General features: G+C 32.9%; 4 protein-coding genes and 1 long non-coding RNA gene across 8 annotated transcripts; 1 reads left to right on the forward strand and 4 right to left on the reverse strand.

Annotated features, from left to right (window-relative positions):
• Positions 1-2,220: 2,220 nt before the first annotated feature.
• Positions 2,221-3,156, reverse strand: LOC129956747 (uncharacterized). Its single transcript, XM_056068686.1, has one exon. It carries the CDS (start codon positions 3,154-3,156, stop codon positions 2,221-2,223), a length of 936 nt encoding a protein of 311 aa, XP_055924661.1.
• A 1,990-nt stretch (positions 3,157-5,146) lies between these two features.
• LOC129956454 (pyruvate kinase PKM-like) lies at positions 5,147-186,847 on the reverse strand. 4 transcript variants are annotated; one of them, XM_056068335.1, is made up of 11 exons: positions 186,729-186,847; positions 49,173-49,305; positions 45,611-45,702; positions 43,622-43,756; positions 39,086-39,272; positions 38,494-38,636; positions 22,790-22,917; positions 21,905-22,055; positions 12,403-12,722; positions 9,831-9,949; positions 5,147-5,478 (listed from the first exon to the last, which is right to left on the reverse strand). In XM_056068335.1, exons 2-11 carry the CDS (start codon positions 49,303-49,305, stop codon positions 5,309-5,311), a joined length of 1,578 nt encoding a protein of 525 aa, XP_055924310.1. In that variant the 5' UTR covers positions 186,729-186,847; the 3' UTR covers positions 5,147-5,308. The 4 variants fall into 4 exon arrangements, with proteins under 4 accessions (XP_055924310.1, XP_055924312.1, XP_055924313.1 ...); XM_056068337.1 differs by lacking the exons at positions 45,611-45,702; positions 49,173-49,305; positions 186,729-186,847 and adding an exon at positions 43,860-44,197 and having other exon boundaries at positions 5,148-5,478; XM_056068339.1 differs by lacking the exons at positions 9,831-9,949; positions 186,729-186,847 and having other exon boundaries at positions 5,366-5,478; positions 49,173-53,651.
• On the reverse strand, positions 88,273-89,547 carry LOC129956748 (uncharacterized). The gene has a single exon (XM_056068687.1). It carries the CDS (start codon positions 89,545-89,547, stop codon positions 88,273-88,275), a length of 1,275 nt encoding a protein of 424 aa, XP_055924662.1.
• LOC129956749 (uncharacterized) lies at positions 97,984-99,180 on the reverse strand. Its single transcript, XM_056068688.1, has one exon. It carries the CDS (start codon positions 99,178-99,180, stop codon positions 97,984-97,986), a length of 1,197 nt encoding a protein of 398 aa, XP_055924663.1.
• LOC129956455 (uncharacterized) lies at positions 186,615-203,011 on the forward strand. Its single transcript, XR_008782693.1, has 7 exons — positions 186,615-186,733; positions 187,341-187,447; positions 191,074-191,165; positions 194,214-194,362; positions 196,111-196,213; positions 199,307-199,452; positions 202,797-203,011. It is a non-coding gene; the product is annotated as an uncharacterized LOC129956455 (long non-coding RNA).
• The last annotated feature ends 17,405 nt before the right edge of the window (positions 203,012-220,416 follow it).

Below are 220,416 nucleotides of genomic sequence, written 5' to 3' on the forward strand. Positions count from 1 at the left end.
TTTTATTGCACCATCCTACCAGTTTGTTAACAGCAACCTGCAATTGGCGCTCTATTAAGCGCATATTGCTCCCTTGGCAGGAAATCTGAAGATCGTCAACATATAACGTAGTTTGAATAGATGAGGGTAAAACATTAAGAATTTGACTGAAATAACTGATAAAAAGTGTAACACTGAGGATACTTCCCTGTGGAACACCCTCAGCTTGAATAAAAGGATCGGAATATAAATTACCGACCCGAACACGAAATATGCGCAACGATAAAAAATGTTTTAAAAACATGGGCAAATTTCCCTTAAATCCAAATTTTACAAGTGCAGAGAGAATACCAAACCTCCAGGTACGATCATAGGCCTTTTCAATGTCGAAGAAGACAGAGACCAGATGATTTCGACGGACAAATGCATTGCGAATTTGAGTTTCAAGTAACACAATATTATCAAATGTCGACCTTCCTCTGCGAAAACCACTTTGAAGCAACGGGATGCATTCTTTCCTTTCCAGTTCAAATACAAGACGGGCATTAACCATGCGCTCAAGTGTCTTGCATAGACAACTTTTGAGTGCGATAGGCCTATAGTGCAGAGGGTTAGAGGAGTCCTTATCGGGTTTCAGGATTGGAATCGCAATAGCTTCGTGCCATTGTGATGGGAATTCTGTTCAATCCAAATACGATTAAATAAAATTAACAGATTAGAAAGAGAAGTGGCAGACAAATGGCGAAGCATGCTATATGTAATTCCATCAGGACCAGGACTGGTATCATGAGCCTTCGATAAAGCCGTTAGCAATTCGTGCAATTTAAATTCCGAGTTATATGGAAAGGATTTTCGAGTAGAAAAACACAACTTTTTCTGTTGTGCGCGATTCTTAATTTCTACAAATGAAGGCTTGTATGAATCATCAGAAGAAACCTGTGCAAATGCATGTCCAAGAGCATTGGCGACATCTAATGGGAAAGATACACTTCCATTTTCTGCCTCCAGAACAGGAATAGAAAACTCTTTGTAAATACCATTAGCTGCTTTAACCTTCTTCCAGAGTAGTTTCGAAGAAGTAAAGCCTGTGATGGAAGAGATGAAATTAATCCAAGATTCTCTCAGGGTTTTTCTACGGATACGACAAGCATTAGATCTAGCACGTTTAAAAGCAATTAAATTATCTGTTGTGGGGTATCTCCTGAAGATATTCCACCGCTTTTTTTGTTCGCGGTGACTGTCGCTGCAAGCTTCGTTCCACCACGGTCTCGGGAATTTCCTCGGACGTGGGGAGCTTTTGGGAATGGTATTGTTCGCAGCATCAATTAAGCAGTCAACTACATTTTGTACTGCCTCTGTAATATCAGTCGTTCTGACCATATTCTCCGAAATTACTGCCAGGTGCATGAAAGCAGTCCAGTCTGCCCGCTTGAATAGGAAACGTGGGGGACAAGAAGTCACTCCACCTCTATCAGCATAAGAGACCATTAAGGGGAAGTGATCACTATCATAGAGATCACTTTTAACCATAAAATTGAGTAACGGAAAGAGATCGGGAGAACAAATAGCCAGATCCAGACTGTGAAATGTACGTGTGGGTTCGTGGAAATAGGTTTTCTCGTCATTATTGAGCAGACAGAGAGAGTTATCAGTGATAAACTGTTCAATCTGTCGCCCACGAGAATTTGTGCTTTCCGAACCCCACAAAGTACTATGAGCATTAAAATCGCCAAGAAGCAAGAACGGCTTGGGTAGTTGGTCCACTAAACTATTAAGTTCATGTTGGTTGATGACAGTGTGTGGCGGCAAATAAATGCTGCAAACTGTGACAAGGGTTCGTATATGGACTTGAACAGCCACAGCTTGTAGAGAGGTGTGTAAATTTAAATGAGAGCTCGGGTACAGGTTGGACGTTAAGATTCAAACACCACCGGAAGTATTATTTCCAGTATTAGCATCTTTCCGAGCACAGTTGTAGCCACGGATTTTCACAGCAATGTCATGTTTCAGGAATGTTTCTTGAAAAGCAAAACAAGTAGGATGGAGCCGATTAATAATATGCTTGATGCCAAGAACTTTGGACCGAAGACCACGACAGTTCCAGGGGATGAAAGTTCCCATCAAGTAACAGAAGTATCGAGTTTATTATGGCCAGTGTTATCAAGAGTTGGCGAAACATCGCAACTCATTTGTAATTCATCCTCCTCGTCAGACGGATGGAGGGAAATGGAATCGGGACTTTTAGGTGTGCCAAAAATGGACGTTACTTTTCGTCGCAAGTCCCAAAGCGACGGAATTTTGTGCTGTAGATTTTTTTAACTTTGATCTTAAATCTTTTGGCGAGAGTCCCCGTTTTGAAAGTCTTAGCTTAAGTGATTTTTGCGAATTAGAGTTTGATTTAGATCGAAATGGTTTGTTAGTTTCAGGTGTACTGGATGCTGTATTTTCTACCTCAGAATCGGAAGATTTTTCAATAGTTGTGGTTTGGGGGTTTTTTACACAATTTGTACATTTACAGTTGACACAGAAAGGTGTTTTTGCAACGGTAGCATAACTCACACCAGGTTTGGGTGTTTGAGCTAATACTTTTTTTCTTGCTTCAGGATACGAAATGGATTCTTTAAATTTAATGGAGGTTATTTGTTTTTCTACTTTCCAGCGTTCGCAGACTCGAGAAAACGATGCATGACAGCCTCCACAGTTCACGCATTTTTCGGGGGTGTTACACTGTTCACTATCGTGGTCTTTTCCTGCACAGCGGGCGCATGTTAGAGTCCCGCGGCAATTAATCTTCGAATGGCTGAAACGCTGGCATTTAAAACATATCAAGGGGTTTGGGATGTACTGTCGGACCGGTAGTTTAATGTATCCAGCATATATGAATTCTGGGATTGTTGGTCTATGAAATGTAAGGATATAATGCTTTGTGGGAAGGAGTTGTTCATCCCGCCTAATGGAAATTTGGCGTACGTGAGTCACTCCTTGGGATTTCAATTCCGCAGTGATTTCTTCAAGGGGGACATTGAACAATTCACCACATGTTATTACACCCTTGGAAAAATTTAAAGATGTGTGAGAGGCAGCGGTTACAGGGATGTGAGCTATAGCTTTCATTTTCATTACTTGCTGTGCTTGCTTTTTCGTAGAAACTTCGATCAGCAAGTCACCAGAACGCATTTTTGTATTGCAGCGACTTCACCAATTGTTGCAGTGATTGCTTTCTGCACTAGAAAAGGTGATACAGAATTAAAATTTTCGTTTTTATCACTGATTCGTTTAAGTATAAAATAACGGTCAAAATGTGGAAGGTTGGTAATGAGATTAGGTATTTTGCGATGCCCACTGAAGGGAGATTTTTGGGAGGAGCCCATGTGATATTGATAAAAATTCAGGTCCGATGGCACCGCCCACCACGGAGCCCAACAAGAGAAGGCAGCCACCGGCTCTGGCCATTCCCAGACTCGGCGCTTACCCTAGCGCTAGCCGAAACCTATACGCTCGGAGTTACCCCCGGGGACAGTGACCACCCTTAGCGCCAAGCCCAAGGAGTAACCCCTTCGCTTGATCCCTAGCAAACTAACCACTCAGGTGGCTAGCGACCAGCCGATTGATGCACAGGGGACCACAGTACACCACCCGTCTGTCAAATGGGTTGCCACGCACGGCCAACACGTGGGGTTTTCGCTGTCCATGAGAAGCAAGAAGCAAACAGAGCGGCGGCAGCTTCTCATGGAGAGCTCCCTCGCTTGCCGTCGAGGGAAGGAAAAACACAGCAGATAGCAGAAGGCGTAGGGGAGTGGAAACGTAAAGGGAGTAAAGATCCCTGGGTACCTCGGAATTGGGACACCCGTACTCACCTATAGTAGGTGAGCCCCGGAGGGGCAGCAAAATGGGTGTTTCATTGCTGACATTATGTATGATCACCGATTGAAATTGACAGAGGTTGCTGAGTTTCTTGGTAAGTCCGAAGAATGAACATATCATATTTTAACGGATAATTTGGGTACGAGAGAGTTGTCAGCAAGATGGGTGTTGGATTGCTGACATTATGTATGATCGCCGATTGAAATTGACAGAGGTTGCTGAGTTTCTTGGTAAGTCCGAAGAATGAACATATCATATTTTAACGGATAATTTGGGTACGGGAGAGTTGTCAGCCAAATGGGTGCCGGATTGCTGACATTGCATCAAAAACTTTAGCTCATGATGGTATCTGGACAATGTTTGAAATTGTACAATTCAAGTCCAACTATGTTTTTGCGGCGTTTCTCTACTGTGAATGAAACATGGTTCCATCGCTATACTCCAGAGCCCAAGCATGCAATTTTGAACAAAAAAAATTGCAAATTGATTTTGCAAAATAATTTTATACTGATTTATTTAATGAAATCATAATTTTTCCTTGAGTTTCGTCTTCTTAAGATCACAAAGTAGAATAATTTATTTGAGCTACATCCAAATTTTACCACTGTTCTAAAAATTATATAGATTTTACTGATTATTGTCGCATGTACAAAACGCTGTTTTGCCAAGATTGAAAGTAATAAAAAATATTTAAAATCTAGCATTTATCAAGAATGATTATTTCACTCATTTTATCTATTAAATCTGAATAAGTTTTTTTAAATAAAATAAATTTTGATGAAATTGCTGCATTGAAAAGAGGTAGTCGACTCTCCATGACCGAATGGTCATAGCGCTTGTTTCTTAATCAAGAGATCGTAAGCTTGAATCCCGCTGGAGACAATGCGATTCACAGTCTGTGTAAATATTGAATTCCTTGAATTTATGTTTCTCTTTATTTTATGTTCCAGAAAATTCTGGACATTTCTTTAGTTTACCAGAGAAGTGTTCTGGACTTTTCTTACTGTCTCCAGAAAAGTATTCTGGAACTTTCCCTGCTAGTATAAAGGCAGAAGATCTGTCAGTCACTGTATTCTGAATTCAGAGTTGAGTTAATAAATTGGTTTAGCTCTACTGCTTGTGTGTGTCATTGAGTTCCATACTAAAGTACCTACGTTACAATATTACCAACAAATTCAGGAGAAATAAAATATGTAAGAAAATAAATCAGAAATCATATAATGTAACTTTATTCCAATAAGTCGCCAATAGAAAAATACATTATATAAGTTGAAAAACCATTAATTTTGTTATTTGATTTATTAATTCATTAATATAAAAGACTGAAAAATGTACTTGAAAAATTATTTATTTTTCATTTTCTTATATCCTTTATAGTTTTCAAACATTCTTAAAATTCAATTTGTAAAAATGTTATTGATAAATTTATAAGGATACGATAAACAACTCATAACAAAATAATAAATCACTCAATCTTATGAAAGCAAACTGAATTGGTTGTATCCGGACCATGACGAGATCCAGAGACTATCAGAACAGTTTGACCCTTCTTGAGAATGTTCTGTTTTTTACTGCATTCTATAGAGTACTTGATTTGTTCATCTTTATCCTCCTTCCAGTTGGATAGTTTTTCAGCTAAAAAAAATGTATAATCAAAATTCCGTAACGTTGTATTTATAACATGCTTGCTCCTAATAAATATCAAATATTATTTAATATCAAAGTTTCCAAGCACAGAAATATCCAATAAAATAAAATAATAATAATAAAAATGGAAGCATCACGCTCAAAAATTTCTTCGTATCCTAAAATTTATGTTCCTTATTAAAAAACAAAACTCATGTACCCGCAATAACCGAAGACTTTTGGTAAGTTACTTCCTAATATAAAAAGTAAATATTTTTATCACTTATAGCTTGCCAATAAATGATATAAAATATGAAGTCAGTTTGAATAAATTATATTACAGAAATTCATTACCTAATTTTAACATTGATTCTAGCTGCTGTACTTTAGAAATGCAAGGCACACAAAATATTCTTCAAATAAAAAATTCCTATATATCTGGTTACCTTTTCTTGACCATTTTCTATCCAACTTGCTATTAATCCTCAACAAGCTACCAACCAGACTGACATAAAAGGGGCCAAAAGTAGACCATGTCATCTAATGGGTCATCATGCACGAGAATTACACAGGTTTTCTGGTTGTCCATTAAAGAATCAAGCTGCGCAGCGATAGCTTCTCAGAAAGAGATCTTCGGTTTACATCGAGAGATGAATGCGAAAATTCAAAGCAAAAGGAGAAGGGGAGGGCGTACATACGGAAAGCAGGATTCATGGGTATCTCGAGAACAGATACTCGCCTAAAGAAAGTGAGGAGATTCATGCGATAAACTTGAATTACTTCCTTCCAAGATTTCTCCTCTTTCGAATGGAGTTGAATTGTTTTCGTGTTGCTTCTAGTTTAGTTGCAATGTGCTGTTATAAACTGAAGTGAGGAAAACTGGAAGGGGAAAATGATACTTGGTTACCTTCGAACTGACAAAAAGAAGATGGGCCACTGAGAATATTTTCTACGTAAACAACTAAACTCTACCCAATGAGACGTCGAAACTATCTTGTGCACTAGAATATCTTCCCCTTCTAACATATTCTGAGGAATATAATATCATTAAATATTTATGATTTACCTTTCCCCATTTATCTAATATTTATTATTAAAAGTCCTCTTCAAACGAATCTGTGAATACCGTAAGCTATCATTTCACATATGTAACTTAAAGTCCAAAATCGAAGGAGATTTCATTCCCTTATTATACAGGGTGGTCATAAAAATAACTTTCCTTGTTCGGCGGCATCTACTTTTAAAACTAACGAAAGAAATGAAACCACATTTCATATACATTCTGTGGAAGGCATGGAAAGATAAATTGAGCAAGAAAAAAAAAGTTAGCTCCAAAAGTTGCCGATAGGAAAAATATTGGCACTGCTGTCACGAGCGAGCACGGAAATTTGCATATCGAGAGGGATTATGTAAAATTCCAAGTGAATTATGATTTGACAGTAGCGCCTCGCATTCTTTGTAAAAATAGAAGAGCAAATGACCTGCTAGTAATTCGTTCCTGCTTGTTGATGAGGTCTTGACTGTTAATATGGGCTCTATCTTATCTCAGCGTGTTTAACTGGTAAAAGTGTTCATCATTAGACAATATAAAGCCGTGGCTGCTCTTAACTAACCTTCAAACCATTCTAACCTTTAATGTCTACTGTAGCACCGAAAGCAAAGATAAAAAAAATTCCAAGAAACTAGCTTGCTGGAACTTAGAGCCAGCAGAGGACGAAAAGCAGTATCAGATGATGCAGTAACAGATGTTGCCACAGCAGTGTTCGACAATACAGGGACTAGCAATTATCCAAGCGCTCGTGCAATTGCTCACCAAACCGATATGCCCTCTGCCACAGTATGGAAAATATTATGCAAAATGCTCCTTTCTATGCGTATAAGATCAGTCATGTGCAAGCATTACATATCACATTTGTTGAAAACCGCTTCATTTACGTTTTAATGTTTCTTGTCCGAATAGAGGTTAACTGAATGTCTTGGAAAATATTACGCGGAGATGAGGCTCATTTTTATTTCAATGGGTCTGTCAATACTCAGAACTGCTGTATTTGGGCATGTAAACCTTCCACAGTGATCCAAGAATTGCCATCGCATTCCCCAAAGGTCACCAATGTGGCGTGGTTTCAAGGACAATTTCATAGTCGGACCATACTTTTTTGAAAATCTCACGCAAACAGGTCCTATTATCCACACCATTAATGGTGAAAAATATGGACAAACGCTGAAAACTTGTCATTCTGCAACTGCAGTTAACAATGCTTGGACTCAATAATTTTCATGCAAGATGGATCACGGCCTTGTATTCATCATTCAGAACAGAGCCTTTTACGATAGCATTTCAGTACCGAGATGTTTAGTCAATATTTTCACACGGAATGGCCGCACGGTTTCTTGGACTACACCCCAAGTGACTTTTGGCTGTGGGGGGCACCTGAAATCCGTAGTGTAAGCTGGTGGAGCTCCAAACCTGCATGTCTTGAAATAGAACATAATTTGAGCTGTTATGAACATCGAAAATGACATTTTATATGCAACAATAGAGAACTTCATACACCGTACACAGGAAAGGCCAGTAATTGAAAATATTACGTGGCATCTAGAGGATTCTAAAGTTAATGTATAAAAGATTATTTTCTGTAAGTTTCATGAATTCATTCATAATTGCACTCCCAAAGCGCCAGTATTTCCCCTATCGGCAAATTTTGGTACTTTTTTTGCAGAATGTATTTTCCTAAGACTTCTACAGTCTGGGTATGAGATCTGGATGATTGATTCATTTTAACTGCAGATGCTGCCAAATAGTGAGTTATTTTATAGCCACCCTATATTTTTGTAAATTGTTTTTTATTTAAGAAACTGAAGGATCCTTTATAAGATTTGTCTTATCTCACGTATTAAGCTAGTATTAAGGCAGCGAAATGAAATAGGAAAAAAATTCTAAAGAAAGCAATCAACATGCAGATTATGCGCCTTACGCAAATTGAATCATGTATTTTCTTATTTTGCCCACTTGAAAGAAAAACCTTAAATTTGATTCAAACTTTTTTCGCACGTAATAGGACTGCGATAAAAAAATAATTAAATTCTTTGCGTCTCTGCCCTTTAAACCTTTGCTTGAACACAAATAAATTTGCAACTAAGATTCTCTGAATAATTAATTTCCTAAAATATTTGAAATTTCGATGCCCTGGAAGAAAGGTACTCATGACACGTGAAACATTTTTTATTACATCATTGGAGAATCCTATAGAGAATATCATCGCTTATAAGCAATATCACTTACCTCAATTGTGTAAATTAAAAAAAAAATTATAAAATACTTTTTTTGCATGTTGTGTGAGGATGTAATCTAATGTTTAGTAATTTCTTTCCTTTCTAAAATATGGAAAACTGGGATAGGTGATGCTGCATGTTGAGTGATATTTCCAAAGTGTCCATAACGGTACAATATAAAGAGCTATCGACAGAAGCAGAGATTACATTTTGTGTAAAATAAGAACTAGAAATTATAATTTATTCACTAGATGATTTGAATATATAACTTTTCATGCAAAAGTGTTCTAGTTTTTCTTTGAGTAAACATGCTACTGAAGATCTTATTTTGTCAAGTATTTCATTGCTCCTTTGAATAAAGATTCTTTTTTTTAAAACAGTAAAGAAATTAACGAAATACTTTGATTAATAAAAATTAGCATTATATTTGTTAGTTTATGTTTATTGACGCAAAAGTCACATTTGGCCATAAAGCAAAAATAAACATTAAAAGAGTGATAAGTTATTTTTATTTCGAATATATTAAATAATCACCGAAAACTTTTTTATTGTATACCTCGGATAAATTTACATCAATTTTCTAAAATTTCAAATCCGGGTTTTTTTTTAAATACCTAAATCATTTAAAAGAAGGCGAACAAGAGGATTGCCATTTTTTTTTAATGCAAAGATAGTGCAATCTTAATACTTCACCTAGCTTTCAAGCAAATACAATCCACATATATTTAAAAATTGCACGACACATTTTTTTTCGACTTCAACTTTTATAAAAATAGAACGCGAACAATACGGATGTTCAAATAATTTTTTGACAAATAGCATTTGCCTTAAATAAATAAATAATAAAAAAAATTCAGCGGATAGCGAATCAACATAACATAAAAAAGTATTCATGAATGTATTAAACTATAAAAATGTTTAATAAGACATCATAATAGTAATTATAATAAAATATATTCTAAATAAATATTGTTTGAAAGGTTATTTTCTTTATAATTATATAATTTTTTGATTAAACTGCCTTCAGCAAAATATCAAACAACAAAAAATTCTATAATATCTACAAAATTAATATCGTTTTACTTTACCTGTGAAGAGAATTGGTATTATACCTCGGTACATGACAGCTTGTTTCGCTACTGAGCTATCTCGAGTAATAGTAATAATCGGACAACGAGGTCGATATTTAGAAATCACATGAGCGGTTCTAAGAAAACAGAAGTAAAATATTTAAATGGAAACAAATATTATGAAAAGCTTACACTAACAAAATATATAGCTGAAAATACAGCAGAATGTTTTGTAGGGAGGAGTTGCACGTCCCGTCTAACACTTATTTGTCGTGCGTGTGTCACTCCTCGGGTTTTTAATCTCATAGTTATCTCCTCTAAAGGAACTTTAAAAAGCTCCCCGCATGTTATTATTCCTTAATAATATGAATAACTGAGAGATGTGAGTGGACTAACTGTTATTGGTATGGTAGCTAAAGCTTTTAATTTGATGATTTGCTGGGCTTGCTTCTTAGAGCAGACTCGAACTAGCAAATCAACAGAATGCATTTTTTGGGATTTATGACACATCGCCGACAGTAACCGCTATTGCCTTCTGAACAAGAAATGGCGAGACAAAATTAAATGAATTTTTTCCATCTGATACACGTTTTAAATTAAAAAAAAAAGGAATCAAAATTATGAATTACAGTTTTCATTATAGGCTGATGCTCACTAAAGGGAGATTTGGTTTTGAGGCCCATACGCAGCTACCAGCTCTGGCAATTTCTAGCCTCGGCGCTTACCTTAGTGCTGGCAGGAACCTATATTCTCAGAGTTACCCCTGGAGAAAATGACCACCCTTAACGACAAGCCCAAAATTAACCACTTCGCTGGATCCCTAGCAGACTAACCACTCAGGTGGCTAGCGACCAGCCGATTGATGCACAGGGGACCACAGTACACCCCCCGTCTGTCAAATGGGTTGCCACGCACGGCCAACACGTGGGTTTTTGGCTGTCCTTGAGAAGCAAGAAGCAAACAGAGCGGCGACAGCTTCTCATGGAGAGCTCCCTCGCATGCCATCGAGGGAAGGAAGATTGGATTGGATGTGATAATTTCCTGGTGCAAGATCCTTTTCTAGGATATGCTGCACCGAAAACACAGTCAACTTATCGAGTTTCTATTTAGTTCCATAAAATTCATCGTAAAAAAACTGATAAAACAGTAGGTAAAAGTATAACAGTAAATTTAAATTTCACTAAAAATTCCGATTTTCTTCAAGAACGGGAATAAATTTGTGTTGTCTTTCTCCTATAAGAAAAGTCAAGTCAAAATCAGAGGAGTTAAAAAAGTTGATACGGTCTCTGTAAAAATCAGAACACTCAATTAAAATATGGCGTGTAGTCAGTGGAACTTTGCATGAACCGCAGACAGGTGGAGATTCACCAAATAGTAAGTGTCTGTGTGTGATACGTGAATGGCCGATACACAGTCGAGTTAAAATTACATCAAATTTCCTGTTGAAAGATGAAGTCCATGTAGTGATATGGGGTTTTACTTCGTGGAGTTTATTATTCACTTCTTGATTCCAGTCATTTTGCCAAGTCTTCAGCATCCACTTACGTAGTGCGCTCTTGATATCAGCATAATGAAGAGGCTGAGGACGATACGTAGTAGCAAATTTAGTTGCAGTGTCTGCCTGCTCATTACCTGTTATGCCGACATGAGCAGGTATCCATGAAAATAAAATTCTAAAGCCCGAGGGAAGGAAGAGACAAAGCAGACAACAGCAGATTGAGAGGAGGGAATCTGGAAGGCAGACCAGATCACTAGGGAACCTCGGGGTCGGGAAGCCCGTCACACCTAAAGAAGGTGTGTCCCTGAGGGGATGCATGATCCTGCTTCACAGGGAGAGTCTTGGAACTTCAACTGCTGGGATGAATGAGACGACAGAACGACGAAAATTCCTTCAAGTCCTTAGATTTGCTGTGGAAAAATTGCCTACCTTCGGAATTATCGGAAGCTGATGGGAGGTCAAGCAAACCTTGAATGCATCCATTAGTGGTCGTGTTCTATGATGCTTAGTGAGGCGATTAAGCAGCGGAAATCAAATTCTTGCCTCATTGCCGCTTGCCCACAGTGTCCAAGAAAATGAAAACGTTGCTATTTTGGGCCTCACTATCAAAGAACTAAAGAAATCTTGTTGATTGTGTACCTGCTCCCACAATGAACAGAACTTCCATTTCATTTCATGGAAATCATTCACAAGAAATACCATATACTGCAACAATACCACACATACAAGCCGTTTTTTATAACTTCAAGAAACATTTATGCCAATACGTAAGAAATCGAATATGCTTCGTCTCATAGCAAACACATTTCGAAAAACAGTTGAAATGCCAAAAATCAAGTTAAAAATGGAGCTTCGCTGAACTAGAGCATATATTAAACATTTAAAAATAATTTATTTACTTATTTATTTTTATAATTTATTTCGCTTTTTGTGTTAGATCAAGTCAAAATCATAAACTGTGAATGATTGAAATAAAATGTTCAAATTTACAACTTTTCAATTAGGCATGATATCAATGATAATTATAATTAAATTTGAATTAGGATTTTCCTAATAAAGTAATTTACTCTATAGTGTACTTGGATAGTTTACCTGCCAGTGACTGTCAAAACAATGATGGCAGAGGCCCGATGCTTCATAGCGGCAACTACAGCAGCAATGCCGATAGCCGTTGTCTGATCAGTAGGAAGTGGAGTCTCCATAAGCAGATCACTGAAAATATTTCTATGATAAAATGCGGCTTCAGCTTCGCGGCAAATAGAATGCATCACTTTCACAGCAACAACTGGATATTCTCCTTTGGCACTTTCACCTGAAAGCATCACACAATCGGCACCATCTAACACAGCATTGGCAACGTCAGAACTTTCTGCTCTAGTAGGCCTCGGTTTCTTATGCATACTCTCTAGCATCTGATAAGCACAATAATGTTTATCACAAAATCAAGTTACAAAATATTATACATACTTCTGTAAAAGAGATTTCATGCTTTTATATCTTATATATATTTCTTACGAGTTATATATTCTTTTTCTAATCATTCATTCCATAAAAAATTAGTTAATATTTTGAAAACTATCACATTTATCATTTTGTACATGGCCTCCACTCGAAATACGGCCCAATAGCTCATTTTTAAACCTTATCTATTTTCTAAAATGATGGGCATATACATATGAGCATATATTCAGAAAAATGATTTAAATGACGTAGAGGATTGTTTAAATAATTCGAGCAAATAAACGTACAATTGAAAAAACATTAACAAGAAAAATTTTTATACGCTCCTCTTATGAACATTTTATAAAACTTTTTGGTATACTAACATTTTAAACAGAAAAAAGTTACTTTTTTTTGTAATTAATATTTATGGAGCTATGAAACATCAATATCTTTAGTTCAGTCCATTTCAATGATCACTTTTAGAAAGATGGATTATATATTTATTAACACAAAATTATTAGTTTATTAACACAAAAATCAAATTTGGCTATAACGTACCAAATACCAAACAGATGATGGATGTAGAAGCATAAGATAGCAAATAAAATTGTAAAAATTTTAAAACATTTAGCTACTACAATAAACGACAAATTGCTTTATAAAATCCAAAAATCCTTAAAAAAAAACATCTGTTATAATTGCTTAACTATCACGAAATATAATCAAATAGGAATTTTCAGACTTTCTCCAAATACCATCGACAAATTACAAAGAGGATTTATTCAAATTTACCTTGTTACCATAAAAGAATGAAACAAAATCATCACACTAAGAAATAATAATAATATAATGATATTTTAAAAGAATTTAATCCTAATTAATTTTATCATTTTTTAGCCTAATTCAGCCCTTATCAGTTATTCTAAAATATTCTCTTATTTCCTTATCCCATTCCACTTTTTCTTTTTTATTAATTCAATCGATGCTTTGCAAAAATGATTGCGGCAGCAGTTCCCAAGTGCCGAGTGAAGGGATAGAGAAACGCTGATGTAAACAGATTCTTTTAAAGGATCACTCTGTTTCCCTTGTCAAGGTAGACACGTGTGAGAAATTCGTATCAGAATCGACACGTGTCAAAAATCGCTATCGGAATCTCGTGTTACATAAGACCGGGTATAAAATGTTCATCAGTTTTCCATCATTTTTTCTTTTCGCTCTGTGATGTGTGGGTGCTCGTCGCTCCTGCTTATACATAATGCGTGCCTCTCCGGGATGAAATAAAACGAAGTAAAAAAATCGAAAGTCTCTTCACTGTCTTCGAAACTACCTTCGGATTAAAAAAAAATTATATGCTTACATTTAAAGAGTCGACAGGATTTACCTGTGCAAAAATTTCAAAAGAATTAAAATTAAATTCGTGGTAGATGCAAGGGAAATGAATGACGCAATACCTCCTTCCGACACTGATGCTTTTCGCCCTGGTCAGCCGTCGAAGTTTCTTCGATGCCTTCCTTCTTCGGCTACGCAGTTCCACGACGCTGAAATTCTTCGACTCAATTGATATGCCCAACACTGTGCCTCCCGTGATCTGCGGCATCATCCGACTTTTTTGTTCTGCTGCTCAATACACTTGTATTTATGCTCCTTGTCATCATAAAGAAGTTCTAGCTCATATGTGCCAAATTGAATCATCCAGATCACTTATGTGTTATATTATCTCCACAATATAGTAATCGCTCGCTTTACTCACCAGTGGTCTACAGTTCCAGTTCAGTGCTCAAAATTTCCATTTGTGATTTCTTAAAAAAGTGATTAGTGTTTACTGGCTCAATGGGCGAAAATCAAGATTTATGTTGGGTGTTTTTCTTTCCTCTTGATTTTCATAGTTAAATTTTAGAATTATTGCAAATTGCTTTATAGTATTATTTAAAATATTGACTTTTTAGTTTTCTATCAAGTCTATTTTTTAATATTTTATGTATAAATTAATAACGTTTTTTTATGTGAAAAATACTTTAATGTTGTTAAGATCTGGAAAACTGACTGACCAAGATAAAACAAATGTGTCTAACCCTCAAAATTCAGAAAATAAAATTGATAAAGAAGAAAATTATCTAATAGAACCCTCGATAATTCCTTTTGATCCCGAAAATAGGATGAAAATGGATTTATGGTTGGGATATTTCAATAAAATATGCCGAGAAAGTAACAAAACTGACTTGTGGAAAATTAAAAATATTGCTAAATTTCTTAAAGGTTCAGCTTTAACCCATATAAATAGTTGCTTAAATATTAATAATTTTGATGATTAATGTTGTGTATTAACTGAACAGTTTATTCATCCCAATATAGTTAATTTTTCTGACTTTTCATAACTGAAATTTGATTTAAAAAATGCTAAATTAGTTGATTATTTTCATGAAAATTAAATTGTGGCAGACAGTTAGGTCTAAATCCACAACTTGTTTTGGAGGTCTTACTGATGGACTGCCAACTCAACTAAAACAATTGAAAAGCATAAAAGCTCCTTCAGAACTAAATCCAGACAGGAATAATAAAACCCGAATCAGAGCAAGGCAACCAACATCTTTTATACCTAGACATAATTTTAATTATAGATTTCAAAATTCCTTTGTACCTCGAGCTCAAAATAATTTTAGACAGAATTATCCAAATTCAATGAGGCCACGTCCAAATAATTTTAATAACTATGGTCATAATTTGCATTTCCAACAGAGATTACCATCTTCTCCATGTAGAATTTGTACTCAAAAAGGTATTCTAAATGTTTATCATTGGATCTAAGTATGTCCTTTTCATCAATCCCAATTTGTGAGAAATGTTCCAATAACAGCTAATTTGACTTCCCAGTGCACAGAAGTCCCTCTTGGCTGTTCTCAAAATCCCGGAATGAGACAAAATTCTCCTAATGAGGCCCCTGACCAAGCACAGAGACAATTATTAGTGTCCGGACACATCTCAACTTTACCAAGTCTAGCTAACTTGGACAATGTTTATAACCTTCAGACCAATGTAAATATTGTTATTGACACAGGATCCACTCTTTCAATTATATCTGCAGATATTGTGCAAGAATTTAACTTGACAAGAAAGAATGTAAACCTTATTAGAGACAAACAAGCTCATGGAACGTTCCACTTAACCCAAATTTGGGACATTTACTTAAAAATTGGCTAAATAAATAAGAAAATCAAATTACATATTATGGACTATCCTTTACCATATGTCATCTTAGGACTTCCAGATTGTAGTTTATATAAATTAATTATAGATTATGATAAAAATAAAATATTTCAAAATGGAAAAATTATTACCAACTTGCATACCAATAATAATTATATGTCTTTACATATTGTTGAAAATAATAACATTGGTGATAATAAGGTCAAGGTAGAGAATACCTCAGAGGAAATGTTTCCACCTCTGACTGTAAACAAACTATTTGAATCTGTGTTATCTCTGGTTTCAGAATATTCCCATGTGTTTGCAAAAAATAAATATGATGTTGGTAGAATAAGAATGGAAAACCCTAGAACAAATTTAACATCTGATTTACCAGTTTCACAAAGGGCTTATAGAACCTCTGCTACTGATGAAATGGAAATAAATAAGCAAATTAAAAAATTTTTAGATGTAGATTTAACAAAAGAATCTACTAGTAATTATTCCTTCCCTGTAACATTAGCATATAAGAGAGATGATGATGATGTCGACCGGGACTCGAACCCAGGACGCCCAGATCACGAGGAAGACGCGCTACCCCTATGTCAGGACGCCGGCATATAAAAGAGATGAAAATAGAAAATTTTTTCTTTGTATTGATTATCGTAAAATTAATTCTCTTTGTAAATCTGAGGCAGAACCTATACCTAAAGTTTTTTCAACTTTGGATCCTGCATCTGGATATTGGCACATACCCTTGCATGAACAAGATAAACATAAGTTGGCATTTGTAACTACTGAAGATTTATACGAATTTCAGGTATTACCTTTTGGCCTTAAAAACGCATCTGCAATATTTAATAGAACTATTTGTAGAATTTGAAATAAGCATAAATTTTCAAATTTTGCATGCCACTATTTTGATGACATAGTAGTTTTCTTTAACTCATTAGAGGAACACTATGATAATTTAAAAAATATTTTTCAAATGTGTGAAAAAGAAAACATTAAATTAAAATTTTCTAAATGTGTATTTTCTCAAGGTAAAATTTAATTTCTTGGGGTATGAAGTCAAAGAAGGATGCATTTCTCTGATAATCATAATATTTAAACTATTAAAAAAATTACAACCTCCAAAAAATGTTGAACAACTTCAAGGTTTTCTTGGCTATGTAAATGTTTATAATAAGTTTATTGATTCTTATGCTAAAATTAGAGAACCCTAAATAATCTTCTTAAAAAAGATACACCATGGAAATGGACAGAAGACTATCTAAAAGCTTTTGAAATATTAAAAAATAAATAACTAAAATAGTGTTAAAACTATATAACCCTAATTTACCTCTTCATGTTTTTTGTGACGCATCTCAGGTAGCAACTGGAGCTGTTCTAAAACAGCAAGACTGTTCTGGTAAATTACATCCTGTATCCTATCATTCAAGAACTTTACGCCCTTATGAAAAAAATTACTGCATAACTGAGTTGGAATGTTCAGAAATAGTTGATGCTCTTGATAAATTTTATTACAATTTACATGGGAAAAAATTCATAATTCATACTCATCATGCAGTTCTTGTGTGGCTTGAAAATTTAAGTGGAAGATTATTTCGTTGATCATTAAAATTAAGCACGTTTGATTATGAAGTTAAATATTTAAAGGCAACAGGTAATGTTGAAGCTGATATGCTATCAAAGCATCCTACTGCCCAATATCTCTCCAACATTCTGAATATTTTTTGGAATTAGATCAAATATTATCAAAATTTAGACAATTTAGATAATACTAAATATAAAAATATTAATGATGTACTTGTAGTTAAGAAAAATTTGTTTAAAATAGTTGTACCGTTTTCTCTTAGGAGGAAAGTTTTGCAAAATGCTCATGAACAATTTGGGCATCCAGGCACTCAAAAAATGATAAATTTAATTACTCCTCAATATTATTGGCCCCATATTACTCGAAGATATTGTACTATTTGTTAAACATTGTGATGTTTGTCAATTAAAAGAAAAAGTAAAAAAGATGTGGCCTTTTACAGGCTGTGCCCCCCACAGATCGTTCTTTTGAATGTCTTTCTGTCGATACTGTTGGTAGATTTAACTATTACAATTCAACTAAAAAAAATTTCTTCATATAATAATTGATCATGCAATTAGATATGTTTGGGGTTTTCCTCGGAAAAATGAAAATTCTGAAACTTGTATGAATATATTAAAGTAAGTTTTTCAAATTTAGGTACCTTCCAAATTATTAACTGATGGAAATGGGGCTTTTACCTCACCTAAATTCAAACATTTCCTAAGAAATTACAGTGTCAAGCACCTGTTAACATCTTCACAGCATCCAAAAACTAACGAGAAATGTGAAAGAGTTAACCACTCAATAGTAACTAAATTAAGTGTAAGGTCAATTCTTCTTCTACTAAAATTCCTTGGACTTGACTTTTAGAACAAGTAATCAATGAATATAATAAAACACCCCATTTAGTTACAAAATTTCCTCCAGCATATTTGTTATTTGGCACTTTACTTTATCCTCCTTCTTTAACTCCAAATCAATTCTATCCTCCAGTAGAAGAAGCTAGAAAATTAGCTAAAGATAATACAATGAAGTATCATGATAAAAATAAAATAAGATATGATGCTTGATTTATAGATTCTCCATTCAAATCTGGCGATATTGCAATGTGTGAGGAATTTAATTATCCAAATCGTAGAAAATTATCTCCAGTATTTTCAGGTCCATATGAAATAGTAACTATAATTTCAGATGTAAATTCTGAAATAACAAACCAAATGCATTAACAAACAAAGCTACTTATATTGTCTATGTATCAAAATTAAGAACATATTATCCACCAGAAAAATTAAAATTAAGTCATAAATAATAATTTAAAAATCCTTTTAATTTCTCCTGTTTCTTACAAATAAACCTCAACTTAGGTTGGCCCGTTGGTTCCACTCGTAACAGTTAGATTTTTCCTTTTCTTTATGATGATGATGTTGCATAGGCGTCATCACAACATAAATTCAAATATAGCAGTCTTATTGAGATGTGAGTATAGGGTCAACCTCAAAATTAATTTCTATCTCTTTCTATTTTTATCCCGGATATGTTGTTATCCACTTTGGAAACAAATATTCCTGGATGAGAGTAGAAAGAGAATAAGAATTATGTTCCTCCTTCTTGATGCCCTAATTTTAGGTCGTGGAGTTTCACGCTCTGCTGGAACTTAGTGGACAAGGTTTTACTATTCACCACTCATTGGCTAACTAGTGGGTTAAAGTTTTTTTTTTTAAATTACACATTTTATGTCATTTGTTTTGAGCATTAATATTATAATAAGAGCATTTGGAATCTCATAGTTATTATTTTCAGATTCAATTGTTACATACAAAAATCAGAACTATGTTGATATTTTATTATTATATAAGTTCGATTTATTGTTACATTATTTTACATCCGATTTGATCATTTTGGTGAGCCTTCTACTATTAAAGGACACTGTGTCTAAGTATTCTTTAGAGACATTCCTCACCAAATAAAGACAGTCTTACAAACTGAGACAATAGACTGAGTTTCTGCAGAAAATCATTTTTATATTTCATTATTATTGTTTTTGATGTTCTTGAATATTTAAATGTATCTAATATTTTCAGATATCACTTTATCTTTTTTATATTCTGAATAATCTTGTTCAAAATGATTTCTGTATTAATATAAAGGTAAAGAAAACTTAGGTATCACTTGTAATATGCCTTTAAATTTTAGTTTCTTGCTTGAACACCACTGTAAGGTATAGCTGTGTGACGAAGGGCATTTCCACGTCTTGCGGTGGGGGGAAAATTGTAATGATATTTTAAAACTCAATTTAATCCTAATTAATTTTCTCATTTTTTAGCCTAATTCAGCCCATGTCAAAGTCATTCTAAAATATTCTCTTATTTCTTAATCCTATTCCCCTTTTTCTATTTAATTAATTCAATTGAAGCTTTGTAAAAAAGATTGTGTCAGCGGTTTTCAAGTGCCGAGTGAAGGGACAAGAGAATCGCTGATGTAAACAGATTCTTCTAAAGGATCCCTCTGTTTCCCTTGTCAAGATAGACACATGTGAGAAATTCATATCAGAATCGACACGTATCAGAAATCGCTATCGAAATATCGTGTTATATAGGACTAGGTATAAAATGTTCATCAGTTTTCCATCATTTTTTCTTTTCGCTCTGTTTTGTGTGGGTGCTTGTCGCTCCTGCTTATACATATTGCGTGCCTCTCCGGGATGAAATAAAACGAAGTAAAAAAATCGAAAGTCTCTTCACTGTCTTCGAAACTGCCTTCAGATTAAAAAATATATATACATATAGAGCGAGAGAGAGAGAGATTATTCGAAGTTATTGAAGATTTATTCCTTAAAATTGTCATCAAAGGGTAGCAGGCAGAATAAAAAAAAAGAAAAAACTTAAGACCAAATCTTGGAACATTAAAAGATATTGAAAAATGGGTAAAAAATACAAACTCACGTTGGGAAAACGATTTATTGAAGCCTGAGTTACTACAAAACATAGTAAAAAATGAACATAAATTTGATAAATATTGAATAGATGAAATCCTATTCGACATTTACTTATTTCCATACATCTGGAAGTCAAGTCCTACGTTTGTCACCGTAAAATCATGGGTGCCGTGAAGAATATTCAAAACAGAAAGACACTTTTCGTTGTGCTATGATGAATGTAAAATACTTAATATGCATGCTATTTTAATTTCACAAACTTCCTCACAATTACAAGCTAGAAGAGTGGAAAAAAATCATTTACTGAATACATATAATTAAAAATCTGTCCTGTATTTGACACATGCGTTAATTCTTTTTCAGATTTTAACAGATAAAGTGGAACGACAGAGTGTCCGCAAAAACCTAAAGGATACCAATAAAAAATATCAAAATAGAATATGACGCTTACAATTGTTCAGAATATGAATGCTACATATTTAATCTCCATAGCATATTAGTTTTAAAAGCGCTCCTTGGAACCGCATAGTTAACAGAAAAAGAAAAAAAAATTTTAATGCTAAGCAGAAAGAATGCATAATTTAATATTATTTATGCTTCGGTTCGAGATTTATTGAAATTTCTTCCAACTATACGATATACGAGCCATGTTTTAAAAGTAAGTGCCGTTTTGAAATTCTAGCGCGGGAATGCTGAAGTTGACATTTCACGTGGACATTCTATTTACGACAAGCTCCGTTCGGGAAACATTCCATGGTGTTAATGTTTGTTTTCCAGTATTTAAAATGATTCTCCAATTATTAAATAGAATTGGCAATTCGCTTTCTTAATACTAAAGATGTGAAAGCGACTGAAAGTAGTGAAATGTACGGAAAAAATATTACGAATGATGGAATAGTACGGAAATGTGAAGAGTTTTTAAACATGGTCACACGAAAGTTGAAAATGAAGTATGTTAATATTAGTAGTCATTACAGAAGATTTTGTGTAGAAAATTAAAAAAGTTAAAAAAAAAAAAAAAAAAAAAAAAAGAAGAAGAAGAAAAGAACGTTGTTCTTTTTAATTTTTACGATTTTTGTCATTAGTTGAAGAATCTTTTCAGGTTTCACATAGTATTCTGCACGTAAGGCTAAATGATCAAAAGTGTTGACATAGGTGAACAAAACGAAAGGTTTAGATTTATTAGAAAGGTTAACTTTATTTTAGCGGCGCGGCCAGGAAGGTGGTGATTTTTTTATGTTAAACTATTACTGTCGATGAAATCTGAGAAGCTTACACTACAACGGAATCAAAGCAGCAATACATAGAATAACGACTTTCCTTAACACCCAAAAGAGTGAAGTTCAAGTAAATAATTTTCGTCCAGAAAATTGTGTGTCTTGTGTTGTGGCACAACACAAGAAGCCAATTCGTAAGAAAGCCTAAAATTCAATCATTGACAAATTATAGCTTACTTGTGTGGCGCAAATAACAGGCTTTCCAGCTATATTGCACTTTGCAATTATCATTTTCGTGGCGAGAAATATCTTCTCTGTTGGAATTTCAATGCCTAAATCACCGCGGGCGACCATTATACCATCAGATGCTTCAATTATTTCATCAATTCTGAAATAACATTTTCGAAACGTGTTTGAAAAAAATTAGGCATTAAAAAATTAAATTAATATAGAATATTTTTTTGTATTATCAAAATATTTAGTATTTAAAATTGCGTGAGTGTTGGTTTCCTACAGGATAGCCACATTTTGAGAAGATTCTGCCAAGCTTACATATAGCTGGAGCTCATTTCAGCTGTAGTTTTGGACCCAAATTTTCATATTTGTGGATTTATTTCTCGTTAAATAATCGATATTATCATTTAGGGTTTCTGTGTTGTTTTATTCTCTTACGTAAAAAAAAGAAAATTTTCTTGGTTTACATGCGTCTGTACATTTTTAATATGTTTAGTTTTTGCATAGAGTATTTCTGAATCAGTTATTTTTAATGTTTCATGCAGTGGAGATATATCCCCTCGGCCCAAGCACCAAACTAGATAAAACTTCAAAAAATTATCTACAAAATTAAGAAGTAAAATCGTTAATTTTGCTTGTATGTTCATTAAAAAATGTTATCATTCCTTTATTTATAACCCTCGTATTAGCATTCAAAATAAATTGCAAAACGATGTTTCAATTTTAAAAAAGATGATATTTGTCTTTCCACCTGAGTTACCTAAAAATAGCTTAATATGCAGATAATTTGATGTCCAATTAGTTAATTAGTTGTTACAGCACATTAAAAATATCATTTGACTAGGTTAGTAAATTTCATAAGTATAAAAATAAGAAAATAATGTATACTTTTTGACACCTTCGTAACATTCGATCTTGGGAAGAATTTTTATGTGCTTTCCTTTTTCTCCTAATATCTGTCTTATTTCTTGAACTCCTGCAGCATTTCTTATGAAAGATGCCAATACCATGTCCACCTTTAAAACAAGATAGCAAAAACTTGAATCACATTAAATTTAACGATACGATTGTTTTTCTATAGTTTCCATTTTTTTCTCAGCGTAAGTTGGTTGGTTGGTTGTTTGAGGTTTAATGGCGCAAGAGCCATGTTTGGCTAAACTGCGCCAATCAAATAGTAAAGTTTTTAGAAACTCATGAATAAAAGATCAATCATACAAGTGATTCTCAGCGTAAGATAATATTATACCGCTTATCTTCCTAATCGATCATCAATTCAAATCTTATCAAATCTGATTATGACTTTCTTCCATTTGGATTCTGTGAAGTGAAAGAAATGGTTGGTTTATTGCTATTTAGTGGCACAAGAGCTAGGATTGGCTAAACTGCGTAGACAAATGATTAAAAATAAAAACATTAGTCGCAAATAGAAATGCAAGTAATAATTAAAATAAACTATTTAAAACTAATAATGTTAATCTAGAATTAAAATTTGTGCAAAAACATCGATAGAGACTGTTTTATTTGAACAGTAATTTGGTAGATCATAAAATAAAATATCAGATGTAATGGTGCAAATTTTAAAAAAAAATTATTTGAAATTGATGCTTTTACAAAAAAATTAAAAAATTATATAAAACTATAAAAAAAACTAATGGTGTACTAAATCAAGTGTGTTTAATGATGATATATTAAAATAACGAACTCGATGAAGGTGGAAAGTACATAGGACAATCAATAAAAATATGCTGAGCTATAAACTGTGCCGATTCCCGAGGCGAGGATTAAGTTGTTTGCTGCCGTCGAATCCGAACCACGTCGCCGATGGAATATCTAGTGCTATCCGTACTCCAGTGCCCAATTCTCGTTGCATTTCTTCATTCCTTGTGCGTGCTCCTTGTCTGTGCGAAATGACCAATCCAGATTTCCGAGATGCCATTTATGTGTTCCATTCTCACCACAATAACAATACTCGCCGTGTTAAAGTTCAAATGCACACTACATTGCCCAAAATTATTGTCTTTGATTAAAGTGTTCACGAATTTTTAAAAAAAGCCAATCTAAACAAAAAACTCCAGCCTAAGATCCTGATTCAACAAATGAAAGATTATAAGTGAATTCATCAATAATATTACCATTCCTTAAAGCAATTCAAGATTTATATTGCAAATTTTTATTTTATTTTGGATTGCATATTTAAATTATAGTACAACTACAAATAACCTATTTAAAATATATTTAAAATATTGCGAGGTTTGAAATCTTTTATTAAATCTATTATTTAAATTTATGGATAATATTAAAATATGTTTCAAATAAAATTTACCATAATGCCATTAAGATTAGAAAAATGATTTACCCAACTAAATTAAATTTATCTAACTTCACGATTAAGTTATAAAGAAATAAAATTGAGGACATGATAATCAGACAAAATTAGTAAATACCTCGTAAGAATATTTTTACAGCTCTGATTGTAGTAAACAATTTTCTTTTATTTTTGTGTCAGAATACTTTCATATTTTAGTTTCCATACAAACCTTGTAAATAAAGAAAAAAATAATAATCCAAAGTTCTGATACTTCCTAATGACATGCGATAGTCAGCATATGGTAGTAAATATCTCAAGGGAAATTTTTTTACTAATCTCACTGTGATTAAACTATCTTCTGTTATCTCTTGTGTCAGAATATTCCCAAACTTTTAAATACAATGCTTTGTTTTCAAACGCCACAATATTTTTCATTTTATTTATTTAATAACAAAAGTTTATTATAAGAGTATTTTTAATCTCGTGTTTATTACATTCATTTACAAGTAATTTGTATAGAATATTTGAATCTTGTATTTATTATTTCCATTTACAAATGATTTAAAAGAAATTTTAGAATCTTGTGTTTATTAGTTAAAGTTCCAAATATTTGATTTAAAATCATTATATTGATATTTCAGTTAATCATTACAATGTTCATATTTTATTTAATAATTTAATATTTTATTTCTAATTTAGTAATTTTGTTGAGTCAAATTCCCCAATATTTAAGAATTATGTAATATATTCATCAAATTAAGTGAGCTTCTACAAAATAATGGTAGGAATATATCTGTGCGCTATACCATTTAATTCATCAATATTTTATTTTTATTGTTGATGATTTATGTCTACATAATATTTTTGCAAATATAAATCCTAGTCTTTTTATATTCTTATACATTTCTTGAAAATTATTCCCAGTTTTTTCAATTTCATAGTTACAAACCTGTAAAGTTGCTTCCCAGAACGGTTAGTTCTATCACCGGAAATCATATGTATTGGATGCTGATTGAGTGCCGCGTCAGTGACCACAGATCTTGGCGAACATTTGGCGACAAAATGGATAATGCTGGAAATTTCGAGAATTTTCACGATCCATCCAATAGGAACTGAGATACGCCCAGATACTCCTGATTGGCCCAGAAGGTTCCCGGCCCGCCTCCCAGGAACTATAAAAGGACGGCAGTCTCAAGCTGCAAGTGTGATTCGAGATTGATTATTGATTATGCCATGGACCAAGGTACTGCGCTCGCCGTAACGCTCCTACATAAAGCGATTTGTTCCGCTTGCGGAAAATCAACCCTGAGGTTTTCTGGATATTGCCTAGAATGCCAAGCCCCAATAACAAAGATAGCATTACAAGAAGGCAAAGCTGACGACGGTTCTACGATTTATTACTACGTTCCAACCCCAGAAACAAACGTGGAAACCCGAGACAGCACAAAAAAATTGGGCAGATAGATCCACTCCAACACCATCTCACCAAAACTCACCCCAGCATATCCAACTCCGATTGAAAATTCAACTTCACTCCAACCTTCTCTCCAATTCTCTAATTCAGATGTCACCATGGAATCACCAAAATCAAACAAGGAAAATAACTCCCAAGACAATTTCAAACTCGTCCCACCTAGAAAAGCTGCAAAAAAGCACTGCACTGAAGAAAATTTTAATATCAACACAGAAAATGTTTACTCCCACCTACAAGAAGAAACCGACAAACCAGAAAAAACCCCAGCATTAATCAGCCTTGCAATCAAAGAAAACTTCAACCTCATACTTCAAGAAATAAAAAGAAAATACCCAGAAACTGAAAATAAATACCAAAACGGCTGCATAAGAATCCTACCAAAATCAGAAGAATCCAGACAAGACATTATCAAATTTCTTCAAACCAAAAAACAAGATTTTATCATGAACGAAGCCCCTGAAGAGAGACCCATCAAAATTGTAATTAGAGGACTCCCCATCAACTCCAACACCAACGACATCAAAACTGAACTTGAATCCAACAAGTACCACATTCAAAGATTAAGCCAAATGAAAAACTTCCGATCAAGAACCCTTCTTCCCCTATTCCTTGTAGAAGTAAGAAGAATCGGCTACTTTAAAAACATCTACAATCTAAAAAACCTCTGTTTCCTGAGTTGAACCCTATAGAAGCAACCCTACAGAACCAACCCTAAGTTGAACCCTATAGAAGCAAGAATACAGCCAACATTCATTATACCTGCTCCGGATTTCACTATTCAGCCAGGAATTGCCATATCAAACCCCCATGCATTAAATGCAATGGAGATCACACCACCAGAGACTGCCACATAAAGGAAAAAAATAGAAAACCCAGTATGCATCAACTGTAAAATAACCGGACACCTTGCAGCCTGGAAAGGATGCCCAGCCATCCCAAGAGCCCAAATTCCCACAGAAACTTACCCAAGAAGATCCTACGCAGATGTTACTACAATAAGAAAACCCCAAAACAGCGAAACTAACCATCCAAGAATCCCAGAAACTATCTCCCAAAGTAAAAAACTAAGACGTGACGACGACGACGACGTGATGGGTGTTTCAGCGGAGCACCTGGACTCGTAGGTCCTCACAGCCTCCCCAAGCCACTTCAGCATGCGATCTTTAAGATATAAAGGAAATGAAAAATCACTTAAGTGACCTCAGAGAAATGAACTTCTTATTGAATTTTCCAATATATTACAGGCCATCAAACTAAGCAAGAGAGCAAAAAACAAGCAAGAAAAACTAATCATAATCCTAGACGCACTCCTCCCTGAAAACTCAACATCCAACTGACCACGCCCACAACCGAAACCAAGACTCTTGATTCGCCCGCTCCTACAGTTCCACAATCCTACATAAGACGATGTTTCTTTCCACCCAACTTCATTCGAATCACCAAAGTACCGCCGATCATGCTTAGATACGCGGACAAATTTAATACAATCTTAGCTTAAATTCAAAAAGTTTGTGGCCCTACTGAGAATCGATTTAATAATGGTTTTGTTAAAAAAATTTCAAATTCAATAGAGCAGCATTAAAAAATTCAATCGTTTGCTACTACACAAGGCTATGACTGTTATACTATCAAACCAAAAAGTAAACGACCCGTAAAGGTAGTAATTAAAGGACTACCAATTGACCATGATTCTACAGAAATATTTAACCATATTAAAAATGAACTCGGTTTCCCGGTTACTAAAGTTGTCCAACTAACGCAAACTGGAGCAAAGAGGGCGCTGCCGTTCTTTCTTCTTGAACTTGAAAGAAACGATGAAGTCAATAGCATTTATTCCGTTAACAGTATTAATTATCTCCGCGTTACTATTGAACCATATCGTGCACGCAATATGACTAGACAATGTTTCAAGTGTAATTACTTCCATCATAGTGCAGATTGCTGCAACATCAAACCACGTTGCCTTAAATGAGGCGAAAATCACGAAACAAATGCCTGTGCAATTAAAGAAAAAGTAGAAGTACCGAAATGTATCAATTGCGGTAAAAGTGGGCATGTTGCCTCTTATTGAGGTTGCGAGGTTTTCCCTAAGACTACTTCCCCCCAACAAAATAGTAATAATTTCTCAAATTTACGAAGAAATATTCCAAACAATAATCAGGCTAATATTCGCGAGAACACTTCTTTCGCCGACCTTTTCAAACCTCCTACACCTCGACAGATGGCGCCATGAGAAACCCAAAATATTGAAAAAGAAGACTCTAATACACTCAATTTTATGAATTCGAGTGATTTTAATGAACTGATTGAGGGTTTAAAAGAAATTAAAAAGTTATTAAATGATTTTCCCAACCTTCTCACACAAATTAGAAAACTCAAAAATGCAAAAAATTCAATGGACAAAGTTCTAATTTTATCAGATATATTTACCAGTCTTGTTAACCCATCTGAAAATTAACTTTGAAGTGCAGCAGTCTGCGTATTGTTTTCTGGAATGCAAATGGCATTTCCAACAAAATCAATGATTTTAGATCATTTGTAAATAAGTATAACCCCGATGTTATTTTAATACAGGAAACTCACCTTAGACCGCAAAGAAAGATTTTTCTGGCTAATTACCACTCATTCTATAGCTACTGGTTAGAAAGTACTGGTGGTGGTACTGCAATTATGATTAAAAATGGTATTCCCCATCATGTAATCACTCCACCCACGTTATATTATGTTGAGGCTACGGTGGTTGCCCTAGACATTAAAAATGACCCAATTACCCTTACTTCTATTTATATCCCCCCCTGGTTCTGATAATTCTCTCTTCACTTTTGATATAGGAAACCTGCTTCAAATCAAATTATTTGTGGCGATTCAACGCCCATCATATCAGTTGGGGTTGTCAAAATAATAATGCTCGCGGTAATTCATTATATTCATTTGCACTCCGTGCAGGATTAGAAATTTTAGCTCCTTGCTCACCCACTAGATATGGTGTTTATTCGGCTAGTACAATCGATATTGCTCTTGTTAAAGATTTTCTCTTCCCATTTGAAAGTACATCTATCCCTGAACTCAGTTCAGATCATAATCCTGTTCTTCTTAACTTTTTTCTTAAATACTCACTCCCTGACAACAATAGAAAAATTGCCACAAACTGGATCAATTTTAAACAAATATTATCTAATACTTGCATCGAACAAAATTTAGACCCTCAAACCCCTGAGCAACTTGATGAACTTGTTGAATACTTTGAAAAAGTTATTATTGATGCTAAATTTTCTGCGTCGAAACCATTGAGATTTAACCAAAACTATATTGATCCAAAAATTCGGTTTCTTCGCAAAGAAAGAAATTATGCCAGAAAGATCTTTCAAAATACTCGAAATCCAGTCTTCAAGAAAATTATGAATAAACTAAATAAAACCATCCAAACTTTAAATGAAAAAACTGAACAAAATGAATTCATTAATAAATTGGTTAATGCAAATACTGATGATGGCTCCTTCTGGAATTTTGTTTCATCATTTAAAAAGAAAACACAAAAAATTTCCGCCCTTAAAGGCCCGGCTACTATTGTTAATACTGATATTGATAAAGCAAACTGTTTGGCAAATAGCCTTGAGACCCAGTTTCAATTAAATAACCTTAATCATGTTGAAACAGAGCTGCTTGTAAATAATACAGTCAAAGACTTTCAAAATTCACTCCCCAAATATTTCCATGATGTTACTCCACTATCTATCACTGAAATTACTGATTGCATCAAAAATCTCAAAATCAATAAAGCCCCTGGCTTAGATGGTATCAATAACAAAGTCCTTCGTAATCTCCCCTCAAACCTAATTACATTGCTTCAATTTATCATATTTAAAATTATGGCCATTGGTCATTTTCCTACAAAATGGAAAACAGCTGTTGTAGCACCTATTCTTAAACCGGGCAAAGATCCCACAGAACCGTCCAGTTATAGACCCATTTCACTACTTCCCTCCATTAGCAAAATTGCTGAACCTATCATTTTAAATAGGTTAAATAAATTTCTTGATGAAAATAACACCCTTAGTCCGGAACAATTCGGTTTCAGAAATAACCTCTCAATGACTCATCAACTTGTTAGGGTAGTTGAATATGTTGAAGAGGGTTTTGCAAATAATCAAAAATCTGCTGCTGTTTTCCTTGATATTCAGAAAGCCTTTGACCGAGTTTGGTAAAATGGCCCTATTTACAAGCTCATTACCTACAATTTACCACATTATATTATCAAAATTGTCATCTCATATTTAAACAACAGATTCTTTTGTGTTCGCGTTAATAATTATCTCTCAGACATTAAACCTATAAAAGCAGGTGTTGCCCAAGGCTCTAAAATGGGTCCTATTCTTTTTTCACTTTACATTAACGACATACCAAGACAATTTAATACCATGCTCTGCATGTATGCCGACGAAACTGCAATACTAGCCAGAAATAAAAATCCAAATTTCATCTCAATAGCACTCACTAGACATCTCAAAACTCTTGAAGACTGGTTCAATAAATGGAAAATAGAAATTAATTCTAGTAAAACTGAAGCTATCATGTTCACTAAAAATCAAGTTTTTAAAGAATTCCGCCCAATTAAAATTAAAAATCAAAACATCCCGTGGTCTAAGGAATGCAAATATTTAGGTGTCATTCTTGACAATAAACTAACATGGAAACCCCATTTTATATATGTTAAAAAGAAGTTTCGAGACCTAACTCGTAAATTCTTTCCCTTAATTTCTCGAAACTCCAAAATGAGCAGGGACAACAAAATACTTATTTACACTGCCTATCTGCGTCCAGTTTTAACTCACGCATGTCCGGTTTGGGGATACGCTGCTAAATCTAATCTAAGAATAATAGAAATTCAACAAAACAACCTTATTAGAAGGTTTTGTAACTGCCATTGGTATATGCCAAACACCAACATGTATAAAGCACTTGATTACCCTCCACTTAAAAAATTTATTAAAAAACTTGCTGAAAAATTCTTTAAAAATATTGACAATCATGATAACAAAGCAGTACTTGATATTCCTAATCTCCGCATTAAAAGACCTCGTAATATTTTGATTTAGCCCTCCCTAATCCTTTGTTTTTTCCATTTTAATTACTTCTCATTTTTTCCTAACTTTATTTTTCATAACCTTATTAAATTGCTCGGCAGCGTTTTCCCAATCCATGTTGCACCTCTTATCACATCTTGACAGTCATTAGTAACCTTAGCTTCGTCAAGCACCTCACACCTCCTCTCCTGTCTGTATTTAGTAACCCAGTTCATCGGACTTTATTGCGAAGATAATCACGTCAACTACTGAAAGCCAGGTCTTTAAAAAGTTTATCATCTACCGGAGATCAGGCCCCAACCCTAGGGGCTAGGCGCTCCGTCAAACATATCATTACCCACCCAACTTCATTCGATTCCCCTCTTGGTTCTTCACTATCAAGGCCGTTGTTTCTCCTTTCTCCCGTGCTGGGTTGTAGAGTGCTACCACCTCGCCGCCAGCTGCCTAACTAAAACTTCTCCGTTTCGACCCGAGTCAAGCTATGCTCGGCCCACCAGCGTGATCATCATTGACTGGATGTGAACGAACTCATTGTTAGCGCGCCTTGTACGCGCTCCTCTTCTACTGTTTGTTGTGAAATTCGAGCGGACTTTTCCTCGAATTATTTTCGAACTTTGCCAGGATGGAACATCATAAATCCTCCTCAGCAATGGATTTTTCCAACTCCACAGCGACTATGTCAACTGAAGATTCTCCCATCACCTCAGCATCCGAGGTAAGTGCCATTTCTAACTCTTCTACTCAGATAGACTATGGTACTTTTAAAATTGACCCCAATGCGTCCTTTAATGAACATGAATACAAATTCATAATGAAAAAAGTTAAGAGCTGATTAGTTTTCCTCCATGCTATCCCAAATAAAACATTTGATATTATCTCTAAAATTGCCCTACTCAGCAGCGAGACCCTTATTGTTTCAACCAGTCGTGTTGATCACCTTACTGCCCAACTGAATCTCCAGCGTGCAAATCAAAAGGACAATGACTCCTGTTCAGGTAGTGAACTCTCTGATGACCCGGATAATAGCTTAAAAACCCAGGCCCCCGGAGCCAAAAGAATAAGCTTCCAAACCGAACCATTCGGTCTACAAAGAAAATGCGCCAAGAGAACCCCTCGCTCTTGGAAACAACAAATCGCTTTGACGCCCTAACGAATGTCGTTACGGATGCAGATATGGCGGATCAAGACCATAACGCACAGTCAGAAAATGGATCAACAAATCAGGTGAGCGACAATATCGATCAAACCAACAAGAAAACATATGCCCCACCCATCTTTATTGACGAACCTGGAAAAACTCAGCCTGTCTCCTCTCCAAATTTAGCGAAATTACAAAAACCAAAATCATGCGCAGATTCCTACCCAATAGTCGACTGAAAGTGTTTCCCCCTAATGCAGATGCTCACCGGGCTATCCAAAGACAAATCGTCAATGACAAACTCCAAGCTCATACCTTCGAACTTAGTGATGAGAAGAAACTTATAGTAGTCATCCGCAGTCTTCCAGCTGACCACCCTATTTATGACATCCTTCATGAAATCAAACAGCTGGGGCTGGACCCAGAGCTTTGCCATCCTCTAAGGCATCGAAAAACTAACACCCTAATGCCACTTTTCCTGGTCAAGCTGCCCAAAAATGAAGCCAGCAAAGCCATTTTCAACCTAATATAGGGTACCTTAAAGTCTCTGTCGAACCTCTCCGAAGGAAACAAACACCGGCACAATGTTACAACTGCCAGGAATTCTATCATCACAGTCGACTTTGCACCCGAAAAGCAAGATGCCTCAAATATGGAGATTCTCATTCAACCAATAATTGCACCAAACCTAAAGACACACCAGCCAAATGTTGCCTGTGCGGTGGGCCCCACACGGCAAACCACTCTCAATGTCCAAAAAACCCAGCAATGCGCAGAACTTTCCAAGCTGCTCCCAGTGATGGATGGAACAATGCCAATGCTCTTGCCAGAGTCAATGAAAACTTCCCCACGCAACAACCTGTCGCTACCATTAAGTCACCAATTGTGCAGCCCAAAATGGAGCAACCGCAAGATAAGAATCAACCCATTACAGAAAATCAAATTACCAATCTTATGAACAACTTCCTTTCGCAAATGTCTGCCATCCTCAAGTCAGTTCCTGCTCACGTTCAATAGCTCCAAATTTAACTCACTGAACATTGTGTCTTGGAACGCGGGTGGTGTCAGGCATAAATTCAAAGAGCTCAAATACTTCATCTTAGACTGGGCACCTGATGTCATTGCCATCCAAGAAATTCATCTTCGTCCTTCCGACAACTTCAAAATTCCAAACTACTCCAGCTGACCGACTCACCCACAAAAGTGGTGGCACTGCTATTCTAATAAAAAACTCTCTACCTCATCATCCTACCCCCATTTCTTCTACTAGCTTTGAGAACACGTCGATCTCAATAGATCTCCCAAATGGTTTCCATATTACCTTAGCCAGCATTTATCGTCCTCCCCATGGCAAAATCAACACCTCTGAGCTTCATAGGATTCTCAACCAAATTTCCAAAAGTATTGTCGTTGGTGAATTCAATGCCAAACACCCATCTTGGAGTACCGGTCGTTCAAACAGCAACGGCGCCGTCATCCACAACTTCATTGCATCAAACAACCTAATCATCATTGCTCCGCAGGAACCCACCCACTTTCCTATCAATGCTCCTTCCTCTAGCACGTTGGACTTTGGTATAATGTGTAATATTGCATCCGGTACCTCTCTTAATGAGCTGTCCAGCGACCATAATCCTGTTCTCTTCGAAATCGACATCAACATTAACCTCTCTGCACTACCTAAAACGATCAAAACTAAAAACTGGTCTGTTTTTTCAACCATTATTCAAAATTCCATCCCAGGCAACCCACTAATCGAAACAACTCAAGATATTGACGATGCAATTACTAAATTCACTGCTTCAATTGTCACTGCGTTAAACCAAGCTTCTAAAGCAAAAATCATTAAAGGCCCTCCCAGAAAACTCCCTCCTGAAATTGTGGACAAAATTAAACTTAAAAATAGATGGCACAAATTTTGGCAGATGACATTCTATCCACCTTATAAACTTCTGTTCACTAAACTACAAAATGAAATCAGAGAAGATATCAATGAATACGACAACAATTCTTGGAAAGAACTCCTGGAAAGCCTCAATCCGGAAGATAACTCCCTGTTTGATTTCAACCGGAAACTCACTAAGAAGTTCTTTGCTCTGCCACCGATTCTTTATTCGGATGGGCTAAAATACACCCCGTTGGGCAAGGCCAATGCCTTTCTCCATTCACTGGAAAACTCTTTCCAAGTCAATCCTGAACCCTACTGCAATGATCAAATCCGAGGAGTCAAAATTGCCGTCAATGATTACTTTAAGGCTCCACCACCGCCTTCTAATCCAAAACTCACCTCTCCTAAGGAAATCATTGATATTATCAAGAAACTTAACGTCAAAAAAGCTACTGGACCAGACGGTATTCCTAATAAAGCCATTAAGATGCTCACCATTAATGCAATCACCCACCTTACAAAAATTTTCAACAGATGTTTGCAACTCAACCACTTCCCAACTGTCTGGAAAATAGCCCATGTTCTAATGTTCCCGAAACCCAACCAGAATCCAAAGCTCCCTGGCTCCTATCGTCCTATCAGCCTTCTCAGCAACATTGGTAAAATTTTTGAAAAGTTACTTCTCGCCAGACTCACAGAGTTCTGTAATGATAATAGCATAATCCCTGATGATCAGTTCGGGTTCAGGAAAAACCACAGTTGCGTTCACCAACTCCTTAGGGTGACCAACACCATTTGCGAGGGCTTCAATGCTAAGCTCATCACTGGAGGTGTTTTTCTGGATGTAAGAAAGTCTTTCGATTAAATGTTGCACGATGGTCTCACCTACAAGCTAATTCATCTAAAATTTCCATATTATCTCACTGCAATAATTTCAAAATTCCTCTCAAATCGCACTTTCCAAGTCAAGAATCAACAGTTCCTCTCTGTGACTGGGATCATCCAAGCCGGTCCTCCTCAAGGCAGCGCCCTTAGCCTTCTGCTTTACTGCATATACAATGCTGATTTCCCCAAATCGGAACCAGTCATGAATTGCCTCTTCGCAGAAGACACCACTATTTTAATTCAAGGTGCCATACCAAAATTTGTCATCAAGCAACTCCAAGGTGCGTTAGTCAAAATTGAAGAATGGTGCACACGTTGGCGTGTCTCCATTAACACCGATAAAACCCACGCCATCTTGTTCCGCAAAGGCCATCCTAAAAAAATCTCTCCAACAACTTACCTTCTTTGATGAAAATCTTTCTTGGGACAAGGAAGTGAAATACCTCAGCCTCATCCTTGATTACAAGCTTACCTTTAAAAATCATGTTAAATACAACTCAGATAAATTCTGGGCAAAAGTCCACTTATCGGTCGCCACTCTCCACTTTCCCTCAACAACAAAGTTCGTCTATTCAAGACTGTTATCAGGCCCATCCTCACATATGCAGCACAAATTTGGGGGCTTGCAGCGAAAACGCATCGTAACAAAATTCAAGTTCTGCAAAACAAGTTACTAAGAATAATCACAAACGCACCTTGGTATGTTCGAAACGATGTAATCCATAATGACCTCAAAATTGAAACCATAGATTTCATCACCAAACTTTACAGGAGCTTCTTCCAAAGGATTAAGGATCACTCAAACTCCACCATCGCTCAACAAACAGATTTCGCCCACTGCAATAGCAAATATAACTTTCCTTATGCCACCACCAAATGGTCCCTGCCACTCAAACCTCCGTAACTCTGTTGCCTTTATCAGTATTTCCCCTTTTCATTATGCAACACTTCACTCTTTTTATTACTGTCCACTTTTACGCACCTCCACATCTCTCATATTTCACCCGGTCTCATGACCTCACTTAATATGCTTTTTTGCTAAAAATTCTCAGGGTTCCCAATTCAGGTACCACAGTCACATTCATACTGAGTAGAAGTGTATTACACTGGCACTCAACAAAGCATCTAAAGTCAGTCAGTCACCCAACTTCATTCAAGACCTTTCCTCACTCATGACCAAACCACGCCGAAATGATCCCCAAGTAATAGTCGACCGGCTCCAAACCTTTTTCCTTGTGTCATTGTGTGCTGCAAGTGTGTGGTGAATTGAAGCGTAGTCGGAGTCGTAGACAAGTAACGAGTCTTCGAGAGGATAGTGAAGCAACGGCGAAGTGCCAGCCGTTTCTCTTCTGGATTCTGTCTGGCCGCTTTGTGTGCTGTGGTCGATTACTACTTGTGGGCTAATGTTTGCTGTAGTGTGCTGTCCTGTGTGTACGATTCGGCTGTATACAGTTGTCGTCTTTGTATTCGTCGTCTGCGTCTTTGTGTATAATAAACGTCGTTGTTGTTTTTTACTAAGGCCTGCTAATTGTGTTTTCACACCATACACCCACTACAAGCGAACCCGGCGAAATCCGTAATAATATGAAATAGTAACTATACTTTCTGATGTAAATTATGAAACGCTAAATCAAATGCATTAACAATGCTACTGATATTATGTATGTGTCGAAATTAAGGACTTATTACCCACCTCAAAAGATTAAAATTAAGTCATAAATAATAATTTAAAGAAAAATTCTTTTATTTCTCTCTCTCTCTCTCTTTTTTTACACAAACCCCAACTTAGGTTGGCCCGTTGCTTCCACTCATAAGAGTTATTTTTTTTTTCTTTTTCTTCATGATGGTGTTATTGTTGTGATAGGTGCCATCACAATATGTATTCAAACTTAGCAGTCTTATTGAGATGCGAGTATAGAGTCAAACTCCCAATTAATTTCTGTTTCTTTCTATTTTTATTCCGGATATTTTGTTCTCCCTTTTTGGAAAAGAATATTCCTGAAGGGGAGTAGAAAGATAAAAGAATTACATTCCTCTTCTTCATGTCTAATTTTTAGGTCATTGAGTGTCACCCACTAATAGAAATTAGAGGACAATGTCTAATTATTCACCACTAATTTGCTAACTAGTGGGACAAATGTTTTTTTTCCTTTTCTTTTCAAACTTATACAATTTTGTGCCATTTGCTTCAGTATTAATATTTGTAATTAGAATATTTTGAATCTGAGGTTTATTATTTTCTTATTCAAGTGTTTTATTGAGTTGACAATTGATTGCGGATTTTGTCGACAGACGGGTTTTACACTTTTTTTTTGTTTCGTCAATGTGTTCAAAATATTTAACCAATAATTTTTTCTTATTCTTCGGACTTTTACCTTTCATTTAGTAAAAAAAAATATGTCGATTAGTTCTTTAAGGTTTTGTTTTTTTAACCTAATTTAGAAATGAAGAATAAGACGTACATTCCAGACATATTTATTGCCTTATTTCCGAAAAGACAAGAACGCATCGCAAGCACACAAGACGTTATGAGCCGTACATAGGAATGAAGCCTTGTAAGAAAGGCAGTGTCAAAATTGGTTTGCCAGATTTCGTTCTGGTGATTTTTCATTGAAAAATGCTCAACGTCCGGTTGAAGTGGACGCGATCCACATCAAGGCCATTATGATTCAGATCGTCATAGCACAACACGTGATATTGCAGTGAAGTTCAATGTACCACATACATGCATTGAAAAAAATTTAAAAAGCTTGGATATGTCAAGAAACTCGATCTATGTATCGCTCAAAAGCTTAAGGAAATTTATTGGGCGCAACATATCAGAATCTGCGATTTGCATTTGAAACGCAACGAAATTGATCCATTTCTGAAAAGACTAATTACTGGCAACGAAAAATGGAAAGTTTATAACATTCATCGGAAGAAATCGTGGGTAATGTAAAATTAATCATCCCAGATGATATCAAAAGCAAAGATTATGAAATAACCCCTTTGGAAAGTGAGGTTTGGACGAAAGGAAAACAGAGACAGAATTCAGCTTGTTTCATGCAGCCAACGAGACAGCAGGAGCTTCCGGATTAAACCGACATCGCTACGAATCCTTGGACAATGAATCTCACCGCCACTATAAGCAGACAATAATAGGAAAGTGATCACTATAATACGAATACGCACACTTGGGTTAGCCGTGCGACCGCAATCCATTCAAAATCACTAAAGATCATGAAGATGGTCACGATGAGCGTAAGTAAAATGCTTTGATTCCTACACAAAAGACTGAAAGCGAATAGCAAAGTATGTTTCCATTGTTAATTTGTTTCTGAATTTAAAAAGAGAAAATCCAGAAAAATTTACAGATAGGTAATGCAATGAAATTACAAATTATTCATTATAAAAAGACAACTGTAATTTATTTGGTGAAACAGATTTTTATGCGTGTTTTCATTAAAAAAAATTTAGAGTGTTAGTCTTTTAATTGTCATTTTATTCCTTAACGGAATCCAAGGAATTGATGGACTATATTAAAAGTCAATTTTAAATCCTAGAAAACTTATTTTGTGAATGCCATCTTAAAATTATTTGAGGGCGTGAACATAAACGTTAACACGTAGTCCCAGCTATAAGTAAATGTTTCACATTAATTAATAATGTTAAAGGACATTCAACAGTTGGATCAGATTTATAGATTGGATAGCGATTTTCTAATATTGATGATCTTAAGGATCATACTGATGGACATTTGGAAAAACGGATAGAAAATAAAATCAACAGACAACAGTAGAAATCGATAATGACTAAATAAAAATTTAACTTGCCTCCTTTTCAACACCGAATAATAAATCATTCTTGTCTCTTTCAGATGTAGCTGGTAAATCTGTTTCGATGCCAGGTAAGTTGCACCCTTTTTCACTACTTAACATGCCTCCATTTTCTATTTCACATTCCAAGGAATTAGGACCTGAAAAGAAATAAACGACATGCGTGAAAAGATTATGATGTTTCTGTGAATAAAATGGCGGGTCTAATGAATTCAAAGAAACAAATAGAAATAGTCTTCCAACATGGAACGACATACCACCCTTCAATTTTAAAGTGTGTGACATTTTCCAAGATTACATAACGAGTATAATCTTAAATCAAAGAACACATTTCAGAAACTTAACTCAAAATTTACCCAGTTACAATATTCAATGTTGGCGATTTGTGAGGTTTTTTGGCGCAAAAACCACATTTGACTAAGCTGCAATACTCAATCAACAGTTACGCAGTTCATTCCATTTTCTTTATGAATAGAAGTGCCAAATAAAAACATATAATAGAATGTAATTAGACCATGAAAGAACATTTAAGTAGTTTCATAACTAAATACAAGGGAAAGTTTACTAGAATTAAAAAAAAAATACTCACTTATCGATTTTACAATAAGGCATAGCTGCCCATCATCTATATAGATTCGACTACCTTTCTGGACAAATTTAGTGATATTTTTATAGTCAATATAGATAACATCTGCAGAGCATTTCTTGAAGAAGGCATCATCAGTTGTCACTTTCACAGTTTTCCCTTTCACCAACTCAACTTCTGCATTTTCACCCTTTAAATAAGTTGAAATTGTATATAATGCATTGTTTATGACAAATGAATTAGTATTTTAACAAAGAAATGACATTCGTCGCCGTTGAATGATACGGATTTGATAAACCGAAACAACTTGATCTATTTTTATAGATTTAAATAATATTAACATCCAAAGTTTACTTTTTTTTTTTTTGACGAACGAATGACAAATGGGAAAATATACCAAATCATATAAAAATTAACTGAAAGAATGTTCAAACTACACAAGGATCATTATTTTCATGCAAGCAATGAAGCAGCATTCAGGTGTCCTTTAAACAGAATAGTAGTTTTTAAAATGGATTAGGATACAAATGATGATAATTACCTGTTTTTGTAAAAAATTAAATAAATACAATCAAATTCTGTTAGTACGATTCCTTGTGTTACCAACCGATTTCGTCTAGATTAGTAGCTGACTGTAATAGTTATATTAAAAAAATGTACAGGGTATTTCACATAAAATATCTCAAATTATCTACCATTCCCAAAAATAACATATCTGAAGCTAAGGAACAAATTAGATGGATCATACCGTAAGTCGTTGTAATAAAATAGTCGATTAAAATCTCGTAAATGCAGCAGCCAATCTATGTCTTTGCGGATGATATAAAAATTTAGAACAGAAAAATGAAACAGGCTAGGCCATTTGACAAACAGCTACCAAATTTGGTATCTCTTAGAAGTCGAGAATATATACCTCGGATAGATTTTTTTAAAATTTTAATTTATTAAAAATTAAGCAGAATCTTGGTTGGTTGGTTGCTTAATTCAGGTTTAATGGCGCAAGAGTCAAAGGTAGGCTATACTGAGGCCAATCATATGGTTTGAGATGATATCACGTGAGAAGTTTAAAACTACATTAAAGATCAAGTCAATAAAACAGCAACAATCAAAATATGAGAGATTAGTTAGGTAAAACAAGTTTATAATCGAAGAACATCTATATAAAATGATAAAATCCAATAGCTTTTAAAAAGCTAAAAATATACTGATGGGGAGGCTCTCCCACTAATTCTCGTATGTTAAGTGAAGTTGAGTTAGGGGGTGGGATAATAACTCCAAAGCATTCATGCTGTCTGTATATAAAATAAACTTACACTTATAAGAAAGTGTAATTTTCTGAAGAACGCAAAAAACTGCTAGAAGTTCCGCAGTCAAAACCGAACAAAAGTTGTGCAAACTGTAACTGTAGATTTTTTGTAAAAATTTAATTCCGCAGCCAACATAACTCTCCGATTTTGAGCCATCAGTAAAAATAGGTTCGTATGACCAAAATTGATTCCTGTGAGAGGCAAAGAGTTTTTGAAATATGACGGGTGCTGTGGAAGACTTATCGAATGTATAAAACGGGTTGATGTATGGAAAGATAGGGACATCCCAAGGTGGAATTACATAGAATTCTGCCTATTTAATTTGTATGTTACCAAGACCTGCATCAGCAATAATCATTTGAATTCTCTCACAAAAGGGGAGATTATTGAAGGGACAAGCATTGTAAAGTCTGTGAAGACCAAAGGGAAGTGTCATTTGCCGTAGTGGATGATTAGAAACCGACTGATCCTAAGATAGTACTCAGCCGAGAGCATTTTACGTCTTAAGTGTAATGGTAGCTGATGGCATATGACAAAGACTTTGTACAGTAGAATCTTGGCCTTTCCCCACGATAATTTCCGATAATATTATTGCACAAAAAATAAATTCTACACCATTCCAAAATTTGAATGGGAAAAAAAATCATCTTTTTAATGATACTAATTGAATAGTCGAGAAAATTTATTTTGAATTTTGGTATTTTTTTAAATATCTTTTTGCTTGATTTTCAACAACAGATTTCTTTAGTTCAAACCGTATTCATTGTTTCATTAACCATCTGCTACGGGTGGGGCTTTTTCCCTAATTAAAGACCAAAAACAAGTTCCCATTGTTGAAAGAAAGATTTCTGTTTAATATCTGTGTAATTTAAGAGAAATATAAAAAAATGAAGTTACACAATCACAAAATTTAAAAGAAAATAGATATTTTAATAGCGCCACGATGCTCTAGTAGGGGCTATCCATCAAAAAGGCTTATGTGCACAATACAAACTAAAGAGACAATTTAAAAAACACGGCTTTAATGTCTTAAGAATTTGGCTGAAACATGGATATAAGGTTAATATTCACGTTTTAAAGAAAATTAAATATAACCAATATTCCCAATGAGGCAATTGGTTGCCAAAGGTTTAAAATAAAAAGGAAGGTCTACTTTATTGAGATTAAAATTAAGTGAGTTACGACAATGTGAATATTATTTTATTATACAAACATACGATTTTAGACTACTCTATTATTACCACCCATTTCGTATCGACTCAAATCAATCAGCCACAAGACTTCTTTCCCGATTGATTGGCCCAATATGAAAATTTTTATTCTCTAAAACAGCAATATTGAAAACTACATAATTTGATCAGAAGATAAACGATTTTTTTCCATTTAGTACGAGTAATAATAATAGTACGAGTTATACATATGTTTAAATGAATTTTAAGCTTACAAATATTTTACTTAAGAAACTATTACGAGACTAAGCTACATACAATATTTGATTGAAAATTTTAGCGAGCATTAATCAATCCCTGTGCAACAGCTTTATTCTTTATTAGTCGCCAAAGGCGGCAAATAAAGATGGTATTGGTATTTTGGGGATTTTTTGGCGCAAGAGCCATAATTGGCTAAACTGCGCCATGCATATGGTCAAAAATAAAAATAAAAGACATCAAATGCCAAAAGATCAACAGTAGTTTCTAAAATGTGCGCAAAAAACATGGTAATATTACGGCAAATAAAGAATAAAATAATACAACAGGTTCTAGAAATTTCAGGGGACTGTCATTTCTGATGAATCGACAATCTTAAGAAGCAATTTTGCTTAAATTGTGCAAAGATATATTTTGAGAAAAGAAGTTCTTCCACATCCTGTTTTTTAATCCAATTGAATCACCAAATCAAAACTCAGAAACAGTGACTACACTTTCATTGATTTGCTTTGATAAACATGTTTTCTACAATGATTATTTTACAAAGCAGTGAATTTCATTTACATACGATAGTGAAAATACATTTATTGGCGAGGTTGGGTGGTTGGTTTTTCGGGTTTTTTGGCGCAAGAGCCATGTTTGGCTATGCTGCGCCAAGCAGATGGTAAAAAACAAAAATAATTTATATAAACACACATGTTAAGATATAAAAGCCAAATGTATCATAAAATGGGAAAAATGAAAGTGCAGAAATATATAAGGTTAAAGGATTTACAAATGAAATACTGATTCGAAAAAACGAACGTTACAATGATACAATTGATATGAATTGTCGAATGTGGACAGAAGTTAAAAAATACTAAATACAACTATAAAAACCAATGGTTTTTAAAAATTTAAAAATGTTTGGGTGGAATTTTTCACCCACCAGGTCTTGTAAAGTTAATGACGATGATTTAAAAAAGTGTAAACGAAAGGAATTAAAAGATGTGCACTCGATTAAAATATGTTTAATGGTAAAGTCTACACGACATGTGACGCATTTTGGTATTTATTGGCGAGGAAAAAAAATCCAGGAGCTCAAAAAACTCACTACTAAATATCTGAACATTATTGTACGTCACAACATGAGTCACATCAAATTGGCGCCAGACTGAATGATGGAGTTAACGAAATAAGAGAGATGAACCATTTTCAAATATTCATGGATAAATAAAGATAGGAATATAGATAAGATTGATTGATTCATCATTCATTTTTATGGCACAAGGGCCAATACTGGCCAAGCTCAGCCAAACTCGTTTAACTTAAAATATATAAAAAATATTCCTAAAAAACAACAAGGAGATGCAAAGTTAAAAGAAATGAAATGAAACGAAACACAAATATGGATAAGAATAACGTGTATTTTTTGTTATGTTGACTAAATAAATTAAACTAAGAATGTCAAACACAATATGGATAGTTAGTTCATTCAGAACTATGTAAACATTTATAATAAATTCTGCTGGCATAACTCTTGTGAAGAGATCTGCCTTCCCTCTACGTTATCAATATCATTTTCAGTCTCTATAAGCCACCATCCTAAATACCAGCATCCAACAATATCACAAGTCCAGAACATTCTGGCATTGTTTTAGATATGACTAAACTGCTGATTGACAATAACCATTAAGAGAGAGGATAGCTATCTGGCAATGAAAGTAATGCAATCTGACTGATAATTTGCCAATGAATTGTAATATGCTTTTCTAAAAAGCACTTTATAAAAATCTTTTATTTTCTTTTAGAAGTAACCATCTTACTTTTTCTATCAAGCCAGTACGGATTTCCGGACCTTTTGTATCCAAAGCGATAGCAACAGGATAATATTCCATACCCTTTTCCTCAGCAAATTTCTTTATGGCTTCTCTGGCGTTTTTCATTGTACTTTCATGATACTATAAGAAAAATAAAAAAAAAAATTTCCTTTGATATACAAAATTTCAATTTGGAATAATTTAAAGTCATTTTAATACGAGGGAAATCAATAAGGAACTGTACTGCTCTAATTGCCAGCTGGTTGGACGCAAGACTTGGTGTATTCGCCAATTAAATACGGTGCTGTGTATTTCTGATTTCAATATAGTCGCCAGAGTTCGCTTTGGACTGTTGCAAAATAAAATTGGCAACAGCACAAAGCATTGCACATGGCATCATTCTTTGTTTGCCCCCAAAACAGAATCCCTTCTTTTCCTATGATTCAAAAGTGTATTGGAAACCGAAATCAAAAGACTTTCAGTACAATAAGAAGACAATATTTTACCCAGTAAAGTCTTCACAGAAGTCAAAAGCGGTTAAATACGCGTGTAAATCGAGGAAAAAGAGCACGTCAAGCCACATTTATTAATAATAGCAATCTTAAACGCATGTACTCTTTCTAAATAATTGACACGTGACTATTGATGTCACAAACCATATTTACATCTGTCATGATTCTGCTTATGAAATTATACAAAACAGACTCAATTTCAATAAAATCAGTGCGCTATGAGTGCCAAAATAATTCTGTGATGAGCAAAAAATTAATAGTCTGACAATCTTTCTGTACCTACTGTACCTAAGTTTAAAAAAAATATCACAGGAGATGAAACAGATTCATCACTTTGAATCAAACAGCGAATACCCAAAGCACAAAATGCAGATGCCTAGAATCTCCAGCCTAAAGAAATCTTCCTTAGTAAAAAAGATCCTGACAGCTTTGAAGCCAAGCTCACAAGAACCAATTTTTGGACATTATCTAGAAAAGATTGAACAGTAAACAGTTACTGATATGCTTTGAAAGCAGTTGAAGCCTTGTTATTTCAAACAAGCAGTCCGAAAGGTTTTTTTTTTTTTTTGCATGAAAAAGCGCGTTGGTTTGTTTGTTTTGCACGATTCTGAAGCATTTGAGTGATGAAAGCATCATTCAAACTCTTCAAAATCTACAGTTTAAGATGTTGAAGCATCCTTCGTACAGTGCCAATCTCTTCCAGTTGGGTTATTATCTCTATCTATTAAAAGCCAATCTCTTCCAGTTGGATTATTATCTCTATCTATTAAAAGCCAATCTCTTCCAGTTGGATTATTATCTCTATCTATTAAAAGCCAATCTCTTCCAGTTGGATTATTATCTCTATCTATTAAAAGCCAATCTCTTCCAGTTGGATTATTATCTCTATCTATTAAAAGCCAATCTCTTCCAGTTGGATTATTATCTCTATCTATTAAAAGCTGTTTTAAGAGGCCATTGGCTCGCTTCTGATATACAGGTGAAAGAAATGGTGCATATGTGGCTTCATGTTCAACCGAACACCCCCCCCCCTCCCCCACCGAACATATCGGAAAGCTTGAGGAAAAATGGACCGAGTGCATTGAAAAGCGAGATAATTATGCTGAAATTTATGCCACTCGAAAGCTTGTACTATCGTTATAATAAATTACAAAAACTAAATGCATCTACTTATTGACTTACATTCGTATATTTAAAACAGACTCATTTAAAATAAAACTAATTTTTTAAAAATTATTTTAAATGCTATTTTTTATAATTTAGAAAAAATTTAACTTTTAAAATAAATTTTTAAAAACGCATTATACCATCTAATATTTTGTTTCAACAATTTTATAATAATCATTATAGAAAAATCACGCGATTCTCATGTTAATAAAATATTTGGTAATAAAATAAAAGGTAAAATACTACCTTTTAGAAAATAATGCTTAGACTGTGAGATAATACTGAATGTCTTTTGGAATTACTTAAACTTAATTACCTCATAAGTTCCGTGAGAAAAATTCACTCTAACGACATTCATGCCAGCTTTCAACATCTCTAGAAGAGTATTCACTTCCTGTGAAGCAGGGCCTAGTGAAACAAAGCAAAAACCTTTTGTGTTATTTTTAGTAGCAAAACATTTTTTTTACCATATGAGTATAATATTAAGTATACATTCTTGCCTTTCGAATGATACAGTTTTTACTGTTGAAAGATGAGCGATGCCAGAGTAAAGCTGGGTGGCTGCTTTCTCCTCCCTTTCTTCCGTGATTGTACAATTTAAAAATGTGTCTAAGAATAAATTTTTGCTTGAAGCTATGCAGCTTTTGTGTTTCTATAGTTTTTCCTAATTGAATAAATCAAATTGTTTTACACCTAAAATAATAAGTTGGTGCATTTCATGTTGTTCAGTATCAGTGTCCTTAATTAATACAGTTTTTTTAAATACACTTTTTCATATTGCCCCAGATGTATTGGAAATTTTTTTTGGCGCAAAAGCTAGGCCATATATTGTCCTGGAAGATGAATTAGTAGATTTTTAAAAAATAGTTAATTCCACTATCCGAACAGTTAATTGATTTAAGAATTCATTCAAACCAAAATTTGAATTTGATCTTTAAGAATCAGGACATGAGACTGGGAGATCTCTCAACATTTAATTTTACACGTTCTCTCTAAATGGAAAGGCGGGAAGAAGGTTACTCGTGACGCTCTAAGAGATCATTAATTTTCATATGAAATTAAAATTTTCGAAATTGGTTAAGGTTTCGATTAGTGAACTCAGTCGCGAGTTTTACAAATACAATATGTAAAATGAAGCAATATTTTTTTTCCCTTCGGAAAAGGTTGGGTAAGGCAGAGTAGACAACTCTTAATAGCACATTCTAGAGGTTAAAACTCTCTTGAAAAATGGCAAAATCTAAGCAGTGGTTTGGTTGGTTTGTAGGGTTTAATGGCGCAAGGGCCAGGCTTGTCCATGCTGTGCCACACATATGGTAAAAGAAAGCAGCGGTTGGGATTGGGCTATTGATGCCTTGTTTCCCTTATTATTTTAAATACGATAGATTATTTGATCTAACAGCTGTATATTTAAGTTTCTGCTTGCGATTTAATGCTAAGAAAAAAGTTAATTTCAGATAAACATCAAAATAAAAGAAATAAATTAATTTGAAAAAATACGTCGCAATGATGCATTTTCTTTAAATCAAAATATTTTGCTGATCTATATATTTTGTAATTTCTGAAGCATTTCACATAGTTTTTAATATTAAAACCATTTTGTTATTATGATTTCATTTGACTTTGCATCTTTATAAACACTAATCAGCTTCTACGACCAGTTGTTTGTCCGTCATCCAGACATGACAACGGTGGCAACTTTGTCAAGTTTTATTTCATCTGAAAACCTGGATATGTCATCAGTGGTCTATTTTGCACTACCATTAAATTTCGAGATAAATATCAAAATATGTTTTTTTTTTCATTTTACATATTTTACAGCGAACACTCTTGAACATTGTTCCGCAGTACAATCACTAAATAATGCACCGATTTCGCCAATTTTTATTTCTATACACATCATCTGATCACTAGCGACATAAAATCTCCAGCTCCTTTAAAAACATTCGGTAATCAAAAAGATCTATTAAGCATTCCTAATGTAAAATAAATTAAGATTCTTCAAAAGATTAGATATCAAAAACAATGCATTGGTCACGACTGAGGAACTATCTCGTCTTTTTTTCCCATATAGAACACGTGAAGTGAAGTAGTGTTATGTCAATTTATCTAGTACATTTTGAGTTTGTTTATTAGCAGTTTAATGGCGTAAGAACCATATTACGAAAATGGCGAGAAAAAAGGGCAAATAATGACTGATAATATATTCAGAGTTCAGGAATTTTCGTTTATGAGCGTGCATGCTTTCTTTAAAATAGACTATTAGAGCTACTAAATTTGGCACATATACCTACTTTGAAGAGTTGAAATGTACACCACCAGCAGCGATTTTTTTAATTACATATTAAGCAAAATTTCGGCGATAACTTCTGAAAATATAAGAGCACAAAGAAGTTTCTAATATTTAAACTTACAAATATTATTTACAGGGTGTTGCAAAACTAATGGTCCATACTGTAAGGGGGGATAGAACTCGCCAAACCACACAACTTTTACCATGCAATATGGGATCGGAAAACAGCGCTCGCCAGAGATGCCGCACTATTCAAATTTTGGAGAAGGCAGATATGCTCTTCATGTATGGGCGTGCAAATGGCAATACCAAAGAAGCGGTAAAACGTTACCGGGTGCATTTTCCGAACAGGATGCTACCCGATCGCAGACCATTTCAACGTTTACACAAGCAAATTTCGGAGACTGGTTCATTTTGCTGCGACAGACAAGATACAGTTCGACCACGAAACATGAGAGCGAAAAATCAAGTCGAGGCAATCCTGGAGGCAGTGGACAACCAGCTGAACGAAGCACGTGATCAATAGCTCGGGAGCAAGGGGTCCACCATACGCCGGTGTGGCGTGTGCTGCATGAGGAATGGTTACACCCTTACCATCTCCAACGGGTCCAGGCATTACAGACAACTCATTTTCCACAAAGTGTAACATTTGCACGTTGGTTCTTACAACAGAGCATACTTCAGCCCCAGTTTGCAAAATCTGTCCACGGATGAAGCTACATTCAAGGGTGATGGCGTACTTAATATGCAGAAAATCATTATGGGCTGCAGTAGATCCACATGGTACACGTTCCAGTGGTAACCAGCAAACATTCTCCGTGAATATGTGGGCAAGAATGATCCACGATCACTTAATTGGACCGTATCTGTTACCAGACCGATGGACAAAAGTACCTCATCGTCCTCTAGCAGGTGTTGCCTGATTTACTACAACATGTACCAGAAAATGTCCGAGGCATCATGTGGTACCAGCACGACGGAGCATCAGCTCATTTTTTCAGGAATGTACGAAACTACCTGGATACTGCCTTTCCGAACAGATGGATTGGCTGCGTGGGCCAGTCTCTTGACCTCCCAGATCTCCCAATTTGTCCTACTTAGATTTTTTTCTCTGGTGCAGCTAAAAGGTGTCATGTATGAGACGCCCATCGCGTCACCAGAGGACCTCGTTGCTCGAATTAGCGCTGTAGCTGCAGACGTTATGATATGTTCGTGATTCCAACATGTGCCGGATTCAATGCATCACCGATATGAAGCCTGTATTTGATCTGCTGGTCGCTCATTTTTTATAAATAAAGGTTCTTTTTCTTCATATTGTTGTTCTTGGTCTTTATTGTAGTCTCCATTTCTGCGAAGCAAACACCTTCTCACAGTTTGCTTTCCCACCCCATATTGCATGGTGAAAGTTTCTTGTTTTGGCGAATTCTATCACCTCTTATAGTATGGACCATTTGTTTTGCAACACCCTGTATATATCTATATATATCACAACATTTTTTCGAGTTATTAAATAATATTGATATCGGTTGCTATTGAAATTACTTGCTATTTAAAGATTACTTATTTCAAAAGAAACAATAAAATGTACCAATAGTGCATATAAGTCCAGTAAGTCTAGGGAAAATTGGATCGGAATCTATATCTAATGCTTTATAATGGTCCATCAAATAAAGCTTTTCAGAAGCAGCAAGTTGGTGTACATTTTTTTCTTCTGAAGCCATCTATAAATAAAATGTGCGTCAAAGATAACATACCATTACCATTATAAAGGATACAACATAATGAAACAAAATTATCATCATAAAAGATTTATCACTTAAGGATACGAGGAAAATCCAAAATAAGGACTTAGAAAGTAAAAAAAAAATGAGTATCAGCTATAAGAATCTTTCTTTTTAAAAATTAAGCAATTAATAATCGACAGATTAAAATTAACAGCTTCCTTCCCAAAACGAACCTTCATGCTATTGACGTTACTTCATGCTTTGCACTTCAAATGATAAAGTATACCATTTTTTGAAGTGAAGAAATCTCAAGTATCAATCTTAGATGAATCAATCTTAATTCATTGCATTATAATTGTATAATGCTTAAACTCAAAATTGTTGTATTAAACTCAAAAAATATTTTGAAATGTTTTTTGCACAAAAGAAATAATTATTCATATTAACGGCCCCCTTTATAAACCACTAACAAATCATAACCGTCGCCAACTTGGCTGAAGTCGGCCACGTAAATCGCCAACAGATAATCGTCCTGAAACAAATAAATATTAAATACTGAAAATGGAATGACGTCACTTGATTGCGTATTTCCGTAAACCGCTGTTAATTTTAATCGTTTTCCTTAATGTCTCATTTATTCTCATACTAGTTAGGAAGATGATGTATTATTTTTCCAGAAAAGAGGACAGTTACATCGCGTTTAAATATCCAAAAGGTCCATGAAATAAAATTCAACAACAAGAATAAAAAAAGTACAATTCGGTTTTAATGGCGACCAAAAAACGCCAAGAAAAAATTTCGCCAAATTATAAAAATATACTCAAGGGTATTATTATTTATTATGAGGAGTTTTGAACGTGCGAATCACAGGCTATGTAGTGTGACGATTGAAATCGCCATACTAGAGAAAAATTTTCTTGGCGCTTTTTGGTAGCCGTTACAGCCAACAAGTGCCAAAAATATTATAAACAAAACATTTTACCAAAAGAACTATTTACAAATCCGTAGTACCATTCCTAACAGGAAAAAAAAAGCTGAATCAATTAATTCATGTGAAAAACAACTGAAGATCTGTGGAAATGCAATTAGTGATTGGAACAGTTATATGAGTGAGATATGCTTAATGAATCTACTTCGAGGACAAAAAAAAAGAATAATGATAAATTGATGTGCAGAAGAAAAGAAATTGATATGCAGTCCTTTGGCGCCTAGCGAGGTTGGCAATGTTTCGGTGGCGCTTCGTTTGAGGTTACATTGCCTCCATTTTTTTAAAAACTACTATCTGTTCTTTGCCGCTTTTCTACTGTTTTTACGTTATCGCAATTACCGAATTTCGATATAATTTCCAATATTTATGTCCGTTTCTTCTAAAATGGAATCTTTAAAGGATGTTATAGCCAAATGTTCCTGCTGTCTGAGAATACGGAGCTGCCGAAAACACAATACAGCGTGCTAGGTAAAGACTGAAATATTTGTTTTGTGCACTGATTTTTTATTATGTATCACTTACCTGTGTATGCATGTAACTGTATTTCTATCTTTCCTGTTCTCTTCCCTTAATTTTTTTCTTGCTATACATACTCCATCTGCTGAATTTCATTATTTTCAATTAAATTTTTTTGCGTGCATTCCATTTTACTGTATTTATTATTTTTTTTCTATATCTCCGTTAATTTGCTGCAGCGTTCATCAGAACCTTACAAGTGGAAACGCTATTGCTGCCGTTCGCGCCGCATTCGGCCATTTCACTAAAATTTGGCGATAAACTAGTATTTTTTTTTTTTTTTGGCGAATATGACTGTACATTAAAGCTGTTTCCGATTTCTTTCAGCGGGGTTATATCGGTGTGAGTGGTGATCGTAGTTGCGAACCTAGCAACTATAATATAAAAACTTTAGGAAAAATATTTTTGAAAAATTCATTAGAACTAGAAATTTGGTTGTGGTTTTTGAAGTTGTGGACTCTCAAGTTTGCATTTTGGTAGGAAGTTGTGGCGAACGCTATGGACCTCGACAACATGGATCCAATTGTTAAAAGCGACGAAATAAAGAGATACAAAGATGCTATATTTTATGGGAAGAAGAAAGTAACAGAAGTCCGCTACATGATAAGAAAGGACCCCAACAGCCGGGAACTGGCCGCCCTAGAGAAAAACGCCCAACAAGAGCTTAATAAACTCTACGAAAAGCTCCGAATCTTGACAGTAAATCAACATCAAGGACCAAGGAATGACCCAGACCAGCCTGCTCCTAGACCAACCACCAAATCCGTTGTTTCCGCGGACTCATCACCCGAAAAAACTCCACAGAAGAACACAGATGCCACACAACCCGATGAAGATATGAATGTCGACGACTTCATACCAGTATCCCCAAGGAAAACAGCGAAGAGAATTCTCTCTAAGACTAATGAACCTGACATTGAGACTGCGAATAAATACGCCCTCTTGGAAGACTATAAAAAGCAAGAAATCACACACTCTGAAGATCCCCAAAAGTCAAAAATCCCAGCCATCAATCTGAAAATATCCGAAAACTACAGCATTATACTGCAAGAAATCTGTCGACAATTCCCAAGAACCGTAAACACCTTCAGAAATAACTATATCCAAATCTCGCCATATGCCAAAGATGAAAGAGATAATATTCTCACCCTCCTAGATGAAAAGAATCAAGAATATGTTTTCTCTGAATCTTTTGAAGACCGCCCACTTAAAATCATCATCAAGGGTCTCCCAGTCAACATGGAAAGTAGTGTAATCAATGAAGAACTTAGAGAAAGGAACTTCCACCCATCAAGAATCTCCCAGCTGAGAAATTATCGTGAGAAAACCCTCTACCCAATTTTCATGGTTGAACTAAAAAGGACTGAATCTGTTCAAGATATCTACAACCTGAAATCAATAGCTTTTCTAAAGATCAGAGTTGAAACCTACAGAAAAAGAAACAAAGCCACGATGTGCTACAACTGTGCTGGTTTTTATCATAGTGCAAGAAACTGTAAATGCACCCCCAGATGCATCAAATGCAACGGCAAGCACCCTACAAATAGATGTGACATAAAAGAAAAGATAGAAGAACCTGTCTGTATCAACTGCCACCAAGCTGGACACCTCGCCTCTTGGCGTGGATGCAAATCCTACCCAGTGATCAAAATTAATCCGGAGATAAGAAAATCCTACGCAGATGCAGCAAAAAACAAGTTTAGTAATCATCAATGGATCGCTCCTGACCCACCCAAACGAGGAAACCCAAACACCCCTGAAAACATGCCTATTCAAGATCTCTTGGATTCACTAAGAGAAATCAAGTCTATGATGGCGGAATTTCCTGGCCTTCTCAATGCAGCAAAAAAGATCAAAGTGGCTAAGACAAAAGAAGAAAAGAAACTCATCTTAATTAATGCTCTTTTAGAATAATCACCCAGCTCTTCTCTCTAGCAGTGCTGTTACGCCTCCCTTAACCTCGCCGTCTCCTGATTGGTCCTTACAAGTTTCTCCCAGTATCCTGCACCTCATTGGCTCCTGGCTACTAATCTGAACCCCGAAAACCAGTGCTCCCTTCTCCTGGCCTCACTCCTGTGGTGTAATCTTAATAATCTCTCATCATCTACTAGTACCTTGAACTAATAAGAACATTTTTATTCACCCCAAAGATTTATTTCTTGTTAGATTTACGGATGGTGGGGCATGCGGCCCCAATGAGCCGTAATCCCTCTCAACAAGGAAGCGGGGTTATATCTAGAAATTGGTGAATGTTTTTAGCTCCAAATAAAAGTGCTAACACAACAATTTGCGCAGATCATTGAACTTTCTTGTATATATTACTTATATTGCCGGTGAGCCTAGAAAACTGACGAACTAAAAGAAGCACAGTATAGTCATTTAAAAGTAAATCGAATACAATTTTGTCGATGCGACAACTGCTGCATACATATACAAAATATTCAGATTTGGGATTCCGCGAAGTGGTAAAACAAGAGACAATAAGGTACATCATTGTCATCATCTCAAATCTCATCTTGCAGATTCCGTTTGAAGAAAATACTTTAGTAAAAAAAAATGATACTTTTGGTACTATGATAATGGCAATCGTTAAATTATGAGAAACGCAATATCAGTGTAATAATAAAAAATCAAACTAAATATTTTGTTAATCCAGCAACTAATGCTCACAAACTGAAAGACTTTCGAGTTTTGCAAAGAGATTAAAAAGAAGCAACGAAGTAGGGCTCGCAAACACATCCAATCTCACCTTGCATACGTCAAAACACATTGCAATGGGGCGACAGTACATTAGCAAAGATATAGAATACTTTGTAAATTATATTCCAACAATAAAGAAATTTTAACAATATAGATTCATTGTATTATTTTGCATTATGTTATATTACACAGATGTTCTAATAAAAACCATCATAGAATTATAACAACTACAAACAGTATAAGAACAATATGGATTCATTGTATGATTTTGCATTATGTTATATTACACAGATGTTCTAATAAAAACCATCATAGAATTATAAGAACTACAAACAGTATAAGAACAATATGGATTCATTGTATTATTTTGCATTATGTTATATTACACAGATGTTCTAATAAAAACCATCATAAAATTATAACAACTACAAACAGTATAAAAAAAATATGGATTCATTGTATTATTTTGCATTATGTTATATTACCCAGATGTTCTAATAAAAACCATCATAGAATTATAACAACTACAAACAGTATAAGAACAATATGGATTCATTGTATTATTTTGCATTATGTTATATTACACAGATGTTCTAATAAAACCCTCATAGAATTATAACAACTACAAACAGTATAAGAACAATATGGATTCATTGTATTATTTTGCATTATGTTATATTACACAGATGTTCTAATAAAAACCCTCATAGAATTATAACAACTACAAACAGTATAAGAACAATATGGATTCATTGTATTATTTTGCATTATGTTATATTACACAGATGTTCTAATAAAAACCATCATAGAATTATAACAACTGCAAATAGTATACAAACAATAAAAGTGTTTCGCGAAGATATCTTCATTATGAACTTGGTCGAAATTTTGGTATCTTATGAAAAGTGGAGTATGGCATAATCAGAAAACTCGCCAAATCAATCGGAAGAGGAATCATAAATATGAACAAGTACCCCCAAAAAATCACTATGAACTTCATGGAAAATATCCATCAACATTACAGATACGAATACAAAATTAATGTAATATTATTAAACTTTAGCATCTGAAGAAAAAAACTATATAATATTTAAAAAACCTCATAGCCGCATTCTCTAATCTAATCCAATCTAATGTATTCAATAAAATTGCGTCTTTCAAACAATGAAGTAAGAAGAACCATTTGTTAGGAAAGTCGATATGATACATAAAACTCTTTTAATATATTGAAAGTTATTAATTCGGCTATGAGTGCAGGGAAGTAGTTGTGAATTGAATATAACTTCATGGCATTACTTAACAGAAAATTATTCTTCCGCCGTTCAGAGAACTTATTGTACATGAAGAGGTTATTGTACAAAAAGCAAATGGAATGGTTTTAGTAATTCTATTGCAACTAATTTGTTTGCTAATGGTCTTTCTTGCTCAGTCTTTCATCGACTACACACCAATTATGTAAAAACTTGAAAATTGTTAACAAGTGTATTACTTAATTGATATCTAATTTCTTTAGGTACTTTGGGATTATCCGTCGACCTGTCTGAGCTCGCGAAAATGCGCCAATCCTTTCGCTACCTTTTGGCGATAATATCGGGTTTGGCGAAAATGGTCGACAGGATAATCCCACAATAGGCACGACGAATATTTTAAGAGCGGTTATTACGTAACCAATATCAAAAAGTCACAAATACAACTGATCAATACTTTTCAAAGAGGGGTGTGATTCAAATCCTTGATACGATCTTATTGATGATATTTCGATTACAGGTTTTGGATCACGATAGAAATTAACAATTGATACGATATAACTGAAATTTCTCGGAGCGGTGACTTCACTGGAAAGTAACAATCGATACGATCTGTCCAATGGAAGCTCTCGAAATAAATCTGTGATTGGATTGAAAAGAGAACGGACCGGTTATTGGAATTATCGCATCGTATCATTGAATTGCATATCACTGAAATTTATCGGAGCGGTGATTTCATCGGAAAGTGCGAGGCTTCACTGGAAAGTGCGAAGTCACCGCTCCACTTTACAGGAGTGACCGATATTCGTATTTGATGATGCACTATTCCATACAGATCATTTTTAATTGCTCGTGACATGATTGACTTTGATTACATGTATTCTGTTTACTGCTGGCGCCATCTATTGGTAGAATATAGGACTAAAGTAAACATTTTAAAGAAATGACATATTTTTAACTCACCTTTTCCAGAAAATGGTTCACTCTAATAAATAAATGAAATAAATAGTTTTGAGAAAAAAAAAAATTTAAGAAGTAAGCTGAAACAGATAAATTAATTCAATCACACGTTACTTAAATTAGTAAATTAAGTATTAATTACAATTAATAATATGATTGAAATAACAGATATTTGAAACGCATATTTAAAAATAACAATAGCAATATTATTTGTTATTCAAAAAATCGTGGATTATGCATCTCTATAGTGTGAAAATGGTCGACGGAATAATCCCAAAGTACCATTTCTTATAATAAAAATTTATTATAATTAATAAAGATTAACTAATTTTTGAATAAAAACATTTTAGTGCCATTTTGTGAAGTGAATTTCGACACAGCGTATTTTCATTAATTCTTAGAGAATGAATTTTATTTGAATTAAAATTATTTGTTCACTATCTGAAATTTCTCAGAACTGAAAATAAAAAATTTTCAAATTAATGAATTTAACAATTTAATCAAAATGAGAATCAATTGCTTATAATTAAAAAAAATTGGGTTGAACCGGAGTTTAACCCCCTTCTTCGCCAAAACTGGCAACTTCCTGACTGGCAAACCTATTATCTTTCGCCTTCATTATAAGCTATGATTGGACATCTACTCCCTTGCTTTTGAACATTTCGCAAAGCACGGCGCAAGATCATTGTTCGCGAGTCGGTGATTTTTGAAAATTGCGACAAGCAGGGGGTCAAACTCCGGTCATACCAAAAATTGAATAATTATTACAAACATTTTAGAGATATTTATAAAGGAAAGTGCAGAAAGATTATTTTTTTTTCTTTTGCTATTATTAATGAATAAATTTATTATTCGAATTAAAAGTGTCTGCACAAGTTCTTTGAAATTGCGCATCTTTATTCACAATTCACCATTTTAATAGAATGCCTTTATCATATTCAAGGATTTGTGTGTGTGTGTGTGTGTAATCAAGATTTAAATAATTGGAGAACATTTTAAGGACTTTAAAAAGACAAAGAGTTGGACGCGAGTTATCTTCGCAAGAAAGAAAGACAATCGAGTGCATGACTTTTGAAGAAACTGCAAACGCTGGGCATTGAAATTCGGGCAATCTGACAATATTGTAGCGAAAATTGCTCCTTCCGACCAAGAGCCGATGGCTCAGTCGGCTGAACGACACATCTCATCGCGGAGCGGAAGGTTGTGCGTTCAAATACAGCGAGGCGAACTGCCAGAAATTGATTTTTAATTTCAATTTGCTTTATGTCAGACTTATGCAAATTTATGTTAATTATTCTAATATGTTATTTATGTAAATTCCTAATTTTCTGCGGGCCTTCAAATTCTGGAAGGTTCTTGAACTGTATATAAGTAGTTTCACAATCGGTTAGATTGTTATTAAACTCTTCAGTTGATCTTGAGTGTGTTCATTTCTATTGGACTTACTACATTCACTTCATCTACGTGACAATATATATATATATATATATATATATATATATATATATATATATATCGACATTTGACAATGACATCTCGAATACAGAGGCGGTTGGTTGTTCACCTAGCAACAAGTGAATATGGGTGAATCTAGTGTGTCTAGTGCGTAAACGAGTTAAAATATTATCAGCTTTTCTGTTCACTAATGAGGTAAGAATGATTAGATTAGATTAGATTAGATTATTTTTTTTATGGGGCAAGGACCAATACTGGCGAAGCTGTGCCAAACTCGAGTTAACTTAAAATACAAAAATTGTACTCATTACAGTAAGGAGATGTAAAGTTAAAATAACAAATTGAAAATAGAATTTAAGATATTATGCATGAAATTGATGTCAAGCAAGGTGAGAATGAATGAGTGGAGAATGTCATGGTCTGAAATATTTATGACCCTTCTGAATAGATAAAGGAATTTTTGGTACTTTGGGATAATCCCATAGACATGTCAATACTCTGGAAAATGCGCCAATCCTTTGGCGCCAACATAATTGTTGCATATTCAAATCAAGCAGAGGTCGGTCCCAGAGGAGCAACATAATTGGATAATCATTTTGTAACCGGAAGTACGTAGTATTTCCGGATGAATTGTCATTGGATGTTTGTTCTTTTTAAGTAAAAAGAACAGACACCGCCTGTGTGTATATACCGTAGCTGTATACTGCAAGATGCAGACCTTTTAGTTCTTCATTAAAAGAATTTGTTTTTAATCTAAATGCCTGGTCTTATTTATACTCTGCTATTTTTGTTGAGAAAAACTCCAACATGGTTATGGGCCCAGGTGAGCCAAAATCCTTAAAACCCTTGCCGTAAGATTCGTGTTTATGAACTGAAAGAATAAGTGCTACTAATTGTTGTGAATTTTTACTAAGCCGAAGAAAAGATGAATTTAGATTTTTCGTCTTTTGTGTTCCCGAAACTCGACGATTCGAACTATTCGTCATGGAAGGAAGACATGAAAGTCTTGTTGATGGATCGCGGCTGTTGGAATTTTGCAATTGGTGAAGAAAAGCCTTATCCAGAAGAAGCTACTGAAAAAGAAAAACTCGAGTATGAATGGAGAAAGCAGCGGTGTTACACAACAATTTATCAAGGAGTCGAAAGAAAACTTCTTCCTTTGATACGGCACACGACTGATGGGAAAGAAGCATGGAATATTTTAAAAGATAACTTTGAACCTGTATCTAAAGCTCGATTAGCTGTTTTAATCGATGAATTTTTCGAACTTAGATTTAATCCAGAACAAGAACAGATCGGTATTTTTTGCAAGCGTGTCAGTGAAAAGAAAAACCAAGTTAAGGATGCGGGCTTCGAAATTCCTGATCTGTTGGTCGCACTGCAGCTTATCAGAAGACTACCAGCTGAATATGATCACTTGGTTCAAATACTTTATAGAATGAAGGATGCAGAGTTTACACACTTGGAAGTTGAAAGACAACTAATAAATGAATCGGGGAGAATCCAATTAAAGAAAAAGGATTTGAACACTACGGAGAACGCATACAATGTCGGATCATCTCCTGGGAAAGAAATGAGCAAGAAATCTGTTGAACGAAGTGGAAACGTGTTGGACCCTACAAGAAGTCCTGGTCAATACAAGAAAAACCGTAACCCTAAAGGTGTGGGGCCGTGGTGTAAGTATTGTTCCCGGAAAGGACATACTGAATCTAAGTGTTACAAGAAATCACAAAAAGAAAAGAAAGCTTTCAATGTAGAAAGTGCATTTTATGTATATAATCCATCAGCAGAAGTTTTTGCAGTATCGAAGGATTTGGAGCAGTTTCTGGTAGATTCAGCTTCTACTTCTCATTTTTCTTGTGAGCGAGATTGGTTCAAGAACTTCAGAGAACTTTCACCCACCAAAGCATTACTGGCTGATAAAAGACACACATGTGAAGTAAAAGGGGTAGGTGATATTGATTTTTGTATTAAAGATGTTAAAGGTGATGTGCATATAACTTTAAAAGATGTTTTGTATGCTCCCAACATGAGGAGAAATCTAATTAGTGGAGCAAAAATGGATCTTGCCGGTTTAAAAATTAATTGGTGTAATGATGTTATGCGAGTATATCATTCTAATAATGAATATTTCTTTTCTGTATTTCGGCAAGAAATGCTGTATATAGTATATGGTTATCCTTTAATAGAAAATGTAATGCATACTAGTGTAGATTTAAATGTAATACATAGAAGATTATGTCATGTTAATGTTCCTATGATTAAGGATATGAGTAAAAATCATTCAGTTAAAGGATTAGAACCTGTAAATGTTAAAACGAAATATGAGCCTTGCATTGCTTGTAATCTAGGTAAAGCAACTAGAACTTCTCTGAAGAATGTTGTTTATAAACGGGTAACAAAATCTGTTTTAGAAAAAGTGCATATGGACTTATGGGGACCAACACCTGTAAATTCTTTGGGAGGCAGTAAATATTTTTTATCGATAATTGATGATTTCTCTAGGAAAGTGGATGTATTTACTCTTAAGAATAAAAATGAAGTATTTACCGTTTTTAGAGAATACTTAGCTAGGGTAGAAAGAGAATTGGGTTTGAAACTTAAAAGTGTTAGAACAGATAACGGTATGGAGTTCTGCCATAAAGAATTTGAAAAATTTCTAAGAGAGCTGGGTATTAAAAGTGAACGAACAACCATTTTTACACCGGAATTAAATGGGGTCTCGGAACGATTTAATAGATCTAGTATGGATGCAGTCAGAACTTTGCTACAGGATAGTGGATTACAACCACGATTTTGGGCGGAAGCACTCCAGAACTATGTGTATACTAAGAACCGATGTATTCACAAATTAACTGAGGGAAAAACTCCTATTGAAATATGGTCGGGACGTAAACCTTCCATTAAACATTGTCGTATATTTGGTTCATTAGAATATGTGTATGTTCCAAAAGCTTATAGGAATAAATTGCAACCCAAAGCTAAGATTGGAATATTTATGGGTTATGCAGTAAGTAGAAGAGGATATAGGGTATGGCTACCAAAAGAAGGAAAGATTGAAGAAAGTATTCATGTTAAAATTGATGAAACAAAAAACGGGGTTCAAACTTTATTTGGTAAAATTAAAAGGTATGATTATGCTTGGTATCAATTGGATCCAACTTTGAAAGACGGAGGTTATACGAAATTACAGGATGATAAAACTTGTTTACCGGAAAATTTACCCTTGTTAGATATTTCAACTTGGGAAAGACTAGAAAAACCTAGAAAAAAAAGCAAGAGGGTAGATGTATACTATTATCCACCTAGTAAAGAACGACTTAGGTCATTAAACGATGCTAAAAGATATTGCGAGAAAAACAATTTAGCCTTTGATCCAAATCAGTTTAATTTTAAACCAACAACAGTTAATACGCGTTTTGATCAAAAATCAGATAGTGAGGAAGAAACTTCGATAGATTCGAACTCTCTAGATGAAGGGAACTGTATAGATGATATTTTTCAACATGAGATATACATGTCTGAAATTCCAAAAACGTATGTAGAAACTCAGAATTCTCCAGATAAAAGTAAATGGGATGAAGCTATGTCTGAGGAAATTGAAATGATGCAGAGTAGAAAGGTCTGGGATCTAGTCGAGCCAAATTCTAATATGAAAGTTTTAGGTTGTAGGTGGGTATATAATATTAAGCAAGACGAGAAAAATAACGTGAGGAAATACAAATCGAGACTAGTCGCACAAGGTTTTAAGCAAAGACCTGGTGTTGATTTTACTGATGTGTTTGCACCACTTGTGAATTTTGATGTAATAAAATTTCTATTTGTTTTGTTAGTATGTATTTTAGGCTGGAACCACGCTCAAATCGATGTTAAAGCAGCCTATTTATATGGAAAACTTGATACTCCTGTTTATATGCAGCAACCAGAAGGATTCGTTGTTAAAGGATGCGAAAATCATGTTTGCCGGCTGCATAAGAGTATTTATGGTTTACATCAAAGTGGAAGACAGTGGAATATAGAGTTAAATAAAATTTTAATAAAACTTGGTTTTCAGCAAAATGAGCTGTGTAATGGTTTATATACTAAAACTGATTGTATTCTATTAGTGTATGTAGATGATATAGTTGTTTACAGCAAATCGCGAAGAGTTCTTGAAAATTTAATTTCAGATTTAAAAAGTAAATTAGAAATAACCGAATTAGGACCAGTTAAATACCTTCTGGGTGTAAATTTTGAGCAAATAGGGAATTGCGTGTATTTGCATCAAAATACATATATAAATAAACTTATGATTAGATTCAAGAATTTACCTAAAAAGCGAGTTTCATTACCTTTTAAAGTAGGTTGTATCTTGCCAGAGAGAGTAAAAGAAAATGAGATAGAAGAAACGGAGTTGATGAGACAATTTCCGTACCGAACTCTAATTGGATGCTTATACTTTATCGCGAATAGGTCCAGGCCGGACATTGAATTTGCTGTAAACACTATGTCACAATTTTGTAATGGATATACTTATCATCATTGGACTGTTGTAGTTGATATATTAAATTATGTGTTTGAAACCAGACACTATAAGATAAATTTGTCAGATACTAGAAGTAATATGTTAACTATGTATTCAGATTCTAGTTGGGGATGTAAGTTAAATGATAGACACTCAACTAGTGGCTATATAATGTTTTTTGGAAATGTACCTATAGTTTGGAAGTCTCAAAAACAAAAATGTATTGCTTTAAGCTCAATGGAAGCAGAATTTATAGCTTTAACTGAGAGTGTAAAATGTATTATTTGGTATTCAAGAATTCTAAAGGAACTTAATTTAATTGATTTTGAGATTCCTGAAGTGTATTGTGACAACCAAGCTGCCATTCATTTTTCTAAAAATAATGTTGAGAATAATAAAACGAAACATATTGATATCAAATATAAATTTGTTCAGAAATTATTATCTGAAAATGAATTTTACCTTAAACATATAAATTCTAAGAAAAATTTGGCTGATTTCTTAACAAAACCTCTTGTGAAAGAGAAACTTTATTCTGTAATAAAGCATATATTTAAAATGGATTCTGTGACCGATGGGGCCGAATGTTGCATATTCAAATCAAGCAGAGGTCGGTCCCAGAGGAGCAACATAATTGGATAATCATTTTGTAACCGGAAGTACGTAGTATTTCCGGATGAATTGTCATTGGATGTTTGTTCTTTTTAAGTAAAAAGAACGGACACCGCCTGTGTGTATATACCGTAGCTGTATACTGCAAGATGCAGACCTTTTAGTTCTTCATTAAAAGAATTTGTTTTTAATCTAAATGCCTGGTCTTATTTATACTCTGCTATTTTTGTTGAGAAAAACTCCAACAATAATGAAAATCAATTTTGCTTTTATTGGTGCAATTTGCGGTTATTGGCGAAATGCCATCTTGGTTGAACCGGAGTTTAACCCCCTTCTTCGCCAAATTACGATAACGCGCCAAAGCTGGCAACCTTCAGACTGGCAAACCTATTATCTTTCGCCTTTATTATGCGCTATGATTGGACATTGTTCCCTCGTTTTTGAACATTTCGGATGGATGGATAGTGGGATTTAGTGGCGCAAGAGCCATATTTGACTATGCTGCGCCAGTCGTATGGTTAAAATATATAAGACGTTTATATGTAAGATACTGTAGAATTAAAATCTGTTTAAAAAATTTACAAGGCCATATCTTCAAACATTGAAAAAATTGACAAATAATTGAAATGTTAAATAAAATTATAAAAACAAATTGCTTTTAAAAAGATTTTTGTGGGGACGTTCCCCCACGAGCATTTGCATGTCCACTGTTGAAGCACAGAAAAAACGTAAACGATGATGATCAAAAGTAGGACACTCTATTAAAAGATGAACATTTCGGAAAACACAGCGCAAGACCGTTGTCGGCAAGTTGGCGATTTGTGAAAATTGCGCAAGCAGGGGGTTAAACTCCGGTCGTACCGCTATCTTTTGACAATAATTATAGACGGCACGATCGGCAGCAATAGCGTAACGGTAGCAAAAGCGCCACCGAAAACGAAATGTCAACCTCGCAAGGCGACAAGTGACTGTATATCAAAACTTAGCCAAAATTGCTGTAGATGTACAGCTCAACAAGCGGAAAAACTAATAAATAAATCAGCATTAAGGTTTACTAGGAGAACTATTCCCATTCAATACCACATTGGCGACACATTAAGCTGTGTTTCAATCTTCAAAACAGACTCAAAGGTGAGGAAAACCGAAAATAATCAGAAATTATAGTTAGACTTAATAGCAGTAATAATGGGGATAAAATTATTTAAACAATCCAAAAATGCAAAAAAACAGAAATAGTATAAATTGACGATTGTACTGTAACCAAGATTTGATTGATTTATGCAAAGCCTGAAATAATTAAAGTTAATTTACTCTCAGCATAGATTTCCCTTAGTATCCAATAATTCAACGTGAAAAGATAGTTAATACTTAATAGCAGATATTTTACATGATAATCAACGGCACTCTCAATATTATTTAAGATGAAAAATACCTTAAATAAATCAATAAAAATACAATGAGCATGCATTAATAAAAATTGACCTTACCTTTAACAGGAAATAATTTAATTCCTAAACAACAGATTTGAATTTTCAAAAGTACAGAAATAAAATTATACTCAGTCTAATGCCTTTTTCAAAATCTAATGTCTATATATTATCTGCTAACCTTTAAACAAATGACGATATTGAAGGAATGTTGATGTACAAAATTTCTTTCACGCCGACTCTGGTTCAGATTGAATTTGAGCGATAACTCACGTGAAATAAAAATTAAGCAACGGCAAGGCGCAGTTCTGCCTTTTTGTTTCTTACACGTAGATGAAATTTAAATTTGAATAGCATATGATCAATTTTAACTAAAATTAAATATTTTTAAAGGAAAGAGAAATGAAAAATATTTTTGCTAATTTATTTACCGATTGCAAAAGGTTACACACACACACACACACACAAGGAGTCTTAAGAAAAGCCTAGAAGTCACACTTGAACAGGATAAACATTGCGTTTAAATTATTGACATCTTCATTGCCTCCTAGAAATCCTATCTCTCACCATTTCAGCTCTTTCTACTCTTCAGACGCCAAATTTGAGAAATTCATGTTTAGAGTGAATGAAAGGCACTTTCGCCATTTAAACAAGCATCTGCACCTAATGCAAGAATAACTTCCAGACGAATCAGAGTGATTGGGAATAGTGGTTATATACTTTCGATTTGGCAAGAATCTTGGAATCAAGGAATTCAAAACAAACTGCATTTTATCAAGCCGGCAATTGGAATGTGGCCTGCTGCTTCGGTTCGATGGACTGATGTAAAATTAACTAGACTACGAATTGGTCACACTCGTCTAACTTACAAACATCTTTTATTTTGCGAGAGGGTACCGATGTGCTCGGATTGTAACATTAAACTTATAATTTTACATATTTTAATTGAATGTCCCAAATTTAAATTTTTATCGTATGCATTTCTTTAATTCATCATCATTAGATTTCCGTGAACTGGTTGGAGAACAACTTCACCGTAATATTTTAGAATTTTTAAAAGCTATTAACTTTATTCCTTTTATGTAAATATCATTGTTTATTAAAGAGAAACATTTGTTTTTGCCTTAGACTTTTAACCTATTTAAAGCTTCGTACCTTTTTATAAATGCTTTTTTTAACCAAATGTTTTTATGAATTTTAGCCTGGATTGGATTGGATTGGATTGTTAATTTTAATGGCACAAGAGCCAAAATACTGCGCACATATGGTCAATAAGGAAACAAATTGTATAAAAAGTTAAAAGAGTGAATAATAGCGTAAAAGGTGCATAAATCCTAATGACAGAACTGTAGAACAATGCAGTGATGGGTTTGATAAAAATTAATATAGAGTTTTAGATGCAGTGGTAAAAACCAGTTGCTTTTAAAAACTTAAAAATGTTTTTGTGCTGGTTGGTAGTTAGTGTTTTATGGCGCAAGAACCATACTTGATTATACTGCGCCAAGCAAATGGTGAAATAATCGACCAAACTATGTAAAAAAAAAAAAACCATGATAAAATATAAAAGCAAAAGTTATCAACATACAAATTCCAAAAAAAAAAGTTCTAGTACGTACAACGTTAATAAATTTAAATGAAACAGTGGTATAAAAACGCATTACATTGAAGCAATGTAAAAATCAGGCGTTAATGAAAGTTAAAAGTATTAAATACATGTGTAAAAGCTAATGTATTTTAAAATTTTAAAGATGTTTGGGTGGAATTTCTTACCCACCAGATCTTGTAAAGTTAATGACGATGATTTAAAAAAGTTTAATCGTGAGGAATTAAAAGATGGGCACTCGATTAAAATATGATTAATGGTAAAATCCACATGACATGCAGGGCACTTTGGTGCCGCCTCGCCAAAAATGAGATGTTTATGCGTGTAGCGAGTATGCCCAATGCGGAGGCGAGTTAGCTTGACATCAACCTCGCGTATAGGGTGATTAGGCCAGTGTCCAATAATTGGTTTCACAGAATGAAGTTTATTCTGGATCTGCAGATCCCATGTGTTTTGCCAGGTAAAATAGATGTGTTTATTAAAGGCCTTCCTAACATCACTGTAGGGAAGACCTTGGTTCAAGGGCGACACTGCAGATTTTGCAGCAGAATCCGCCAGTTCGTTGTCATAGATTCCTACATGACTCGGGACCCAACAAAAAAGGATATCAAAATTTTCATTTTGCAAGGTGTGCAAAGTGAACAGAATTCGTATAGCAATTGGATATATTTGATGATTGTGATAGTGGGTGAGTGCCTCCAACGCACTCCTGCTATCAGTGTAAATAATGAATTTACGCTGTGTGGAAAGCGAAATTTTCCTGAGAGCACAGAAAATGGCTACCAATTCAGCAGTAAAAACTGAGCAACTGTTGTGAAGGCGGTGGCTCAGTATATCAGACGGAAATATTATTCCACAACCAACATGGCCATCTGATTTCGAGCCATCCGTGAAAACAGGCAGAAAAGATGAGTATTGATAGCGATGTTGTAGAAAGAGCTGTTTCAAGATTATATGAGAAGTGGAGGATTTATCAAATCCTCTGAAAGGATTAAGAAAGGTAAATTGCGGAATATCCCAAGGCGGAAATCTAAAAGGGTCAACTGATTTAATATGAATATCGCTCAAGTTTGAGTCATGCAGGAGCATTTTGACTCTTTCACAGAATGGTAGAATATGTGAAGGACGGGCGTTATAGAGGCGACGCAAGCCTACTGGTAGTGATACTTCTCTTATTGGGTGATTTAGAACCGATTGTATTCTGAAATAAAACAGAGCGGACAGTTTCTTACGTCTTATATAAAGGGGTAGCTCATGGCAAATAACGTAGAGGCTTTCTATTGGTGAAGTACGGAACGCACCAGAGCAAATGCGCAAAGCAGAATGATGGACGGTATCCAGTCGCCGCAAAACAGATGTGCGGGCGGAGCCATATATCATACACCCATAATCGATTCGAGAAAGAATAACTGCTTGATAGATGCGAAGAAGGGAGGTTCGATCGGCACCCCAAAATGTTCTGGATAGTACCTTTAAAATGTTTAAGGACTTCTCACACTTCTTCCGCAGGTGTAAAATATGCGGAAGGAAAGTGAGCTTTTGATCGAAAATCACTCCCAAAAACTGTATTTCTTTCACAACAGGAATGGAAACATTTCTAATTTGAATGTTAGGATCCTGATGAATGTTTCTTTTACGGCAAATGTGCACACAGCGACTCTTCTCTGGCGAGATATTGTGTCCATTCTTATTACACCAAGCCACCAATTTGTCCACAGCATTCTGAATTTGTCGCTCTATTAAATTCATATTACTACCTTGGCATGATATCTGCAGATTGTCAACGTAAAGTGTTCCAGTAACAGATGAAGGCAAATGATTCAAAATCTGGCAATGAACAATAAAATGTGTTACACTGAGGACACTTCCTTGGGGAACTCCCTCAGTTTGAATAAAATGATTAGAATAAAAATTGCCAACTCGAACACGAAAGGTGCGATGTCTTAAAAAGTTTTGTAAAAAAATGGGTAAATTACCCCTAAAACCTAGGTTAAAAAGTGTATTAAGTATGCCATGGCGCCATGCACGGTCATATGCTTTTTCTATATCGAGAAATATGGAGACCAGATGATTCCTTTTCACAAAGGGTTCCAATAAGATAAGGTTGTCGAAAGTTGATCGACCTCTACGGAAACCACTCTGCATAGGGGGAATGCTTCCCCTTTTCTCCAATTCGTATACGAAACGAGCATTGACCATGCGTTCAAATATTTTACAGAGGCAGTTCGTAAGGGCAATCGGTCTATAATTTAGAGGGATACATGGCTCTTTGCCTGGTTTCAATATTGGAATCGCAATAGCTTCACGCCATTGTGAAGGGTATTTCTGCTCCGTCCAGATTCTATTAAATAGTAGCAACAGATTGGACAGAGATATCCTATTCAAATGGCGAAGCATATTGTAAGTAATTCCATCTGGCCCAGGACTGGTATCTTTGGTTTTAGACAAGGCCATTTCCAGTTCAAATATCCTAAATTCACAGTTGTATGAAAAGTTGGTTCGGGATTTAAACCGCAAAGGCAACCGTTCCGCGCGATTCTTAACTGCCTGAAATGTCGGACTATAAGAATCTATTGCGGACACTTGTGCGAATGCTTGACCGAGAATGTTAGCCACATCTATTGGGGAAGAATGTATGTCATTTCCTGTTTTTAAAATAGGAACAGCAGTTTCATGGTATATCCCATTAGCAGCCTTAACCTTTTTCCATAAAAGTTTACTGGAAATAGAGGATGTGATGGAGGAAATAAAATTAATCAATGATTCTCTCTGACTTCGTCGCCGAATGCGCCGCGCTAGCGCCTTGGCTTTTTTGAAAGCGATGAAGTTCTCTGTCGTTGGGTATCTTCGAAAAAGGTTCCAAAGACTTTTCTGGTTTTTTAAACTGTCGCGACAGGCATCGTTCCACCACGGTCTACGAAAATTTCTTAGACGTGGGGAAGTCATCGGGATACTGTTATTTGCTGCGTTCATTATGACTTCAACAACGAGCTGTATTGCTTCCGAAGTGTCTGGAGTATTGGCCATCGTCTCAGTGATGTCTGCTAATTGTGAAAAAGCATTCCAGTCTGCTCTCTGGAATAAGAAACGCTTAGGACGAAGAGTTGTACCGTCGCTTTCAGTACGGGAGACGATAATAGGAAAATGGTCGCTATTATGCATATCGGTATCGACAGTAAAAGTCAACAATGGCAGGAGTTCGGGAGAACACATGGCCAGGTCTAGACTATGGAAAGTACGTGTAGGTTCGTGAAAGTATGTTTGCTCGTCGTTATTGAGCAGACAGATGCAGTTATCAGAAATGAACTGTTCAATCTGCCTCCCACGAGAGTTCGTATCATCCGAACCCCACAAAGTGCTATGTCCGTTGAAGTTGCCGAGTTCAATATAGGGCTTTGGAAGCTGGTCCACTAACTTGTCAAGGTCTTGCTGATGTATGGTATCATGAGGCGGCAAATAGATGCTGCAGACTGTGACTAAAGTTTGTATGTGAACTTGCACAGCCACAGCCTGCAGAGAAGTATGCAAATTGAGAGGTGTACTGGGATAGAGATTTGAAGTAAAGACACAGACACTACCAGAACTGTGTGATCCTGTGTCTGCATCTCTCCGAACACAGTTGTATCCGCGTAATTTGATGGGAATGTTTGGTGTCAAGAATGTTTCTTGAACACCAAAACAGATGGGATGAAATTTATTAAAAATTGATTTAATTTCATGAAGTTTGGAGCGAATGCCACAATTCCATGAGACGAAGGTACCCATTAAGAGAGAACTTTAGAGGAGGAAAGAGATTGAGCATTTGTTGTGGTTGCAGGATCTTCGCAACTCATATCAAGCGAGTCTTCATCCTCAGATGGATGGAGCTTGAAATCGGGGTTGTTAGATGTGTCACCAAAAATGGACGTTAAGTCCTTATAGACAACACCCTGATTCGCCAACCCCAAGGCGACTGAATTTCGTGAAGCAGATTTTCGAAGTTTCACAGATAGATCTTTTGTGAAATACCACGTTTAGCCAATTTTAATGTCATTGAGTTCTTCGTTTTTTTCTTCCGGACTTTTTTAGTTGAAATATCTATTTCAGGAGATTCTTGAACACATTTTATTGAGTGATCAGAATCAGAATTCGATGTCTTTTCAGGAAGTTTCATACTTGTTTCTTTCTTACAATTGACACAAGAACAGTTAGCGCAAAAGGATTTTTGTACAATGGCAGCATAGCTGATACCGGGAGTAGGGGTCTGATTCTGAATTTTACGCCTGGCTTCTGGATAAGTTAAATTTTCTTTTATTTTTGAAGTTGTGACCTGTTTTTCTAAATGCCAGCGCGGGCAAGATCGAGCATATGAAGGATGATCGCCACCCCAGTTCACGCACTTCTCTTGTGCGCTACACTGTTGGCTGTCATGCCCTTTTTCGGCACAACGGGCGCATGTGAGTGTCCCGCGGCAATTAACTTTTGAATGGCCAAAGCGCTGGCACTGGAAGCATCTCAATGGATTTGGTATGTACGGGCGAACTGGTAATTTGATATAGCCTGCATATATAGATTCGGGTAAATTAGGATTGTGGAAAGTAAGTATGTAATGCTTCGTTGGAAGTAGTTGACCATTCCGCCGAATTGTTATCTGGCGAACATGCGTCACGCCTTGTGGCTTCATTTCAGAGGATATTTCTTCTATAGAGACATTAAATAATTCTCCGCAGGTAATAACACCTTTGGAGAAATTTAAAGATGTGTGCGGATTCACAGAAACGGGAATATGCGCGAGAGCTTTTAGTTTCATAATTTGTTGTGCTTGCTTTTTGGTACTGATTTCCACTAATAAATCACCAGATCGCATTTTCCGAATCGATGAGACATCACCGACGGTAGCTGCTATTGCCTTTTGTACAAGGAACGGTGAAACAGATGAAAAGGTTTCTCCTTTATCTGATGTACGTTTGATAATAAAATACTTGTAAAAATATTGTGTATTGTTTTGAGGATAGTAAACTTGACGCCCACTGAAGGGACCACGTTTGGAGGAGCCCAACAAGGGAAGGCAGCCACCGGCTCTGGCCCTTCCCAGCCTCGGCGCTTACCTTGGTGCTAGCCGGAACCTATACGCTCGGAGTTACCCCCGGGGACAGTGACCACCCTTAACGCCAAGCCCAAGGAGTAACCCCTTCGCTTGATCCCTAGCAAACTAACCACTCAGGTGGCTAGCGACCAGCCGATTGATGCACAGGGGACCACAGTACACCGCCCGTCTGTCAAATGGGTTGCCACGCACGGCCAACACAAGGGACTTTGGCTGTCCATGAGAAGCAAGAAGCAAACAGAGCGGCGACAGCTTCTCATGGAGAACCCCCTCGCTTGCCTTCGAGGGAAGGAAAAACACAGCAGAAAGCAGAAGACGTAGGGGAGTGGAAACGTAAAGGGAGTATAGATCCCTGGGTACCTCGGGATTGGGACACCCGTACTCACCTATAGTAGGTGAGCCCCTGAGGGGGTTTTTGTGCTGGATCGAAAACGCGGTGGACAGAGAGTCGCACCGCCGCTATCAGCATGGGAGAGAATAACAGGAAAGTGATCGCTGTTATACAAATCTTTGCTAACTGCAAATGTCAGTAATGGCAAGAGTTCAGGTGAGCATTTGATGAGCAGGTAATTTTTGATTTAATAAATATGAAGAAATATATATAGATAAATAATAATATCAACAATTTAAAATTATGATTCAAAATTTTTTTTGTAGAAAATTCTAAAGAAATCCACATTAACTGTTTAAAAAAATTACAAATAAATGGAAGTGAACATTAATTTTTGTTTATTCATTTTCAAATTTATTTTTAAAACATTACTTGTTCCTTTTCTTGAGGAGAGGAAATACAACTGTAATGATGATGAAAAAGGAAAAAAAAAATATTCTTCAACTTAATAATAAATTGAAAAAATAAATAGATAAAAATATAATCTTTTTACATATACAAATTATGAATTATTTCAAACAAAACTTTTTCAATATTTAACAAACACTCTTCTTTTTCAAAAAAGATAGAGATGAACAAAATTATCTTAATTTTCTTAAATTATATATGCTAAACCGTATTCAATTCCAAAAATTTTATGAATCTTCTTTCTAATTTAAAATATTTACAAACGTGAAAATTTCTTGTGGAATATTTTGGAAATTTTTTAATGATTTCAGTCTCATCTAACATGTTAGAGAATATCCGAAATGGTCAAGATTACATTTAGAATTTGTTGATAAACATAAATATTACTGAGTACTTCCATGTAATAAAAAATTACGAAAAACCGAGAATTAAAATCAGTATTCTGTATATATAAATTATGCCACTGCAAAATTGCTTACGAATCATAAATTATTTATGCAGGGGGAAAAAAAAAACTTCATGCAAAATTCTGCATGAAACACTCAGAAATCTGAATAGTATTTGGTATATAAACCCTAGAAAAGATTTAATAATCATAGAGAAGAAACCATCTAGATCCATTGATGTCTCCATACGTCAAATAGATTCAAAAATTTTGATTTTAACCACAAGCATTACTCTATTTACCTATTACTGGAGCCCCTCAGGGGCTCCATTAATAGGTAAATAGGGTAGTTGGGTATAGGTAAATAGGGTAGGGTCCTGTTAACTTGTGAGAAAGTTTCTCACAAGTTAACAGGATCAAAAGGGTTTGCAATAATAAAAATTCCTATATTGAAGCATCAAACAACCTCCTTAAAAATTTAATTAAAAATGAATTTCCTAGAAATTACTGTAATGTCAATTTTTTAATTAACAAGGTATGGTTTGGGATTAATCCTTTGGCTTAAATAAAAATAGAACTTTCCTTGCATATTAGATCACTCAATAGATGGCGCTGGGAGCCTACATTTGTTTACATAATTTACCGTTAGCGTTTTTTACCGTTAGTGTTTTTAAAAAGCGTGAATCACAATCGATAGCTTAAAATTTCCTTGACTGTTGATGGTATGTGCTTGCGTTTTCGTTTTTCCTTTAGTGCTATTTTTTGTTTTTATTGTTATTTTCGTTATTGTATTTTTACTTTGAAGTGGTTATTTTCTTCTAGTTTGTTTTTGTATTTTCCTTTTTGTTAGAATGGTATATCTCTTAAACATAATTTCAGGGGATTTTCGGGTCACGAGGAATCATTATTAGACAAATGTCTGCATTTCCTTACAGAAAAAAATCCCTTTCTTTGAATGCCTGCTTGAGGGTGACTCTTGAAAGTCTTCAGGCCGGATTTTTTTTAATATATTTCTTTACATATTTTTAAAAATTTGTTTGGTTTAATTTTTATTTGGTTTTTTTATATTTTCCTATTAACTTGATTCTAATACTTTTGTATCAATTCATCTGTGTTTTAGAAGTAGCTGCAATTGCGCTGTCTAAATACTATGAAGTTCTTTTTTGGTTTTAGTTTGAATAGGTAACAAATTTTAGTTGCGATTTCGAAACTGTTTTGTTTCGTTTTCATTTTAGTTTCCTTTTCAAACTATTTCTTACTTTAGATTGGTTACTTATATATATATATATATATTATATATATTTCATTTGTTTCATATAACCATGTTTGAATTCCTTTACTATACTTTAAAACAAGAATAGGTTGCTTTTTTTTGTGAACGTGCGTGAGTGTCAAGAAAATATTTTCCGTCGGCTGTAAATTGGTAGCGTGTGCTAACCCCTCTGGTATCAACCATGTCCGACGAACTCATTCTGACTTTTACCCTTTCCGATGGAGAATTGGACGAGGACGACGATGTTACCATGCCATCCCCTAATGCCATGCCGCCGTCCACTGCGGCTATGTCATCTCTAATGCCGTGCCTATGCGAAAAAGACCATTTTTCAAGTGTCGACGTCGACGAGGAATGACACGTATTTCTCCCTGGATTCCAAGAACGATTCAACAATATAATCACCGACATGGCATGGGAGTATTGTGCTTCCGAAACCATGCCTATTGTCTGACCAATGGCATCATGTCGTATGTTGTGGAAAATGATCCAGGCTTTGAAAGGAAACTGTTGCAACACGTGGCCGATATGGGATTACTACCTTGTACGTGACGGACACGGCCACCCAGGTTCGTTGGCGACTTGTACACAAAACCGATGACATATCGGTAATTGTGTTAAACAATGATGCTGGTGATTGCCCCACCTGTAAAAACAATTGCGTGAGATGGGTGGCTGTTTGTGGACTAAATTTTATTCCAAAAGTACCGACAGAATGCATTCCGCATCATTGAAGATGAAAAAAATTTGAATCAATGTTGGTGTGGTGTGGCAATGATGAATGGATGTTCACTATATGCATTGGTGCAAAAAGTATTACAAACTGTTTTGAAAAATTCTTAGAGAACACACACAAAAAATTTTTTTTGTTGTTGTCTTTTCCTGTAAAAATATTTTTGAATACACTTCCACATCACTACTTGCTTCAAGTGTTTAACACTGCAATCTACCATGCTGCTGGATCTACCCATGCTCGTCGTTCCACCTCCTCTATCTCCTATTCCGGAGCCATCTTCTAGTTTGGATCCATCTGCTAAGACCCAAGTGCTGAAGCTGGCGCATACTCAAAAGTATACGCACCAAACGACCATGATGGTTCTGTGCATCGACGAAAAGGGATTCACTCTGAGAAACGGACACGTCTCTTATTTGTCCAACAAGCTGCACCCAAAGCGTTTGAGAAAAGCATTAGCCTAACACCCACGCTACGCATCTCTTCTTTGCAGACTTCAAAACGAAACGTTTTTATAAAAAATTCTTTGGCCGCTTAAAACTGAAACATCAAACTTTTATACTAAACAGCCGAAATAAAATTGGAAAGTGTATTTATTGCAAGAAAAAATGTCATCGTTAGCTGGCGGTAGTACGAGGCATTGTGAATTTTTTCAGAATCAATATGGATCCCATTCCTCACTGACTCTCCAAAAAAATGGGAGAGAGGGTTTCTAGGGAACTCATTCTGTCAGTATAAACACAAAATTTGCGTTCAGAGCTTTGAGAAATTTTTTGTAAGGCATAGAAAATTACTAATAATTCGGTAGACAAAACAGGACTGCTTGTAGACTTCGAAGAGAGAGGTTGTGCCAAACGACGCTCCGTGTTCTACAATACTGTACGAAGCAAAGTATTGTAGAACTCCGTTACTCGCAACATTTTCCCCTTAACTATCTGGATTTAATTGTGATAATCAAACAAGTAATACATCATCAGAAATAGGAAAGGAAGTCCTACCAACGGAAATAAGTGTTTCTGTCTTCAACTCCATTAATTTCTCGCAATTTGGATCACAATTTGGAAATTAAGGAAATTCGACAACAATATGATAATGTTCGGCTAAACCACAAATAGGCGGATGGGGTAAGTGCTTCAATTTTGTTTGTAGATGATATTGCACGTCATGCTGCCTTTTTTTATATATATGTTTCTAAGGTTAATAGTCTATTTTTTATGAATTTTTGAAGTTATATTTTACTAATGGTCACTCAGTGCTGTTTTCTTTCTACCATCAACTTCACTAACTAATAACGCATAAACTATCAAAACTAATCAAATGAAAATTACACCCTCTGTTAAGCACACTATTAGAACTCTTTCAAGAGTACTTTTAAAAAATTATCACCTTGAGTCCACGAGATATTAAAAAAACAGTAAAACTCACTCCCCCTCAAATATGACAATATTGATCTTCCAAATATAAACATCAACTTTAAAAAATAATAATTAAACTTCTGCTCAAAATCCTAACAAACTATTTATATCACAGGTTACCTAAAGCGATTTTCTTTATGCTGAAACAAAACATTTTTACTCTATCTATATATGAGTATTTTTTATGATTTTTTAAAAAAACCTCCAAAAAGCAACCCTTACCAACTTCCCCCCCCCTTCCTCTTTGCAACCGGCCGAAAAAGTCCCTGTTGCTATGCGCTTATCCACCACAGCAGCGAGTGAGCGTTACACTGAAATAACGTTATGTCTTTGTTTAAGAAATTAAATGAATAATAACACTAGAATTTTAAGTTTTTAAAACCTCCCATAACTTTAATGCCACAGAACAAAAAAATTAGCTGTCGATTGATATAATTTATGTTTTTATTGGTCCTATAATGCTCATGTTAAGTTGTTGTTTTTAATTTGTACATTATTGTCTGAAAAAAATATTTCGTCTGTAGCCATTTTACCGTCCTCCCCAACCCCAACAATAAGCAGAACTCCTAAAGACAGCACTTGCTCCCTCCCCAATTGGTTGCCTAAAACTATCACAGCCCCCTCCTCCCTATATGCAAACCCTTGAAGGCTAGCTAATGTTTAATCAAGTTTTCGAGAGAAAACTTTTAAAAGCTGTACCATCGCTCCCTCTTAACACAAAAGTAAAAACTCAAGTTTCTACCCCCCCTCCAAGTTCATTCTAAACATACACTAAATCCTTAGCCCCTCCCAAATTTCTAGTCAATTTTTAATACATAGCAACCAGGGGCATTATTCCAATTCTACTTAATTCCCAGCTCCACTCTCTATCAAACCATGATCCAGTTTGTCAATATCAAACTCAAAACCGGAGTTATCCCAATTTTAAACTTTAAAATTTTTTTCGCCCATTTTCAAACGCCCATATCTCGAAAACTACCACCCGTAGAGAAAAAAATAATGAAATTTTCGCCCTCTAGACTCTTACCCCGTCTGTGAATTACACCGCTAAAGCATCCACCAAAAAAAAAAAAACTCTCACCCCCCCTTTGTATGTCCCTACCCCCTGGCAATTATTAAAACCTGCAATGTAGTTATCTCACCACCTATCAATGCCACATAGTTGAAATTCAAAACAGTCATCTATTCTGCCCCCGGTAATATATATTTAAAATCTCTAAGCCATACCCCCAATAACCGCTGGATTGCGTATACAAAATTCTTAGCCCCCCTCAACCCAGTTACACTATTAATTCAAAATCTATCACAAATAGGACTCAGCTTCCAATTTAAACGTGTACCTCGCAACATAACCCTCCAAACCATCCCACGGCTAGTTAATTTTGACAACTGTAAAATAATTTAAAATTTTTTAAATAATTTAAAATGCATTTATCTCAGAAACTTACACTCGTACAGCAAAAATAATGAAATTTCTGCCTCCTAGACTCACACCCCTTCTGAAATTAACACCGCATTTGCATCCACCAAATAATTAAACCCTCACCCCTAAGTATGTTCCTGCAGCTCACGGCAATTATTAATACCAGAGACGAGGAAATATATTTAATGAACCCCCCCCCCACAGCAACACCCAACAAGATTGGACTCTCCCCACCCCGCTGTTTCAGATTAAGAAGAACATTCAAGAAAGAGAGAAAAAAGGGAAATAAAAAGGAGAAGAAAAAGAACCTAATTAAGGAAACAAATTACACCCAAGAAAGAGTTATGGAACAAGGAGATCTCCCGCTCTTTCCCCTCAGGAAGTCAATGTCGACAGCATCTATACAATCCAGCTGCTCCTGAAGATGTGAACATTCCATAATTGACAAGAACACCTCGTTACACACCATCATAGATAAAATTAGAAAAATGATAAACGAGAAATCGAAGAGTCGATTTTATCTAAAAGCGGAAAAAAGAGAAAAGGCAAATAAACTGCTCGACCACCCAAGCAGCACAATAAAGAATCTAGAAACCTATAATCTAAAGCTGCCACCTACAACAGAAGAAAAGAGCCAGCAGACAGAGGACAGGAAGGCCCTAACACCAATCCCTTCCCCATCCAAACAAACACTCACTGTGGCATCCATATGCAGATATAATAAAAGGGAAAAGACACCCAAAAACAGTACTGCTCCACCCAACCAAGACAGAGGGTTTGGTTTGGTTTGGTTTGATTTTTTTTGCGCAAAAGCCATTTTTGACCATGCTGCGCCAAGCAAATGGTAAGAAGACAGAACAGACAGTAAAAGCACACATGTTAAAATATAAATCGAAAGGTATCCAAATACACATGCAGAAAATTAATGTGCAAGAATGGTAATAATTCTATATGGAACACTGTTTCGATAAAAACGCTACAATTGATCGATGTAAAAAAAAATCAAGCGTTAGCAGTAGTTAAAAAGCACTAGATACAAATATAAAAACCGATAGTTTTTAAAAATTTAAAAATGTTTGGGTCGAATTTCTCTCCCACCAGGTCTTGTAAAGTTAATGACGAAGACTTAAAAAAGTGTAGACGGAAGGAATTAAAAGATGGGCATTCAATTAAAATGTGATTTATTGTAAAATCTACACCACACGTGACACACTTTGGACCAAGACAGAGGGAGAAACGGACATCGTGTCCCTGCTAAAGAAATAGGTGAATACAAACGCCAGTATTAAAATTACAAATGTAAGAAAACTCCAAAACAAAGGAGTCGCAATTGACTGCAACACGGAAGAAGATAGGACAGACCTGCTGTCCGTAATCAGCCATAAGCAAACATTGCAGGAAAAGATCAGGCCTATCCAAGTGGAAAAGAAACTTCCACGTCTCATCACCTACGGCTACCATAATGACGTCAAGAAAGAAGCCATAGAAGAAGGCCTGAAAAAGAACTTCCACCATCAGTCAACAGCAGCAATAAAGGTCCTATTCTCCATAAAGGGAAAGACTGGCAAAAATCACTGGGTTTTTCAAGCCCCACCAGTAATATATCAACAGATCAAAGGGAGGAGAGGCATGATTCTCTTCGAGTGGGAAAACCACAGGGTTGAGCACTTTAGTAGTGTGAGATGCTCAAAATGCCAGGCATTTGACCACACGGCCTCCAAATGCGACGCCAAATACTTGTACTGCGCCTTCTGTGCAGGTCCCCATCTAATGCACAATTGCACTAGTAGGCTGCCCAAGTGCATCAACTGTATGGACGCCAATCACAGATTGAATCGGAGAGCACCGGTAAACCATCCGTCATACCATCAAGATTGCCCGATTCTAAGCTCAAAACTCAACGCAGCCAAAAGAAACACCATCTATTAGTGCAAGTAAGGATGCAGGATCAGCAGACCAACCATGGCCACAATTTTATCTCATCAAAAGGTCTCAAGATCATACAAATAAACCTGGGCAGGGCAAAAGCGGCAACAGATAACCTCCACCCAATGGCAGCAAAACTCCAACCAGACATAATAGCTATACAAGAGCCATATCAAAACAATGACCGAATAAAAGGAATACCAAGCTCCTGGTCATTGTTTTGTTCAACATCAAGAAAGGAGCAATAGCCATTCTAAAACCCACCATCAAAATAGCAATAACTGCAATCAAGATAAACACAATAGCAATTAAAATTCAAACAACCCCACAACCGACAACAATAATCTCAGCCTATTCATCTCAAGCCTCCAACATTCAAGAAACGCTCCAAGAAGTACAGGAGATAATTAACACCTTGCCAAGGGAACAAATCATTATCACAGCTGACCTAAACGGGCATAACAACCTCTGGGGTTATGAACACAATGACCTCAGAGGAAACCAAATACTAGACTTGCCCTCGAATGCAAAAAAATGGATAGATTTTAAAAATTTAAAAATATTTGGATGGTATGTTTCACCCACCAGGTCTTGTATGTTAAGATTTGACGAGTGGAAGAAGTAACGACGATGAACTTCAAAATTAGGACAGACAATCAAAATATGTTGAATACTAACCTCAATATGACATTTGGAGCATATTGGTGCCCTTTCACCAAAAAGGAGATGGCGGTGAGTATATCGAGTATGCCCTATACGTAGGCGAGTCATTTTGACATCATTCTCACGCTGTCGTAGAGTAGGCCATAAACAAACTGTGGGCTTGATGGAATGCAACTTATTGTGGATCTGCAGATCCCATTCCACCTGCCATTTAGAAAAGATGTGTCGTACAAGGGACCGCTTAGCATCACAATATGGAAGAGATTGCGTTAGAAATAGTGATGCAGATTTAGCTGCAAAATCTGCCCTTTCATTACCGGTAATACCTGCATGCCCTGGTACCCAACAGAAGAGAATTTTGAAACCCCTATTTTCTAGGAGTCGTAATGTACACAAAATTTGAATAGCAATAGGGTGCATCTGATAGTGATAATGAGAGAGTGTCTCCAAAGCACTCAGACTGTCAGTATAAATTATAAAATTACGCTCAGAAAGTGGCAAGATTTCGCGAAGAGCACAGAAAATTGCCACCAACTCAGCCGTGAAAACGGAGCAACAGTTGTGTAGGCGATAGCTCAGAGTATCAGATGGAATTATGATGCCGCAACCGACATACCCATCTGATCGGGAACCATCTGTAAAGATTGGTGTGAAAGAAGAATACTGACAGCGATGATAAAGAAAAAGTTGCTGATAAACAACAGAAGCAGTGGAGGACTTATCAAAACCTGCAAATGGATTCAGAAATGAAATGTATGGGACATCCCAAGGCGGAAAGCAAAAAGAATCAACAGTCGTGATGGTGACATTTGAAAGGTCCGAATCACGCATGAGCAATTTTGCTCTCTCATTGAATGGAAGAACATGTGAGGGGCGGGCATTATATAGTCTGCGAAGACCTACGGGAAGATTCATATGACAAATAGGGTGATTAGGGACAGATCTTGTACGATAATAGTATAGAGTAGATAACTTTAAACGCCTTAAAGGGAGAGAGGGTTGATGGCAAATAACATACAGGCTCTCTACTGGAGAGGTGCGAAATGCTCCAGAACAGATTCTTAGAGCAGTGTGGTGTACGGTATCCAATTGCCGCAAAGCCGTAGAGCGTGCAGACCCATACACCATGCAGGCATAATCAATGCGAGAAAGTACGACTGCTTGATAAATTCGTAGTAGGGAGGTTCGATCGGCACCCCAAGATGTTTTGGACAGAACTTTTAGCATATTCAATGATTTCTCACACTTCTGCCGTAGGTGTAAGATGTGAGGGAGGAAAGTGAGCTTTCGATCAAGAATCACTCCCAAAAACAGAATTTCATTCACCACTGGAATTGAAATATTCCGAATATGAATATTCGGATCAAGGTGAACATTTCTTTTCCTGCAAAAATGGACGCATCGGCTCTTCTCCGGAGAGATAGTATGCCCATTGTTGTCGCACCACTCTACCACTTTATTAACGGCATTTTGCAATTGCCGCTCTATTAAATTCATATTGCTACCTTGGCATGAGATCTGAAGGTCATCGACATAAAGTGATCCATGAACAGATGAAGGTAAAAGAGTTAAAATTTGATTAAGATGAACAATAAAAAGAGTGACACTGAGGACATTTCCCTGAGGAACTCCCTCAGCCTGGATAAAATTAGATGAATACGTGTTGCCAACGCGAACTCTGAAAGTCCGATGTGATAAAAAGTTTTGTAAAAATATGGGGAGGTTTCCCCTAAAACCTAAGTTAAAAATTGTAGAAAGTATGCCAAAGCGCCAAGCACGGTCGTATGCCTTCTCAATATCAAAGAATATGGAGATAAGGTGGTTCCTCCTAACAAATGCGTTGCGTATCTGGGTTTCCAGTAGTATTAGGTTGTGAAAAGTAGACCGACCTCTACGGAAACCACTCTGCAATGGGGAGATACATCCCTGTTTCTCCAGTTCATATACAAGCCGTGTATTCACCATGCGCTCAAAGGTCTTACAAAGGCAACTCGTCAGAGCGATTGGTCTGTAGTTCAGAGAATTGGATGGTTCCTTTCCAGGTTTTAAGATTGGGATCACAATAGCCTCGCGCCATTGTGAAGGGTACTTCTGTTCAATCCATATTCTGTTAAATAATATTAACAGATTGGAAAGGGAAGTTGTATTCAAATGGCGGAGCATATTATATGTGATCCCATCTGGGCCAGGACTTGTATCATTGGCTTTAGATAAGGCCGTTTCCAGTTCAAACATCCTGAATTCGCAGTTATATGGAAAAGGGCGTCGGTCATTAAAGCGTAGACGTAACCGTTCCGCGCGATTCTTAATAGCCACAAATGTAGGACTGTAAGAGTCAATTGCGGACACTTCCGAGAATGCTTGACCAAGAATATTGGCAACATCTAATGGGGTTGAGTGCACCATATTTCCTGTATTTAAAACAGGCAAGGAGGTTTCACTATATATTCCATTAGCGTCCTTTACTTTTTTCCACATATGTTTACTGGAAGTGTAGGATGTGATGGAGGATACGAATTTTATCCAAGATTCTCTCTGACTTCCACGACGAATGCGACGAACAAGTGCTTTGGCGTGCTTAAATGCAATCAAATTTTCTGTTGTCGGATACCTTCGGAAAATATTCCAAAGTTTTTTTTTTGTTTTTATGACTGTCGCGACAAGCTTCATTCCACCACGATCTCCGAAATTTTCTTAGACGTGGGGAAGTCTTCGGAATAGTGGCATTCGCGGAGCTTATGCAGTTAATGACATGTTGTACTGCTTCCGTGATGTCGTAAGTACGGACCATGTTCTCGGTGATATCTGCCAATTGCGTGAAAGTATCCCAGTCTGCCCGCTTGAATTGAAACCGCGGAGGACAGGGAGTCGCACCACCGCTATCAGCATGGGAGACAATAATAGGAAAGTGATCACTATTATGTAGATCTTTGCTGACTGTAAAGGTCAAAGATGGCAAGAGTTCAGGTTTTGTGGTTTTGTGTGTTTTTACTGGCGCAAGAGCCATATTTGGCTATACTGCGCCAATCAAATGGTAAAAGTATAAAATTTGTTTAAAAACACCCATTTATTTAATTAACACAGACATAAAGAAAATTTCCAAAAGATTAGAAAATAGTTTTAACATTTTAAAATTAAAAAACTATGATTCATGAAATTTTGATACAATGATGGAATGTACAAATACACAAAAAGGAATGATTAAAAAGTCTATATATAAGTTAAAAAGTCAATAGCTTTTAAGAATTTAAAAATATTCGGGTGGTATCTTTCACCCACTAAGTCCTGCAATGTTGAAGACAGGGTAAAAAAACGAGCACGGTATGAATTAAAGAGAGGACATTCAATTAGGATATGCCGAATAGTAAAATTAACTTTGCAGCCATTGCACATAGGCGCATTTTCGCCAAATATGAGATGTTTGTGGGTAAAGCGCGTATGTCCTATACGGAGACGTGTTAATTTAACATCCATCTCACGTATAGGATGGACAGGCCAAGGCACAATGTTCGCTTTAATAAAATGTAATTTATTTTCAATCTGCAGATCCCATGATTTTTGCCAGATAGAGGAGAAATGATGAGCAATGGACCTTTTAACATCATTAAAGGGAAGGCTCATGCTCAAAGAAGTCGATGCAGACTTTGCAGCCAAGTCTGCCTTCTCATTTCCCAAGATACCGACATGACTCGGAACCCAACAGAAGATTACTTGAAACCCATCATTCTGAAGCAGGCGCAAAGTGAGCAAAATTTTAATGGCAATCGGATGGATCCGATTGTGGTAATGCGACAGTGTCTCCAGTGCGCTCATGCTATCAGTGTAAATAATAAATTTGTGCTGAGTAAAGGATGAAATTTTCTCAAGTGCGCAGAAAATTGCCACCAACTCAGCAGTAAAAACTGAGCAACAATTATGCAGACGGTGGCTGAGTGTATCAGATGGAAGTATGATGCCACAACCAGCATAACCATCCGATTTTGAGCCATCCGTGAAAATTGGCACAAAGGAAGAATACCGATAGCGATGATATAAAAAGAGCTGTTGGAAGACAACTGGAGCAGTTAATGATTTATCAAAGCCAGTAAAAGGATTCAAAAACGAAAACTGCGGTATATCCCAAGGTGAAAAACTAAAAGTGTCAACAACTTTAACATGAACAGCGTTAATGTCCGAGTCATTCAAAAGCAATTTAGTTCTCTCACAAAATGGGAGGATGTGAGAGGGACGAGCATTATAAAGTCGACGAAGACTAACTGGTAATGGCATGTGGCTCAAGGGATGATTCAAAACAGATTTAATTCGAAAATAAAATATGGCAGACAATTTTTTACGCCTTAAACAAAGGGGTAGCTGATGGCATATAACGTATAGGCTTTCAACCGGAGAAGTACGGAATGCACCTGAACAGATACGCAAAGCAGAATGGTGAATGGTATCCAGTCGCCTCAAAACTGATGGGCAGGCGGAACCATACACCGTACACCCATAGTCAATTCGGGAAAGAATTACTGCTTCGTAAACACGGATTAAGGAGGTTCGATCGGCACCCCAAGATGTTTTCGAGAGCACTTTTAAAATGTTCAATGATTTCTCACACTTCTTCCGTAAATATAAGATATGTGGCAGGAAGGTGAGCTTCCGATCAAGAATCACTCCTAAAAACCGTACTTCGTTCACCACAGGGATTTGAGTATTTCGAATATGTATATTCGGATCAAGGTGAAGCTTTCTTTTCCGGCAAAAGTGGACACATTGGCTCTTCTCCGGAGAGATAGTATGCCCATTGTTATCGCACCAAGATACTAATTTATCTACGGCAGTTTGTAAATTTTGTTCAATTACATTCATATCGCTATCTTGGCATGATATCTGCAGATCGTCAACATAAAGGCTGGCATGTACAGATGAAGGTAAGCTTGTTAAAATTTGGCTAAGATGAACGATAAAAAGCGTGACACTGAGGACACTTCCTTGGGGAACTCCCTCAGCTTGAATAAAATGATTTGAATAAAAGTTGCCTAAACGAAAGCGAAATGTTCGATGAGATAAAAAGTTCTTTAAAAATATGGGAAGAAAACCCCTAAAACCAAAGTTATAAAGTGTTGAAAGTATTCCAAAGCGCCAAGCACGGTCATAGGCCGTTTCTATATCAAAAAATATGGAGACAAGGTGATTCCTCTTAACAAAAGCGTTACGGATCTGGGTTTCCAGTAAAATGAGATTGTCGAAGGTGGAACGATCTCTCCGGAAACCACTCTGCAACGGCGAGATACATCCTTGTTTCTCCAATTCAAAGATAAGACGAGCGTTGACCATGCGCTCAAAGGTTTTACAAATGCAACTTGTTAGAGCAATTGGCCTGTAGCTCAGAGGATTGGAAGATTCCTTGTCAGGTTTCAGGATTGGAATCACAATAGCTTCACGCCATTGTGATGGGTACTTCTGCTCCGTCCAGATTCTATTAAATAAAAATAGTAGGTTGGTAAGCGAGTTTTCATTCAAATGGCGAAGCATACTATATGTGATTCCATCTGGCCCAGGACTTGTATCACGGGCTTGAGACAAGGCGGCTTTTAATTCAAACATCCTAAACTCACAGTTGTATGGATAGGAACTTCGGTCATTAAAATTCAATGATAACCGTTCCGCTGGATTCTTAATTGCCAGAAATTCAGGACTATAAGAATCCATAGCGGAAACCTGTGCGAATGTATGACCAAGAATATTGGCTATGTCTAATGGGAAAGAGTGCATCTCAGTTCCGGTTTTTAAAACAGGGATGGATGATTCACTATAAATCCCATTAGCAGCCTTTACTTTCCTCCATAAATGTTTACTGGAAGTAGAAGATGTGATTGATGATATAAATTTTATCCACGATTCTCTTTGACTACGTCGGCGAATGCGGCGAGCAAGCGCTTTGGCTCTTTTGAAAGCGACAAGATTCTCTGTTGTTGGGTATCGTCTAAAAATATTCCATAGTTTCTTTTGATTCTTATGGCTGTCGTGGCATTCTTTATTCCACCACGGTTTGTAAAACTTCCTTAGACGCGAGGAAGATTTTGGTATGGTGTTATTAGCGGCTTTTATAAGTGTTTGAATGACATGTTGAACTGCTTCTGTGATGTCTGAAATACTGACCATAGCTTGTGAGATGTCTGCTGAGTACATAAACATATCCCAGTTTGCTCGATGGAATAAAAAACGTGGAGGACGTAGAGTCTTGTTTCCTCCTTGAGCATATGAGACAATAACTGGAAAATGATCACTATTGTATAGATCATTACTGACTGAAAATTTAAGCAACGGCAAGAGTTCAGGAGAACATATGGCCAGATCAAGTGTATGGAAGCTACGTGTGGGTTCATGGAAGTACGTTTTCTGTTCAGTATTGAGCAGGCAGAGACAGTTGTTAGAAATAAACTGCTCAATTTTCCGCCCTCGAGAGTTTGTACTTTCTGAACCCCACAATGTACTATGTCCGTTAAAGTCGCCCAGTAAGAGAAATGGTGAGGGAAGCTGGTCTACTAGGTTATCAAGATCTTGCTGACATATAACTGCATGAGGTGGTAAGTAAAGACAGCAGACTGTGACTAATGTCCGTACATGAACTTGTACAGCCACAGCCTGTAGAGATGTATGTAGAGTTAGAGGTGTGCTCGGATAAAGGTTAGAAGTGAAAATACAGACACCTCCAGAACTGTGAGATTCTGTGTCTGCATCTTTCCGAACACAGCTGTAACCGCGCAGTTTAATAGGAATGTTTGGTGCCAAAAAGGTTTCTTGAACACCAAGACAAACGGGATGAAATTTATTAATGATGGACTTGATGTCAGGAAGTTTGGACCGAATGCCACGACAATTCCATGAAAGGAAGGTACCCATTAAGAAATTTTTGTATTAACAGAAAAGTCACTATCAGTTGTTTGAGTTGGCGAAACATCGCAACTCATTTCCAATTCATCGTCATCCCCTTCAGATGGATGAAGCTCAATGATATCGGGACTTTTGGGTGCGCCACCAAAAATGGATTTGAAATCCTTATGGGCGATATCCTGCGTCGCCAGCCCCAGTGCGACCGAGTTCTGTGTTTTTGATAATTTTAATTTTGAAGCCAACTGTGTCGATGAAGAGCCACGTTTCGCAAGCTTTAATTTCAGTGAATTTTGAGATTTCGAATTAGATTTGGATTTGACTGGTTTGATGTTGTCAGGGATATTTTTTACAGTAGGTTCAACTTCAGATTCAGAGGATTTATCTGTATTTTTGTTTTCGGTGGAGTATTTAACACAATTTTTACAGGAACAATTTGCACAAAACGGTTTTTTTGTTACAGATGCATATGTTAAGCCGGGTGTGGGTGTTTGAGCTAGAACTTTTTTTCTAGCTTCAGGATAGGATAAATTTTCTTTAGTTTTAATTGCTGTTATTTGTTTTTCTAGTTGCCAGCGCTCACAATTTCTGGAAAATGAAGCATGATTGCCTCCGCAGTTTACACACTTTTCTGGTGAGCAACACTGCTGGCTATCATGGCCCTTTTCTGCACAACGGGCGCAAGTGAGGGTCCCGCGGCAGTTTGTTTTCGAATGACCAAAACGCTGGCATTGAAAACATCGTAAAGGATTTGGAATATATTGTCGTACGGGTAATTTTATATAGCCTGCGTATAAAAATTCTGGTAATTTCGGACTATGAAAGGTAATAATAAAATGTTTTGTAGGGAGAAGTTGCCCATCCCTGCGAATATTAATTTGGCGTACATTTGTAACTCCTTGTGGCTTGAGTTCCATGGTTATTTCCTCTAGAGGAACGTTAAACAGCTCTCCACATGTAATTACACCCTTTGAATAGTTAAGTGACATGTGGGAGCTTACAGTGACAGGTATTGTTGCCAAAGCTTTTAATTTTATGATTTGCTGGGCTTGCTTTTTCGAGCAGACTTCCACCAGCAAATCACCTGAACGCATTTTGCGGATGGATTGAACTTCACCGACAACTGCTGCTATTGCTTTTTGAACGAGAAAAGGCGAAACATTATTAAAAGTTTCTTGCTTATCAGACACTCTTTTTATAACGAAATATGTATCAAATGGAGTAGGAGATGAAAAATGTATTTGTTTTCGATGCCCACTGAAGGGAGATTTCTTGGAGGAGCCCATGCGATATTAGAGATGATTCGGGTCCGACGGCACCGCCCACCACGGAGCCCAACAAGGGATGGCAGCCACCGGCTCTAGACGTCTAGCCTCGGCACTTACCATAGTGCTAATCGGTTACCTATACGCTCGGAGTTACCCCCGGGGACAGTGACCACCCTTAACGCCAAGCCCAAGGAGTAACCCCTTCGCTTGATCCCTAGCAGACTAGCCACTCAGGTGACTAGCTACCAGCCGATTGATGCACAGGGGACCACAGTGCACCACCCGTCTTTCAAATGGGTCGCCACGCACGGCCAACACGTGGGACATTGGCTGTCCATGAGAAGCAAGAAGCAAACAGAGCGGCGACAGCTTCTCATGGAGAGCTCCCTCGCTTGCCGTCGAGGGAAGGAAAGACACAGCAGAAAGCAGAAGGCGTAGGGGAGAGCGAACTGAAAGGGAGTATAGATCCCTGGGTACCTCGGGATTGGGACACCCGTACTCACCTATAGTAGGTGAGCCCCTGAGGGGGGCAAGAGTTCAGGAGAGCAAATGGCTAGATCAAGGCTATGGAAGCTACGGGTGGGTTCATGAAAGTACGTCTTCTCATCATTATTGAGCAGACAGATACAGTTATTTGTTAGTAACTGTTCTATCTGCCGCCCACGAGAGTTTGTACTATCTGAACCCCACAAAGTACTATGTCCATTGAAATCGCCACATAAAATAAAAGGCTTCGGAAGCTGGTCCACTAACTGGTCAAGATCTTGCTGACGTACGACATCATGAGGCGGTAAATAAATGCAACAGACTGTGACCAAAATTCGTGTCTGAACTTGCACAGCCACAGCCTGTAGAGAAGTTTGTAAAGTGAGAGGTGTGCTCGGATATATATTAGAAGTGAAGATACAGACTCCTCCCGAACTATGAGATTCAGTGTCTGCATCGTTCCGAACACAATTATAACCGCGAAATTTAATTGGAATATTGGACTTCAAGAAGGTCTCTTGAAGACCAAAACAGACAGGATGAAAGGTGTTCATAATGGTCTTAATGTCAAAAGGTTTGGACCGAAGGCCGCGACAATTCCAAGAAATGAAGGTACCCATTAAGAATTCGGGATTGCAGGTAAGTTAATAGGTGCATGTGGTAGAGTTGCGGAAACTTCACAACTCATGTGCAAATCCTCATCCTCATCTGATGGATGGAGAGAAAGGCGATCTGGACTTTTGGGCATGCCACCAAATATTGACGACAAGTCCTTGTGGACTATACCCTGCGTCGCAAGTCCCAAAGCGACGGAATTTTTAGCTGCTGACTTTTTCAATTTTGAAGGCAGTTCCGGTTTTGAAATACCGCGTTTTGCTAACTTCAACGTCAGCGAGTTTTGCAATTTTTTCTTCAATTTCTTTTGTGATTTCTTAGGTCTGTCAAGTGTACTATTGTTGGAATGTTCAGAATCAGAATTCCTAATATTTTCAGGTGGCTTTGAATCGGCGTGAAATTTTACACAATTACTACACGAACAATTTGCGCAAAAGGTGTTCTGGACAGCAGAAGCGTAACTTTTACCAGGAATAGGAGTTTGTACTTGAACTCTACGCCTGGCTTCGGGATATGAAAGATCTTCTTTGATTTTTATTGTGATTACTTGTTTTTCAAGCTGCCAGCTAGGGCATGATCGAGAAAAAGAAGGGTGATCGCCTTTACAGTTCACACACTTTTCCTGTGCGGAACATTCCTGGCTATCATGCCCTTTTTCTGCACAGCGGGCACATGTTAAAGACCCGCGGCAATTTACTTTAGAATGGCCAAACCACTGGCACTGAAAGCATCTGAGTGGGTTCGGAATGTACGGCCTTACTGGGCGTCGTATATAACCTGCGTAAACAAATTCTGGTAGTTTGGGTGTCTGAAACGTTGAGATGTGATGTTTTGTTTCAAGGAGTTGTCCATTACGCCGTATCGTTATGCGACGGACATCTATAACTCCTTGCGGTTTCATTTCTGATTTTATTATATCTATGGGGACATTTAAGAGTTCCCCACAGGTAATGACACCTTTAGAGGTATTCAACGACTGGTGAGGACTTACAGTTATTGGTATATTTCCCAGTGCTTTTAATTTTTGAATCTGCTGGGCTTTCTTACGGGAATTCACCTCAACAAGCAAGTCACCAGAGCGCATTTTACGAATGGATTTAACATCTCCCACTGTTGCCGTTATAGCCTTTTGCACAAGGAAGGGAGAAACAGTTTGAAATGTTTCGTTATTTGAAGAAACTCGCTTTACAATGTAAAATGGATCAAAATGATTGGATATGTTGGAAGATATTGGAATGTTTCGATGCCCACTGAAGGGACCACGTTTGGAGGAGCCCATACGATATAGTAAATGATACAGGGTCCGACGGCACCGCCCACCACGGAGCCCAACAAGGGAAGGCAAATAACGGCTCTGGTTATTCTCAGCCTCGGCATCCACCCTAGTGCTAATCGGTACCTATACGCTGGGAGTTACCCCCGGGGACAGTGACCACCCTTTACGCCAAGCCCAAGGAGTAACCCCTTCGCTTGATCCCTAGCACACTAACCACTCAGGTGACTAGGTACCAGCCGATTGATGCACCGGGGACCACAGTGCACCACCCGTCTTTCTAATGGGTCGCCACGCACGGCCAACACGTGGGGTTTTGGCTGTCCATGAGAAGCAAGAAGCAAACAGAGCGGCGAAAGCTTCTCATGGAGAGCTCCCTCGCTTGCCGTCGAGGGAAGGAAAGACACAGCAGACAGCAGAAGGCGTAGAGGAGAGCGAACTGAAAGGGAGTAAAGATCCCTGGGAACCTCGGGATTGGGACACCCGTACTCACCTATAGTAGATGAGCCCCTGAGGGGGTATTTGGTATGTAAACCATAGAAAAGATTTGCTAATCATAGATCAGAAACCATCCAGATCCGTTAATGTCTCCATACGTCCCATAGAGTCAGAAAATATGATTTTAACCACAAGCATTACCCTATTTACCTATTAATGGAGTCAATTTACTGAAAGAAGCCCTTTTATCTAAGTTAGTATTATAATTTTTAAATCATTTAAACGAAAATGAATGTTTGAAAGTAAAAACAGAGTTCTATTTTCTTTTTTTTTGTTAGGAAACAGATAAAAATTGCTTTGCTAAGCTTGCTTCTACCTTGAAGATGAATTCATACCATGGCGAGTAATGTCCTGATACTTTTGTACATATTTGATTTAATCTCTTGATTTACAACATCTCAATTAATATAAATAATATTCTTATTGAATTTTATACCATCAAATTTGATATGCAACAGAAAGTTTTAAAAAAATTCTAATTGTTCAAAACTTGTAATTGAAAACCATAGATATCAACTTCATATAATGTAAGCATTTAAATATCTGTGGTATATTTTCTATGTTAAACCAACTCTTTTTTTTTTACATTAGTTATTAAAATTATATTTTTGACTTATTTACATCTCTCCTTTATCCCCAGAGACGGAAGGAATGATGAAAAAAAGAAAAGGAAGAATAAAGAACATGAAGAATCTAATAAGAAGAAATCCCAGACGGTACCCTTATTTTGCGAGTGTTCCACGTCATCTTTCGATACTTGACCAGCTCAACCAAAATTAGACTTGGTTTCAGCAGAAGATGGCAATTTTTCTTCTTCTATGCCCGAGCTCGCCATTCATCTTGAGCGTGGTTATATTTTAACGATGAAAGAATATTAGAGTATTAAATACATGCATTTGGATTTGGAGTTTTGGATTTTACTGGCAAAAGAGTCATGTATTAAACATATATGCTTTCAACGGTCGTATAACTAACTGATTCAACTTACCAGTTGGCCTAAAGGATAACCAAACAGCAACCATCCAATTAGCGACAGACCATGCATCAAAGTGCAGCAGAAATATAAGTACTTCCGATTGCATATTCTAAAGTAAAATGCTTTACTTAAAGGAACATGCGTTCTAAAACTCTCTTGAAAGCTACCGAAAAGATTTGCTTCAATATTTAGATCCACTATTTGCTCTATCAGAAAATGAAACAGACATTTTTTATCTTATTTTTCTGATCGAAAACGTTTTGTTATATGCATGAAAATATTTTTTTTTTAATTCATTGTGATGATAATATAAAAGAGCAGAATTTTTTAAATTTCCATTTTATTGTTAGATATTATTTTCGAGTTTAGATTTAGCTAAAAATATTTCAGAAACTTATATAGCTCGCAAAATTTCTTAAACTAAAAAAAATAAATGTATTTTAAATATAAATACCAGTGATGTTAAATGCTTTCTTTACTGTAGAATTGCTAGATTATATACAGAAAAATTCAATACAAAAAATCCAGCTTCTTACAGAAAATCCCTAAAACATTTAAATTTTTCCCTCTTAAATTTTCCTGTGGCAGCATTTAATCAAATGCAAATGTTGTTGTTGTTGTTGTGCGATTTTATTGGCGCAAGAGCCATTCTTGGCCATACTGCGCCAAGCGTATGGTATCAAATGCAAATGTTTGAAGAAAAAAAATAGCAGCATTAATGTTATAGGTTTGAGAAAATTACCTTTCCATTTTATTTGAATAAAAGATTTTAACAAAGCAGGTTGACTTATTGCTTTTTAATTACATATTTTAACAGATTATAAAAGGAGAAAAATAGTTGCAGTTTTCACTGCACAAATTGTTTATCGAGTTTCAGGAGAAAAGAAACACTCGAATCCCACTAAATGTTCTGTTTGTTAAAAAAAAACCCTCTGAAATAGTAAATGCTTTCTTTAAGTAATAATAGTCTAAAATTCAACTCATACCAAGAGATGTTCAAAGATCCCTTTCGCATTTATGCTGACTTTGAGGGTCTTAAAACAGAAATACATAATATTTTTCAAAAAAATAACAGTTTAAGAGTCAGAATTCATAAGCATGAGCCAATTTGCTGTGCACTTTTCGTCATTAATAAAAAACAGGTTGTTTTTTTTAATTATTATCGTAGAACAGAAAGTGTTGGAAATTTTTTGGAATGTCTAAAAAACCTGGAAACGACTGTTTGTTTCGATTTTTTTAATCCTGTTCGTTGCCCACTGAAGGCAGAAAATTTTTCAGGCCACATGCAATATGAACAGGGTTTCGGGTCCGACGGCACCGCCCACCAACAAGCCCAACAAAGGAAGGCAGATACCGGCTTCGGTCATTCCAAACCTCGGCGCTTACCCTAGCGCTAGCCGGAACCTATACGCTCAGAGATACTCCCGGGGACAGTGACCACCCTTAACGCCAAGCCCAAGGAGTAACCCCTTCGCTAGATCCCTAGCAGACTAGCCACTTAGGTGGCTACGTATCAGCCGATTGATACACCGGGGACCACAGTGCACCATCCATCTGATGGGTCGCCACGCGCGGCAAACACGTGGGGGTATTTGCTGTCCATGAGAAGCAGGAAGCAAAGAGAGCAGCGACAGCTTCTCATTGAGAGCTCTCTCGCCTACCCTCGAGGGAAAGAAGAATGACAGTCAAAAGCAGATTGCATTGGATTTGTGGGTTTTAATGGCGCAAGAGCCAATTCTGACCATACTGCGCCAAACAAACGTATGGTTAAAATATATATAAAAAGAATTATGCGTGTAAAGTTTAATAAGTGTCAAAATGCACTATGATTAAAATGTCGGCATGGTGTTTTTAAAAGAGAACAAGATGTTTAAATTACATGATGATAAAATATTAAATAAAAGGGTACACACCTATAGCTTTTAAAAATGTATTGATGGGTATATATAGAATTTTACTTTTTTCGTGTTCTCTGAAATTATTTTTAATAAAATATTTTTTTCCTATTCCTGTTTTAAAGTATAGAAAACAAATCCAATAATGGTTCTCTATGTTTTGTAAAATTATTTTGCAAGCGTTTGCTTGTGATGCTTTTGAAACAATATTTCTGTTTCCATTCTTTTACTCCCAAAATTCTTTTGACCATTCGTCGTCCGGCTCGAATGTTGTTTGTTTGGTACCATTCCTTACGTTCATGTCATTTTATTAACCATCCTCGTCTAAGAATGAAAATATCCATAGATAAAAATCTTTTACGTCATTTGTTTCATATAACCATGTTTGGATTCGTTTACTATACTTTAAAACAAGAATAGGTTGCTTTTTTTTGTGAACGTGCGTGAGTGTCAAGAAAATATTTTCCGTCGGCTGTAAATTGGTAGCGTGTGCAAACCACTCTGGTATCAACTATGTCCGACGAGGACGACGATGTTACCATGTCATCTCCTAATGCTGTGCCGCTGTCCACTAAGGTCATGTCATCTCCTAATGCCGTGCCCATGCGAAAAAGACCATTTTTCAAGTGCCGACGTCGACGAGGAATGACACGTATTTCTCCCTGGATTCCAAGAACGATTCAACAATATAATCACCGACATGGCAGGGGAATATTGTGCTTCCGAAACCATGCCTATTGTCTGACTAATGGCATCACGTCGTATGTTGTGGAAAATTATCCAGACTTTGAAAGGAAACTGTTGCAACACGTGGCCGATATGGAAATTACTACCTTGTACGTGACGGATACGGCCACCCAGGTTCTTTGGCGACTTGTACACAAAACCGATGACATATCGGTAAACGGTAACATGAAAAAAATTTGGATCAATGTTGGTGTGGTGTGGTGTGGCAATAATGAATGGATGTTCACAATATGCATTGGTGCAAAAAATATTACAAACTGTTTTGAAAAATTCTTAGAGAACACACAAAAATTTTTTTTGAATACACTTCCACATCACTACTTGCTTCAAGTGTTTAACACTGCAATCGCCCATGCTACTGGATCTACCCATGCTCGTCGTTCCACCTCCTCTTTCTCCTATTCCGGTATGGTATGGTATGGTATAGTAGGGTTTTTTGGCACAAGGTCCAATTTAGGACAAGCTGCGCCATTCACAAGGATTTTCAAACAGTTCCGTTATAAAATGTGTAGATAAAAGGAAGATGCATTGTAAAACGTCAAAAGTTGAGAAGATATATGATATATATAATGATTTGACACAAGAATAAAAATAAATCTCAATTTTAAATACTATGAAAAAAACCAATGGCTTTTAAAAAGTCAAAAAGTTTTGAGTGAGGTTTCTCACCCACCAAGTCCTGTAAATTTAAAAAGGACGAATGAAAGTAAGTTAAACGATCAGAAGTAAAATTAGGGCATTGAATAAGAATGTGTGCAATAGAATTGACTACTCCACAGTTCGTACAATGAGGGGTTCGTTCACCAAACAGTAAATGTCTATGCGTATATCTTGTGTGCCCAATGCGTAGACGAATTAATTTTACATCTGCGCATCGATTTTGTAAAACTGACCACATATTTATTTTTGGTTGAATAGCATGTAGTTTGTTATCAACCTGCGTGTCCCAAACTTTCTGCCACTCCTCATAGATATATCGTTTGATATATCCCGAAATATCACAGAAGGGAACACGAAATTCAAGAGGAATTGAAGCTAATTTTGCAGCCTGATCTGCAAGCTCATTGCCATAGATTCCAACGTGACTTGGTATCCAGCAGAAAATTACGTCGAAGTCCCTGTTCATCAGTACTGACAGTTGTTCCATGATTTGTGCAACAATCGGATGACAAGAATAATCAAAATTTTGCAATTGTTGCAAAACGCTCATGTTGTCGGTATATATGCAAAATTTACGAGAGTCAGATGAGGAAATACTTTGTAGCGCAAATAAAATAGCAGTTGCTTCTGCCGTATACACTGAGCAATATTTGGGGAGAGTATGGTTATATGTAGCGTTATCTAAAATAACACCGAAACCGACATGATTCATCGTTTTTGAACCATCAGTAAAGATTGCTTTATAGTTATTATACTGGGCACGATGTTCAAGGAAAATTCTCTGAAGCGAGCGTGCATCAATATGAGATTTTTTGAAACCAATGAATGGGTTTATATGAGAAATACATGGTGTAACCCAGGGAGGAAAGCAGAAATGGTCAATAGATAATATTCTTACTTCTGAAAGTTGTGTGCCAGAAATGAAAGATTTCATACGTTCATAAAACGGACGGATAGCTGTCGGACGAGCATTATAAAGTCGTTCTAAGAATTGACTGAGAGTGGTGTAAATTAAAGGATGCTTAGGTGTGGATGAAATTTTAAAATAATATTGCAATGACAATTTCTGGCGACGCAGAGAGAGTGGAAGTTGATAGCACGTCACATATAAGCTTTGCACTGGGGATGTGCGAAAAGCTCCAGAGCAAATCCTCAGGGCAGAATGATGGATGGTATCAAGTTTCTTCAAAGCAGTATTGCTGGTAGAGCCATATGCTATACAGCCGTAGTCTATTCGAGATAGAATCAGAGCCTCATAAATTCGGAGTAATGATGTCCTATCAGCCCCCCAAGATGTGTTGGAGAGAACCTTCAGAATATTTAGCATTTTCCCACATTTCTTTCGTAGAAAGGAGATGTGAGGATGGAAAGAGAGCTTTCGATCAAAAATTACCCCGAGAAAACGAGCTTCTGGGACCACGGGAAGAACTCTGTTGCTTATATAAACTTCTGGTTCAGGGTGAATACTACGTTTTCTACAAAAATGGACGCAACAACTTTTACTTGATGAAACTTTGTATCCATTCTGATCACACCATTTGACAAGGCTATTCACAGCAGTTTGGAGCTGTCTTTCAATCACTCTCATGTTTGATCCCTGGCAAGAAATTTGTAAATCATCAACATACAATGTGCCTAAAACTGATGAAGGAAGTATTAAAAAAACTTTAGAAATGTGGATGATAAAAAGGGTAACGCTTAATACGCTACCCTGAGGAACACCTTCCATTTGAATAAAAGAATCGGATAACGTCGATCCAACACGGACCTTAAAAACACGGCGAGATAAAAAATTTTCAATAAAAAGCGGCAATTGGCCACGAAACCCAAACTCAAAGAGGGTTCGAAGTATCCCATAACGCCAAGTCTGATCATATGCCTTTTCAATATCTATGAATATCGAGACCAAATGATTTCTGCGCACAAATGCATTACGGATTTCCGTCTCCAGCTGTAGAATATTGTCCAGAGTAGATCTACCTCTGCGAAATCCACTTTGATGTAATGGTATGAGTTTTCCCAATTCTAGTTGATGGATCAGTCGAAAATTGACCATTCTTTCAAATGTTTTGCTTAGACAGCTCGTAAGTGCAATGGGGCGATAGTTTGAAGGATCTGTCGGATCTTTCCCTGGTTTCAAAACTGGAATGATAATAGCTTCCTGCCATTGCGATGGAAAAATTCCCTCATTCCAGATTCTGTTATAAAGGCGAAGAATGTTGTAAAGTGAAGGAACACTTAAGTGACGAAGCATGTGGTATGAAATTTTATCAGGTCCCGGGCTGGTATTATTAGATTTGGAAAGTGCCTTTTGCAGTTCACACATATTGAATTCAGTGTTATATGGGAGGGTATGGCGTACTTTAAAGTTAATTGGTTGTCGCTCAGCACAGTTCTTTATTTTTTAAAAAGTAGGATTATAGCTATCTGAGCTAGCCACTTTGGAAAATGTTTCACCGATGATATTGGCAATGTCTCGTGGTGATGAGTATGTGAAAGAATTATGTTTTAAAATAGAAAATGTAAATTCCTGATACATACCGTTGGCAGCCTTTACTTTTTTCCATAAAGTTTTACTAGAAATATTGGATCTAATACTAGAGACATATCGAATCCAATATTCTCTCTGACTACGTCTTCGTATTTTGCGAGCACATGCCTTTGCATATTTGAATGCAACGAGATTTTCTATTGTCGGACGCCTTCTAAAAATGTCCCATCGCTTACTTTGCGCCTTCTGTGCTTCACGGCAGGCATTATTCCACCAAGGTTTTGAAAGTTTATGAGGTCTGGTAGAACTTTTCGGGATTGCAGCATCAGCGGCATATAATATGATTTCAGTAATTTGTTTAACTGCCTCTGAAATATCCAAACAATTAACCATCGCCTCAGTGATTGTGGCCAACTGCTGAAAGCTGTACCAATCTGCCCGTTGGAATAAGTAGACAGATGGTCGTTGTGCCATCCTAATATTATCAGCAAGGTCAATCAAAATTGAGAAGTGGTCACTATTCAGAAGATCTCTTCCAACTGAAAAATTTAAAAGTGGGAGTAATATTGGAGAACATATAGCGAGGTCTAATGAGTGAAATGAACGAGTGGGCTCGTGAAAATATGTCCTTTCATCACCATTTAACAGGCAGAGATTATAATCATGAATCAATTGTTCAATTTGCTGGCCACGAGAGTTAGTATCTTCATTTCCCCATAGGACGCTATGTCCGTTAAAATCACCAAGCAATATAAAAGGAACAGGAAGTTGATCTATTAAAGAATTTAATTCTTCTTGTGAAATCACTTCACGTGGTGGTAGATATATGCAGCAAACTGTTACGAGTCTCTTTATGTGGACTTGAACGGCAACAGCCTGTAAATTGGTATGAAGAATAAGGTGTGTGCTGGGGTAGAGGTTGGCAGTGAAAATGCAAACACCTCCCGAAACACTAGCATTTGAATTTGTATTCGCATCTCTCCGTACACAGCTGTATCCTCTAATTTTAGAAATTATTGAGGGTTTTAAATATGTCTCTTGTAAGGCAAAACAGGCAGGCTTGTATTCATTTAAAAGCGATTTTATTTCGACAGTTTTAGAACGATACCCACGACAATTCCATGAAATGAAACCAGACATTAAAAAAAAAAAAAACAAAGGAAGAATTGAAAAAGCTACGCATGGCTGCCTGGGGGCGATTTATTAGGAAAATGTTGATCCATTTCTACATCAGAGATATCAGATGTAGATGGACAAATTGATAGAACAGAATCTGAAGTAGTAGGGATATCTGGAGGTTTAGGAGGGATCCCAGTGTCAGATCTTTTGGCACTTGGAGATTTTGCTTTCTTGCGTTTCTTCTTAGGGAAACGAGCCAAAGAAAATTCAGAATCTTTGGATTGAGAAAGAGGTGGAGAATTTTTTGTCGAAGTAGAAGCTTGATTTCGACTGTTTTCAGTTTTTTGAAAGTTATTGATCTTAACTGATTCCTGAGACAAATGTTTACAAGAACACGTGTTCATAGTTATAATGTCTGTAATCTCTGTCTGAGAGCCAGTGCATTTTAATGTTGATTTCATGGCTCCACTGTAAGAAAGGCCAGGTTTAGGTGTCCTGTCTAAAACAAACTTTCTCGCTTCTGCATAGGTGATATTTCTTTTAACTTTCAGGCTTTGGATTTCTTTCTCCATCTTCCATTTAGGACAATCACGAGAATAAGCAGGGTGGGGTCCAGAGCAGTTTAAACATTTCAAAGCTTGAGAGCTACAAACTGACGTTTCATGGTCATCAGCTGAGCATTTAGCACATCTAAGGCTGCCACGGCAAGTTCCCTGTGAATGTCCGAATCTCTGACATTTGAAGCAACGCAGAGGATTCGGAACATAAGGTTTAACTTTGGATTGTACGTAGCCAGCTCGTATAAATTTCGGAAGTTCTGGACTACTGAAGGTCAGAATGACATGTTTTGTAGGAATGAATGAACCATTGCGTTTAATTTTTATGCGAAGAGCTGCACAAACTTTTTGGGAATGCAATTCCTGAACGAGTTCAGTCTCTGAACAATCAAAAAGATCTATATCAGAGATGACCCCTCGAGAAAAATTCAGCGTCCTGTGAGGAGTTACCTCTACAGGGAAGTCTCCAAGTTTTGTTAATTTCTGTATAGCAGAAATCTGAGCTTTTGATGAGGTCTCAATTAAAAGATCCCCAGATGGAAGTTTTTTTGTAGATTTAACATCACCAATAAATGAAGAGATCAATTTTTGAACTAGAAAAGGTGAAACTTTATGAAAGGTCTTTGGTGTGTGCAAGATTAGAAATCTAGTATCTTCTGTGATTGGTAAACGTGGCGAAGTGTCTGAAAAACCCATGCAAAAAGGGACAAAAATTCAAGCTCCGACGGCACCGCCCACCACGGAGCCCAACACGGGAAGGCAGCCACCGGCTCTGGTTGCCTCCAGCCTCGGCGCTTACCCTGATGCTAGCCAGAACTTATACGCTAAGGGCCACTTCCAGGAACCACCCTTAACGCAGAGCCCCAGAAGATGACCCCTTCGCTTGATCCCCTTGAGCAGACCAGCCAAATGGTTGGGATACCAGCCGATTGATACACCGGAGACCGTAATGTACCACCCGTCTAATGGGTCGCCACGCACGGCAAACACGTGGGGTTTTTGGCTGTCCATGAGAAGCAAGAAGCAAACAGAGTGGCGACAGCTTCTCATGGAGAGCTCCCTCGCTTGCCGTCGAGGGAAAGAAAAACACAGCAAAAAGCAGAAGACGTAGGGTAGAATAAGAATAAAGGGAGTAAAGATCCCTGGGAACCTCGGGATTGGGACACCCGTACTCACCTATAGTAGGTGAGCCCCTGAGGGGATTCTCCTATTCCGGAGTCATCTTCTAGTTTGGATCCATCTGCTAAGACCCAAGTGCTGAAGCCGGCGCATACTCAAAATGGATCCCATTCCTCACTGACTCTCCAAAAAAAATTATAATAGTCAATAAACCAGCCTTGGACAATGATAAAAGTAAATGAACTAGCTTTGGATATTCAATAACATTTACAAAAAATGGGTGCAATGTAAAATTATGCTATTCAAAATGGATCACTGAGCATGCGCCAACTCACAGTATATATAAAAGCTCGTGCGACTGTCTCCATTCATTTCTTGCAAAATGTCTCTGTCTTTGTATACCCAATTGCTGCGAGCAGTGTTGGAGCATTTGCCGGAGCCAGCAGAGGTTAATGTGGGTGAGGCCCACATGGAAGAGATGGTGAATCTTGTAAAAGAGATGATACCAACTATTGATGTGAGGTTTTTGCCAGTCATCAGCGAGAAATTGAAATCCGTCGCAAGGAAACGAGATGAACTGCTATGGTGTTTGTGGAAGATGGAAGGAATCCCCTATCTGATTGAATTTGCTATGGCACAATATTTCAAATACGATCGACATATGTGCCAGATTGACAAATGGATCAGATTAGGGGAACTCAACATACAGTCCGTCTACTCTTCCCCAGGGCCAGAAAGTTGTTTGGGCAAACCGTCAGATTGCCCGATCTGTACAGAGCCCTTACACAGAAACATCACGGCCTCATGCGGGCACAACTTTCATGGAGAATGTCTAGAAATGTGGATGAAAGAAAACATGTCTTGTCCAATGTGCCGAAAGAACCTCTGCGGGTATGCTTGGCATCGTTCATGAATGTCCTCTGAATGCCTCCAAAAAAATGGGAGAGAGTCGATACGATGCGAGTCGTATCGGCTCTCTCCCATTTTTTTGGATTCAAGGGTGTGCCAACCTTGAAGAGAGACTTTATCAGAAATTGGGATAATAGTAAATAAATTGTAATCTAAAGTTAATTTTGGCATTAGACTAGCTTTGGGGAAAAATGTAAAATTTGAATAGACTAGCTTTGGGGAAAAATGTAAAATTTGAATAGACCAGCTTTGGAAAAAAAAAGTAAAATTTTAATAGTAAATAAATATAAAAGTAATTACAATTTTTTTTTTTTTTTGCTGTCGTTATTGAACTGAAAGTATCCTAGGTAACGAGCCGTCGAAACGAAATGTCTTTTTATTTAGCCTCTTTTGCCAATGGGACGTCACATGAGAAAAGGTTGGTCGAAAATAGGGATTCTGTTAAAAACAGAAGGGGTACCGGTGCTGATATATTTTTTGAGCGACTGTATGAAAGCAATTATGAAAGCTTACGAAGCCCTTCGGCATTTGAAAGAATCGGACGAAAAATTTCATTTACCACCCGCAGCGGACTTGCCAACGTATAAAAGAATTTTAAAAACGTTGGAGGATTACAGAGACGTCGTGTGGGGCGTTAAAAAATGGGACTGTTTCCATTTGGAATGCGTAAACGATTTGCTGGCAGTCGTCTACCGTTTGGATTGCAAATTATTTGCCGGAGAATGGGACGAACAACTTTTTGAAACGTTTCAAGACGAAATGGACCGTGTCTCAGTTCATACAGATCCGGCAAATCGATATTACTAAATCTCCCACGAGAAAAAATGTAACGACCTGGCAATTTCGCGCTCCAGTCGAAGCGAGAGCTCACTTTGCCTCGTGTCCTGATGGCTCTCGAGTATTTAGAAACTGTGCGATACGTCGCACATGTACACATGTTCCGTTTCAACAATGGAATACATCTCCCGGTGGAGATTGGCATCGCTGAAGTTCTTGCAGATGGACAAATGGAGAGCCAGCGCCAGACCCTGCTCCTAACCATTAATCACTCCAATGATTATATGACAATGAAAGACCGGAGAACCAACCGAGTAGGGAGTGAAAATAGCTCCACGCTGCCGGCTACATTCCAGGGAGACATGAGACTCGAGGAGGCGCAGCGACGGGCCCGGCAATTCGTAGGCAAAGAACTGGTGGCTGTGAAGGGAGAGGAGGCCAAGAAATATTTTAAGTGTATTGGCCTCCCAAGAGTCGTAGACATAAAGACGCAGATTGCCGGAGACTGCCCTCGAGTGAGAGAGCTGAAGTCCACCACTCGTGAGAACCACTTTGCACATTTGATAATCGGGCGGTGCAGCAGAGTCATCGCAGTTGAATACGCTCGATTTATGGAAGAGAGACGAAAAGAGGAAAGAAAATTAGCCTGCGACGACTGGACTAAAGACCCGGGGGAGTACATTCCCCCACCCGTTCGAGCATCCACTCCCCCACCCGTGCTGGCATCCACACCAGTGTATGTAAATATGAAATTTTTTGATGGAATGGATACAATTACGTTTGAAAAAAAACCTTATAAATTTGTATTTCAATTTTAAATATGTTGTAAATTTAGAATTAATGTTCTAAATTTAGAATTAATAAATATGTTTGATTTGTAAACCCATGTGGACTTGCCAACGTATAAAAGAATTTTAAAAACGTTGGAGGATTACAGAGACGTCGTGTGGGGCGTTAAAAAATGGGACTGTTTCCAATTGGAATGCGTAAACGATTTTCTGGCAGTCGTCTACCGTTTGGATTGCAAATTATTTGCCGGAGAATGGGACGAACAACTTTTTGAAACGTTTCAAGACGAAATGGACCGTGTCTCAGTTCATACAGATCCGGCAAATCGATATTACTAAATCTCCCACGAGAAAAAATGTAACGACCTGGCAATTTCGCGCTCCAGTCGAAGCGAGAGCTCACTTTGCCTCGTGTCCTGATGGCTCTCGAGTATTTAGAAACTGTGCGATACGTCGCACATGTACACATGTTCCGTTTCAACAATGGAATACATCTCCCGGTGGAGATTGGCATCGCTGAAGTGCTTGCAGATGGACAAATGGAGAGCCAGCGCCAGACCCTGCTCCTAACCATTAATCACTCCAATGATTATATGACAATGAAAGACCGGAGAACCAACCGAGTAGGGAGTGAAAATAGCTCCACGCTGCCGGCTACATTCCAGGGAGACATGAGACTCGAGGAGGCGCAGCGACGGGCCCGGCAATTCGTAGGCAAAGAACTGGTGGCTGTGAAGGGAGAGGAGGCCAAGAAATATTTTAAGTGTATTGGCCTCCCAAGAGTCGTAGACATAAAGACGCAGATTGCCGGAGACTGCCCTCGAGTGAGAGAGCTGAAGTCCACCACTCGTGAGAACCACTTTGCACATTTGATAATCGGGCGGTGCAGCAGAGTCATCGCAGTTGAATACGCTCGATTTATGGAAGAGAGACGAAAAGAGGAAAGAAAATTAGCCTGCGACGACTGGACTAAAGACCCGGGGGAGTACATTCCCCCACCCGTGCGAGCATCCACTCCCCCACCCGTGCTGGCATCCACACCAGTGTATGTAAATATGAAATTTTTTGATGGAATGGATACAATTACGTTTGAAAAAAAACCTTATAAATTTGTATTTCAATTTTAAATATGTTGTAAATTTAGAATTAATGTTCTAAATTTAGAATTAATAAATATGTTTGATTTGTAAACCCATGTGGACTTGCCAACGTATAAAAGAATTTTAAAAACGTTGGAGGATTACAGAGACGTTGTGTGGGGCGTTAAAAAATGGGACTGTTTCCATTTGGAATGCGTAAACGATTTGCTGGCAGTCGTCTACCGTTTGGATTGCAAATTATGTGCCGGAGAATGGGACGAACAACTTTTTGAAACTTTTCAAGACGAAATGGACCGTGTCTCAGTTCATACAGATCCGGCAAATCGATATTACTAAATCTCCCACGAGAAAAAATGTAACGACCTGGCAATTTCGCGCTCCAGTCGAAGCGAGAGCTCACTTTGCCTCGTGTCCTGATGGCTCTCGAGTATTTAGAAACTGTGCGATACGTCGCACATGTACACATGTTCCGTTTCAACAATGGAATACATCTCCCGGTGGAGATTAGCATCGCTGAAGTGCTTGCAGATGGACAAATGGAGAGCCAGCGCCAGACCCTGCTCCTAACCATTAATCACTCCAATGATTATATGACGATGAAAGACCGGAGAACCAACCGAGTAGGGAGTGAAAATAGCTCCACGCTGCCGGTTACATTCCAGGGAGACATGAGACTCGAGGAGGCGCAGCGACGGGCCCGGCAATTCGTAGGCAAAGAACTGGTGGCTGTGAAGGGAGAGAAGGCCAGAAAATATTTTGAGTGTATTGGCCTCCCGAGAGTAGTTGACATAAAGACGCAGATTGCCGGAGACTGCCCTTGAGTGGGAGAGCTGCCGTCCACCGCTCGTGAGAACCTGCCGCCGCAGTTTTAATACATAATTGCCTCTTTTTCTACAGTGAACGAACAAAATTTTTTTAATCACCAGAAAGGCTAAAATGACTTTCAAGAGAAAAATTATTATTGAAGAAATCCCGTCAAAAAGCACAAGTGGAAAATAAGTGCCATTCAATTGGAATACAAGTTGATAATAATCCAAATTGAAATGCGAAAAATGTGAATATATCTATTCTGATATAGAAAGACTAAAAAAACCAATAAAAATGTCTCTTGTAAGATTCGGTAAGTATTTTTTTATATTTTACATGCTTTACATTCTAAAATACTTAAACCAATATTATGTTAGATATAATATTATAATTAAATTTTAGGAACTGCGTGTAAATCCAATAGAGATGTCTTTAGTAAGTATTTTTTTATAATGTTTAAAAATACCAATTATATGTTTAATACTTTGATCGCCTAGTATGAGATAACTCGTACTGTGTTTATTTGAGATTTTTGTACAGTAACGAAAAAACTCGTAGTATATCAGTGCTAATATTAATAAATGTCTTCTGAAAAAAAAAATTATTGCTAACTTGTATAAATAGAAAATTTATTAAAAAAATTGCCATGGTACTCAACGTGTTAACCGATAGATTTTTATTGATTGTTTTATACTGAAAGATTTCAAATTATTAAAAAATGTTTTATTTTTAAATTTTGAGAACTTAAGAAAATAATTAGTAAATTATTTTATCATATAATATATATTAATATTTATTTTATATTTCCTTTTCACTTTAAAATCAATATGATTCAGACTCGGATGAATCCATTAAAGAGGGGGAAAAATGTAAGTAAATTATGCATTTATGTAAATAATTGTTTCTTATGTGGTGTCATAATGCTTATCCGATTTAGAGGAAACTGAATATTTTATACTTGTACTTTTTTTATTTCAGTTAAAGATCTGAACCCTACTGTTAAAATTAGAATATGTACGGAAGTCATTTCGATGCTACGGTATTTCATGAAAAACAAGCAAGTATATAAAGAATTACTTATAAATATATTCATCTCTGATAACAAATAACTGCACGGCTCTGAAAACTGCACGGAGAGCGTACTTAAGCCTAAAGTATGGAAGAATCAACCTTCAATGTATTCTCTGTGTTTGGGAAAAATGTACAATTTCAAGTTATAATTTAACATTAAATCCCCGTTTTTAATAATAAGGGGATATTTATAAAAGTGCCGTTCAGCAAATGCACTATAGATCTTTTTAGAGTTTTAATATATTTTCGTAACATTTTTTTGTTGTTTTTTTTTGGGGGGGGGGATAAAACTTTCGACAATTATCCCCCTTTTATAAATATGGATCAAAGTAGAAAACAATTTGTACGAAAATGAAATTGTAACTGCTCGCCATAATAAAATTATCGGTCAAACTTTTTTCAAAATTATTCGAAAATTTATTTATTTCGAAAAACATTTCTACTCAAATAACCTTCACGAGTTGTTTTTCGACCTTCGCCTGTCTAACCTTGAATGATGAAGCGAAGCGTAGGTTAGTTAGTTAGTTAGTTTGGATTTTGTGGCACAAGAGCCAAATCTGGATAAGCTGCGCCAAACATATGGTTGAAGATAAAAAATATTCAGTAAAGTTCTAAAAAGTTGAAGTAAAACTTGCAAAACCAAGAAATGTGGAAATAAAATTTTACTAGTTAAATAAAATGGAAAAAACCAATTTCTTTCAAGAAAGTAAAAATATTTGGATGGGGATGTTCTCCCATCAAGTCACGAATGAAGCGAAGCGTAGGAATGCAATTAAATGAAAAACTTTGTGAAAATATCAGTCTACAATTTATAACTTTTTAAAGATGAAATTTCGCCCTTTGATTTGGCCGGAAAACAAATTCAGTTTATAAAATGATAAAAAAAATTATTAACTATTATAAGCTTGGTTTGAAAAACATTTAACCAACTTTGAATAATTTTATGCAAACCAAAGATGTAATTTTTATTTTCAAAAAAAATGTAACGTTGATTGAAAAAGGCATTTTAAAAAAATGTATTCAATTTTCAAGTGTATCTTGTAAAAGTTGTCATTTGTTTAAACATTTATTGTGTCGTTAATAACCCTTTTATGTAATCAATTTGTTTTAACAAAGAATTTTCAGTTTTCAACTGTAAAATTTCAGTTTTCAATTTGTCTCGTTCTTTTGCAAACATTTCTCGTTCTTTTGAAATTAAAGCCTCTTTTTTCGCCACCATTTTTTCATATCTATCACTCCAATAAGAGTCCATTTCTGCTTTCATCCTTTTTGAATGACGCTTTATTTGATTCATCGCGCTTTGTTGTCTGGGGGATAACACGTACAATTCGTTTTGGATACATTGAAACGTGTTTCCTTTTTGAATTTGAGTACTATACCATTTTTTCCAATGCATTTTAGTATATTCGGGGTTAACTTTTAAATACATGTGTTTATTTTTATACCACGTTAACCAGAATCGAGTTTCCTCGTCGCATGGTTCAAATTTCGAATCTAAAGGAACAACACAATTTTTAAATTTCCAATTTGTTATACGAATCGGTACAGAAAATTTCATGTTGCGGTTTTCGTCCCAATATCTAACTGCATCGTTTTCCCAATCGTAAATATCTTTGTCTCCCAATTGCCGCCATAACAATTCAACTATTCCATTTTCGAAACGCATGGATAGAAATGCTATTGCGTGAGGATGCATCGTTCGATTTATACAAAAATGGGACGTTAACGCGTTGAGATTCTCATCGCTTAAAAAATCTAAATTTTCGGAAATTCCTTTATCACAAGAAGAATTTGGACGACTCGCGTAATGAATCGTCCAAACGAGATGAGAAGCTTTTGTTATCTTTACACAAAATTTAGATTTTTCGTTTTTGTTTGGTAACGGCATGCGTACCTTGTGCTTCCAAATGTATTCAAACTCGCTTTCGGGCTCGTAAGCTATAATCATGTGGCGATGCACGCATTTATTACCTTCACAATCTAAAAGTCCATCGCACAAACACCAAAAGGGAAGAACTAGAAACTGGTCTCTAATCGGTTTCAATTCCCTCACAAACGTTTCGAACGCATTTGATTTAACCATCGCATGAATCCATTTCAAATCACCTTTCAAAAACCTTTGAACAATTGCGTACACGTCTTTACCTAAACCACTACGTTCGTCGAAATAAACACCCTCTTCGTTGTTAAAGATTTCAGGTCTCTCGAAATGATTTTCAAATAATCCCACGTACTCGCTCAATCTGTCTTTGATGCGACCGCGCATATTACCCGAAGTTGATACAAATTTCCAACACGGGCACGGATTTTCTTCAAATGTTTGGTTACATGTTTCTTTCACCGATACAATCGAATCCTCAACCTTTGGTCCACTATACAATTTCATTTATCTTTTCAAACACTCTTGAACGTGTTTGACATTTTCAGGTTTGTTCTTTTCACCAAAACCGCATGAGTCTCGTAATATTTCGAAACGGTCAGTGTCTTTCCACATTCGGGACATTTCACCCGATTTTTAGAAAACTTTTTTAAATACCTGTAAAAGGTCGAATTAGACTGAGTATCTTTCACCATGGGCCGTGGCATTGGTTTTTGGGTTTAAAAAAATTGCTTTTTTCAATAAATTCAGCTTTTTTATCAAGTTTAAAACGTGCAATTTTAACTTTGATCTTTATAAAATTTTACAAAAATGAGATTTAACCCGTATAACGTTTCAGCTTACGTGTGCAACGTTGAAATTCATAGTTTTTATTCACAGTAAATTCAAACACACAATATTTTTTTATTCAGCTTACGTGTGCAACGTTAAAATTCTTACTTATTAATAAAGAGTATTTTTTAAGTGTTTTTTATTCACAATAAATTTACAATATTTTTTTGTTCAGTTTACGTGGGAAACCTTAAAATTCATATTTATTAATGAAGAGTATTTTTTTTTAAAGTGTTTTATCAATTGTGTCCCAAAACCGCGCACAAAAATATAATAAGCTTCTCCTTTTTTCATTTCTAGTTATATTAATAATAAAGTAATCTTTCAATTACGATTTTTTTATTATTAATATATATATATATATATATTCGTAAAACCTTTCTATACAAAATTAGAGAGAGGTTTGCTTCATTATTCAACGGGGGTCATTAATTAAACCTTAAAAGCCTCTCCCTTCTAAATTCCAAAATATTTAAATCGTTTGATTAGTCACGTGAAAAATGTTTCTTCTAAATTCCAAAATATTTAAATCGTTTGATGAGTCACGTGAAAAATGTCCCTTCTAAATTCCAAAATATTTAAATCGTTTGATGAGTCACGTGAAAAATGTCCCTTCTAAATTCCAAAATATTTAAATCGTTTGATGAGTTACGTGAAAAATGTCCCTTCTAAATTCCAAAATATTTAAATCGTTTGATGAGTCACGTGAAAAATGTCCCTTCTAAATTCCAAAATATTTAAATCGTTTGATGAGTCACGTGAAAAATGCATTTTTAAACCGTTTGAATCGGGATTACAGAAAAGTTTGCTTTACGACTATCATTGAGATACCAAACGATCGAAATATTTTGTTTCCCTTTCAAAAATACATCAAAATATTTCGATCGTTTGACGAGAAACATGCATCAATTGAGACGCTTGCAGTACGAACGTCTTTATATGACTTGTTATATAAAAGCAGTGTTGGTTTTCTAAAAGCTAGTACAGTAATTGCTTTTATAAAACATGTTTCGTAAATGTAATGCTTTTATAACGCATGCTGCATAAACACAAGACAATGAACAAATTGCTTTTAAAAGACATACAATATAAAGGCAAATTGTTTTAAAACGACATGTCGTTTAAAAGCAAAAAATCACAATCATTGCTTTTATAAAACATGTCGTTTAAGAGCAATATAATATTAACAGTGCTTTTATATGATATGTTACATAACATCAGTGTTAGTTTTTTAAAAGCTAGATTGCTTTCATAAAACATGTTTCGTGAATGTAATGCTTTTATAACACATGTTGAATAAACACAAGACAATAAAAAAATTGCTTTTAAAAGACATGTTAAAGACGAATTGCTTTAAAAAGACATATCAGAATAATTAACATAAGTTTAACATAAAGCAAATTGAAATTAAAAAATCAATTTTTGACAGCTCGTTCAGTCGATTGAGCCATTTGCGCTTGGTCGGAAGGAGCAATTTTCGCTACATTAAAAAGCGATTTAAAGCAAAAGCAAGTTAGTTTTTTTTGATTTTGTGGCACAAGAGCCATATCTGGCTATGCTGCGCCAAACATATGGTTAAAGCAAAAGCAAAAAATCACAGTCATTGCTTTTATAAAACATGTCGTTTAAAAGCAATATTAAAAAAAATCATTGTGCATTTATATGACATGTTACATAAAAGCAGTGTTAGTTTTCTAAAAGCTAGTATACTAATTGCTTTTAAAAGACATGTCATATAAAGGCAAATTGCTTTAAAACGACATGTCGTTCCGCACATAAATAATAAGCTTCTCTTTTTTCCTTTTCTAGTTATATTAATAAAAAGGTAATCTTTCAATTACGATTTTTTATTATTAATATTAATATTATATATTATTATGATATTAAATTTTGTAAAATCTTTCTATACAAAATTAGAGTGAGGTTTAATTAATTATTCAACGGGGGTTATTTAACCTTAAAAGACCCCCCCCTCTAAATGCTCAAAATATTTCAATCATTTGATGAGTAACGCGAAAAATGTACATTTTTTCTTCATCATTTTTAAACCGTTTGAATCGAGATTACAGAAAAGTTTGCTTTATCAGTATCATTGAAATTCAAAAACAATCGAAATATTTTGTATCCCTTTTAAAATACTAAAATATTTTGATCGTTTGACGTGAAACAGGCATCAATTGAGACGCTTGCAGTACAAACGTCTTTTTTTATTAAGGTGTACGTACACACTTGAAGATTTTTTAAAAATTTTAACTTAAAAAATCCAGTTTTTTCTCAGTAGGTTATTAATATATGTTTAAACTCATTTCAGTGAGAAAAAACCATATTAGATGAATAGAAAAAGCGAGATTTTTTCTGTATTTTTTACTTTTAAACAGCTATTAAAAATTTATTTCTATAAATATAACTTTGATTGAGGTACAAAACATCCGCTATTTCATATAGATTATTTTGATATATAAGTAATTTTATTTGGTTAATAATAATAATAACTTATTTTGATGGGGATATTAGGTGTCAAGAAGGTCTCCTGAACACCAAAACAGATAGGATGAAAGTTGTTAAGGATGGTCTTAATGTCATTCAATTTGGACGGAAGGCCACGACAATTCCACGAAACGAAGGTACCCATTAAGATACTTTTGCTTCAAGTAAAGGATTAGGAACAGTGTTGAGAAGTTGCGAAATATCGCAACTCATTTTAGGTTCATCCTCTTCTTCAGATGGATGAAGTGCGATTAGGTCAACACTTTTGGATGTGCCACCAAAAATGGACGTTAGGTCTTTGTGGACTGCACCCTGATTTGCGAATCCCAAAGCAACCGAATTGCGCAAGGTTGATTTTCTGAGTTTTGTTCTAATCTCCTGTGGTGAGAAACCACGTTTTGAAAGTTGTAGTTTTAAATGCTTCCCAGATTTTGATTTGTTTCTTTTAGGTTTATCAGGTTTCAAGAATTCAATTTCATTGTTTGTGGAATGCTCTGTCTCTGATTCACTTGACTTTTCAAGTGTTTTTGTGTGGTGACCGATTTTGTGTGGGGACAAGAACAATTTACAAACAGGTACAGAACAATTTAGAATAGGTACAAAACATCCGTATTTCAAACAGATTATTTTGATATATAAGTAATTGTATTTGGTTCATTTCTTGTTGAGTTATGATTGTTTGAATGAAGCAACATAGTGGAAAAATTTCATTCTTCATAAAATGAATTTTAAAAACACCGTAACTAGATATTTTAATTAAAACACCTCAAGAAAAAAAATTATAACTCGAGAAATATGTTGAATATTGACAACATCATGGTATCGTTTGAAAGCTAAAGGATCAGAAAACATTATTAAGCAGTAAAAAAATATTCGATATTTTAAACGATTTTAAGTTTCAAGCGTGTACATACACCTTAAATCAAACATTAAAAAACAAAAAAAATTGATAAATACACTTTTATTATAAATTGACATCACCATCTTTAAAAAAAATATTTTTAAATTACCATCTAGTATTTTGTTTTCATTTTTAAAAAAGGCTGATGTAACTGAAATATTAATTCCCAATTAAATGAAAATTAAATGAATAATTGTAATAATTATTTAATTTTGAAAGTTAGGCAATTTTATTTAGTTATAATTGAACTCTTATTTTTTTTTTTTTAGTCAGCACTGTAAACATCTGTCTGATATAAAAAAATATCTATTAATGTATATTGAAGCGTAAACTTTTAATTTATCTCGCATTTATAGTCCCAGTTTAAATCTTTTCACTTTCCCCGTTTTCAAAATAAACGACTTAAATTAGAATGTCATACATTTAATATCGTAACAACCGTTATTTTTACTATTAGTATTTATTTCTGTTTCGAGAATAATAAACTTTCCTCGTTCTCAAAATAAACGACTTATTTTAGAAAGTGTGACAAGTTAATCATCATCTGTTATTTTTACTAGTTACTATTAGTATAAAAGCGTAAAAATTGTGAATATATCTATTCTAAATATTTCAAGAATAAGAAACAAGAACAATGGCTCTTGTACGTTATGGTAAGTATATTTTTATATTTTACATGCTTCAAATTCTAAAATATTTTAACCAAATATTATGTTAGTTATAAGATTATTATTGAATTTTAGGAGCAGTATGCAAGGTCGATAAAAAGGGTCATTGTAAGTATTTTCTATATTTTTATATCAATTATATGTTTTACACTTTAATCACCAAGTATGAATTATACCATACTGTGCTATTTGAGTTTTTTGTACGAAAAAACTCGTAGTATATCGGTGCCAATATATTATATAATATTTATTTTATATTACCTTTTCACTTTAAGATTATGATTCGGACTCTGATACAGAGCGAAGAAGAAAAAATTGTAAGTAAATTATTATTTATTATGTAAATAATTTTTTCTTATGCGGTATTATAATACTTATCCGATTGAGAGGAAACTGAATATTTTATACATGTTCTTTTTTTTATTTCAGTTAAACAAATTAATCAAGCTGTTCAAACTAAAATATACCAGGATTTAATATCGATGATAAGATTTTTCATAAGACATAAGTATGTATATAAAGAATTATATAATTATATTCATCTATAATAACTGCACAGTGAGCATATATTTCTCCGCATAGTGTTTTAACTCTCGAAATGTGCAATTGTGGTAGATATATATTCATTCCTAATGATTCAAATATATGATACCTGTAGTTTTATTTATTAATTTTTTGTACATTTAGTTACATAACATGATGTATAACAAAAGACATCTAATTTATTGTTCAAATAAAAAAAAATAATTCTATTCTCAAATGTCATATTAAATCACACTTGTAAATTTATTTATAATTTTGTTATTTTTTTTTCAGAAACGTCAAGGATTTAATCATAACACATAAACACCTAGAGGCTCTGGATACTTTCGTGAAGAAAGTACATAAAGAATTTTTTAAAAAATAATGTATTTGAAAAAAAAATAATGTATTTGAAAAAAAAATTATATGTCATTAAATAAAATTCTATGTGTTGAGAAAAGTGTATAGTTTCTATTTACAATTATTATTCATTTATAAAAATAGTTAAATTATTTCTTTTAAAAAATTGATATTCGATATTGAATCCATTTTTTTTGTAAAAAGAAATCTAAATAACCAAATTTGAATTATTTTATGCAATGCAAAGATGTAATTTTTATATTTTCAAAAAAAATTTAACGTTAATTAATGGAATTTATTTTAATATCACCAACTTTGAGAGGTTTTTAAAATAACCATCTTTGGTAGTTTTTTTTTAAATCAGCACCTTTGAGAGTTTATTTTTATATCACCATCTTTGGTGGTAGTTTTTTTAAAATCACCACCTTTGAGAGGTTATATTAATATCACCATCTTTGGTAGTTTTTTTAAAATCACCATCTTTGAGAGGTTATTTTAATATCACCAAGAGTTTATTTTAATATCACCATCTTTGGTAGTTTTTTTTAAAATCACCATATTTGAGAGTTTATTTTAATATCACCATCTTTGGTAGTTCTTTTTTTAAAAAAAATCACCACATTTGAGAGGTTTTTAAAGTAACTATCTTTGGTAGTTTTTTTAAAATCAGCACCTTTGAGAGTTTATTTTAATATCACCATCTTTGGTGGTAGTTTTTTTTAAAATCCCCACCTTTGAGAGGTTATTTTAATATCACTATCTTTGGTAGTTTTTTTAAAATCACCAAAATTTGCAAATAAAATATTAAAACACGACATTTTTAAAACATTTTACAGACAAAATGCAAACGTAAAACAAACATTGAACCAAAACTAGAGTAAGGTACAATAATTTTAAACCAAACACTTTAAAATTAAAATGAAACCAACGTTTGTTATAGAGCGCATTTGACAAAACTGGCGTAAATTATTTCTTTTAAAAAAAATTGAGACTCGACATTGAATCCATTTATTTGTAAAAAGATATCTTAACGTATTAAATAAAATTCTCTATGTTTGGGAAAAATGTACTATTTCAAGCAGCTCTCAAAAAAATATATAGGTCGAAAATTTATTTCGGTTTAACGATTTCCACAAGACAAGCTTTCGCGTGTTTTTCGACCTTGGCCGCTCGCCATGAAGGACGAAGCCGAGCGAAGCGTACGAATGCAATAAAATGAAAAGACTTTGTGAAAACATCTATCGAAAATTTACTCGAATGGAAAATAAGGACATGTTGAATGTATGAATTACCATTCATACAAAAGACAGCTAATTTATTGTTCAAATAAAAAAATAATTCTAGCCTCAAATTTAATGTCACATTAAGTCACACTTGTAAATTAATTTATAATTTTGTTATTTTTTTTTTTTTTCAGAAACGTAAAAGATTTGGTGATTACCAAGAGGCATATCGATGCGATGGAGATATTTTCAAAGAAAATATATAAAGAATATAAAAAATAAATTATATCTTTTTTCATATATATATTGTGTTTTTTTATAAATAAGTACATACATTTTTTGAAAAAATTTCAAAAAATATCATATAAATGTTATTCTAAAATTTTTTTATAATTGCACAAAAATTATGAAATATATTTAAATTTTAAGATATTATTGAGAAATTATTTAATTAGAATTTTAAAGGTAAAACTGTTTTTTTAATAAAAATTTCAAATAATATTATATAAATGTTATTCTAAAAATTTTTTTAATTGCACAACAATTTTGAGATATGATTAAAAGTCTTCAAATAAGAATAATATGAAACATATTTAATAATTATATTTGTTTTTTTAAATCCCCATCTTTGAGAGTTTAATAAAAAATCATTATATTTGGACTTTTTTTTTTAAAAAATCATCATCTTTGAGAGTTTAATAAACAATCATGATATTTGGAAGTTTATCAAAAAATCATTATATTTGTGAGTTTAATAAACAAATAACCATTTTTAGAAGTTTAATAAAAAATCATCATCTTTGTATTTTTTTAAATCACCAACTTTTGAAGTTTAATAAAAAAATCATCATCTTTGGATTTTTTAAAATCACCAACTTTTGAAGTTTAATAAAAAAAATCATTTTCGGATTTTTTTTAAATCACCATTTTTGGAAGTTTAATAAACAATCACCATCTTTGGAAGTTTAATAAACAATCACCATCTTTGGAAGTTTAATAAACAATCACCATCTTTGGAAGTTTAATAAAAAAAATCATCATCTTTGGAAGTTTAATAAACAATCACCATCTTTGGAAGTTTAATAAAAAATCATCATCTTTGGAATTTAAATCACCATCTTTGGGAGTTGTTTATATAACCATGTTTGAATAACGATTGAAATATTGATACAGACTAATCGATTGAATAATCGATATTTAATTTATTTATTACCCAACATTGAATTTTAAATTGATAGTGTAATTGATACAATTTAAACGATAATCGATTTTTCAGCATCTTCTAAAAATCGGGTAGGGTACCGCTGCTCAACTTATTTTGTGGCCGACTGTAGGAGAGGTGTGCTCGGATATAAATTCGACGTGAAAATACAAACTCCACCAGAAGGATGAGATGCTGTTTCTGCATCTTTGCGAGCACAGTTATAACCGCGTATTTTGATGGGGATATTAGGTGACAAGAAGGTCTCCTGAACACCAAAACATATAGGATTTGGATTTCTGGATTTTATTGGCACAAGAGCCATGATTTTGGCTATGCTGCGCCAAACTGTATTTTTCAGGATTAAAATATAAAATATAAAATTTCAGTTATAAAAACAATATGAAAACTTTTGAGAGAGATGAAGAAAACTTAAATATGTGGATAAAAACCTATTGATTTCAAAAATGTAAAAATTTGAACATGTGGCGTCTTACCAAGTAAGAAAGGTAATGGAGTGTTCGTATTTCGAAAGAAGTGCAAACGTTGAGCACTGAAATTTGGACATTCTGACAATATATGTTGGACAAACATTTGACAGTCACACTGGGAACATAGAGGTGGTTGTTCACCTAGTAACAAGTGGAGATGGGTGAATCTCGTATGTTCAACACGTAAGCGGGTTAATACTGTGTCTGCTTTTCGATTAGGTAATGAAGGCCACGGTTGTACATGAGGTTTAATAGTATGTAGTTTATTGTTAGTTTCAAGGATCGTTGGATTCAACAGATGGGAATGGTTAATATCAAAACAAAACTTTTTACCTGAACAAGAGTATGAAATTCTAAGATGTTTACATGTTCAAGATATTGATCCTGTGTTTTTTGCTAAATGTGTGAAAGATATATTATTGGGTAATCCGGCATCAAAAATTAATTGTTTAAAACTTTGGGGTCAACCAAATTCTGGTATATCATTTATTGCCCAATTATTATGGAAAAATTTTATTTTTTCTTTTAATTCTAATCATGGTTCTGAACAAGCTTTTTTCTTTTCTAATTTTTTAAATAAGGCTATTGTGTTATGTGAAGAATTATTTGTCACCTCCGCAACAATTGAAGATTATAAATCAATTTTAGGGGGTGCAAATTTAGATATTGAGAAAAAACATGTTGATAAACAAATATTATGTCGTACTCCTATTATTATTGCTTCTAATCATGAACTTTTTCGTAGAGGTCATCTTTCGCTTGTTGATGAACAAGCATTACAAACAAGATGTTATATATTTAAATTTGCTAATATTTTTAAGCCGCAGTGCACTGTAACCACGCCTGCGATGTCACATGTACTACATTTTTTGATTAATAAATAAGTTTGCTTTATTTTATGTTTTTTCATTCTTATCCCCTACACTATAGAGAAAACATGTTCTCTAAACGGCCTGCTGAGGACGAAGTAGCTCAATCTGATAACCCGAAAAAGGGCCCAGGTATGTCGGGATCCGGGGGCGGACCACGTGCAGAAGAGGTGGTTAGCATAATTCCTAGGATCTTTAAAACTCCAACCACAGAACGCCTTATCGCTTTTAAACAAGCCTAAGCCTTTGCTCGCCGCATTCGTCGTCAAAGCCAGAGAGAATCCTGGATAAAATTTGTTTCGTCCATTACTTCTTCAACCTCGAGCAAACTTCTATGGAGGAAAATCAGGGCCGCTAATGGCATTTACAAAGAATTCTCAATTCCTGTACTCAACACAGGAAATGCGAATATATCTTGTCCATTAGATGTTCCCAATACTTTAGGTCATGCCTTTGCTAAAGTTTCTTCAGCAGATTCATATAGTCCTACTTTCATAGCGACTAAGAATCGTGTAAAAAATTTACCTTAGGACTTTTCTGCTCAAACTTTTCTTCCCTATAATACTGAATTTAGGTTGAATGAATTGAAAAATGCTTTATCTAAGACACACGATACCAGTCCCGGTCCAGATGGTATCGCTTACAGCATGCTTCGCTACTTAAATGCTACATCACTCTCCAACCTGTTATGTTTATTTAATAGAATATGAATTCAGCATCAATTCCCTTCTCAGTGGCAAGAAGCTCTGGTGATTCCAATATTAAAGCCTGGCAAGGATCCATCTAATCCTCTTAGTTATCGACCTATTGCACTGACGAGTTGTTTATGCAAAACACTCGAGCGCATGATAAATGCTCGCTTGAGCCAAGCATGAGCCAATTTGCTATGAAAATTTATCTCCATATCAAAAGCAAGCATTAGAAAAGAATAATTTTCAGTTTAATCATAAAACTAAAAAGCTAATACCTAATTTATTTCATAAGCAGTATTATAGAACTCAACTCCTAAATTTACAGTTTTATATAAAGTATGGATTAAAACTAAAAAAAGTTCACCGACTCGTGTCTTTTTGACAACGGTATTGGTTGAAATCATACGCAGAATTCAATACATTGAAAAGAAAAGAAACCAAAAAGAAATTTGAAAAATCTGTTTTCAAATTAATGATTAATAGTTTTTTTCGGCCGCAGCTGCAAGAAAACAAATAGATGTCAAACCGCGAAAGCTTAAACCAGTTATCTAGCTCTTCTTTGGAGTATATGCCCATAATTAATAAAAACTGAGTTTTGTTCAAAAAAAGGAAAAATTTATTTTTAAATAAACCAATTTGCATAAGATTTACAATTTTAGTATAAATTATATTATGAATTATTCAAGAAAAACTATGGTGAAAACGTTACCTTATTGTACATGGATACAGATTCATTCACATTAGAAATTAAATGCGAGGATATTTATAAGCATGTAGAAAAAAGAATTCCTCCAAGTTTTGATTTTTCTAACTGTAATAAAAGCCATGGACTTTACTATAAATTTAATGAAAATAAAGTAGATTTCTTAAAAGATGAAACAAAAGGAGTACCAATCAAGAAATTTTGCAGTTTAAAACTAAAAAATGTATTCTTATACTTTCGGTGGTAATTGCAAAACGACTACTAAAAGAATCATACGATCTGAGGTTTAAATAATTAAGTCAAGATATTAAATCATGATCAAAAATAAATCATGTGAATGTTTTTAAAAATATGTCACATGAAAGATATTATCAACATCAGATTTTAAGTCGAAATCGTGAAATCAGTATTAATGTTGTGAATAAAAAACCTCTGTTTTTTTATGATAAAATATTTATATTAGAAATTAGAGTTGATTGTATCTCATATGGACACTATTCTCTATGAAATTATCCTAGTATATTGTCGAGGAAAACTGTAAATAATACTAATATGTTAATTAATTTTGTTAAACAATTTGTCTTTATGTTTTTTTGCTCAATAAATATTTTTTCCCGTTTTCAATGTTCTCTCTTTATTTCAATGACTCTCTCTCATCCTCTCTCTTCATTTTATTTTTATCTAAATAGTTCTATAGATTCAGTTCCATTTACCAGTTGATTCAACAAGTTTCTTCTGAAACGAATATGGAAACTTAAAATCGATGAAAGTAATCTAATTTAATTTAACATATTTAGCCACAGATAAAATTTATATCATAAAATGAAGTTCTGCTATTTTTTAATAGAAAAACTGCCAGAACCAAAAAGAAAAAAATATCCACAAAAGTTTATATTAAATCAGTCAGCTAATCACAAACCTGAAATGAAAAGTAATGAAACTTACTGGCATTTTCCCTTTAAATTAAACCTTTGTAAAGATTCGTTAAAAAATATTCTTCAACTAAATAATAAATTGGAAAAATATATATAGATAAATATATAATCTTTTTATATATGCAATTATGAATTATTTCAAACAAAACTTTTTCAATATTTAACAAACACTCTTCTTTTTCAAAAAACAGAGATGAACAAAATTATCTTAATTTTCTTAAATTATATATGCTAAATCTTATTCAATTCCAAAAATTTTATGAATCTTCCTTCTAGTTTAAAACATTTACAAACGTGAAAATTTCTTGTGGAATATTTTGGAGAATTTTAATGAATCCAGTCTTATCTAACATGTTAGAGAATATCCGAAATAGTTAAGATTATAATTAGAATTGGTTGATAAACATAAATATACTGAGTACTTCAATGTAATAAAAAATTACGGAAAACTGAGAATTAAAATCAGAATTCTGTATACGATATTTTGTACATATAAATTATGAAACTGCAAAATTGATTACGAATCAAAAATTATTTATGCAAAAAGTGCGTTTATTTGGTGTTTTGACTTTCCTTTTCTTTTTTGTGTATACATCACTTAGATTATATAAGCGGTTAAAAGACTTCTTTAGAATTTATTTGAAGATAAAGTTGACGATATTGTGTTTGATGTTATTGATAAAAGAATAAAATATCAGTGTCTTTAGAGGTTTATTGTCCGGTTTCTGGAATAAGTTATTTATATTATGAAAAAAGGAGAGACTTATTTTGTATGAAATACTCAGAAATCTGAATAGTATTTGGTATGTAAACCCAATAAAAGATTTGATAATCATAGAGCAGAAACCATCTAGATCCATTGATGTATTCATACGTCCCATAGAGTCAAAAATTGTGATTTTAACCACAAGCATTACCCTATTTACCTATTAATGGAGTCAATTTACTGAAAGAAGCCTTACATCTAAGTTAGTATTATAATTTTTAAATCCTTTAGCAAAACTTTCAAACATTCATTTTCGTTAAATTGTTAAAGTAAAAACCGAGTTCTATTTTCTTTTTTTTCGTTAGGAAACAGATAAAAATTGCTTTGCTAAGCTTGCTTCTACCTTGAAGATGAATTCATACCATGGCGAGTAATGTCCTGATACTTTTGTACATATTTGATTTAATCTCTTGATTTACAACATCTCAATTAATATAAATAATATTCTTATTGAATTTTGTACCATCAAATTTGATATGCAACAGAAAGTTTAAAAAAAAATTCTAATTGTTCAATTTTGCGATTGAAAACCATAGATATCAACTTCATATAATGTAAGCATTTAAATATTTGTGGTATATTTTCTATGTTAAACCAACTCTTTTTTTTTACATTAGTTGTTAAAATTATATTTTTGTCTTATTTACATCTCTCCTTTATCCCCAGAGACGGAAGGAATGATGAAAAAAAGAAAAGGAAGAATAAAGAACATGAATCTAATAAGAAGAAATCCCAGACGGTATCCTTATTCTGCGAGTGTTCCACGTCATCTTTCGATACTTGACCAGCTCAACCAAAATTAGACGTGGTTTCAGCAGAAGATGGCAATTTTTCTTCTTCTATGCCCGAGCTCGCCATTCATCTTGAGCGTGGTTATATCTTAACGATGAAAGAATATTAGAGTATTAAATACATGGATTTGGATTTGGAGTTTTGGATTTTACTGGCAAATGAGTCATGTATTAAACATATATGCTTTCAACGGTCGTATAACTAACTGATTCAACTTACCAGTTGGCCTAAAGGATAACCAAACAGCAGCCATCCAATTAGCGACAGACCATGCATCAAAGTGCAGCAGAAATATAAGTGCCTCCGATTGTCATATTCTAAAGTAAAATGCTTTACTTAAAGGAACATTCGTTCTAAAACTCTCTTGAAAGCTACCGAAAAGATTTGCTTTAATATTTAGATCCACTATTTGCTCTATCGGAAAATGAAACAGACATTTTTTATCTTATTTTTCTCATCGAATACGTTCTGTTATATGCATGAGAATAATGTTTTTAAAAAAAATTCATTGTGATGATAATATAAAAGAGCAGCTTTTTTTAAATTTCCATTTTATTGTCAGATATTATTTTCGAGTTTAGAATTAGCTAAAAATATTTCAGAAACTTATATAGCTCGCAAAATTTCTTAAACTTAAAAAAAAAAAAATGTATTTTTAATATAAATACCAGTGATGATAAATGCTTTCTTTACTGTAGAATTGCTAGATTATATCAAGAAAAATACAATAAAAACAATCCAGCTTCTTACAGAAAATCCCTAAAACCTTTCAATTTTTCCCCATTGAAATTTCCTGTGGCAATTAATCAAATGCAAACGTTTGAAGGGGGAAAAAAATATCAGCATTAATGTTATAGGTTTGAGAAATATATCTTTCCAATTTATTTGAATAAAAGAAATTTAACAAAGCAGGTTGACTTATTGCTTTTTAATTACATATTTTAACAGATTATAAAAGGAGAAAAATAGTTGCAATTTTTACAGCACAAATTGTTTATCGAGTTTCAGGAGAAAAGAAACACTCGAATCCCACTAAATGTTCTGTTTGTTAAAAAAAACCCTCTGAAATAGTAAATGCTTTCTTTAAGTAATAATAGTCTAAAATTCAACTCATACCAAGAGATGTTCAAAGATCCATTTCGCATTTATGCTGACTTTGAGGGTCTTAAAACAGAAATACATAATATTTATCAAGAAAATAGCAGTTTTAGAGTCAGAATTCATAAGCATGAGCCAATTTGCTATGCACTTTTCGTCATTAATGAAAATAGGTTTTTCAATTATTATCGTAGAACAGAAAGGGTTGGAAATTTTTTGGAATGTCTAAAAAACTTGAAAACGACTGTTTCTTTCGATTTTTTAATCCTGTTCGTTGCCCACTGAAGGGAGAAAAGTTTTTAGGCCACATGCGATATGAACAGGGTTTCGGGTCCGGTGGCACCGCCCACCAACAAGCCCAACAAGGGAAGGCAGCCACCGGCTTCGGTCATTCCCAGCCTCGGCGCTTACCTTGGTGCTTATCGGAACCTATACGGTCAGAGATACCCCCGGGGACAGTGACCACCCTTAACGCCAAGCCCAAGGAGTAACCCCTTTGCTTGATCCCTAGCAGACTAGCCACTTAGGTGGCTACGTATCAGCCGATTGATACACCGGGGACCACAGTGCAGCACCCATCTGATAGGTCGCCACGGACGGCAAACACGTGGGGGTATTTGCTGTCCATGAGAAGGAGGAAGCAAAGAGAGCAGCGACAGCTTCCCATTGAAAGCTTTCTAGCCTACCTTCGAGCGAAAGAAGAATGACAGCCAAACGCAGATAGGATTGGATTTGTGGGTTTTAATGGCGCAAGAGCCAATTCTGACCATACTGCGCCAAACGTATGGTTAAAATATATATACAAAATTATGCGTGTAAAATTAAGTAAGTGTCAAAATGCAGTATGATTAAAATGTCGGCATGGTGTTTTTAAAAGAGAATAAGATGTTTAAATTACATGATGATAAAATATTAAGTAAAAGGGTACACACCAATAGCTTTTAAAAATTTAAAAATGTATTGATGGGTATATATATATATATATATATATATATATATATATATATATATATATATATATATATATAATTTTACTTTCTTCTGTGTTCTCAGAAATTATTTTGATTAAAATATTTTTTCCTATTCCTGTTTTAAAGTATAGTAAACGAATCCAATAAGGGTTCTTTGTGTTTTGTAAAATTATTTTGCAAGCGTTTGCTTGTGATGCTTTTGAAACAATATTTCCATTCTTTTACTCACAAAATTCTTTTCACCATTCGTCGTCCGGCTCGAATGTTGTTTGTTTCGTACCATTCCTTACGTTCATGTCATTTTATTAACCATCCTCGTCTAAGAATGAAAATATCCCTAGATGAAAATCTTTTACGTTATTTGTTTCATATAACCATGTTTGGATTCGTTTACTATACTTTAAAACAAGAATAGGTTGCTTTTTTTTGTGAACGTGCGTGAGTGTCAAGACAATATTTTCCGTCGGCTGTAAATTGGTAGCGTGTGCTAACCACTCTGGTATCAACCATGTCTGACGAACTCATTCTGACTGTTAACTTTTCTGATGGAGAATTGGACGAGGACGACGATGTTACCATGTCATCCGCTAATGCCGTGCCGCCGTCCACTGAGACCATGTCATCCCCTCATGCCATGCCCATGCGAAAAAGACCATTTTTCAAGTGCCGACGTCGACGAGGAATGACACGTATTTCTCCCTGGATTCCAAGAACGATTCAACAATATAATCACCGACATGGCATGGGAGTATTGTGCTTCCGAAACCAAGCCTATTGTCTGACCAATGGCATCACGTCGTATGTTGTGGAAAATGATCCAGACTTTGAAAGGAAACTGTTGCAACACGTGGCCGATATGGGGATTACTACCTTGTACGTGACGGATACGGCCACCCAGGTTCGTTGGCGACTTGTACACAAAACCGATGACATATCGGAAATTGTGTTAAACAATGATGCTGGTGATTGCCCCACCTGTAAAAAGAATTGCTTGACATGGGTGGCTGTTTGTGGATTAATGGTTGGTTGGCTGGTTGAGCCATTGTTTGTCTAAACTGCGCCAATCAAATGGTAAAAATGGAAAGTTTTTTGAAACTCATGAATAAAAGATCAATCATAGAAGTGACAAAAAATCTAAAGTATGGAGAACTATATGCAAATTAAGATAACAAGATAAAAATTCAAGAAATTGTTAAAAATATTTAATAAAATCAATGGACAAATGATAATGTCAAAACTAAGGATAAAAAATCATTACAGCCTTTTGACACGATATTTCTTAATGTACTTGTCATGGACAGTGGTAACTGTCTTAGGATGAAATGTTTTAAAATTAACCCAATGAAATGGGCTGTTTTTGAATTTTTCTTTAACAGTAAGATTATCAGTTGATGGAGGGGTTTTAAATATTACTGTTGGTTGTTCTTGCAGATCAATAACAGGGGAAGTTTCCTCAATAGTTTCATTTGGGTCATAGTCTATAGCGTCCTCAGCCACAGACGACCCGATATCATTGTCACTTTTGTTATTACAATTTTCGTCTATCGACATATGCTCAGAAATCGTAGAAGCTGGTGAATAATCAGTTTTATGTATAGCTTTGTAGTGATTTGCCACATGTGTTGATGCAGATTTGTTTACTTGCATAGTAGCAGAAGTCGTAACTTGCATAGGCGAGGTTACCCAAAATTTGGATTTTTCTGACATTGATTCCTTTTGGTTTTCAACTGCGGTCTTCAGAGATTTTTTATATTTCTTTTTCTTTGTTACTAACTGAAAATCAGCCGAATCCTGTGAAGCTGACGAAACATCATAGGCCGGAACTGACACACTTTCATTCTGAGTAATACTTAGTTCAGTTGAATTAGAATTAGATTGTATGTTGGGAATTGCAGCTGATGTTTCTAAAGCCAAAGAATCATTCAATATATTAAAAGATTTTGACTGCTTAGCTTTTGTCTGAGCTTTGGAAGCATAGCTAGTGCCTGTAGGGGTTTGGGATTTCACAAGTTTGCGAGCTTCGGTGAAAGATATATGATTTTTTATTTTTGTACATTACTTCTTTTTCAAGCAACCACGTTGGGCAATTCCTAGAATACGAGGTGTGTGCACCTTTACAGTTTACACACTTTTCGACAGAGTTGCACTGCGAACTGTCATGACCGACATCTGCACAACGGGAGCAGGTCACTGTCCCACGGCAAGAAGTTTTAGAATGCCCAAAACGTTGGCATTTGAATCAACACAGTTGACTGGGGATATATGGTCTTATTGGAAGACGCATATAGCCTGCTTTAATGTATTCTGGCAGTTTTGGAAAACCAAATGTCAAAATCAAATGTTTTGTTTTATGGAGTTCGCCATTTCTCCGTACTCATATACGTCCCACATGACTCACCCCCTGGCTTTTCAATTCTTTGAGAATTTCTTCCTCTTCATCATTGAACATTTCTCCGCAGGAGATAACTCCCTTGGAGGAATTTAAAGAAACATGTGGAGAAACGGTGATTTGGATATCAGCGAATGACTTCAATTTCATTATATGTTGCGATTGTTTCCGGGACAGAACTTCTACTAGCAAGTCTCCGGAACGAAGCTTCTTGGTGCATTTTACTTCTCCGATATTTCCAGGGATGCTTTTTTCGACTAAGAAAGGAGATACTGTATGAAAAGTCTCATTCGTTTTGGAAACTCTTTTTATGAGAAAAAATGTTGGAAAGATAGCTGTAACTCAGTTGTTTGAAACGATTTGTTGCCCACTGAAGGGAGCAGATTTCCGTTTGCCCATACGACATTGGTAGAAATTCAGGCCCGACGGCACCGCCCACCACGGAGCCCAACAATGGAAGGCAGCCGCCGCCTCTGGCCATTCCCAGCCTCGGCGCTTACCTTGGTGCTAGTCGGAACCTATACGCTCGGAGCTACCCCCGGGGACAGTGACCACTCTTAACGCCAAGCCCAAGGAGTAACCCCTTTGCTTGATCCATAGCAGACCAGCCACTCAGGTGACTAGCTACCAGCCGACTGATACAGCGGGGACCACAGTGCACCACCCGTCTTTCTAGTGGGTCGCCATGCACGGCCAACACGTGGGGTTTTGGCTGTTCATGAGAAGCAAGAAGCAAACAGAGCGGCGACAGCTTCTCATGGTGAGCTCCCTCGCTTGCCGTCGAGGGAAAGAAAAAACAAGGCAGAAAGCAGAAGGCGAAGAGGAGTATAAACATAAAGGAAGTATAGATCCCTGGGTAACTCGAGATTGGGACACCCGTACTCACCTATAGTAGGTGAGCCCCTGAGGGGATGATACAAAAAGAGCTGTTGGAAAACAATTGGAGCAGTTAATAATTTATCGAATCCAGTGAAAGGGTTCAAAAATGAAAATTGCGGTATATCCCAAGGTGGAAAACTAAATGTGTCAACAACTTTAACATGAACAGCGTTAAGGTCCGAGTCATTCAGAAGTAATTTACTTCTCTCTCAAAATGGGAGGATGTGAGAGGGACGCGCACTATAAAGTCGACTAAGACTAACTGGTAATGACATTTGGTTCAAGGGATGGTTCAAAATAGATTTGGTTCGAAAATAGGGCAGACAATTTTTTACGCCTTAAACAAAGAGGTAGCTGATGGCAAATTACATAAAGGCTTTCAACCGGAGAAGTACGAAATGCTCCAGAACAGATGAGCAATGCAGAGTGGTGAATAGTATCCAGTCGCCGCAGAACTGATGAGCAGGCGGAACCATACACCATACATCCATAATCGATCCGGGAAAGAATTACAGCTTGATAAATACGGAGTAAGGAGGTTCGATCGGCACCCCAGGATGTTCTGGAAAGCACCTTCAAAATATTCAAAGACTTCTCACACTTCTTCCGCAAATAAAAGATGTGTGGAAGGAAGGTGAGCTTCCGATCGAGAATCATTCCCCAAAACCGTATTTCGTTCACCACAGGAATTGGAATATTCCGAATATGTATATTTGGATCGAGGTGAAGCTTTCTTTTCCGACAGAAATGGACACAACGGCTCTTCTCCGGAGAGATAGTGTGCCCATTGTTATCGCACCAAGCCACCAGTTTATTTACGGCGGTTTGCAACTGCTGTTCAATCAGATTAATATCACTTCCTTGGCATGATATCTGCAGATCGTCAACGTAAAGGCTGGCATGTACAGATGAAGGTAAAATTGTTAAAACCCGACTAAGATGGACGGTAAAAAGTGTGACACTGAGGACACTTCCTTGTGGAACTCCCTCAGATTGAATAAAAGTTCCCAACACGAACTCTAAAAGTCCGATGTGATAAAAAGCACTGTAAAAATATGGGCAGGTTTTCCCTAAAGCCAAAGTTAAAAAGAGTTGAAAGTATGCCAAAGCGCCAAGCACGGTCATATGCTTTTTCTACATCGAAGAATATGGAGACAAGGTGGTTCCTCTTTACAAAAGCGTTGCGGATCTGTGTTTCCAGTAAAATGAGATTGTCAAATGTAGAGCGACCTCTACAGAAACCGCTCTGCAGTGGGGGGATACATCCTAGTTTTTCCAGTTCATAGATTAGACGAGCATTGACCATGCGTTCAAAGGTCTTACAAAGGCAGCTCGTCAGAGCAATTGGCCTGTAGTTCAGAGGATTTGATGATTCTTTGCCAGGTTTTAAGATAGGAACCACAATAGCTTCGCACCAATGCAATGGGTATTTTTGCTCTGTCCAGATTCTGTTGAACAGCAACAACAGATTGGAAAGTGAAGTTTTAATCAAATGTCGAAGCATATTATATGTGATTCCATCTGGCCCGGGACTTGTATTGTGGGATTGAGACAAAGCAGTTTCCAATTCAAACATCCTGAATTTACAGTTGTATGAATGAGGGCTTAGGTCATTAAAGTGCAGATGCAACCGTTCCGCGGGATTCTTAATTGTCAGAAACTCAGGACTATAAGAATAAATTGCGGACACTTGTGCAAATGCTTGGCCTAGAGTATTGGCTACGTCTAATAGGGCGGAATGTATCTCACTTCCTGTTTTTAATACAGGGATGGATGATTCATTATAAATCCCATTAGCAGCCTTGACCTTTCTCCACAAGCTTTTACTAGAAGTGTTGGATGTTATGGAAGAAACAAATGATATCCATGATTCCCTCTGACTACGTCGTCGAATGCGACGAGCAAGCGCTTTGGCTTTTTTAAAGGCTACAAGATTCTCTGTTGTTGGGTACCTTCGAAATTTGTTCCATAGTCGTTTTTGTTTCTTATGACTGTCGCGACAGGCTTCGTTCCACCATGGTCTACGAAATTTTTGAAGACCTGGTGAAGTTTTTGGGATACTGCTGTTTGCAGCATTTATTATGGTTTCAACGACAAGTTGTACAGGCAGTTCGGACCATAGTCGCGGTGATATCTGCTAACTGTGAAAAAGCAATCCAGTCTGCCCGCTTAAATAGAAAACGTGGCGGGCAATAAGTCGCACCGCCGCTAGCAGCATGGGACAGGACGATAGGAAAATGATCACTATTGTATAAATGTTTGCTCACTGCGAACGTTAGCAGCGGCAGAAGTTCAGGAGAACATATGGCCAAGTCAAGAGTATGGAAGCTACGTGTGGGTTCGTGGAAATAGGTTTTCTCTTCATTGTTAAGTAAACAGAGACAGTTATTGGCAATAAACTGCTCAATCTGTCTTCCACGAGAATTTGTACTATTCGAACCCCACAAAGTACTATGTCCGTTGAAATCACCAAGTATAATAAAAGGTGAAGGAAGCTGGTCCACTAGGTTGTCCAGATCTTGCTGACAGATTACATCACTAAGCGGTATGTAAATACAGCAGACTGTAACCAACGTTCGTATGTGAACCTGTACGGCCACAGCCTGAAGAGAAGTATGCAAGCTTAGATGCGTCCTCGGATACATATTTGATGTGAAGACACAGACACCTCCAGAAGAATGGGATGTTGTGTCTGTATCTTTCCGAATACAATTATAACCGCGCAATTTTATAGGAATATTTGGTGTTAAAAAGGTTTCTTGAACACCAAGACAAACGGGATGAAAGTGGTTGATTATGGACTTGATGTCAGAAAGTTTGGATCGAATGCCGCGACAATTCCAAGAGATGAAGGTACCCATTAAGAGATTTTTATAATAGGAGAAAGTTTAAGACTAGTCGTTTGAGTTGACGGAGTATCGCAACTCATTTCTAATTCTTCATCATCCCCTTCAGAAGGATGGAGGGCGATGGTATTGGGACATTTGAGTGTATCACCAAAAATGGAAGTTAAATCCTTTTGGACGATACCCTTCGTCGCCAGTCCCAGTGCGACGGAATTCTGTGTTTTTGATAATTTCATTTTTGAATGCAACTGTGTCGAGGTAAGGCCACGTTTCGCAAGCTTTAGCTTTAAGGATTTTTGGATTTTGTATTTGATTTAGATCCAACTTGTTTGATATTTTCGGGAATAGTAGTTTTACAATAGTATCGGTATCAGAGTCAGAAGATTTATCTGTAGTTTTGTTTTGGGTAGTATACTTAACACAATTGCTGCAAGAACAGTTTGCACAAAAGGGTTTTTTCACAACGGATGCATGTTAAGCCGGGTGTGGGAGTTTGAGCTAGAACTTTTTTCCTAGCATCAGGGTAGGATAGGTTTTCTTTAATTTTAATTGATGTTATTTGCTTTTCTAACTGCCAGCGTTCACAATTTCGAGAATATGAAGTATGATTGCCCCCACAGTTTACGCACTTTTCTGGTGCGCAACACTGCTGGCTATCATTGCCCTTTTCTGCACAGCGGGCGCAAGTGAGTGTCCCGCGGCAGTTAGCCTTAGAGTGGCCAAAACGTTGACATTGGAAGCAACGCAGAGGGTTTGGTATGTATTGTCGTACCGGTAGTTTTATGTAGCCTGCATATAAGAATTCGGGCAATTTGGGACTGTGAAAAGTAAGGATGTAATGTTTAGTGGGAAGGAGTTGTCCATCCCGCCGAATATTAATCTGGCGTACATGTGTCACTCCTTGTGGCTTTAGTTCCATAGTTATTTCCTCCAGAGGAACGTTAAAAAGTTCTCCACAAGTGATTACACCCTTTGAGTAATTAAGTGATGTGTGAGAATTAACTGTGACTGGAATATTTGCTAAAGCTTTTAATTTTATGATTTGCTGAGCTTTCTTTTTGGAGCAGACTTCTACCAGCAAATCACCTGAACGCATTTTACGTATTGATGAAACCTCGACGACAACTGCTGCAATGGCTTTTTGCACTAAAAAAGGCGAAACAGAATTAAAAGTATCCTGCTTGTCAGAGACTCGTTTAATAACGAAAAAAGTATCAAATTGATTAGGAGAAGTAAAAAATACATGTTTCTTATGCCCACTGAAGGGAGACTTTTTGGAAGAGCCCATGCGATATTGAGAGAAATGCAGGGTCGACGGCACCGCCCACCACGGAGCCCAACAAGGGATGGTAGCCACTGGCTCTGGGCATTTCCAGCCTCAGTACTTACCATAGTGCTAATCGGTTACCTATACGCTCGGAGTTACCCCCGGGGACTGGATACATTTTGAAATTGGATGGTTATTTAATAACTTGTGAAACTATGAAATGTATATTCAAGTGGGATTCCAAGCGAAACTGTGTTATTGTAATCGATGATAATGCCACGCACAATTGCTATTCTGCTCTTAAAGATTGGTTTAATGTTCGTCATGATAGCACAGAAGGGGAAATTACATTGAAAGAAATGATGGGAACGGTATATTATGAAAAATGTTGGATATTTAAAATCATAACATTGACACATTCAGATTCACCAAAAACGGTGTCGTTTTTTAACAATTTGAAACTGTTAAAAGATGTTTACCAATTAAAAAATTCTGAAATATACGAGGAAATTGGTTCGTTGAAATCTCGTCATTTGCGCAATTCAAACGTCTGTTATTTAACAAAATTATTTCAAGAATAAAAAAAAAGGTTTTTTTTGTAAAGCTGGAAAGTTTATTGCGATCATTGTGCTCATGCTTCATCATCTACCCGGGGCAACCTTAGAGTTGATATGTATTTTAATTTCAGTAAATTTACTCGCGCCAGGCTTGATTTATACTGTGACGCATCTATGCCAAGTCTGATAACGAGGAAGCACCTAAAAGAAAAGCGAAATCAACCCCTAAAAATTAATTTCAGTAAATTTACTCGGACCAGGCCTGATTTATACTGTGACGCATCTATGCCAAGTCTGATAACGAGGAAGCACCTAAAAGAAAAGCGAAATCAACCCCTAAAAATTAATTTCAGTAAATTTACTCGGACCAGGCCTGATTTATACTGTGACGCATCTATGCCAAGTCTAATAACAAGGAAGCACCTAAAAGAAAAGCGAAATCAAACCCTCAAAATTAATTTCAGTAAATTTACTCGGACCAGGCCTGATTTACACTGTGACGCATCTATGCCAAGTCTGATAACGAGTAAGCACCTAAAAGAAAGCGAAATCAACCCCTAAAAATTCCGAACAGAGTTCTTCTGTTGGTAGATTGGATAGAGAAACTACCCTTGAATATAATTCAACATATTTTGATGATGATTTCTTTATCCCTTCACCCCCCCCCAAAAAAAAATTCGCTATTCCTGAGGATATGCGCAGCTATTTTATATCACTAACTAATCGTCGAGCGGGTAAGTCATTTATTGTTTTTCCATTGTTAAAAAACAAAAATTTGGGTGATGAACTTTATAAACGTTATTCGGATCAGTGCACTTATTTTGAAATATTTTTTGTTCGCACTGACAAAGATCTTTGTATGATTCTTATTTTTTTAACGAATTATACACGCTTAGCTGACAAAAAAAGAGTGTCGCAAGTTTAAAATTAACCCTTGCGATTGTTTCTATGCTACTAAAATATAAAAATGTGTTGAATTTTGTAAAGAAAGATATGGTGAACCTTTAATGGAACCATGTAAAATGAAAAAGAACTCTGTTCCTGAATCTAGTAAACGAATCAACTATAAGATGATTAGTGATTTTGCTCTTTCATATGAAATTACTGATTGCTGCAATTTAATGCATGAATATGCGCATTTATCCAATGGCTGTGATAGAAATCCTGCTGAAATAACCCCTGAGCATGAAAGTAATCATATAGAACATAAGGAAAATGCCCAAATTTTTGTGCATTTGAGTGATCCAAAGCGATGTGCTAATAGTGCTGTTGAAACTGTGTTTGCTAAGCTGTATACAGAGCTTCACAGAGAGACAAATACGGACTTCTTAAATAGAAGGTGTAAAGATATTGGAAATTATACATTAGATAATTATTCAACAGACGAAATTGGTCGTGCTTGGTATTATTGTGATGAGGTTATAGAGCAGTTTGAGGTTATTTCACGTCGCATTCTTGGGACTTTCATGCATGGAAAACCTAGAAAAATATCTGTGTTGGAAAGGTGATTATAAAAGTGGAAAAACAAGTTTTGCTAATGCTTGGCTTAAATTATTTGGTGGAATTTCAATTAATGTTAAAGTAGATCCACGTCGACTGCCATTTTATCTTGGAAATACAATTGGGAAACGCTTTGTTTTGTTTGATGACGTAAAAGGCAGATGTTTTGGATCAGAAAGTTTAAGTTCAGGTTCAGGATTTTCAAATCTTGATAACTAGAGAGATCATATCGACGGCCACGTGGAGATTCAGTAAGGAAAAAAATCAACAACCGATAGCACAAGTATTTCCCTGTGGTATCATAACATGCAATCATTTCCACATCCACGTCTCCCATGATTGCCCCTTCTCAAGCGGATCTTGTAGATGCCGATGGAGAAACAACGGTGACGTTCGAATGTGCCTTAAGAAATTTATTCGCAGACCAAAGTACATCAACCCATTCGACTGGGTCAACATTCTCATATATTTCTATCTGTCAAAACGGAGTGGCGAAGAAAAATATGGATTGACGGAAGAGTTCCGGGTAGTAATGAAGATTTACGATGGCAAGTATTGTGCCAAAGATCCCGAGAAGTTCTGGAGAGGCAAGGAAAAAGAGTTCGACGTCACTCTGAACAGGAGGCATCCAGTGATGAAAGAGATCAACAAAGTGTTTCTTCAGGTTTACGACCACCTTCAAGATTTGCGAGTGTCTGCGAAACAACATCCTTTTTGCTAAAGAAATATTTACGTATTCCTTTAAGTGATGTTCGAAAAATAATTCTTCCAAATAATAGTGACCATAAATTGGAGTTACATGATCCAGTTCATCAACGTCATTACGATTCAGCATGTAAGTTATTTTGTCAAACTATTAATTCTTTTAGTCTTTTGGAATTAAGAAATTTATTAGAAGATACCACACCTGTAAAGAAAAAAAACTAGGCATATAAATGTCTCGACACTGCATAAAAGAGACATTGGCACGACGATACACGACTTGTTCGAGAGAGAGAGACGATTTGTTTTTCGAGATGGCTAGTTAGTTAGTTTGGGATATTTTGGCGCAAAGACCAGATTTGGCCATGCTGCGCCAATAGTATGGTAGAAGTGACTGGTCTAATGGTATGGTGAATTATATAAGTAAAATTCAAATTTTAAAATACGAAGTGTTCACTATAGTAAACAAGGTAAAAAGTGTAAAAAGATTTGCAATTTAAATATGATGATAAAATCCAACTGTTTTCAGAAATGTAAAAATATTACAATGGGGATTTTCTCCCACTAAGTCACTGATATTCGGACATGATGTATTAAAATAGCGTATTTGTTGATGATTGAAAACAGGGCATTCTGATAGTATGTGAATGACCGTAAAATCGACATGGCACGCTGTACATTTGGGACACCCTTCACCGAACAAGAGGCGTTTGTGTGTGAAACGTGTGTGGCAGTCGAGTTATTTTAATATCATGCTCTCGCACCGGGAGATTCGGCCACAATTTGATAGAAGGATGAATAACCCGTAATTTGTTAGAGACCTGCAAATCCCAAGATTCTTGCCATAATCTGTGGATTAATTTGCCAAGGTGTCTTTTTACGTCTGAGTAGGGAATTAAACATTGTAATGAAATGGTAGCTGTCTTTGCGGCAGCATCGGCTAATTCATTGCCGTAAATACCAACGTGGCTAGGCAGCCAACAAAATAAAATTTCGAGTTCCCTAGCTTGTAGAGTCCGCAAGTGAGATAAAATTCTTAAGGCTATGGGGTGTGTTCCATTCCGAGGATGGCTGAGAGCCTCAAGAGAACTCTTACTATCTGTATAGATACAAAATTTACGCACAGGGAAGTTAGAGATTTTCTCTACAGCAATCAAAATAGCCATCAGTTCAGCTGTCAAAACAGAGCACAAATTATTCAGTTTATAGCTGAAAGTATCTTCTGCAGTGACGACACTACAACCGACATAGTTACTTGTTCTGGACCCATCCGTAAAGATGGGAGTGTAACTGGCATATTCAGTTCGGTGATAATGATAAAATTGTTGAAAGATAATCAATGCATTAGTAGATTTATCATATGTGGAAAAAGGATTTAGATATGAAATTTGGGGAACATCCCATGGAGGAAGATCAAAATTGGTAGTGTGCTGTATTTCAACGTGTAAAAGATCTGAATCTACTAGAAATTCTTTTACCCTTTCGAAGAAAGGAAGGATATTAAAAGGACGCGCATTATACAGTCTTGAGAGGCCAATAGGAATTTTCAAGCGACCAACTGGATGATTATGACAAGACTGCAGACGGAAAAAATACCGGGTACTTAACTTTCTGCGACGCAGATATAGGGGTAATTGTTGACAGATTACATATAAACTCTGCACTGGCGAAGTGCGGAAAGCCCCGGAACATATTCTTAAGGCAGAGTGGTGAATAGTGTCCAAACTACGCAAAACACTAGTTCGAGCTGAACTGTACACCTCGCATCCGTAATCGATAAGTGAAAGGACCACACCCTTCTAAACAAGAAGTAGAGATACACGATCTGCTCCCCAGGACGTAGTTGAGAGGACTTTCAAAATATTGAGGGATCTCTCACACTTCATCCGCAATTGACGGACATGTGGAATGAAGTAAGCTTCCGATCAAACACTACTCCTAAAAAGCGTACCTCATCAACAACTGTTACGTTAATACCACGAATATGAATTACAGGGTCTGCATGGAGGCTTCGTTTCCGACAGAAATGGACACAACGGCTCTTTTCAGGAGAGAGTGTGTGCCCCTTTTCATCTCACCATATTATAAGCTTGTTAACAGCTCTCTGAAGTTGTCGCTCAATCAAGGCCATGTTAGATCCCTGGCAAGAGATCTGCAGATCATCAACGTACAGAGTGCTAGTGACAGATGTTGGTAAAACATGAAGCATTTAATTTAGATGAAGTATAAAAAGAGCGACACTTTTCGAGAGGGCATTCAACTCCCGACGTGTTTTCAGAGCCGGTGGCCGTAGCGCCTTCGGGACCCTTGCTCCATCCCAAAACAAAAGATTATTATGCCGGCCGTGACATGTTTCACTTTTAAACTTTTGCCCGAGGATTGCATGGTGAAGTGAAATTTTATCGAGTTTACGATGGCATGCCAATGACTTGGAAGCACGAAATTTTGCAGGATAATCTTGTCAGAACGGCCGTCGCATTGACCAGAATGCAGCGAGTTTCGGACAGACATTTCGAAAGATTGCAATAACGCTACCAGAAACCCTTGACACTCAAAACGCACAACACGGACGTGGGAGCAGGATACTTTTGAAACGAAAGGCAGCAATTTTTGGTAAAGGCCTTCACGTTTGGGCAACGAATGGTGCCGTCCGGATACGTCCACGTCTATCGCACCACTGCGGCACCCATGCTGTTTTATCTATTGGATCCCAATAATGACCACGTCAGAAAATTTCCGAGTGGCAGACAAGTGGTTCCAGAAAAACGATCAGTTTCAACTCCATTCCACGTATGCCGTGCCAGAAAAACGACTTATGCCGTCTTGATGGTGCAAAAAACCTTATTTTTCTTGCACGTGGTCCAGGCAGATGGATTGAACGACACTTTTTACTATTTGAAACCCAATGCAGGACGTCGATTATTAAAAAATATCGATGACGATGCGCAACGAGACGGCAACGGAAATATTCTTTGGACGAGTCCAATTGCAAAATGCAACAACAAGGAATGGACATAGTGCCTCGACGACAAGAGTTATTTTACAACGAGATCCAGATTCAATCGCCTGCACCGGCGTATGCTCCAGCTATGAGTGTGGAAACAATGATAACCATTGAACAGTTAAAATCACAAAAAAAAAAATTGAAAGATTGGCAAAATATGAAAATGTTTTGTAAAGAGAGTTCTTTTTGTGTGTGTGTGTGCGATATTAAATTATTGTTGTTATTATTGTGTGTATATAGAAAAACTGAATTATTTTGTGCATATAGAAAAAAATCGAATAAATAAATCTTGTTTGTTTGTTAACCATTGGGTCGTTATTTGACTCGATTCTCTTTTTTTTTTTTTTCGTTTTTAGTATTTTTTTAGTATTAGAATGAATTAATACGTTCTGATTCACACTTTGCAAATCTGCATTTATCTTTCAAAGAGACATCAGTTGATCATAAAGAAAGAGGATAAAGAAAATCATTTTGGAAATGCTCGAAAATATGCAATGATTTCAGATAGAAAAAAATTGGCTAAAATTGCATTAGTTGTTAAAGCAGAACAATTTAGGAATTGTAAAACTATCAAATCTAGAATTCTTAGAATCAAAATGTATAGAGCTGTGTAGCGAACCTCATTATACGGAAAAAACAGGATATATTTAAGGAATGTGTGTATGATGCTTTTTTTTTTCCATGAAATATGTCAAGATCCTGCCGTTAAAAAGAAATATTTTAAAATGTTCAGAATTATTGTACACAGTTACATTGTAGGCGAGTCCAAAAAAAATAAGATCTGCTATTCTTGGAGATTTTAACTGTGTGAAAACCTCTGTAATGCTTTCCTAACACTATTCACAGGAGCAAAATACAACTGTAATGTTGATTTCCAAATAGGCTTCTTTCTTGGAGAAGCAACTAATCAACGTTTTCTTCTCTTCGACGATTGCTCAAAAATTCGCAAAAGGAAGATCGACAAGTCGTCATCGTGGCTCGGATATAAAGAACGTGATTGCAAAGGAGAAAGTTTGGAATTCGAATCCCTGCCAAGTCACATTACACTAAAAACTGAACTTGAAGTTTAATTTCTTGTTATTCATTTGTTAATGTTCTATAAACTTCCAGAACTTTCTATAACCCTCTTTATACTTCTAGATTATTCTGTAAAGGTATAAATTCCGAGTTCCACAAGCAGTGGGGTCAGTTTTTCTCCTGCATGTTACGAGTTTCTTAGAGCTAATAAATTTGATATAGTATAACTTTGTGACCTGTTATTATTCGGAACATTGTGATAAGTTTGGTGGAGACGCCGATTAATAAACCTGTTAACCGTGGATTCCGTTTAAGCCGCCATTTAAGAGAATTATCTGTTGAATTTGAACTATACTTTCCCGAATCAAGAAAACGAGCAAATATGCCGAAGAAATGACACAAACGCAATCAGCAGTAGTTACGCCCATATACCAACAACTAAGAAGCCCATTAATATTTCGGGGGAAACCTGGAGATCCTAATAAATAGCTCAAAGAATACGATCGAGTGGCTAAATTTAACAAATGGGACGACGACATGATGCGTTTACAAAATGTTCCTCGATGGTACCTCCATAGCACAGCAAAGCAGTGATTTTGTTAACAAAGAGGATGCCTTGAATTCTTGAGAAGCATATAAACCTGATCTAGCTCAACTTTTCGGTGATCAGCAGAAATATAAGAAGAAAAACGATGCACAATTAAAATATCGAGCTCAACGCGTGGGTGAGAGGACCTAGTCTCACATCTTTGCCTAGAAATAAACCCACTAATACCAGAGAATGAAAAAGTATTACGCCTGATAAAAGTAGTGGCTGAAAATAATTATCAAACACTATTAGCAAGAGAGACTGCCACGACAGACGATTTTATAAAATGGTGCGACTACATCGGGGACATGAACAAAAGAAAGTCGGAAGACGAAAGTTCGAAATTTCAACGTGGTATCATCAATGACTGCTATGGACGAAGAACCCGGCTTACTATTTCTAATACGCAGGATAGTGCAGGAAGAATTTCAGCAGATGATTACACTAACGGATGAACATTCAGATGTACATCCACAGTCATTGAAAGAGATAGTACAAGAGGAAGTTGAAAAATTTTGGCGCCCATTTCTGCAAAATCAACAGAACGGCGCCAATGCACCAGTCAAAGCCAAACAGTTACACTGCTATAGTACAGAGTCCTCGGTTCATTCCATCGACGCAACCTAGAAAAACAGACTTATGGAGAACGACTGACAACAGACCATTTTACTTCCATTGCGGACTTCCAGGACATGTACATTTAGTCAAATATATATATTAGAATGTTGGTTCCTATTTTTAAAAATATATATATTCCAGATAAAAAAAAAAGACAAATCCTTGTAAAAAAATTCATATATGTTTTAAACAACAATTTTTTATCATCTTTAGAAAAAAAGTATTACAACATTCTGTGTGATATTTATTATTTCAAGTCGTTAACATTTTACCTAGAAAACATTTATATAATTTCTGAATAAAATCATTTATATGTGGAAATTTTTTTTAATGAAGTGTATTCAGTATTTATTTTATTTGTTACAGTTTTGTCGTTACTTTTGTATAATGTCATAAATAAAACCATCAATACAAAAATAAGCAGTAAAACATTTTTTGTTGAAAGCAAAAGAAATTTAGTGTCGAATTAATTAAATAATTAAAGCGAATGAGAAATAAAATTAATGGTGACATTTTATACGATTTTTCTCACTGCGTAATTTGCATAAAACATTTTCAGCGAGGTGATATCAAATCCTTTATTACCAAACAGTTTCGGTAGTTCAAAACCTGTAAGCTATATCCTTGCATTAGATGCTTTTCATTTATACAGCTGTGCAATGAATAAGCCATTGCCTTATGGCGAATTTTATTGGTTAACTGTGGATGAAGTACAGAGTTTTTAATTTAGATTATATCTCTGCCGATTCTGATATAGGTTATGTATTAGAAGTCGATTTGGGAATACCTTCATCGCAGCACGAGAGGCAAAATGATTGGCCTATAGCTCCTGAACATGTTACGATCACTTATGAAATGTTATCTCCATATTCAAAAGCAATTGTGCTCGAAATTTAATTTGAAAAATACTTTGCCTAGTAAAAAACTGACTCCTAATTTTTTCTCCAAAATTAATTACATAACTTGTTATCTAAACCTAAAAGTTTATCTCGAACACTTACTCGAATATTGACTAAGATTCATACAATTTTGCCTTTTGCGCAAAAACCATGGTTGCGAGAATATATTAATTTCAATAATGAAAAAGTATAGTATGTAAAATAGAAAGCGAAAAATTGTTTGTTTTTTTAATTGAATTCTTCTTTCTATGGGAAATGCTTACAAAATGTGCGAAAACGAATAAATTTAAAGGGTGCACTTACGTCTGAGATGAATCAAAAATATCTATGAAGTTCAGCCTTAGAGTATTTTGAACTGATCAACTAAAATTCAACTTTTTTTAAGATGCGTAAACCTAACTTAGTGTTAGACAAACCAATATATATATATAGGGTTTATAATTTTAAGATTTTGAAACTCCATGTGTATGAGCTAAATTATTCACATTTTAAAAAATTATAAATTGTAACAAAAATTGTATAAAACAAAAATTGTGAATTATTATATACCAATGAATATTCACTCTATTTGCACATGCATACAATGTATGAGGATATAAAACATTTCTCTGATATATCAGACACCAGCAATTATATATAACCCATTATATAGCGAGATTAATAGAGGAAAACTAAGAACGCTAAAACACTAAACGTATGAACTCATTGGTAAGTTCATTGGATTAAAACATAAGATGTATAGATTTCTGTTTGGAAATTTACAAAAAATGCGCTGAAAAAATGAGTTCGGAAAAATCAATATTCCATAATTTCTAAAAAAAAACATTAACTTACAATAGATATATTGTAGTATGACGATAGAGTAATACAAAACAACTCTGTCGTCATACTACAATAAAATGTACGTTTGCGATGATGGAATTACTACGCGAACTCATGGGCATATCGAAAAGTTAAATTTCCCTTCTCCTCCCAGAGTTCTAACCTTAATTTGGTTTTCCATTTTTCTTTGGTGAGCTGCTTTTTTTACTCGTAATTTTTACTCAGATAGTGAGGCTGTAGCTTTTACCTATTGCTTTGATCAAAATGCTTTTTCACAAAAAATAAAGACGAAAAAAATTCATAAAAATAAGATGAAAAAAAAAACTGCAAGTATTAAAATACTAATCATATGCTAGAACTCTTAATGTTTCTCATCATCATTAGCAAAGTGGGAAAATTATCGAATGAAAAAAAAAATCGAATCAACAAGGAGAATTGAATCCAAACAATAGGCGAGTGAACTTTGTATACACGAACTGCATTGCTATGGAACTAGAACAAGAGTTAGAACTGTATGCTACCACATTATCGAACTAATAGGGAAGAATCAAATGCAGAATATATAACATCTGATTATATAAAGTCCACACGTGGCGAATACTTACTAACTGCTGCAATCAAACTTACTATTTAAGTTGTCTTCTCATCAGCTAAAACAGTTCAAAATTTAATTTTTAGTTTTTCACTAGAAATGTGTGAGGTGCTATTTCATTTGATTTCGCGCCAGGTGAATGCAGTTCACAATTTTAAAGTTTTAATATCTATATTATTCTTCGAAATATGAGAACGGGTTGTAGAACTTAATCTATGATTATTTAGGTTAAAAAATACGAACGGGGTTATCTGGATGCCTCCTGGGTTCACATACGGAAAACCAAATCTTTGTAATTTCTGCTCTCTAGTAATACTCTAGTAATTTGCTCTCTAGTAATTTGTAATTTCTTACATCTCTGTTAAAGCTTTCGGCTATGCGAACTCTTTTGCTTGTCATGCAACTTTTCCTGTCATCGATAGCGGCGTTCGCTTTGCTTTGCATTCTCACTATGCATTCTCCTGACTTGCAATTCATTAGAGCCCTCTCGTCAAAAATTATGTACAAGGCTACATCACTTTCAATTACAAAGTGACGCAAAGTTATACATATATATAGTACTTCTCTTCATGTCCAACTAATATGTAGACACCTTGTATATCACTAAGTGAACTCTTGTTTAAAGCAAGACCAAAATGTAAAATTGAGCGTAGTTTGCTCTTTAAAAATAATGACTCTTTGCTTTTTGAAAGTCATGAGAAGGCATCTGCTTAGTGGGGAAATGATCTGCGTCAACAATTAACCCTCGCTTATCCGACAGCTATGATAGTTCTGTTGATCATAGCTATATGTTTAGCTCTTGATTGCATAAATCTCTATTCGTATGTTATGAATATGCCCTTGCCATACAACCATTTTGCTCGAAAGTCATCGTCAAACTAAAAAAAGGCAAAAGTATTCTCCAATGTCGAATATCATAAATTCTTCCGAAGAATGCATTGACAATGATATCATGGGACAAAAAGTAAAAACAAGAAGAGCAATTCACCAGATCTCGAATACACAAAGAATGCCGAAAGGAATAGTATGACAATTAAATAGACTTTAAAAATTACAACCAAGAGGATAATATTCCATCTATATAAAATGAGCCACCCCCCACCCCCGAAAAAACCCCACTTATCTGTAAACAGATCACACACAAATATTGATAAGATTAGTGACTAAAGTTATGTGTGGTTTGGTTTGACGTTTTATTTCACAGGAACCAATATGAAGGTTATGTGTGAGTCATTTATTTGAATATAATTAATAATAATTGTAAATAAATTTTAAAAAATACGAGTTTTCATTTCAAAATCATGAAATCACTTTTCCTACTGAAGCCAACTTTGTTACAAATCTATTACAAAAAGAAGAAAAGTTCATCACAATGCAGTTAGCCTTCCCTTAAATCCTTGTAGGCTCCAAATTTCAAAAATTATATAAACTACATTTCCTTCTCAAGGTGAGCGTAACAATATCACTGAAAATGAAGTGACGCTGAATTGTAGAAAGAATAAATATGGAAATAGCCAAATAGATGATAAGAATGGGGGAAAAAATGAAAAATTGGATCATTATTCTGGACTAAGGTATTTCAAGCCATAAAAATAAATTGATCATAGTTTCAAGGTGAAATTTTTGGAAACAAGTTCATGCAGAAAGTGCGACAAAATATCACTGTATTTTACAACTAAATACTTAAACTTAATTGAATTTAAAATATGTTCTAATGTTAATGCTACTCCTACATGAATATGTTTGCAAATGTAACCCATAGTAATTGTTATGCTTCCTAAAATTGTTGGAAATAATGCCTACATTTAAGCAACTCATTAAGACAACTTTTATTAACTATACAATATTAATCAGACGAAATAAAAAAAAATTATAAATCAGAGAGCTAATTTTGCAAGGAAATTTCTTCGATCATTTTACTTAAAACTTATTTTAGAGATTAAAGATTTTAATCAAAAATCGGTGGGCACTATCCGAATGCTGACGATCATTTTAAGTCAACAAAAGAATTTTTTTAAAAAAAGAGAAATATCCATTTTAAATTAAAATAAAGCTCTTAAATTCACAAATGGCTAAATCAGGAATTCAATTTAACAGAAATACTTGTAAAATAAATATGCAGAAATATTGAATAATTCATGAAACCCCAAAAAGAAGGTATTATAGAATGAACACCTAAAATCTTAAAATTTGGATAATAAATTAAATTTAAGGAAGAAAAAAAGAAAAATTTTAGGTTTGCTACAAATTTAAAAAATAAAACTAAGTTTTTAAAACAAAGTATTTAGAGGGTATTATTATTAATTAATTTCAGATACAATTTTGATGTATTATTACAATCAAATTAAATTTTTAATTTCTCAATTAGCAAGATTGAGGTATACCACATATTTTTACCTATAAAATCATACATCTTATTATATAAACTAGTTGAGAATGATGGAGACATTTCAAATTGCAATTGTTCATAATGTTCTATTACTTGAATTATTTTCTGGCTTTTTTACATTTTATAATTTTTTACAAAAAGTCAGAAGGCATTCTATCTCAAATAAAAGTTTGTTGCATTTATTTGTACCTTTGAATGTCTCAACTGGAATAATAATCAAATTATCCAAAAGAATTATTCCTGGTAGATAATAAACATCATTCAATGAAATATATTACACCACCAAGCTACGTAAAAATGAAAAGGGCAGGAATAATATAAATTTAAAGGTTAATTCCTGAATACGAGAGAAGAAAAAAAAAAAAGGAAAAATAAATTTTCTATTAAAAATATAGATATATATAAGCTAAAAAGAATATTCCCATCAAAAGTTCATGAAAAATTATTAAAACGGCAATGAAAGGTTTATTTTTATTACTTGAATAATTTTAAGATTTTTAAAAAACTAATTAATAAGCAATGTAGCAAAAAAAATTTATAAATATTAAGTTAAAAATATCTAATCTAATATCACTCGGAACTTAATTTAATTTACTAACACATTTTATTTTCTATTTTTTAGTATGCCCTCAAGAGAGAATTTGACAATCAATTCCTATTTTATCCAAGAAAATTATAAGCATATTTGCATGGTAATTTCACCTTTTTTTTTAATCGTAGCAATTACTTGCAGCCTTCAATTTTCATATCGCTGAAATTAAAATTTAATAGTAGTTCTTTCAAATATTTTATATAACTATAGTTGAATCAAGTCATTGTATTTCCAATGACATTATGAACGATCAGATACTACCATCTGTCGATTCTCATGAATATGTCACCATTGATCAATACATATGCAATAACTCTTTTCATATGCATGTGAAATACAAAAGAAAATTTCAGTGCACCATGTTTGTTGGAAAAAAAAAATTAGATAAAGGTAGTTTGCCTCAGCACTTAATTACCAAAACATAGCAAATTAACATTGCTTCAAGAGTCCTAAAATTGCATGTGAAACAATCTTTTATAATGAAAAAAGTATTTGTATTAAACTCAAACTTTTTCCCATTGTCAGCTGAAAATGGTAGTCATGACATGTGCCATCACATCTACAATGATGACATTCGAATGAAGATAATTAGCACATTTGTTCTTTATCATGTTTCATCAAAGTTTGAGACTAAGTTGATGAGTAAAGTTCAATTTATATTTGCAGAAAATCCTGAATGTATTTCCAAATGATCAAGGGAAATGTTAAGAAATATTTAATATTCATTTCAAAATTGATGCATAAAATGAGATCACAGTATTTGTTTTTGGAAATAAAGCAAGTTTGCCTTATTAGTTCATTACTATAAACTAATCAATTAATACTGACATAAATGTTTATTAATGGCATCAATCAATCAATATGAAAAGAACAGAAATATCCTGTATTAACATGATTGAGACACCAATTTTTATGCACTATCATGTCTTCATCAAAGTTTAAAATCAAAACACGGAGCTTTCACTGCTCACTTGCAAAGTCCAAAGTTCAATTTGAATAGCATTAATCAACCAATATGAAGAGAGCAGAAATATCCTGTATCAAACTTGCAACTTTCCCTGTAGAGTCAGCTACAAATTTCACAGGAAATGCTACTCTACAACACATGATTGAGGCACCAATTTTTACACACTTCAAATCATTGGCATGTCTTCATTAAAGTTTAAAATCAAAATTCAGAGCTTTTACTGTTCACTTGCAAAAGTCCAAAGTTCAATTTGAATGGCAATAATCAACCAATATGAAGAGAGCAGAAATATCCTGTATCAAACTTGCAACTTTCCCTGTAGAGTCAGCTACAAATTTCACAGGAAATGCTACTCTACAACACATGATTGAGGCCCCAATTTTTACACACTTCAAATCATTGGCATGTCTTCATTAAAGTTTAAAATCAAAATTCAGAGCTTTTACTGTTCACTTGCAAAAGTCCAAAGTTCAATTTGAATGGCAATAATCAAACAATATGAAGAGAGCAGAAATATCCTGTATCAAACTTGCAACTTTCCCTGTAGAGTCAGCTACAAATTTCACAGGAAATACTACTCTACAACACATGATTGAGGCACCAATTTTTATACACTTCAAATCATTGTCATGTCTTCATCAAAGTCAAAACTCGAAGCTTTCACAATTCACTTCCAGAAGTCCAAAATTGAATTCAAAATGTCCATTAATTGCACGAGAAAACTATTAATCAATAGTCAGAGTTCAAAATTCAGTCACTTCCATGTGAAATATTATGCATACAAAATGTAAGCTAGTTTAATGTCTATAATGTAGCACTTTCATATACACTAAATCATAACAGCAATTTTTTTACAAAATATAAAATATTTTGCATAAAATGTGCACTTTTCAGGTCAGCAGAAAATATAAATAAGGAAATGATAACTCAGACTATGCTATTTTAGAAATTGAAGATTTTTTTTAAATTGTAGATTGAGATAATTTGTTTCGAAATTCTTCTCAAAAATATAACTAATTTTCCACATACCCAATACTGAAATTAAAAACTGTTCATACATTTAAAAGTATTTATCGGGAAAATCCAACTCAGGAGTGAATGTTCTTTTCATGATAGAAGAATCAGGAGAGCACTGAAGAAAACAATTTTACCGTATTTCAAATATTATCTTGATTTGAAGTGCATCGTACATCAGAATTCATAAACAGTTTTACCACAATCGGAATAAAGATAACTTTCGACTTGAGTCGCTGAAGACCATAGCAACTATTTGCATTAAAAATAGTGATGCAAAAGTATAATCAGGAATCTGCGTTTGAATACATCAATAAGAAGATTTCAACCAGAAATATGACATGAACAATATGCTTCATTTACGCTGCAAATCATTACAGGAAAATATCCAATACTATTTAATTGTGAAACAACTAATATCACCAGACCCTTCCAACGAACAGCATGCGTGGCAATAAATGACGAATACTTACGAAAACCTACATATACTTATCCCTTATTCTGAACGGTTTAACTTGGAATCGCTTTGCGAACGCGTTCGAACGAATGAAATATGCAGTACGTGTTTTTGTTGTTGTTGATGATGATGATTATATTTTTGATTATTTTGGCATTTAAAAAATATAAATTTCCTCTTATTTTTGAGAATGGTTCAAATGAAACATATTTTGCAATCAATTAAAGATGCTTACATTTTCTTGTGAAATATCTTAACTGACTTACAGAAAAAAAAAAAAAATGAATTGGGGGCACTTTACAAAACAGACAAAAAGTAATATACCAACAATATAATATTTGTTTTGAAGGTAGTTTGGTCTTATTTACAATTAACCAAAAGTGAGATCGTTTTATCCAGTGGACTGTTTGAGCTGTAACCCAGAAGTGCTATTTTTCAAAACACACTTAAAAATTTATCATAATGATTTCATTTTAATTGTGAACCAGAAAATTTATTTAATTAATTCTTAAATATATTAAAAATAAGATTATAACTGGGACCTGTAACTGGACAGTTACTGATTTAATATATATACAAAGATACTTAGAGATAAATCCTAAGTTATGTATTAAGTATAGAAGACTAATTTCTTTATTTTAATAATAATATCAATATCATTCCGTAATATAAAAACAAAAAATGCCTCCAACTTTAATAGAAATATTTTGCAATTAAGTTCTTTCACAATTCTTTTATGTCTGTTTTTTTTTTCTTTTTTTTTTTTAAATCTACAACACTTTTAATATTTGTTCAGAATTCTCATGTATCTTTACAATCTTGTTCTTGTTTATTTAACAAATTTAATATTTTCTTATAATACAGATGACTTCGGTCGTGTGTGTGTGTGTGTGTGTGTGTGTGTGTGTGTGTGTGTGTGTGTGTGTGTGTGTGTGTGTGTGTGTGTGTGTGCGTGCGTGCGCGCGTTGGCATTATAAACTACTACACGCTAGACAGTTTAACTTAGACTTGGCAACATAAAAAATTCTACAAAACTTGGCACACACATACTTTGGAGAGTCAGAATTTGCACCGGGAATCGATCTTTTTTTTTTTTTTTTTTTTTTTTTTGAAATTTTAACTAAACAGCAATTCAACTTTCCCGCCATAACTTAAAAAATATTACAGTACTAAAATTATTAATACATCATCTAAAAATTTATCTTCTTAATGCTGCAAATTTTTTTGCCATATAAATTTTTTTCTTACATTTAATGATTTTTAAAAAAAAATATCTTAAACATATTTATCAACTAGAATATACAATGATATATAAGAATTGTGAACTAATATTAAATGTATAAAGAAAGATAGTAGAGAAATATAAGAATTCTGGAAAAACACCAAATTTATTGATAAAAGTCATTACAGGCAGATATTTTTTCGATTTTGTTTTACAATTCGTAAATAAATAAAATGAATTTTAACAATAATTGTAGATATTCCAATAACCCTTAAAAAACATAATATTATTTTTTTTTTATTTCATTTTTCACTAACCACTTTTGAGGACAAAAAGACTGGTTACAAAAACAAAATGAATTGAATTGTTTATCTGTAACGTAATCTTAATGGCCTCCTCAACAAAACATAGAATTTTGATAATCATATAATTAATATTATTTTAAGAGTCTTTTACTGTTATGTTCATTGCCTTATAAGTCTTTCTAATTGTTTTACTTTCTCATATAGATGTTATAGAGAAGGTATAGTAATTGACAAAATTTTCGACCTCGAGATTTTGACGATTTTTTCCGCTTTAGACCACCCTGATTTCAAAAACCACATTTTCAAAAAATGTCCGTCTGTCTATCTGTAACAAAGATAACTCAAAAAAAAAACATTTTGTGTTAGACGGTTGAAATTTGGTATACGGTCTTTACATCAAATTTGCAGATTTCTGTTAAATTTGAGTAAAATCTGTTCAATAGAAATCCGTCTGTCCAACTGTTCGAATAACACGATTACAAAACGAAAAGAGGTAGATCGATAAAATAGGCACACAGATATAACATCTACAGTGCAGACAATTGAAAAACTTTGAAACAAATCCAACTAAGGTTTAAATGTCGGTCGGTCTGTAGTATCAGAAACATGTCAAAACGATCATTCAAAAGCGCAGTGACTTAAATATTACAAATTTGGAATGGTATTTTGCAACTATAAGTGAATTTTTGTTTCAATTGCATGAGCAAAACGTGTCTAAGACACGAATTCCATTTGAGGTTATTATTAACGGCATGACAATGATTAATAGCCAAAACACTCGCCAAGAATGGCAAGATAAATTCAATAAATATGGTAGATTCATGCCAAAGTTAAGTATTTCGTAACTATTGTACTCTAATCTTAATGTTTACCACATTCTTTTAAAGATACCTAAATTTCCCTTTCCTAAATCTACACGTGTCAAAGAAATTCCTATCAAAATCTCATAGTGAAATCCACTGAAGAGAAAATTTCAGTCTCTTTTTCTCTTCGATCATGCGTCGCGATGTAATCTGCCGTATTTTTTACCTCTTATTCTTTGTGCGTAAATCCCGGGGAGAAATGAAGTTTTAAAATTTCAAAAGTTTCTTCTATTTGTCTACGCAACTTCTCAAATATGTTCACACATATATATGGGATTGATAAGAAATAGTTTTAAAAATTCATGTCATGCAGTAATTTCAGTAGCTTTTTACTTCAGACTGACAATGTATATAAAGGTTTCCAAATCAAAATGATAAAATAAAATGAAATTTACTTTATTATATATCATAGTCAGAAAAGGGAAAAACTATAATGATTTATTGATTAAAGTATTGATTTCCGTTAATTGCTATTAAAAATGACTTAATAACAGAAAAATGCATGCCATAAAAGTGACTATCGTGTAACGAATCAATAATTATAATAATTATTATTTACATCATTAAAATTCTTTTTAAAGTAAAACTACGAATTGGATTTTATGATAAACTACTTGATATATCCGACGTTTCTCTAGTTTAAAATCTTTTCGTTTATAATGTTTTCATTACTACTATTTGTGTATAAAACCGTTTTTATATAATATAAAAGGTTCTTCTTTCGTCTAAAATCTTTATCGTTAGGTTTTAATTAAAATTAGAATATAAATTGTACCATACGATTTTTAAAACACTACCGTTAGCTAAATTTCTCCATAATTTATTAATATTTGTTATATTAGGACCGCAAATTTTGTTCACAATTGTTGAAGGAATGTTGTCTTCATTTGAGCGATTGGCCAGTTTTAAGCATAAATAAGATATATGATGATCTGCAATTTTATGCTTTTTCATTATATTCTCATTTCAATGCTGGTTAAAAGCTACTAATAATATTTTCTTTCCATGTTTTTTTTTTAATTTCATATTTTACAATGCAATTTTTTTCTATTAATGGATCACTATTTATTTCAATTTGACATAAGTGATTAATTTTGATTCAGATGTTCGTGAAGTTTATATAAAGAGTATATTCCCCACTGCAGAGAACAAAAATTAGCATGAGAGAGAACTATATGATAGAAGGTGATACGAAACCAAAAAGCATTTTAATGAATATTGCAAACAGAATCACAGTCCATTTACATGGGCACATTTTCTTCTTAACATATATTTACAAATATATTATTCTAAACTATTTTATAAATCAACTTAATCTTGTCATCTCTTTTAAACATTCCCTCATTTTTTACACCAGTTGCCAAATCATACATTTTAAATATAACAATAAGACAAAATTTTAATTCTTGCAGGTGAGTTTATTCGTTGCAGATTCGGAAGTAAATCTGATGTATGGTTCAATGGTTATATGATGTATTAACTTAGTTTCTTTTTTATGGTACTAATATTTACGTATTATACTAATTATTCTTATTTATATAATTATAAATGTTATAGATGCTTTTCTATTGAATTATTATTATTATTATTTGCTATTTTTATTTTGTGAAGTCTTATTCGGTATTTGCATGGGGCTCAAAACCCAAAAGAAAACTGTGCACATGAACATCTAACACATATTGATTGTTTTGTTAAAAAATAGATGTAAATAGTTTTTCTTTCTTATAAAATGACGCCCACACAAAAAAAAGCTTTCATTTTCCATAATTTTCCTTTTTTTTATTCCCCCGTCCCTTTTAAAGCAGAATGCCACTACTTAACGTTCATTACTGTGGAATTTGCAGTTGATTCATTCACAACAAGGTTCTTTATGAACCGATTCAAAAGAACCGTCTACTTTGTTGCAGGGAGGAGACGGCATTTTTCCCTTAACTACAACTACTTCGGACGAAATTAGATTCAGACTGTAGAGGTAGAATACACGTCATCGTCTGGTCATGATTCGTTAAGTTTCATTTGGTTACACCACGTTTCTGCAACTTTGTATTTTTTTTAATGAAAAATGGTTATACAGTTACATCTGTTATTGAGCAGTAATGCTGAGTTTGTTGCTTATTATGAATTATTTAATTTATAACGAACAGTAACAATTAAATGTATAATGTAGTATACAGTTTATAATAATAAGCATGAATTGTAAATATAAATATTGAATTATTGCAATAAAACTGCGTCGTAATAAAAAATACTGAAAATAAAACTGAATTTGATAAAAAAAGAACAAATTACATATTGTTGGAAAACATATTATTCGTTTTTTTTAATGATTTTTTTTTTTGTTCAATTCTTCTAGACGAAATATTTTTTTTGTAAATCAAACTTTAGTTAAATCTGGGATGCAACCTATTTACGAAATTGACCAGAATTTTAAAATTTCAATTTGGAATACATATGAGGAAAGGAAAAGAAATGCTGAACGAATTAAAAATCAGAAATGGCATATGGCAAATTAGCATATCAAGAGCATATAACTTCAAATACAAAAAGCAGATAACGAATAAAAGCATAGAGTACAATATATCTATAAGTGTATGTGTGTGTGTGTGTTTATGTAAAATTTTCATTTGATTTAAGAAAAAGCATGATTTTTTTTTATTCTTCCTGTTACTAATGGGGAAAAAATTCTCTAAAAATTATTGCTTTTAAAAGTAATTGTTGTCAATCGCCGCTAGACAAGTAACACTACTTATTTCTCTAGTTATTAATTTTCCTAGTTTTATAAGGAAAAAGGAAGTTTTTACAAGGAATTTTTCGCAATAAATATTTTTGATATTTGTTCATATAATTTTACACAAATATGAGACGGTATTTATTTACTATACAAGGAAAAATAAATTAAAAATATCCATTTTTACTTGCAAAATTATTTATTTTCCTTGCTTTTGTTGCACTTAGAAATCTGAGACAGGGATGCTGATTGTTAAATGGCGTAATATTTTAATTACACATTTTTATTTAGATTGATTTATTTCATGTCTGTAAAAAAAAAAAAAAAAAATGAATCGATTTTTGCCTCTTGCTCTTTCTGATTGCTAGAGTTTTTGAAATTGTGTGAATGAATTTTTACTTGCGAGCAAAAATGATACCACCCATCCAAATCTTAGACAGTGATTTGTAGTATGGAAGAAATGCTTCCATAACGCTAATAGTAATATTTGAGTAGTTGTTCGGTTTATATGTATAATTAATAGTACGATAACTAAATTTTTTAAAAAAATGTTTGAAACTGGTTAAGTAAAAAAATTAAATAAATTGACTTTTCATTATAATTTTTTTGTGACTTTACGTATCCAATATATTTCGAAAAAAAAAATAGTTGCCAAACAGTCAATTTGCCATTTAACTTAATTAATTTCCTAATTTTCAGTTTATTGTAGCTCATATAAAAGTCATTCTAAAATTTTCTCTTATTTCCTGATCCCATTCCCCTTTTTCTATTTAATTAATTCAACATAAGCTTTGTAAAGATACTTAGGTTGGCGGTTCACATGCTCCGAGTGAAGGGATAAAAAATTGCTGATCTACACAAATTCTTCTAAAAGATCCCTATAATTACTTTACCTTACCTAATTAATAATAGTGTTTAAATTATTAATGTCCCATTCTGGAACGAGCGAGGCGAATGTTGAGAGGTGTCATTTTGAACAGATGACGAGGACGACGCCTGATCCAGAAGAACTCTTGACTTTTATTAAAAGAATTTTATTAAACAGTCCATTTTTTCTTTTAAAAGGTGCGGTTCTTGAAAGGAATAAGTTTAACTTAATTTTTTTTTTTTTAAAATCACCAAATATGCACTTTTTTTTTTTTTTTTTTTTTTCCAAAATGTAAAATTTCCTTACCCTGGTCAAATCAGTGGACATCATATTTAAAGGTGCGACAAATTAATGTAACGGCTGATTTGTAGTGGAATCAAGTTTCGAACCCGAGAAATAATAATTTGGGTCAGCGAGGTCCAGATGTTATGATATGAATTGATATTTAGTCAAAATTCTTAGACAAACCTTCTTGATGCATTGGCTTCCTTTACATTTTTATTTAATTTGATTCATTTTCTATTTGCAAAAATGAGATTTTATTACAGAATTCACGCTCATTTACTGATATGTTATAGATTTTTGAAATTCTACGATTTTGTTCGCTTTCTATGAGAGTACACTGTTTTAAAAGTATAACAGCTAGTCGATTAATATGATCGAATTTTGATTCCGTTTCCATGGTACCATTTTCTAGCAAATTTAATTTTAAAAAATTCATTTAAGATTCATAATATTTATAACAAGCCCTCTGTGGTAACCAGTTGGTTTCCAGGAATTTATGGATATTAAAAAAAATCATTTAAATATTTTGTCTAACCTGATCTTAATGAGTTCCTCAGAAAAATATTTTTGAAAATAAAATTTGATAGTTATATCATTTATACGATTTTAAAGGCCTGGTGGTAAGGTCCCGGCTTCGGAACTGAAGGGTTTCAGGTTCAAGACCCGATTTCAACGAGGAACCGTCGTGTGAGCGAGTCTGGTGCACGTTAAATCCATAGGGCCAAACGCTCTTCCGCTAGTGTGGTGTAGAAGTTTGGAGGGGTGGAGGTGTGAGAGCTCAGGTGTCGTCCTCGTCATCTGGCCGTGGTTCAAAATTATGAAGTCTGTCCCAAAATAGCTCTAGTGTTGCTTTTAAATTGGACGTTAAAATAACTAAACAAAACTCATGCAGTTTTAGATTTACTCTGTTTGTTATTGTGTTATGCATTTTCCTAATTCTCTGACTATATCTTTATACGCCCAACTTAATCACTGGAAAGAGCAACAGTGTTGGAAACTGAGTTCACTTCATCATTGTATTTGCTTAGTCCCGATGTTAAATCTTAATTGTTAGTGCAAAAAAAATTTCGAAATTTTATTAAAAATATGCTTTATACTTTTCAAAGTATATTGTTTAGAGTTTTAGAGAAATTGTTAAATGTTTTAGAGAAACATTCTCGACATGGAGAAATAAGCCGAATTTTCATATAATGATTATCAATAATGGAAAAAAAAATCCAGGAATAAATATCATTAAGAACAAAGAAAACGATTTCAGTTTCACATAAGGAAAGAAATATATTGTAAAATACACTTAAAACATTTTTTAATTTATCAAAAATATAAAAAAAAATTACACGGACCAAAACTGGTATCATTGCTGTAAAATTGGTATTGAAAAGATAATTTATTTATTTATTTTTTGAATTTTAAGTTGATGCGAAAATCACTTTAGTGTAATATTTGCGTATGTTATCATGGGAGAAGGCTAAAATTTCTCTTAATTTTTAATTAATAAAAATTCCGATTACACTTTTAAAAAAATCTTTCCAATGGGTATATTTCTTCCCTTCCAAAATATATATGAGCTAAACATAGTATGTCTAGGTCAACAGCGTCAACACGCACACACACATTTATTTTTATTATTGTTATAGATTAGCCGCCTTTTGTTGGTTTGCTGCGATTATCAGCTGTATTTAAATTTAATTAAATATACGTAATTTCATGTTCAGGATTCCATCAATAAACTATATTTAAGCATCAGATTATCACTGACATTAAGGCTGTGTTAATTTAATAATCTTACAATTCGATGCATATTGCGTTGTAGAAATATCAAGTCTCAGAACATAATTGCGCTATTAAAAATGTAACTATTCGGTTCATCTGTTTTATAATATTCGCAATTCCGGAACTCCTTTACATATTCCTCACGCAAACTTTTCAGATATTGAATAAAACTTTATATATATTGTGTGCGTGAAGCAGAATGCAGTTTGAAGACAGTGAAGATACTTTTAATTTCGTGACGTCGTTTTATTTCATTTTGAAGAAGCAGGCATACGTACAAGCGATGAGAACACAGAAACGGAATGAGGGGAACGCTCTTGGACTTTTTATCCCTGGTTTTATATAACCTATGATTTTGATAGGGAAAATATTTCTTCACAGTGCTAATGTATTATGAGATTTCGATAGGGATTTTCGTTATACGGGTGGACAAGGTAGGGGAATCACAGGGAGATTTTAAAAAAGAATTTGCTTGATCAGCGGTATTTTGTCTCTTCACGCGTAGTGTGGGAAAGTTAGATTTTAGCTGATTCAACAATTTAACAAAGCTTCTCTTGAATTAATTAAGTAGAGACAGTGGAATTGGATCACGAAATAAGGGAATATTTTAGAATGAAGTTACTATGGGCTAAATGAAGATAAAATCTTGAAAATTAATTAAATTGAAATTAGAGTTAAAATATCATTACATATATATATATATAATAGAAGAAAAATATGTTATTGAACATTTGATGATACTCCCAATTATTATTTGAATTTCAGCGCAGCTTTCAAATCTGTTGCAGAAAATTAGGTTAAAATAATATATATATATATATATATATATATATATATATATATATATATATATATATATATATAATGATATTTTAAACTCTCAATTTCAATTAAATTAATTTCCAAGAATTTATCTTAATTTAGCCCATTGTAACCTCATTCTAAAAATATTCTCTTATTTCGTGATCCAATTCCACTTTTCTTCTTAATTAATTCAAGAGAAGCTTCATAAAATTGCTTAGTCAGCTAAACACCGAGATACTTTCACACGCTCGGCGTGAAGGGGTAAAAATGTCCAGTAAGCACATTCTTTCTTAAAAGATCCCTGTGTTTCCCTTACATGTGATCGACATGCGTCAGAAATCCCTATCAGAATCATATTAATATATTGGCACTGTGAAGAAATATTTTCCCTATCAAAATCTAAGGTTATATAAGGCGAGGGATAATTTATTTCGGCCCTTTTTCCCCACTCCGGCTTTTGTACTGCGCTGCGGCGAACGTCTTGTCCGCGTCTCTGCTTGTAAATAATTATGCTTACCCGATGGATTAAAAAGAATTTAAAAGGATAAAAAGTCTCTTCAATGTCTTCAAACTGCATTCTGTTTCACAAATAATATTACATATTAAAAAGCCGACAGGATCCGAAATTTATTACATATATATATATATATATATATATATATATATATATATATATATATATATAATTAGAATAAAAAATCAGAAAAAGTTTGTACAATTAATTTGGCAACATTATAATCATAGACTGGCTACTCCGCCCCGCTCGAAAGCACACGGAAATACATGAATGACCGGACCGATGCGATGGCAACATTGGCGGGAACTATGGTTGAGTCCAAAGAGCCATCACCGGCCACGGTACAACCCTTCCCATAGGAAGTACGCCCCATCATCGATGAGAGGTTGTCACCCCCATTCTTTCGTATACCCAGAAGGGCGGGGAGAACCAAGCACCATGCCGGAAGCCTCTCATCCTCAATTAAGAGCCCCCCCCCCCGTGGAATTAGTAACATTATAATGCTAACTTTGAAAATGTTAAAAGGGTATAATGACTAACTTTTTCCTGTGATATTTTTGGGAAAACACTAAAATTTCATTTAAATGTGAATTAATCAAAATTTTAATTAAAATTTAAATAGGAATTTAATATAAATTCCCATGTGCCTATTTTCGGTTTACCAAGTACGTCTGGGTCAAATATGGTAATCCTAGGTCTAATGGCTTGTCCCGTAAAGCATTAACATACTCACACATTCACTTTTATTATTAGCACAGTTAATGTATTACAAATTAATGTCAATGTAGAAAGTTACTGAGACTGAAAACAACTTATATGATTTTTACAAAGCCTCTACATTTTTATCATTTTTTCAAAAATGAGTTATTATAAACTGATTCTAGTAAATTGAGTTGGAAAGAAAACAGATGAAAAATGCAAGTTATTTAATGCTAATTTGGAAACATTTGGGATAAAATTGGGTTTGTAATATATATATATACAGTACACTCCCGAGTATCCGGTCTAATGTGGTGGAAGGACAGACCAGATAACGAAAAAGCCGGATAGGCCGGAATTCTATGAACTCATTTCTTTGCCCACCAATACTAGATGACAAAGTTTTTATACCAAAACTTACCGTTATAATACTCTTTTTTTTCTCACTTCTTATTGAGTATTAAGTACTAAGCCCTCCATTTATCTCGAGCCACGTAGAATGGCCCGATGAATCGTAGAAGCTGTTGCCGGTAACGTGTCGAGTTAAAATAAAAGGCTCTGCCCTGATAGTTTATATAATGCACGGCACGTTTCAAAATTTTATTAGAGAAAAAGTAAGTTAAAGGATATAAACTATTCACATTTTAACATAAATTCTATAATATTTAATTTAAATGCAATATACAACTTTTCTCTTTTCTCACCCATTTTGAAATATTCATTGTGCTACACTTACAAAACATTAAAAATACCCCAAGAACAATTTACGAATATTGCAAGTATTGTACACTTATAATAGAGGTCCATTACCCTCTGACAAAACAATGAACAACGAGCAGAACGCTGCTCTTTTCCTGTTATAACTTGTATTTTCACAACATCTAGGAGGATCATAGCAGAAGCCCGTTTCCAATGCCTTGGCAGTGTTGCCAATGGAACGCCTTGCCTTCCTCATTTAATTATGATGACAGAAAACCAGCCCGGATAGTCGCGAATCGGATACTCGGGAGTGTAATGTATCTCAAACTTGAGATTTTGATGAATATCCATGTTTCAGAACTCCATACCTACACATATTTGGAGTTATGTCTGTCCATCTGTAAGAAAGATGACTCAAAAACATTTAAAGCTTGACGGATGAAATTTAATACTTGGTATTTACCAAATTTATAGATTTCTATTAAATGATGAAAAAACACCATGCAGGGAAAGTCTGTCCTTCCGGCTTAAATAGTCTGATAAATACAAAGTTTAATAAGCTAAATAAGACAACATTTCGATTATCAAGGTTGAAAATTATTTGCTTGTGATTATTGGGAAAATAATAAAACTGAATACTAACAACTCAAACTCTTTATTTACTACAAAAAAAAAAAAAAATACATTTAAATATTTCTTTAGAAAAAATGGCGCCTTGATCCTTAAAGGTTCGCCACCCCTGCTCTATACCCTCGTATGCATGTAAACGAGATTACTCGAAAACACCATGGCTTAAATAAATGGCATTTATTAGGTAAGCTTGTGAGCACCGTGTCAAATTTTGGTTTCAAAACGCTGTCTGAAATGTATATGAGGCTTTTTATTATTATTATTATTATATTACATTATATTACGAAGCAACATATTCTCATGAAGAGGAAATAAAAATCCTCTTAACTACTTAACTCGTGACGCTCACAGTTTTATCCGAAGATCACAACTTTACGCCGGAGAAGGAAATGTAGTACCTTTATATTAGAGAATATTCTAAAAAGTTTCGGACAGATCACTGCTATTGGTTTAATCATATGAAAGATTATAAGCCTTAAGCCTAAAAATCTCCTCGTTTTTTACAAAGAAAACTATTCTATTAAAATTTCCCTAAATATTCCAAATTTTGCTTTTTAATTTATAAAATGGGACCTCTTAAAGTGATAGGCTTTGAAATTAGTAAACAGAAGAAGACAGAGACACTAAAATATGAAATTTCCTTTTTAACATTTTATCTCCAATTATACGTTTATATTAAAATAAAATAAATTTAGAACATGTATTGTTATACGAAATGAATACCATATGGGTCCGAAACAGCAAGTAATTTTTTAAAGATTTTTTCCTCACAATGTTGTTTACATAAAATTTAAATGTCTTTGAAATCTTCCTAGAGTTGTAATTTTAGAGAAAATGATATGAAATTTATAACAAAGAATCCAAATATTTGAAGAAATTATATAAAACTAGTTGACCCGGCAAACGTTGTTCTACCATATAAATTATTTCTAGTGAATATTTTGGTTATTAATTAAAAAATAACGAATGTATTGTAAGTGTGTGGGGATGGGATCTATGACAGAAAAGGGGATGGAGCGCTGTAGACGACGATCGCCGATAAAAACATAAAAACACCAACTATTCATTTTCTCAACACAAAGTATTTCATTAACGTAACGAACATATACATTGTTTGATCCCTTCAAAGTTAAACATAAAGTGAAAGAATAATATATTTTTTATCCTAAAGTAAAAAAATGAAATAAAGAAAATAAATATTCATTTCGAAGAGCAATTGAGTGTACGATATTTTTTGTCAGTCCGTCTTTAACCAACACAAATAAGCTCGATGGTTTGCCCACGCGACAACATGTCGCGTATGAAAATCAAGGTGTGCCCAAATCTAAGCAGCAAACAGACATCGTTTGGCCTTGAGACTTATTGATTGTCACTGCGAATGCGAATCTAATAAGAAATTGAACGCGTTTGAATTCAATTGGCACGTCTGTGAGATTCATTAGAATTCGTGGCAGCAAAACATTTTCGGCTCGGAATTTGCCATTGAAAATGGTGGCTTCGATAATGTTTTTCATCAATTTTTTAATTATCAATCGCGTGTCATTGCACAACCGTGGTGGGTTCAAATTCCGAAGTAAAATAACCGGAGATCCAACTTTCAGTCGTAGAAGGTGTGGTAACAAGCCTGGCAAATCCAGTGAGTTCAAAAACTCTTATGGATAATTTACAGCTTCGTTAGCATCGCAAACTGTATCGATCCATTTGTATGATATCAAGTCGCTTGGCAATGACTGCTGTATCTTGAAGTTTAAATCGTCGACGTCCATATTTTTGCTGCCAAAATGGCTCTTTCTGCCAGCCACGCATGATTTATGTATTATGTGCGTACATCGGGAAATATGCGGTCAATGAGAGCATTTTGCGAATCAACGATAGTGCAGAAATGAGTGGGCAATTTTATGCATCCAGTATTTTATTAGACAGCAGCTTTTCCATCACCGATATCTAAAAGTTGGTCCGAGAATGTGTCAGCAGATGGATCTTGTAGCATTTGAACACGCATGTTTGTTTTTAGCTGGACTGTTTCAACATTACGCCACAGTGGCGATGATTTCAAGCAAGCGTTGATCTCATCTGCGTGCGTTGAATGTGGAATGACGGGATAGGGACACCCTAATTGCAGAATTATGAAATATACTTTACGACCTATTCTCATACCTACCAAATACACGTAAAAAATTTCATAAAAATCGGTCGAGCCGTTTCGGAGGAGTACAAACACAAACACCGTGACACGAGATTTTTATATATTAGATTTATAACAAAGATTCCCATTGTGCGTTTATATAAGTCAAAATGATCATTATAAGTTACGATTATTTTTATACAATGAAGAGTAACTTTTAATTTAGAGAAACATAAAATTTAGAACACAAATTTCTGATTTCTTTATACATAAAAATTTTCCTTGAAAATCGAATTATTTTTTTTTCCAAAATAATACCTAGTTTTGCTATCAAATGTGTATTTATATAATAATTATAAAAATTTAACTAAAAATATAAAAATAAGAACACATGAAATCTTTTAATTTATTATTTAAGTTTTGAAAATTGATTTCCAAAATTAATTTAAATTTAAATTTAAAAATTAATTTAATTAATTAATATGTTTGATTTTGAAAAGTTTTGTTAAAGATATTTGACGTATTTTATATTCTAATGTATATGTATACAAAATTCCATGGCTCTTAAATCAATAATTTGCGAAAAAAAATCCAATTATAATATAAAAAAAAATACAAGAAGTAGGCGTAGAAAATTAAAAATATTTACGCACAAAATTGTTGCTAGAAGAGCGCTGCAAGAATATTTACATAGTTACAGGGCTGGGAGATAACGATTTCGCCAGACGCATTGTTTTCTGTTTTTTAACCTTGGGAAATCTTGTATGGTCGATCTGACCCAGACGTCTGGTGACCTTTTCTTCCTCATTATAAAATTGATCTTGCTTCAACTTCTTTCTTCTGTTTTTAATCCGGGTTTCAAGAAATATTTATTTTAAAATGGTAAACAAGTTTACTCCTTTTTATATTTTTCTAAGCTTGGACAAAAAAAATGATGGAATAATAATAGAATCGATTATTTTAAAGGTTTATATGAAAGAAAGGCTTCAAAATTATTTAATTAATTATTTTTATTTTAATATGTTTCTTCATTCTTTTTTTAAAAATATTATATAATAGTTTACTTTCATACTTTATGTCTACTTAATTTCTTAAATTTTTGAATGGTTAAAAACAAAGCGAAATAATTTTAAACTTTGTCAGGATCTATTTCTATTTGTTTATAATTTAAAAATAATAATAACATTTCGCTCTTTATATTTTCGCATGCATATCTTTCTTACAATTTTGAACTAATGCTATGGCGAGCGTCTTTATTTGCTCCGCAAAGATAAATTAAAACTGATGTTTATTGTTTTAAAACTAATTTATCTCTTTCTCTACTAATAACAAAGGAGAAAATGTATTGGCTTTCTACAGTACATACCGTTTGAATACAGATACCAAATCCATCATGCATATAGCTTGGAGGATAAAAATATGCACGTCTTAGCAATTTTTAAAATTTTTTTATTAAAAATTAAGCCAAATTTTGGCATTTTTTCGCAATAAATTCCAAAAATATTATGGCACAAAAATAACTGTTCTGTCATTTTAAAATTCGAAAGATTGCCTTTTCATTGTTACTAATTTCTATGGCTTATAAATTTTTTTAATAAAGTTTTAAAAATACTTCAATCGTATCTTACAACAAAATGTTTCATTTTTGAAGTGAAACTCAGATCGTTTTCATTGTTGCTATGAATATGTTTCTTAATTTATTTTTTAAATAATTAATTATTGATTTATTTTTATTATATTATTTCATCCTGCCGTTTCATTTCTTTCGTAGATGATATTCAGGACATAAATAGTGGATCTATTTTTTCCTGTTGAATTGGTCAATCTGTTTTTTCAACTGAACAATAATGAAGTGTGCCACAAAGTAATCACAAAGGACTACTCCACCCAGCCAGAAGACATTCAGATAAATTTAAATGACCAGAACACCGCTATAGTATTGGTTGAAATTATGGTTAAATTCTAAAGGCTATCGCTGGCGACGGTACAACTCTTCTATAGGAGGTACATGCCATCATCGGTAGGGGGGGGGGGGTTGCTCTGCCTCCGATCCATCTCTCATCTATGCAATATTTAATATTATGCATTATTATCTACTCTTTATTTGCAATATATTATATATTTATGTTTTATCATTGAAATGTCACTTAGAAATATATTTAAATATAGCGTTTAATATATTTAATTCTTCGATTATAAAACTGAATTTAAAATGCATTGATTTTTATTGGAAAATATTTTTATGCTGATACGTAATATTTTTTATCCTTATTTATATGGCACTAAATTTTAAAAAAATTGAGAGCCTCTATATTATTGAATATCGCATATTCCTTTGCAAAAATATACTGCCTGCTCAATTCTTCTGTTTTTAGATTCTTATAATTAGCTTAATTTTTTAAATCAGATTTTTTTTTCTTCTGAAGCATTTGATGCAACAATTTTTTTAATTTACTACACGTAGACTAAATTGCTAAATGTAGCGAATGTTTACAATTTTCTTCATATTTCTATTACTATTCTATTTTAAAAGAAACTAAAATAATTTTTAACCTGAATAATTTTTTACTTTCATTATTTAAATTTATCACTTTAATTATTTAAATGTGATCTTATTTATTTACTATTTATAATTTAATGAGAAAAATTGGCTTTATTTTTTAAATCAGAAATCTTTTTTTTTTTGTTTTTTTTTTGTTTTCTGAAGCATATGATGCAACAATTTTTTTAATGAACTACACTTAGACTAAATTGCTAAATGTAGCGAATATTTACAATTTTCTTCATATTTCTATTACTTTGGGAAATAGAAAAATTTACAAAGGAACTGAAATAATTTTTTAATCTGAATAATTTTTACTTTCATAATTTAAATTTTATTTTATTTATTTATTTTTATAATTTAATGAGAAGAATTGGTTTTATTTTTTTTTAAATTCAGAAATCATTTTTTTTTTCTGCACATGATGTAAGTTTTTTTTTTTAAATTTATTTACTACACTTGGACAAAATTGTTAAATGGTGAGATGTTTACAGTTTTCACCATATTTATATTACTATGAGTAATAGTAAAGTTTAAATAAGAGACTGAACTAATTTTTTAACATGAATAATTTATTTCTTTCATTATTTAAACTTGATCTTATTTATATGCTCTTTATAATTTAATGAGAAGAAATTTTATTTTTTAAAAAAATCAGAAATCATCTTTTTTTGAGGCATATGATGCAATAATTTTTTTTAGTTATTACACTTAGACTAAATTGTTAAATGGAGCAGATGTTAACAATTTGCTCCACATATCTACAATTTTTAACGTGAATAATTTATTACTTTCATTATTTAACTTTAATTTTATTATTTTATTAGTTAAATTTAATATTAATTTTTAACTCTTTATAATTTTATGATTGAAAATATTAGTAAACACGGTTTCAGAAACCTACTGGGAAAATGACGAATCAGCTATCGTTAGGTGGATTGATAGTTTAATAATTACTATCTGCCTGGTACGCCTTTAATAGTTGTTAAAAATCACAATTAAATATTTTGTGTAATTTGTTTTTATAACTTCCACAGTAAACATTTTTAAATTTCAAATTCCGATAAACATATAGCTCTAATTTAGGACTATTACATCATTTTGTTTATTGTGCTATGAATGTCCTTCATTTTCTGCATATCTTTATGCCTCCAGTTACATCACTGGAAAGATCAGCAGTGTTTAAAACTTGGCATACTTTAAAAATTGCTCAACGTTGCTTGATCTTAAAATTAATTTTTTTTTTTTTTTTTTTTTTTTGTAAATGCAAAAAAAATTTTAAAAATGTTATTTAAAGTTTATCTTATATTAAAATATTTTCAACATGAAAAAATATGAATTTCATTTCAACAATTAAATATGTTGTGTAAAATATTATTTTTAATAAATTGATTAAAAATGGAAAAAAAATTATTCGCTAGTACATGCATTCATCTTTATTGTTAAAAGTGATAAAGATGAAAATTGATAAGACAAATGAACATGTTTCGTTATGATTAATTTCGATGTGTTCACCTGTTTTAAAGGGCCGCGGTGGCCTGGTGGTAAGGTCTCGTCTTCGGAACCGGAGGGTTTCAGGTTCGTGACCCGATTCCACAGAAGAACCGTCGTGTAAGGGGGTCTGTTGCACGTTAAATCCGTCTTGACCAAACGTCTTCCTGCTGGTGTGGTGTGGAGAGGGGGTGCTAGCTCAGGTGTCGTCCTCGTTATCTGACCGCGGTTCAAAATTACGAGGTCCATCCCAAAATAGCCCTAGTGTTGTTTTAAACGAGAAGTTAATATACTTAAACCAAACCTGTTTTAAGCACAAGCCAGGGTTAAGTCGAATGGTATTCTGCATTTACTTTCAGAAGTGGATTTCAACAAGTAAACAGGTAGCTGTTTATGATCGCTGGGTTTAGGGGTGACGGCGGAGGACCCAAGCAGATCGATTAAAAATTATTATTAGCTTTTATTCATTTATTGATTATTAGTTAGGTTTTGAAATGAATAAATTTACATCTCTGTAAAATAAATATAAGAAGCTAATGAAAAGATAACACATATCCAGTCACAGAAGACAACAATCAGTTGCACCAAACAGCCAATCAGAAGCGGGAACACATATATGCTGCTTAAAAATGGCTTATAATTAATTTTGCTTAAAAATGATTAATAATTTGAATAGTCGATGCGATTATTATAAACGCTATCGACAGAAGTATGCAGCTGAATATTCTGTAGCGTACCTTATTTATCGGCAAAATAACCAAGATGTAATTAATACATGGCAAAGAAATGCTGGCAGAAGAATAACTGAACAGTCGAGATGTCCGGTTTAGTTTAGTCATATTAACGTCCCGTTTTATAGCAACACTAAGGCTATTTTGGGGCGGACCGTGAAATTTTGAGCCATGGTCAGATGATGAGGACGACACCTGAACTGGCGCCCCCTCTCCAAACCTCCACAAGCGGGAGGACGTTTGACACTGACGGATTTAACGTGCACCAAACCAGCTTACACGACGATTCTTCCCTGGAATTCAGTCTTAAACCTGAAACCCTCCGGTTCCGTAGCTAAGACCTTATCACCAGACCACACATTCCCAATGTGTCAGGAAAATGAGTATCTAGGAGATATTTTATCAGACAATGTACCTTCTTTATTAATTGGTACTAGGCTAATTGCACGGAAAATAACAAAAAACATTGCACTCTTGTACAGTTATGACGGTTGTAAAGCAGTTAATACAGACTGTCCTGGTAAATTACTCAGGACAGTAAGTATTAACTGCTTTACAACCGTCATAACTGTACAAGAGTGCAATGTTTTTTGTTATTTTCCGTGCAATTAGCCTAGTACCAATTAATAAAGAAAGTACATTGTCTGATAACATGTCACAAGGTCAAAATAACAAAAAACATTGCACTCTTGTACAGTTATGACGGTTGTAAAGCAGTTAATACTTACTGTCCTGAGTAATTTACCAGGACAGTCTGTATTAACTGCTTTACAACCGTCATAACTGTACAAGAGTGCAATGTTTTTTGTTATTTTCCGTGCAATTAGCCTAGTACCAATTAATAAAGAAAGTACATTGTCTGATAACATGTCACAAGGTCAAAATAACAAAAAACATTGCACTCTTGTACAGTTATGACGGTTGTAAAGCAGTTAATACTTACTGTCCTGAGTAATTTACCAGGACAGTAAGTATTAACTGCTTTACAACCGTCATAACTGTACAAGAGTGCAATGTTTTTTGTTATTTTCCGTGCAATTAGCCTAGTACCAATTAATAAAGAAAGTACATTGTCTGATAACATGTCACAAGGTCAAAATAACAAAAAACATTGCACTCTTGTACAGTTATGACGGTTGTAAAGCAGTTAATACTTACTGTCCTGGTAAATTACTCAGGACAGTAAGTATTTGCCTTTAGTTTGACACAAAACGTTGTTTCCTGTTCGATTGCCTTTTGCCATGACCGTTACATGTCACAAGGTCAAACCTGTGACAAAATTGGTCTTTATACAGATCAAAATAAACCAATTTTTGGACATGGTCAACTTTATGTTGCACTTTCAAGATGCTGCTCTATGCATAGTATCAAAGTACAAATCATTGGTGCAAAAAACGAAATTGTAAAGATATGATTGAAAAATATTATATATAGGTAAGTTTTATAAGTAAATAGGAATATTTTGTTATTCATTTTTTAAAAAGAGTTATAGTATTTTTTTAATTTGTAATGTGTTTTAAGACTTACGCTCAGTTTCACAATTTTGAAGTCAGGTACGAGATTGCACTGTATGACAATGTCATACAGTGCAAGGAGAGCAGATAGGAAAAAGCTCTAATAATTAATTATAAAAAAGAATTTTGTGTGTAAAATCGCTTGTGGTTGTGTGCAAAGACATCTATATAAATAAACCTAAAAAGCAAACATATTAAATATAAATCTATATCTATATCTATACTTATAATAAAGCTCAATGTGTGTGTGTGTGTGTGTGTGTTGGCGCTCTACAGGCCAGGTCATTTGACATACAGCTACCAAATTTGGTACATGTATACCTTAGAGGTCGGGAATGTGCACCTGGGGTCCCTTTTTTTGAAATTTTAATTAGAATTTTAATTATTAATTAAAAACTAACTTTCCCGCCAAAAAAATCTTCCATTTTCCCCACCGCCAACTTTTCCGCCAAAATAATCTTCCATTTTCCCCAACGCCAAATGATTTAGGCTTTAGTTCTTTTTTTTTCCCAACAGTAATGAGGCTAGGGTTAAGATTTTTCGGCGGATTATTTCAAACGATTCTGTTTATTTTCTTAATGTTTTATGCATTTAAAATTAAACATTGTTAATTAATCCATGTTTCAGATTCATTCTGAAGTACTTTTGAATTAAAATAACACAGAATAAAGGAAATTAAAAATGTATAATCTGCATAGCGTTACCCCAACTGGAGTAGAAAAATTCACGCATTTGCGTTACCGTAAAAGGCGAAGAAAATTCACGCATGCGCACTGTGTTCTGATTGTTGGCATGGCAACCATTAACAACGGACGATTTAAATTACTTTTAGGTTAGTTGTATGCTTTTGTAAGTAAATTGTATTTATGTTAGTTATATATTTTTTGATATATGCTTATAGTTTTAAGTACATCGCTTTTAAGTAGTTTTTTTAAACCTGTTTTCGACCGATTATTTTAAACGATTCATTTTATTTTCTTAGTGTTTGATGCATTTAAAATGAAACATTGTTAATGAATCGATCCGTTCATGATGAATCTGAGAAAATTTTGTTGACAAATTCTTGAGATATTATATAAATTAAGAAAGATATTCTTTAGTGCCCATAAAGTTTAAACGCTCAGTGACTCTATTATCAGTAATCATATTATTAAAAAAAATGCTTTGTTTCAGTAAAAAATATTATTATATTAATTGCAGATTAATCCTTTACACTTTAATTTAAAGCATAAATTCTACGAGGGGTAACAGAAAATGAGAGAGATACATATCACGTTATGACTGAAGGCCTTTATAATATTATGAGTGAATTATATGACTATCAAAATTTGAAGTTTTAAAATATTTTGCTGAAGAATCTATTAAAGTTGGAATTGCATAAAATATTTAATTATTAAAATTTTAACGAACATTAAGATTGGCGAACCGGCTGGTCGCCAAAGGCGGCTAGTACATAATAAAACAAAAGGCACGACTCGAACCAAAGACCCGCAACAGACGCGGCATTCATTTTATTCTGTCCACTATACTAATAATAATACTAACCACTCTTGAAGCGAAAGCGGAATGTACTTATTCTAATAGGTAGTTATAAATAAGCGTGTGCGTGTGCGTGTGCGTGTATGTGTGTGTTGATCCTTTTACAAGCTAGACGGTGTTTGATCTAACACTAACAAAGTTGGCAGTTATATACTTTGGAAGGTGCGAATGTGTATCTCGGAGCGATTTTTATACATTTTAATTGGGATTTTAATTAATAACCTAGCAAAATGTTGGCATCTTTCAGCGATAACTTTTTAAATATATTACAGTACAAAAAGGAAATTTAAAATTCAAAGAATCATCTTTTCAGCGATATAATCCTTTGTTTTACAATCTGATTTTTTCTGCCAAGTCAATTATTTCTTTTAATTATATCAATCATCTATCTATACTTATATAAAGCTCAATGTGTGTGTGTGTGTGTTGGCGCTCTGCAGAAAAGACGATTTGACCTACGGCTACCAAATTTGGTACGTGTATACCTTGGTGGTCAGGAATGTGCACCTGGGGTCCATTTTTTTGAAATTTTAACTAGAATTTTAGTTATTAATTAAAAACTAACTTCCCCGCCAAAAAAATCTTTTCATTTTCCCCACCGCCAAATGAGTAAGGCTTCAGTTTTTTTTCCCCCACTCTAATGAGGCTAGGCTTAAGATTTTTCGACCAATTATTTCAAACGATTCTGTTTATTTTCTTAATTATTAGTGCATTTAAAATTAAACATTGTTAATTAATCCATGTTTCAGATTCATTCTGAAGTACTTTTGAATTAAAATAAAACAGAATAAAGGAAATTAAAAATTTCTAATCCGCATAGCGTTACCCCAACTGGCGTAGAAAAATTCACGCATTTGCGTTACCGTAACTGGCGTTGAAAATTCACGCATGCGCATTGTGTTCTGATTGTTGACAATTATTATCAACGGATGCGGACTGGATTTAAATTATTTTTAGGTTCATTGTATGCTTTTGTAATTAAAATGTATTTATGTTAGTTATATATTTTTTGTATATGCTTATAGTTTTAATTACATCGTTTTTTAAGTAGTTTTTTTAAAACCTGTTTTCGACCGTTTATTTTAAACGATTCGTTTTATTTCTTAGTGTTTGATGGATTTAAAATTAAACAGTGTTAATGAATCGATCTGTTCATGATGAATCTGAGAAAATTTTGTTGACAAATTCTTGAAATATTACATAAATTAAGAAAGATATTCTTTAGTGCCCATAAAGTTTAAATGCTCAGTGACTCTGTTTTCAGTAATCATATTACAAAAAAAAAAAAAAAAAAAAAATGCTTTGTTTCAGTAAAAAATATTATTATATTAATTGCAGATTAACCATTTCCACTTTAATTTAAAGTATAAATTCTACGAGAGCTAACAGATAATAATTATATTAATTGCTAGAGAGATACATATTACGTTATGACTGAAGGTCTTTATAATATTATGAGTGAATTATATGACTATCAAAATTTGAAGTTTTAAAATATTTTGCCGAAGAATCTATTAAAGTTGGAATTGCATAAAATATTTAATTATTAAAATTTTAACGAACATTAAGATTGGCGAACTGGTTGGTCGTCAAAGGCGGCTAGTATGTAATAATTCTGAACGATTCAAATTTATCATAAATGATAATAAAAAAAATAGAAGAATTGATTTTAAAAAATTGAAGAAGTGATTAATAAATATTATTATTGAAATTGAAGATCTTCGTTTTCTTTAATAATCTGAATTATTATCATATCTACTTCAAAAAATGATGAAATCTGCAAAACAATTAAATTAAACAACTGCCCTTAATAGAAAGCATTATAGGCAAAACAGATTTCAGGTAAATAAGCGATATATTTACTTAATTCTGAGAAAAATTCATAAAAGATTTAACTTTATTTTAAAAATATTATTAACATGAAAAAAAATTGTCACATTTTACATTGTTTTAGGTTAGAATAGGTTACGTTGTTAAAATGTTAGGAATAGCGGACCATTTTTTTACGAATTTTAGAAAAGCAACGGAAATGCAGAATAAATGGAACAGAACATTATAAGGCTTCTAAAATAGCATGAATTATGCATATATCAAAGTTTGGAGCTTGAATATATTTCGTTGATGAAACTATTAAATACCAAATAACATAAAATATTTAATTGAATATTTTAGCGATCATTAATCCTAATAATAATTTGTCCCTAAATGGTCGCCAAGTGAGGCTAATATTTTATAAATCACTCTACGATTCATAGTTTTATTAATATTTAACAAAAAATTCCCATAAAATCAGCATTAGAGAGAGGGAACGATTGAAAGTGAACTTGTAAAACAAATAAAAAGGATTTTGCTTGAGAATGGAATTTTGTCAGTTCAAAGTAAAGTTCTATTTTTGTCTAAATTTTAATATTCTGGTTCATCATCAAGAATATGTTCAAATCTGACATATTCTTGACTTAATTGTACTGCCCCGTGGAATAAAATATTCCAAATTACCTGGTCTATAAATTAGACGACAATATGGATGGACTTTTTTTTTTTTTTTTTTTTGCAAACTCCAGTGGATTATAAAAAAAGGAAAATGCAGAGATCTAAATGAATTTGTTACCAAAAGTTATGTGCAAACATGAGGATTTTTTAGAGTAGTACCCATGAAGATTCAGGCATTTGTCATAATGGTGGTCCCCATTTCCAATCAGAGAATGTTGTCCCAATGATGTGAAATGGTCTTTAACGCACCTTTTAAGTTCCTCATAAGTTATTAAATTCTTTGAATTTTATTTTAAAGAAAGAATACAAAACAAGCTCGTTTAAACATTCACCCCCTTTAAGTTGGAATACTGGTCGACGAACTCGCTGTCTGGGATTTCAGCATTCTCCGCTTCTTTCAAACGACTTGATCAACAGGTTGGGCAATATCTTATGTTGCTGCAGTCTTGCATCTTTGGCCCTTCATTCGTGGAGAATGCGGCTAAGTGATTCCCTTCTCTTTCCTGAATCGAAGAACTGGTTTGAATACCAAAAAATAATTTCAGACAACTTTTTCTGGTGTGCAGCCAAAGACCCCGCCGCCACTGAAACGAATCAGTATAGACAAGATTTGTTGTGATTAAGGATTGCAATATCAGTATACTGGGATACCGAATACCGGTATTTTGAGCCATTTGTACAATTTTGTAATACCGGTATTCACAAATTTAAATACCGTTTTTTCGGTATTTACTAGAAATTGTTTAAATTGTCTCCACAATATATTCAGGAATCACCAACATAGCAAAATAGTATACGTTTTCGTTTTTATGTCTCCCGAATGGGCTAAATTAATTAGACTATGATTACAAAGTTGCATCGTACAATCAAGAGAAGTGATAAAATACTGTTTGATAACGGATTGTAAAACCCTCCGCGAACAGTTTACTCCTAATGATGGAACGATTTTTAAAACTGATAAATCCAATCCAAAAAGCAATAATCGACTTAAACCTGCAAATTAATTTTTAAGATAGTGAATGCGACTTAATATCCAAAACTGTATCATCTCTACTTCCAATAAAACTGGCTGTTGAGGCATTGTGTCGGAGAGATTCTAATTTATTAACAGCTAATGCAACAATAAATTTCAAGTTGCAGTCACTGAAAGAACAGCGCACATCAATATCAGAAGAATTATATATTACATTGAAAAATCGCACAGAAGAAAGGCATACCGAAATAGAAAATGTCTTACGGTATTTACATAATTATAATGATTTTAAAAATGAAAATGAAAAAGAAGAAAAGAAAATAATCAATTCAAATCTGATCAAGTTTATAGTAAATTTTCTTAACATTTTTTACACACAAATTTATCCACATTCAGAAGAATTCGGTACAGTTATCGAAGATTATGATGATACAAATGTCGATAGAGAAAAGGAATTGTCTCTTGAACAAAAATTAGAATTAGCGATAAATAAAAAAAATCAACAAACCAAAATACAATACAGAAATCAACTTATCCAAAAACCATCTGCCGAGAAATCGATTTATTTGAAGATGAGGGATTTAGAGGTAAATACTTGGAAAAGTATATCGCGCATTGCTAACAGTACCATCAACTAGCGTAGATGCTGAAAGAGCGTTTTCGACAGCTGGTAATTTTGGTACAAAATTACGTTCAAGGCTTAATGAGAGCACAATTGATACATTATGTTTTTTTAAGATCACATTTCAAAAATGTATAATAGTACCACAGACTGAATAGTAATATTTATACTTTTTTGTGATTTAAATAAATAAGGTGTTCCTTTACTTTTTTGTGATTCTTTATATACTGTATTAATTTTTAAATTTATAAGTTACAAATTATTTTTTGTGATATTTACACTACCTAATAAAACTGGCAAATAAAACAAAGAAATGCCCGTGTTTTCTTTCTTTTTCTAAAATTTCTACTACCGGTATTAAGATCTAAAAAATACCGAATACCGGTATTGAACTGAACCGATATGTGACCGACTGCTGTCTTTAACAAAAATCGTCCACAATACCGGTCGATTCACAGAACTGACATCCTCTTAGAGGCAGTTTGCCCCCAGCCACAAACCTGACCTTTCTCCTCGTTTTCCCGTACACCCATCATCCTGTGAAACGAGGAAAAGATCACCGCTGAAAAAAAAAATCCCCTTAAAATTTTCAATATTCCACCGAATTCTCGTTCCAATCATCCAAACACTTTCAAACTTTCAAATGGTTGATGAAAAACTGACAATTTTTAATATCATGTCCGTCAGTGTTTTAAAATTATCTGATCCCATTAGTACTTACTAAATCATCATTTTCAATTTTCAAATTCTTTTTGAGTTCCGAGATTTCTGTGTATGTAGAATATCCCACGGAACTATTTTGTTTTGCCATCATTTGATGATGTTGTCCCATTGTAGGACGTGATTCAAAGCGAGAATTGTAAATGGTTAGATCATTTCCCAGAGGAAGATAATTTTAATTAATACAGCATTCCAGATCAACGCCATCTGTCGAGCTTACGAAACGCCGACACAACTAATAGTCAGGCAGAGGCCCACTTACAATCGTTCGACGAAGACTTTTCGTGCTTTCGCGCAGCTGCGCTCCCTAACTACGCGGTAAATTGTTTCAGTCATATAATGCACATAATCCTCCTAGAGGGTTATGTGCAGTATCTAACTTTCCGTTTCTTTCATATCTCCATGTTTTAATCCATTTCCTATTTCCATGTAAACTTTTCCCTTTAACTTTAAATAAATTCTTTTATTTTTAAAAAGTCTCTTCATCCTTTGTTTGAATTATTTTGATCTTAGTTGTGAAACTGGACCCGTAAATATTAAAAGACCCCTAGACACCTCGACACTAAAACCCCCGCTATCGGAAGAGTCTAACTTTTTGGGGAGAGATTTGCTTAGACTCCCACATTATGACTTTAAAGAATGATAAACAGTTCCAATTCCTCCACAGATGAATTTATTTTCCCGCATTCTTCCAAATCTATGGAAGTATGCGGGAAATCTCTCATGTCCTGATATAATTTGAATTATCAGTGGATGGTACCTTCTTATTTTTATTTATTGTTTAGCAATAAAGTCACGAGTTATTTCCCCTTTTGTGGACATATACTGTCCTCCAAACCATTGCAACTTCATTTCTTGGCTTAATTCCCATTTTAAGACACTATTTGATTTGGGAACAATTATACAAACACTCTCTTTCTGTACCTCCAGCTTTGCGAGTTAACCCGCATTACAATATGGGCCTTCCCCAATACTATACAATATTCACAATATTACTCCATTCAGTATCTCAATACTCTGCAATATAACCCAATTCAACTCTATCCTCTTGTTAATTTTTACATTTTTTATCTGAATAATTTGAGATTAATGTGAACTTCAAAGGAACATTAAGGCCCATCTGACATCTACTGGTGGTACAGTTTTTCGAAAAGGGGACAGATAAACTAATTTATCGTTATGATAAATATCTGAATCGCCAGAGCGATTGCGTCAAAAAACAACAATGATCGTACATAACTTTTGGTGATGAATTCATTTTGTTCTTACTCTCGGTTTTTTTTTTTTTTTTTTTTCCTTTTCTAATGGGCTGTTGGAAAAAACGTAGAAATGATTATAAGGCAGTCACGCTTCATTGTTTCTATCTTAAATTCACAACTTTATATTTACCATTTCTAGACCCGAAAATATTAATACAGGGTGTCCCCACAAGGCATGCAGTGTCTAATTTTTACAGATTCAGATAGAACACGTTAAGACGAATATTTTGATATGTAACATGTGGGGTCCCCGAATATAGCGTCATAGTCCAATTACACGAAAAACATTCATTACGAATCCGACAGTTTGTATTCCAAATTATGAAACATACGACGATTGCCCAACATAAAAGCTTAACTAGATGATTATGCAAATTCGTGGTAACCAATGGAAAAGCATGTCTGTAAGAGAATATGCAAATTCCTGTAGCTGCATATAAGACTAGAAAACAGGTTTGATGAGAATGATTCGCTATTTACTCGCTAAGAAATTAATGTGTACTGTATGTAATCGTTGTAGTTCTAAAATGAGCAAATATTCGATTGAACGTGTTTTCATGTTGCTGATTTATCATGAATTGCATATCACAGTGTGGTGTATAGCTTTGGCAATCACCACAACATCATCAAAAGAACGCACGAAAGATTTAAGGAAACCGACGCTATGTTGGACAATGTGGAAGCGAAGAAATGCGTGCAAGAACAGAATCTAATAACTTTAACTTTCTGAACGACAGTGAAATCCGATTTTTGCATGGCATATATAAGATAAGCGATCATTGGTTTACGCAAAATAGTGCTAGACCTCAACGTACTTCGATCTCTTAGCTGAACAGTTTCACGTGAGACTGATAGAGTTAGATCCTATTACGAAACAAATAATGGTCTAGAATGGCCGCCTTCCTCCCCGGATCTTAATCCGTGCGACTTTTTTTTTATGGGGACGTTTGAAAAACACAATGTACCTCATACAGCCCTCAACATTGGATGACTTGAGAGCCGCAACTGAAACCGAGATCAAGGAAATTGGAACAGATTTTTGGCAGAAAACAATTCAGAACTTCGATTCCAAACTTCGTCATTTTATTTGTTGGAATGGCCGACATGTCGAAAATCTATTGTAATGAAAGTGCTCAATAAACATTTATTTTCACTTGGTTTTGTTCTCTTTTCATGACACAAGCTTCACACCTTAATAAGACTATGATTCGGGGACCGAACATGTTTTATATCAAAATATTCGTCTTGATGTGTTCTTTCTTAACCTGTAAAAATTGAACGCTGCACACTTGTGGGGCACTCTGTACTTGGTCCTTGTTAAACATCCATGGGGTAATGTCCTATTGGTGTCATATGGAAGTGCAGAAAATATTTCCCGCTCAAGTATCGACTTCTTCATACGGCTGTAATTCAGCCCAAAATAAGCATCATGCAGCTTCGAATCGGGACATTAATCTAACTAAACTAAAACAAATGCTATATGGTTTTCAAATTTCAAAATTTTAAGACGTTTTTTTTTTTTTTTTTTTTTTTTTTTTTTTTTTTTTTTTTTAAAATGCACAATTGGTGAATCTAGATATCGTGATGTTCCTAAAGCACAATAAATGGGCAATACTTTTGTGCTTTTAGATACTTTTGTGCCTAATATTGTTTGGTATTAAAATAGGCTACTGCACAGTTATTCTTGCAATAATTGGAAAAGCATTTTGATTTATTAAAACTCCTTTTTAAGCTCTTTCCTGTGTTGTTTGACAGCAAGAGCTAAATCATAATTCACTGTCGGTGGTAATAGTGAAATGTAGCGTATTTTCTTATATTCTTGCAAGAATTTCTTTTTTTTTCTCCTTATGTTATTGGAGAGATTCTTAAGACTAAAATATTTATCAAATAAAACTTCTTTGTTTAAACAATATTTTTCTTTCGCTTCTTGAGATACTCTTATGTTCTAAATAGGTTTTTAAAATAGAAAATTAGATCATTTTTAATCAACGTGAGACTGATAAAGCGAGACAATTATCTTTTTATTTGCTTTATTTTGCTTATATTTCATTATAAAATATTTTCATATATTCATAATAAATACCTCTTAATTCTTCTGAAAGAATTGCTCTGGAAAGTAAACAAATAATTAGTTTGTATTTGATTTATTATGCTTATATTTCATAATAAAATATTTTTATATATTCATAATAAATACTTCTTAATTCTTCTGAAAGAATTGCTCTGAAAAGTAAACAAATAATTAGTTTGTATTTGATTTATTATGCTTATATTTCATAATAAAATATTTTTATATATTCATAATAAATACTTCTTAATTCTTCTGAAAGAATTGCTCTGAAAAGTAAACAAATAATTAGTTTGTATTTGATTTATTATGCTTATATTTCATAATAAAATATTTTTATATATTCATAATAAATACTTCTTAATTCTTCTGAAAGAATTGCTCTGGAAAGTAAACAAATAATTAGTTTGTATTTGATTTATTATGCTTATATTTCATAATAAAATATTTTTATATATTCATAATAAATACTTCTTAATTCTTCTGAAAGAATTGCTCTGGAAAGTAAACAAATAATTAGTTTGTATTTGATTTATTATGCTTATATTTCATAATAAAATATTTTTATATATTCATAATAAATACTTCTTAATTCTTCTGAAAGAATTGCTCTGAAAAGTAAACAAATAATTAGTTTGTATTTGATTTATTATGCTTATATTTCATTATAAAATATTTTCATATATTCATAATAAATACTTCTTAATTCTTCTGAAAGAATTGCTCTGAAAAGTAAACAAATAATTAGTTTGTATTTGATTTATTATGCTTATATTTCATAATAAAATATTTTTATATATTCATAATAAATAATTCAAAAGAACAGAATACTTCTGAAAGAATTGCTCTGAAAATGAAACAAATATTTAGTTTTTAATAGTGAATGCTCGGCAAAATTTCTGTGAATTGATATCATAATAATACGTTGAAGAGAGAAAAGTAAGTTGGTTGTTGTTGTTGTTGTTGTTGTATGGTTTATTGGCGCAAGAGCCATTTTTGGCTATACTGCGCCAAGCTTACGGTAAAATCAAGACAGACATTTAAACCAAAACGATTTTAATATTTAGTGTAAGTAAAACTCCATAAAAATGTCGATACAAATATTATAAAACTATTTTAACGAAAGACAATGATTAATGTAAATGCAAAATAATCATGCAATGAAAACTTATTTTACATAAAATGAAAATCAGACGAAAAAAGTGTTAAATACAGTTGATGAAGCGTATAGCTCTTAAAAATTTAAAAATATTTGGATGGTATTTCTCACCCACCAGGTCTTGCAAGTTAAGAGAAGACGAGTTGAAAAAATTATGACGATGAGCATTAAAATCAGGACATTCAATTAAAATATGTTTAACACTAAAAGCAATATGACAAGTGGGGCAAATTGGCACCCTTTCACCCAAGATGAGATGACGATGAGTAAAGCGGGTGTGTCCTATACGGAGGCGAGTCAATTTCACATCAACCTCTCGTATAGGGTGAACAGGCCATAAACCAATTGTAGGCTTGACGGAATGAAGCTTATTCTCGGTCTTCAAATCCCATGTTAATTGCCATGTTGAATAAATATGTTTTATAAAAAATCTCTTAATGTCGCCATATGGAAGTTTATGGGACAAAAAGGAGTCTGCAGATTTTGCCGCTGAATCAGCTTCTTCATTCCCAGAAATGCCTACGTGACTCGGGATCCAACTAAAAAGGATATGAAAACCTTCATTTTGAAGGAGACGCCAAGTAAACAGGATTCTAATCGCAATCGGATGCATCCGATTGCTGTAGTGCGAAAGTGTCTCTAATGCACTCATACTATCGGTATAAATAATAAATTTACGTTCAGGGAAAGGCGAAATTTTCTGAAGGGCCCAGAAAATTGCCATCAATTCAGCAGTGAATACTGAACAGCAATTATGTAAACGATAGCTCTGCGTATCAGACGGAAGAATTATGCCACAACCGACATGCCCATCTGATTTTGAGCCATCCGTAAAAATTGGTACAAAAGAAGAATATTGATAGCGATGATGCAAAAACAGATGTTTAAATATAGCTGGATCATTTGAAGATTTGTCAAAGCCTGTAAAGGGATTCATGTAAGAAAATTTTGGGATATCCCAGGGGGGAAAACACAATAAATCTACAGTCTTAATGATAACATTTGAAAGGCCTGAGTCGTGCAAAAGTACTTTCATTCTCTCACTAAATGGAAGAATGTGAGAGGAACGAGCATCATATAGTCTGCGAAGATTAAGTGGTAACTTTATATTAGAGATGGGGTGATAAGAAAAAGATTTTGCACGGAAATAATAACAGGCAGACAAATTTTTGCGTCTTAAGTCAAGAGGTAGCTGGTTGCAAATAGAGTAGAGGCTGTCTACGGGAGAGGTACGAAACGCTCCGGAACAAATCCTTAAGGGAGAATGGTGAATGGTATCCAATCGTCGCAGGAAAGAAGCACGAGCGGAACCATACACTATGCACCCATAATCCATGCGAGAGAGGATGACTGCTTCGTAAATATGGAGCAGAGATGTCCGATCTGCACCCCAAGATGTTTTAGAGAGTACCTTTAAAATGTTTAGTGCTACCTCACATTTCTTCCGCAAGTTTAAAATATGAGGAAGAAAGGAGAATTTTCTATCAAAAATTACTCCCAGAAATCGTACCTCATTTACAACAGCGATAGGCGCATTTCGTATTTTAATGACAGGATCTAGATGGATATTTCGTTTCCGGCAGAAATGAAGGCATCGGCTCTTCTCTGAAGAGATAGTATGCCCGTTATTATCGCACCAAGCTACTACTTTGTTAACGGCTTTTTGCAACTGTCGCTCTATTAAATTCATATTACTGCCCTGGCATGAAATCTGCAGGTCATCAACATAAAGTGATGCCTGAATAGATGAAGGTAAAACAGATAAAACTTGACTAATGTGAATAATAAAAAGTGTAACACTGAGGACACTTCCTTGCGGAACTCCCTCAGCTTGAATAAAAGAATCGGAATAAAAGTTGCCTACACGAACTCTAAAAGTCCGATGTGATAAAAAATTCTGTAAAAAAATGGGCAAGTTTCCTCTAAAACCAAATTTAAAAAGTGTAGAAAGTACTCCATAGCGCCATGTCCGGTCATACGCCTTCTCAATGTCAAAAAATATGGATACAAGGTGGTTCCTTCTAACAAATGTGTTGCGAATTTCGGTTTCCAGTAGTACGAGGTTATCATAAGTAGATCTACCTCTTCGGAAACCACTCTGCAACGGGGGAATACATCCTTGTTTCTCCAATTCGTGAATAAGACGTGCATTGACCATTCTTTCAAAGGTTTTGCAGAGGCAGTTCGTCAAAGCAATTGGTCGGTAGTTCAGAGGGTTAGATGCGTCCTTGCCAGGTTTTAATATTGGGATCACAATTGCTTCTCGCCATTGTGAAGGGTACTTCTGTTCAATCCATATTCTGTTAAATAATAATAACAGATTCGAAAGTGAAGTTGCATTCAAATGGCGGAGCATATTATACGTCATCCCATCTGGTCCAGGGCTAGTATCATGGGCTTTAGATAAAGCCATTTCCAGTTCAGACATCCTGAATTCACAGTTATATTGACTGGTATTTTGGGCTTTAAAGCGCAAAGGCAACCGTTCCGCGCGATTCTTAGATGCCAGAAATTCAGGGCTGTAAGAATCTATTGCGGATACTTGTGCGAATGCTTGACCGAGAATATTGGCAATATCTAACGGGGCGGAATGTGCCATATTTCCTGTATTTAAAACAGGAATGCGGGTTTCACTGTATATCCCATTAGCAGCCTTTACTTTCTTCCACAAATGTTTACTGGAAGTGGTGGATGTGATGGATGACACGAATTTAATCCAAGATTCCCTCTGACTACGTCGGCGTATTCGACGAGCAAGGGCTCTGGCACGCTTAAAAGCAACTAGATTTTCTGTTGTCGGGTACCTTCTAAAAATATTCCAAAGTCGTTTTTGGTTCTTATGACTGTCGCAACAAGCTTCGTTCCACCACGGTCTACGAAGTTTTCTTAAACGTGGGGAAGTCTTCGGGATGGTGGCATTTGCGGCACTTATTATGTTATCAACGACATGTTGCACTGCTTCCGTGATGTCGCAAATATTGACCATAGTTTCTGTGACATTTGCCAATCGCATGAAAGCATCCCAGTCTGCCCGCTGGAATAGGAAACGCGGAGGACAATGAGTCACACCACTTCTATCAGCATGGGAGACAATAATAGGGAAATGATCACTATTATAAAGATATCTGCTCACTGCAAAGGTCAGCAATGGCAGAAGTTCAGGAGAACATATGGCCAGATCAATTGTATGGAAGCTACGTGTGGGTTCGTGAAAGTATGTTTTTTCTTCGTTGTTCAGTAAACTGAGACAGTTATTGGCAATAAACTGCTCAATCTGTCTCCCACGAGAATTTGTACTCTCCGAACCCCATAAGGTACTATGTCCGTTGAAGTCGCCGAGTAAAATAAAAGGCGAAGGAAGCTGGTCCACTAGGTTATCAAGGTCTTGTTGACAGATGACATCATGAGGCGGTAAGTAAATGCAGCAGACTGTGACTAATGTTCGTACGTGAACTTGCACAGCCACAGCCTGTAGAGAAGTATGTAAATTTAGTTGTGAGCTCGGATGGAGATTTGACGTGAAGATACAGACACCTCCAGAATTGTGAGATCCTGTGTCTGCATCTTTCCGAATACAGGTATAACCGCGCAGTTTTATAGGAATGTTTGGTGTCAAAAATGTTTCTTGAACACCAAGGCAAACTGGATGAAAGTTGTTAATAATGGTCTTGATGTCATGAAGTTTGGACCGAATGCCGCGACAATTCCAAGAGAGGAAGGTACCCATTATGAAAGTCTTTTTGCAAGGGAAGGTGTGGGAACAGTGTTCGGAGGTTGCGTGACATCGCACCTCATTTCAAATTCATCCTCCTCCTCAGATGGATGGAGTGAGATGATTTCGGGACTTTTTGATGTGCCACCAAAAATGGACGTTAAGTCCTTATGAGCAACACCTTTATTCGCAAGTCCCAGAGCAACAGAACTACTTAAAGTTGTTTTTTTAAGTTTACTGGCAAGATCTTTAGTAGCCAGTCCACGTTTGGAGAGCTTTAGCTTGAGGGATTTATTTGATTTCTGTCCTTTGGTTTAAATGTGACATTTGGTTTACTATTATCAGGAGTACTATTCAGGGAAGTTTCAGTATCAGAATCAGACAATTTTACCTGTGTTTCTGTTTTGTTGCCTTTTTTTGTACAGTTTGTGCAAGAGCAGTTTTTACAATAGGTGTTTTGAACAGCGGATGCATAACTTAAACCAGGTTTGGGTGTTAATGCTACAATTTTCCGTCTCGCTTCGGGATACGATATGTTCTCTTTTATTTTAATTGTTGTAATTTGTTTTTCCAGTTTCCAGCGTTCACAGGTCCGAGAATAAGATGTATGATTTTCGCCACAATTCACGCATTTTTCTTCTGCGTTACATTGTTGGCTTTCATGGCCTTTTCCTGCACAGCGGGCGCAAGTTAGGGTCCCGCGGCAATTAATTTTGGAATGCCCAAAACGCTGGCATTGAAAGCATCTCAACGGATTTGGTATGTACTGTCTAACCGGTAATTTTATGTATCCTGCATATATAAATTCTGGTAATTTGGTACTATGGAACGTTAGAATGTAATGTTTTGTTGGTTGAATTTGACCATCCCGTCTAATATTGATTTGACGTACGTGCGTAACTCCTTGAGGTTTAAGCTCTTTTGTTATTTCCTCAAGAGGGACATTGAACAATTCCCCGCACGTAATTACTCCCTTAGTATAGTTTAAGGAATTATGAGGTGTAACTGTCACTGGAAATGTAGCCAAAGCTTTTATTTTAATGATTTGCTGTGCTTGTTTTTTAGAATTGACTTCCACCAGCAAATCACCTGAACGCATTTTTCGAATGGAAGACACGTCGCCAACAGTTGCTGTAATAGCTTTTTGTACTAGAAAAGGGGAGATATTATTAAATGTTTCATTATTTTCGGACACGCGTTTCATTATAAAAAAGGAGTCAAAATGATGAAAGTTGGTAGATTGAAAGTTGACAAATTTTTGATTCTTATTATGCCCACTGAAGGGAGACTTTTTGGAAGAGCCCATGTGATATTGAGAGAAATTCAGGCCCGACGGCAGCGCCCACCACGGAGCCCAACAAGGGAAGGCAGCCACCGGCTCTGGCCATTCCCAGCCTCGGCGCTTACCTTGGTGCTAGCCGGAACCTATACGCTCGGAGTTACCCCCGGGGACAGTGACCACCCTTAACGCCAAGCCCAAGGAGTAACCCCTTTGCTTGATCCCTAGCAGACTAGCCACTCAGGTGACTAGGTACCAGCCGATTGATGTACAGGGGACCACAGTACACCACCCGTCTTTCTAATGGGTCGCCACGCACGGCCAACACGTGGGACATCGGCTGTCCATGAGAAGCAAGAAGCAAACAGAGCGGCGACAGCTTCTCATGGAGAGCTCCCTCGCTTGCCGTCGAGGGAAGGAAAAAAAAGCAGATAGCAGAAGGCGTAGGGGAGTGGAAACATAAAGGGAGTAAAGATCCCTGGGTACCTCGGGATTGGGACACCCGTACCCACCTATAGTAGGTGAGCCCCTGAGGGGGAAAAGTAAGTTGGAGAAGGAAATTAAGAAGGAAATAGATACAGGGTTGACTGCTTTATTACAAAAACAGCCTTTATTTTTAACTGGTTTTCATTGCGTCTCAGTAAAATTTCCTGGTAGAGAGCAAAATGTAACGGCCAAGGAAAATCGTTACCGTTGCGTTCATCTCTTAGTTAAAAATACTTTTACCAACGATAATTTAAACATAGCATTGTTCATTGATGCCATCAAATTTCTACGAAAAAATACAGATAAAATTCTGAGTTCAGTGTTTCGACATATCATGAGTCACAAATTATTGCGTTTTGTGAATTTGAATTCAAAGAATCTAGAATGTTTTGATGGAAAATATTCTAAATGTTGTTTTTTTTTTTTTTGTTTTTTTAACAATTTCAAGTTATGCTAAAAATTTCTATTTTTGATAATTTCATTATTATTTATATTTTTATGATATTTTTTTTTTCTTTGTCTCAAAATTAATATTAGAATATTTCTACCTCAGATTACCGTTTGCTTTACGTAAGAAATGATTATGAAATGCTTCTGAATCTAAGTATTTCTTCTTTTGTTGAGACTTGCGATTTCTGTCTAATCTATATTTAATGATTCATTTAGAATTTTTTCTATCACTTTATGTTTCCTTTAATTCATTGCCTTTTTTAATTGACGTATTTTGAATAAATTAGCACTTAATTATTGCTGCAGAGTTTCTTAATTCTTATATAATTATATTTCTTATAATATCATAAAATTAATAAATTGATTAATTTTATGATATCATAATAATTAAGAAATGTTAATTTCTTCTCTTGATAGTAATTTTTTTTATCTCTATTATATAATTTTTTCGTGCTGTTCTTAAAGATTTGTTGATTGTTGTACTATGACTCATTCAACAGCAACAACCTGATTTTTTTTATATATATATTTTTACAAACTTTCAGTTTTTTTCGAATAATTCTTATAATAATGTAAAATTTAAAAAAAGATTAATTTTATGATATTATAAAAGCTGGAATTATATAAAAATTAAGAAATGTTAATTCTTCCTCGTGACAGCAATATTTATCTTTGTTATACAATTTTTTCGCGCTGTTCTAAAGAATTTGTTGTTTGTTGTATTATGACTAATTCTACAGCAGCAAGCTGATATTTTTTATATATATTTACGAACTTACCAGTTTAATTATTTTTAATAGCTCTTGAAAATTATTCTCATTGTTAATTAATTTATAAACTAAATAGACTACAGGAAAAAATCCACATTTTTACAAAAATTTTAAACTCGTGTAATTGTAGCCATTTATCCTTTTTTACAATTTAAAACAGAAGTTCCTCCAATATCTTTATGTACTTTCTATTCATATATATACACTTCTTGTTTCAAATTCCAACTCATAAAAATTTCACTTTCGTTTTTGTGTTCCCTAAATAACACACACACATACACACGCACGCACGCACGCACACACACACACGCACACACGCACGCACACACACACACACACACTTCTTTTTTTTTTTTTCGGTCTCTTTCTCTTTTTTGTTCTTTAAAAAAAATTAACCTTCTAAAAAATCTTTCGTCACATCTTTGAACCGTTGAGAAATAAGTGCAGTCGGTGAAAATGAGTAAAACGTTGACTGTGGCCTTCCGAAATTTGATTTCGTTCGTATTCATAATTTAATGAGGCAGCATTTAAAAGAATATTGGAATTTTATTAGGTTATGTGAAATATCTGACCACATATTAATCTCTTCAAAGAACATCTTTCTTGTTCCCTCTCCCTTTTTAACATTATCACCATGTTATTTATCAACCCCATTTATCATGATCAGAGCAGAATTCCGCCTGTGTTCATTCTTGGCACAGTAACCAGAGCTTAAAGAGACATAGTCCCTTTTCCTTTGGCGAAAGAGATTGTCCTGCCTTTCAAATGATGTGTGATTAAAAAGTCGGAGTCCTAGAATTAATCAAACAAATGGTTCTAGATACTATGCAATGTATCCCTCAATTTTTCCTTAAGATTCATATCGATGGCAGCAAAGGCGTTAGAAGTTCGCAGTACGGTACACTCTATTAATAATGTACTCATAGAAATTTCCTTTGGTACAGTCGTCAATAATAATAATAATAAAGGAACATCTATGTAACTTTGTTACTTATTATCCCAACTTTACAAAATTGGTTGCGATGTAAGTGGCTTAAAGAGACAGCTACGTTGAGATAGACAAATGGATTAATCGAATTAATTAACATGGTTAATTAACTACTATCTCAAAAATTCCCCATTACGTAAATCAAGATTTTTTTTTTTTTTTTTTTTTTAATAATTCGATTCAGCAAGTTTTTTTATGTATGTTTATCAAATTTCCTTCCGAAATTCGCAATAGTTCTTGAGTTATATTTAATTTTGTTTTTTGAAAACTCTTTCCAAAAAGAGTCAAATCCACCGAGGACATTATATTAAGTAAATCTAAAATTGTTAAGAGCAAAATAAGACATTTGGGAGGGGGAGGGCTACTCCAGAAATTTCGGAGGAACAAAGAACATTACTCAGATTTATCTTTAATATATGATATTTTAAAATATAAATCTCTTTTTTTTTCTTTTTATTTAAATATTGAAGCGTTTCCATTCTTTTTAAAATGAATTCATTATTTAAGCTTTTTTAATTGATCCCGTTTGAAGAAATTAACATACATCTTAATTTTATGGCGAATGAAATACGTTCTGTAGCTCATTTTTTAAAAGTATCTGATAGATGAGATGCGAATACCGTAAAGATATTTTAAGTCGATGAAACTATCGGTATTTTTTTTTATTAAAAAGACAGACTTTTATTTTTAGGTGGAAGCAATTATTAATCGGATAGAAGATTTATTAAGTTTATTACTTTATACTACTGTTAGAATGACAGAGTGCTAAGCATTCTTCCTGTTATTCAATACTTGATGTAAACAACACAAATAAATATAAATGAAATGAGCCAAGCACATTATTCTCCTGCTAAAGTATCTAGAATTAGAGGTTCGGAAACTATGTTTTTTTTAATAAACACAATGGGAGAGAGAAAATTATTTCATAATTCTGAGAAAAAACTTTTACGGATATTTAAAAAATATTCTCAACCTAATTAAAGAAGTTTATGACTGAATCTCAACATTAAGCCACTAAGTATATAAATAATAGATTCTAATTAATTTTCTGATTTTAGCTTTAATTAATTTACTGAATGATAAGAAGTGGTACAGATTTCTTAGGATCTCTGCAAACGATAAATGCAGGTAAAGAACAAAAATTAATTAAACATTACTGCAATCAATCTACCATGTAATCAAATTTTATATTGTTTTCGCGGAAAAAAAGTATAAATTAAAAAAAAAGAAAGCAAAATTTATGTTGAATTAAAATTGTCTGATCTGAAAATAAATGTACTATTTAACTAACTGCGATATGGTAATGGCCATTAAAACTCGTGCTTCATGAAAAGTAGATTTATAAATACAAATAAATATAAATGAAACGGAAAATGCAAAATATTAAAAAGTAAAAATGAAAATAAGAAAATTGTGTTATTGATATTTTTCGATTTTTAAATAATTTTCCAACATTAAATACAGTACTGAAACAAATTTTTACCAAACAAAGCTCATTATTTCCGCCGAAATTTTATTAACTCATCGGTTTCAGAAGGTAGGCATATGTTTCTTTTCAGATTCAGACGCTTTTTTTTTTTGCCGTTCCGAAGAAATAAATAAGCGATTTAATTCACTGCGTATCACTTTTAATACATTTTTTTCGAGATTCTTAAAATTTATCTTTTTGTTAACTTATTGCGGATTTATTACCGCAAATATTGTTTTAATGAATAGTTAAGTGTTTCTATTTATTGTTTTTTCTTATTATTATCTTTAGTACAATTGAAAATTAAATGAAATTTCTTAAAAACATTTTGAAAATCATGCCTTTTTGTTGAAAAACGTATTTTTTTTTTTCATTTGTAGAAAAAAATAAATGAACTTCAAAATGAATCAAAAGAAATAATCAAATTTCAATAAATAATTTTAAAAATATACAAGTTTTTAAAGAAATACATTAAATAAAGCGATTTGGAATTATATCACCGTTTAGTGCAACATTTCTTCGCTGGATAATTTAAGTAATTTTTTTTTTGTACCTATAATTTTTATGGAATTTTGCGTCCAATTATCAATTTTTGTGTTCAGTTTTTTTAGACAGAAGTACATAATTGCGAAAACTTGAAACGACTACAAATTTCTCTTTCTTTCTTCCCATCTAATAAACCAAGGGAAAAGGATGTAAAATATGCTAAACTCTGGATTTAACGAATTTATTACTGAGAAGTATGCTCGTAGAATCATGAATTGTACTATGCATAATATTTCAAATAAGATACGAAATTTATTATAGAAATTCATTTTATATAAGTATTTACTGTATAAAATAAATATAAAATATGTAATGTGCGTTTCCGAATTAATTAAAAAAAATTTAACGACTGCACTTTTATTGAATGAATATATATGTATATGTATATATATAACTTTAAAATTATGTTGTAATTTAATTCAAGTTTGTAATATGCATAATTTAAATTTTTCGCTATTCAATGTTATCATCTTAATTATTATTATTTTTAAAAATTGAAACATTCCATATACCTTTTATTAAAATATAACAATATGAAAGAAAATTGATGCAGTCAATTCCCTTATTTTTGCTCACAATTTTCCGCTATGTGCAAATTGAAATACCGAGTAATATTGGAAAAGTTTCTTTAATTCTCTATATTTAAGATTAAAATGAAAACATTAAGCAAAATTGAAAAAAAAAAAAAAAGACAATACTTAAATGCATAATAATAATAATAATAAACTGATTCATCCGGCAACTTCTCCGTTTTGTTTGAAAGTGAAACACTCGTCTTTTCTCAAATAGAGTGCCTCCTATAAAAAAACTATTTATCACCAATATTCCTACGAGAGGGGTGAATCCATCTGGTACTTACCGCAGGTAAAAACGGGTGAGCGAGAGGAGCTGTCTGTCATTTATATTTTGATTTTATGATGTTGAGTTATATCAGAATACTTTCATCTTGAAATGGTATATCGAAATGTTGGGTTAACAAATTAAAATATTTTGTTCAGCTACCTTTGATCTTATTTAAAGAATGATTATTTTATATGAATTTTCTTTCATGTTTTATCATTTATTTTATTTTAACACAAGGTTATAATGGGGGAAAAGTGAGGTAGTTCCTAGCTTTATTTATTCCCTTTAAGTTGATTTTAATTACTATAATTTTGATCCATATTTTGCTCCATGAATAAAAAATAAGCTAGGTTATTTTATATTTTCCATCTAAGATAAATCTTTTAACCGATTTTTATTTTTTATTTACTCTATTTACATAACATTTTCATTTATTTTATGAAAAATATCGTTTGCTGATTTAAGTTTAAAATTATGGCTGCGGTTAGAAAAAAAATTAAAATGTGTTTTTAGAATAATTACTCTGCCTATTAAACAGTTCTGTGCCTTTCATTGTTTTAATGTTATTTAAAGATAATATTCTTGGCTGTATTAGATATATTGCTTTAATTTTTATTTTAAATTGCAGCAAGAAAAGATGATGATGTTGAACCAATTTGCTGGAAGACTTTCCAAAAAAAGACGAAGAAAGAAAACATTTCCAAAGAATTTTGGAATATGTTTCTCCACAATAATGTGAGTTATAAAAGTTTTATGCATACTATTATCATTAGGGTGCCATAAGAGAAATCTGTTTCTTTCAATGACATTTTCATACTTCATAAAATCTTTTTTTAAAATGCTTATTCTAAGTTTTTACATTCTATTGGTTTTAATAATTTTAAAAACATGTCAATGATAATTTTTTTTTCTCTCAACTTTGAATGAGAACTTATTGACAACAAACCTTGTACTTTCCTATAATTCCTATTTTCATTTCTCATACTCTATGTATGTATAAGTAAGTTAGAATAACTGCAATTTACAGCTTATGAAACAATTATTATGGGAAGAAACATTATAGACATTCATACTTCTTCTCAAATATTCTATCTGCTACCAAGTGATAATTGTTTTTATATAGAAATATGAGAGAAAGTTTTTGCACATATTTTTAATTTTGAAATCTTTTTCTTTTTAAGTCTTCTATATATTTTTATTATTTATTGTACTTTAAACTTTTTAATGATTTTTCAAATACATAAACATCTATTCAGGTAATTTCCCCCCTGTAATTTAATAAAGATGCCATGTTAAGTAAACTTATGAAAGCATATAAAAAAAATTTAGTAATTGAAATTTTTAGTTAATTTTTAGAAATTTCAAGTTATTTTTACTTAATAACTTTTTAGTTATTAAGTAAACCTATCTATGATTTCAGTTGCATATGTTAAAATGATTTTCACTTTTATTTAAACTTTCAGTAGAACTAGTGACAAAATATTGATTTTCTGAATGCTATTTATTTAAACAAACAACATTTCTCTGAATTTTCTGATTTTATAATACTGTCCCTACTAATCCTCTGTTTTAGTAAAATATTCACTTGTAATTTATAAAAATATTATTTTTTTCTTCCACTGCAAATGCTTTATTGACTAAATTTATTATTATATTTAATCTAAATTTGGAAAACCTTATGTTCGAATCATAAAATGGGCAACTCTCTAGGACTCTACAATTTTAGATAATTTTTTTTTTTTTTTTTTTTTTTTATAATTTCAGAGTAATGGAATTTTGTGTTTTCATTTAGTTTACAAGAACTGTGTATTCAAATCATTTGAAAGTGATGTATGATTTTATAATTAAAATATTTTACTGTTTTTTTTATATACCATTACTTTTAAATTTAAATCTTGTGTGTATTTTTTAAATACATGATATTGAAATCAAAATTCTGAAATTAACATTCTGTTACTTTAAAACTTTATCAAAATTGACTTTTAAAACTGCTTGTTTTTAGACGAATCAAGTAGTTTTCATTGGTGACCAGTTATACACCCACTTAGCATATTTTTATAATCTGGGTCAATTTTGGTATACTACTTTCTATCACATTAAAAGAAAGTACTATTTTACTTAAATTTATGCTATAAAGATAAAGTATTCTAATTGGTTAGCTGTGCATGCAAAATGGCAAAAATAATTGGTAAAATGAGCCCAATTATTAAGGCTGAGTGAATACGTCTTTATTTTATGACATCTCTTATTGTGGCATTATCTTACATGAAAATTAAGAGATAGAGGGGAAACAGGTGACTATGGATGACAAATTTAATCTTTAAAAACTTTGAAATGGATTAAAAATTAGTGGAATCCATGCAATGATAAAAACTTTAGGATGCTCTACCATGATTCCTCCCTTCTCCTATAAACAATCTACAATGAAATAGTGTTTTTGAGATTTATCTTGGAAATGAGTGGCAAAGAGAGGGAGTAGATAATTCTTGTTTACTTATTTAGGCATCATGAGTTTTCATGTCAAATAAAATGGCAAAAATTGTAAATACTCCAATCATGAAGTTGTAAATACTCCATGATTGTAAATACTCCAATCATGTTTAGAGCAAAACCTTGTTAAGTTTAAATCCATAACTGTTTGTACTCCATTTGTAATGAAACTACTAAAAGAACAGAATATTTTTAAAAGCCACATCATGCTGCTGGCAAATTTTAATAAAACAGATTACACAGATTTGTGCTAATGTTTCAAAAATATTGATACTAAATGTAATTATTGTATAAGCACTGTGAAATTGTTTTGCCCTCAACTTTTTTGGTGTATAAATCTAATTATAGATTAAAAATTATACACTGAAACATGGTACATGATATTTAGATTCATTAATAAGCTAATACAGTTTTCTTATAGAGCTCTTTGTTTTCAGAAGAAAAATTATTTAATTAAAAACGATAATTGTTGAAAGTTTCATTTTAACTCATATCTAATTTCTCTTTTTGTTGTGCATGAGAGGTATGAATGCTCCTCCCCCTCAACTATATGTAAAAAAAAAAAAAAAAGGAAAGAAGAGATTTACTATATAAAAGTGCATTAACAGAGAAATTAGAAACAATATTTTAAACAGTTTTTCCTATGGAAAGAATTTTTTATTAACCCCAAAATTTCTGAACATGATGAATAATTGATGACAATTAAAAAAGATTCAGATCTATAAAACGCTTTTTGTACATAAAAATAAAATGAATTCAATATATCCACATTAATTTTTAACCTTTCATTTCATGATTTATGACTTTGCATTGTTTCAATATTTTTATAACTTGTATGGACTTGCTTGAAAATATATTTTAATATTGAATTTTTAATTAAATTTAATAAAAAAAATTACACTATAATAGGATTATAACAATGTTGACATTATAGAAATTATCTCTATAAAGAAATAAAACTAGTTCTTGGTATTTTCTCTGAAAGCAAATATGATTGAACTCCATTGGAATGCTATAAGGAATTCATCAAATAGGGAAGGAAATTAATATTAGTGTAATTTTAAGAAATTTACAAACAATTTCGCCAATCACTTGAGTTTAGAAATAATTTTTGGAATTGAAATAATAAATATTTAAGGTCCTTTAAAGCATAAAGCTTGCAATTTCAAGATAAATTTACATCACACAATGGTATGGTTAGAATCAATATATATATTTTTAGCCAATTTATTTAGGCTGGTCGTTGAAAAGCTTTCCATATGCAACTTCACTTTATCCACTTTGATGAATATTCTGTTAGAATAGGCCTCAAACTTTTTTCTCTGTCCATAAAACCAATGATTCAAGTTAATTCCATGTCACGTCAATCAAATGATGACAGTCTATATATTCCATTTCCTAAGACCATTTTTCCAGGCTGGTCATTGAAAAGCATTTCATTTCATTTTAATCACCTCGATGAACCTTGTTTGATCACACTGCAAGCCCCCTCCCCCTGCTGTTCCTATGTCCCCAAAGCCTCTTCCTCTATGCCCACATTCAGTAAGTCTTAATTCTAAATAATATGATGAATAATGGTTAGGGTGGATATTCAAGTTTCTATTTCACACCATACCAATTCTGATGGATTTTCACAGTCAGATTTGGAGTGTCCCAATTTTGATCCTTCAGTTTGTGATTATTTTGAATATCTGATTTAATAAACACAATATAATATAGTCTTTATTCAGTAAAAAACAAACTGTTCAAAGATTTAAATTTAAATGGAAGATTGGTAAGTTTGTTGAAATTTAATAAATAAAAATATCTGAACTCAACAAAGAAATTTATTTTAATTCTTTTGAATTTTAAAAACAGGTTTTTTTTAATAGATGAAAAATAAATCTTTCATTGCATGCCTATTATGCAAAAATTGGAATAAGAAGGAACAAGACTCTTCTAAAATATCTTCCTACAAAACAAAGTGAGTATAAAATTTTTATATGTTATGAATTCTGATTTTGATGTTGAAGAAATTTTCTTTTAATAACACTTTCATTCTTTCTAAATATCATAATTAAAATTCTTATTTTATTTCTTATTAAATTAAATTTTTTAATATATGGCTGTGACAGTTATTTTTGTTCATTAGTATAATAAATTTTTTGCATAAATTTTTATTAAAATTTGAAGTAAATTTAAGTTTTTTTATATAAATTTTTTTTTCTGTGTACTTTTTTATTGCAATTTCAATTTCTGTTTTACATTTTTAAAATGCAAAATCTCTATAGGTGGGAAACAATAATAATTTGTATATATATATATATTCTATAAGTGGAAAAACTGTAGAATAATTTGAAAATTAACTCTACAGTTTTCTCACTTACAGTTGAATAAATGCATTCTATCATTCAATTTATGAACCTGTTTGAGAAGAAATATCAAAAGCTAAAATTTCATGTGTTTCCTTATTAAAAAGTAAGCTTATCAATGTTTTCAGCTGCATCTGTGAAATGGCATTTTTGTTTTTATTTTAAAGATTGTATGAAAATGCTTGACTTTAGAATGCTTAATTTTTTAAATCAAAAAGTATTCCCCTTATTCTCTTCATTACAGATTTCCTTATATTGTAATTTATTAAATTTTCTTTTAGAAACATTTCAATTTCAAAATTTTGAAGTTTATGAAAATATTTCTTTTTTCCACTTAAAAAGTCTTATTGAATAAGTTTTTTTTAGCCCAATTTTTTAGAAAAAGGAGAATATATTTTAAATCACTATTGTATAAAGTTTTGTGCATAAGGCTTTTTAACAAAACTAATTTAGGCAAATTAGGCCTGTTGAAAAATATTGCCGCATAGATGAAGTTAGCATAGATAAACTGTGTGTTGACTGAAGTCAAAGATAGCATTCACTAATCTAAACTCAAGACTTTATTCAAGGAATAAATCTTGCATCTGTTTTATCCACAAGATGAAATGACTCGAATCTTCCAGATTCAGAAAGATATAGAAATTATAAGAACATTCTAGAACAAATGAGAAATATAAGAAAGTAAATCAATACCAAAATAATATTTAGGTAACTTGCCTGCAGTCGGATACGAACTAGCAAACTATCACTTTCAGTTCATAGCATTCTACCACTGAGCCATTTGGTCCACACCAAGTTAGAATAAGTTTTATTGCAATATAAAGAATTAGAACAGTTTATAGAATGAAACAAAATGTTTCAAGTTGCTTTTCGGTTTTAACAGCGACCAAAAATCCCCAAGAAACAATTTCACCAAATTATAAATATATACTCAAGTGCATAAATATATATTAATATTGAAAAAAATAGGTTAACATTAGTATAATATTCAGTTAGTTTAATTAGTATAATGTTCAGTTTATTCAGTTTTAAAAATATTATATTTTTGTACTTTTAAATTTAGCTAGATACATAAATATGTTTGGTGCTTTGTTAAGTGTTTTGACTTATTAATATCTTCTATGGTGACATTTGTGCTCTTGGAAAATGATAATTTTTTATTGCTAATTTATAGCAAAGAAAATCAAAATATTTAGTATTTGAAGTAAGCAAAACTTAGATTCAAAAACAAACTGTTCCTTAAAATTTTCCAAATCCTAAATTGTTTAAATAAAATGAAAAATCCTAATCATAAAACTATCCTTTCCTAAATGATACACATCATAAAAAAGTATTGAAATTCTTTTAAAATATCCCTTTTAAGATTTTTAATACTATACTGATTGTGTTGATATAATTTTTCATCCTTAAAATTAATTTTAATAAGTATGCAACCTATGAAAGTTTTTTAGTTTTTAAATCATTAAGCTTAAATATGAGAACTAGATATTAAGATTTGAATTTTTAAAAAATTGTATATCACATAAAAAACTGTAGCTCATTATGTTATCTGGGAGAAATCTTATGGTATGTAGAGATATGGATAAATATAATAAAATCAGATTTGAATCAGAGGCAGTCTTCTCTGTAAAGGGACTTGGGTGCAGGGAATCATTTGAGGCTCTGAAACTTTTACAAAGTAATAAAAATTATAAGTATGAGACATATATTACTAATGTGTGTTTATTTAATGCATAATTTTGTTTTCGTTAATACAACAATTCAGGAAAATTACATTTTTTTTTTGATGCTTAATATAGCAAGTGCACTTATTTGCACTTCACACATGCTTGATCAAAGATGATTCTTAATTTTAATTTACTGCACTTGCTATAATAATTGGTAACCTAAGGAAAAGTTTTAATACAATTAGAAATATTTTATAATTATTATTTAATATATTGCAATATGTCTTATGTGCTATTTGCATCACTCATTCAGAATCAAATTCCATATCAAACCAATTTCCTGGATTAGGTTTCGAGCTACATCGTTGTTATAAAACTTTAAAAAGTTTTTTGGAAAAAAAATTTTCTAATTCATATTTTTCTGAAGTTTTTTTTTTTTTTTTTTTTTTTTTTTTTTTTAACAATGCAGTATAAAAAAAAAAAATCTGAATTCCTGTACCTGGTTTTCTATAACTTTATCTTCTACTGTTTCATAATATAATATTTTTCTATTTTTGTCTCATCTTAAAATGTGTTAAATTTTGGATTTCAGCTTTACTTTTATTGATTAAATTAAAAGCTGAGTCAAGAACAATTTTTTTTGTTTGAATAATTTATTTATAGTATGAATTTTGGAAGATATTGTAAACCATACAATTAAATATAAAATTAATGGCATTTTTTGTATTGTATCTAATAGACTTTTAGCTTTGGTTATTGCAATATTATCATTATTTTCATTAATAAATTATTCCAGGGCAAAACAAGTTTGTTCAAATGTGTATTTGCTGCTTAACTGAATCTGTTTTGACTTTCCAATAAGTGTCACATAATTGGTTTAAGAGTAATGTTAAATAATTTTGTAGAATTCTCATCTTTTTGTAAATGCAGATATAAGCATTTTAGTCATATTTACTTAATAATTTGATTAAATTTAAAAAATTCTATTATTAGGCATTTCATATTATTTCATGGGTTCCTCGAAGAGGAAGATTATTATATGCTTGATTCTTTTACATCTAAGCACTTTCAAGTGGGATTCTCTTTAACAACCAGACATTTTTGACATGTAACTAATAGACATGAACTCATCTCTGCTGAAGGTGAGTTGCTTCACATATTTTGACTAGTAAATCTGCCATTGCTTTACAACTGTCATTGTAAATATGTTTTTGTGGTTTTTCAATAACAAGCTTGAATTTCAATTTCATCTTCTTTATACCAATTTTAGCTTTTCTATATCATTCAACGTTAAAAGAGTACTCCAATGTGAAACATTTCTTTTAGTGAATAGCCATAAAATCTTCTTTATTTTCTGCTATAACAAAAGAAAAAAGAAACCAAAACCTTTGTAAACATGAACAGAATATATTAGCAACCTATTTAGTGAATGCCTTCTTGACCCTTACTGCCTTAAGGCACATGAGAGGATACTATGAAAAAAAAACACAATTTTTAGAGATAATACATCCTATAGTATTTAACACAGAAGCTACTTTTCATATGAATTGCCTTTCAAAGAAAGCAGTATCCGATACTAGTCCTTTTGGATGTTATGTCAAAATTCTCAAAGCACCTCTCTGGAATCAAGAGGGTTGAAATAGAATTGCATCTACAGTTCTTTGAAATAGTAATTTAAATCACCCTGTTTCTTTATTTATGTTAATTTCATTTTTTTTAAAGATTTCATTTCATTTTTTTTATTTCTTCATTTGTTCCTTCATTAAAATGACAAATGGAATGCTGATGATTTTGAATTACAGTTGAAACTTTTTCGAGTTATTATAGCTACCTATAAATCCTTTAGACAGCCCATTACGTCTTCTTTTGGAGAATAGTATAAACAAAGACAAAATATGTTAAGTTTTGCATTTTTTGAATAAATTAATCAGTTATGAAGATGGGTTTCACCATTTGGCATTTTTTTTAAGTAGTACATAGTGGAAAATGGCCTATATTTCAGCATTCATAGCAAAAACTCTTTTGTGTTGCAAAAGTCTAGTTTTAGCACAAAACATTCTGAATTTATCAGTTATAATATTTGGCCATAAACCTGGATTACTTATATTCACTTGATCACATTTGTTGTTGTCATTTTCATCATTATTTTCTAATTCAATTGTATTTGAACAAACATGCAATTCTTTAATGAATTCCACAGTTTCTACATTTCTCTTTGCAAGACTGGTATTTGATGTGGAAAACTCAAAGCAATTTCATTGCAGAATTACTTTTTAGCATTAAAAAAAGATTTATGTGTGACTTCTTAAAAGTGAGCTTTTTTTTTTTTTTTTTTTTTTTGTTAATTTTCTGTTATGACACCCAGAGAGATATTTCCCTGGTATTGACATGATTAGATTTAACAATATTAAACATTTTATAGTATGAATTATTTAAATACTCTATGCAATCTAACCTAGTAAATAAAATAAATTACCATAAATATATTTACCATACATTTACAATATGCTGCATTCTTGCACTAGACTTTAATTTATACTGTAAACTTAGTACATTTCAGAACATTGATTTCTCCAATTAAATTTCTTCTCATCCTGGTCTTATGACCTGTGAAGAAGTGGTGCAGTATGCATTATTAGGAATTACTCATTTAACTTATCTTCATTTTACTTTTTGTTTGAACAATTTAATAGAAGTAAATATATACAGATGCTTACTCAAAAAATATTATATTTAATGTAGAAAAGAGAAGATGGTTGACGATTACAGGTCCATTTAGGTATAGTCCCATCCACGATTTGTGTCATTTATCTTGGACTTTTCTGTATTCATTTGTCTGTTGGTGATTTCCCTACCCATGAATGAACTTTTCTTTTTTTCCTTTTTATAGGTGACACTACAATCATTGCTATTACTGGTGACACTTATCGCCTGACACCCATTACTGATGTCAGGGACTCTCAACCAGCATAAGAACTCATAAGAACAAACTAGTATGTATACTTCCAGTATGTGGGAGTGCTATTATTGTTCAAATTGCTATTTAGCCCTATTTATAATATTATTTTAGTTTTTGAACATGTTGAGAATTCCTCTATCGAAGACTTGTTGCTTAGCATCTGTTGTAATCCTCCAGATAACCGTCCCAGCTATGAATATAAATGTACAAAATTTGAAAAGTAATACTAAATGAACTAAATAAAGCTGAAAAGTTCTTATAAACTTTCTCTCTTGTGAGTGCACATGTGTTATATATATATATATGTATATATATCTTATATTTAGTAGATTGCTTTATAGGAAGACTTCATTTTGCAAATAGTAGTTTTAAACTATGACTAACTATGACTAAATAATTTCCTTAAAAAAAATTCAAAAAAGAAAGGGAAATATTACGAAACTGCAGAAGATAAAGTTATAGAAAACCAGGTATAAAAATTCAGTTTTTTTCAGTTTATAATAAATATTATATTTCAAATTATTATATCTCAAAATTATAAAAATTATGATATTTCAAAATTCAGTTTATAATAACTAAAACTATGACTATTCTAACTATCTCAAACTTTTACTTTGCTGTAGTCATTTTCCTATTTTATTGCCATATATCATAAAGCTTACCACACTAGTTTTTGGCTCATTTAATAACTAAGTATTTTTTTCTTCTTTCATTTTATGCACATGAATAATGAAAGTTGCTTTCCTTTCTTGTTTCTTAGTTTTCTGTCAGATGCATCACATTTTGTATATAATTTTGTGTATTTTTAAAAATATATTTTGCATTTGTGATTGTTCAATTTCTTATGACATTACTCTTAAGGGTAATAATGGCCTAAATTTTAAGTATTTATTCATTGGTTATGATAAAAATGAATCAGTCATTTAAAATAAAAGGATATTTGAACAATATTCCATATATTCTTTACATATTTTCTGCAGTTTTCATTTTTTCATTATTTTTATATGTTTATTGTTATATAATGTTTTGCTCATGTGATCTTCTGAATATAATAGAATAATTTTGGTTGGTTTAAAACTAGTGAGTGATACATAATAAGGTGGTTGATGTTCATAGATACACCCTCCATCATATGAGGATCAAAATTTTTATTTTATTTTTTAAATTAATTTATTATCTAATTTAGATAGATAATTCAAATTAATTGAATTGTCATCTCATCATAACTACCAAATATTATATTAAAGACTTTTTGATAAAATTTCCATAATTTTTATTCTCTTCTATTGTCACAATTTCCAAGCCATATAAAATTAGAGGTTGTGAGAATGAAATGTTTTTTTCTCTGTATTTTTCCAACGACTGAAGGAATCTACTGTCATGATTTGATATGCCAAAAATAATTTTTTAAACTGAATGTTTATAAACATTCTGAAAATGAAAATGATGGTATTAGTTTTTTACGATAATTATTAAACCAGGAAGCATCTATAAATTTGTTTTTTAATCTGCTTAATATTACTGCATGGTACAATAGCTAATTTTCATTGCCATGTATTTTATTAGGAAATATTGAACTTGTACAACAGATTTTAATAAAGTAGCATACCATGTATTTAAAAAAATCAATTAATTATTTGTTTTTATAAAGTTTAAATAAGCTTATTCCTGAATATGTTAAAACTTTTTTTCTGATCCTTATATAAATGGAAGAATTTTCAGAGTATAGACAGAAACATGTTGATATTGAAAGAAGTTTGATTCTGTGTGAAGAAAGGATTGTAGGGAGTTGGTTTATAGCAAGTTCTGAAACCTCAGGAACTGGAAATAAAGACCAGTAGTTTATTTTAAAGTAAGCAGTGATTAGTTAATAAAATGTAAATAAATTCATATAGTGATCAACTTGAAAGATCGTTTGTGAATTATTGTTAAAATTAAAAATTAAATTTCTTTGATATGGGTTGCAAGTAAATAATAGTTATAATAAATAAATAAAATAAAAGTGATGGAAATCAGTGAATTACTAAGATTGGGATTGAAAATTTATCATCCGAGTACAGCATTGAACTATGTGTTCTAAATCACATTTATATTATTGTATTAACTACTAAATTATATAGGGTGTATTGTAAAAGAATACAATTTTGATTTTTGTTTCTCTTTCATTTTATGTTACAAAAACAGTTTTACAATCTTTTAAAAAGATAATGTTTGTGGACTTGCATCTTATCTTATACAACAATTCAGAAAAATTATTATTATTTTTATTTTGGATGCTTAATATAGCAAGTGCATTTATGTGAACTTCACATATACTTGACCAAAGATGATTATTAATTTCAATTTGCTGCACTTGCTGTAATAATTGGCAACCTCAGGAAATGTTTTAATACTATTAGGAATAACTTATTATAATTATTATTTAATATATTGCAATATATCTTATGTGTTATTTGCATCACTCATTCAGAATCAAATTCCATAGCAAACCAATTTCCTGAATTAGGTTTCCATCTACATCTTTGTTATAAAACTTTATGAAGTTTTTGGAAAAAATGTTATTATTCATATTTTTCTGAAGTTTTTATATTAGAACAGTTAAACTGAATTTTTGTACCTGGTTTTCTATAACTTTATCTTCAACTTTTTTTGTCTCATCTTAAAATATGCTAAATGTTAGATTTCAGCTTTATTTTTATTGATTAAATTAAAAGCTGAGCCAAGGACAATTCTTTTTGTTTGAAATAATTTACTGACAGTGTTAATTTTGGAAGATATTGTAAACTATACAATTGAATATAAAATTAATGGCATTTTTTGGAATCTAAAAGACTTTCAGCTTCAGCTTTTGTTTAAGAAAAATGTTAAATGCTTTTGTAGAATTTCCCTTTTTTTTGTGAAAGCAGATATAAGCAATATAAATGTTTCAATACTTCCCCCTCCCTCCCAAAAAAAAATTGTTTTCCCCTTTCTAATAAACAAATAATTTGTTTTTGTGACCTATGTATTGCTAAATAAAAAACAATTTTATTTTTTGAATTTTTAAAAAATTCTATTTGTGTGATCCATTTACACAGAGTCATATTTACTTAATAATTTTATTAAATTAAAAAAATTCCATTATTAGGCATTCCTATTATTTCATGGATTCCTCGAAGTGAAAGATTATTATATGCTTGATTCTTTTACATCCAAGCACTTTCAATTGGAGTTCTCTTTAAAAACCAGACATTTGGCATGTAACTGATAGATATGAATGCTTTTCTGCTGAAGGTGAGTTGCTTCCTATCTTTTGAATTAGTAAATCTGTCATTAATTTACTTTGAGCAATTGTCTTCTGGTTTTTCAACAACAAATTTGCATTTCAATTTCATCTTCTTTATATCAATTTTAGCTTTTTTATGTCATTCAATGTTAAAAGAGTACTCCAATATAAAGCATTTCTTTTAGTGAATATGATAAAATCTTCTTTATTTTCTACTATAACAAAAGAAAATAGAAACCAAACTCCTTGAAAACATGAAAAGAATATACAAACTACCTATTTAGTGAATGCCTTCTTGAACCTTACTACCTTAAGGCACATGAGAGGGGACTGTGAAAAAAAAAAAAAAAAACGCAACTGTTAGAGATAATATAGACATCCTATGATATTTAACACAGAAGCTACTTTACATATCAATTGCCCTCCAAAGAAAGCAGGCACCCGATACTACTCTTTTTGGATGTTAAGTCAAAATTCTCAAACCACCTCTCTGGAATCAAGAGGGTTGAAATAGAATCACATCTACAGTTCTTTGAAATAGTAATTTAAATCATTCTGTTTCTTTATTTATATTAACTTCATATTTTATTAATAGTTCAAACATAAATTTAGTTATTTTGGTAACTATTTTCAATCAATAAATGAATTAAAGCGACAAATAGAATGCTGATGATTTTGAATTACAGTTGAAACTTTTTCCAGTTTTTATAGCCACCTATAAATCCTATAGATAGTTCATTACCTCTCTTTTTGGAAAATAATATATAACAAAAACAAAATATTTTGAGTCTTGCATTTTTTGAATAAATTAACCAGCTGTGAAGCTGGGTTTCACCATTTGAAACCTTTTTAGAGGAAAATAGCCTATACTTCAGCATTCAAAAAATGCAAGACTCAAAATCTTTTCAAGTCTTTTGTGTTGCACAGGTCTAGTTTTAACACAAAACATTCTCATCTTATCAGTTATAATACTTGGTCAGAAATCTATATTACTTATACTCATTCGATCCCAATTGTTGTCATTTTCATCATTATTTTCTAATTCGATTGTATTTGAACAAACATGCAATTCTTTAATGAATTTCAGTTTCTACATTTATCATTGTAAGACTGGTATTTGATGTGGAAAACTCAAAGCAATTTCATTGCAGAATTACTTTTTAGCAGGAAAAAAGATTTATGTGTGACTTTTTGAAATTGAGCTTTTCTTCTTTTTTCTTTTTGGTTAATTTTCTGTTATGACACCCAGCAGGTTATTTTTTTGGTATGGATTAGATTTAACGATATTAAACATTCTATAGTTGAATTATTAAAATACTATATGCTATCTAGCCTAGTAAATAAGGTAAATTACCATAAATCTATTTACCATACATTTACAATATGGTGCATTCTTGCACTAGACTTTAATTTATTCTGTAAACTTAGTGCATTTCAAAACATTGATTACTCCAATTAAATTTCTTTCTTATTTCTTTTCATCCTGGTTTTATGACCTGTGGTGAAGTGGTGCTGTATGCATTAATCGGAATTATTCATTTAACTTATCTTCATTTAACTTTTTTTTGAACAATTTAATATAAATAAATATATACAGATGCTTACTCAAAAAATATTACATTTAAGATAGAAAAGAGAAGATGGTTGACGATTACAGGTCAATTTAGGTATAGTCCTATCCACAATTTCTGTGATTTATCTTGGGCTTTTCTGAGTTATCTTGCCTTTTGGTTATTTCTCTACCCATGAATGAACTTTTCTTTTTTTTCCTTTTTATAGTTGACACTACAATCATTGCTATTATTGGTGACACTGGTCGCCTGAAATCCATTAATGATGTCAGGGGCACTCAACCGGCCACATAAGAACAAACTAGCATGTGTACTTTTAGTATATATGATTGTTTTTATTGTTCAGATTGCTATTCAGCCCTGCTCATAACATTATTTTAGTTTTTGGTCATGTTGAGGTCCTTTTCTTGCAAGTCTTGGTGCTTATCATCTACCGTAATCCCCAGATAATCGTTCCAGCTATGAATACAAATGTACCAAATTTGAAAAGGGGGTCTAAATGAACTAATTAAAGCTGAAAGTTCTTATAAATTCTCTTTATTATGAGTGCATGTGTGTGTTTATATATAGTAGTTTAAAACTATGACTTATTCTAACTATCCAAAACTTTTTCTTTGCTGTAGCCGTTTTCCTATTTTATTGCCATATACCATAAAGCGTATTAAACTGGTTTTTGGCTCATTTAATAACTAGGTACTTTTTCTTCTTTCATTTTATGCACATGAATAATGAAAGTTGCTTTCCTTTTTTGTTTCTTCTTAGTTTTTTTCTCAGTTGCATCACATTTTTGTATATAATTTTGTGTATTTTTAAAAATATATTTTGAATTTATCATTGTTCAGTTTATTTATGGCATTGGTCTTTAGGAGAATAAATGCCTATTTTTTTAAATATTAATTCATTGGGAATGATAAAATGAATCAAGCATTTAAAATAAAAGGATATTTGTGTAATATACAGATATTCTTTACATATTTTCTGCAGTTTTCATTTCTTCATTGTTTTTAAATGTTTATTGTTATATAATATTTTGCTCATGTGATCTTGTGAATATAATAGAATAACTTTGTTTGGTTTAAAACTGGTAAGGGATACTCTATAGAGTGGTTAATGCTCATATATAGACCTCCACCCTCCCATTATGGAAGGATAAAATTTTCAAAAAAATTCATTTATTATCAAATTTATGAAATAATTTAATTCATTGAATTATCGTATCATCACAACTACCAAATTTTACATTAAAAGCTTTTTGATAACTTCAATTCCTTTTATGTTACTTTGAAAAAAAAATTCCAAATGTAACTTCAATTACTTTTAAACCTTAGTTTGCAATATCTCATTTCAAAGATCTCACAATTTTTATTCTCTTCTGTTCTCACAATATCCAAGCCATATAAAATTAGAGGTTGTGAGAATGAAATGTTTTTTCTCTGTATTTTTCCAACGACTGAAGGAATCTACAGTCATGATTTGATATGCCAAAAATAATTTTTTAAACTGCATGTTTATAAACATTCTGAAAATGAAAATGATGGTATTAGTTTTTTATGATAATTATTAAACCAGGAAGCATCTATAAATTTTTTTTTAATCTGCTTAATATTACTGCATGGTACAATAGCTAATTTTCATTGCCATGTAGTTTATTAGGAAATATTGAACTTGTACAACAGATTTTAATAAAGTAGCATACCATGTATTAAAAAAAATCGATTAATTATTTGTTTTTATAAAGTTTAAATAAGCTTATTCTTGAATATGTTAAAACTTTTTTTCAGATCCTTATATAAATGGAAGAATTTTCAGAGTATAGACAGAAACATGTTGATATTGAAAGAAGTTTGATTCTGTGTGAAGAAAGGATTGTAGGGAGTTGGTTTATAGCAAGTTCTGAAACCTCAGGAACTGGAAATAAAGACCAGTAGCTTATTTTAAAGTAAGCAGTGATTAGTTAATAAAATGTAAATAAATTCATATAGTGATCAACTTGAAAGATCGTTTGTGAATTATTGTTAAAATTAAAAATTAAATTTCTTTGATATGGGTTGCAAGTAAATAATAGTTATAATAAATAAATCAAATAAAATAAAAGAGATGCAAATCGGTGAATTACTAAGTATTCGGAGTGAAAATGTAGCATGAGGTATGTGTTCTAAATCACATTTATGTTATCGTATTAACTAACGCTAAATAATATAGGGTGTATTGTAAAGTAATACAGTTTTGTTTTATGTTTCTCCATCATTACATTACAAAAAGAGTTTCATAATCTTTTACAAAGATAATGTTTGTAGACTTGCATGTTATCTGTGAATTGTGTCATCAACTTGCATGATTGAAAAATTGGTCAAAACATTGTAGACAGTGCAAATTATTGAACCTGGATCTCTTAAATATATCTTACAGTTAGTTATTTCTTGGATAGTAGATGCTAATTAGAAAGTATTTCAAAATTTTAGTTATATTAATTTTTAATTAAATGAATTAAAAATTAATTAACATTTTGTTGTTTATTCTTTAATAACTTCTGAGAATATTGTTACTAAAAACCATAACTGCTATTCTTTAAATTTCAAAATATAAGTATTTTTCAGTCATACTTGTTTTACATCCATACCTTTTTTATTTCTCAAACTTTAATAAAAATTTTAAAATATTTGCAAGCATATTTTAAAGCATTACATTTTGTTGTTTTAATTACTGCATTTAATTATAGACATATTTTATAAAGATATACATGTTTTTTATGTGTGTTCATTATCACTGATATAAAATTAAGATTAGTTTTCCAAAATAAAACCAAGAGATATAAATCAAGCTGAACCATTAGCATGCTGTGACACTTGGGATGTAAAATTCCAGTCCCTAAGATTGCAAAGAAAAAATTTATTTTATTGTAGCATTATTTCATTAAAAATTGGACAAAATTCAAACCATTCTGGGAAAATATATCACTATACTCTATTTCACCCTAACTTGGCAGTATTGTAAAAGGCAGAAAATATGACGCTCCATGTTGGAAAAGAGTTCCCCATCAATTTTGATTTTAAAATAGCTAAAATGTGCAGAAATTTATCAAATAATATCATAAATTATAGAAATCCTTTTTTTATCAGTATGTCTGAAAAGGAAACAATTTTAATGATTTATTAAAATAATATATCAATAACATTGAACAAAATAATGAAAATTAGGAAAAAATTCTCTGATTTAAAATGATAATATAATAAAGTTAATAAATATTTACTATTTGGCGAAAAATTTGAGAGATAAAGTTTCATTAGTGATCTGCATTTCTAGTAACTTTGTACTTTAAAGTAACCCAATTCCCTTGACAATGACTGCGATTCGTCTTTCCTAGAATATACACTACTGTCAAGTTAGGGTGGAACAGAGTATAGAATCTTGAGTTTTATTAAAAAGCAAAATTTAATTTGTTGACTCCACTATTTCACTTGAATCATCATTTAATCATATAACTGTATTTTTATAAATTATTTTATCTATTTATTGATACCAAGGTATTATATAGTCCTTCAAATTATTATCAGCAATTTGTTTTATTTTTAAATGTGCAATAATTAAATAAAACATCAATAATTTTTAGTAAATTCTAAATGTGATCTCATATTTTGAATCCACATTTAGATCTGTCAGTTATTAATATTATTTAATGTTTTTAATTCACAATGCTTAAATTTATATATTTTCATATGAATAGTATTTATTTAAACCTTTATGTAATTTTTAAAAATTAAAGAAATAAGCTATTGCATAGTACACATCACATTTTATAGCATGTATTGTTTAAAATTATAATAAATTTTTTTAGTGGCAGTGTACCAAGTTTCAGATGTATAATGATACTCAACCTAAATTTTTTATTTGAATATATGTGAACACTGTTATGTCATTTTTACTTAATTGTTTATTTGAATTCTTTTTTGTGTTATTTTCAGACCCATCTTGTGTATAATTAATTTGATAAATTTATTTATATTTCCATGTATATACTTTGAGAACCTTGGCATTTATAAAATAATATGTAATATCAGTTGATGGCTATAGATATTTTATGGAACATTGGGCATTACATTTATCAGTATAATATTATTATTTTGAATTATAATATTTTGCATCAGGATTTCTTTTATCAAAACTTATTTTGATACTAGCCGCCTTTGGCGACCAGCCGGTTCGCCAATCTTAATGTTCGTTAAAATTTTAACAATTAAATATTTTATGCAATTTCTACTTTAATAGCTTCTTCATCAAAATATTTTAAAACTTCAAATTTTGATTATCATATAATTCATTCATAATATTATAAAGGCCTTCAGTCATAACGTAATATGTATCTCTCTCATTTTCTGTTAGCACCCGTAGAATTTATGCTTTAAATTAAAGTGGAAAGAATTTATCTTCAATTAATATAATAATATTTTTTACTGAAACAAAGCATTTTTTTATAATCTGATTACTGAAAATAGAGTCGCTCAGCGTTTAAACTTTATGGGCACTAAAGAATATCTTTTTTAATTTATGTAATATCTCAAGAGTTGGTCAACAAAATTTTCTTAGATTCATTATGAGCAGATCGATTAATTAACAATGTTTAAATTTAAATGCCTCAAACACTAAGAAAATAAAACGAGTCGTTTAAAATAAACGGTTGAAAACGGTAGAATTTATGCTTTAAATTAAAGTGGAAAGAATTTATCTCCAATTAATATAATAATATTTTTTACTGAAACAAAGCATTTTTTTATAATCTGATTACTGAAAATAGAGTCACTCAGCGTTTAAACTTTATGGGCACTAAAGAATATCTTTTTTAATTTATGTAATATGTCAAGAGTTGGTCAACAAAATTTTCTTAGATTCATTATGAGCAGATCGATTAATTAACAATGTTTAAATTTAAATGCATCAAACACTAAGAAAATAAAACGAATCGTTTAAAATAAACGGTTGAAAACAGGTTTTAAAAAAACTACTTAAAAAACGATGTACTTAAAACTATAAGTATATACAAAAAATATATAACTAACATAAATACAATTTACTTACAAAAGCATGCAACTAACCCAAAAATAATTTAAATCATCCATTGATAACGTTGTCATGGCAACAATCAGAACAGAATGCGCATGCGTGAATTTTCTTCGCCGGTTACGTAACGCAAATACGTGATTTTTTCTACGCCTGTTGGGGTAACGCTATGCGGATTAGAAATTTTTAATTTCCTTTATTCTGTTTTATTTTAATTCAAAAGTACTTCAGAATGATTCTGAAAGATTGATTCATTAACAATGTTTAATTTTAAATGCATCAAACATTAAGAAAATAAACAGAACCGATTGAAATAATCCGCCGAAAAATTTTAACCCTAGCCTCATTACTGTTGGGAGAAAAAAAAACTGAAGCCTTTTCTCGTTTGGCGCTGGGTATAATGGAAGATTTTTTTGGCGGAAAAGTTGGCGGTGGGGAAAATGGAAGATTTTTTTGGCGGGAAAGTTAGTTTTTAATTAATAATTAAAATTCTAATTAAAAATTCGAAAAAAGAAACCCCAGGTGCACATTCCCAACCTCCAAGGTATACATGTACCAAATTTGGTAGCTGTATGTCAAACGGTCTGGCCTGTAGAGCGCCAACACACACACACACACACACACACACATTGAGCTTTATTATAAGTATAGATTAGCAAGAATATAATCAATGTTTTAAAAATTGAGCCATTTTTAGTAATATGGTAGGTTTGTACAATTTTTTCAATAAGATATGAATTTTTGTTGTATAAGCATAAATGCTGAATAATTTGGAACTCAGTATGCTCTTTCTTTCTTTTTTTTAAATTTAATTTATTGTAAAAGAAGCATTTGTAAATTTAAGTATGAAGTAACTTCAAATTATCATATTTCATTATTCTTATTTAATATAATTGTTATATTAAAAATAATCTTTAATAATTTTGTTGGTTATCTTAAACTCATTGAGAAGATTAGTGAAAAAAATGGAAATTGAAGTACCAAGGATTTATTCAAAATGCCACACCAGCAAAAAAACATTATTTAATAACTACTTAGGAATATAAATTCAAAGAAACAATAATGCAATCACATTCACCAAGAAAAAATGGTAAAATTCTAGAACAATTTCATATCATGAAAGATTCTATTGTGAGCTATTTCTTAACTTAGTATATATTATTAGGAAATTGCAAAATCTGCAGCAACTCTGTGGAAAGTAGCTAAAAAGAGTTCTAAAATATTTAAAAGAAACAAACAACTTCAGATTACACTATAAAAGAAGTAAGTTTACTGTAAAAGAAGAAATCCCTGATTCGGATAGTGACTGCATTACTAGAAAGAATATGTCTGGTTGTGTTATACACAATTAGTTCTGTACAATGGCTCTATTAAAAGCAGAATTAGGTTATATTATCATTCATAAAGGTTGAAGTTGTTTCTGTAACATTAGCATCTGCTGAACTAGAACAAAAATACAGTGAATGTGGGAGCTATGTTTAGATTAAATTAAGTTATAATTATGAAAACAATAAATGTTTTAAGCACATAGATATTAAATTTCATTATGAAAAACATTAGTTGGAAAAATTCTTATTAAAATAGGATGTTTCCACTAATGATAATGTTGCTGATATCTTGACAAAATCTAATATTGATTATTTTTTTTCTGTTCTGAATTTTTTTTTTAATCTTGCTATTTAAATTTTTTAAATTCAAAAGTGTCTTTACTTTTCAGCCATGAAACTGCTGAAAAAAATGTGATTTTACATTATTTATATATATATAATAATGTTCTTGTTGTATTTCATTACTGATATGAATCTGTTCATGTAATATTTGCAGTTTGTATATTATTTAATATTGAATGTTTGCTTTAATTTTTAATTCTTTGATATTTATGTAATTTTATATTTAGAAGTAAAAATTGAGAGAAAACATGGTTATTAAAATTTTTTAAATGACAACAATTTATTTATAGAAATTAAAAATGTATGCAGTTTGTTGTTTATAGAATTTTTCGTCAAGTTTGTTATTTATGACTTTAAATTAGAAGTTTTTTTTTTTTTAAGTTCTTGAAAGCCTATAAATATTGTTTGCATTTAATAAAATGTTCAAAAGTTTAACAATATGCTTGATGGGCCAGACTTGCATGAAGCAAATTTATGAGGATCAGAAGCTGTTGTAAGATTATGAAGTGCAATTGAATTTATTTTCTGTTTTTCAAGCATTAAAAAAATAAATAAATGGAACCCCTTTTAGATAGAGATGAAATAATAAAGAAATGCTGTTATCTGTATGAAAAATAAATGATGTGAAATGAAAATGACTAAATTAGAGAATTTTGTGGTTATTTGTCTTTAGGAATAAAATATGATGGTAACAATGACAATGCTAATAAAAATTCTCTCTTTCAAGAAAAAAAGTATATATGATGGTAACAATGACAATGCTAATAAAAATTCTCTCTTTAAAGAAAAGAAGTATATATGATGGTAACAATGACAATGCTAATAAAAATTCTCTCTTTAAAGAAAAAAAAAATATCATGGTAACAATGACAATGCTAATAAAAATTCTCTCTTTAAAGAAAAAAAAAATATATGATAGTAACAATGACAATGCTAATAAAAATTCTCTCTTTAAAGAAAAACAAATATGATGGTAACAATGACAATGCTAATAAAAATTCTCTCTTTAAAGAAAAAAAAATATATGATGGTAACAATGACAATGCTAATAAAAATTCTCTCTTTCAAGAAAAAAAGTATATATGATGGTAACAATGACAATGCTAATAAAAATTCTCTCTTTAAAGAAAAAAAAAATATCATGGTAACAATGACAATGCTAATAAAAATTCTCTCTTTAAAGAAAAAAAATATCATGGTAACAATGATAATGCTAATAAAAATTCTCTCTTTAAAGAAAAAAAAATATATGATGGTAACAATGACAATGCTAATAAAAATTCTCTCTTTAAAGAAAAAAAAAATATCATGGTAACAATGACAATGCTAATAAAAATTCTCTCTTTAAAGAAAAAAAAATATATGATGGTAACAATGACAATTCTAATAAAAATTCTCTCTTTAAAGAAAAACAAATATGATGGTAACAATGGCAATGCTAATAAAAATTCTCTCTTTAAAGAAAAAAAAATATATGATGGTAACAATGACAATGCTAATAAAAATTCTCTCTTTAAAGAAAAACAAATATGATGGTAACAATGATAATGCTAATAAAAATTCTCTCTTTAAAGAAAAACAAATATGATGGTAACAATGACAATGCTAATAAAAATTCTCTCTTTAAAGAAAAAAAAAATATCATGGTAACAATGACAATGCTAATAAAAATTCTCTCTTTAAAGAAAAAAAAATATATGATGGTAACAATGACAATTTTAATAAAAATTCTCTCTTTAAAGAAAAACAAATATGATGGTAACAATGACAATGCTAATAAAAATTCTCTCTTTAAAGAAAAAAAAATATATGATGGTAACAATGACAATGCTAATAAAAATTCTCTCTTTAAAGAAAAAAAAATATATTATGGTAACAATGACAATGCTAATAAAAATTCTCTCTTTAAAGAAAAAGAAATATGATGGTAACAATGACAATGCTAATAAAAATTCTCTCTTTAAAAAAAAAAAAATATATGATGGTAACAATGACAATGCTAATAAAAATTCTCTCTTTAAAGAAAAAAAAATATATGATGGTTACAATGACAATGCTAATAAAAATTCTCTCTTTAAAGAAAAAAAAAATATATGATGGTAACAATGACAATGCTAATAAAAATTCTCTCTTTAAAGAAAAAAAGTATATATGATGGTAACAATGACAATGCTAATAAAAATTCTCTCTTTAAAGAAAAAAAAATATCATGGTAACAATGACAATGCTAATAAAAATTCTCTCTTTAAAGAAAAAAAAAATATATATGATGGTAACAATGACAATGCTAATAAAAATTCTCTCTTTAAAGAAAAACAAATATGATGGTAACAATGACAATGCTAATAAAAATTCTCTCTTTAAAGAAAAAAAAAATATATGATGGTAACAATGACAATGCTAATAAAAATTCTCTCTTTAAAGAAAAAAAAAATATATGATGGTAACAATGACAATGCTAATAAAAATTCTCTCTTTAAAGAAAAACAAATATGATGGTAACAATGACAATGCTAATAAAAATTCTCTCTTTAAAGAAAAAAAAAATATATGATGGTAACAATGACAATGCTAATAAAAATTCTCTCCTCAAAGAAAAAAAGTATATATGATGGTAACAATGACAATGCTAATAAAAATTCTCTCTTTAAAGAAAAAAAAATATATGATGGTAACAATGACAATGCTAATAAAAATTCTCTCTTTAAAGAAAAACAAATATGATGGTAACAATGACAATGCTAATAAAAATTCTCTCTTTAAAGAAAAAAAAAATATATGATGGTAACAATGACAATGCTAATAAAAATTCTCTCTTTAAAGAAAAAAAGTATATATGATGGTAACAATGACAATGCTAATAAAAATTCTCTCTTTAAAGAAAAAAAAAATATCATGGTAACAATGACAATGCTAATAAAAATTCTCTCTTTAAAGAAAAAAAATATATATGATGGTAACAATGACAATGCTAATAAAAATTCTCTCTTTAAAGAAAAACAAATATGATGGTAACAATGACAATGCTAATAAAAATTCTCTCTTTAAAGAAAAAAAATTATATGATGGTAACAATGACAATGCTAATAAAAATTCTCTCTTTCAAGAAAAAAAGTATATATGATGGTAACAATGACAATGCTAATAAAAATTCTCTCTTTAAAGAAAAAAAAATATCATGGTAACAATGACAATGCTAATAAAAATTCTCTCTTTAAAGAAAAAAAAAATATATGATGGTAACAATGACAATGCTAATAAAAATTCTCTCTTCAAAGAAAAAAAGTATATATGATGGTAACAATGACAATGCTAATAAAAATTCTCTCTTTAAAGAAAAAAAAATATATGATGGTAACAATGACAATGCTAATAAAAATTCTCTCTTTAAAGAAAAACAAATATGATGGTAACAATGACAATGCTAATAAAAATTCTCTCTTTAAAGAAAAAAAAAATATATGATGGTAACAATGACAATGCTAATAAAAATTCTCTCTTTAAAGAAAAAAAGTATATATGATGGTAACAATGACAATGCTAATAAAAATTCTCTCTTTAAAGAAAAAAAAAATATCATGGTAACAATGACAATGCTAATAAAAATTCTCTCTTTAAAGAAAAAAAATATATATGATGGTAACAATGACAATGCTAATAAAAATTCTCTCTTTAAAGAAAAACAAATATGATGGTAACAATGACAATGCTAATAAAAATTCTCTCTTTAAAGAAAAAAAATTATATGATGGTAACAATGACAATGCTAATAAAAATTCTCTCTTTCAAGAAAAAAAGTATATATGATGGTAACAATGACAATGCTAATAAAAATTCTCTCTTTAAAGAAAAAAAAATATCATGGTAACAATGACAATGCTAATAAAAATTCTCTCTTTAAAGAAAAAAAAATATCATAGTAACAATGATAATGCTAATAAAAATTCTCTCTTTAAAGAAAAAAAAATATATGATGGTAACAATGACAATGCTAATAAAAATTCTCTCTTTAAAGAAAAAAAAATATATGATGGTAACAATGACAATGCTAATAAAAATTCTCTCTTTAAAGAAAAAAAAAATATATGATGGTAACAATGACAATGCTAATAAAAATTCTCTCTTTAAAGAAAAACAAATATGATGGTAACAATGACAATGCTAATAAAAATTCTCTCTTTAAAGAAAAAAAAAATATATGATGGTAACAATGACAATGCTAATAAAAATTCTCTCTTTAAAGAAAAAAAGTATATATGATGGTAACAATGACAATGCTAATAAAAATTCTCTCTTTAAAGAAAAAAAAAATATCATGGTAACAATGACAATGCTAATAAAAATTCTCTCTTTAAAGAAAAAAAATATATATGATGGTAACAATGACAATGCTAATAAAAATTCTCTCTTTAAAGAAAAACAAATATGATGGTAACAATGACAATGCTAATAAAAATTCTCTCTTTAAAGAAAAAAAAATATATGATGGTAACAATGACAATGCTAATAAAAATTCTCTCTTTCAAGAAAAAAAGTATATATGATGGTAACAATGACAATGCTAATAAAAATTCTCTCTTTAAAGAAAAAAAAAATATCATGGTAACAATGACAATGCTAATAAAAATTCTGTCTTTAAAGAAAAAAAATATATATGATGGTAACAATGACAATGCTAATAAAAATTCTCTCTTTAAAGAAAAACAAATATGATGGTAACAATGACAATGCTAATAAAAATTCTCTCTTTAAAGAAAAACAAATATGATGGTAACAATGACAATGCTAATAAAAATTCTCTCTTTAAAGAAAAAAAAATATCATGGTAACAATGACAATGCTAATAAAAATTCTCTCTTTAAAGAAAAAAAAATATATGATGGTAACAATGACAATTTTAATAAAAATTCTCTCTTTAAAGAAAAACAAATATGATGGTAACAATGACAATGCTAATAAAAATTCTCTCTTTAAAGAAAAAAAAATATATGATGGTAACAATGACAATGCTAATAAAAATTCTCTCTTTAAAGAAAAAAAAATATATTATGGTAACAATGACAATGCTAATAAAAATTCTCTCTTTAAAGAAAAAGAAATATGATGGTAACAATGACAATGCTAATAAAAATTCTCTCTTTAAAAAAAAAAAATATATGATGGTAACAATGACAATGCTAATAAAAATTCTCTCTTTAAAGAAAAAAAAATATATGATGGTTACAATGACAATGCTAATAAAAATTCTCTCTTTAAAGAAAAAAAAATATATGATGGTAACAATGACAATGCTAATAAAAATTCTCTCTTTAAAGAAAAAAAGTATATATGATGGTAACAATGACAATGCTAATAAAAATTCTCTCTTTAAAGAAAAAAAAATATCATGGTAACAATGACAATGCTAATAAAAATTCTCTCTTTAAAGAAAAAAAAAATATATATGATGGTAACCATGACAATGCTAATAAAAATTCTCTCTTTAAAGAAAAACAAATATGATGGTAACAATGACAATGCTAATAAAAATTCTCTCTTTAAAGAAAAAAAAAAATATATGATGGTAACAATGACAATGCTAATAAAAATTCTCTCTTTAAAGAAAAAAAAAAATATATGATGGTAACAATGACAATGCTAATAAAAATTCTCTCTTTAAAGAAAAACAAATATGATGGTAACAATGACAATGCTAATAAAAATTCTCTCTTTAAAGAAAAAAAAAATATATGATGGTAACAATGACAATGCTAATAAAAATTCTCTCTTCAAAGAAAAAAAGTATATATGATGGTAACAATGACAATGCTAATAAAAATTCTCTCTTTAAAGAAAAAAAAATATATGATGGTAACAATGACAATGCTAATAAAAATTCTCTCTTTAAAGAAAAACAAATATGATGGTAACAATGACAATGCTAATAAAAATTCTCTCTTTAAAGAAAAAAAAATATATGATGGTAACAATGACAATGCTAATAAAAATTCTCTCTTTCAAGAAAAAAAGTATATATGATGGTAACAATGACAATGCTAATAAAAATTCTCTCTTTAAAAAAAAAAATATCATGGTAACAATGACAATGCTAATAAAAATTCTCTCTTTAAAGAAAAAAAAATATCATGGTAACAATGATAATGCTAATAAAAATTCTCTCTTTAAAGAAAAAAAAATATATGATGGTAACAATGACAATGCTAATAAAAATTCTCTCTTTAAAGAAAAAAAAAATATCATGGTAACAATGACAATGCTAATAAAAATTCTCTCTTTAAAGAAAAACAAATATGATGGTAACAATGACAATGCTAATAAAAATTCTCTCTTTAAAGAAAAAAAATATATATGATGGTAACAATGACAATGCTAATAAAAATTCTCTCTTTAAAGAAAAAAAAAATATATGATGGTAACAATGACAATGCTAATAAAAATTCTCTCTTTAAAGAAAAACAAATATGATGGTAACAATGACAATGCTAATAAAAATTCTCTCTTTAAAGAAAAAAAAAATATATGATGGTAACAATGACAATGCTAATAAAAATTCTCTCTTTAAAGAAAAAAAGTATATATGATGGTAACAATGACAATGCTAATAAAAATTCTCTCTTTAAAGAAAAAAAAAATATCATGGTAACAATGACAATGCTAATAAAAATTCTCTCTTTAAAGAAAAAAAATATATATGATGGTAACAATGACAATACTAATAAAAATTCTCTCTTTAAAGAAAAACAAATATGATGGTAACAATGACAATGCTAATAAAAATTCTCTCTTTAAAGAAAAAAAATTATATGATGGTAACAATGACAATGCTAATAAAAATTCTCTCTTTCAAGAAAAAAAGTATATATGATGGTAACAATGACAATGCTAATAAAAATTCTCTCTTTAAAGAAAAAAAAATATCATGGTAACAATGACAATGCTAATAAAAATTCTCTCTTTAAAGAAAAAAAAATATCATAGTAACAATGATAATGCTAATAAAAATTCTCTCTTTAAAGAAAAAAAAATATATGATGGTAACAATGACAATGCTAATAAAAATTCTCTCTTTAAAGAAAAAAAAATATCATGGTAACAATGACAATGCTAATAAAAATTCTCTCTTTAAAGAAAAAAAAAATATATGATGGTAACAATGACAATGCTAATAAAAATTCTCTCTTTAAAGAAAAACAAATATGATGGTAACAATGACAATGCTAATAAATATTCTCTCTTTAAAGAAAAAAAAAATATATGATGGTAACAATGACAATGCTAATAAAAATTCTCTCTTTAAAGAAAAAAAGTATATATGATGGTAACAATGACAATGCTAATAAAAATTCTCTCTTTAAAGAAAAAAAAAATATCATGGTAACAATGACAATGCTAATAAAAATTCTCTCTTTAAAGAAAAAAAATATATATGATGGTAACAATGACAATGCTAATAAAAATTCTCTCTTTAAAGAAAAACAAATATGATGGTAACAATCACAATGCTAATAAAAATTCTCTCTTTAAAGAAAAAAAAATATATGATGGTAACAATGACAATGCTAATAAAAATTCTCTCTTTCAAGAAAAAAAGTATATATGATGGTAACAATGACAATGCTAATAAAAATTCTCTCTTTAAAGAAAAAAAAAATATCATGGTAACAATGACAATGCTAATAAAAATTCTCTCTTTAAAGAAAAAAAAATATCATGGTAACAATGATAATGCTAATAAAAATTCTCTCTTTAAAGAAAAAAAAATATATGATGGTAACAATGACAATGCTAATAAAAATTCTCTCTTTAAAGAAAAAAAAATATCATGGTAACAATGACAATGCTAATAAAAATTCTCTCTTTAAAGAAAAAAAAATATATGATGGTAACAATGACAATTCTAATAAAAATTCTCTCTTTAAAGAAAAACAAATATGATGGTAACAATGACAATGCTAATAAAATTTCTCTCTTTAAAGAAAAAAAAATATATGATGGTAACAATGGCAATGCTAATAAAAATTCTCTCTTTAAAGAAAAACAAATATGATGGTAACAATGACAATGCTAATAAAAATTCTCTCTTTAAAGAAAAAAAAATATATGATGGTAACAATGACAATGCTAATAAAAATTCTCTCTTTCAAGAAAAAAAGTATATATGATGGTAACAATGACAATGCTAATAAAAATTCTCTCTTTAAAGAAAAAAAAATATCATGGTAACAATGAGAATGCTAATAAAAATTCTCTCTTTAAAGAAAAAAAAATATCATGGTAACAATGATAATGCTAATAAAAATTCTCTCTTTAAAAAAAAAAAATATATGATGGTAACAATGACAATGCTAATAAAAATTCTCTCTTTAAAGAAAAAAAATATCATGGTAACAATGACAATGCTAATAAAAATTCTCTCTTTAAAGAAAAAAATATATATATATGATGGTAACAATGACAATTCTAATAAAAATTCTCTCTTTAAAGAAAAACAAATATGATGGTAACAATGACAATGCTAATAAAAATTCTCTCTTTAAAGAAAAAAAAAATATATGATGGTAACAATGACAATGCTAATAAAAATTCTCTCTTTAAAGAAAAACAAATATGATGGTAACAATGACAATGCTAATAAAAATTCTCTCTTTAAAGAAAAACAAATATGATGGTAACAATGACAATGCTAATAAAAATTCTCTCTTTAAAGAAAAAAAAAATATCATGGTAACAATGACAATGCTAATAAAAATTCTCTCTTTAAAGAAAAAAAATATATGATGGTAACAATGACAATTTTAATAAAAATTCTCTCTTTAAAGAAAAACAAATATGATGGTAACAATGACAATGCTAATAAAAATTCTCTCTTTAAAGAAAAAAAAATATATGATGGTAACAATGACAATGCTAATAAAAATTCTCTCTTTAAAGAAAAAAAAATATCATGGTAACAATGACAATGCTAATAAAAATTCTCTCTTTAAAGAAAAATATATATATATATGATGGTAACAATGACAATGCTAATAAAAATTCTCTCTTTTAAGAAAAACAAATATGATGGTAACAATGACAATGCTAATAAAAATTCTCTCTTTAAAGAAAAAAAATATATATGATGGTAACAATGACAATGCTAATAAAAATTCTCTCTTTAAAGAAAAAAAAAATATGTGATGGTAACAATGACAATGCTAATAAAAATTCTCTCTTTAAAGAAAAAAAAAATATCATGGTAACAATGACAATGCTAATAAAAATTCTCTCTTTAAAGAAAAAAAATATATATGATGGTAACAATGACAATGCTAATAAAAATTCTCTCTTTAAAGAAAAACAAATATGATGGTAACAATGACAATGCTAATAAAAATTCTCTCTTTAAAGAAAAAAAAATATATGATGGTAACAATGACAATGCTAATAAAAATTCTCTCTTTCAAGAAAAAAAGTATATATGATGGTAACAATGACAATGCTAATAAAAATTCTCTCTTTAAAGAAAAACAAATATGATGGTAACAATGACAATTCTAATAAAAATTCTCTCTTTAAAGAAAAACAAATATGATGGTAACAATGACAATGCTAATAAAAATTCTCTCTTTAAAGAAAAAAAAAATATATGATGGTAACAATGACAATGCTAATAAAAATTCTCTCTTTCAAGAAAAAAAGTATATATGATGGTAACAATGACAATGCTAATAAAAATTCTCTCTTTAAAGAAAAAAAAATATCATGGTAACAATGACAATGCTAATAAAAATTCTCTCTTTAAAGAAAAAAAAATATCATGGTAACAATGATAATGCTAATAAAAATTCTCTCTTTAAAGAAAAAAAAATATATGATGGTAACAATGACAATGCTAATAAAAATTCTCTCTTTAAAGAAAAAAAAAATATCATGGTAACAATGACAATGCTAATAAAAATTCTCTCTTTAAAGAAAAAAAAATATATGATGGTAACAATGACAATTCTAATAAAAATTCTCTCTTTAAAGAAAAACAAATATGATGGTAACAATGACAATGCTAATAAAAATTCTCTCTTTAAAGAAAAAAAAATATATGATGGTAACAATGACAATGCTAATAAAAATTCTCTCTTTAAAGAAAAACAAATATGATGGTAACAATGACAATGCTAATAAAAATTCTCTCTTTAAAGAAAAACAAATATGATGGTAACAATGACAATGCTAATAAAAATTCTCTCTTTAAAGAAAAAAAAAATATCATGGTAACAATGACAATGCTAATAAAAATTCTCTCTTTAAAGAAAAAAAATATATGATGGTAACAATGACAATTTTAATAAAAATTCTCTCTTTAAAGAAAAACAAATATGATGGTAACAATGACAATGCTAATAAAAATTCTCTCTTTAAAGAAAAAAAAATATATGATGGTAACAATGACAATGCTAATAAAAATTCTCTCTTTAAAGAAAAAAAAATATCATGGTAACAATGACAATGCTAATAAAAATTCTCTCTTTAAAGAAAAAAATATATATATATGATGGTAACAATGACAATGCTAATAAAAATTCTCTCTTTAAAGAAAAACAAATATGATGGTAACAATGACAATGCTAATAAAAATTCTCTCTTTAAAGAAAAAAAATATATATGATGGTAACAATGACAATGCTAATAAAAATTCTCTCTTTAAAGAAAAAAAAAATATATGATGGTAACAATGACAATGCTAATAAAAATTCTCTCTTTAAAGAAAAAAAAAATATCATGGTAACAATGACAATGCTAATAAAAATTCTCTCTTTAAAGAAAAAAAATATATATGATGGTAACAATGACAATGCTAATAAAAATTCTCTCTTTAAAGAAAAACAAATATGATGGTAACAATGACAATGCTAATAAAAATTCTCTCTTTAAAGAAAAAAAAATATATGATGGTAACAATGACAATGCTAATAAAAATTCTCTCTTTCAAGAAAAAAAGTATATATGATGGTAACAATGACAATGCTAATAAAAATTCTCTCTTTAAAGAAAAAAAAATATCATGGTAACAATGAAAATGCTAATAAAAATTCTCTCTTTAAAGAAAAAAAAATATCATGGTAACAATGATAATGCTAATAAAAATTCTCTCTTTAAAGAAAAAAAAATATATGATGGTAACAATGACAATTCTAATAAAAATTCTCTCTTTAAAGAAAAACAAATATGATGGTAACAATGACAATGCTAATAAAATTTCTCTCTTTAAAGAAAAAAAATATATGATGGTAACAATGGCAATGCTAATAAAAATTCTCTCTTTAAAGAAAAACAAATATGATGGTAACAATGACAATGCTAATAAAAATTCTCTCTTTAAAGAAAAACAAATATGATGGTAACAATGACAATGCTAATAAAAATTCTCTCTTTAAAGAAAAAAAAATATCATGGTAACAATGACAATGCTAATAAAAATTCTCTCTTTAAAGAAAAAAAAAATATATGATGGTAACAATGACAATTCTAATAAAAATTCTCTCTTTAAAGAAAAACAAATATGATGGTAACAATGACAATGCTAATAAAAATTCTCTCTTTAAAGAAAAAAAAAATATATGATGGTAACAATGACAGTGCTAATAAAAATTCTCTCTTTAAAGAAAAAAAAAATATCATGGTAACAATGACAATGCTAATAAAAATTCTCTCTTTAAAGAAAAAAAAAATATATGATGGTAACAATGACAATTCTAATAAAAATTCTCTCTTTAAAGAAAAACAAATATGATGGTAACAATGACAATGCTAATAAAAATTCTCTCTTTAAAGAAAAAAAAATATATGATGGTAACAATGACAATGCTAATAAAAATTCTCTCTTTAAAGAAAAACAAATATGATGGTAACAATGACAATGCTAATAAAAATTCTCTCTTTAAAGAAAAAAAAATATATTATGGTAACAATGACAATGCTAATAAAAATTCTCTCTTTAAAGAAAAACAAATATGACGGTAACAATGACAATGCTAATAAAAATTCTCTCTTTAAAGAAAAAAAAATATATGATGGTAACAATGACAATGCTAATAAAAATTCTCTCTTTAAAGAAAAACAAATATGATGGTAACAATGACAATGCTAATAAAAATTCTCTCTTTAAAGAAAAAAAAATATATGATGGTAACAATGACAATGCTAATAAAAATTCTCTCTTTAAAGAAAAAAAGTATATATGATGGTAACAATGACTATGCTAATAAAAATTCTCTCTTTAAAGAAAAAAAAATATCATGGTAACAATGACAATGCTAATAAAAATTCTCTCTTTAAAGAAAAAAAAATATATGATGGTAACAATGACAATGCTAATAAAAATTCTCTCTTTAAAGAAAAACAAATATGATGGTAACAATGACAATGCTAATAAAAATTCTCTCTTTAAAGAAAAAAAAATATCATGGTAACAATGACAATGCTACTAAAAATTCTCTCTTTAAAGAAAAAAAAAATATATGATGGTAACAATGAAAATTCTAATAAAAATTCTCTCTTTAAAGAAAAAAAAATATCATGGTAACAATGACAATGCTAATAAAAATTCTCTCTTTAAAGAAAAAAAAAATATATGATGGTAACAATGACAATGCTAATAAAAATTCTCTCTTTAAAGAAAAACAAATATGATGGTAACAAT

This window comes from Argiope bruennichi, chromosome 11, assembly GCF_947563725.1.
Source record: "Argiope bruennichi chromosome 11, qqArgBrue1.1, whole genome shotgun sequence".
Lineage (NCBI taxonomy): Eukaryota > Metazoa > Arthropoda > Arachnida > Araneae > Araneidae > Argiope > Argiope bruennichi.

What these genes read in the sequence shown, in the direction of transcription:
- LOC129956454 (XM_056068335.1), bottom strand. Translation starts at nt 49,305, where the DNA reads ATGGCTTCAGAAGAAAAAAATGTACACCAACTTGCTGCTTCTGAAAAG. An exon ending in GTACTGGCTTGATAGAAAAA is followed by an intron (nt 39,273 to 43,621) that starts GTAAGATGGTTA and finishes ACTTATTTAAAG; the next exon opens with GGTGAAAATGCAGAAGTTGA. An exon ending in TATTCGGTGTTGAAAAGGAG is followed by an intron (nt 22,918 to 38,493) that starts GCAAGTTAAATT and finishes CTTGTTTTAAAG; the next exon opens with GTGGACATGGTATTGGCATC.
- LOC129956748 (XM_056068687.1), bottom strand. Translation starts at nt 89,547, where the DNA reads ATGGGCTCCTCCAAACGTGGTCCCTTCAGTGGGCATCGAAACATTCCA.
- LOC129956749 (XM_056068688.1), bottom strand. Translation starts at nt 99,180, where the DNA reads ATGGGTTTTTCAGACACTTCGCCACGTTTACCAATCACAGAAGATACT.
- LOC129956747 (XM_056068686.1), bottom strand. Translation starts at nt 3,156, where the DNA reads ATGCGTTCTGGTGACTTGCTGATCGAAGTTTCTACGAAAAAGCAAGCA.